At 41.9% G+C, this 229,130-nt stretch overlaps 4 protein-coding genes across 5 annotated transcripts; 1 reads left to right on the forward strand and 3 right to left on the reverse strand.

Annotated features, from left to right (window-relative positions):
• The first annotated feature begins 2,254 nt into the window (after nucleotides 1–2,254).
• DNAI3 (dynein axonemal intermediate chain 3) lies at nucleotides 2,255–67,408 on the forward strand. Its single transcript, XM_060232133.1, has 23 exons — nucleotides 2,255–2,318; nucleotides 13,362–13,519; nucleotides 14,460–14,501; nucleotides 16,489–16,670; nucleotides 18,609–18,713; nucleotides 20,847–20,993; nucleotides 21,859–22,058; nucleotides 32,998–33,114; nucleotides 34,226–34,416; nucleotides 35,984–36,108; nucleotides 36,218–36,307; nucleotides 37,781–37,867; nucleotides 39,311–39,439; nucleotides 41,084–41,157; nucleotides 42,130–42,277; nucleotides 49,824–49,911; nucleotides 53,409–53,539; nucleotides 55,617–55,680; nucleotides 57,368–57,498; nucleotides 63,226–63,430; nucleotides 65,253–65,344; nucleotides 66,286–66,405; nucleotides 67,149–67,408. The coding sequence occupies exons 2-23, from the start codon at nucleotides 13,378–13,380 to the stop codon at nucleotides 67,284–67,286; spliced, it is 2,748 nt and encodes a 915-aa protein (XP_060088116.1). The 5' UTR covers nucleotides 2,255–2,318; nucleotides 13,362–13,377; the 3' UTR covers nucleotides 67,287–67,408.
• A 14,198-nt stretch (nucleotides 67,409–81,606) lies between these two features.
• SYDE2 (synapse defective Rho GTPase homolog 2) lies at nucleotides 81,607–142,440 on the reverse strand. 2 transcript variants are annotated; one of them, XM_060232135.1, is made up of 8 exons: nucleotides 140,798–142,440; nucleotides 132,529–133,224; nucleotides 116,375–117,468; nucleotides 113,670–113,796; nucleotides 94,627–94,808; nucleotides 89,142–89,373; nucleotides 82,778–83,294; nucleotides 81,607–82,481 (listed from the first exon to the last, which is right to left on the reverse strand). In XM_060232135.1, exons 1-7 carry the CDS (start codon nucleotides 142,281–142,283, stop codon nucleotides 82,804–82,806), a joined length of 4,308 nt encoding a protein of 1,435 aa, XP_060088118.1. In that variant the 5' UTR covers nucleotides 142,284–142,440; the 3' UTR covers nucleotides 81,607–82,481; nucleotides 82,778–82,803. The 2 variants fall into 2 exon arrangements, with proteins under 2 accessions (XP_060088118.1, XP_060088117.1); XM_060232134.1 differs by having other exon boundaries at nucleotides 81,607–83,294.
• Nucleotides 142,441–164,779: 22,339 nt separating this feature from the next.
• C2H1orf52 (chromosome 2 C1orf52 homolog) lies at nucleotides 164,780–173,481 on the reverse strand. The gene is made up of 3 exons (XM_060232136.1): nucleotides 173,108–173,481; nucleotides 166,826–167,033; nucleotides 164,780–165,540 (listed from the first exon to the last, which is right to left on the reverse strand). The coding sequence occupies exons 1-3, from the start codon at nucleotides 173,372–173,374 to the stop codon at nucleotides 165,464–165,466; spliced, it is 552 nt and encodes a 183-aa protein (XP_060088119.1). The 5' UTR covers nucleotides 173,375–173,481; the 3' UTR covers nucleotides 164,780–165,463.
• Nucleotides 173,482–186,323: 12,842 nt separating this feature from the next.
• BCL10 (BCL10 immune signaling adaptor) lies at nucleotides 186,324–206,689 on the reverse strand. Its single transcript, XM_060232148.1, has 3 exons — nucleotides 206,468–206,689; nucleotides 190,755–191,043; nucleotides 186,324–188,443 (listed from the first exon to the last, which is right to left on the reverse strand). The coding sequence occupies exons 1-3, from the start codon at nucleotides 206,546–206,548 to the stop codon at nucleotides 188,079–188,081; spliced, it is 735 nt and encodes a 244-aa protein (XP_060088131.1). The 5' UTR covers nucleotides 206,549–206,689; the 3' UTR covers nucleotides 186,324–188,078.
• Between the last annotated feature and the right edge of the window lie 22,441 nt (nucleotides 206,690–229,130).

Genomic DNA, 229,130 nt, shown 5'->3' on the forward strand with positions numbered 1-229,130 from the left:
CAGTGGCTGCAATCTGGGCCTCCATTGATAATGAAGGCTCCAGTAAAACTCCCAGGCTCCTAACCCGGTGCGCCACTTTCAGCGGCGCCCCGTCGAAGACCAGGAGAGGTATTTCCCCTCCCCGAGCGCCCCGACCCAGACAAAGGACTTCTGTCTTCGCTGGATTCAGTTTCAGCCCGCTTCTCCTCAACCAAGTTGCCATATCCTGCAAGGCCCGGTCTAAATTCTCTGGGGCGCAGTCAGGCCGGCCGTCCATTAGCAGATAGAGTTGGGTGTCATCTGCATATTGATGACACCCAAGTCCATGTCTCCTGGCAATCTGGGCAAGGGGGCGCATATAGATATTAAATAACATTGGTGAGAGAACTGCCCCCTGAGGCACTCCACAATCCAGTGTGCGCCTCTGGGACCACTCGCCCCCAATTGCCAATTTGTCCCCGATCCTCGAGGAAGGACAATCCAGCAGCTTCTTGCTGTAGTTTCCCTTTTAAAACCTGTCCACTAGAGGTGACTGACTAGGGTTGCCAACCTCCAGGTAGGGCCTGGAGTTGTCCTGGATTTACAGCTGATATCCAGGCTACAGAGATTTGTTACACTGGAAGAAATGGCAGCTTTAGAGGGTGAACTGTATGACATCACATCCCTTCTGAGCTCCCTCCTCAAAAAAAAATCTCCAGTCATTTCACAACCCCACATGACTTTGGTACCAGTTTATGTATTTATTTTATTCAATTTATATTCCACTTTCTCCACAAGTAGGCTCAGGATGTGTTCTGTCATAAAATCACACATTAAATCAATTGACTAATAAAAATGTCAGTTTTCTCTTCACTTCTCCCTGAGGACACTGTAGTTTTAGAAATGCCTGGTGTAAATCTTGCAAGTGGTTGTCCCTGTCCAGAGCACTGATACTTGGCTGTAAACATGGAATCATGCTGTATTCTTTAGGTAGACTACCCCCTGCCTACAACAAACCTCAGTGCTGCCAACCCTATTCTGATTTCCATGCAATTGCAAATAACACCACCCAGTAATATTTGCTATACCCTCAGTTGTTCATTCACATGCACATATTGGTAGCCTGCCTTTGACTTGACCTGTTGCACTTTGTGTCACTTGTCTGATGTCATCCTTTCTGGAAACTTTTTTTTTAAAGTTTATTGTAATATATTGTAGTACAAACAGATCAAATAATCCAATAGCTCCTGCAACAGCAACAAATTAAGAAATTAATTAAACACAAAGCAGAGCCAGTTTGGTGTAGTGGTTAAGTGGGTGGATCGGGAGAACGGGGTTTGATTCTCCACTACTTTACATGCACCTGCTGATGTGACCTTGAGTCAGTCACAAGTTCTCTCAGCGGTGTTCTCTCAAGAGCAGTTTCCACGTACCTCACCACAGGGTGTCTGTTGTGGGGAAGGGAGATTGTAAACCACTCTTCGGGTAGTGAAGCGTGGGATATATGGCATTATACAGCTTTTGTGAGAACATATGTAGCAAGATTATACACAGCAAAATTACATCAGTTTGTATTTTCAATACAATAGATGCAAGAAAGTATACTATAGAGTGTTTTTAAGACTTTTTAAAAAAAGACTTTAATGAAATTTCCTTTTCGGTCACAAACTTGCAATTATGAAGAGCGCTCTCATCATTGAAAGGAAGGAGAAGGAAGACTCTGAATAGCTCTCTTTGATTGTACCTGAACAAATGCACCCAAATAAACCTAACAATTAAGCTATTAAAGTTATTAACTGGTCTTCATAGAAACGCTGAAAGTCAGCCACAAACGGGAAAATAGAATAGAAAGGATTTTGCTTTGAAGATTTTGTTATATAAGAAGCAAATGCGATCATAAGAACAATTGCTTCAAAAATAAACTCGAAGAAAATATAAAGGCAATCAACACAGACGTTTAAGGAACTGGAAGACTATTTGGGGGCGGAGGTGGGGGCGGAACTGCATGTGGAGCAATTTACTTTTAACGTATTCAAAACACCGAGACTCCAACAAGAAGCCAACAATCCCCAAAATGCACCTCCAGCTTCTACACCGACACAGAGTGAATGTAGTGAATGCTGGGAACTGAAGTCCTCTTGCTATTCCTACCGTAAATTGCTATACTTTGCCTAGAAGCATCCAATGGCTCTTTCCTTCAGAAGGGGCGGGTTAAACGTAAAGGATATCCATTGGCCTTGGCAACTGCCCATCCTGAGTGGCTGTTAACCATGGCAACTGAACGACGCCTAAACGGGATAGGCAACATTAAAGACCGGGCAGGCTAGAGCGATAGAGCGGAGAGAGATACTTGAAGGCAGGTAAGCAGCGGTCCCCGGGAGAGGGAGGAATATGAATTCAGCGCAGCTATGCACGCCAGACCACCAGCAACGGTGGGGCATCCAAAGTGGTCCGTGGAGTTAATAACCATGCGAGAGCTTTCAGCCAGGAGTGTACAACACTCAGAATCCCGTGTCCTTCCTTGAAATCCCGTGTCCTTCCTGTGCAAGCTTTAGTTCATTCCTCATCACAAACCTCCCTATTGATGGGAAGCCAGTGGTATCTTCCAGGTCCCCTCAGGTCCAGTGCTGAATTCTTTAGTATAGCAAAGATGAACTTAGGACAAACTTTTGCCTTTTGGTTCACCAACTCTCTCATTTATTAGACTTTTGCTACTATGTGGTTGGACTACTGTAACATGTTCTACATTGGGCTGCTCCTGAAGGGAAACCAGAAACTACAGCTGTTGCAGAATGCAGTGAAAACAGCATGTTCTGAAGCAACTGTATTGGCTGCCAGTTTGCTATTCAGTTTAATTTAAGGTACTAGTTATGATTTTTAAAACGTTTTGCAGCCTGGTGCCAACATATCTGAAGAATTATTTCCTCCCAAATGTTCATGAGCAGCAATGTCAGTCTTCAGGCTGCCCCATTCTGGCTGTTCTTCAGCACAGGGTGGCCCACCTGGCATCAACCAAAGCCAGGGCCTTTCCCATTGTGGTTCCCACTCTGTGGAATGGGAGCTCTCCTTGTTTTTCAGGAGGTGCTGCAAGGCTTTTTTTGTTTGCCAAGGATTTTGATGGAGGGAGCTTTTTAGGAGTTTTATTTTGTTTGGTTTTACTCTGCGGCATGTTAATTTTTACTTGTAAAATGACTTGAGCCAAGTTAAAAGGCGGGTTACAGGTATTTAAATAAATAAATATGTATACTTCCATGAACTCCTTGAACAAAAGATGAGATAAAAATATATTAGATAGGTATAGAGTGGCTGGCCCCAGTTTTGGGCAAAAGCCTTTTTTTGGGTTGCCATCTGCTGTATATAATTTGTAATATTTATGTTATATACTAATTGATTTTAACATTGGGCCCCCTAAATGGTATTCATTTAACCTTTCAGGTTCTTAATTCATTTTGGGGTAGTTTAAGTTTTTCTTCCCCTCTTTTCTGCCTGAGACCCTTTGAAGGGGATATCCTAGGATAGCTATTTTATGATCTCATATATGCAAAACATTTGCTGTGCTGTTAATCTATGTCCACTTCATGTAGAAACTGGAGCAGTCTAAGCATGAACAGTAAGCACATGTCTGCACAGAGGTTCTGTCTGGCTTCAGACTAATTGATTCAGCACATTTGAATTTGCACGCCAAGGACAATTGTGCTAATCTTCTTTGTGCCCTATGGTTCAGTGGGTAGGTAGAAGGAATGATCAAGTCAGCAAAGATGGCAATATATACATGGAGAAATTTTGCACAAAATCCAAACAGTGTCTTTTAGGAGCAGTGCTTCCCACTTTTCACTACAGCATCAACTAGATAGTGCACTGCTCAGCAGCCAAAGAAAATGGCATTAGAATGGCTGAGGGAGGCAACCTAAAGACAAAAGAAAGGAAAGAGAAAATAGTCAGGGAAAGGAATATTCAAAATAATATTTTAGATGGGGAAAGTAAATTTATTAAACTAGAGATATAGGATGAGTGCAACTTGCAAGCACGTTACATGACGAAATAAGAGATGCATTTTTTAAAATATAGAGCTACAGCCACAAGCAAGAAAATATGACAATTAAAATTTGTTCTTTTGAGGTTTTTTTTTAAAAAACCTTAAAATCTCTTTTATCTATATGGCAACTAAAAGACAGATGTGTTGTGTAAAATAACTTGCACAGGAGAACAGAATTTTGTGGCTTCCGATCCTCATTGCTGTTGTGGCTGCAAATAGTTTCTATATGGCAGTTTCCTTGCAGTCTGCTTGCCCCGGTCCCTCAGCAGGAGCAGCCACACCTCTCTCTTGGGCCACCAGGGCTTGTGCAGGATGGGATGTTGTTTTTTGTCAGTACTAGAAGATCAATATACTGTTGTAACTATAAGTATAGCAGGTTCTCTGAATTCCCAGCATTCATTTTTTAAAGTCTGTATCTCATTCCTTGTGGCTATAAAGGGAAAGTGAGGAGGCTAAGGACTTATCCTTTTTAAATGAAATCCAGATATTCAGAGAACCTGCTATACTTATTGCTACAGCAGTATGTTGATATATGATATTCTTGTGATGGTTGTTTTTTTGTAAAAAGTCTCTTTGTGATGATGGGGAGACATGAATGCCGTGGGGACTAGTTCAGGGAGAATGGCTGCCATGTAGGCCAGAAAATTTGATGGAGGTACACAAATGCACCATGATACTGTGCGGAAGCAGTACTAAAACCTGCTTCTCCAAAAATGTTGTACTTGGAGCAAATAACCTGTACAGGAGGTAAATATAGTTTTTTAAAAAAGAAAACTTGGAAAATGCTGGATGAGATAACTAGTCTTAGTAATGCATAGGGTTGCCATCCTCCAAGTGTCAACTGGAGACCTCCTGCTACTACAGCTGATCTTGTGATGACCAAGATCAGTTCTCCTGGAGGAAATGGCTACTTTGGAAGGTGGACTCTGGCATTGTACACTGCTGAGGTCCCTCCCCTCCCCCAAATCTTTCCCAACCCAGAGCTGGCAACCCAAGTAATGCAACTGCCACTTATATTAAAAGAAGATATTTGCACCCTTGTGTCTTATCTTTTCTACTACCTGAATGGCATAGACCAGGAGAATACCATAAAGTTTTCATTTTAGTGCAGACAGCTCTTATGTTCAGATCAGAAGCCTAGTGTCTGTGCTCTCAGTATACATTATGGCACAGTACCACAAGTTAAGATTGTAACCATACATACAGTTAGGTTTAAATAAATTCATTTACTTTAAGAGTGCTGCCACAGTTACAGCTGTTATGATTGGATGAAGACTAATTAATAATGCTAATTTTCATTCACAAATGATCATAGTGATAGAAACTGTTCTATGTTTACTATTTTACTATTTTCATATCATCTTCCTTTGTGGGAAGAGCCTCAACCATTTCCCACTTAACTGACTGAGCTGCTTAACTTTATAAAATAAACTTTAATTTCTATCCCACCTAGGCCTTTGAGTAGCAACCCCCAACTTCCAAAAGTTTGGCTCAGTTTCAATTCCAGTTGCTAACTTTCCTCCAGCCATCCTTTACCGTACTGCAGCTTATCTTAACTGCTATATAACCTTATTGTTATATATAGGGCTTTTTTTTAGTAGGAACGCAGTTCCAGCTGGCTTGGTATCATAGGGTGTACCTAATATGCAAATGAGTTTCTGCTGGGTCCCGTGTGAAACAATGGTGACATTGGGGGTGTGGCCTAATATGGAAATGAGTTCCTGCTGGGCTTTTTTAACTAAACAAGCCGTGGATATAACATTCTAAAATTCCAATCATAGTTCTCTTGAGTTTATAAAATTTTACCTATGAGAACCATTCATACCTATTTTGATTATGGCTATTGATACTTATGCAACATGATTTTATAAAGTTTCTAGGCTTTTGGAATTATTGTCCTGTATGAATACTGCAGAAGTTTCATAGAAATGTCTCTTTCTGACCACAGAAGAGATTTCAGAATTTCAGCTGAAACAATTATTCAAGCACAGACTTGATCTTTTTAGATATTAGTGGCTAACAACAGGAGACAGTTTTTCTTCCAAAAGAAGCATGATTCTTCAAAGACTGATGTGTCTTTTTCCATGAAGCGCTTTTGACTTTGCTTCTTTGGGGGTTAAGCATGTCTTTTATGTTCTACACCTGTGTATTCTGATGATTCAGTCTTTTTGTACTGAAATAAATTAGTCTTTAATGAGATCTGCACATAAACATGACATTTAAATCGTTTACTCTAGTCACCAATTAATCATTCTTCCTTCTTGCTATAGACAGCATTCATGTCTTTGTTGATAACTAATTAACTTTTCTCCCCTTGAGCACCTAGCAACTGGGGAGCTGAGTTTTAAAATGTTCAGTGCTTCAGCCCATTAGATAATTAGAAGAACATCCTGCTCTCAGATTGGATTTGTTAATTTATGGCTCAGGATAATGAAGACAAAAAATCAAATACCAAATGTTCGTTGTTTAACAAATATACTGTCAGTTTGAAACATTTTATTATTTTAGAAGCATGAGCTGGCTAAATTTACAAATACATAAAATAAAGTGGTAAAAAGAGGCTGCCACTTTTTATGGAAAGTTTTTTTTAAAGGGTTAAAATGATTGTATTCAAACAGCATATTATAGTACAAATGGGTGTTTGCACCCACTGTACAATACGGTACAATTACAAGATACAGGGATGAGAGGAGCAGAAACATGTAAAAAACAACATTTTGTATTGAATGGAATATTTTTAAATGGCTTCAAGGAAGAACTGAGAAGTCTTAGGGAGGATCCATGCTGTAGAGCTGAAGGATCCAGCATTGAATGAGAGGAATATGAAATTGAACATTAGGAGACCTGGACACAATCCATCAGTAATGTCTCCTATTCAAAGAAGTATATTGAAATCACTCTGTTTTTGCATAACTCCTGTTCATTTCAGAACGTGCAGAAGAAAATCTGTTATTCATATGCCATTAAATCCTACCTCTACCACTGGCTCAGGGTAATAAACAGAGTGGCAGGACCTTACAGAAGACACTTGCTGAGCTGGATATTTTTCTGTAGTCATAGTGGTACATGTGTTGGTAGCGGTTACTCAGTGAAGTGAATGACTTCCTACATATGCAATATATCAAAATAGAAAAACCAACACTAGGCAATCAATAATTCATAAATGAATTCAAGTCCCACACTGAAGTTCTTCTAGCCCAAGAAGTCCAGATGAAGACCCTGGGTATTTTATTTCTTCATTTCAATTTTAACCAATCTTCTACAGTGGTATAAGCTAGAACAGAACATTCAATAGTATATGTTTTATAATATTTACATTGATCAACTGATAATTAATTAATTATTATTTGTTATTTATGCACACTGCCTCCTTGAGCACAGGTGACACAACTGCTCTTGAAGAAGCATTTACTCCCATTACCCACTCCGCCAGCCCCCCTCTGTCAGCATCTATCAGCTGGGAAGGGCAAGGGTCAAGGACACAGATGGTAGACCTCACCTCACCAAGGTTCCTGTCCATATACTGAGATGCCACTAGCTGAAAGGTATCCATATGAATTGGACAAGCACATCATCTGAACATGCGTATAACACACACAAACTATACCTGTAGCCTCTAACACTAAACTGTAGTGGTAGGGTTGCCAATCCCCAGGTGGGGGAAGGAGATCCCCCAGTTTGGAAGCTCTCCCCCCACTTCAGAGTCATCAGAAAGTGGGTGGGGGGAGGGAAATGTCTGCTGGGCACTCCATTATACCCTATGGAGACTGATTCTCATAGAAGAAGAAGAAGACAACACTGGATTTATATTCCGTCCTCCACTCAAGAGTCTCAGAGCGGCTCACAATCTCCTTTATCTCCCTCCCCCACAAAAGACACCCTGTGAGGTGGGTGGGGCTGAGAGGACTCTCACAGCAGCTGCCCTTTCAAGGACAACCTCTGCCAGAGCTATGGCTGACCCAAGGCCATTTCAGCAGGCGCAAGTGGAGGAATCAAACCCGGTTCTCCCAGATAAGAGTCCACACACTTAACCACTACACTAAACTGGCTCTCTAGGGTATAATGGAGAGATCAGTGGATATCTGGGGCTCTGGGGGGCCCTGTTTTTTTGAAGTAGAGACACCAAATTTTCAGCATAACATCCAGTGTCTCTCCCCAAAATACCCTCCAAGTTTCAAAGGAATTGGACTAGAAGTCCAGTTCTATGATCCCCAAAAGAAGGTGCCCCTATCCTTCATTATTTCCAGTGGAGGGAAGGCATTTAAAAGGTGTGTGGTCCCTTTAAATGTGATGGCCAGAACTCCCTTTGGAGTTCAGTTATGCTTGTCACAACCTTGCTCCTGGCTTCACCCCCAAATTCCCCAGATATTTCTTGAATTGGACTTGGCAACCCTATGTAGTGGTCTGGACAAAAATATATAATTCCTTTTATCTTAGTCATAGTCTTGTACTTTCCTCTTTTACCTTCATTAAGGCCTTTAATAATTAGAAATAATTTTGTTTAATATTAAAATGATGGACAATATTTTCACATGTAGATACCTAGTTTCAAGTTTGTATTTTTTTTACTCTGCCTAATTCATGAGAATATCATACTTGTAGAAACAAATAGCACTATTTATACCATCTGAATTCTGCACATTGCACTGTTTCTAATGGATTGTGACTCTCTCCCATTGCTTAGTATATCAGTCTTCCCCAAACTCATTTTTCATATACCGCAATAGTCTGCATATTTTTCAGATTTTTACAGGAACACAAACAATGAAGTTACCTGAGGTAATATTTTTAAATAGATTGAGAAAGATTAATTTGATAAATAGCTGTTTTTAAGAACCTTCTGCCTTCCCATATAAATTGCTTTCCTAAAAATAGTCCTGTGACTAATCTCTAAAATTTAAGGTTTTCTTTCTTCATGTGACTCAGTGTTTGGCTGATATGGTAGAGCTGCATAATATTTTCCAATCTGTGGTTATTTCATTGTCTTGCTTAGATCAGCAAATGTTTTTGCACAAGGAGGCAGTGAGACCAAGACACGTCACTCTAATAATCTATTTTCTGGTTCTAAAGAGATCCCTCAGGAAAAGACAGACAAAGAAATGTTGTGTGAATCATAGAATCACAGAGTTGGAAAGGGCCATACAGGTAATCTATTCCAACCCTATGCTCAATGCAGGATAAGACCAGAGCATCGCTGGCAAATGTTTGTCCAGCTGCTGCTTAAAGACTGTAAGAGAGGGGAAGCTCATGGCCTCCTTAGGTAGCTGATTCCTCTGATGAACAACTCTTACTGTAAAAAAGTTTTTCCTACTATCCAGCTCGAACTTTCCCACCCTTAATTTAAACCCACTATTGCAAGTCCTATCCTCTGCTGCCAATAGGAAGAGCTCCCTGCCCTCCTCCAAGTGACAACCCTTCAAATACTTAAAGAGAGCAATCATGTCCCCCTTCATCCTCCTCTTCTCCAGACTGAACAGTCCCAAGTCTCTCAGCCTTTCCTCATAGGGCTTGGTCTTCAAAAGTACTGGCAGATGATTCAACAAGAGATTTCTACGATCTTGGGATACGAATTTCACAAAGTTGCAGAGACTTTTCTGTTGGGATTACAAATGGAAAAATTTCCAAAAGAAGACAGAACTTTAATCTGGTACTTGCTCTCATCTGCTAGGACATTGCATGCACAGTTGTGGAAGCAAGAAAAAATACCAGAGAAATGTGATTGGATTGTAAAAGTTATGACATGGAGTGAAATGGACAAGTTAACAAGGACCTTAAGAGACTATGATTTAGAAGTATTTAAGATGGAATGGAAAAAGTTCAGACGATACGTAGAAAAAGAGTGGAAAATAAAAGGACATTGGACAATTTTTGATAATGACTAAGTACAAGAGGGGGAGGATATTAATTTTGGTTCTTATTAATTAAGGGTACCTTTAATATTAAGATTTTAAGTATATAACACTGGCGGGGGTCAAGTAACGGGGGGAGGGGTGGGTAGAAAGTAATATATGGGATAGATTTTTTAAAAAGTAATTATTAATGAAGTAAGAAATTGAAATTTATTACCATATGTTACTAATAAAATTGTTTGAAACTCATAGGGCTTAGTCTTCAAGCCCCTGATCATTTCTTTCGCTCTCCTCTGCACCCACTCCATTCTGTCCACATCCTTCGTAAAGTGAGGCCTCCAGAACTGCACATAATACTCCAGGTGCAGCCTGACCAATGCACTGCAATGGGACTATGACATCTTGCCAGGGTTTTTTTAGTAGCAAAAGCCCAGCAGGAACTCATGTGCCTATTAGGCCACACCTGATGTCACCATTGTTTTGCACAGGCCTTTTGTAGAAAAAGCCCAGTGGGAACTCATTTGCATATTAGGCCACACCTCCTGACACCAAGCCAGCCAGAACTGCGTTCCTGTGCGTTCCTGCTTTAAAGGGGGGGAAAGCCTTGCATCCTGCAATTTGGATGTTATTCCTGTGTCAATGCACCCCAAGATGGCGTTATTCTTTTTTTGTTGCTGCATCACACTGGCTGCTTATATTTAACTTATGGTTCACTCATGCCCCAGGACCTTGTTCACACACACTGCTACCCAGAAATGTACCCCCTATCCAGTATGCATGTTCCTCATTTTTTCCCCAGATGTAGAACTCCACACACTTATCCTTGTTAAATTGCATCGTTCATGTCTGCCCACTTTTCCAGCACGTTCAGATCTCATTGAATTCTACCTCTGTCTTCTGGTATGTTCACTACTCCTCCCAATTTGGTGTCATCTACAAATTTAATGAGTAGTCCGTCCATGTCCTCATTCAGATCATTGATAAAAATATTGAAAAGTACCTGCCCCAGAACCAAGCCCTGTGGCACTCCACTGGACACCAGCCTCCATTCAGATGAAATGCCATTGAGTAGTTAAGTGTGGTTCTTTAGCCAGTTCCCTATCCACCTAACTATCCTACAGTCCAATCCACAGTCCTCTAGTTTATCTCTCAGAACATCATGGGGAACCCTGTCAAAAGCTTTACTGAAATCCAGGTAAACAACATCAACAGCATTCCTTTGATTCAATAAGCTCATCACTTGATCAAAGAAGGAAATGAGGTTGGTCTGGCAGGGTCTGTTGGGGGCAAATCAATGCTGAGGTCCCTGGATCACCAAGTTGTCCTTTGGATGCTCACAGATGGATCCCTTTAAAATCTACTCCAGTATCTTCCCTGGGATTGAAGTCAGACTGACTGGCCTGTAGTTTCCTGGGTCATCCCTCCTCAAAAATTGGGATAACATCAGCCCTCCTCCAGTCTTGTGGTTTTGTGTGAATCTTTTAGACTTATTCCTGGAGCAGAGCAGAAATATATGGTTGTAAGATTTGAAAAATTAAAGGCAAGACATGCTTGCATTTCAGCTGATGAATATGATCTTACTTCATCTGTGGAGCAAAACATAATTGCTCTAAACTCAGACTCATAAGAGGTGGCTGAGACCATGGACCTGATTGATCTCAGAGATCACTCACAAGATACAGCAATATGACAAGAGCAATGTAACCTGTTGTTCCTGTAGCAGCTGGGCTGAAACTAATGACAATCACTAAGAGATCTGCCCTAATAATACATAGGAAAGGAAAGGTCCCCTGTGCAAGCACCAGTCGTTTCCGACTCGGGGTGATGTTGCTTTCACAATGTTTTCATGGCAGACTTTTTACGGGGTGGTTTGCCATTGCCTTCCCCAGTCGTTTACACTTTCCTCCCAGCAAGCTGGGTACTCATTTTACCGACCTCGGAAGGATGGAAGGCTGAGTCAACCTTGGGCCAGCTACCTGAATCCAGCTTCTGCTGGAATCGAACTCAGGTTGTGAGCAGAGAGTTCAGACCACAGTACTGCAGTACTGCTGCTTTACCACTCTGTGCCACGGGGCCGCTTAATAATACATAAGCAATCAAGTAATGGAAAGTTATCGTTGATTGGTTCCCACTTATCTTAGGAAAGGGACATTAGTTTGTCTAAGCCTACTCTTCATGGATCCAGTGTTGCTATTATCAGTCCAGGTGCAAATAAGATTACCTGAGAACAACTGCACATCCCTCTGTGGAACAATATGATTAAATTACTGTCATGGAATATTCACAGTTGGCACAGTAAACAAGGGGCTGATAGAAATGTTGAAAGATTTCCATATAATTTGTTTACAAGAGACTTGGGCTAAAACCCCAATTAAACTAGATGGCTTTGAAGCTTCTAATGTACAAGCCGCTTTTAGCATATCTAATAGAGGATGCCCAAAGGGTGGCCTTGTAACCTGAGTGAGAAAGAATTTAAATTTAAACATAATTCAAACAGATTTTTAATGATAGTGCAATAACTCTCTTAGTTAAGATATTTGGTGAAACTATTTTGATAATGTGTATGTTCCTTAATTAAAAGTCTTATTACAACATTTTGTCTAGCTTTTGATAAATATATTGAAAATTTGGTTAAAGGTATCCAACATCACACAATCTGATTAGGATTGCAATATTAAAATCAGATCTAGTGTTTTCTTTAGGCAATTGTGGAAGACTAACTACTGGATACCTGATGTTTAAGACTCTGTTTTTCAAATTGTACAGTGCTAAAGTATGCAACAATTTTTTAAAAAACCCAGATAAACTCAGATTACAAAACTGTTGTTTAATTTACTGTAATGTGAATAATTTCCACAGGATGGAGCTGGAGTTACTTGCATCTCTTTTTCCCCTCCCATGTTGCCGACTATGCAGTTCTGGTACTTGGTTATGCTTTGTTCCTAAGAACAGAATCAAACCCCTTTCTGCCACTTAAGTTAGTTTACATACCCAGCAAGCATCTACCTAGTATTCTGCTCTTTAGTACCTCTCCCTTCCCCAATTAATTTTATAGCTTCAAGCCTTCCTTCTGTTCTTGTTCTCTTACTCCAAGTTTCCCACACTATCTTAAAAACAACACTTTAGGGACCAGGCAAAAGAGGACCAACTCTCCTACCAACTCACTCAAGGTGGTTCTAAGTCAGATGTGCAGGTGGAACAGCTGTAATCCAAAATACTGCTCAAGGATAATCTCCAAGGTCATAAAGGGACTTTCAGTTGCACATACTGCAAGGAACAGTGCCTGAGCATCCTATGATTTCACAAGAGATTCTTGTTATACTCCAACCAGCAACATCTCTTGAGCTAACTCTGGGACTAGAAATGCTTCAGTCTGACTCATTATTATACTAGGACTTCCTGTTAATAACTGTTCATGTGGTCCCAGTATGATACAGAACAGGGATTATAAATGCTCATTGAACTGTACCTATGAATTTGTCCTCTTTCTTGACTGCATACTGATGTCCATTTTGCAGCAAAAAAATCTGAAAAATGGCTGAAAGCCCAACATCTAGCAAGTCCCGTTCTCCAACTGGTGAAGTAAAGAAGCCTAAAGGTAAAGCATCACCAAAACCTAAAGGATCACCTAAACCATCACCAAAAGGATCAGCCAAAGGGAAACGAAAGCCTCCTGGTAAGTCTACTACTGAAGAAATTGTTTATCTAGTTCTACATGCCAAAGAATAATATTCACGTGAATAACAGCATGCTGTTCCTTTTTGCTTTCTGGAATACTTTTTGAGAAATACTTTGAAAACGTTGTGGATTGTTCACTGGAAGTTTCAGCTCAGTCTGTATCTGGAGTGGGGGGGAAAGTCAAACTAATATTTGGGAAATGATTAACTATAAAAGCCAGTACATACCTTGATAAAAGTATATGATTTGGCCAAATTACTGGTCAACCATTACATCAGTAGAGTAACTGACAAGATCAAGGGTTTGAAAAACTACCCCCTGTGAGAGAAGGTTAAAGTATTTGGGGATTTTCCATTTCAAGAAAAAAAACTTTTTAAATTTAAAGACAAGATAGAAAAAAAGGGGAAAATGCTACAGAGGTAAAATTATCTCTCACTCTCATAATAGTAACATGAGGGTCACCAGGAAACAGCAGTACACTGAGAACAGAGCAAGGAGGTCTGACTTCATCTTATGCACAGTTAAATCATGAATATTTCTGAAACGGTGAAATGATGGTCACATGCTCTCACAGACTCATTCTTTTTTTCCTTCCCCTTGTTCCTTTAACAACTGCTCTCAGCATTCTTTTCCTACTGGAGAACACTCAGCAGGCTGGGTGGATGTGGGAGGAGCTGTTTTGCTTAATGTATAAAGTTGTCTTTTTCTGCATATTTGGGGAATTCCTTCCTTTGTTGGGTGACCTAGCTTTGCTGCATGGATGATTGGTATGGGTGGAACATAATAGGTTAAATTTAGACAGATTTCTGTTGCCTTCATGTTTGCATGCTTTCTAGAAGTGAACTGATGGTCACAGTGAGAAAAAAGATTCTGCTGGAGCACATGAGTCTGGTCCATTTTGCAGGCCTTTTCTGATACTAGGTTTTATCTAATTTCAGCTAAAAAAGATGAGGAACCTGACCTGTCTATGGCAAGCATGGGTAAGTTCTGGTTTGAAGAGTATATGGTATGAAAATCTGGAAGACCATAAACAAGGAGGAAAATGAGAGATTTATGACCTTTAGCTGCAAGGGACTGTCAGGTATTGCATTTACAAGAAAGGAGGATGACCCTGAATATAAGATGACTTCCTTAAAAATTTATGTGTGCATGCATGCGCGCACACACACAAATGTTATTGGACATAACTGTAATTTGTGTGCAAATGTAAGATAGCTTTCATTTTTATGGCATACATATGAAAAAACTGGTCTTGCATTTGTGTAAATATGTTATATAAAGCCAAACACCCTTGTGGGGAGCAGATCTGTTACCTGAGGTTCATAAACACAAAACTCTGTTGGGAAGAACATATGATGTAAGATCTGAGGAAGCATAAAGCAGTTCATATTATATATAAAATCAGCATCTGCTGGCAGAATCCATGATCAGCCAACATTAGGTCAAAATTCACTTATGGAGCCAGCAATGGATTTGTCCAAGCTGGGGGAATACACAATTTGGACATCCTATTTTACCCCTGGAAATTTAAGCCTTTAGGTACTTAAGCAGGCTAATTTCTCCCCAGTCTATCCCCTCCCTACCTTTCCCACATTCTTTCCTGAACCAAATTATTTTTTTACCATTGGACTGTTATTTTAGATCTTTCTCTCTCTATTTTGGTTAATTTACAAAGGCATGCTTTTCTGAATACCTGGAATACAAGTAGAAACCCATAACTTTTCTGCTGGTCGTTTTTGCTGCTTTCATCATTCACACGTAGGCTCCCTGGCCTGTTATTAGATGCAGTGATTCTTGGAGCGAGAAGTGGAATTTCTGAGCATGTTTATGTTTTAAACAGTATTCTACAGGGAGTTTGTCTTTCCTGAAATGAACAGGTAGAGGATAGCATTGCTATATTATAGTCATATCTTATGGTCATAGTTATGGCCATAGTCATATGGTTTCTAGTGAACAACTGTGAGCAGGTGTAGTAGAGGACCAGCAATGCAAAGGCTTAAGAGATAAATGTAGGATTTATCCAATGCAACATTTTATATGATAGACATTTGCTGAGGGATTTAGATTTCTGGATGAGATTAAAATAGGATTTATTGTTTCTTCAGTTCCAAAAAGGATTAGGTGGTGTTCCCGAAGCACATGTGCATATGCTGGTCACTCTCCCAAGGTTTAGACTTATTGTAATATAGTTTTATAATAGCCACAACTATACCTATTCTTAAATGACATATCAGCTGACATCACAGTTCACTAAATTAATCCATAATGGCTGTCCATTAACTGCAACAGAAGTAGCAGATCTTAGTGTGAATTTTTTTTTTAAATCTAAAGCAAAATTATACCTATGCCCATTGATGTTATAGCAAGAATGGGCATAGGTATAGCAAGAAAGCTGGTCTTGAATAAGCTCATTTGGCATTTGTATGTTGTGATTTGACTCTCGATATCAAGCAATAAGAGATCTTTTGTACATGAAGAATACACAACAGGAGAAGCAACAAGATCATAATATTGCAAGAAAAACTATCAAGATTAAATTTTAGTAATTTGAGAGCCAGTTTGGTGTAATGGTTAAGTGTGTGGACTCCTCTCTGGGAGAACTGGGTTTGATTCCCCACTGCTCCACTTGCACCTGTTGGAATAGCCTTGGGTTAGCCGTAGCTCTGGCAGAGGTTGTCCTTGAAAGAGCAGTTGCTGTGAGAGCCCTCTCAGCCCCACCCACCTCATAGGGTTTCTGTTGTGGGGGAAGAAGATATGGGAGATTGTAAGCCACTCTGAGTCTCTGATTCAAAGAGAAGGGTGGGGTATAAATCTGCAGTTCTTCTTCTAATGCCTGTAACAAGTTCAAAACTCCAATCATACCAGTTCAACGATGTACTGGAGTTAAAGTATTAACAAGTTTTACTTTGGGATGTTGGGAGTCTTAAAGACAAGATTTGTTGTTATTCTTGCTGTTTCCTTTGTCAGGCCACCCAGAAATCTTTCCTCTGGTTCTCACTGAAAAAACTCAGGAAATATTTAACTGTCGTGCTGATATAGATATCACAGCTGACAACCCTTACAAACTTGTTAAAAAAGAGGATATAATTCAGGATATGAAGACAAGAGCTGGAATTTCTGACTTCCATCCAATCAAAAAAATAATCCAAGTAAGTTGTCCCCTTCTGGGCATGGATACAAAAATGTTTGGGCAAATGTATGGATTCAGATGTTAATTACCGTATTTTTTGGACCATAAGACTCACTTTCCCCCCCAAAAAAAGTGTGGGGGAAAGTGTGTGCGTCTTATGGAGCGAAGGGACGATAGGACGTACCTTCCTCCGGGGGGGGGGGCAATCCGCTGCCTCCACCTCCGATCCCGGCGCTTCCCCCGCGCCTGCCTGCCTGGCTCCAGCTCTGCTTCCAGCAAGTGCTGGGATCACTCCACACTGCCCCCACCGCAAACCCAGCACTTCGCGAGCTCCGGCTGCGGAGGGGGCAACGTGCTTCCTCCGTACCTGTCTGCCTGGCTCCAGCTCTGATGCTTAAAGAAAGCGCCGGGATCGGAGGGCGGAGGGAGCAATCCTGGCGCTTGCTGTAAGCGTCAGAGCTGGAGCCAGGCAGACAGGCACGGAGGAAGCACGCTGCCCCCTCCGCAGCCATCACTCGTGAAGCGCTGGGTTTGCGGTGGGGGCAGCGTGGAGCGATCCCAGCACTTGCTGGAAGCAGAGCTGGAGCCAGGCAGGCAGGCGCGGGGGAAGCGCCGGGATCGGAGGCGGAGGCAGCGGATCACCCCCCAGGAGGAAGGTGCGTCCTATGGTCCGGAGCGCCTTATGGATCGAAAAATACGTACCTCATATTGTATGAATAAGCCTGCAGTGGCATTTGAGACCTCTCTGGTAAAAAAATGGGCCAATCTAAAAGTGAGGATGAGAATATTTTTACATATGTCAAAAGGGAGATTCCATTGACATAGTGGAGTAAGCATATGAAGGACTTTTGTATGATTATTGCAAAAAAAAAAATTGAAAGGTAAGAAGGAGGGGATATGATAGCATAGTAAAACTGATACATTATGTAAGGCTGTGAGCAGACAGATAGAATGAGAATTAACACCCAAAATGTAGGCTGATCATTGAATCAGAACACACAGATTGCATTTCTATTAACTTTATATTATTGTTTGAGACATTTATTTTAAATGTTTGTATCCTATATTTTAAGTTATATAATTCTTCTGAACTTTTTGTTCAAAGGGTTTCTACAAACTGAGTAATATGTATGTATGTTATTTTATGTATGTGTGTTTGGACATATGAAGTGCCTTATATTGAATCAGACCCTGGGTCCATCAAAGTCAGTATTGTCTACTCAGACTGGCAGCTGCTCTCCAGGGTCTCAAGCTGAGGTTTTTCACACCTATTTGCCTGGACCCTTTTTTGGAGATGCCAGGGATTGAACCTGGGACCTTCTGCTTCCCAAGCAGATGCTCTACCACTGAGCCACCGTCCCTCCCCATGTATGTATTCAGTAAACATTGCACTAATATGTGTAAGCTTCAGTATATGTACTCATAATTTTTACGCAGCAAGATTCTATGGCAGAGCTGGTATTTGAATCTGGTTCTCTCAGATATTTGTTCAGTACTCTAAACCACATCACAGTGGCTTTCTTTGACAGTAGACTGGATGCAGTGGAATATTTCTGCTAATTAAATTTGTGCTGATGATACCCTTTCCATTTTATACTCATAATCCCCCCTGCTATTCTTGGGAGACTTCCCTCCCCAAGGACCAGCAGGTTGGGGGGCATTTGGGGCTGCAGCAGAAATGAGGTGGTGAGAAAGTTGTTATTCACAAACAGAAAACCCATGAAAGGAAGTAAGATGGCCATGGCTGGGTGGATTAGAGAGTTATGCAGGATGTGACCATAAGGGATTGGAAAAGCATAAATTCATGAAGTAATCTAATAAAAAGGCTTAACCTTTGAAACAAGGCTGGACAAAAGAAAACATAGTTTACGAACTTCGAAATCCATCGGCATATTGACTGTAGCTAATTGTATAGCTGTGTCTTCTTGAGACTTATCAATTGATTTTCTTTACACAGGATTACCCTGGAGAAGACATTCTGATAGTTTTTGACAGAGAGTTAAAATACGGACAAGTATTTTATCTTATTGCAACTGAAGAGGCCAAGCAAAGCATTTTAAATGTAAGGTGTATGGACATCCAAAACTTATACCAAGTGGGTTGGTGCACCAGAGGGCTGGTGTATCTAGCTCAGTATTTTCTACTCTATCTGATAGAAGTTCTCCAGAAACTTAGGATAATTGTATTTGAAGATTTAAGGTCGCATACTTCCTTAAGGGAAGGCAGATAGTTCCCCCAATTATCCTTAAATCCTTGGAATGTGATTAGATACAGGCCATCATATTTTAATATTTACCTAATCTGGACCTGGCGTTGCAAGCCGTGACAGGCTGGCTCAGGCTGAGTAGGTTGAAGCTGAATCAAACGAAGATAGAGGTCCTTTGCTTGGGTTGTGGCACTCTAGGAAGAGAAATCTCCCTTCCAGTTTTTGACGGTGTGTCACCAAAAGCAGCACACAGGGTCAAAAGCTTGGGGGTTCTACTGGAGCCTTCCTTGTCAATGGAGGCCCAGAGAGCAGCCACTGCCAAATCCACGTTTTTCCATCTTAGACAGGCGAGGCAGTTGGCCCCCTTCCTGGAGCGTCATGACTTAGCAACAGTGATCCATGCAATGGTCACCTCGAGACTGGATTACTGTAATGCCCTCTACGTGGGGCTGCCTTTGTGCCGAACCCGGAAGCTTCAGCTAGTGCAGAATGCGGCGGCTAGGCTGTTATTAGGACTCCCAAAGTGGGAACACATATGGCCGGGGCTGCGTGAGCTGCACTGGCTGCCAGTTGTATACTGGGTTTGTTACAAAGTGTTGGTCATTACCTTTAAAGCCCTATATGATTGAGGGCCTGCCTACCTTAGGGACCGTCTCTCCCCATATGTGCCCCAAAGAGTACTGAGATCAGGGGGAAAGAACTGGTTGACAATCCCTGGGCCGAAGGAGGCCAAACTGAAGATCACGTGAGAACGGGCCTTCTCAATTGTAGCTCCACGCTGGTGGAATCAACTACCGGATGAAGTGCGGGCCCTGCGGAGTCTCGACCAATTCCGTAGGGCATGCAAGACTACTCTTTTTACAATGGCCTTCGCTTAAATGTAGACTTAATGTAGACCTGCTGTAGACATAATCTACTATATCCAGCCACCAAACCCACTGAGGAAAATCTGATACATAGCACCGCAAATGTTAATTTAAATTGTGAATAATGGTTTTAATTATGATGGTTTTATTTAATGAATTATGTATTGAATTGTATTGATGTTTTATATTGTAAACTGTAATTTACAGTTAATTTTTACATGTTGTGAGCCACCCTGAGCCTGCTTCGGCAGGGAGGGCGGGATATAAATAAAATATATTATTATTATTATATCTTAGGGTTGCCAAGTCCAATTAAAGAAAAATCTGGGGACTTTGGGGGCGGAGCCAGGAGACTTTGGGGGTGGAGCCAGGAACAAGGATGTGACAAGCATAATTGAACTCCAAGGGAGTTCTGGCCATCACATTTAAAGGGACAGCTCACCTTTTTAAATGCCTTTCTTCCATAGGAAATAATTAAGGATAGGGGCACCATCTTTTGGGGCTCATAGAATTGGACCCTCTGGTCCAATCATTTTGAAACTTGGGGGGGTATTTTGGGGAGAGGCACTAGATGCTATACTAAATATTTGGTGCCTCTACCTCAAAAAATAGCCCCCCCCAGAGCTCCCAATACCCACGGATCAATTCCCTATTATTCCCTATGGGAATTGTTCTCCATAGGTAATAATAAAGTGCCTAGTAGACATTTCCCTCCCCCCCCCATACGCTTTCTAAAGGGGGGGAGGGCCTCCATACCAGGGAATCCCCCCTCCCTGCCCCCTCCCTCTCTCACATCCACAAATACTTACTGGGTCTTCTTCCCTCTGCCTGCTGTGAAAACGAAAGCAAAGAAAGGGAGGGGCCATTCTCCGAAGCCCTTCCTGTTTCCTCCTTCCTGCCCAGCCTTAAAGGGGCAGACATTTTACAAACTGCTCAGGAGCTCTACACCAACATGAACCCTACAGGTATGTTCTCCCCCCCCCCACCCCCCCGCTTCCTGATTTCTGGAGACCGGGGGATGAAGCTGTGAACCCAGAAGTCTCCCGCCAAAGCAGGGGGGGGGGGGTTGGGAAGCCTATTATATCTATAGATCACATCTTTGAAAATATTTTTCCCCCAATAGCCCCCAGAACCAGAAGAGGAAGAAGGAGAATTTAAAGAAGGAATCCAAGAAGATTATGTTTATAAGCCTCCTGTGCGCAAACCATGGGTCTCTCTTGGAAGTGAAAAAGAAATTGAAGAAGAGTCAGTTAAGGAATCACCGGCAAAGGTTAGAGCTTCTAGGCATGTTATTTAGTCCTATTAACATTATTTGTATTAAAAAGCATTATAACTTTTAAAAGTTTGACAGCAGGGTCCTCCATGAATTCCTTTGGTCACCAATGAGTGAGAACCATTCATAACTATAAGGGGGAAAGAATTAGAATGCATGTAGGAAATAGGCCAAGGTTCAAATGTTGGTATTTATGATAAAAATATCTTAATATTGATTGAAATTTTTAAACATACCTGGGCTTTGTGGGAGGGTCAGCCTGTGTGTCATTATGGAGTAAACCTTTGTTTAATGTCCAAAATCAATTAAGTTTTCCTTAAAGAAGTCTTGGTTGTGTTACTGTGTGTGAAATGCAAGAAATTGTTTCCACCCTCATTAATTTTCAGGTGCTACATATAAAAGAAATAACTACATGTTATATAAGTGTGCAGACAACTTCACAAACCAATCCTCAAAGGCCTCTGATGAAGTAAAGATTGTATATGACTTTGGACTTATACCAGCATGTATATTCGACTGGTTTAGTTACCATACAAAATACTGAGCATTTTGAACATGACCTGTTTGCAAAGTTAAAATGCAAACACACTGAGACTTTAAAAATCTATTGTTATTTAACATTTTCTTACAGTGAAATTTTGAATAGAAAACATTTACTTCAGTGGATTTAGAAGGGTATAACCCTGTTTAGAATATTGTTAGTAATCTTTCTGTAACACTCAAGGCAATGCACAAACAAAATATAGATATGTTTAGTAACCAATAAAACATTTATATACAAATATCAAACCCTAAAATCTAGAATTAGCGTAGCCAATTAAAGAAAACACTTTAATTAAAAATATTTTGACTGAAATTGCAGATTAAATATATGATTTCTCGGCCACACAAAGAGTTTGGAGCTCGAATTAAATTCTTAAACAGAAATGCTTCATCTGATAAATATGGATATGTGGAATGTACAGCCTACCAAGATAAAAACTTCACCATTCGGCAGCTTGAGAGAGATACTGGTATTCAGGTTGTTCCACAGGAAAAGGAGACAGGTACTCAGACAAAATGGTAAGTATAAATACTCATTTCAACCAAGATGTTCTGCTTCAGGCAGGTGCCACCACACACAGAGTTAACTCAGGCAGATAATGGGTTCTGGTTATCAGAGGTGAGATACCAGAGTTTAATAAACAGAATTGCTCTGGCCTGGATAGCCCAGGCAAGCCTGATCTTGTAAGATCTTGGAAGCAAAGCAGGTTCAACTCTGGCAAGTACTTGGATGGGAGACCTCCTTGAAATATCAGAGCCGGAAGGCGGGGGCAGGCTTTATTCAGCCACCTCTCTGAATATCCTTCATGCCCCCAATAGGGGTCAGTCACCAGAGGTCACCACAGAGTGGGGGGGGGGTTGTAGCAGGAACTCCTTTTCATATTAGGTCACACACCCCTGATGTAGCCAATCCTCCAAGAATTTACAGGACTGTTTGTACAGGGCCTACTGTAAGCTCCAGGAGGATTGGCTACACCAGGATGGTGTGACCTAAAATGCAAAAGAGTTCCTGCTACAAAAAAAGCACTGAGTCACCATAACTTCCAAATGTGTGTGCGCACACACACACACACACACAAATGCAAGTAAATAAATAAATAGACTCCATAAATTATACAAGAGTTGTCTGAGCAGCCTAAGGTCAGTTTTCTAAAAAGCAAGACCAATAAAACTGCAGGTCAACATCTAAGGGAAGGTGTTGAAGCCACACTGAAGAACTCCTCTCCCATACTTCCATGCACTCCAAGCTCTGCATCACTCCTGTGCCAGCTGCTTCAAGTCTCATCTGGTGATGTTCCTCCTTCCTCTGCAACTGGCAGCTGATGTTGGACTTGGGGGTGGGGCGGGCTGACCGTTCGGACTGTAAATCCACTCTACACCTGTGCCAGTGTTGCTCTTGTGGACCTGGGAGAGACAGGTCAGCTGGCTGACCCTGAACTGTCGGCTTAAAGTTTGGGGATGCAACGAGCACCTCACTGCCTCTGGCTGTGTGTCTGCAGCTAGCTGTGACTCCCTGTCTGCAGCTGGCTGGTAGACGCAGAATCCAGCTGTTTCTTATCAGAGAAGTCAGAACTGTTTTCAAGGTCTGGCTGTTCCATGATACAAGATTCAGACAGTCTTAAGACTTTTAAATCTTTCCTGAAAGCAATGTCAGGGCTTTGGAAAGAATACAATTTCAAATGTTCTATATTACCCATTCCTCCCTACCAATTGTGGCCTAAATCAGGAATTATTGGCAAATAACAGCATTATATTTGGGATACAGTAACCAGCTCTGGGAGATTAGGGATGGAGTGGGGGCGACTGGGTAAAATGATGTTGGGTAATTCCACAACTTTTGTATTGTGTACCCAGAAGTAGGGCCAACGCTGGGAATTTTGCCATCCCAGGCAAGGCTCCACCACCCAACCTCCAGTGGGGGAGGGTCCCCAGCTCCAGCCCAAATCAGGCCCTGTTTGCATGGAGGAGGCCTCCATGCAAATGCCCCCCCTCGACCTTCCTGCAGTGCAGAAAAGTCAAGCGGGGCCAGATCACTAGGCTCTTTCCTTCCCCGGCACCCTTGGAGAACGTTGGGGAAGGGAAACATCACTCTTTCTCAGCTCTGAGGGATTGGGGGAGTTCCTCCAATCCCTCAGAGCCAAAAAAAATGAGGGGAGGCTGAGGGGCAGCATGAGTGGGGAAGGGATGCCCGCCCCCTGCCCCTGCCGGGAGCTGGTGCCCTAGGCAATCGCTTAGTTTGCCAACTCCCATGTGCCAGCCCTGCTCAGAAGTGATGTCACCATATCACACAGTACTCTAGGATTCCCTTGTAACTCTGTGATACAAACCACAGAGATAAGGGAAATTCCTACAGCATCAAGTCACACTGTCTACCCAGAAGTTTTTGACAAGTTGGTAAATGGTGATCCACACCTCGGTCACCTTGAGAATAGACATTTTATAATTTTTATTAGTTTTAACTACAGAAAGATAAAGCAGTACAGAAAATACATAAAAGGGGGAAGGGGGCATTTACAGAATGGGAAGAACAGAAACAGAAAAAAGTACAAATATATCAATTATAATTCTACCTCCAAATAAACTACTCAGGTCGTTCTACCTGCAAGTATAAAGATCTCCATATATTTTACCATCCTTTCTTTCATTACAGAAAATTTTAATAATACTAGCAATATGAATCTAAACAATTCTTCTTGAACACAAATAAGTGTATAAAGTTAAGAAAAAAATTTCAAAACCATCTCAGCACCAATTTTGCCTAATTTAGCTTAACCCTATTATAAGCACAAATTAAATTGTTGGTTTAACATAATCCTTATTAAAATAGACAAATAGAAATCATATCTTTTTCTTTAACAAGTTACAAAAAATACAACTTAATAATTTGTCTATCTCAGTCTAAACAGTTTCTCCAGAAAAGTATGTTAGAAACAAATCTAGCAGACTACAAACAATTGTGCTATCTACCTTTTGAACAATTAATCCAACTCTTACATCAATATGAGCATTTTCACCAATTAAACATGCTATGAATAAATCTACTATATATAAAAATATATATATTATCTGCACTCTTTAGCATTAATCCAAATTAAGTATGTATTTAATTAAAGTTTTAACCACTCCCTTCCTTCTTTAGAATCTCCCATGTTCTTTTAAAGTCACATATCTTTTCATTATTAATAATTGCATATTTGTTTACCAACAAAAAAGAAAGGAAAATCAGAATTCAGGAATCCTTCCTCCCAAAATTTAAACACTTTTAGATTCCTTTAATATCTGTATCCAGGGGTTTCCGGTTCCTGGCGGAGCGAGGCGGCGGCGTTTCTGAGGAGCTCTCGGAGACAAAGCCGGACAAAGGCGAAAAGGGGGGCTAAAAAGCCCGCATATGCCCAGTAGAGGAGTATATGCACAAAAGGTGCCGAGAGGCGACCGACGGCGCGGCGCGGTTGCTTTCATTACCTTCGTCCCGAGCCAGCGACGTCTGAAGACGACTTAGCTCCAGCCTGCCGGACAGCGGGTGAATGTAGACGCTGGGGTAGGAGGGAAAGAGGCTTTGGTGGTTCTCCTGAGCTGGTAATTTCCCCTGCTGAACTGGTTATGACTGTATGAATGCGTGGGGAGAGGCGCTGAGAGGATAGGAAAAATCTGAAATAAGAAGTGAAGCGTTGAAGAGCGGGACGGTGGGGCGACGCCCCAAGAGTGGAGCGCCGACGCCTAAAAGGTTGCTCTCCGACGTCATTTTGATGAGACCGCTACTGAAGGCTTCTACATTCGCTGTTTATTTGTTTTGGTATTCGTGACTGTTTATTTATTTTGGTCTCCGTGACTGTTCTACGGCTTAAGAGCCTGCTCCTATTAGCGCCTTAGTTCTGTTAAGACAGCGCTCATTTCGTGGGGGTGAAAGAAGAGGCTGAAGCTGGTGTTAGGAGAAGGTTGCAACCCTAGGGAAGGCAAAAGGAGATACAAGGAAGGAAAGCGACCCCTGCTGGCGGTTAGAAGGTGAACTTGATGCTGGACTTTAAGGAGATCAGACTTGGGGCTGATGTTGATTGACGATTATTGATGATTATTACAAAGAGCAAGGGAAGCTACACGGGATTATAGAAGAGCACTGAAGGGAATCTTTCAAGAGAAAAGGAGAAGGGAAGATAAGAGAAGAAGAAGGGAAGATAAGAAGAAGAGAAGAAAAGAAGAAGAGAGGAGAGAAAGGAGGGAAAAGTAAAAGGGACTGACAATATATTCTTTATCTTGCTTGTTTCCATATTTGTTTTACTTTGTTATATTTGGTCTATTGTTTTGTTTTTGTTCTATTTTGAGCTAACACTCGTTACTAATGAATAGAATGGGGATGAATGGTGATGTGAACCAATTTATGTTAGAATAGATGTAAAGTGAATCTAGCGAACCCTGTGGCTGACTGTAAGCCTATCCTAATTTATATTGTTGTGATTTGACTTGGTCTAGTTCCTTTTGTATGTATTTTTATTTTTGTGAGGAAATAGTGGAGTTAACAGTAGTGCGGCTACTTCGCTCATTTATTACTTGTTACTAACCTATAATTGATAGAGACGAAGTGAATAGTTAATAAGATGTCACAACTCCCTAAAACTAAATTCTCACCTGGTCAGCCCAAAGCTGTGGGGAATATATTATCCCAAGATGCTCTGAAGGAGTTACAACAATCTTTTATGGAAGCACTGGGTCAAGTACAAAAAACTATAAGTGGTCAGATAGAGGGAATAGACGGTAAATTGACAGGATTAGAAAAACAATCTAAAGAAACTAAAAGTGAAATTATGGAGTTGCTTCAAGTTACGAAATCTATAGAAAATAACCAGAAAGTGATAGACTCCAGGGTTCAGGCGGTGGAAACGAAACAGACAGAGTTAGATAGGAAGTTGGCAATACTAGAGATGGAGAAAGCAGAATATATTTTGAGACTTATGAATATTCCGGAGGAAAGGAATGAGAGTCTTTTTGATAACGTGGCAGAAGCGTTAGCTGATATACTAGATATGAATAAGCAAAAAGTCGAGTTGGAACTGGATCAAGTATATAGAGTTAATTCGCTTTATGCAAAAAAAAACGATTTACCTAGGGAAACGCATATTAAATTTGTGAGAAAAAGAATTAAAGAAAAGGTTTGGATGATTGCTCGCGATCACCCAATTATAATTAAAGATACTAAGATAAAGATTTTGCGAGAGGTTCCTTGGGTGATAAGGAATAAAAGAAGAGAATACAAAAACCTAGTGACAAACCTTCAAGAAAAAGGCATAACATATAGATGGTTGAATCCAGAGGGACTACTCTTTAACATTATGAATACAAGATACAGGATAGATTCCACTCTTAAAATGGAAGAATTTCTCAAAAACCAAATGAAGGGAACAGAAAGTAGAGAATTTAGGGATTCGGAAAACAAATCGACACAACTAGAACGCCTGGGAAGAGGTGTAAGCGCCCGAGAGGAAGGGGAACTTTATTCGGGAAGTGACCTAGGACCAAGAGAGACTAGACAACAAAGAAAAAAAAGAACACAATCAGCAGAAGCACAGGAATGGTGAATACAACTATGTTCTCTCAATTAAAAATAGTATCATTAAATGTTAACGGACTTAATTCACCCCAGAAAAGGAAAAGAGTTTCGCTTCAATTGAAAAAAATGAAGGCGGATATTATCTGCCTTCAGGAAACGCACATAAAGAAAAAGGACGAAGCTCTGATTTGCAATATGAAGATCGGCAAGGCAATAATTTCTTCAGAAACAGATAGGAAAAAAAGAGGATTGGTAACATATGTGAAAGAGGATATTAAGGCAGAGTTGATTTTTGAAGCTGTGGACGCGAGATTTCAAGGAATACTAGTTTCTAAAGAACAAATGAAATTTTTACTTGTCAATATTTATGCTCCTAATAACAAACAGGAGAACTTTTATAAAGAACTACAAAGAATGGTGGATAATCATAAGCCAGATAATATGTGTATAATAGGAGACTTCAATGCGGTGACTTGCCCCAAATTAGATAAGAGATTTGAAAAAGAAAAGAAGGGAAAAAAACGGACAAAATGTAAAACTCTCCCTGATACATTTTTTCAAATAGCAAGTGAATATGTGTTAGTGGATACATGGAGAACTTTAAATCCAGACAAGAAGGATTTCACATTTTACTCGAATAGACATTTCTCATGGTCACGAATTGATATGTGCTGGGCGTCAGCTACATTAATGAAAGAGGTTGAAGGGGTGGAAATACAGCCCAGAACAGTGGCAGATCATAGCCCACTTATAATAAATATTAAGGGGGAAAGAAAAAGATGGAACTGGAGAATGAATCCTAGGTTAATGAATAATAAGAAATTTGTAAAACATATAGAGGAGGAAATGAGAGATTTTTTTTATTGGAACACACGAGAAGATATGTCAGCCAGAACGGTTTGGGAAACCAGTAAGGCCTTTTTCCGTGGTTTAGTTATAAAATTTAATGCACAGAAGAAAAGGGAAGACAATAAGAAATTAAACGGGCTGATGGAGACAATTAAAGACAGAGAAAAGCGAATGAAGGAAAATCCAGGGATACAAGGAGTAAAAAATGAAATAAAAATTCTCCAACACGAGATACATCTATGTTTTTTGGATGAAATGGAAAAAAAGATACGTTTTGCCAGACAGAATTTCTTTGAAAACGCTAATAAACCAGGAAGATGGCTTGCGTACAAAATTAGGAAAGAACAAAATAGTAAAATAATTAGAACATTGAGAGATAGAACGGGGAATCATGTGCATACTCAATCAGGAATGCAGAAAATAGTAATGGACTTTTACACACAGCTCTATGAGGAAAAAAAACTGGATGAAACAAGACAAGAAGCTTATTTGGCAAACAAGTTAACGACAAAATTAACACAAGAACAGAAGGAAGGATTGAATAAGCCTATAGCAATGTATGAAATTGAGGAGGTGTGGCATAACCTGAAAAAAGGCAAAGCGGCGGGACCAGACGGAATTCCGCCGGAATACTATATTGTATTTAAAGAGATATTCATTAATCACTTTAAAAATGTCTTGGAGGAGGTTTGGACCAAAGCAGAGATAATGGACTCATGGAGACAAGCGAATATAGTGCTTATTCCCAAAACAACACAAGGATCAGAGGAGATAAGGGATTACAGACCAATCTCGCTACTTAATACAGATTATAAGATTTATTCAGCGATTCTGGCTAACAGATTAAAGAAGGTGTTAAATAGAATAATTCATACAGATCAAACGGGATTTCTGCCTAAACGTCATATGAGCCATAATTTAAGAACTATATTAAATGTATTAGAATATTATGAGATTAGCGGAAAGAAACAGCTGGCGCTATTCTTTTTAGACGCAGAGAAGGCGTTCGATAATTTAAACTGGGATTTTTTATTTTGTCAACTAAAGATGATGGATTTCGGGGAAAATTTTATTGAGAATATCAAGGCTATTTACAAAGATCAAAGAGCCAAAATAATCGTGAATGGACAACTAACCGAAGAAATCAAGTTAAAGAAAGGCACCAGACAAGGCTGTCCACTTTCCCCACTCCTTTTCGTATTGTCACTAGAAGTTCTATTGGAATCCTTAAGAAATAATCCCAAAATAAAAGGTTTACGGATAAGGGAGGAAATATATAAAGTGCTCGCGTACGCTGACGATATAGTATTAATTGTACAAGATCCTCTAGAGTCAATTGAAGAAATACAGGAGGAGTTAAAGCAATATGGGTTAGTGGCAGGACTAAAAGTAAATTACAATAAATCAAAGATAATAACCAAAAATATTTCAATCGCGGATAATCGTTTGATAGAGGAAAGAACAGGCTTTCAAAGGGAGACAAAAGTAAGATATTTAGGAATAATTCTGAGTAACAGATGTAGTAAGATATATGAGCTTAATTATGAACCGCTCTTAAAAGAATTAGAAATTAAGTTAAAGAAATGGCGTAGTCTGCAACTTTCATTTATGGGTAGAGTAGCGGTGGTTAAGATGTATGTTTTACCTAAGGTCCTATTCTTATTTCAAATGGTTAATTTTGCTTCTAAGAAAGCTTTCATTGTAAAACTGGAACAAATGGTTAGAGCTTATATTTGGCTAGACAAAAAACCGAGAATAAAATGGAAAATACTAACAGATGTTAAGGAAAACGGAGGGTTAGGTTTACCTGACTGGGGAAATTATCACCTGGCATGTGGAGTGAGCTGGTTACGAGACTGGATTAGACTTGAATCCAAGAGAATATTAACGTTAGAAGGGTTTGACCTTCAGAAGGGTTGGCATTTTAATCTATGGTATGCTGAAAAACCGCAAAAATACTTCACCAATCATCTGATTCGTAAAGGAATTAATAATGTTTGGATAAAACTTAAAAAGAAGATATATAATAGAGTACCAAGATGGTTGTCACCTATTGAAGCTTCAATTCAGCCACAACTATGGGATTACTCTAACGTAATCAGATACCAAGATCTTTTAGATGAAAAAGATAAGATTCAGGGAAAAGAGATACTGGAGGGGAAAGGTCTAAAAATAGATTGGTGGATTATGACTATGACAGTGGCTAAATTTAACAAGGATAGACTAACTGGATTTAGCAGAGCTAACTTTGACTTTGATAAAATCTTAGTACACAACGTTGAGAAAACAATAAAAAAAACCTACAATTACATGTTGCAGATGAATTTGGAAGATGAGGTAGTTAAGGAAGTAATGCTGAAATGGTCAAAAAACTTCTCAAAGAATGTAGATTTAGAAACATGGTCATCATTCTGGAAAAAGAATTACAGTATTGTTAAGCCGATCAATTTCAGAGAAAATTTTTTTAAATTATATCATAGATGGCATATTACTCCCATACAATTAAATAAAATTAATTCAGACTCCTCCCCAAAGTGCTGGAAATGTGGGATCAAAACAGGTTCATTTTTTCATATGTGGTGGACGTGTAAATGGGCAAAAAGATTTTGGGTGCAAATTTATGAGATGGTGAAGTTAATGCTTGATATAAATTGGCAGCTTAAACCGGAGATTATGTTACTCTCCATGGTGAGGAAGGAAATTCCACAAGAGGACGAATACCTGACAACTTATGTTCTAACGGCGGCGAGAATCGTATATGCTACTTATTGGAGGCAGAAAGAGTGCCCAAAATTAGGGGAAGTGATAGATAAAATTTTTCAAGCAGCGGAGATGGATATTCTATCTAAGATGTTAAAAGGAATGTCCAAAGAGGACGCAGTGGAAAAATGGAGAAAGTTTTATAACTGGTTACAGAAAAGTAAAGATGAAAGTTATATAACTAGTAATATAATGGTGTAAGATAATTTAAAGTTAATTTGTATAATAATAATAAGGACTATAGTTTGAGTCTACATTCACCTCATTTTAGAGAAATAAGGATAAGGATAAGATTTAGACAGGTTACATATATACGTGTAGACATCAGGACACTTTTGTCCGTACGATTTCTCGTTTAATAGGAAGTTTATGTATTGGAGGTATATGTATGAGAATTATGTATGATGTTTGGATACATCTTGGATACATATCTTATCTTTGTTAAATGTGAAATAGAAATAAACTTTGGAAGTAAAAAAAAAAAAAAAAAAAATCTGTATCCATATTACACCAGAGACAACCCACTAAATGCGACCCAAACATCACACTTTGCCTTTTAAAATCACATGTCACTTCTTAGTGAGAGTTCCATATCCAGCCATTCACAAGAATGAGAAAAGTTCAAAATCCTTCTTCCTAAAAGCTTTCCACATCTTATTTTGCTTATTTTGGTCGGGATATTTTGCTTATTTTGCTTATTTTGGTTGGGATATACCTTTTCTCTTCTCAATGTGGCCTGCCCCGTCAACAATAAAAAGAAGAATTCAACACCATTTTTCCCTCTCCACATGAATTCACTGAATCTTAATTTCCAGTCTTGTTTTACTGCTGCGACATAGGAATCCATTTTGGTTTTCTTTTGTTGGTTTCGGAGCGTAGCACTTTCCCTTTCCAATTCCACAGACATCAGCCGAATCTCTTTAACACTCAACTCCTGTAGATTTTCCATTTCACTAACTTTCAGCATAAAAATACCCATTTGTTCTTTAATAAACTGCATTAATGAGCCAAGATCCTGTTTCAGAGACTTGATATTGGATAAGAAATCTTTTTTATAAGACAATTCACTAGGCAGTGCCATTTTCTCTGACAGCAAACTCAGTCTCTTAATCCAAGTTGAAAAGTAGCTTTAGGGTCCTGTTAAATCCACATTCCACAAGTGTTCCAGCTGAGATTTCAAATGTTATCATTTCAAATACAGTCAGGCGATAGAGACAGATCTCTCTAAAATATATCTCCTTTATGTTCAGATCATATTGCAGCCTAATGGTAGTCTCTTTTGCATTTGTCCAATAGTAATCCGGGTCAACTTTAGTATTTGTATTCAATCCAGTTTAAATAGTTAGCGATATTGCTAACTTAATATTGCTCGTAGACTTTTCGAGGCCTCATTTCTCTTCCTTTGAGCTAGCCTCTCGTTGTTATGCAAAATGACCCATTAGCCGGCAGTATTGAAAAGTCACTTACTTGTCAAGTAGAATTGCCATATTAGGAGTAGAAAGACACTACATCGAAGGTGTACTGAGAAAAGCGAAAGAAAGAAAGCAGTTGAGCACTTATCTTTTTCTGCTGGTACGCCAGCTTTCATGGCTGTGGAGCCTCAAGACATGCAGGAAACACAGGGGCAGCCACCACTGAACCCCTAGTTCCCTGCAAAAACCCCTAGTTCCCATGCTGAAGAAAAAACCCCTCCAGGGCTTTTCCAGGGGCGGTACCACTACAGTGGTCCCCCTCCAACAGCCAGAATCAGAGGCACCGCAGGAGGACGATCTGCGGATACCTCTGAAGGCAAGATGACGGAGCCCGGAAGTCGGTCACCTTGAGAATAGATTACTTCAGTGCCCTCTACATGGCACATCATACCTCTGCTGAGCTCCCTCTTTATCCAAACTTCTCCTCCCCCAGGCAGTGCCCACAGAATCTCCAGGAATTTCTCAAGCTGGAGTTGGCAACCCTGCTTGGGAGAAGAACTAGCTACAACTCTGGACATGAATCTACTAACAGAAATGGCAGTTCCATATGGTGTTCATCCCCCTCTCTGTGTATGATCTGTTTAGACTTAAAATTTCTCTCTGAAATCCAATAATCCACTTATTTTCCTCTTTTTAGGAATTTGGAATCTGTTTCTGATCAGTTTTATTTTGACCAAAGAGAAATGTGAAGAAAAGAGGGTTAGGAAGGGAGGTTCTGCAAAATTTCAGAACTTCATTTACATCCCTCCACGACTGCTCTTCTTAGAAAGGAAATAGGACTATATCATAATACATTGTCCCTCCGTTTCTAAATGATGTCTGTCCATTTCCATAGGACCTACCCCCAAAATGAAGGGACACAGTATTATCCTAGAGAATTTTCAGATGAAGAAAAGAATAAGTATTTATCATCAGAAGAGCTGAAAAGCTTTATTTTCACTGTGGCTTTAAGGTTAAGTATCATGCTGTATTCATTAAAAATTGTATATTGTGAAGAATGCATGGGTCTTGTTCCAGCTGTGTAGCTTGCCTAGTCAGCCCTGGAAGCCTCCTCAGTCTTCCCTTAATGTATCCCACTGATACATAATAGCTATGTGTGAGCCCAGACACAGGCAAATGATAGTGAATAATTGAGAAGGAAAGCCTCTGTTCCTGCTCACTGTGGGAGAAAAGGTTAAAGAGCTCTTTGGCTGATTATCACCTTGTAGGCAAAGCCATTGCTGCTGGCCCTCCAGTCTTTGCTCAAGTCAAAAGATAGCTCCTGTTTAAAAGAAGTTTGTATTGATATTTTAAACCCACTTTTCTCCTTATTGGGAAACCAAAGCCACTTAACAATATTGGTCCCCCCCAAGATCTTACAGTCCAGACTGAATTTTCTTCACTAGCATGTAAATGCAACAGAGGTTGGGGGATGAGTTTCCTGCAATCTGAAAGTTTTAACTTTTATCAGCTGTTGAAATTTTTGAAGTGTCTGAAAAATGCATATCCTCCATACATGCCTTCTTTCACAAGATATATTAGGCAATACCCCAGCAAGACAATTTCAGATAATATGAACAGAACCAGGCTTTACCAATACTCAGCTCCAGGACCTGTTTGTCAATGCCAGGTCAAGATCGTCAGTATAAGAAATAATGAATGGCTGTGCACATGCAATTGTGAAGAAGCATCATTCCCAGATTCCAAATCTGGATTTTAGATTAACATGCTTTTGCCATAGAAGCCCCTCTCTGTAGAATTAAATCAGCATTCCTCTTGCACAATTGTGGCAAATAGTCATGTCACAAACAAGCAGGATGGCAGAAAGTCTTGACCCATCGTTTGTTAAATTTGCTTGATTTTGAAGCAGTATGAGGTATTATATAAATAATTCTTCTCCCCAAATATATTCCTGAGATTGGTGTTGAAGCCTCTGGTTATCAGCCATTCAGGAAACATGACATGTACACTATAGTAGTTGAAGCAGCGCTCGTTTTAAATTGAAAATTACATACTTTCTGAAATGAGTAAATTTTTTAATTTGATAATCTAATTTTTCTTTTTCAAATTTCTCCACACCACAGAGTTGAAATAGCATTACAACAAAATGAAATAATGGATGCTTTTTATGATGACTGGAAAGCTCTTGCAGAAGATGAAGGGGCTTTTGCGGGCAAGTCAGATGTTTTCCTTAAGGAATACCAGTCATTTACAGACCTACATTACCTCAAGGACAGAACGGTTAGCTGCATTTGCTGGCACCCAACCATTTATGGTAAAGTTTACAGAATATGCCGTTCACAGTTAGAAACACAGTGAGGCATGTTTGGAACTCTTTGAAAGATTAAAATCTCTTCCAATTTATTGGCCTTTCCCTGAAAAAAAAAAGCAGTTTGACATTAAAGGAAAATGTGATGAGCATATATTTTGTAATATTCTGGTGGGTATATATACTGTGAAATATATGGCCTGCAGTTTGTCTCATCTTTTAGATGGATAAATTCTGTAACTGAAGTCTCTTGCCTCCATCATCTCTGAGGGACAAACTACAAGGTCCACTGCAACTGTGCCTCTTCTGTATTGCAGGGCACCCTCAGCACAGGCTGATGTGCATCAGAGAAGGGGCGGGAGGAAAGAGTGTGATTAATCCTTCTTTAGCATATCACTTTCCATCTAAAATTTCTCTGTTCCTGCCACTGCTTTTATTTTGACCATCATTCCAGACACACATTTATCTCATCAACATGGACCTGGAAATTTCCAGGGATAAATGGAGATGTATATATCTCAACAGGAGGGAATTTCAGGAGGCAGTTTATTAAATTCTTTTAAATCTCATTCTTCCTTTAAAGAAGTGAGGGCAGTGCCCTCCTCCCTTTATTTCCACAAAAACAGTGTGAGATAGGTTGTGATGAGAGTGACCAGCCAAGGTTACCCAGTGAGCTTCACAGCAAAGTGAAGACATGATCTCCCCCATTCCTCATTCAACATACTAACTACTACACCATACTGACACTGCAACTGGCAAAGGAAGAATTAAGCATCTCCTTCTTTCATCTGGCATAGTGTTAAAGCTGCAGTACTGCAGTCTTAAGCTCTGCTCATGATCCCCAGTGGAAGCTGGGTTTTCAGGTAGCCGGTTCAAGGTTGACTCAGCCTTCCATCCTTCTGAGGTCAGTAAAATGAGTACCCAGCTTGCTGGAGGGGAAGTGTAGATGACTGGGGAAGGCAATGGCAAACCACCCCATAAAAAGTCTGCCGTGAAAATGTTGTGAAAGCAACATCACCCCAGAGTCGGAAACGATTGGTGCTTGCACAGGAGACCTTTCCTTTTCCTCCTTCATCTGATTCCAGATACCAGATAGCACTTTGCAAGGGAGAAAAAGCCATCTGTACTTGGTTCTGCTACTTCAGACCAATATGGCTACTTGCCTGAATCCCTCTAGGATTGCACAGTTACTTTTTGGACTATGGAGAAATACAACTAATGGGCAACATGATAAAGATTTTTAAAATCATAAACAGTACAGAAAGAGGGTTTTAAAGAATTTCTCTCTCTCTTTGTCATAACACTCAGGGTTACTCAAAAAATCAGGGTGTTTAACCTGGTACTCAAGGTAAACCGATTAACAATAGGTTAAAAGGAAGTCCTCTTTTGCAAAAAATGCATTATTAAATTTTATAATTCATTGCTGTAAGAAGCAATGATGAATGCTAATTTAGGATTTGCCCCTGTTGTAATTCTTACAGCTTGTGATGGATGAGTTCAGGCAGAATGCAGACAGCTGTGGAAAATAATGTTTCCAACTGCAGGGGTTGAAGCTGTATTTGTTTTCCATCAGGGATCATCGCAGTGTCAGTAACAGAGAGGCTTTCTTATGAAGAGCGAATGCAGATGTCTGGGAAATTACTTCTGTGGAAAGCACCAATTCTTTTTTGGAGTTTTGCAGACCCTATTCACCCACAGGTATTTAAAATATGACTCTAATATAGCAAAGTAAGTCAACAAAGAAATCAGATATGGCAGTACTCAGAACTCTTATGCCCCCCATTCTCTCAATAATTATATTTTCTAGCTAATGCTGGAGTGCCCTGAAGACATCTATTGCTTCCAGTTCTCACCAAGTGACCCGAATATCATCGCAGCAGGCTGTATAAATGGACAGGTACTAGGATCTGCTTTCTGTGCTATAGCCAGCATTCAGCCAGGAGTTTGCATGTATAAAAATAGGCTATTCATAACTGACCAGCAATATAATATATTGGTATCCCTCCTGCCCTTCTGCTCTGTAGAAGTCCAAGTGACAAAACCAATATCCCATCTGATAGCTGGAGAGGGGCTGGAGCTAATTAGCATGAGACCAAACCACAGCTGGTCTTTCTCAGGATTGGTGCTAGCATGTATGCTTCTTAGCTATGAAGTAATGTCATGGGCTGTGAGAGAGCTCTGCCAAGAGACCAGAGAATCCATGCAATGTGAGCACATCAGAAGAACAAAAAGCTGGTCAGGAGAAAATGGACTGCATATTTCCAGCCTCTATGGGCTTTAGATGCTAGGCTTTTCTTTGGACTACTAGCAGTTTTATTGCCTGACTGTTAGGACTTGAGCCTGCAAGAGATCTTGGACAGGTGGCCTGAAGGATGCTGGGAAAGATTTAGCCTGTGTACCACCAAACTTGGTTCAAATTGTAAGGGTAAGGTTCATTTTTTGTAACTTCATTGTTGTATATCACCTACTTGTCTGGAATGTTGATACATATTATTATTTAGACCTTCAAGAAAGCACCTATACAACAGGAACAGGTCTCCAACATTTATGAAAGTTCCCAAACTAGCTAGTTTGCTAGTCTAAGTAGTGAAGACAATTTCAGCTAAAGAGCACCATTACCATTCCACCTTCAACTAAACAGGAGGCTGCTTTGACCATCTCTGGAATTATTTTCCTTCCTTTAGAAGATTACCAACTTGTGTGGACTCCTGTGGCACATTCCTGGTACAATCCCCTCTGTTACAGTTAGATGTATCATATGTTTTCCAATGAGGAGCATACTATTGCCACAATTATCTGAAAGGCACAGAACAAAGAATTAACTTGCAACTCCACCCATCATAATCCTGATGCAAACTGGTGCCCCTTCATGACTAGAGTTTCAAGTTTCAAAATGCCATTTATGGATCACCTGTTCTCTTTCCTGTGAGGAAAGGCAGTAAGACCCTAGAGAAGATTCAGAAATTAATCATTGTCCTTTAGCATTTCCTTCTTTTCCAGTTTGGGTTGATACATGGGTTTATACAGTAAAAGACAAACAAAGATAAGTCCTAATTATCAATCTACATGGTGTGACACAAAGTTAATTTTATTATCAATCTATTATCAGCCCTGTTCAATGTTAGTGGTTTTATATCACATCATTACTTCGGATAAAGAATACACCAGTAGCCCTGGGCCATTGTATAAAATTCCTCAATACTGGAAACAGCTACTTTTAGAAAATCTAAATATTTATTACTGTTAAGCACTTTCCTTTTCATAACCTCCCTCATTATGCATTCTCTAGAGACATAATTCATTTTTCTGTCATGCTGCATACTTTTTTTTTAAAAGCCTTACCTCACAATATGTTGTCTCCTTCACCTAGGTTGTACTGTGGGATATTTCACAGCATGAAGAGAGGTTACAGAATGCAAAGACAGGCGGAGGAGGCAAAAGAACTACAGCCAATATGGTCAGCTCTCTGTTGTATTATAATCCATTTCATGAGTCCCTTAGGTTCATTCAGAGAACATATTTCTCCTACTTATGCTTTAGTCATTCTAGAATACATGTTTGTGTGGACAATTCAATGTATAAACAGGAACCCACAGCTACAGAAGTGTCTATTGTCACAGAAGGAAAGAGTGATTGCCTGACTCACTCTTTCTATCTGTCCAGGCATGCAGTTCCCAAGTACATGGAGGACTTATCTTACATGTAAAACAATTCTATTGGAATCTCTGGTGGGTTCTGCTGCATATATTCTATTAGAACAGGGGGAACTGCTATTTATTAGAGATGCTCAAACGCCCACTGTTTTGACTTAAAGCTGAATTTTTGTCAGTCTTTTGAGACCAGTTCAAACCTGTTTCTTGGGTTAATTTTCATGTATTCAAAAACTACAGTACAATATAGAACAGAGCAGTCAGCTGAGTTTCATGCATGTCCTCTCTCACACTGCCCACTGAGAGTCCTTTTCTCTCTCTCGCCCACAGACCTGTTGTTGCTGCATGCTACTTGGCAGCCAATTATATAAATAAACAGTGAGCAAACTGGTCAGTCAGCCAGCGATTATAAAAAAACGTATTCTTTTTTTAAAAAATCCTACCATTTGTTTTAAGTCAATGCACAAGCTTTTGCGCATTTTTGCACAGCCTTAGGGAAGACGTAGTTCCCCCCTCATGTCATTTAATTACCTGAGCCAGCCAGCCAGAACCCTGGCTAGAATTATCACTCCCTCTGCACTGATGCAAAAGCTCCCTCAAGACAAGGGAACAAAGCTCCACCACCTGAGCTATTGTGCAGCTGCAAAGTTGTTTGGCAGATTTTGAGGCAGAAGGTGGACAGGTGAACAGGCTGCAAGTTTGGCTAATGGTTGATTGCAGCTGTGAACATGGTATGTTCATCTATTCAATGTGTTGTCCTTGAAGTTCATAGCATCCCTACTTTTATTGCGCTCCAAGAATCTGGGACAGCCAGAGAGGTCAGATTGTATCACTGAATTTCTCGTTGTTGTTGTGTACTCTATGTTCCTAACAAAAATTGTTAGAATTTAAAAATACAAATGGCAGCTGAAGTCTGTTCACCTGACTTAATTTGTTTTTGTGAACTTAAAAAAAGGCTATAGATTTATAGGATAAAGTTAAAATAGCATGCATATATAAGTTAATTGGGATTGAGTAGATCTGGATGGCCCAGGCTAGCCTGATCTCATCAGATCTTGGAAACAAAGTAGGTCAGCCCTGTTTGCTATTTGCATGGAAGGCCAGGGTCATGATACAGAGACAGACAATGGTAGACCACCTCTGAACATTTCTTGCCTATGGGGTCACCTTTAAGCCAGCTGCACTTGACCGCACTTTACATACACATATGTCAAGTTCCTGAAAACTGAAAAGTTCCCGTTCACTTTTAGCCATCCTTCATGGTGGAGCAACAACTTGCAAAGGAACTGCACATGGTGAGGTACTGCGCAGTCTCTTCCATAGAATATGGCCACAAAATGGTTATTACGGATATTCAGTGGCTCCCAGACACTTTTGAGGTATGCTTTAATTATTACTGAATAGGAGTCTTGTAATATTTTTGAGACTAAACCATTGTATTCCAGCCCACTGTTTCAGATACAATTAATGGATCCTCAGTATGCAGATATTGTATGTAGATGGTATAAGGAAAAAAAGCATAGCAGGGACAAGGGGGCATGAAATGCAATTATGTAAAATTCATATGACCCAGTGAGTGGTTGCCACCAGCCTTACCTCTGCAGGCAGGGGCACAGAGCAGGGCTTCTGAAGAGGTTCTCACCTGAGAGGCTGGTTAATATGGTAGAAGTACCCCAACCCCAAGCTATTTAGGGCCTTATGGGTATGAACCTGTGCTTTGACTTGTGCCCAGAAACTGATCAAGATCCCATGTAGATTATGTTTAGTCATTAAACATTTGGTTATTAAAACTGATATGTTAGATTTAAAGGGAGCATAAATCTTGGACAATGTTTTAATTTTATAAGAATGTAGAAAATAAATTTGCCAAGGCTTTGTGCCCAATTATTTATTCATGGGATTTCTGTCTCACCCATCCCACCAAAGCAAGCTCAGGGTAGGTTACAAACAGAATACAATACAATGTATCATTAAAACATAAGAATATAAAATATAAAATTCTGCAGTATAAAACAATATGCATAAGCTGTTTAAAACAGCAAGATGGTGATAACTCCCTAAGTCTGCTCACTAAATATTCTAATTCCCAATTCAGTACATTTCAGATAATTCATGAGCAGTTAGAGAATTAACTGGGATAGTCAGGTTACACTATAAATGATATTAACATAAGGTAATATTTTGGAAATATATATAAATATGGTAACTTTGGAATCCATGCATATTGGAAAGTCTTTGGTGGGTCTGTTTTGCCCTGAGTAAATATTGTCCAGCTTTGAAATTGTGAAGTTTACTATTTTAAAATTTCAAGACATTAAAAACAAACTAAATCTTGTTGGTAAATTTTGAAAGCTGAAATGTCTGGCACACAGTACTGGTCCAAGGGTGTGTGGCACCTCAGGCAGGCTCCCTGCCCACCACCCGCTGCCCCCCCACTGCCCTCCCTCCCACCCCCCTCCTGCGTGCCATGCTGTGACTGGTCCTTACCGGCTTCTATGCGGCTGGTGTGGCATCTTATCCTTTGAAGAGCCCGTGGGAGGAGACTTTGCTCCCCCTCCTTCCTGGAACCAGAAGTGAGGGGGAGCAAAGTCTCCTCCCACGGGCTCTTCAAAGGACAACAAAATTAGAAGCCGCACCAGCCACATCGAAGCCGGCAAGGACCAGCCTGGGTGTGCTCCTCTGATCGCACTGGGGTGGGTGGGTGGATGAGGCGCAAGAAAGGGGGCAAGCAGTGGCGATGGGGAGAGGGAGGCAGGCCTCTACTTCCCGGTGCCCTAGGCAACTGCCTAGCCCTGCTGTCACAACCTTTACAGTCTTATATTCTGCTGTTTCTACTGCACATAAATTGAGCAATATCTATCCATGACTGAAATTTTGCAAATAAAATCAAAGGAACCTTTGCTTGAGAATCTCCCCCTTCCCGCAGTGTTGTCAGAGTCTTCCTGCCCACATAGATATTGCTCACTCATTCCAGCTCCTAGTGCAAATTGTAATTTCTCTTGCTTTTTATCCCCTTGTCTTAGGTTAACAGAATGGGCACTGTCTTTGAGAACAGAACTGGAATTTGTGTACAACTCATCACTTGCTCTCCTGACTGGTAGTGGTTTTTACAAGGTTTTATTGCACAAAATGTCTCATCTTGATTCCCCCCCCACACACACCTTTTTACTCCCTCTTTCTTCCCATTGCTTCATGTAGGTAACTGCTATTGCTTCTTGTATACAGAGAGTGGGGGATGATTATCCTGATGTCCTGAGCTACCAATTATTCCATTTAAAACGTTACCTACAAGGTTCAGCTGTGCAAATTTTGTTCCACTTTAAAGAATGACTGCTCTATTGTTGCATAACCATATAAGAATATTCTTTATCAGGGTATTAACTGTTAACCTTATCCAGGAATGTGGGCATGAGTCCACCCCAGTCTGTTTGGAATTCAGAAGGGGGCATCTTTCTAAAAGTATTCAGAACAGTCATCAAAGAGGATAGGCTAAATAGACTCACAGTCTTTGCTCCACTCTTTCAGGTATGTAATTTGAAGTCCACTAGCCAGCCACAACCTACTAGAAACCTGATAGACTCAATTTGCTGCCAGCCTGTCTCTGTCAAGCAACAAACTTATTGTCAAGCAGTAAGATAACTGGAAGGCTTGTCTTTTAAAGAAAATTGCAGTAAGGGCCACTGTTAAGCAGCTGCATGACTTGTAAAGTTGTGGGCTCTTTTTCTAGCAGGAGCTCCCCTGATGTAGCCAATCCTCCTGGAGCTTACAGTAGGGCCTGTACTAAGAGCCCTCTAAGCTCTTGGAGGATTGGCTACATCAGGAGGCATGGCCTAATATGCAGAGGAGCTCCTGCTAGAAAAAGAGCCCCGAACTTGTTAGGGACGTGTATTATCTGTGGGCAACCAATGGAGTGCATTTTGGTTGCCCAGGCACTCTGTCTGTGGCACCTAATAATACCATGTGTGGCTCTATGCTTCTATTCTATCTGCTCAAATGTAGTACAGTCAACCTCACTAGAGGATGTTGGACCTGATAGTTTACCCTTCTATAACCGTTTGTTTCTGTGCAGTTCAGTATTTTTTTGGGATCTCCGGTCTCAAAAACCTGGCTTCCAAATTTCAGTTGAGAAGAAGAAAGATGACAAGATAGTTACATGTCTATCTGAAGTGCCAACTACTTTCAAGCACTTAGATCTCTCCTGGAGACCCCACATGAAGGTACAGTCCTGCACAGATTTCTGGAAAACAGCCAAGATATATTGATGTAACTATCCTATGACTTTTAGTTTTATTTGTAATCTCTCAACTGTTCCTTTTCTCTTCTTCCTGGCAGTAGGATTCATTTTTGAATAATTTTAAGAAAAAATAAATTAAAAAAACTAGATTACATGGGTAGAAACTCCAAGGAACCAAGAGTAGAGACAAAAGTTGTATATACAATCTCCTTCCACCTAACAGATTATTGTTGCTCCTGACTACATAGCTAGGGGGTCAGGAGGTGCATTATTAACACTTGCTTCTGACCAGCTGGTAATCAGGTGATGCCCACTACCTGATGGCTTAGAATTGTGTAGGCACCATATGTCAAATTGATTGCTGGAAGGAGGCGAACTGCTCTCCTCACACACAACATCCACTGACTCATTCGATATGTTATATTTGAATATGCAATATGCAAATATCATGCATATATATCATGCAATATGCAAATATATCATCCTCACAAAACTGAGGTCTTGGATCCATTAGAAATGTCTATAGATGGAAAGGATATTTGACTGTCAAGAATGACTTTCTTGCTTATCTGCTCCCACTGAAACCAAAAATTCACCCCTCATGCTGCTCCTGGGAGGTCAGGGGACCCCAAGAACAGCATGAAGGAGGAGTCAGAGGTCTGCATGGAGAGGGTGGCATCAGTGAAAATCATCACCCTCTTGTACCCATGGAAATCCTCCATGAGATCCAAGCCATAATCTCTAAATATTGGGAAAATATTTGAGCAAGTGTCAACTAATATAAGGTAAGTCAACAAATGTCTGTATGTTTTCAAATTTACCCACCCTCAGGGGTCGTTTTGTAGAAAAATAGGTGGTGGAGCTCATCCAGGGATTCCATGGACAAGGAGGTGAACTCTCAGAAGGAGGAGGTGGAACTCTCGGAAAGGTTCAGGAGCTGTGCTCCTGTGAGCTCCCACTGAATCTGAGGCCTGTCCACCCTATTGGTATCCCACATATCCTCCCATGTACACAGCAGGATAATTATATTTTTTAATCTTCACAAACATCTTGTGCAGTAAAGTCATCTGAAAAACTGAAAGTCAAGGACCTCTGGAAAACTTTTTTCAAGCCAAGGGAGAAAAAAAGAATACTACTTTCTTTACTGTATATAGGACAAAGCTGTTTATTAATCTAGATACTTTAAATCAAATTGAATAGATTATGGTCTTTCATAAAACTGGGATTGTCATCTGGAGAAAGGAGCCTTAGCTGAGTATCTGGATTTTAGTCAATAATTTAATTAATTCAGCATAAATTTGCATGTGAGAAGGCAACAATTCTGAAGAAAAACTATTTAAAGACAATGCCTATGCATGATCTCTTAGAAGAGGTTGTCATCACTGTATGACACAGTAAAAGGAATGCCTGTCCTAAGAGAACATATGCCATCTGCAGTTTGGTTAGTACTTATATTAAAAATAACAATTTAAAGAAAATCTGCTGTCAAGGTAATTGGGGAAAGGAAATGTTCCAATCCATAGCAAGATACACCGTACAGTTTGGAATTCAGGGGAACTCCGGAGACCTAGTGTATTGTGCATATTCGAATGTCAGACTGACAATGAAGAGACCTGGGGTCAGATCCCCAAGCTGGTATGTAGCTCACTGGGAGTTCTTGACTACCCATCATCCTGTCTTCTCAACTTATATAAAGGGCCAGTCTGGTGTAGTGGTTAAGTGTGTGGACTCTTATCTGGGAGAACTGGGTTTGATTCCACACTCCTCCACTTGCACCTGCTGGAATGGCCTTGAGTCAGCCATAACTCTGGCAGAGATTGTCCTTGAAAGGGCAGCTGCTGTGAGAGCCCTCTCAGCCCCACCCACCTCACAGGGTGTCTGTTGTGGGGGAAGAAGATAAAGGAGATTGTGAGCTGTTCTGAGACTCTGAGATTCAGAGTGGAGGGTGGGATATAAATCCAATATCATCTTCTTATATCACATGGTGGTTATATGGATAAACTGAAGCAAGGGATAGCCCTGTATTGCTTGAGCTCCTGTGGAGGAAGGGCAGAAAAAATATTTCAATGATGAGAGCAAAAGTGTAAGAAACTACCAAGCAGATTCACAACAGTTAAAGTGGAACAAACCACATCTGTTTTATGATGCTAAAAAAGTATACCAAAAATATGACAATTTCTCCTTCATATTAATTTGATCTCAGATCTCTCCATCTCTGTGATAAAAAGCTGGTTCAAAAATATTTAAAACCATTAAGAGAAGTTTAATTTATTACTTGTGCTGAATACAAGTTACATTTTTTAAAAAAACTGGTTTTATCACAACTGACCCTACACTCAAGTATATAAAACATTCTTAAGATGTAAAATAAAATTTGCTAAATCCAGCCAATGATAAGCACTATTAATGTGCTTAACTCTCCCCTTAGAATTGGTGGAACTTGGTCAACAAATAAAGAATTAGGAGATAATGTTGTAAGCCACTTTGCGAGACCATTGTAGGCTACTTGGGTCCTCACTGCGGTGAAAAGTGGGATTATAAATGAAATAAATAAATAGTATCCAATCCTACAACAACAACAAAATTTTATTTGTATCCCGCCCTCCCCGCCGGAGCAGGCTCAGGGCGGCTAACAACATAATTCAGGTTTAGTTATACAGAAATAGATAAAATTACGTTTAAACATTATAAACATTTTAATTAAAAATTCTACTTAAGTTTTTAAAAGTTAATTAAATTAAAATTAGTAAAAGTGCTAATGCTATGTTTGCTGTTTATGTTTATGATGGCGGTTTCCTTAGCAATTTCCATTTTCATGAGCGAAAGCCAGTCGGAAGAGGAAGGTCTTGCAGGCCCTGCGGAACTGTTCAAGGTCCTGCAGGGCCCTCATTTCCTCTGGAAGTTGGTTCCATAGGCTCGGGGCTATAGAGGAGAAGGCCCGGTTACGGGTACTTTGCAGCTTCACCTCTCTCGGTCCGGGAATAGTCAACAAGTTTTTCCCGGCTGACCTCAGTGCTCTCTGGGGTTCATGTGGGGAGAGACGGTCCCTAAGGTAGACAGGTCCTCGACCATATAGGGCTTTAAAGGTAATGACCAGCACTTTGTAACGAACCCGGTATATAACTGGCAGCCGGTGCAGTTCGCGCAGCCCAGGCTGTATGTGCTCCCATTTAGGAAGCCCCAACAACAGTCTAGCTGCTGCATTCTGCACCAGCTGCAGCTTCCGGGTTCGGTACAGAGGCAGCCCCATGTAGAGGGCATTACAGTAATCCAGTCTCGAGGTGACCGTTGCATGAAGCACCGTTGCCAGATCTTGGCGCTTTAGGAAGGGAGCCAACTGCTTTGCCCGCCTTAGATGGAAAAAGGCTGACTTGGCAGTGGCTGCAATCTGGGCCTCCATTGATAATGCAGGCTCCAGTAAAACTCCCAGGCTCCTAACCCGGTGCACCGCCTTCAGCGGCGCCCCATCGAAGACCGGGAGAGGTATTTCCCCTTCCCGAGCGCCCCGACCTAGACAAAGGACTTCTGTCTTCGCTGGGTTCAGTTTCAGCCCGCTCCTCCTCAACCAGGTTGCCAAATCCTGCAGGGCCCGGTCTAAGTTCTCTGGAACGCAGTCAGGCCGGCCGTCCATTAGCAGATAGAGTTGGGTGTCATCTGCATATTGATGGCACCCAAGTCCATGTCTCCTGGCAATCTGGGCAAGGGGGCGCATATAGATATTAAATAACATTGGTGAGAGAACTGCCCCCTGAGGCACTCCACAGTCCAGTGTGCGCCTCTGGGACCGCTCGCCCCCAATTGCCACCCTTTGTCCCCGATCCTCGAGGAAGGAGGAGAGCCATTGTAAGGCAGACCCTCTCACCCCTACATCGGCGAGGCGGTGGGTCAGTAGCCAATGGTCGACCGTGTCGAACGCGGCCGACAGGTCCAGCAACATCAGCACCGCCACACCGCCCCGATCCAGATGCCGTTGGAGATCATCTACCAGGGCGACCAGTACTGTCTCCGTCCCATAACCCGGGCGAAAGCTGGACTGGCAAGGGTCTAGGATGGAAGCGTCATCCAGAAAGCTCTGCAACTGTGACGCCACTGCCCTCTCTATGATTTTTTTTTAATTATTTATTTATTCGGGATTTGTATCCCGCCCTTCCCAGGAGTGGCTCAGGGCGGCTTCCAACAATAACAATTTAACAATTTAAATATAAACAATTAAATACTTCACATTTAAACATTAAAACCAATACATTTCAATTCATAAAAACAATGCAGCTTAAAACCAATAACATTTTACCTAAAAACGGTAAATTAGAGACCGGTTGGTAGTTTGCCAATTCGGCCGGGTCTGCTGTACTTTTTTTCAAGAGGGGACGGACCAAAGCCTCTTTTAGAGATGATGGAAAGCGCCCCTCCGAGAGGGATCTATTTATGATGTCCCGTAAAGGACATTCAAGCTCCCTCAGGCAAGATTTAATTAGCCAGGAGGGGCATGGGTCCAAATCACAAGTTGTAGGGTGCGCAGAGGAGAGGATTCCGTCGACTTCCTCCAGGCTGAGCGGGTCGAAGTGATCCAGAGTTAAATCAGAAGACAGGCATGGGGCCTCGGGCTCATGTACTGTATCCAAGGTGATGTGCAGGTCCTGGCGGAGCGACGTGATTTTGTCTGCAAAAAAATTCGCAAAAACCTAACGTTTGGTCTGCCCTGGGGCAGTATGGTTAAATGTCCAATTATTTTAAACAATTGTGCCGGGCGCGAATTTGCAGACGCAATCTTGGCCGCGAAGTACTTCTTCTTCGCTGCCTTGACTGCCATCTCATAAGACCTCATAAACATTCTGTAGGATGTTCTCGCCTCTTCACCACGAGTGCGCCGCCACTGCCTCTCTAGTCGTCGGAGTCCTTGTTTCAGCCGGCGTAGCTCCAAGGTATACCAGGGAGCCAGCCTTGAACGAGGACGCAGAGGATGTCGGGTTGCGATCTCATTGATTGCCCCGGATAGCCGATCTTGCCAGGCATCAACCAGGGCATCAAGGGAATCGCAAGGGGGCCAAGGATCCCGAAGAGCCATTTGGAACCGTTCCGGGTCCATCAGGCTCCGCGGGCGAGCCAAAATAGGCTCTCCGCCCTTACAGGGTTGTGGTAGCGTCTCCATACGAGCCTTGAGGGCTAAGTGATCCAACCATGATATCGCCTCTGTTGCGATTTCGTTCACTTGAATCCCAGTCGCAAAGATCAGATCTAATGTGTGCCCAGCCTGGTGCGTGGGAGTCGTGACAAATTGGGAGAGTCCCAGTGTCACCATGGAAGACAGTAGGTCCATCGCCTGAGTGGAGGCCGCGTCATCAGCGTGGACATTGAAGTCGCCCAGGACCAAGAGCCCTGGGTACTCCAACGCCCAACCGGACACCGCCTCCATCAGGGATGGTAAGGCGCTGGCCGGTGCATTAGGCGGACGGTACACCAGCCAGATCGCCAACCTCTCCCCGACATCCCACGCAAGGCCAACGCACTCAATACCGTCGATCTTTGGGGCCGGGAGAGCCCGGAAGGAGTAACCCTCCCGTATGAGTACCGCCACCCCGCCCGCTAATCTGCGACTGGTGAAAGACCGAGTAACCTGGGGGGATCATCTGGGAGACTGCTGTTGTCTCCCCCTCTTGAACCCAGGTCTCGGTCACGCAAGCCAGGTCAGCGTCCTGCTGAAGCAGGAAGTCCCTAATGGTCTCGGTCTTATTGTTTATAGACCTGGCGTTGCATAACACTAGTGTCGGACGCGTGCAATTTCTCTTGGTCCCACTACTTGTCACCGTTGGGATGGGAAGTAGACTGGAAGGGGGCCGAGCACTGTTTTGTCTCCGCCTCCTTCTCTCGCATCTTTGTCTATTCCCACCGTCGAATCTTCCCCTCCCCAGGAGCACTGGAATCCCCTGACCGGACATCCAAACCTATTCTCCCAATGATTGTATTCAACTCACTAATTTGTATAGATATACAGCATAGATCCCCAGCCCACCTTCATCCTCAGTTCCCAATTATCTAGTTCACCATAATCTTTCCAAATTGATTAGTAAATCACCAGAGTTTGGGATTAAACATTTCCTACAGAAATGGGTCATTATTTTAAAACTTTGGCTGGTAGTAACTATCTGAATATTACTCCAGTTGGTAGAGAGCATGGCAGCTCGACTGCTATCTAGTATTAGGTGGTGTATGAATATTTCAGTGATCCTGCAGTCACTTCATTAGCTACTGATTAGTTTCCAGGTGTAGTTCAAGGTGTTAGCTATTAATTACAAAGCCCTTCATATAGGGTTGCCAGCTCCACGTTGGAAAATACTTGGAGATTTGGGGGGTGGAGCCTAAGGAGGGTGGGGTTTGGATCATAAGGCCAGATAAACAGAAGATCTAATATAATCTGATCCGCCTATGCTTCAAGATTTTGTATAGCACCTAATATCTGGTTTTTAAATTGTCAATTGTTTATGTTTTGTCATTTTAAACTTCTAACTGAGATGGTTGGTTTTACTATGACTGTTAGCCACCCTGAGTCCGCTTTTGGAATGGGCGGGGTTTAAATCAAAGGTAAATAAATAAAGTCCAGCTTCCAAAGCAGCCATTTTCTTCAGGTGAACTGATCTCTGTTGCATGGAGATCAGTTGTAATAGTGGGAGATCTACAGCTATCACCTGGAGGTTGGCAACATCTATGCAGAACCATCTTTCTCAGTGTGATCTGCTGCAACACCTTGAACCAGCTGAGCAAAGCCTTCTGAAGGTGTTATCCTGAAGGTGTTATCCTGCACTAACTGTACTGGAGCCTTTTCTGTTGTGGCTCCCACCTGGCCAGATAGACTCCTTGATGAGGCCAGGAAAGCTCCCAGATTTCTATTGTTCTGTAGAATATGTACAACAGAACTGTTTGGGAGGATATTTTTATAAAAAGAATAAGGTTGTAGCAACATTGAATTGTTCAAAATGGCAACTTTATAAAGTGAAGAGGATTCTATCCTCAATGATTGAACATTTCAGGCAGTTTTCTTTTATTCTTGCATTGTTTCTTGAATGTGTTAGGCTGTTAGTATTGCATTATTCTCTAATTTTGTAATGCAGGGTTTTTGTGTATGAATTGTTTGTTGCATGTATTACACTGCTTTTATTACCGTCTTCTTATTCTGTAACTCCCCTTGAATCTCAGTGAGAAAGGCAGGCTATAATTGAAGTAAATAAATAAAAAATAATAAAAATTAACTTCAGCATTGGTGTTAAAACATGCCCTTAACTCTAGCCAGTTGAAATCAGACATGTTCAAAAGTTCACAGCTCTGGTTGAATCATATATTGTATTTGCACCAGGATTCAAATTGTTTTAGGGGAGAAAAACTGTGCTGAGTAAATAACACTTCATTTCCCACTAGTGCAAAATGTGTAGCCTCCCTTTCTGTTCCAAAGGCATATTCAGAAATGATATAAAAGCATAACTCAAGTGTATTTTTACAAAACTCACATGTCAAATTTGCCCTACTTCCTATAACAGTTAAGTCTGCCAAAGTCAGACACTGGTGGAGAGTACAGTCCAATGAAAATTAGCATCAAAGAGGAGCACCACCATACCAAAATACAAGGTAATGCTAAATTTCATTTTAATGTGTCTAGGAAAATGTTTCTTAATTGTTACCATTATCAAAATTGTAACCAAATTTAGTCTTCCATTCATGCTGCAGTCTTCCATTTATCTTCTTGGGTAGCATCATATTCTATTTTCTGCCTATGGCTGTGATTTATGAGGGTCAAGCTGTCAAAATAAATTATTATAAAAATACAAATATTTATCATGGTGTACACATTAGTAAAAGATAAAATAGGTTAAAAGAAAGTGTCCAGATATCAGACTCTTGAAGCTTTTTACATACAGAAATAATAGTTACACATATGCAATTGATGGATATATCTTATGACCAATAGACCACCTGCTTATGCCTGTTGAACATACATTTGTGGACCCTAATTCAGTGAGGAAAGATTACAAACATATTTAATGCCATACATGCTTCCAAAAAGCCTATCTACATGCTACAATCTGTCAAGAGCTTGGAAAGGATCCTGGACCCCTCCTTGACTATGGAGGCCCAGGCCATTCATATTGCCAAGCTGGCATTCTTTCATCTACACCAAGCTCAACAGTTGGCCCCTTACCTGTTGTGCCCTGACCTGGTCATGGTAATCCATGCAACAGTCACCTTCAAGCTGTACTACTGTAACTTGCTTTATGCTGGCCTGCCTTTGAGACTGATCTGGAAGCTCCAGCTGGTCCAGAATGCAGCAGCACGAGTCCTGATGGGAATGTCAAGGACAGCACATATACATCCTGTGTCGCACCAACTACACTGGCTCCCAGTTGAATACTGAATCAAGTTCAAGGGTTTAGTATTGACATATAAGGCCCTGAGCCATCAGGGAGCAATGCACCTACAGAACTATCTCCTCCATTATGTCCCTGGGAGAGCATTGTGCTCCTTAGACAAAAACTTTGCTGGTCTCCGGCCCTGAAGGCTGTCCTGACCAGGGCTAGGGCCTTCTTGGCCCTGGCCTCAGCATGGTGGAACTCTAGTGTGAGAAGAGTCTATACAGTGGAGTCTGTTTCAGAGCTTGTGTGGAAAAAGAATGGACTCTGAAGGAGACTGTTCCAATAATTTAAACAATCTCTCTGTGTGTAAAACAAAGAACCACAACCTGAGAGGGGAATTAGTTCTCCAGTTTTAAGCTTAATATCTAGTGTAAGAAGACTGCAAATCTGAAGATAAGGATTTGACAACTGGTCTGAAGTGGAATTGAAATGCTCTAAGCATGACCCAGGTTATTGATCTTAAAGAGACCATAATACCATCTTGCCAGAGAAAAGGGTCTAGTTGAAAAGCCCTCATCTTAAACAAAGGGATATAGCTGAGTACATTCTCAAGACTGTGTGATTAATCAGAGTGAAGTTCAAAAGGAAAACTAAAAACAAGCAATATCTAAGGCAGGGCTCTTTTTCTAGAAGGAGCTCCTCTGCATATTAGGCCACGCCCCCCTGATGTAGCCAATCCTTCAAGAGCTTAAAGGGCTCTTAGTACAGGGCCTACTGTAAGCTCCAGAAGGATTGGCTACATCAGGGGGCATGGCCTAATGTGTAGAGGAGCTCTTGCTAGAAAAAGAGCTCTGTAGAAAAGCATTGTAACATCAGTGAAAGCCAAATGACCCTAAGACTAAAAATATCTCTTGTAAGATGCAGTTCTGTGATTTTATGTAACTTCCTGTCCACCAATTCCAAATCCCAAACACTATGTAAATATTTATTCCTATATAAATGAACCTAAACACTGAAGGGAGCTTTGGTAAACTGATGCAACATCAGGGTAATCATTTTATAGAGGTGACTAATAAGGTGATCACCTTGTCACACCTTCTCTATAATTTATACCTATTTTGCCCCCCCCCCCCCATGAATACAGCCAACAGTCAGAATTGGGGCTATTTGTCACTCGCCATCATGGACCTGTTAAAATGTTCTGTAAATTTTTATTTTGCTGTACATTGCCCAGTACTCTGCAGTAGCAGGGATTGGATGATTTGTTATTATTATTATTATTTATACATGCTGGAAATGGTTTAACTGTCATTTCCCTAAAGAAATCTGAGAAGTATAATCTATGAGGGAACTGGTGAATTCTGACTTTAAGCACCCCCATCAAACTACACATCTTAGTTGTACTTGAAGTGATTCCAGAACAATTACATTTAAAACTGATATTTTATTTGCCATGCAACTGTCTTCTCCTTGGAATACTAAAGTAGTATCTAAAAATCATTAATAAATTAAAAATTCTACTTTTTACTGCTGTATTTGGTGGTTTTTTACACAAATAAGGTGTAAAATATGTGAGTTGGGAGTGTAAAAGCTTTCTATTCACACAGAACTCTTTATTGGCTAAAGGGAAAATAGATCAGTGTGATGGACAGTCTAGGTCAGGGGTGTCAAACAAAGTATGTGAACTATTTAGAAGAGAAATAACAACAAGCTAGCATTAGGCTGAGTATGTGTGTGTCTAGCCCAGGTTTACCCAGGAAATTTCCATTGCTTTTTCTTTCACATGGCTGTCTCTGTTCTTGTACTGCCACATAGGAGTTGTAGATATTTTTCTGGAGAAGACTATAGTTTTGCAGACAACCACATAGCCCTCAGTCTGTGCCATGACGCCTTCTTGACCAGCATATGAAGCAATTTATGTACAGAAGCTCACAATGCCCAGCTGCCTCATGTTTTCCTCTGAGTCTGAGGCTCAAAGCATTGACTATGAGATCTTTGTGATGAATGTCAATAAATCAAAAGTAGGTTTTCAACTTATAGATGTGCACACTTGAATAACACTTGAACAGCATATTCAAGATTGGTATAGCACAGATATTGTCTGCCATTTTTGATGTAATTATTCATAGCAAGAGATGACATTTATCGGATTGTAAAACAAAATATTGCAAGAGTGCTAATGTTTAAGTAAAAAAAAAGTGTTTGTCTGTGCCCCCTTTATCCAGTTTATATGTCCGCTACCTGGCATTACATTTTATGACACACATGGCCTGGCCCAACAAAGTCTCATTTATGTCAAATCCAGCCCTCATAACAAATGAGTTCGACACCTTTGGTCTAGATACTGCCTTTCTCTAAAAATGACCAATGATAGCTGAAAGAATGTTAGTCAAAAGAGCTGTTAGGGGACGAGTTAAGTGGTTGGCGGCTAAGGAATTGGTGAGGGGAAGAATATGTCTCACTGAGTGAAGCTGAGGGGAAGAGCAGCTTAAAGTTAAATGGAAAGAAAAGTAAATTTGTAATAAAAGATCCCAAATGCTGGAATAAGAAAAGAAATGTTGTAACCTCTACCTTTCTTTCTTCTGTGTTATGTTCAAACCAATTTTTAAAAACCCTGTGTGGTTTGAATTTGTGTGAATGGAGACAGGGCATCATAATCTGTTAATAACATATTTTCTTAACAAGAACCCCATTTGCCAACCTTTGTCAGTACTCAAAGGTAAAGTTAATTAGATAACTTTGTATAGCAATATTTTTATTCCCATTCTTTTAAAGACAGGACACAACTCCAAGTCAGACAAGAGGCATCTAAAGAGAAACTACCTTATAGCGAGGTAACAACCCCATCAGTGAAACCACCTAAGCTGCTAGAAAATATCACTACCAACTTTTTTGTGGGAACTGAGGTAAGTTGACATTTTAAATCCTGCTTAACAAGAAAAGAGAAGGAAAAGAACTGGGAAAAACAAGGTAATGGGTTGTATATTGCTGCTCTGCTAAACTAAGGGTAGTGAAGTCTGTGGATGCAAGGCATATTCTACCAATGTGAAAGACTCCTGTACTGGGGAAGAAATGCTGGAAGAAGACACTTTCCTTGGCCTTTTAGAACATGTGACCCTTAGCTAAGTAGGATGGAAGAGACAACCCTAAATATTCATGGAAGCCAATTATTATGAATAAATCAGTGAATCCTTTATCTTGGAAGCACACTGTTAGGAACCTGTTGGCCTCAGAGGGTCCATCGCCCTCTTTTACAGATGATATTTTGAGGTTTTGACTTCAATGTTTTCCCACAACAGAGAGTTCACTGCTACTAGAATAGCCTTGTGAGTCATTCAATCCTCCAAAGCAAGAATCAACAGTAGATACAGTCTCTGACCCTCCCCCTGTCCCTCTATGTGGGAAGCTTACCAAGTCTTCTGGTCTTCAGAATAGTAATATTACTTGATTATCTAGGCAAGCAAGGTTAGTTCAGTTCAGAGATCTTAAAAACCCCTCCCAAGTAGTTTGCGATAGAGCATTTGCTTATAATTTTCTGGTTTATTTTGAATTAACATTCTGTTTAGGGCAGGAGTCCTCAGCATTTTTGAGCCCGCAGGCACCTTTGGAATTTGGATGGGAGTGGTGAGCAGAGCTTTTTTCCTGGGAGAATGTGGTGGAATGGAGTTCCAGAATCTCTTCATGGAAACAAAATTCTCAAAAACTGTTTAAAGGTTAATAAGAAGCACAGTTGTGTTTCTTTTTTATTTTCCTCTTGAGAGTTCCGGCACCTCTTTTTCCAGAAAAAAATGCCCTGGTGGTGAGCATTGCCACAAAATGGCTACCACAGAGGGCAGAGCCAAACCCAATACTTCTCTCTGCACTCTGTAAAAAAGTGAAATGAAATGAGGGGAAGTCCAGGGGAGAAAGGAGACAGACAAAAGAAAAGAAACATAGGTAAGCTGGGTGGAGGGAGGAGAAAGAGAAGGTAAACCTGAAGAGGTACTGAAGTCGAAAGCCTGTGCTTACCAGTCCTCCTGATCTTCCAGGGGCTGCAGGCTATTGGAGCTGAAAATCCTTTAATTTGCATGAGTGCAGTCAATGAGTGTAGTAGTGTTTGCTTGACACTAGTTTTCCCCACCCGTTTTGCTCCACCAAGCAGCAATGGGAGAAAAATGGGAGGGGGCAGAAGACTGGCATCAAACTACATCACTGCCTTCCTTCTGGGTATGTATCCATAAATGTTGTTATGGCATTAGGTGATGCTCTAAGAATTTCCTACATGGATTAAACTATCACACATCATTGTGATGTTAGTTCCTGGTACATACTCAAAAGTGACATTGTCCAATGTCAGTTTCCTACATCTCTGTCCCCAAAATCTCCTGGCGGTTGCCTGCTTCCAAGGGCCACATCCAATTTCTGAAAAGCTTGGTGGGTGCCAGGGAAAATACTGCCAGGTGCTATAGTGGCTATGGGTGCTGCACTGAGGAACCCTGGTTTAGTATTTCTGTTTTTCCAGGTCTTTGAAAGCTGTATGAATGATTTGTCTAGTTTTCTCTCTTCCTGTGCTCTTGCCTCTTAACTCATGAATGCAAGGTCTCATTGCCTAAAGTCATTAGCTGAATTAAAAGAGATCATGTAATACAGTACACTTTATAAATGCCTTTTAAAACTTCCAGTACTTCTTACGCATGTTCATGGCTTTCTCCCCAAGTATTAATGCAATGCACATTGTCCAAAGACTTTTCTAAACTGGATAGAAACCAAATTTTGGGTAAAATAGTACGGTTGGATCCAGCCAGTTTTTATGCCCAAAAGCCCCCAGCCCTACGTGACTTTTGTCTGTTCAGGTCCCCTGATCCCCAATATAGCATTCCTGGTGGTCAAAAGGCACCCCTCCCCTGTTTTTCATCAGCAGAAAAGCTGGTTGGAGCCAGCCCATTATAACCCATATTTTGTCAAAACTCCTGCTCCACTTACTGCATTTTTGTGGAATTACAGGATGGTGAAATCCTTTATACAGACTGGAAGATGGAAAGAGATGGTGACTCAGGAAGATTGATTAGTATGTTAAATTTCCTAAGCTTGATGAAAGATTGTTAGAAATATAAGAGGTACCCTACTGGATCACACCAGTAGTCCATATAATCCAATATCCTATTTTTTGTAGTGGCCAGCCAGTTGTTCTGAAGGACCAACCAACAGGGCATTCCCTGATGTTGCCTCTTCAGGGGATGTGGAAATTCCCTTTAGTCATCATGGCTAACAGCCATTCATAGACCTGTCTTTCATGAATTTTTCTAATGCCCTCCACCCTGTAAAAAGTCTGCCGTGAAAACATTGTGAAAGCAACTTCACCCCAGAGTCAAAAATGACTGGTGCTTGCACAGGAGACTTTTTCTTTTTAAAGCCATTAATGTGGCCCTCTCCGTGTCCACTGTTAAATACTGGGTTTGATACACGAGGAGGCACATTGCATAGTGATCAGCTTGCTTTATTTTGGTTATAGCATATCAGGTAATAACTAGAACTGGCTGAATGGGCCAATGGGGCCAACTATATACACATTGGATTCTTGTGCTGGCTCACTATAGGTCCATTTGAACCAGCCGGGGAACTCCCAATTGGTCCAGGGAGCACAGGAACTAGGATCCTGATCCTGCTCCCATTGTTATTGCAAGTCCAAAGCTCAGTCCTACAGCTCACTGAGCTTCTGTGCAAGGAAACCCAGACACAACATCCACTGTGCTTTACAACTTGAGTAAAAAGGATTTTAGGTGCCCCCAAATTCTAATACTATGGTGGAGTGAAAAGTTCTCTTTATCCATTTTTTCCAGCGACATAGTTTGATGAATCTCTGCTTCTCGTTGTTTAATCAGTTTTTTATCCATAACACTTGCCCTATTACCATGTGCAGAGATGTCAAGGTCCAACCCCCCCCAGAAAAAGTTGGGTTGAGGGCGGGGGGACACCATTTTTTTTCTGAGTTCTTTCCCCCCATTTTTTCTGATAGAAAAATTGAAAAAATTGGGGGACCACTAAATAAAAGTACTATGAAATTTCATTCAAAATTTCTGGAGATTTAACATCTGTAATTTCTTACTGCTGAATTTACTCAGAAGTATTTGATGATGGGCCTTACAAAAAACTTTGCTTCAAAAGTGTAATGTCTACTGGATTTCCCTTATTATTTCTTTAAAATAAACCATGCTAATTATTCTTCAGCAAACTTTATTCCTCTGTGTACTTAATAAATAATCTATTAATTTTCCTGGAACAAACATAAGACTGACCAGCCTATAGATTCTCAGGTATCTTCTGGACCCTTTATTGAAATGTGTAAAATCTACTGCTTTATGGTCCTCAGGTAGAAAGGCTGATTTTAAAGACAAATTTGTGTGTACCATATAGTACCACAGAGTTTTTACCTGAATGCTAGATTGCCTGGCATGATGACATCACTCCAGGGTGATGTCATCATGCCAGACATGTTGATGATGGAGCTGTTTGGGGGCAGGGATCCCCCCCCCAGTGGCCTGCTCTATGCCAGTGGGTTTGGGGGTGCCCAAACGGGGGCAGCCCCCAACCCCAGTGGAAGCTTGGCAGCCCTAGCAACAGCCACTGACCAGAATAGCCTGGAAAGGGAATTTACCACACATGTTAAAGAACATGCAAGACACTGACAAAATATGAAGATACAGTAATCTTATATGTGTGCAAAACTACTGTGCCCCCTTTTTTTTATTCAAAAGGCCAGAAGCCATCCAACATATATAATATCCATGATGGACTCGTCCATACAGTACAGAGGTCTCCATTTTTCAAAGACATCATTCTCACTGTTGGAGGCTGGAATTTTGCCATATGGAAAGAAGGAGTTACGGTATGTCCCTTGGGGATGAGAAGTCACAAACAAGGAAGTCACAAATCCAAACATAGCATGCAGTGCTTCAAATGGATACAGGAAATAGCTATTTTTGCTCAACTGTCCAGTTAGTGCTAGCATGTTTTGAGCGCTAACAGCTCCATCAGGGAAACACTGAATTATTGAAACGTTCCTTTCACATGCTCCAAGAGGAGTTTCTTGCAGACAATTCTGTGTTGTTACATAGCAATTATTTGTGAATGGGTAGGAAGATATGTATACAAGTCAGTGTTCCCTAATGAAGAGCTGTTATATCTCATAATATGTTAAAAATTGTTACATGCTCCCCTGAACAATGAGAAATTCTAAGGGCAATGCTGCTAGAGTTGGTTTCCATGGGATGAGGGTGCGTTGGAGATTTATGGCATTTTAAAAATACCTGTCTTATTTACAAACAAACAAGTAGAGCAGAGGTGCAGGCAAAGAGGTGTTCTTGTAAGGTAGCAGATCCACTACCCCATGTCATGTTCCTAGAGCGACCATTCATCTTTGAACATATGAATATATGAAGCTGCCTTATACTGAATCAGACCTTTGGTCCATCAAAGTCAGTATTGTCTTCTCAGACTGGCAGCGGCTCTCCAGGGTCTCAAGCTGAGGTTTTTCACACCTATTTGCCTGGACCCTTTTTTGGAGATGCCGGGGATTGAACCTGGGACCTTCTGCTTCCCAAGCAGATGCTCTACCACTGAGCCACCGTCCCTCCCCAACCTTTAACCAATCCACAGCTCTCTCCCTGCTTTTCTTCCTTCATTTCAAATGCTGTTTCTTCACAGTTATCCTGTGCTTTCCCTCAGTTGGGAAGTAAGAGTTGTCACCTGTCAGGAGACTACCTCCCACTGAGGATACATCTAGAACCATCTATGAATATTGTTGTCACTGGTCATGACTTCAGTCTCTTTAGGCTAATACAATCACAGCTATTGTATGCTTCCATAATACCAAACATGTCATAACTGAAGGAAATGAGAGAGTAGCCAGGGATAGTCTGCTGGTATTTAAGCAAAGTTGGTGTTAAAATAAGAACCACTTCCCTGCCAAATCTATATCTGAAGAAGTTGGTTCTTATAGGGAGGAAGTGGCTTTCTCTATTGCTAGTTTTGTAAAAAATGTGGCTTCTTTTCAGACTAATTCTGTATTGAACAGTTTGCTGCCATCAGAGTAAGATAGGGTTCCAGCCTTCAGGCTAGGCCTTGAGGTCTCTCAGATTTACAACTGATCTCCAGACTAGGGTTGCCAATCCCCAGGTGGGGGCAGAGATTCCCCGGTTTGGAGGCCCTTCCCCCACTTCAGGGTCATCAGAAAGCAGGGGGGAAGGGAAAATGTCTATTGGGCACTCCATTATTCCCTGTTGAGGCCAATTCCCATAGCGTACAATGGAGAATTGATCCATGGGTATCTGGGGCTCGGGGGGGGGGCTGTTTTTTGAGGTAGAGGCACCAAAATTTCAGCATTGCATCCAGTGCCTCTCCTCAAAACACCATCCAAGTTTCAAAAAGAATGGACTAGGGTCCAATTCTATGAGCCCTAAAAGAAGGTGTCCTTATCCTCCCCCATTTCCAGTGTAGGGAGGGCATTTTAAAGGTGTGTGGTCCCTTTAAATGTGATGGCCAGAACTCCCTTTGGAGTTCAGTTATGCTTATCACAACCTTGCTCCTGGCTCCACCCCCAAAATATTTCTTGAATTGGACCTGGCAACCCTACTCCAGACTATAGAGATCAGGGGGATTTGGACAAAATGGCAGGCTCTACATAGGGTTGCCAAGTCCAATTCAAGAAATATCTGGGGACTTTGGGGGTGGAGCCAGGAGACTTTGGGGGTAGAGCCAGGAGACATTGGGGGTGGAGCCAGGAACAAGAGTGTGACAAGCATAATTGAACTCCAAGGGAGTTCTGGCCATCACATTTAAAGGGACAGCACACCTTTTTAAATGTCTTCCTTCCATAGAAAATAATGAAGGATAGGGGCACCTTCTTTTGGGGCTCATAGAATTGGACCCCCGGTCCAATCATTTTGAAACTTGGGGGGTACTTTGGGAAGAGGCACTGGATACTATACTGAAAATATACCTCAACCTCAATATACCTCTACCTCAAAACACAGCTCCTTCAGAGCCCCTGAAACCTCCAGATCAATTCCCGATTATACCCTATGAGAATTGATCTCCACATAGGGAATAATGAAGTGCTCAGCAGATGTTCCTCCCCTCCCCCCCACCCTGGTTTCTGGAGACTCTGAAGTGAGGGATTGGCCTCTCTACTCACGAGTTGCAGCCAACTTCTTCCAAGTAACGCAGACACCCCATCCCAAGAGGAAGCCTTTCCAATCAGAGACTGGAGCCTCCAGAGGGGAAAAATCACATGGTGGCTTTGGGGGTGGGGCTTCCCCCCCCCCCCGGCCAGCTGACTGGGGGTGGGAAGGAGACCAGGAAAGTGGAAGAACCCCTGCTGGGACCTAGGGATTGGCAAGCCTAGCTCTACAGCATTACATTTCTGCTGAGATTGCACCTGTTACACAGCAGGGGACCAGGGAGGGCTTCTGCTGGCTACCACCACCCTGGTATGGAGTCAATCTGGGACAGCCCAAAACACCCTCCCAATCCCTGTGTCTTCCTTCTTAACAAAACACCTTCTATCCATGACCAAATTGACATGAGGACCCAGTCAGTATAACAATAACAAGTTTATTTTAACTGCTCAAAAACAAGTGGTTTGTAAAAAGTTTTAGTGCAACAGTGAATATGAAAACAGTAAAGGTTGGTACAAAGAAATAAAAGTCCTGATGCAACTAGCTATATGTTCCCTTCCTCTAATCCCAAACAGACTCACCTCTCTCAGGTGAGGGAAACTTTCCTGCTGCAGTCTGCCTCCAGCTCAGCCTTTCCAGAGAGAACACACTTCCCTCTCTAGATGGCCTTTTCATTGTTTCCCCCCCAGGTCCCACCCTTCTGGGTAAGTTTTCTCTCCAAAGCTGCTTACCCAATCAGAGAAACAGGAGAGATCCTGGGAAATGTAGGCCCTATAACTACTGTAGCATTGGAAAAAGTGCAGAAAAGGGCAACTAGAATGATTAAAGGGTTGGAACACTTTCCCTATGAAGAAAGGTTAAAACACTTGGGGCTCTTTAGCTTGGAGAAACATCGACTGAGGGGTGACATGATAGAGGTTTACAAGTTTATGCATGGGACAGAGAAGGTAGAGGAAGAAGTACTTTTCTCCCTTTCTCACAATACGAGAATGCGTGAACATTCAATGAAATTGCTGAGCAGAAAGGTTAGAACTGAAAAAGGAAGTACTTCTTCACCCAAAGGGTGATTAACAATTGGAATTCACTGCCACAGGAAGTGGTGGTGGCTACAAGCATAGAGAGCTTCAAGAGATGATTGGATAACCATATGGAGCACAGGTCCATCAGTGGCTATTAGCCACAGTGTATTGTTGGAACTCTCTGTCTGGGGCAGTGATGCTCTGTATTCTTGGTGCTTGGGGGGAGCACAGTGGGAGGGCTTCTAGCCCCACTGGTGGACCTCTGATGACACTTGGTTTTTCTGGCCACTGTGTGACAGAGTATTGGACTGGATGGGCCATTGGCCTGATCCAACATGGATCCTCTTATGTTCTTACTCTGCTGCATGCTTCTCTGGAGCCTGTAGGCCTAACTAGGCCCAGGATCATGACACCTTCCCACACACAACCCTCCCTAGTTACTACCCCAAATTTCAAGGAATTTTCCAAGTTGGAGTTGGCATTCCTAAGGAAGGAGTGCTAAATGATGCCTATTGATATGGGAAACTTTCACAGTGGGAAAAAGTAAGCTACACAGTGCTGGGAAACATACTGCTTCAGCCCCTCATGGTGCAAACCAACAGCTGTCCCTATGTTCATGCAGAAAAGCCATCAGGCATCCTCATCTTCTCCCATTCACAGTGCAGAGGCATGCTCCCAGGATGAGCCCACAAAACTTACCTCATGAGGGCCTCCCATGGCCCATTGGCTAAAATGATAGAAACTCCAGGGCAGGGTTTCACATCCCAGGGTGGCGCTAAAAAGTCAACAGCAGCAGCCTTTCTTTCATATTTGTATCTCACCCTTCCTCCAAAGAGCACTTCATAGTTCTTTCCTCTTGCACATTATCCCTTTGATAATATGACACAGAATGACATAGGGAAGGAAGGAGTGCTAGTCTAATCACATTCAACCCACTCCGTACTCTGGTAGATGGAGTCCAATAGAACCCAAAGGCCATAGCCACCCTTCCCCCTGGAATGGATGCTTCAGCAGCCGAACTATACAGCAAGGTGCCTTGTAGCTTAGTAAGAAAGAGCAATGCAGTTGAAAACAGGAGCCAACCTTTTGAAAATCAACCTGATGACAACCACCACCATTCTAGGTGTCAGAGTGAGAATTAGACCTGTTCCACAAGAGAGTTTCATGATGATGGACATTTTGCAGCCTCCAGTCCCCATACACACCCTTCACAGCCTCCCCCAGATTCTTTGGTGTTGACCCTGGCTGCTTGTTGTTTCCCCTTCTGCTACTGCATTCTCACAGATCCATTCATAGTGGTCTAGCCCAATGCTGTACACCTGGGAATGTGATCTGTGTTCTCTCACTGCAGCATCTGAGCATCTAAACTAATAGTCCGTCCCGGCACCATTTGAAATGCATCACAAGTCTTTTCTCTGTGCCAGTATAATGTATTTTCTTGTCAGTTCTATGGGCGAAATTCTGGAACAGAATTTGCAAGACAAGTTTATTAACAAGATTCTTTAACTTTTTAAAAAAACAACAACATCATAACAACATACCAAGGATGTATATAGGTGTAACAACAACCTGAAACTTGCAGTACGGATTCAAGGAAGCAATTGGTTCTTGCTTGAAACAACTTGGTGAGCCAAGTCCGGGTGTTGGATTCTTCTAATGTACTGCTCTTGCATAAAAAAGAACAATCTGGTCATCACAAATATCAAGCTACCTCTTCAGCTTGATAATTATAACCCTCATGCAAGCTGATAAGAGTCCAGAATTTTATACAGCTGCCCAACAAACATACTTTCCTTCTACTGCTGGTCTTTGTTCACTGACTTTGGCTAAACTAGTTAGTTCCTGGGAGTTACCCTGGCAGTGGTATGTACCTATGGCACAATGTTATTGAAATATAATAACAAAGAGGAAGATATTAACAATTCTATTCCCACTCAGAAAGTAGTGATCTCCATTGTGGTACAGTGAATAGAATACTGGCTTCAGATTCCAACCCTGCCACAAGCCACCTCACAGGATGACCTAGAGCCAGCCACACTCAGCCCTAATTTACCTCACTGTATTATTTTGAGAATGGGGAAAGGAGATCCAAATATATTTCTTAAAGAAAGCTTGGGATGAAGTTGCATTAGATAGATACATAGCATGTGTAACATGAGGAGAGGATTGCCGTGTAAGATACCTAATATTTCTACCAAAATTCTTCAAATTCTATGACAGACTTAAATCAGAATTAATAAGCATAACAGTTAACACATATATAGCAAAAACCTATGAAGTATATATATGCATCTGTTTGTAGAATGTAATTTCTTTCCATACTGATAGTAAACATTCTGGAAATATGGTGATAAAGTGTGTTAGACAAATAGTGTTCTTGTAATGTTTCTTTTTGCCACATTTTTGTTTATAATTCAGAGCGGACCACTTCTTCAGTCAAGCTGTGCAGCAAAGAGATACACAGTTGGGCACTGGTCTTTATCAAGAGCAGGTGTATTCTTCATTGGTCGAGAAGATGGAAATATTGACATTTGGGACCTACTGGAGAAGACACATGAACCATCTCAGACCCAAAATGTCTGTATTGCACTGATCACTTGCATCAAACCCTGGATCTACTCTTGTATGTCAGTGTACTATATATAGTGATATTTCTTAAATTTTTCTTTCCTCCAGAAAGAAAGGGGCTGTCTTTAGGGCTCAGCAGCAGTATACATAGAATGACCTTTTAAAAATAAACCTGATGCCAAGTGACAAGACAATCTAAGATGCAGGCAGTTAACCTGTGATGCAGGGTACAAAATAGTCTTGAAAGGCTGAAGAAGGAAAAGAAAGGGCACAAAGTTGTACCATCTATGACAGAGGCAACAACCCACTGTGGTACAGAAACTGGTCTGCATGTAGCTTTTTTTCCTTCAGTGAAGAAAGCAAGAATGGCCAAACCAGCAGGCAGAAAGAATGTTGAGGAACAGGTGCAAGGTGAAAAAAAGGTATTAAGTTCTTGTGGATCCCTATTTGTTTCACAATTTTCTTCATTAGGGGATCTTTCCAAAGTTATCTAGTTTCCACCTTGAGCAGTAAGTATTGCTCAAGGTGGAAACAATACCCTGATGAAGTGAATTCTGAAATGCATAGGGATCTGCATAGGAATCCACAAGAACTTAATAAATATTTTTCACCTTGCATCCGTTCTTCTACGTTCTTTCAGCTTTGTCTCCTCAGCAGCAAGGAGGACTGAGATACAAAAACACTTTATCATGAGGTGGATTCTACTACACTGCAAAACCTTAGCACTAATTGCACATCACACATAAATGAATATTAGTAAACTATCTTTTTAAAATTAAAAGCCACTTTGTGATTAGCTCAAGGGAATTATTTATTTATTTTTTATTTATTTTATTTATTTATGATTTGTATCCTGCCCTTCCCACAAAGATGGCTCAGGGCGGCAGGGGGAAGTGAACGTTTTTGGAGCCCCATGGGAGAAAAAGGCACTTATGAGTGATTTAGAGCAAAGAAACAGCAAACAATAAGAATTACACACACCTTACCTCCCCCTGCAGCTTCCTTCCTTTACATGCCTTCCTTCCAGAAGAGACTTTTCTTTTTAAAAAAGCAGCCTTGTGGCTCATCTGCCTTTCCTTATCTTCCTTCATGTGACTCAACAGCAGAAGAATCAGTGGTCAGCAATCAATTTGACTGACCCAGGGGAAAAAATTAAGCAGACCAATTCACTTTGCTATTAAAGTGGAAGCTCCCTGCTTCATGGCTGAATTTTATTCAGAAGATGCAATGATTGATCTCCAGTATAATTTGCTATTTGATCCTAGGAATTAACAGTCCTGAAATCTTCAGACATTTGAAATCATGATTCTGGTGTAACTTTTTATTCTTATACCCATGTACATCGCACTGGTATAAGAAAAGGTTTACACCTTGGTTTTCTAATGCCTAACATGTATGCAGATAATCACCACAATTTAAGAGGCCTTTCAGTTTAATGGAAAATAGCAAAATGGGATTAGTAGAAGTACAGCAAGACATAGGTCTATGTGACAAATTTCACTCTTACAAGACTGGAAAGAAAATACAAAAATCAAAGTGAAATTTTTATGGTTCATTCATTGTGACTGATATTGAACGCCAACTGTCTACTCTGGGTTTTTTGTATTTTTTTTTAAATGTGTGTGTGCACACGCACCTGGAAGTCATGTCAATCTCTGGTGACTGAGCCCTACTGGGGGCCTGGAGGATATTCAGAGAGGTGGCTAAATAGAGCCTGCTTCTGTCCTCCCAACTGGGGATTTTAAGGAAGTCTCCTATTCAAGTACTAACCACAGTCGACCCTGCTTAGTTTCCGAGATCTAACAAGATTGGGCTTGCCTGGGCTAGTCTGCTCTGCTTTTTGTGACTTCACTGATGTCTTCTGTCTTCACTTGCAGCAAAGCAGCACTTCTTAGCAGTGGCTGATGATTTTGGTACGCTGCATATTTTAGAAATTTCTTGGACATTAAGTCACCCTTCTGTGAATGAGGTTTGTAATCTGTTCCACAATACTTGGGAGTATGATAGGGTTTTTTTTGTTTGTTTTTTATATATTCATCATTTATTGAATTTAATATATGTAACAGATCCATAATAACAATAAGGATTTTGCATGGGAATTAACTAACGTATTTATCATGTGGACTGGGGAAGGATGGTGCATGCACATTGTGCCCACAATCCCTTACTGGGCAAGGACTTCCACTAGGGGTATGACCAGGGTTGGGTTAAGGTGACCTGATGCTCTAAGCACAGCCCAACAATGGTGTCCCCTGACCCTTCCGTTGCTTAACTGACAAGATATAGACCGTTTTCGCACACAGCTCACCTCACAGTCACAATCCTGTTCCCTCCGTGGCGTCTGGTCGGATTTCCCACCATCTGCGCCGAAGTTACAGGAAGTGCCACAGCTTTTGCGTAGCAAACGTAAACCGCTAAAACCCAGTTTACGTTTGCTACGCAAAAGCCACGGCACTTCCTGTAACTCTGGCACAGATGGTGGGAAATCCGACAGACGCTGGACACCAAAACTATATTATATATATATATATATATATATATATATATATATATATATATATATATATATATACACACACACACACACACACACAAAACATCACCATTCTGCAGGCCCCCCTTCCCTTCGGTGCCCTAAGCAGGTGCTCATTTTGCTTAATGGTTACTCCAGAGTTGGATGTGACCTCTAATTACAGCAACAGTGTTTTTGTTTGAATAGCTAGGCTAGAGTTGCATATTGTTGAACAATCTACTGTTGCAATCATTTGCCACCTGGATTTTCCTGTGTTCAGAAGATAACCATGAGGTGAATGGTTGTGACAGCATAGCAATATCATAATACCCAACAATATGTATGGACTCAGTCTTCAGCAACCCTTTATGAACTAAAAATACCTTTGATCTCAACAGCGTTCCAGTGTCCAGCATTATTTTGAGCGAGAAGTCAAACATCTAGAGTATTTTGACCAGCGACAAGAATTCAGAGCCCAAGAAAGAGTGGAATTGGAGAAAGAATCAATGAAGAAGGTGGTAAGACCTTTTCAAAACACAGAAAAACTAGAAGTATAGACCATTTGATTGTATGCTTCTCTCAAAGTGAATGGTCAAACATGGTTTTAACTTTTCAGTGTTAATTTACCAATTTTTCTGCATCCTTTTTTTTGTGACAAGGAATATTTTCAACTGAACCTTTTCTGTTTGACCTTATAGATTATGTAATACCTGTTTCCATTTCAGCGGCTACAGCATGGGAATTTTTTATTTTGCCATCATTTCTCTCTAAAGTAGTTAGGGAATCTTGTATATCCTAGAAATGAGAAGAGGGCAAAGGAACAAAATGTTGATAAGTTACACACTCCAGTGACCAAAATACTGACATATACATAAGCTATTGATATGAATCAAAACTCTTAACAAGAACCTAACATACAGTGGAACTGAGGGCTGATAAAAGTCTGTGGTATGGATTTTGATCAGTGAAAATTAACTGGGGGAGAAAGAAATCCCTGCAATCGCCAGATGATCCTGATAGGCTTCTATTAGTATTGTTAGAACACTAGAAAGATTCAGTTACAGATTTCCTATTGCCTTGTCTGCTTTGACCATAAATTGCCACCGAATGCTTTGGGTACCCCAGTGGCAGAGTTCACGTTATAGCGGTGGTGATGCATCTTCTCTGACATATATGTAAGAGACATTATGTTCCAAAGATTGTAAGAAGTAGGGTCTTTTATGACTTAGAAAATAACTTTGGTTTCCCCTCCCCCCTGCAGAAAACAGTTGGGGGTCAGCGATCCAGGGAATTAATGGAAGAACAGACAAAGCAGGATTACTTGGAGTTCTTGGAGACAGAGAAAAACATTCTGAAGGGACTTGGATTACTGAAAGGATTGGATAGATTTAGTCCTTGAAGATCCAACTTGTTTTGTGACTAGTCACTTTTATTTTATTCGGTACAATATATGAAATATTTCACGAGTGATATGTTTACAGTGACCCCAATCCAAAGGTGTAATTTGCATAATGAATACAGGGAATAAAAAGGTAAAGGTAGTTTACCCTGTGCAAGCACAAAGTCTTTACCAATCCACAGGGTGAAGTCACATCATGATGTTTTCTTGATAGACTTTTTATGGGGTGGTTTGCCATTGCCTTCGCCAGTCATCTATACTTTACCCCCAGCCAGCTGGGTACTCATTTTACCGACCTCAGAAGGATGGAAGGCTGAGTCAACCTTGAGCTGGTTACCTGAACCCAGCTTCTGCCAGGATCAAACTCAGGTCATGAGATAGCATCATACAAAAATGAATATTTTCATTCCAGTAATGCCCAGTGCTAAATACACTGTTATTCATTTTAATAAGCATCTTGACTCTAGGTCCATACAGACCACCCACCTGTGTGTTGACTGACCATGAAGACAGGGCAAGCAGGTGTGAGCATGCTAGCTCAGCACACACACACACCCTCCAGCAATCACAGAATTGTCTGCAGGGAGCAAACACACAGAAGTGTCCACACATGCACTTCATCCCCATGATGAGCATCACTTCTTTCCTAACATTCCTGATCATATGGAGGGAGTGTGTGTCACTTCATGCAGACAACTTGGCAATTGCACAGAGGTAGAGTGTGGGGCCACTGCGCACACAGGCCAACTCTCTCTCATGTTGTCAGTCAAGACACAGTTGGGTCATCTGTAAAGGGCTAGAAACAGCTCAAAAATGTTTATTGAGTTACTTTTACTGAAATAAAAATGGTTATTTTATGTTCTGTGTGTGAAACTGTAAAACGAGAAGTAGTGCTCAGTAACACTTCAGAGAGTGTCAATGCATGCAATCACAAGGAGGCAGCTGCCATGGAAAACAATGAGCCATTCAGCAGCAGCAACATGCAGTCTTCCTCTCTATGGAGCTTGGAGGCTTCACCTCATGACAAAGCACTGCAGAGAAATTGCTCTCTATGTGTCATCAGCTGTCAAAGGTAGCCATTTAAAGATGTCTGCAGATGGCAGTTCTTCATATATCGATTTAAACACAAGGACCATCCTAGAGCATGGATTTAAGAGAGCAAATAAGAACCTATATTAAACCAGCAATCCTAGTCCCCATTCAAAATCAACTTGATTTTCTATCAAATGCCACAAAGAGCTTCAACATCTGTGCTTGTTTACCTGATCTGGCACTCATTTATTATAAACATCTAAAATCCAACATCTGCAAAGTATGGAAAAGTGAAAGGCTGTCACTCAGTATACCAAACTTGGACAAAACTACATCAAAATGGAAACTTAGTTCTATAGCAAAATGCCTTGATACAAATTTATAAAGGGGAGAGGGAGAGATTTTTTAGATAATCTCAACTGTTACAATCTATCTCTTTCAATTGGCAGATGTCTGACCCTGAGCAGTGTTTGGACCATACAATTTTTAAATAAACAATTTGATGACCCTTGGTAGACAGATCATATTGTTGATTTTAAAATTGTATAGTCCAAATTCACTGAAGTTGAGGATATAAACATGCAAGGAACACAGCAGAACAATTAGGAACAGAGGAGCATTTTCTCTGTAGGAGGATCTTATTGTAAGTTTAAATTCCCAGATCTGCAGATGCCTCATTCATATGGGCACACATCTGTCCATACATTCACATGTGTATGTGCACTCACTTACTAACAAGCACTCTTTTCTGTCAACATCTAGATAGAAATATGTGTATTTCCATCAGTGCTTTTTTCCCCTAGCCACTCCACAAAGGCAGATTCTACAGGAAATGAAAGGAAGATGGCCCTCCTTTTAGTTTTTCCACTAGCTTTCATATTATTCAGGAAGCACTTTAAACGAGGCCTGTCCAATCTTCCTCTATAAATGCCATATTCAGCTGACACAGCACGTGGAGTTCAATTTGGGATGAAATAAAAAAACAGATTAGCTATGAGGCAGGGCCAGATGTAAAGAGGGCCTAGTTTAAACCAAGGGCCTTATGTTGTCCAGGTATACAATGAAATGAAAAGAGGAAGGGAGAAAGCAAAGAGGTACTATTCAAGTTTCAGATACATAGTATAACAATTTTTAGGACAAGATTGCAGAGTACCAAGTTTGAGGAGGAATGTGAAGAAAGAAACTCAATTCCCCTTTGAACTCCATTTCTACAGCGATATGTGGAGCTAAACCTTTGAAAACATTAATAGTGCAATTGTAAGCAGAGTTAATCCTCTTCTAAACCCATTGACTTTGGTGGACTCTGCTTGCTGCACAGTAGTATATAGTTTGCCAGATTTTCTTTACCAACTAAGGCGCTGTGAATTATCAGTGCACTGTTGCAAATAACTACTATGAATTTAGAATGTCAGCTTCTAGGTGGGATCTAGGGATCCCTGGAATTACAACTCATCTCCAGACTACAGAGATCAGTTCCCCTGGAGAAAATGGATGCTTCTGAGGATGGACTCTACGTCACTGTACTCCATTGAGGTCCCTGTCCTCCCTAGGCTCCATCCCCAAATCTTCAGTTTCCAAACCTGAATCTGGCAACCTTACCCCCTGCCCCAGTCCTCTACCAGAGTCCAAAAAGCACATGGCAACCCTATATGGATTACAGTCATTTTCTTTCAATGATAGGAGAGACAATATGCATAAACTGTGTTGTTCTCCCAAAGGAAAGGAAATTGCTTTGAAAAGAATGACAGTATTCCTTTGGCAACATAGATGACAGCTGTTTGTTGCTGCAGCTTGAAAAGAATTATCTTCAAGTTATACATTTTTAATAGACACTTTTTAATAGGGAGTGTAGCTCATTAATACTAACATATCTCTTTGAGGATGAAGCTTTGCATAAAAGCAGCCTTTTGCTCCTTGCCAGAGACTTGCACAGCTACTGTGCAACCGAGCAGGAGCCAGCAAACAGGAATTAAAGGCAGGAGAATACATTAAGCACTGAAGGTGAACTCACACTTTCCATGACTTTCTGTGGTAGCAGAGTCTTCCATGTGTCCATATGGTCCAGCAGAAAATGCAGAACAAATCCCAACATGGGGCCACTTTCAGTCACCAGCTCATAAACAAGCTCTCTCCAGCCACCCACATAATCCAGGTGTGCAAAAAGCAATAAGTACGCACTCTATGCCTGAGACACCTTCCTCTTTCTAGAAAGTACTACTGGATCTTAACATTATCATTTCAAATATAGACAAGAAACACAAAATCTCTATTAACTGTACTCACTTATATACAGTTGAGGTGGTTAAAGAGCAGGGAAATATTATTTTTATGCCAATGTTTCTATGTACCACTGGGGCTGAATTACAAGACTCTTTAAAATATGCTGTATTCTGGACAAAGAAGTGCTTCAATATTGTGCTGCTTTCTAGCCAGACCTTCCTCCCCATCCACCCCCAAGGTTGAAAGCTTGTGGTCTGGCAACCAAATGGCCAGATGTGTCCCAAGTTTATCAGATTTAAAGATTAAACTGTAAAAATCCTGAGGATCTACTTCTGTGTGGAAAATTTACAGTTATTTTTAGCCTACCCATGTAGTTATTTTCAAAATGGGCTGGCTGGCTCATAAACACACCAGTTTTGTTCAGTCTGTTTGCCAAAAGAACCACTCACAGTATGAACTTGAATGCCCAGCACAGTTAAATATCGGGTTTCATATGAAATCTCTGGGGGAAGGTCTAGATCGTTTGACTAGCAAGTCGCAGTCCCTGTCCGTTCAAACTCAGAGACATTGGAAAAGATACAGTAGGCCCAGTTCAGCAATCTATAAAAGGTGGTGTCTTATTCCTATACTCACTAAAAGGTAATAAAAATAAACACCCCAAGCACTGAAACTGCTGTGAACAGGTAATTAAGACAAATGCATCTTTTGACAAAGTTATAAGGCACACAGGACATTCTAATGACATTAAATGACTCAATGAAGTTTGCTTCTAAGAAAACGTGTTCAGGACTAAGATTGCATTGCAGAGGGTCAGAAGAGATATCAGTTGTTCAAAGATGCTTGGTGACTCTACAATCTATAGGAGATATTAAAGCAACATGAACATGATAGGTTGATAAAGTAACAATTAGGAAGCAGAGGAAAAGAGATCTAGATGCACTGGAAGGAATATGGTTGGCAAACACTCTTAACATGTCTCATACAAATACAAGGGCACCAATGAAGTCAAATATCTATCAGATTATAAAATCAAGCAAAGAATAAAAGGAGTGCAATTCTTTCCACACAGTAAACAGCTGTCTTCACGATGGCACTGCTGGACGACTGTCCAGTTGTATAGTAGCATTTTAGAAGTGTGTACCACTTTGTGGATAAAAGATACCATCATTTATTATTTATCTCAAAGATTGTCCCTAAATTAAAAACCTCATGTAAGATACTCAGTTAATGTTACCTTTGGATGGTCACACTGGCAGACATCCTTCCTTAGGCTGAAGGAAGTTCTGCTGGAGGAAGAGCCATTTAAGCTGGACAAAGTTCCTCAAGCTGCAGGAAGTTTTCAAATTTTGCACTGTGGAGCAGGAGGCTATCGGTAACTAAGTGCCAACAGCCACCTATGTGCTTCCACATAGTGACTTTACCACATTGTTCCCATATAGAAACATGTTACAGAAACATGTTACAGAATGTCTCCAGTTCCAGCTCCTCACATTTATGGAAATAGTGTAGAGTCTTCATGCAATATATGGTGGAACAGGCCCACTCTGGACTGTAGGCTCTGTTCCATCCTGCCCTCCAAGGTTTTCCCAACACCTGGAGAGGCTTTTCTTTCTCTCTTGGGTAACCACTGCCACCACCTGACCTTTGTAAGGAATTGTCTACTGGGAGGGTCAGAACTCCTATTTTCCCTTCCAAGTTCTGAGGTCTTGCCTCTGTGTTACTGTAGTGTATGGCGTTCGCAGAACGCAACCAGTTCATAAGGGCCACAACAGCAGAATGACATCAGCCGCGGAGGCAACTGAGAAACATCCAGGTGCCTCCGCGCTGGGCGCAACGATCCGCCAATCACAGCTCGTGGCGGGAAATACGGCTGGCCGGCATTGGACCGGCCAGCAGGGAGAATAGTCCGGCAACTGTATATATGCGGGATCCGGCCCGCCTGCTCGCTCTCTCCATCTTGTATAGTACCATGGAATAAACTATGTTGCCCTACGCTCGTCTCCAAGTCTGGTACTTTACAGTGGCGACGAAGGTGGGATCCTAGCCTCATCGGCTACGACGGAGATCTTGGGCAACGAACGACCGGACATGACCACCGCCGCCACCATGGCCAACCAGGGCGGGATCACCGGCTACCTCGAGCCCTTCGACCCCACAAATCCAGAGGGCTGGGAGTCCTACTCGGAACGGGTCGAGTTCTACCTCCGGGCAAACAAGATCACCGACGCCGGAGCAAAGAGGGATGTTCTCCTGAGCGTTTGCGGGCCAGCCACGTTCGAGATCGCGAAGGGTCTCTCGGCGCCCGCCCGCCTGGCGGAGAAATCCTACGAGGAGATCATCCGGCTCCTCACGGGCCATTTCTTGCCGCAGCCCTCACGGGTGGCTCGCAGATTCCTGTTCCACAGAAGGGACCAGACCGCAGGAGAGTCAGCAGCGGACTACTTGGCGGCCCTCCGCAAACTCGCCGGGAACTGCAACTTTCCCCAGCTGGAGGAAACCCTGGCCGACCGATTCACGTGGGGCCTCCGCGATGAAAGGCTCCAGCAGAAGCTCTTCGCCAAAGAAGAGCTCACCCTCCAGGGCGCCTTCAGCGAGGCGGTAGCGTGGGAGAGGACCGCCAGGACGTTTCCCCGGGCCAAGACCGAGACCGCTCACCACGAGGAGCTGGACCCCGAGCACCAGGACGAGGGAGAAGCCTTCCAGACGCGACGCGCCGCAGGACCCGCCGCCCGAGCTCCACAGCGCCCCCGAGCCCACGAACGGCAGAGTCAGCGCACCAGCGAAAGGGCTAAATGCGCCAGCTGCGGCGACCCCCACGATCGGCGGGACTGCCAGTACCGGACCTGGGACTGCAGGAGCTGCGGGAAGACCGGCCATATCGCGCGAGCTTGCCGAGCCAAGCCCAACCGCCCGTGGCCGACCGCGCACCACGAGGCCGCCGAGTCCCACTCCACAGCCTCCACCTCACTTCAGGTACTGAATTTACCCCTGACCACCCCCAACAAGATAACGATGGCGGTCCTCATAGACGGGGCCCCCTGCACCATGGAAGTGGACTCAGGCTCCTCCATCTCCATAATTGCGGAGGAGACCCTGAGAAGGCTACGCCCCGGCCAGGGGCTGCAGCTGCGACCGGCAAATTTCATATTGCGGGACTTCCAGCAAAACCCGGTCCAAATAGCGGGGTGGGCACGGGTGCTGGTGGAGCGGGGGTCCTTCAGAGGGCCCCTAGACATCCTGGTAGTCAAGCGGCCGCTTACCACCCTGTTGGGTCTTGCATGGTTTGGCCCCTTGGGAATCCGAGTAGAGGTGGCGCGCACAGCCACAGCAGGAGGGTTCGGGGAGGTGTGCGGAGAGTTCCCCGACGTATTCGATGGGTCGCTGGGTAGTTACAAGGGCCCGGCCATCTCCCTACCGCTCGACCCGACGGTCAGACCGAGCCGGCTCAAGGCAAGGAGGGTCCCCTTCGCCTTGAAGCCCAAGATCGAGGCAGAGTTGGACCGCCTAGTAGCCCAAGGGGTCCTGGAGCCAGTTGATTATGCCATGTGGGAGACCCCCATAGTGACCCCGGTCAAACCAAATGGGGACGTGCGGATATGTGCCGATTACAAGTGCACAATTAACAAAGCGCTCCAAGACAACCCATACCCGGTGCCAGTAGTCAGCCACGTCCTGGCAGCCCTGGCGGGGTCAAAGATTTTTGGGAAGCTGGACCTGGCACAAGCCTACCAGCAGCTCCCAGTGGACGCTAAAACGGCCGAGGCGCAGACGATAGTTACCCACAGGGGGGCGTTCAGGGTTAACCGGTTGCAGTTTGGGGTCAGCGTGGCTCCGGGGATCTTCCAGAGTATAATGGATGCGCTCCTTAAAGGGATCCCCGGAGTCCAGCCGTTTTTCGACGATGTTTTAATCGCCGCCCCGGACCCTGAGGAATTCCGCAACCGCCTGCGAGAGGTGCTCCGCCGTTTCCAAGCCGCTGGACTAAAAGTTAAGAGGGAGAAGTGTATGCTGGGGGTGCCACGGGTGGAGTTCCTGGGTTTCGCAGTGGACGCGGAGGGAATCCACCCGACCGAGGAAAAGACCAGGGCCATTGTTCAAGCCCCAGCCCCCACGTGTAAAGCGGAGCTACAGAGCTTCCTGGGGGTCCTCAATTTCTACCACACGTTCATACCCCACAAGGCGGCTCTCACCGAACCCCTACACCGATTACTGGACAAAAAAGCTCCATGGGTGTGGGGGAAGAAGCAAGCCGCCGCCTTCCAGGCAGTTAAAGACGTTCTGGTTTCCAACGGGGTGCTGCACCACTTCGACGAGCGCCTTCCGGTCATCTTGGCTTGCGATGCATTGCCGTACGGGGTGGGCGCAGTCCTGGGGCACCAGTTACCGGATGGCCGGGAGGTTCCGGTCGCATACTACTCACGCACCCTGACCTCGGCAGAACGGAACTACGCACAAATCGACAAGGAGGCCCTGGCCATAGTAGCGGGGGTCCATAAATTCAACGATTATTTGTATGGGCGCCGGTTCACGATAGCGACGGACCATAAGCCGCTTTTGGGTCTGTTGGCCCCAGACTGACAAACTCCCCAAATCCTGTCCCAGAGGGTGTTGAGGTGGAATCAATTCCTCAACTCGTACACCTACACGCTGGTACACAGGGCGGGCAAGGCAATGGGTCACGCGGACGCTCTCAGCCGGTTGCCGCTCCCTGACACAGGCCCCGATCCAGCCCCAGCACACCAGGTCATGTCGATCGAGTCGCTTCCGGAGCAGCCCCTCCACGCGGCGGAGGTGGCTAGAGCCACCGGGAAAAACAAAACCCTAGCACGGGTGCTCGACTGGGTGGTGAGGGGGTGGCCAGAGGGGAACATGGGGGAAGAGTTCAAACCCTACAAAATGCGAAGGGAGGAACTCACAGCCCACAAAGGGTGCCTACTATGGGGGAGCAGGGTAGTGGTCCCCCCCCTCTACAGAAACGGGTCTTAGAATCACTCCACGAAACACACCCAGGCATAGTGAGAATGAAGGCCCTGGCCAGGAGCTACGTATGGTGGCCGGGGATGGACGGGGAGATAGAGAACTGGGTCCGGAGATGCAGCACATGCCAGGAGTCGCGGCCGGACCCACCCAGCGCCCCGGCTACACGATGGGAGACCACAAGGAAACCGTGGTCCCGGCTCCACATTGATTTTGCCGGGCCGTTCCAGGGACAGATCTTCCTAATCATTGTGGATGCATACACAAAATGGTTAGAGGTCGTTCCCGTAGGGTCTACCTCGTCAGCAGCAGCCATTAGAGCATTACGCAGGGTCCTGTGCACCCACGGTATTCCGGACACCATAGTCTCGGACAACGGGGCAGCGTTCACCTCGGGGGACTTCCAGGCGTTCCTCCAGAGGTACCTCATTAGACACATCCGGTCAGCCCCCTTCCACCCGGCCACCAACGGCCAGGCCGAGCGGATGGTCCGAACAACAAAAGAGGCCCTAGGAAGGATAGTGCAAGGCGATTGGGACCACCGGCTAGCCGCGTTCCTCTTCGACAACCGGGTCATCCCAAACCCAGTCACCGGGGTCAGCCCAGCCGAGCTCCTCATGGGGCGCAAGCTCACCACAAGGCTAGATCGGCTAAACCCCGACAGAGCCCCCGACGTGCGAGGGTCACCGGAGGTCAGAGAAGCGGCTAGGGGGTTCTTCGCAGGGGACCCAGTGTACGCCCGCAACTACGCTTCAGGCCCCGAGTGGGTAGCCGGGCGGGTACTACGGGTCGTGGGTTCCCGCCACTATGAGGTATCCACCGAGGGGGGCCAGATCCTACACCGGCACATCGACCAGTTACGCCGCCGGACTCTCCCAGAGGTACCCACGGAAACGAGGGAGGGGACAGGGTCCGAGGGGCACCCAATGACACCTGCACCGACACCACGGCCACACACACCAGCAGAGGCGGACCAACCCTCGGACCCCGACCCACAACCCAACAACGCTCAACTCCCCGGGGAAACCCCAGAGGCGGAAGTAGCCCCGGCACCACAAGCCACTCCCAGGCGTTCAACACGGGAGCGCCGACCTCCCGCCTACCTCCAGGACTATGTCACTAACTAAGGGGGGAGGAGTGTAGTGTATGGCGTTCGCAGAACGCAACCAGTTCATAAGGGCCACAACAGCAGAATGACATCAGCCGCGGAGGCAACTGAGAAACATCCAGGTGCCTCCGCGCTGGGCGCAACGATCCGCCAATCACAGCTCGTGGCGGGAAATACGGCTGGCCGGCATTGGACCGGCCAGCAGGGAGAATAGTCCGGCAACTGTATATATGCGGGATCCGGCCCGCCTGCTCGCTCTCTCCATCTTGTATAGTACCATGGAATAAACTATGTTGCCCTACGCTCGTCTCCAAGTCTGGTACTTTACAGTTACATTAAAAAAAAACCCCAACTTGCACACCCACAAAGACATTAGATATATGACCCTCAAATTGACTGGAGGTAAAGACGTTTTAAAGCATTTCTAAAACCAAGAGAAACTTGGTACTATTTACACACAGTACATTCCTAGCAAAGGGAATAGAACAAGCCACTGACCAGTGAAGGGTTGCAGTGCCAGCTGACTATGGTTGCAGAAGGCAAGCTGTGGTAAAGCAGAAACAGTTTTTTGTTGTTGTTTTAAACAGCATGGTACTTTTATGCAGGATAAATGACTGTAAGAAGCAAATGGGCACAAATCTGCGCCATGTAATCTAAATTTTCCCCCATATAAGTGGCAAGGACGAGGGCAGAAAGTTAGGATACTTCTAAGAAGGGAGGTAACGAAGCAACTTGTTCAAAACACATATGAAATATTTTAGCTCAAGCTAAGACGATTACATGTTAATTTAACATAATTTGGAAGACATGTTTTCTCATGCATATTTGGGGCTGAATAAAATATTTGCTCATTTCAACCATTGTAACAAAATACCAGAGACTGTATCCAAAGAAAACTGACTAGAAAACCATTAATGGAATGGAACTTTTCTGCCTCTTCCACCCACACTACAGTTGACTTTGCCTCCCTGAATGTTGCCCCTAGGTTTCAGGAACAGTGCTGGGTGTGATGTGGGGGTATATTGTCAGAGAAGACAGTCAGCAAAAATCACTCACCTCTGGTGGCAGAAATATAAACAACAATTCAATTTGGTTCACCAAAAATGTAATAAAACTTTTAGTGCTTAATACTTCACATACAAGGGGAAAAATCCTAACCAAAGTTTTAAAAATTCAGTATTCCCTTACACTATACCAAAAACCCAGGACCAAAATACTAAATTACAGTAGAAGGAAACCTTGAACTTCTTCAGTAGAATTAGCTCCAGGAAGACCCAGTTGAATAGTATGATCCTGACGCTCCAAATGAGGAGGAAGGGAAGACTGCAAAGAATGCTGTAATTTGTGGGTGACTCTTTAGGCTGCAGGAGTTATTATAAAATTAGAACACTTATTTATGTTGGAATTTATTTTTCCTCTAACTGGAAATCTCACTTTCAAAGCCACAATACCAACTATCAGTATTTATTTTATTGTATGCTAAAGGCTAGCATTATCAGATTTACAAATTCTCCCTCCTTGTTGACCTAGCCATACTGATTAAAGTTGCCAGCTCTGGGTTGGGAAATAATCTGAGATTTTAATGGTGCAGCCTGAGAAGGACTGGGCTTGTGTAGGGGAAGAATTTCAATTGGGAATAATGCCACAGAATCCACCTTCCAAAGAGGCCATTTTCTCCAGGTGAACTGATCTCTGTCACCTAGAGATCACTTGTAATAGTGGGAGATCTCCAGCCACTACCTGGACGTTGGTAACCCTAATGCCGACCCATAGTTCTTTAACCTCCAGAGAAGACTACTGTAATTTGCTCAATATCCACCTACCCTTGAAGCTAGTTTTTAAACTTTGTGTCGATTGCAGCAGCTTGGATTTGGGTTGGTGCTGTTTTGACATTTAAAGCCCTTTACAACTTGGTATCCTCACAGTTGAAGAATTCTTCCCATAGAGACCCACTGTCCAACTTTGTCCAACAACTGTTGGAGGCTGTATCCTTCTGGGAGCTTCACTCTGCCTCAGTGCAAGCTATTACTTTCTTGGTGATAGTGCGCTCATTGCATAGAATGGGATGTCTTCTGTGGTTTTTCAGCAGCTATTTGCCAACTGGTTCTGGCAACAATGGCTTCCATAAAGCTCCTATATTCTGCAAGTTCTGCTATTTGTGGCATGCGGACTTAAAAAAAAAAAAAAGCTTCTGTATAGTTCCTGAGTTGGCAGAATTTCTAGGAACTGTTAATACTATTGTTCTGGATATTTTACTATAACATTTCTATCAGTCATTGAGAGCCAGTTGGAGCACAGATAGAAACAAACAGTATGACAGCAGCAAAAATCACATTAGATCTGGAAGAAGACTGCTGTCTTGCATTCCCATTTGAACGAGAATCATGTCGTAAGTTCCTAAACTTCAGCTGTGTATGCGTATTCTTATCCTCACATCCTCCTTCCTCCCCTTACCTTGTTACCTGCTCTATGTCAAATTTTAGATCATAGGACTCTCAGGCCAGGTACTTGTACTCATGGTACTATATCATTTTTAACTGTACCTTCTGTCCAGCTGCACAGTGTACTCAAACAATGCAGCAAATATTAGAATAAGCTTTCCAAACTATTTGAAAACAAAACATACAAGCCACAAGAATTTTGATAAGCCATGAGTGCAGACTTCCACTTACAAAAGCAGGTGTTTAATATTAAATGACAACCATTTACAAAATACAGTTCATTTTTAGTCTTAATTCAGGTTTTATTCAGAATTAACATAGTTCAAAAATAATCCATAATTCCTGTACATATATTTTAAAAACACTGATTTATCCATAAATGCTTCAGGTTACAATTAATGTTTTCAAACAGTACCATTGTTATTATTTTGCCGTGACTGTACAGTGTATTTTCCACACTAGTAATAATAATAAATTAATAAAGGATGCTGGATAAAATGCTGAGACATTTGTTTAGGGGGAAGAAAGATGGCAAAATTGTGCACAGAAGTTCTGTCATCCTATAGTAAATAAATAGGTAAAACATAATCAGACAATATAACACAGGGCAAGGACGAGTTAAATAGCACTTACATCAGGTCCAGGGGAGGGGGGGACAGAAGGCGATAATGAACTAAAACAAGACAAAATTCAGTCCCAGATTATGGAGGCTGAATGAGATCCAAAACATTCTTTAAAGATAACTATCCCCTTCTACACTTAGCTTTATAAACAGAGATCCTTTACAAGTATGACTTGGGTATATTACAAACTCAGTCCTCATCTTTTATGAGGCACCTGACTGCATACCTTTTATTGCTTGGGTCTTATTACTAGACAGGCAAGGAGTTCAGTTTTCATTGAAACTTGCATGAGAAGAGTGTTTGCTTTGGTTAACTACTAAGGTATCAAATGTTTGAGAGTAAATTGAATAAGAGTTTATCACATTCACCCTTTCAAGGGCAGAACTGTGAAGTTGCCAATACTCATTTAAGACAAGTGCCAAGAAAAGCTATAAATTTTATTGTCTTCATGACTTTAATTTTCATGGCATTTAAAGAAAAAGAAGAAAAAAACATTGGAACAAAAGTCTCAAATGTTTTCAAGTCTTTAGATACGGTTTTTTAAAAGGCACTCTCCTTTCTCACATAAACTTAAAAACCCAACTGTCTACACTTTAAGAAAATCAATGAAATCCCACTTAGATGAGAGCTATCATATTTATTTTCTACATGGACTTTTGGCCTGTATTTCTTTGTACAAGAACACTATGCTATTTGTACACTGTGTGCCCCAGCAAGACTGAATTGTGGGGGTACAATGTGGCTCTCTTCTTGCCATATTTATGCAGTCAAAGGGACAGCTCAGATACCAGCTGGAGAGAAGAACGTACATACAGCAGGGTGTGAGGGCCTTAGGCACACCTCTCCCTCCACACACACACAATGTAGAATGTATGCTGTGATTGCCATACATCTGATTGGGCATCCATTAAAGGCACATTGACTGCTTGAGTGGAATGGCACAGGGAAGATCTTGATCATTCTACATGCACACAGGATATTCCTGTGGATAACCTCCATATGCCACTATTTGTCCTGTCTATGTACCAGGCTGGTGGCTGTGCCTGCCATAACATTCCAGACAACCTCGGCCTTCAAAGTCAAACCCTTACCAGCAGATCTGAACTCATGAAAGTAGGCTGTAAATAACCATAACACTAAGACTGTAGTCCTATGCACACTTACTAAGGTACTCCAATGAACTCAGCAGTGTTTACTTCTGAGTAAGAACACCCTGAAGGTGAGTTGCAGAATACAAAGACAGTTCCTACAGTGATGTAATCTGCTACTTTTTTATAGGTAATGGTGTTTTGACTAACCAGGTCACACAGAGGTTTCCTTTAAGATTCCCTGTAGCTCAGAACATAGCGGCTACTTCTTTCTCTCCAGACAAGAAAGCTATGACCACATAAGCAACTAAGTCCAGCCAGCATGAGGTATGCACATCTCTGTACAGGAAAAAATGTGTAAGGTAAAATCCACATGATGACACTCAGTAAGGGCCTTGAATATATAGTGAGCCAGTATGTGGTCCTAGCAAACACAGTTCAGTGTAGGAATCTATATCTCTTGAATTAGGCCTACCATATTGAGAATATGTCTTGAAAATTCAAGCAGACAGCATCAGTCCTCAAATATAGCCTTTTTTTTACATCTTATTTTTGTATTCTGAACATTTGGCATTAGCAAAATCCAGAGCATTTGATCATGTAAAAATTGCTGCTTGGTCCCCTAACAGAATATGACTGATCTTTGGACAGGTTACATGTATGTATATATAGGGGCAACGTGCACGGTGAAAATATAAACAGAAAAATTACTACTTCTGATCAGTGATCATTTTCCTCATCTCCAAATTGTGTCTAGTAATTACTATTTGTGGTCTCTTAGTAGGTATTGCACAAATGGCAAAATATGTTATCCAGACAAGTTCTGATTTTGCACATTTAAAAAAAACAGAAAGTGAGCTGTAGCCTTCAGGTTCAACAGGTATTCGTCAATTCCCCTCTACTCAAAGACATCTACCTTTGCTTAGGTAGCCCCTGAATTTGGCATCACAAAAATGTGCACTTCTATTAGAAGTGGTACTCTTATTCAAATCTAATATGACACTTTTCAAAAATACTTATATAACAAAGCGCTTACTCCACGTCTATCAGAGGTTGTAGCACCAATGCGCAGAGAGATTCCTATAGAGCATATAATATAAACAACCCTGTCCCTGTGCCAGACTTGTGTCCCCTTACCTAATGGAAAGAGAAGGCCAATAGGCTTCACATTTCACCTAACAGCCTGGCTTCACACCTACACAATCTATCCATGCAGCCGTCTGGTTGATGGAGGGGGGGAAAATTGCTATGCCCTACAAGGATTCTTCCAAGCTTAGGTGTTACATCTATGGGAAATCAAAGCCCAATGTTATTAATATATAAATATATACAAAACAAAGTTAGAAAAATATTTCATTTTTGCAGGTTTAAATAATTGCTGGAAAGTGTTAATACAGGAATACATTAATATTTGTACAATCAAACTTTTCAAATATATATATATATAATATATATATAAAGCATTTTTTCATAGCAGCTATTGCATTGCAAGTGAAGAGGTGTCAAAATACGGTAGAACACGACCTACCTACAATTTGTGCTGCAAATTATCATGTAAGCAGCAACACTAATCCTCCCTTCCAGGAGAATATCCACACCATGGCTAAAGTTTCAGGAACAAGGAGTGCTCTTCCTGTGAAATGTAGACAGAGGGGATACCTTGCATATCTTGCATGAACTGTCTAAACTTCATAAGTGCATAGTACCTTGAAGATGGGAAGGGGAAATTTTACAGTCATTTTCACTAACATACCACTTTAAACCTAGGGCAGGGGACAATCCCTTCTTCAAAAGAACAAGAGGATTGATGAGAAGAAAAGGACAAAAAGCAACATTGTGTAATCAAAGGCAAAAAAAAAAAATCAAAGGGCACTAAGCCTACTGGAGGATCATAACCACTGCACAATGCAATTAAAATACAGGCACTCCAATCAAGGTCAAGATCATCCCCCGGCTCCCTCAAAAAATCTTGGGACAGAAACAGGGGAAAAGATATACTAACCAGAGATATCGTGCATAAGATTATTATTAGTAACGAATATTGAGCTTGTTTTTATTGAGTTCCCGTTCCAGGTTTCCTATCAGAGTATCAATGCTTTCCTGCAGGTCTTTGAGGTTTACTTTGTGGTTTACTGAAGAATCCATTGTCTGCATTGCCAAATAGGCCTGAAATGTATGTTCTTTGGACATGCAATTAGGTTGCTCAATTAGCTTATCTGAACCATCTGCTCTGCTGCCATCATCTCCACTTTCTGCATCTTCTGAGGGGACATCATCATAGTCTGCTTCACTCAGAGCCTCTTTGGGGTTTACAAAGTAGTTCTCCCCACAACCACTCCAGTCTCCAGCATAGCGGTTACTTGAAGGACTATCCAATCTGGCTGGCCTGGACCTTAGTATCCCTGATATTTCACTACTGTTCAAGTTCAGCATTTGAGGCCGTTGCTTCTTAGGTCTCAGATAGTTCACTGAGGATTGCTGTTCAGGCAATGCAGATTCTTTGGCAGCTGAATGTTGCACTAAATGACAAAGCAGTTTAAATACATTAGATGAAGAGAAATGAACGTGGCAACACTAGCCACTATTTCTGTTCACTCATATGCTTGGAACATGCATTAAAAAAGGATGCATACTTGACAGCCAATACATTCCACTATTTTGATTTTACTGTGGTCCACTAATCTTACATGGGCAAGAGTAAGGCCCCAGTTTCAAAACTATCATGCCTTTAAGTCTATACACAACAGCAGAAGACTTTTAAAACTGAAATGCCTCAATTAACTTTGTAAGTTAATCAGAGTCACGATACTGTTCAAATAAAGACTAAAAAGCTTCCATCTCTCAGGCCTCTCACACATTCAGCTGGGGGAAAAAAAGCAAGCACAGGAAATGTTAAAATGTAACCAACCACTCTAGAAAGCTGCCCTTTTTGGATCCAAATGTGTGCAATGCCGGCCAAAGCTTTTCAATTTTTTTTTCCTAAGCAGCCATTAACTCCAACTTGGAGGGGGGGGGGGATACACTCCACACGCATTTGGAATTTTTATTACCTGAACTCATGATTCTACAGCACAAGAAACTAAGTCTCCTCTTGTTACCGGCTTCCTATGGTAAATAGCACAAATGTTTTATTGACCAATGGCTGGTGTGTATTTTGACTAAAACTGGTGTTGCATAAATTTAAATTGCTATTATTCATGCATCTACCACTACACATTTTTAATTTTGTTTCAGCATCGTGCTGGCTCCTGCAGGCTATATGAAAAGAACACCTCCATTTCTGTACACTGATGAAAGGCAAAAGAAAGGGAGTAGGCTTGATAAGGAATAAAGAAAGGAAAGAATTTAATGATGACAGCATGAAATCTCCCAGGCTATTACAATACAGAGCAAGCAGGGTAGGGAGAACAGGAAATGGACTTGTGTGGCACAGGGACAACAAGAGAGATGCATCAGTTTTACAGATGGACTTTGAGAAACTGGAGGTACTCACCCAAAAGGACCAAAGGACTTTAAACATCTTGAATGGTATGTAGATGACACATGTTTTGCTAGGAACATGCTTATGAAGATAATGTAACTTTAAACAGTCTAGCCAGCAAAGACTCTACTATAACATTACAGGAGGCAGCAGCTCAACATACACACACCTTTCAATCTCCTTTGTAAAAACATCCTGTAAACTATAAGGAGATTGTGAACAAATGGCAGAGAAAGTCACCATTTAGGAACATAGCACATGCATATAAAGAGAAGGAAAAATCTATCTTGGGTTTTAATTGTGAGGATAAAACATTCATGTCTACAGAGTTCAAACATTTTCACGTTACCATTGGACACCAGGTAGAAAAGGGTAAAACCTGTATCTGTAGAATTCCATCCTGCAGAGATGCAGGCATCCAAAATCATGCACAGGATTCTATTTCTATAAACCACTTCAAAGCATTATTGTGGATTTATTGACCTTTTTTTCTACTGGAAGTACCCAAGAGCTATATAACAGAACTGTGAAATGTTACATAAGCACCTGGACAACAACAGTTGCAGACTTATGCCAAAAGGTGTATATAGTGCATGACAAATCTGCATATCTTGCTTTTCATGAGCCAGGAGGCGATGCAGACAGGCATCTGCCATGGCTAACAAGTTCCTACACGATGCAAATGAGCTCCCCATCATAGCCCCAATGTATGCTTTGCCACTCCACAGAAATCAGTCTTATAGGAGGGATGTGTGTCTTAACGGTTCTGCTTTTTTAAAGAAAAAAACCCCTACACACCAACAAAAGCTCCTTTGTTTGGACTGTGGTCTCTTAAGGCAAAGAGGTCATGTGTTAAACCTTAACTGCCAGCTTTGTTACACTTTCCAACTGAACAAGGATCATGTGTTTTCCTTTTTTTTTAATGAGGAGATGAACTCTGGCATAAACATGGTTATCAAGTTTTCCAAATCTGTAGGAGGATTAATGTTCAAGAGTCCATGCTCTGATTTGGCTGCTTTCAAGAAACACAGCTCAATCCACAACATTTTCTTGAAGGGACACTGCACGATGCTGTTGTAAGTGTCTATGACAGGGTTTGAAATTCTCTCTTATTTAGTCCATAGTTTGCTTCCTTGCACAATCATATATACTTTACAAAGAATGTTCTCTACATAATTCATTGTAATTTGCACAAATGCTGAGCAATTTCACCCTTTCACTGTGAAACACAACAGATGTGGAATGTATGGCCATATGGCAAAGAAGCATGAAAGCTGGCATATTCAAGGACTTGGGAAACTGGGTTCAAACCCCCACTCAGCCTTGAGTGTCCCTGGGCTGATCATTCTCTGTCAACCTAATCAATCTCATAAGAATGTTTCTCAGAAAGCACCTTCTTTCAGCCTGACCTGCAATACCAGGAAATAAGCAGCAGTAACTGCAAAAACCTCATGAAGCAGCAAGAAGAGGATATGAAGGACTGGTAAATGTTTTCAGTAGCAAGGATGAAGTAAGGTGAATGGTAACTACTGAGAGATACTTTCTGAATTTAATATACTATGGTTACAAGAAACACAGTTATGGTATAATATTAACTTACAGTTAAATGTGACCTTCTAGAAATTTGAACTTCTAAAGTTTTTATCTTGGTAGCATAGATACACCACCACTTTCCTTTGCTGAAGATGAACTTAGGTTAAGCTCTGGCTACAGCCACATGTGATTGAGAAACATATACATGAATTGGTAATAGAGATGATGCCATTATAGATGGCTGACTGCCAAGCAGGCACTGGAATATATAGCACCAGTATACTATTATTTATGCAGTTTCAAAGACTAGGCTGGTTTCCTGTACATGATGGATTTCCAGTCACAAATCTAACACATCGAACTTTTCCCACTATTCTGCACTTCCCAACTATACTATTAATAAGGGTTGCCGTCCTATTCAAGAAATATCTGGGGACTTTGGGGGTGGAGCCAGGAGACTTTGGGGGTGGAACCAGGAGACATTGGGTGGAGCCAGCAGCAAGGGTGTGACAAGCATAACTGAACTCCAAAGGGAGTTCTGGCCATCACGTTTAAAGGGACCACGCACCTTTTAAAATGCCTTCCTTCCATAGGAAATAATGAAGAATAGGGGCACCTTCTTTTGGGGCTCATAGAATTGGACCCCCTTGTCCAATCTTTTTGAAACTTTGGGGGTACTTTGGGGAGAGGCACTGGATGCTATACTGAAAATTTTGTGCCTCTACCTCAAAAAACAGCCCCGCCAGATACCTGCGGATCAATTCTCCATTATTTCCTATGGGAAAATAAGTCTCCATAGGGAATAATAGAGTTTCCAGCAGACATTTCCCTCCCTCCCCACCCCGTGCTTTCTGATGACCCTGAAGCGGGAGTAGGGCCTCCAAGCCAGGGGATCCTCTGCCCCCACATGGGAATTAGAGCAAACAGGAAACCACAGTGTACAGTTTAGGTAAACCAGAAAAATAACACTGTGAAATTAAGCTTTGAAGCAAATACACATAAACACTTTATATAGTCAATTAATTGGAACTAAACAAAGGCAATCGAACAAAAATCAAAGGCAATCAAAACAAAAACAAAGGCAAAACAAAAACAAAGGCAATCAAACAAAAATCAAAATGGCTCAACAGAGCTCAAAGTTCAGCTATTATTTCTCTAGTTCCAAAGAAATTATCTCAATGCTGTGATTGATTGGTAATATATCCTGCTGTCAATAAACTTCCTTGCTAAAAGACAAAGGAATACCATATATTCAAATAATGTAGAGGTAGCAGTCCTCCATCCAACAGGTGTGGCTACACGAGTCCAAGGTTCTGTTTGTGTTTCATCTGCCACTTCCACTGGCCACCTGTATCTTTATCAGGAACCTGTGCTAAAGCAACAGCTCACTTGTATAGCTTACATTCTTGTTTGCACGAACGGTTCTCCATTAGCACATGATTGCCTTTATTTCGTTCCAATTAATTGGCTATATAAAGTGTTTATGTAAATTTGCTTCAAAGCTTGTTAATTTCACAGAGTTATTTTCCTAGTTTACCCACCTGAGGATTGGCAACTCTACTATTAATGCTGCCTGAGGATGGAATGGGTGGTAGAGGAGGAACATTTCCACGACTTTTTTTGCAGCAGGAACTCCTTTGCATATTAGGTCACACACCTCTGATGTAGCCAATCTTCCAAGAACTTCCAGGGTTCTTAGTACAGAGCCTACTGTAAGCTCCAGGAGGATTGGCTACATCGGGGGGGGGGGGTGCGGCTTTTCCTGCTACAAAAAAAGTCCTGAACATTTCAAAAGGTGGTTCCAGGACACAACAAAACTTAAGACACTTGAACAGTCCACCCTGTACAAAGATTCAATTCACTCTACAATCCATGCCAATGTTTAGAAAGCAGCAAGTAGGAAGCATAATGGAGGTCACCATCTGTCCTCAGGAAGATGCACATAGAGAATGCGACATGGCAACTGATTTGGCAAAGCTACCACAGAATGTATTTGTTTGGTATGGTAATGTTACTGGTAGTTTGAAAACTTGGATATATGGCAGCAGGGCTTTTTTTCTGGAAAATGAGGTGCCAGAACTCTCAAAAGGGGAATGAATGAGAAACACATGGGTGCCTCTCATGAACTTTTAAACATTCTTTTGAGAATTCCGTTTCCACAAAGAAGTTCCGAAACTCCATTCCACCATGTGCCGCCAGAAAAAAAAGTCCTGTACGGCAGGTATTGGTACATGGCATCTCATGGTCACACATTTTCCAGGGTTTATCAAATTCTAAACTTGCCACACTAAGGAATTTAAACTATAAGATTTTTTTTTAAATTTGTTTTAAATAACCTGTTGCTTACAAAAGGATATTTAGTACTTCCTCCAATGATCCATCAGGTTCTTTTCAGGTAGTGCTGTTGCTGTAGAGTCTAATTCAGTACATGCAACTTCCATATATACAATTAAATCATAAATTAAATGTATTATGTGGCACTACCTATTCCAAATCAGTCAATACAGAAATCTATAGAAACTCAATGGTATTGGAGGATGGGCTAATGCACTGAGTCATATGTATTTCCTCCTTTCCTACCTAATATTGCATTTTAGGGCCACCTTATTGTCTAAACCAGCACTCTCAATTGTATCATGAAGTATTTCCCCCACACACACACACACAAAAATAATCATGTCAAACAAAACAATTTATATTGCTATAAAGCAACCAAGTATTGCTGGAGTCAGACCTGCTTCCTATGTAGCTTCCTCAGAATATTCCACAATACAAAAGGCAAATGAAACGCACGTGTAAAAATGACCCAGGAATCAGTCAGATTTCCCAGACACTGCTTATTTTGCTTAGACAGCAAGAGTAAAGTTGATGATTACAGCTGAGCAAATACCACAAAGCTGAGCAGTTGTACTTGAAAAGGTACTGAAATTGTTGGCTATGGCTGCCATTTTAAAACTACTCCAAGGGAACACATTATTTGTTGAGTGGTAGATAAGGAGAGAAGTAGATGAGGTGAGAAAAGATAACAAAGTCTCATCTATTACTCCTGATTATTGTTTTTGTTGATCAGTGTTTGGAAGCATTAGATCTGTGGGGACAACTTCAAAACTATGTTTGTGCTGGCTAACTTCCCAACAAGTGGCCAGGAGAAACCATCTGAGATTATGAATCTCCCCTACTAATCCATTACTATAGCTTGCATTCAATAAGGTATTAATTTACCAAATTTCCTACGTACATTAACATAATCTCTTTTCTATTCAGAACATTTTTCTCTACTTTCCCCACAGCAACTTACAGTAAACTGCAAAATAAAGGCAAATTTTTTCCTGCTTCCTCCAAGATGCTTTACCTGGCCACAGCTGAAGTAGGTAGTGTAGAACTTCTATATGTTTTTTGAAATCCAAGGCACTAGCAAGTTCTTCAGAATCACTGAATATTCTGTTGTTATGGTTGGTGGTTTCCTGCCGCTGGCTCAACAATACAGGCCCAAAACAAACAGCTAGGTTCTGGCAAGTCATTCTGTTTACTTCATGGTACGAAGCCACCAATTTCAGATGGTCCAACAGCATCTTTAGAGTGGCCTAAAAATAAAAAAGGATCAACTTTGATTAGGTACATGCAGGTAAAGACAAGTAACATCATATTGGAGTACTAATTATTTGGCTACAATATTGACATATATACATAATGCCAATAGTCAACAGAAGACAATCTCCTGAAAGAATTCTTTGTGTGTTAAGCATAACAACACAAAGATCTGGTGTTTTTGCAGCTGCTCTCTGTTCTTGTAACTCATCTTTCAGGGAGGTCTGCCAAAAGGCATTAGTATATATTGGGTAAATATTCAGTGGTAGAGATGGGCAAGGGATGATTTTAGCTGTGGGCTTTAATATATTTTACATTTACTATTTTGTTGCCTTCTGAAGTATTATAAAATACTTTGAGCCTCAGGAGGAAGCTGGGTTTTAAATCAACAGATCAATCCCAAAGGCTGCTTTTACTGGCTCAACAATTTATAGGCTAGAGTCCCAGATTCCAGAAATACTGCCATTATGCCAACAGAGACTTCACTTTAGCCTTGCTGTGACACATGAGGTATTTAAGGGGAAAAGGGAGATCCTCTACTGGCCTTCAGGAACAGGGGTGTGCACTTGCCCACTATGGAACAGTACTGGCAGGAGGAGCTAGGCTTACAGCTGGGCTGGGGGAGAAGTGCTAGGAGGAGGCCGCAAGTCAGTAACCTATTCCATTACAGCGTCAGTCACCAGCAGGGCAAGGTATCCAAGGATTGAAGTAGAACGGGTGAATCAGGGAGGCTGGGCTTAAAGGAGCTGGTGTGGAACTCCTGAATGCTGGAGTAGAAGGAGCATGTGGTGGGAGGAGACACTGGACCTAGGTCACTCGGCTGACTGTAGGTTCAGCAGGGCATCAGATCTTAGGTGGAGTACGGAAGATGCTTAGGGGAAGCCTGAAGGACCAGCACTGCCAGTGTGATGAGAAGGAGCTTCACAGAGGGAAAAAACAGCCTGTGAGAAACAGAGTCCAAGGGCCAGATGATTTTCCTGTCCTACTTGTGATTTGCAACACAGAGACATGTGGAGCAGGTGGGAACCTGATAGGGTTTATTACATGGTTTTAAAATATACAAAGTATTTTGCATGACCCCCAAAGTCTATATGCGCTCTGTGACTAGTCCTGCCACAGCCAACAATGGAGCCCACCCATGATCTCACTGCTAGACACCATCACTCTCAACTGGTACTACAGTAGCTGGTAGAACTGCTGCTCACACTTTGCCAGAGAGGTCTGTCTCTTCAGCAATGGAAACTGCTGCAGCAAAAATTAGAAAAACATCCATATGTCTGGTTTCCACATGTACATAGCTTTTTAATCCCAGCCAAAGCTTCTATGACACTCATTCTATAACTAATTTCAGTTGTGTTGATAACTGCAAACATATGCAAATGTTTCAGAAATAAACTTGCAGTTTCATTCTCACTAGGCCATCCAGCAGCAGAGTTCATGATGCTGCCAACTTTTCATGTAGGGCCTTACATAAACAACAGCAAAAGAACATAAGAATCTGCAGGATCAGACCAGCGGTCCATCTAGTTCAGCATCCTGTTTCACACCATGGTCAGCCAGTTACTCTGGAGAATCAGCAACAGAGGCCAAGGCCCTCCCCTGCTACTATCTTCCAGTTAGGCTTCCCAAATCCCCCGCCTGGGCGGGGGACCCCCGATTTGGAGCCTCCTCCCCCCCCGCTCACCCCAAATCCAGAAAGCGGGGGGAATGGCGGCCCTTCCCACGCAGCCTAGATCCCAGCAGCTTCTCCTCTCCTCTCCCCTTCCCACCAATCCCTGATCCTTCTCCTCCTCCCTTCCCTTCCCTTCTCACCTCGGATCGCAGCAGCTTCTCCTTGCCCCTCCCTTTCCCACCCAGCTCTATTGCAGCAGCCGGAGCTTTCCCAGGCTGCTTCCTGCCCCGCCCCAAAGGACCATGTGCCTTTGCACCTCCGGAGGTGGTGAAAGGCTTCAACTTTCTGTGTTTGTGTTGCTGTAAAGAAGCTGGCTGGTGAGTAGAGAGGCCAATCCCCTACATCAGATTTGTGAGAAGGGTGTGTGTGTGCGTGTGGAGGAGAGGGAAACGTCTTCATTATTCCCTATGTGGAGATCTTTTCTCATAGGGTATAATGGGAAATTGATCTGGAGGTTTCGGGGGCTCTGGGGGAGCTATTTTTTGAGGTAGAGGCACCATATTTTCAGTATAGTATCTAGTGCCTCTCCCCAAAGTACCCCCCAAGTTTCAAAATGATTGGACCAGGGGGTCCAATTCTATGAGCCCCAAAAGAAGGTGCCCCTATCCTTCATTATTTCCTATGGAAGGAAGACATTTTAAAAAGTGTGCTGTCCCTTTAAATGTGATGGCCAGAACTCCCTTGGAGTTCAGTTATGCTTGTCACACCCTTGTTCCCGGCTCCGCCCCCAATGTCTCCTGGCTCCACCCCCAATGTCTCCTGGCTCCACCCCCAAAGTTCCCAGATATTTCTTGAATTGGACTTGGCAACCCTACTTCCAGTACTGGATACTGTCTCTGGATATGGAACTTCTCTTCAGTCACCATGGCTATTAGCCACTGATAGACCCTCTTCTCCATGAAACTGTTTAAGCCACTTTTAAAGCTGTCTGTAATTGTGGCCATCACTACCAACCCTGGTAGTGAATTCCACTGTTTAATTACTTGTTAAGTAAACAAGTATTTGCCTTTTATCTGTTCCTAATCTATTTATCAACGTTCTAGTATTAATTTGGGGGGGGGGAGGAGATCCTCCTAGCCACTTTATCTGCACATGCATAATTTTTTAAATTCCTATCATGTCTCCCCTTAGCCATCTTTTTTCTAGACTTCCGAGTCCCCATCATAGCAACAAGTTACATATACTGCAACAATTTCATATGAATTCTTTAAGATTCCTTGGGTATACTTCATCTGGACCTACAGACTTTATTATTTGCAGTCGGCCTAGTCATCTCAATTTGACTCAGTTCTTCAGACAGTCTTCCTAAAAACCTGTTCCAGCATAGGTATGTGTCCCACATTTTCCACAGTGAAAACAAATGCAAATAAATAATGTATCTGCCATCTTCCTTAAGCAATCCTTTCATATCGTTGTATTCCAATAGCCAACTAGCTTCCTGGCCAATTTCCTGCTCCTGACATATTTAAAGAAACTCATTTTGTTTGTCCATCCGCTCGTCAAATAATCTTTTTGCTTGTTTATCATCAACTTGATTTTTTTTTGCCAGAATTTGCACTCATTTCTGTTCACCTTGATCATGGAAATCTTCCACTTTTGAAAATAAGTCTTTTTTGGCTTCCTTGACAGTCAAACAGAATTCTATACTTTTTTCTTGAATACACCCTTCTCAGTAGTTCTTCAGTGCAAAGTAAATTGAAATAAATAAATTTAAGTTCAAATTATACTTCAATTGCAAAGCAGTGGGAGATAAATTTGGTGTTGGTTAAAACAAATTAATCTTGTTCTACAATATATGTTCAACTCAAAAGTAATATTTTATTCACATGTTTACTCAGAAGTCACTCCCATTCCTTTCAGTTAAATTTGCTGTCAAAGGATGCATGCTGAAGAGTGAAATGAAAGTAGAGGGATGAGGAAAGGAAAAGAAATGGAAGAAAAATAAACAGACCTTTTTGTAAGATTTCAGTGTTAAGGCATTATATTTGGAAAAAAGCTATGTCTGTATAGTTGCTTGTTTATAAAGTAGAAGAGCTATTTAATTTCACTAGCGCACTCTTTGATCAAAGGATAGAACTCCACATTGCAAGTCAGTATATGCCAAATGTATGCGATTCTATAGGAGCTCAAAAATTATAGTAACAAAGAGGGGAAAAGATCACCACACGCTGGCTTATCCAAATCAAGAGAATAATTTATCCCAAGACATTCAGAATGAACACAATTATTGACTGATGATTAAATATTGAATGTGCTCATCTACACTAAAAAAAAAATCAATAGACTTCCATCAGCAAGCCCCTTCCTTTATTTTTAGCCATTGACATTTACAGCTATTGCACAGTCTCATCAATTTCACAAAGTATGTCCAACATCTGAACATTAATTCCTTACAATTCAAAAATAACAACAATGTACTGGCCAAATCCTATCTGCCTGACAGAGGTTCAAATCAGAATATATATGCACAGCACAGAGCTGCACACACAGCTGGAATTTTGCTTTTTGATTTATAATAGAAAAGAGACAAGCCATGGTTCAAATTAAAATCTACTTTACTATTTGGCAGTGAAAACAATCATTCATTTTTAAAGCAGATCACTAGAGGGACAAGAACTGGTGAACTCCAAGGGAGAAGTGAATGCTTGGTAGCTACTCTTGATTACTGCAAATATCAACAAAAATTTACTGCCACACTGTGTAAATACAGCTTTACTCAGAAATCAGCACCCTTCATTTATATTATTTAGATATTAAGTTTGAAGAATTCCCTATGGTTTACGAAACTGTGAGAAATTTTATAAAGGTTAAAGACAATTAAACTATAACCTCTACGCTTCCATACCAGAATTTGAGGTCATCCAAGAAAACTGAATGGCAACAGAATAAACGAGTCTTCAGTCAACAAGAACATAACTACTAATAACATTACTTAGGCTTTCTGCAGTGTGTTTCCTAGTATGCAAAATGCTTGGAATGCATCTGCTCTGCAATCACTACAACTGCCTGGAAACTAGCCAAGTATTACCAAGCCTGTGCTACCAGTCAGGGTTGAAACTGAGAAGCGGCTTGCTCAAGGCAACACAGTTTATAGCTGTACCGATATCTGAACTGAAGCCTCTGCTCTTTAATAGCAACAGTGATGTTTTCTTTGCCACAGGCTGTGGAGATGGAATTCCAGTGTTTAAAAGCATAGTCTTGTGTTTACCAGATGCCTGAAACTGTGGACACTATTACATCCTGCTAGAGCGCTTTCATTGAGACATTTGGCTAAGTATTGCTGGAGTACAGACCTCTGGCAGGACAACTATTATGCTCTTACAAAAAGAAAAACTTGCAAATTAGTGCTTCATATGAGATAACAACATAAATATGTAGGATAAAGATGCCAGTAGATACCATCAAGCATTAGAAAAACTCAACAATACCACTTGAAACCACTTATTCCCCCCACCCTGCAGCAAATGTTGCAGTCATCCTTGGTTAAGATTTATGCACAATTTAATACAAACTTAAACAAAGCCCTCCAAAATGTATTATACATGTGTAACTATACACGGGGGCCAAAAGAGTTTACCTTCTCAATGTCCGGCAGGCAATCCAAGAGGGACACTGTGTGCTCAGAATCACTAGGGTCATTATCACATCCATTTGCTGTCATTTTCAATGGGTTTTTCACCATAGCATCCAATACTGCTTCATAGAGTTGTTTGGTTATCAAGGGGGAAGGCAATTCTCTTAAATAATCCTTGAGGACACCTTAATAAGATGCAAAAAAGGTACAAATGTATGAACTGCAAAGTAAGCAGAGAACTCAATGTGTATACTGGGAATACATGATCAAAGTAGAAAGTCCTCAAATTGTTAAACATAAAAGACAGAAACAACTGATTTAACATATGTCAAAGCCTAAAAATGCTATGATGCACATGTCCATTTTCCTCCCTCAGAGGCATGCTTCTCCCTCTGTTTTTCTTTCCCTTTGTGACTGAGCCACCCTAGTTATCTGTGTTCTTTCCTGAAGAACTCTGGCTGTCCCACCATGTCACAGTATGATATTTTACTGCTGGCTCAGCCCAGGAACCTGAGGGGAGGGTCAAGAGCCCCCTTTAACTTAAACAAGTGAAATGGCACTCGAAGCTTTTGGAAGTTCAAAGATAATAAAATATTTAATTCAATATAGAGGCAGAAAGGTCAAGTGAAATAAAGGGTAACATTTCTGAGATAATTTGAATAAATAATTCTGAGGTTAAATCAGTAGATGCACAGACTACAGTTCCATGTTTCAGGCTAATGAGAATTTCTTAAGCTGTTCATAGTGACTTAAAATCTTTGTGATGAGAGGCTTTTGGTCCAGTGTTTCCTAAACACTCCAGTACACCGTCTTTGAGTATTCACTGACTCTGGGGCACTCTATCCAGACTCTGGGGCACTCTATCCAGAACCCAACCCCCTTCTCTAAATACACCAGTACTCTTCTTGAGTTTTAACTGACTCTTAAAATGTTACAAGGCAGTCCAGTCTCTAATCAACCAGACCAGAGATCTTTCTACTTTTCAGAGCTATCTCCCTGTTTTGACTGGGTAGATAAATTCTTATCTCACTAGAAGATCTAGCCCCTTTTCTTGGCCCAAACGGGAGTCTTCGCCTAACTACCTACTGTCCCTTGTCAACCTTCCGAGCATTCGATGTTTTAAACTGCTCTTGGTCAGATATTGTTAGTACCTGGCTCTTCTCAGCTAGGGCTGAAATCAGACTGAATTTCTTCTCAGCATTCAGCTCTCAAGTCTTTCTCTGCTTAGTTGGTGCTAACCTGTCACTCAAAGGGGGATGAACTAAAACGAATGACAAGATGGTCCATAGGAAACAATAGCAGAGCCTGGATGATCCATAGGATATAATGGAAGAGAAGATCCCACTCAAGACTCTGGTTCTGAAAAGAATTAACCCTTCACAGCCCTTTGGCTGTTTGTGTAGCACTTCTAAGCTTTTAAAAGTGCAGTCCATCACAAATGCTGATTCTTAAATCTGTAATCAATTTGTTGTTGTGATTATAATAGCTTTTCTAATCATTCTATTCAGTGTGATTGCCAAAATGAAAAATACCTAATTAATGAATTAGCAGTTGACACAGCATTGTGACACCCTGAGTCTTCAATACCCATGTATTATTAGTGTAAACAGCCTGCTATATCAGTTTAATTATTAATTGCTGCAAATTTTCCTTTTCAGCAGTTCAAATCACTCCACCATTAATACCCAGCAAAATTTATTTGTTCATTGTCTTTATGCCTGTCTTAATGAGACTCAAAGCATAATACTGTGTAGACATAACTGATAACAGTTAATACAAAGATGTATCTAATAAACATGGTGTAGGTCGATACAAACAATATGAGGAGCCAAGAAATAAGCAATGTAGTAGAACTAACATTACCAAAATCTGAATGAGTTTAGCATATTAGGCATGATGCTGAGTGTGGATACAATGAAGAAAAACAGTATTACATCAGTAGAAAACAATGAAATAACAAAAGGGTAACACATGCAGCGAACTAATAATATGTCTTATACACAGTGGTATAATCTTCCCCTTTATAACATGCCTTCCTAAACTATTCTGTTTAAGTATATTTCCTTTATAGAAGCGCTCACCTTTTTATTTTTTAAATATTTTTTGTTGGAACTCAGTCCTAAAATGGCTGACTGACTCCATCTTAAGTAATAGTAATGTTGTTTCTGCAATGTCATGCTGAGTCATGCTGCATCATGGTCCAGCTGTTACCTGTTACTGAGGTAAAGTGGGATGACCTCACCTGTAATTAGGCTTTGTGCTGACTCACAAAGCTGATGCAACCTTCTGGTAAGATTGCATGATTGGTACGTGTACTTAGGGAAGCTCAGTGAGCTTGCTCTGTCTGCCTGTAAGGATTGTGGGTACTGTGAGACTCACTGTCTGGGTGGCAGCGAACACTGCTGGTGTTGGATCCTATGCTACTGTGCTTGGATCGTGCTGTGTATACTTACTGGTGTATACTGTTATCTACTGAAGTGTGTACTGATTACTGTGTATGACCTTGGCCTGGCAACGACTCTGAATATTGGATACTATCCTGGTAAATATATCTACCATTGAATACAGTTGTTTCTCTTGTCTATTAATTCCTGTGTTTTGCCTATCCCTCTCCTTCAGTGTCTTCTGCTGCGTGCAAAATTCTCTAACATTTTTGTGGTAATTCTTTTTGTATGTGTGTGCACATGAAGTCATGGCAACCTCTGGTGAATGGAGGATATTCAGGGAAGTGGTCGAATAAGGCTTGGCCCTGCCTCTGGCTCTGGTATTCCAAGGAGGTCTCCCATCCAAATAGCTTCCACCCTGCTTAACTTCCAAGATCTGATGAGATTGGCCTTGCCTGGGCTATCGAAAAGCTGTCTTGATTACTCAGTTTTGTATAATTTTTGGAATGACAGGAGAGTGGAAGCCATTCTGACCTCTTCAGGGAAGCCATTCCAAAAGGAGGTAGAACATACAGAGAAAGCATGTGAACAGGCAATTGTTGATCTTACATGGTGGCACCTGCAGAGCCCCTGAATAGATGAGCAGAGTTGTCATGGTGGAACACAAGAGAAATAGTCCTGAAGATATGAGGGTCCAAGGACTTGCAAAGCTTTGTACGTGATAGATAGTGCCTGGTAGCTGATGATCCGCCAATGGAATTATTGCAGAGGGAATGTAATGTGCATACCCCATCTAGGATCTGATAATAACTGAGCTGGAGTCTCTGGGGTGTCTTCAAGGGCATATCCATGTACCGTGTTACAAGCCTGATCTCAATGTTGCCATGGCGTGGATCCATGTGGTTTGACTGGCTGAGTCAAGGTAGGGGACCAAATCTTAATGTATGAATTCTATGAATTCTACATAGTTACAGCATATAGTAACAGAATTCTAGATACTTTAGAATTGATAAACTAAGGCAGAAGGAATTGTTAGGACAAGCTGTTTTCACTTTTCTGTTGATCCTTATCCCCTTATCCCCTTTCATTCTTTGTTTCAATATTGCAAGAGAGATTTCACTCAAGCTTTCAGTTCTCCACATAAACAGATCTAAAATTCATCTTGCACATTTCTATATTCCTTTCAGAAGTAAAAGTCACAGAACTTGCATTATAAGGAATTAATTATTGATAGCTTCTTCACACTATGCATTAACCCAGTTGACTCCCAACCTTTTTGGTATGGTGACACACTTTTAAAAAATACACAAATCAATAAAAGTGCAAAAATATACAACCATTTTCATAGGCTTTGCAACTTGTTTTTGGGTCAGCACGCACAGGCTGGGAATTGTTTTTCTAACCTACACGTTACAGTGTATATCCCAAGTAGTACTCCTTCTAAGCTGTGTGATCTTGTGAGCAAAAATTTACTTTATGAGCTACTAGGGTTCCCAAATCCCCCGCCTGGGCGGGGGACCCCCGATTTGGAGCCTCCTCCCCCCGCTTCCCAAATATCTGGAAAGCGGGGGGGAAATGGTGGCCCTTCCCACCTGCCCGAGCCAAGCCGAGGGCGAGCAGGCCTCTGGCTGGGTTCTGGCTGCCGACCGAGATCTCGCGCCGCGCTGGCGGGGTGGGCTGGAGCTGAGCGCTGCCTCTCGGAGTCCTTTTCTCTTGGGTGGCGGCCGCGCAGCTTCCTTCCCACCTCAGCCCGGCTGGCTGGGGGCTCTTCCGCGCCCTCGTGGTGGAGCGCCGGCTGTCCCCAGAGGGAGGGAGGGAAGCTGGCGCGGCTGCAGCGGCGTCTTGCTCGCGAGGGCGACGGGGCGCGGGCAGCGGCTGCCTCGCTTGCAGCCTTCCTTGCTCTGGAGGAGCCCCGACGCCAGGCGAGGAGCTGCGGGCGCCGCCATGGCCGAAATCGGCATTGACCAGTCCAAGCTGCCCAGCGTCAAGGAGGATAAGGCGGCGGGGCTCCCATCAGGCGGGCCCTGCACTGCTGCCCTTGCCCCATGGCCCTCTCCGCCCTGCCCTGCCTGCGCACGGCCCCGAGGAGAAGGAGGTGGGCAGCCCCAGCGCCACCGACCGCAGCCCGGCCAGCCCTCCAGCAAGTGCCTGCCTTTCCGGGGAGCCCGCAGGCAAAGCGCCCCGGCCTCCCTCCTTTCCTTCCGGGCCTGGGAGACACCCTCCCCGCAGCCAGGGGCCCGCTTGGGAGGGCTACCTTTCTCCAAGTGGGGCCTGGAGAGCTCCCGGAATGGCCACGGAGCTCCTGGCTGCAGGGAGCCCTGCCCCCACCGGGAAAAGACGGCAGCTTTGGAGGAGGGTGGGCGCCCTCGAGGGCATGGCTTGCATCCCCCCCCCAGTCTGTGTCCTTAACAAGCTCTGCCTCCAAAGCTTCAGGGGTTTCCCGACCTGGAGCTGGCAACCCAGCGCCTCCCCAAGTAAGTCCCACTTAGTAAATTGAGCTAGGGCCATGCGATAAGGCTGCAATGTTCTGTGTGTTTTCTTAGGTTTCGTGGTGTTTGGTGTTCCAGCGGGTACTCTCTCTCTACCTACAGAGGTTCCATTTGCCCATGTCAACTCACAGCTACTGATGGCCCTCTCTTCCACAGCCTCTGTTATCCTGGCCCCGCTGGTGGACCTAGGGTTGCCAATCCCCAGGGTCGTCAGAAAGCGGGGGGAGGGGAGGGAAATGTCTACTAGGCACTCTATTATTCCCTATGGAGAACGATTCCCATAGGGAATAATAGGGAATTGATCCGTGGGTATTGGGGGCTCTGGGAGGGGGCTATTTTTTGAGGTAGAGGCACCAGATTTTTAGTATAGCATCTAGTGCCTCTCCCCAAAATATACCCCAAGTTTCAAAACAATTGGACCAGAAGGTCCAATTCTATGAACCCCAAAAGATGGTGCCCCTATCCTTAATTATTTCCTATGGAAGAAAGGAATTTAAAAAGGCGTGCTGTCCCTTTAAATGTGATGGCCAGAACTCCCTTGGAGTTCAATTATACTTGTCACATCCTTGTTCCTGGCTCCACCCCAATGTCTCCTGGCTCCGCCCCCAAAGTCTCCTGGCTCCGCCCCTAAAGTCCCCAGATTTTTCTTTAATTGGACTTGGCAACCCTATGAGCTACTGGCAATAAAGTTCTGAGTGAGCAATTTGTTTACTGAATAAATTAGTTTGCTTGGGGGTCATCTTCCTGAGCCAAGACAAAAATGTGTGAACTGGAGGCTAAAAACTGTGAGCTAGCTCACACTAACTCAGCTTAGAGAGAACACTGGCCCCAAGATGTATCCAGTTAAAATATTCTTTCTCGGTACAAATAACTCTGAAGAAATGGTTGGTAACTTGTACATTAAAATGTTTTAATCTACAAATTACCAGCTTGTGGGGAGGGAAATAGGAGGAACTGGCTGAAGGAGCCATTATTTCCCTCACAGACATATCTACTAGGTATTGTCACAGAATGGAAAAATGGTGGTTTGTGGTTCATTTGATTGCCTGAACCAGAAGTTTGTTTCATTTTATGATTCATATGGTTGCCCAAACTGGTTCATGGTTCATTGGTTTGTTTTGTTCAGGAGGTGTAAACTCACCGGGAGTCTTCAGCAGGTTCTTCTCCACCCACCCTCCAAGTTTGGCAAATATTGGACTTGGAATGTCTGAGTTATAGTCCTCCAAAGCAGGTGCCCCCCAAGAAATCTCAGGTGTAGCTCTCATGACAAATAACTCTTCTCTCTTTGTGTTGTAAAGTGGAAGCAGTGGAGTCAGGGTGTCTGCTCCAATAGAGCAGAATGGGAGCTCCATGACTGGCTTCCAGAGTTTCCTATCACATTATGGACAACTGCTATGGATATTTGTAGGGCTCCCAGAAGGCCACCCCCAGCATTGCCTAGGAATTGACTGAATCTGTGCCAGGCTGTCTGGGAAAACAAGCCACAAAAACAAACCAAATGAACCACCAAGGGAAAAGGGCAGTTTGGGCATGGTGTGATCACTGAATCAGTTCAGAACAAACCACAAAACAGCCCAATTCATGCACAAATCATGGTTCGTAATTTTTTGTGTGCCCGTTTCTAATGTCCACTATTGAAAGAACCAGAATAAAGCAGGTTCCCTTGGCAGATGTGTCAAGTCATTTGCCACAGTATGCAGGGCCAATTCTCCACCCAGACAACAGAGGCAAGCTCCTGAGATGTTGGCAGCACTGCCGGGGCCATCTGCATAGGCAAAGACAATGGGCATGCCTGCCATTGCCTCCCAGACCTGCTGGGTCCAAAGCAAACCCCTGAGGCACTGGCAGTGCAGCTGAAGCTCAGCTTGTTCCTTATGTGTCTGGCCAAGTACAACGCTCATCTCTGCCCCACCCCCACTCTGTTTTCTTTGGCAGCATGCCAATATCTTCACAGGTAGAGGCTTTCAATGTTGCTTCATTTGGGGCTTAAGAATCACCTAAACTGGTGCTTTGAAAGTCAACATTGTTAATGTTCTCTAAGTTTTATGTCCTTTCGAACTTAGAGAGAAAACAGCAAATGCATAATAATTAGAGTTCATGCTTATTTCAACACAATCCAGCTGTTACGACCTGTAACAAAAAATCCCATATGGATAGATGTATTACAAAACACTACCTTATGCTTATGAAAAACTAATTTGATCAGAAATGCTGCCTATTTTGTTCCATAGAACTAGCAATCTCATGTATTTCAAGCCAAGCAATAACATACTTGCTTAAGGACACTCGCTATAAACATCCAAGATGAAACAAAATTACATATAACAAATGAGTCAAATAAAGCTTGAAAGTAGTCTGGTTGCAAATGACTCCTTCTTATAAGTTGTGGGAACAATGCATGCACATGTACACACACACACTTCTGAACATACTCTCAAATCTTTACCAATATTTATGCAAAAATATATATAGGCACAGAAATCCAAGCATCTCATTTTATAAAATTATTGAAGTTCCAGCTCAGTTATCCATTTTTAATTTTAAAAGCCCTCCATATTGTTTATGAGACATCAATGTGGTCTGTTCTTTAATAAATAGCACTATTTAACATAGGATGAAAACAAAGAGAGCTGAAAGTATGAAAGCTGAGATACTAGTTGAAGTATCTGCCAAGTAAAGGCCCTGTTAATCCCTGAACCATGACAGAAATACCACTGCTGAGTGTTCTTCAACAAAGCAGGACTTGTTGCAAGACTCAGTGTGCCTACCACAAATCCTGCCCTATGACCCAAGTGTAATGTGAACTGTGTTAATTGAAGACTTGTTAAGAGCAAAATCCTTAAAAGTATTGAGAGGGATTCCATCTTGACTCTTCATTGAAAGGTGGGGGGGGGGGCTCAAAAAGCCCTAAAGAATACATAATTTCAATGTCAATAATAAATACTGGAACCAATCACAATGCAAAGTCTCATTGTATAATCATGATGTGACATTAAAAGCTCTTATTGAACTGTTAACAGAATTTAAAGAGGGAAAAAATACACAGCTGCTAAGAGACTCAGGAACCCTGTCCAGTACTGAATCTGCCAACTGTACTGGAATACAAGAAAAATGAGCAGGCCAATGAGTGGCATTTTGCACACATATTTAGAGTAAAGGCATGGGATATTTATAGACCATAAACTAACAACCTCAGTGAACCAAACTGGCAGAAATTGATTTCTACACATTGCAGGTCTGGGGATATAATGCTGACAAATAAAGGCCCTCAGGAAGACTTATTTCACCTTGTTGGTTTGAAACAATTTTGAAGACTGCAGCCAAATATACAAGTGAGAGGACAGGAATCTGACCTATATTTTAAAGCTTGCAATTCAGAGGCACCACTTGGGTCGTCTATTAATAGCATCAGCACTGAGCGATGCAATACAGTCACCTGGTATTTCCTTCTCAAAACACTTTCTCCAGCTTAATTCCTGAACTAAATCACTTGTGAGCCCTCTGACCCACACACCCCTTTCACTAAATGAGCCCAGTGAGAATCAGCAGCTATGTTTATGGACTCGCCTCTCCCAACAGCTGCATTTTCCTTAATACAACCACTGTGTTTGCATAGAATTATCGCAGACAGCAAGCAGAAAACACATACTTTCCCCAATCCACTTCATTAATTTCTCATTTTTCGAATCCACTGAACTGTTAACTCTGTGACATGCTTTACTCCAAGATGAACATTCACATGGCTGGAAGGAGACATGATGCAGCACTATTAGAAACTAGTCAGCTTTCAAATCTGGCAGGGCACATTATTCTGAATCATAAGTTCACTGAATCGTGTATAAGCCAGTGCCAGCCATAGCTGGATTTCTCAGTCAAGGTTTAATGATTAAATGCTCATTCTTTGACAAAATGGAGAGCTTTTCAAAGAGAAAATGCCTTGAGAGTCTCTCGTAAAAAAACAGGACAACTCATATTTAATTTTTTAAAAACCCACCAGCATCAAATAAGAAGCAGCTTTTTAAAGAGAATGATGCCAAGGATTTATCAAAATTGCTTTTAACAAGCAACGTGTTTCTCATACCAGCATCAATATTACATGTGCTAAAACTGTCCCCTTACCCAACACACACACAGAAGTATAGGAGAATTATGTTAATTTCTTCTATAGCCAGAGCCATCTCTCTCCAAACCAGCAGATAACCTTATATATATATAAAGAGAGAGAATCCAGCAGCTGGTGTCAAATATGATATTCTGAGTGCCGCAGTTTGTATTATTTTTCAGCCAAAGCTTTAACCTTCATGGCTATAACAAATACTTTCAGGGTGCCTTGTGGAAGGAATAGGCTAGACTTCACTAAGATGCAGGAGACTATTTCCATTTCTTTCCATTTGTCAAAGGGAGCTTTAAAAGCTCATACCCTCCAAAATCTTGTTGGTCTCTTAAGTGCTACTGGACTCATATCTAGCTGTCCTACTGCTGACCAACATGGCTACCCTCTGAAACTATTTCCATTCCATGAATGCTATTCCTTATACTAGTTTCAGCTCTTTCCATCTTCCCCTGCACAATTATATATTTCCCATTTTCATGCCCTCATCAAATTTTTCTTTGTCATCCTGGAAACAGCACCACTGGCATTTCTTCTTAGCACTAAGTTTTGTTCTTTTGAAATGGACTTCCACTTAGGGCTTTTCAAAGCAGAAGTACACAGGGTACTACTAGCAAAAATTATAAGAAGCCATATTGGTGCATGGGGAAAAATCCAAACACAAAAATACTGTACCTTTTTGTTAGAACCAACCAACCTACCAGCCACCTTCTAGCATGAAGAACTCTAAAGTTCGAGCTGCCTCTTCTATGATATATTAGTTAATCCAAAAAAACCCAACTATTATTATTCACAGAGAACTTAGTACTTATTTATTACAATAAACAGCTACCACCTTATAAAAAGTGCTGCAGAAATCCAAGCAGACAAAAAATCTGCCTTCTATGATTTTGTTTGACCCTGCTTTAAACAAAATAAGAGAAGTAGTTTTGAGCCAAAATATCCAAGCTATGCACAGAGAATAAACTATGCTAATTTAGTCACATGAAGGGGCAAAGTGCTAAACAAAGAGCAGTTCTAACTTCTGACCATTAGAAGTCTGGAAATCTATGAGATTGCCTTATACTGAGCCACGCCAGTGTCTTCTGATTGATCATGGCTTTCCAAGATCTAAGACTGAATCTTCCCAATTCTGCTTAAGATTCTTTTTCATTGGATGCCACAAACTGAATTGTGATATTCTATGTGCAAAGAATGTGCTTAAGAGCAACAGCCCTTTTTCTTCTCTGATCTTGGTGCTTTCAGTGGTACCGCTTAGGTACTCTGGCTATAACAACATAACCATGTCCCAAAAAATAAAGCTGAGATTCTTCAGATGATGAACTATGCAGCCAGTATCAGCTTCTATACTTGCATAACACTATCCCAGAATATCCACAGCCTTGCAAAGCTAATTACCAGCTTTAAAGTAGGCAGGGAATAAATCAAAGCAGTGCGGGGCCAGAACTAGAGTTGCCAGCCTCCAGGTGGTGGTTGGAGATCTCCTGGGATTACAACTGGTGACAGAGATCAGTTCACCTGGAAAAAAACTCCAGGCTGCTTTGGAAGATGAAGTCTACAATATTATGCTACAATGAAGTCCCTCTGCTCCCCCAACCTGGCCCTTCTAAAGTTCTACCTCCAAACTCTCCAGGTATTTCCTAAACTGGAGCTGGAAACCCTAGGTCAGAAGAACCAATGTAATAATGCACTGTAGAAAACTCCTAAATTCACAAAATATGCTCTTCAGTGTCTGTTGAAGATATTAAGACCATTTCAGTGACTGATATCTTCATTCACCACCCCACCTGCCATGCAATGCCATACTTCAATGCAATGCATACACCACATTATGTCTACTAGCCTAGGTCCCTCAGGGAACTACTCTCTTCCCCATGTATTTTAACATCCACTTGCAACCGCTGGGAGAAGATATCCAGATTTTAAGAGAGCAGGCAACTGAAGTGAAAATAATGCACAGTATAGTGATTGGACTAAAACCAGCAGACCAAGCCTGAAACTCCTGCTCAGCCATGAAGCTCACTGGAGAAGTTAAAATGGGGAGGAAGAAACATTAGAACAAAGTTAGAGTCCAATTGCACCTTTAAGTCCAACAAACTTTGCTTCAGACCAACACAGCTGCCCACCTGGAGGAAGAAACATGTTCACAACTCAGAACTCCTTGAAGGAAGGGAGGAATAAAAATGGAATTAATAAAATGACACCTGGTTCTATTTCTTCTTTACATCTGAAACAGAGAAGGACTCTAAACATTTATCCAGTACTTGGATGAAGATTGATAAATTGAAACTCAATTTAGATAATTCAGAAACTCAATTCCGCAGGTGGTCCTAGAATTAGTGAATACTAGAAATGCCCACTTTAAATAGTCATTATACTTTCCACAAGAGATACAATTTATAGTTTAGGAGAGCTCTTAGACCCAGGTTTCCCATAGGTGGCCATGTGGAAACTGCTGTTCAAAAAAGAGGATCTGTGATTTAAGCTCTTAGAGAATCATTTCATATTCATACTTTCAGTCTCCAGTCTGAGATGACAGAATCGGTGTTAGCTGACTCTTTCAACACTACCCCACATATCTGGAGATCACTTGGAAGGAAACCTTTTATTGAAGTTTGGCCCTTAACAACTGGTGGCAGTGGCTTCAAGATGGCAAAAGCCTTACAGCCCAAGAAGAAATTTACTAGTCTCTCAGACTGGCCTGAACTCAGTGACAACCTTGCTAACTTTAAGCTTCTTATCTCTATGAAGGAGTGGAGTGATCAGAAGGCAGCACAGTACCTGGCAATGTTCTTAGAGGGGAATGCCAAGGCACTTTACCTGGGCAGAATGTGGTTCCTACGAACAGCTCTGCAAGGACTTAAAAGACAAGTATGAGGAAGGCTGTGGCAGGTTTCCATAAATCAGCTGAGGGGACTCATCCAGCCTCTTCAGATTTTGGGAAACTGGGCTCTCTTAACCTATAAAACCTTCCACTTGGTTATTTCCCTTGCTTAGATACAGTTGTAATAGTGGGTGTTTATTTTATTTACATTATTTATAGGGTATTTGAAGGACCACCTCCTTCCATATGTTCTTATGTGCCAACTACAGTTGTCAGGCAGCCATATGTTGGCTACTCCACCACTTACTGTGGTCCCTCTGGCATCAACCAAAGCCTGGGCCCTTTCCCTGTGGAAGAGGGCTCCCTTCCTTGGAGATCTGCAAGAGAAGCTGTAAAGTCTGCCTGTTTGCCAAGGTTCTTGAGGGGGGGGGGTTGAATAGCAGGAATATTTTTGGTGGGGGGCAGATATTCAGACAAACTGAATATACATTGACAACATTGAATATACATTGACAACAGAATTGGTTATAGAATCTAAGCCATGTAGGAGCAGAGAAAACAGATGCAGCCTGGTTCTGGAATGACTCTGACCAAGAGCTGTGCAAGGACCCTGAACTGAGTGTTGTACATCAAAAGATATAACAAAAGAGACCTAAGGTAGGGCAACATGGTCTACATCAGGAAAAATTAACCATTTATTCTTTTTCAAACTTGCTTGTTTATGAGGGTCACAAGGTTGCTGTGCCACCATCCTTACACAGAATAGTACCAGAATACCTTTGATAATGAAACAGCCAGTAATCTGGGATATGAAATCATACTTCTTCAGGTATCAGAATTTTTTTATTGGTATGGCAAAGAATATTGCAGAATGGGTGCAGTCTTATCTCTTCTGCCAATAAAAGAAAGCATCATCAAGACAAGAGAGAACCCAATCAGGGGACATGCCACCACCTGCAAAACCAAGGGAATCCATTCCAGAAGACTGAAAGGCACACTACCAGAAATGCCAAGGGGGGGATCAGTACTTTCTGCTAATGAATGATACTTTTTCAAAGCATGTGGTGACACAACAATTGAAAAAAGAGCTGAGACTGTGATAGATACAATCTTGAAGCACACTGGGTTTAGTTCACCAAACTGTATTTGCAGTGATCAAGGGAAAGAAACCACTTGGGAACCCTTTGTTAAAGTTTGTTCCTTAACAAGTGTATTACAGATCCTAGCAAAGAACAGACAGCAGAGTCCTCTTTGAGCACTGGAAAGGCTATGGGACTCATGTAGACAAAAACCAAACAGAACTATGGCTAAAGTGAAGTCAATGGAAGAGATAAATTTGAAAATGTGGTAGGATTCAACACAGCATTTTATCAGCTTTTGTCTGATATCTAGGACTTGGCCTTTGTGGTGCATAACCTAAGTAATCTCTCGTTTGGGTTACTATGCTGCACTCTACATGGGACTGCCCTAAAATTTGTTCACAAACTACACTTGCTTCAAAATGTGGAAGCCAGATGTGTTTCTGGTGTTTGCTATAGAGAACACATTACACCAGTTCTCTCTATCCATATCTGGTTGCCAATATGCTTTCAGGCCATATTAAAGGTGCTAGTAAGTTATCCTGAAACCTTTGATAGTACAGGCATTTAAGGCACTGACTTTTCCCATATATTACTGCCCTACACAGTAAGATCCGTGGGACATAACTTGCTGGTTGTTCCATCTCATTGGGTGGCTGCCTCCTAGCAGACTGCCAGTTGTGGCCCTCCAGACAGGGCACCAACTGCTTATGGGATCGATGAGTTCAGGAACCTTATCTTTAAGAGTACTTGAAGACCCATTTGTCTATTCAGACTTATTTGTCACTTCAGATCTACTGCTGATCATGAATGGAATGCAAATGACATTTAAAAAAAAATAAATATAAACTTTTCTTTCAGAAGGAGGATATCAGCTAGAGCTGGATCCTGGAACAATGGAGGAAAGCCTGGTTGCTTTCCTGTCCTCCCTTTGATGACCGCAGCAGCAGCAGCTGGAAGCTAGAGGGTAGAGGCTCTGAGCTGCAAAAAGATTCCAATGCAGAAGATAAATCCTTGCCAATCTGGTTTTAGGCCAGGTTATGGGACTGAAACAGTCCTGGTTACCATGGTGGAAGACAGTGGACAGTGCTACTCTGTTGATTCTCCTGGACCTCTCAGCAGTTTTCAATACCATCAATCATGTATCCTTCTGGATTGTCTAGTTGGGCTAGGATTGGGTGGTGCTAGGGGACTGCAGCTAAGCCCCTTGACCTATGGAGCCCCACAAGGGTTCATTTTGTCCCCTATAATAACTATATGAAAACGCAGAGATTTTGGCTGCACTGACAACAAGATGTGGATTATGCTCAGTTCTATCTTGCACTTCCAGCTGATACCAAGGAGGCTCTTAGTACCCTTGAACCAGTGCCTGGAGACAGTTTTTTGATGCAGGCTAATAAACTCAAGTTTAATCCTGACAAGATGGAAATACAACTGATGGGCATAAGGTCTGAATGGGGTTACACTCCCCTCAGAAGTATCAAGTCCATAGTCTGAGGATGCTCTCGGCCTACTGCTGGATAAGCAAGTGGCAGCTGTGGCCAAAAAAGCCTTCTACCAGCTTCAACTGATTAGCCAACAGGACAGAAAAGATCTAGCAGCTGTGATACATGCCCTGGTTACATTAGCAATGTGCTCTACATGGGGATGCCCTTGAAAAGTGTTCAGAAACTTCAGCTTTTGCTGAACGCTGAAGCCAGAATATTAACAGGAATGGGTCATAGGGACCATTATCACTCAGGTCTTGGCCCATCTACACTGGCTTCCAATATGTTTCTGGGCACAATTCAAGGTGCTTCAAAGTTCTAAATGGTTTTGGACCAGCATACCTGGAGAACTCCCTAATCCCTTATGAACCTGTCTCATCATTACCATCATCTTCAGAGGTCTTGCTCTAGGTGCCCCTGCCTTCTGAGAACAGATAGGTAGCAACCTAGGTCATGGCACCAAAGCTCTGGAACTTTCTCCTCAGGAAGATTCGTCTGTCTAGTCTGTTGTCATCCTGTCTGCCAGTGGGTGAAGACTTCTTTGCTTTGTTTGACATTCCCTCAATTGTCCATCCTTCCTAACCAATGTTTTGTGTGTGTATTTTAACTGTTTTATGTGTATTTTAGCTCTGTTTTTGAACTTTTAAAAGTTGTTTTAATGAGGTATGTTTGGGAGGGGAGTTTTTAAAATGGTTTTATAATGTATTTTATAATTTAAATTTTAATAATTTAAATTGTTAGCTGCCTTGGCAGCCTTTGTAAGGTCAAAAAGGCGAAATATAAATTTTGTAAATAAATAGTTACACTTGCATACTGTTATAACTCACTTTGAGAGTTTTGCAAGTAATAAATCTTTTTAAATAAAATCTGTAGTTTAAAGAATTAGGCCAAGAGTAGCCCACCATTAGTATTTCAAACAGTAACCACTTTACTCAGAAGGGCAGATCCCTTGTTCTACCTCCAAAACAGAGGTTTTGTTATTTTGTTATCTTCATCCATTAGAATCACATTCCTAAATACGTGTATTATAAGCAAAACCACTGATATTTCACAGTAAAATTTCTAAAGCTAAAATATTTCTATGTTTCTATACAGGGGAAAAAATCTATATGTACATGACTACATCTATGCAACTGCTATTTTCCCCTCAGCACACAATTTGTTTGCCTTCTTCCCCCTGTTGTTTGCTGGTACACCAGCTTCTGCATATGTAGATGTGTTTTTTGGCACTAAAAAGGCTGCGCAAATTCATGGAGAATAGGCCTATAAATGGCTAATAGCTAATAGAACAGCCACGATCAGAGATAATGCACCTCTGAACATCCATTGCTGAGACAAACAAAGAACAGAGCTGTTGCCTCACACTTGAGTATTATCTGGGGTATCTGCTAGGCCACTGCAGGAAACCAATTGCTGGACAAGACAGTATAATCCATCAAGACTCTTCTTAAATTTTCCTTATTGCTTATGCTATAAAGCAAAACCTAAGCACACAAATAAAAGCAGCTGCAGAAGCTCAAATTAAAAGAGGCAAGATTAAAGCAGACATCTGACTCTCAAAACAGCCGTAATTCAAATGGCGCTGCTTGAAAATATCTATCCCACAGGAAATTCCACTCTTGAGATTTGTTGTCATCCAAAATGAAAAAGGAGAGGCAAACAAGAATTTTCCATAAAAAGAAAGCTATGAATGTTTTTATTCAACTGACTGAAAACTGAATCAGAAAAAAATATATCAGATAAATCAAACCAATGCTGCAAAAATCCAATTCATGTATACCAGAGAGAATTCTCAGGATGCTATCCTTCAACTAGATAATTTACACTGAGCTAAGAATGTGATTTTTCTTGGCATGTATGTACTGCTGACCTGCCTTGTTGAGTAACACAAATATATTCAGAAGAGTCCTGACAAATAAATTCAGGTCTTGTGGTGTTGGAGGGGGGTGGGGAGAAACTGCTTGGGGGTATCTTGGAACAGGGAAACATTGAGTGCAGAAAAGGGTAAGAACCTCTCTCCCTCCTCACAGTAAAAATTTTAAAGGCAATGATTGCCTGTAACATATATTGCTTGAAGTGCTTGAATTGGCTAGGGGTGGTGGTGGAAGGGTATTGCCCAATGCCTTTTATGAACTACTGCAATTAGAGAGAGTCAAGCAGGAAAGCACAAAGAACCTGCAACAAATATTTTCTACAAAATAATTGATTAAATAGAAAGTTACATAACAAATTGCTATTGACTTTTATCTGTCTTTCAAAGTCTTTTCATGTTAGTTCTTTTATGTAACACTCATAACAAAAATCAAAAGAAACTGAAAATCTTGAATAGAAGATACAGATGCAGGGGACAAAGTCCCAAAGACAAGTAAATCAGACACTGTAAGTTCTGCCCAGTAGTTCTAAAACTAATTCAAATATTTCCATTAATGCATGGCCTCAGAAACTGCCCAGGAGAGGACAACTTTGGAGGCATAAAATCCAAACCTGTATTCTTTTGATTTACATTGAAACAACCAAATTCAATAATACCTCAATCTTGTGCATTAAATTATATTCCTTATACTAAATCTACTGGGAAACAATCATAGGGTATGATCGGATGAGCAGTAAAGTCCACCATAGCCACTCCAGATTAAATGGGCATGATCACACACACACACACACATATCTGGCCCCCATGCCCCACTTGTCCTTACCTTGTGCTACAAAGACTCCCAGATGGATTAAATAGCCAGTGGGGAAATTCAGGCGGCTTGCCAGGGAAGCACACCCATGGTGGATTTCTGGGCATCGGATCACCCTGGCATGCCATGGCAATGCATGAGTGGTGTGATCGCTCCACATCCTTTTTTCCCCTCCAATCCCACCCCAAGGAGCACTAGCATGCTCATCCACTCCTGCACACGCACAGCAAGACTTTTTAAAAACAAGCATTCTCTGTGGGTCTGTGGTTACAGCGTATTAGCAATGTGAATGGCCAACCACAGGCCCATGCCACTTTGATGCTGGCTTAGCAGCCAGTGTCTGATTGATAGGAGGTGGCACAAAATCTAGTGGCTTTTCCAGATGTGAGATACTGTCAGGGCAACCTGCCAGTCTGATGCACCCACAGTCATCCTGACAAATCTGTGTCTCACAAACTTACTTTAAAAACCCCAGGCCTGTGATGAATTGAGGTTGTTATCCTTCTGCCTCTTCCGTGCTAAAGTTATGAAAGAAGAATGACACCAGGGAGGAGCTACATAATTGGCCTGCCCACTGGATTCCTGCATGCTACTAGGACTGTACAGGGAAAAGCCACAAGGAAACTTTAACTATGCTACTATAGAGCAATATGAACTACATGAGCATGGAGAGCACCTAAATTTTAAAAAAGTTCATTATTTGGGCATCAGTCAAGTAATCTAATATTAACAAGAGACATATTTTATCATTACAGTATTACATTAGAACTTAGGATCCCCCTTGCAGTATATCAAGGTATGAAACTGTCATGCAAAAATTAGGGTTAGCAGGTCCCTGGTCCAGGGAAGGGTACCCCTTTCTATTGCCTGCTTTCTGGCTAGCAGGGGGAAACCCCACCCACAGATTCTCCTGAATGCTATGTAAAGACATGTCTGGGACCTCCAGAAGTTTAAAAATCGACCAATCTGATTACCACTACTAATATATTTACTGTTAAATGGTTGGGCATGCTATTGCTGACCCTCATACGATTAGCAGCCCTAAGCCTGCCTTGGCAGGGAGGGCGGGATATAAATTAAATAAATAAATCATATCACCAATGTTGGGGGTGACACTCTAGTTTTTGGGCAAAACTCTACAGTAAAATTGGGCTCAAACCATAGAGCTTTGCCCAAAAACTAGTGTGTCACCCCAACGGCAGTGTCATCGTGGTGCTGGTGCTTTTTGTGTTGACCATAACATCCCAGGGTGGACCTTTAAGTCCCCTGCCAGCAGCCAGGTAGGAACTGGCAATCCTAGCAAAAAATACAGATCATCTGTCATGCTCACGAGGGGAAAAGACAGGTAATATATGATGAAATTGCATGAGTACCACAAAGTCACCTCTTGTTGAAATATTATATATACACCCACAACATTCCTTATGTTTGTCACCTTGTAGACACTGATAGGATGGAAAGGTAGCAAAAATTGTTTTAAATAAAAATAAATAAATGTATACCCACCTGATGTCATGGGAAGTTGTACTATTGACTTCAAAAGGCATTGGTGGGAAGCCTACACTTTCAGAAGAAATAGGTTTACCACAACATGTAGCTTTCAGCCAAAGGCTGATATAATCTAGAGGATTTCTGCTAACAGAAGGGGGTATTTTTTTGCTGCTTTCTGCACCCCCCCCCCAAGCTCTTCAGGAGATGTCACACAGCAACAGCATTTCAGGGATCCTTTTGGATTGCAGCAGTTGGGGGAGGCAAAGAAGACCTTCCCCACAGATGAAAATCCCTTCCATTTGCAGAAATTACTGGTGAATTCAAGCCAAAAAGAGTAATCATTCAGACTTTATTTTTAAGAAGTATTTCCAAGACTTTCTTATACAATATATCTAAACTCTACCTTGGTCCAACAAAATGAAAAACACTATTTTTACAGTGACGTTCTGTACATTGTAACCATATATTCACCTCTTTCTTAAAAACAAGTTCATTACCTGTTATCACATTTATATCTGGGTACTGAGTTTCACAGAGAGTAACTGCTTTGCTATCCTTTTCAAATGCCTCTCGGAGCTCTTTCTTGACAGCTGCTGAGCCACATAAACGGTACAGGCCTACAACCTAGGAGCAAAATCATAAACCTTACCACATGACAAGTTCACCATTTAAGGAGTAGCAAGAAATTAAATCAAATATCAAGCATCAATACAATTTTAAGTAGGAGGGTCAGGATATCAGTACAAAAATCCAGAATCTTAAGGAAGTGGGATACAAACAGCCTGTATCATTTAGTGTATGGAAGAAGTTTTCAACAAGGGGGGGAAAAATATGTGTTGTATTAAGTACATTGCAGATTCTAAAATTAAATTAAAATCAGATTATGGGTTAGTTCTAACTAACTTTTCTGCTGATGAAAAAGGGGGAGGATTCCCTTTAAACCATCAAAAATCTTTTGCTGGGGATCATGGGATGTGGATGTGCATATGGGATGGGGCTGTAGTAAGGAGGGGAGTTGGATGAGATTGAGTGAAAAAAACCAGCTGGATCCAACCCAATATTTCCACATAGCTCTGAGTTTCAATAGCAATGTGCAATGATTCCCAGCCAATATGTAATCCTCAAGAACTCAGCTTTAGGGCATTTCTAGTTTTTCTGGAAAGAGGTCTGAAAGGTTCAACCAGAAATTCCCCCTCAAAAAGCTAAGTCAAAGTATTTAGGATTCATTTCAATCAACCTTATTTTTTAAAATGTATGAAACTCTAAGACCACACTGAATGAAAAGGTGTCATGTTATTTATTTTCATAACGCTAACACAATTTTACTCTAAGAGCTTTTTGGATAGCTGTGTTACTTCACAGCTGATTTATAGCTATAGTTCTAAGCCAAAAGTGGAGAAGTGATAGAGCAAGTAATTGGTATCAATTAGTCTGGGGGGTTCACATAGCAGTTGCACATCTAGATATACCATCAGAACTGCTCCTTGGCCTGCTATTAGTCAGGTCTACAGTACTACATTACCCATTCCAACATACCCAAGAAATAGTCTTTGGCCCTCAGTCCAATGGAGAACGAGACAACTTGGACATCTGTGTATCTCACTTAGGAGTGGAAGTATATACAGACAGGTATTCTTGGTGACTGATCTTCACTATAGAATGTCTTTCCATGAACACTCAAAATGCCTCATTTACATATGGAACACAATGTGCTGGAATTCTGAGATGGTAGAGTTAACTATATCACTTCAGATTGTGAGGAGGGGGAGTTACAGTCTGAGAACCTTCCAGAAGTGTGAGCCTTTCTTTCTTAACTTCTGCTGGTATTTCATAGCCAGGGATTTAGAGGCAGGAATAAAAGAACAGTGTTAACCATTCTAATAGGCTTCTACATTGTAACCCATTTTAAGCTTTCAGAAAAAAGCAGGCATAAATCAAATATAGGCACAAATTGCCTGAAGTGATAGAATATAATAGTCCCATTATGAGCACTGGTGCAATAAGTGATAATAGCAGTTACGCACTTTAAACTTATCATGTGATGACTAATTCCCAGAGAAGCAATAAAAAACATACATTTGCTTTATCTATCAACACTATTTACTACAACTTGAGATTCAACAAGTAAGTTAGCTTGTAACGCTGCAAGCTAGGTGTTCAAAAGTATGTCTTCCTCCTATTCCATTCTGAAGACCATCCAACACTTCACAAAACTAATAGATGTGTTGACCTTCTGGAAGGTACAGATTCCTTTCATCTTCTTCCCCTCATGCCATAAAACCACACTGCATTCCCACAACAGTGCAAAGCATAAGAGCACAAAGCCACTTTATGCATTCGCCTTGCATTGTATCCTATTTCTTTTTTTCCTCTTTCCCTGTGGCTTCTATTATTCTGTTTCCTCTCCTCTCCCTTATGATATGTTTGTTTTTCCTATTTCAATGGTCCTCTACAGTTGTCACCTGTTCCTGGATCAGTAAGTTCTCATTCCTTCCCCTTACCACTTTAAAAGCACAGCAGTCTTCCCACATATCAAGAACCACCACCACCCAAATTAGGTATACAGAATAATAAACTGACATGAATCCAATTTTCCCCACACATTTCATTAGAGAATTGTTTTCAACATGACACCAATGGTGCAGAAGAACTGACCTGCATGGGGTGGTATATATTAGCATCTTGTTTAAACCTGGCCTCTACACATGCAAAGCAACTGTATATGGAACATTAGCCCATAAACCCAACACCCACCCAGCCTACAGGTCTCTACCACGCTAATATTGCACATGTAGCAACTGATGGCCAAGTTTAAACAAGACAGTTGAAACATTAAAAAGATCATCACAAATCCAGCCCCACAGAGGGTACACTAAGGAAGAAACCAAGATCTGTAGATATTTCAACCACAGTTTTTTTGTTTAAAAAATGACACTAACACCCCGAACTTGGTATAAATGAGCAGATCCACAGATTAGTCTGGGTGAATCATGTTACCCTGATCTTGCGGGCGATGGCAAATTATTACCCAAACTAAGGAAGCAAAGGGATATAAGAAAGCAGTATCCAATGAAGCTGCTTCTATATTTTTTCACAGGAAAAAAAACCCCAAACTCTGCTGCTCCCAGTGTCAAACATGAAATACAGAAATATTGACACAAGTGAATTTAATTTTTTTAAATTAAATTTAAAAATACTTTACCTGGCAGCCTCTCTTTTCAATCTCCATAATGCATTTCTTCATTAAGAGGGGCACCATCAAGCCTACATTTTCCTTTTCAACAACTTTCCGAACATCGACACCAAATATTACTGGCTCTCGTTCTCCATCTAGTCCATTAAGAGAGTTTTCCCACTGTTCCAGAAGTGTCAGCTTGACATAAATAAGCCCTCTCGGTTCCAGCTTTACTGCTAACTGATGAGTCTTTGTCACTCGAAAAAGAGCAGGAAGAACTACTGTCCCATGGCAGCAGACCCGATTCTTCCTTGGCATAGGCTCCCAGCTAAAGACCACCAGTTTTAAATGCTGGGCATTTTCAATTTCTATGTTGAAAGTGTGGTCCATGTCTAAAAAGGTTGTTCGGCATGTCAGCAAGGCAGTTCTTGCTTTATTAACTGAATCTACCTGAATTGCACAGAAGACATCTTTTGAGTCCATCCGTGGTGGTTTCAAATCCTCAGCTCCATAGAAATGAATGCTCATGAGACCAGATATATATTGGGAACATTTGGGCTGGTCAGAAAAGCTATAATGTCTGAAAGCATCAATGTCAATTTCTGCTTTACTACCATTATTGTTTGGGAATGCTTCCTTTCCTTTCCCAGCCCTGCTTTCAGCTGCATGTTTCCCTGATTTTGTTATAAGCTCAGGGGAGTCTCCATCACTGAGGTAGCCTCCTTTGCTTGAGGACTTGCAACTCCCATTGCTTTTCTTTTTGTAGTTGTGTTGGGAGGACACACTGCTATCAAGGTGATACCGGCTTATAACATTCCTGCTAGCAGCTGCTGTTATATTCCCAGAAGAGGGCAATGATGCATGGCCTATATCCTGACTATTTTTAAGCAAGGAAGAATTCTCTGAGCTATTATGGCTTGAATTTCCTTTGACACTCAGCTTCCTGCTGAGCTCTGGTAACTTTTTCATTTTAATAGAAAGTTTCCTCACAGTCCTCGGGGATTTTATTTTATCAGGGAAAGACCAGTTTATTGAACCACCCTTTTTGGAAGGGTTTGGACTTGAAGGAGAACATTCAGCTGCTCCTGTTTCAGTTTTGCTTGCAGACAAGATTCCAGGTCCTTTAGGAAAAATGGGGGAAGGGGAACAGGTTTTAGGAACAATGTATTAAAAAACAATCTCCTTCATAAAAAAAGACATTGAAATAAGAAACTACTGCTCTATCATGATATAGAAAAGTATACTGAGCATCAGTTGCACCCATACAGACAAGCACATGCCTGTATAAATGTACATTTCTGGCTTGTTCTGCTAAGAATAAGTACTCAGAGATCAGGAACGTGACTCATGCTTGCTTTAGGAAATTCCACACAAAAGAGAAAAAGAAAGCCTAGGAACACCTGTATTCTGTGTAATACACCTGTGTAATTCCAGGAGATCCCAGCCTCCAGGTGGGATCTCCTGGAATTACACCTCATTTCCAGACTGCAGAATCTCCTGGAATTACACCTCATTTCCAGACTACAGAGATCAGTTCCCCCGGAGAAAACAGATGCTCTGGAGGGTGAACCCTATTGCATCATACCCCACTGAGGTCCCTGTCCTCCCTAGGCTACATCCCCAAATCTAAAAGAGTTCCCAACCTGGATCTCACAACCCTAACCTTACATTCTCACCGGTGGCTAGGAAGGGCCTGGCAACCCTATTCCATCTAATTAATTTCTTCAAGAGGAGGCACTGAAGCAACTGCTGTATCTAAGGAAGTTTTTTGAATGTAGAGTTATATGAGGAAATCTACTGCATCTATAGTCTAAAAATCTGGAGGAGAATGGAACATAAGTTTTCTTGATAAGTTTTCTTGAGCACCTGTATCTTTTAACAGCTGTACCCTGGCTTTTGTTTATCCCCTCAAATCAGTCCAAGAATGTTACTTCATAGGAATTTACTTCCTTCCATCTTTTGTTGGCACCATATTCCCCTCTGCCTGTTATAGCAGCGTAGGTGCGGAATGCATTTGGGCTTCATTTCTCTCCACAGTTCCAACCTGCCCTGTCTAAGGCCCCCAAATGTATGCCCAGAAAATATGTCTTCTCCTAAATAATTTCCTCCTACAAAACAGAAAAGCATGCAGAAGGTTCAACTAAGTGGCACCAGGTTATATTCTGGTCCACAATAAGTGAACAAATAATTTTCCATTATAAGCCTCATAATGCCCGTTTGGAGAAGATTCACTGTTAAAAAGAGAGGCTCAATTCAGACATGACACCAAACAATGGCTAAAGAAAGCTTAATTGACATCCCAGAGTTAAAGTGATGACCCTCTTATGCCTTATAGAAACAGGAGTAATGAACAGATGAAAAATGAAAGCAGATATGAAGGTCTAAACCATGTGAACCTGAAGTCATTTTTGGGGTGGTAAACTAATGTAAACTGTGATTTGGTATAACGTCTGAATTATGTTACAGGGACTGATTTTAGTCTAATGTGAAACCACAGATAGTCATGTTGGTCCATTTAAAAAAAAAAATCCTAAAGTAACAGAACAGTGATATTTCTATTAGGGTCAAGTAAAACATCACAATGTTGTAAGCTTTTTAGAGAATTACGCTGAATTATTAGTAAAACAAACAAAAAATAACCCCCTCTGAAATGAACTTATAGCTGTAAGAAGAGAGAAAGATGTTGTTGGGCAAGATGAAAAAATAAATTCTGTAAACTGTAATTGTTTTAAGAAAATGTTATGTGAACAATTAGGCTACACTGCGTTAAGTAGCAAAATATCTTCATGTATACCAGAAATGTACCTAGGGTTGCCAGGTCCAACTCAGAAAATATCTGGGGATTTTTGGGGTAGAGCCAGGAGCAAGGCTGTGACAAGCATGATTGAACTTTGAAGGGAGTTATGGCCATTATGTTTCAAGGGACTGCACTCCTTTAAATGCCTTCCATCCACCCGGAAATAATGAAGGATAGGGGTGCCTTGTTCTGGTGCTCATAGAATTGGCCCCCCTGAAACTTGGGTTAGGGTTGAAGAGAGGCATCAGATGCTTGAAAATTTTGTGCCTCCACCTCAAAACACAGCTCCTTCAGAGCCACAGATACCCATGGATCAATTCTCCATTATACCCTATGAAGACATTTCTCTCCCCCAGCCTCGCTTTCCGTCAACCCTGAAGTGGAGGGAAGGTCTGCAAACCAGGGGATCCCCTGCCCCCAACTGGGGATTGGCAACCCTAAATGTACTGGATTAAAAAAAACACAATGGCAACTCTCCCTAAGAAAATATAAAAGTCAGCAGAAACTGTTCTACAATAAAGACAAAAATTACTGCTGAGTTTTGTGTGGTACACTTCTGCTAAATTCAAAGGCTGGCAGTTGAACTCCAATAACCACAGAAGCTATCAGAGTACTCAAAATAGCTACACAGTACTCAGATATCCTCCTCTCAATTTGTTTCATCTGTTTTTTAGTGTCAAGAGTTCCCTGCATAAAGAAAACAAGATAATTTTAACACATTATACAAATAACATGTTTTATTTGTTTTGGAGGGGGGGGGGTTAAAGTCACACCACTGAATATTCCTACTAGCTATTAAATAGCTAGGTCAGTTTTGCTGGGAATATCTAAGATGTTGCCCATTCACAGTAAGCTTTACTACCATGATATTTCAATTTTCTGTTGCTGTTAGGGGAGGGACGGTGGCTCAGTGATAGAGCATCTGCTTGGGAAGCAGAAGGTCCCAGGTTCAATCCCTGGCATCTCCAAAAAAGGGTCCAGGCAAATAGGTGTGAAAAACCTCAGCTTGAGACCCTGGAGAGCCGCTGCCAGTCTGAGAAGACAATACTGACTTTGATGGACCAAGGGTCTGATTCAGTATAAGGCAGCTTCATATGTTCATATGTTCATATGTTTCAAGTTAGAATACAGACAGTGCTATCCTAAGGAGACTTATTCCCTTCAACATTCCTTTAAGTTAATATGCTTAAAAACATATACCTTTGCTTAAGATCACATCATGAATCTCAAAACATTAACATTCTTCAAAATCCTGAGGTTCCTGTTATTTGCCTTTTATAGTTAGCTGAATAGTTCTCTTCACATATAAACATTCACATGAAGTGACTTTTTAAAAAAAAAAAATTCTCTAGTTGAGGAAGATAATACTGTACAAGTCTGTTTTCCAGAAGCCTCAATGAATTTTCTTGTTTCTCCCAGTTGCTACGTTTCTATTGAAGCTGTTTCCTTACAGGGAATAGACTATTTCTAGCACGCCTGCTGTGCTTTTCTGGCAAGCATCTCGTAAGAAATGTGGTGTTTGATAAAACTGGACAAAGGCTTCCCTTGTACTGCAAATCACAGCATAGTCCCACTGGTGGGCTGCTCTGAAGCATTCTATAGTAATCAGCACCATGCTTCAGCCTGCTAACATTAATCTTCCCTTTCTGTCAGAAGTCTCTGGCAAAGACTTAGAGAAGCAAGCCAAGATATTAAAAACTTTCCTCAGCTTCATTACAACTGAGAAGTCAATCTAACATTCTTGACATTTAACTTCTAACTTCCGGTGGCTTCAGTAAAAATGTTAAACATATGTTGAAAGGACACTGGAATAATTCATGGCAATCTGACACTCCTGCTGCTAATTTCAAGTGTAATAGTTTCCCTATATACTCATTGGGAGAACTGGGAATCTGAAACTACATCATCTTTTAGCTTTAGGTTGTTATACAGGCTATGGCACATACATTCACACACAAAAACTCAGAAACGCTGAGTCATAGAGTTTTAGTGTTTTGTATTTTTAAAAACTGTTAACTTTTTTTACTTTCTTCCTTTTGATCTACCATTATGTTAAGCTTTCTTGCCTTCAAACATTTCTCTCATTCTTCATTGCTGTCTTTGTTATATAAATTACTGTAAAATATGAGAATGACAAATGGATGAGGGATCAATGGATGACAGATCAAGATGGGTAGCCACGTTAGGCAGTCTGTAACAGTAGAAAAGAGCAACAGTCCAATAGCACCTTAAAGACTAACAAAATTTGCGGTAGGGTGTAAATTTTTGTGAGTCCCTGCTCACTTCTTCAGATACCTTCAGATCTGAAGACATAAACTGGATAAGGAATGTAAACTTTTTAAATAAGTGACATGTCCAAATCCATGCACATTAAAAAAAATGGAGTTTCTTTATGTGCAGGCACTTCCAACTCCAGGAAAGATTATTATCCATGGTTGCAAAGACTGTGTACAACCGCGGTCCTCAACCTTTTTGGCACCAGGGACCAGTTTTGTGGAAGACAATTTTTTCAAGGACCAGGAGTGGGTGGGTTTGATGATTTCGGGATGATACGATTGTGCACTTTCTTTTGGTGTGGTGGTTAAGTGTGCAGACTCTTATCTGGGAGAACCAGGTTTGATTCCCCATTCCTCCACTTGCAGCTGCTGGAATGGCCTTGGATCAGAAGAAGAAGATGATGATATTGGATTTATACCCCATCCTCCACTCCGAAGAGTCTCAGAGCGGCTCACAATCTCCTTTACCTTCCTCCCCCACAACAGACACCGTGTGAAGTGGGTGGGGCTGGAGAGGGCTCTCACAGCAGCTGCCCTTTCAAGGACAATTCCTATCAGAGCTATGGCTGACCCAAGGCCATGCTAGCAGGTGCAAGTGGAGGAGTGGGGAATCAAACCCGGCTCTCCCAGATAAGAGTCCGCACACTTAACCACTACACCAAACAGGCATAGCTCTCGCAAAATTGTCCTTGAAAGGGCAGCTTTTGGGAGAGCTCTCTCAGCCCCACCCACCTCTCAGGGTGTCTGTTGTGAGGGAAGAAGATAAAGGAGATTGTAAGCCACTCTGAGATTCAGAGTAGAGGGCAGGATATAAATCCAACATCTTATTATTATCACTACATTGTAATATATAATGAAATTATTATATAACTAATGGCCTGGTTGCTAATAGGCCGTGGACTGGTACCGGTCCACAGACTGGGGGTTGGGGACCCCTGGTGTAGAAGACCAACCATGCAGGCCAGGGGACTGAAGTAAGGGAGGACAAGAGAAGGAAACAGTGTTAGCAGAGCTGCACTACTTTTAGCGGAGCTGCACTTGTCAAAAAGAGAGAGAAGGAGCAGGCACAATTTCACCCCCTTTTCATCCCCACAATTTCATCATTCCAAGCTGACCCAAACAAGTGTTTTCTGTGTAAGCCTTGCAACTCCAGTCATCTTTCCAGGCGTCTGAAGACTACAGAAATCAAAAGGGATGTGGGGAAATTCTGTATTCGATATACTGGGGGTTGAACGCCAGCCAATGTCAGCATTTACACAAGAAAATATTTCATCCATGATTGTAAACTATACGGTTGTTCCAAGTCAAACCAGAAAATGTGCTCAAGACACAAATGAAATTTTGAATGCAGTATGTCAGAACATTCCTACTAACTGTGAAATACAGGTTCAGTACAGGCCTCAAAGCACTTGCCTAACACAAACCCTGTGGGGGCTGCTTGGTATATAACTAGCGGGGGGAATGGTTAATTAACTGGTAATTGATTGTTTTTAAAGCACAACTTCAATGAACAGGATATTTATATTTTAGTAAGTCAGTTAAATGTTATTTGAAAACAGCAGCATTCATTTTCAACTGTAAAGTTATTTAATTTTATCATAGGCAAGCTTGCAGTGACTTTTGCCATCAGTAGCTGCTTGAAGAAGCCAGCAACTTAAGCAAGTGGCTAGCAGGAGAAGTTCTGCTATGCTTAGGGTTGCCAGGTTCCTTCCGGCAACCAGTGGGGATGGGTGGTAATTGTTGCACAGGAAGTAACATCATCATATCAGCAATTTCTGGACAACATTAGGGTTTGTAGAATCTTTCGGGCTCAAGTGCCGATTATCTTCACACCCCTTCCAACCCTCCCAGCAATTAAAACAGAACAATGGTTACATTCAGCAGCCAGTTTCCTTATCACTACCCTTCCAGGAAGCCCCACCAAGCAATGGGCACATCCACAAACCTATTGCCCTTTCACCACACCCCCTCCAGCCTAGAAATAGCAGCTCTCCAGCAGCCCTGGCCTCACTCAACGCACAGCAGCCAAGAAGGTCAGAGCGCCTGCTCCGGCTGTAACGCCACTGAGGACGTTCTCCGCAGCCGAGAACGAAATGTCTGGAAGAAAAACTTTTTCCAGTAGAACACGGCACTTGAGCCTGAAAGATTCTACAAACCCTAATGATGTTACCAGCCGTGAAAACCTGAAATCTTTGATATTCTGGACAACACTTTGGTATTTGGGAAAAACTAGGGTTCCCAGCTTCCTGGTGATAGCCGGAGATCTCCCTCTATTACAACTGATCTCCAGGTAACAGAAATCAGTTCACCTGGAGAAAATGGCTGCTTTGGAAGTTGGATTCTATGACCTTCTGCCTCAAATCCTGAACTCCTCAGGCTCCAACCCCAAAATCTCTGGATATTTCCCAACCCAGGGCTGGCAACCTTAGGCAAAACTCTATGGTAAAACTGGCTTCTGCCATAGACTTTTTGCCCAAATGCTGGAGTGGTCCCAAGTTGCTGGCATGATAATATCACTTCTCGTGCAATGCCAGCAATGTACCTCTTTCTACTAGTAAGTCTCTCCATTGGCTCACTGGTGTCAGGGGGCAGGGGACCCTCACCTCCACTGGGTTTCTTGCAACACTTGCTGTACTGCAGACTAACACTTGCTATACTGCAGGGCTAACTTGGCCCTTGACACAGTAGAATTAGGAGGCAACTAGCCTTCATTGCTGCCCTTGCACCCAAATAACATTATAATGCAACAGAACAACAACAACAAAAAGCTGCTGCCCAATGTGGCATGCTTGGCTTCCTGGAATATTTGACCAAACCCTTTCTCTCTACAAGAGAAGTCACAGTACTATTAAGAGACAAATTCTATTCAAGTTAACAGCGACAGAACCTAGAAAGTCATTAAGCAACAAAGGATTAGTTCAGGGCTGGCCAAACTGTGGCTCGGGAGCCACATGCAGCTCTTTCACACATATTGTGCAACTCCCAGAGGTCAAGGAGGAACTTAAAGCAGGCTTACTCTCAAGTAAGCATGCTTAGGATCTGGTTCTCAATCAGCCTCTGAGCACTGACACATAGGTAGACAACTATTTGCAAGCTCTTCTCCTCCACCTCAGAGGTCACCCAGAGACCTAGAGTGGAGGGGGGGAGTGCAAGAGCTGAGGGAGCTACTGGAAGGAGGGGCAGAATTAAAGAGGTCCCCCCTTAGTTTCACAGCTTTTTTGAACTAACCTTGGTGTAAGGCAAAGAGAGATGCATAATGATGCAAATGGTGGTTAGTGATTTATATGGTACATGTGTGTTTCCTTCTCCCACTGCTGCAAAAAAAATAATTTCATAACCTTTCCTTATGCTAGTCTTGTGGGGACTTTTATTCCCAGCTTTTGTCTAGCATGGTCGTGTTGCAAAGTGCATACATACGTATTTTATTTTTCTGTTTAAAAAAAAGTATTAAGAGTTTTAATAAAGACATGTGTGTGATATTTGTTCATGTCTTGTGGCTCTCAAACATCTGATGTTTATTCTACATGGCACTTATATTAAGCAAGTTTGGCCACCCCTGGATTAGTTAATTATCCTAGTATATTATATTGGGTAAATTTCAGAAATCTCTCTGACAGAAAACTGAATTTCTAAGTTGTACAGCATCTTTTTTATACTCTTATATTACCTTATTTTAACTACTTTGCATCTGCATTTCATTGCTGGGAAAGTGCAAGGGGAAATCACCCAAGGAAATTCTATCTTGCAGTCACCACTGAAAAAATGAAAAAGTTCTATAGCCTGTTTGTATAAGCAAAATTTCACAACAAGGAGAAACTGATAAAGCATCCCATGGAAAACATTGTACTTCATTAATTCAGTCTCATTTCTTTGACATCACTTTCATTTACTAAACTGAAGTATATTTAATCCAAAAAGGTAACCCTTTAACCTATACCACAACTCTAATATATATTCATAAGCAACTCAAAATATTCATCGCCCTTTCAACAGATTTCCCCGTAATGCTAGAGCCAGTGGGGTGTAGTGGTTAAAATGTCAAATTAGGATCTGTGAGATCCAGGTTTGAATTCCCATTCTGACAAAGAAGCTTGCCATTTTTACCTTGGGCTAGTCACTTTCTCAGCCTAACCTATCTCGCAGGGGTGTTATGAAGATAAAATGGATGACAGGAAAACAATGTAAGCCACTTTGGGTCCAGGACAGAGTATGACTGGGATAAACAAATAAACTGATTTTAAGTTAGCCTAACATGATGTAAAAAACTGGCCAAAATACCACCCAAGATTATTCAGAGATATCCATGTTTAAATTTTACTTGTGTTTTGTTATGAAGTCTTGAGCACTTAGGAACTATATTTTTCATATTACAAAGCAAGATGTTAAGATAAAAACAGCAAAGTGTTAATATTCCTTTTCAGTTCCTCTTGAACTACTATTACTACTTTTCCTATTTTTTAGGACACTTTAAGAATGTTCCATATAATTCTATAGTTATGTGCTCAAATAATTTAAACAACAAACACTAGTTAAAATGGCAACAACTATACCAACGGACAGCAGCTTATGTTCAGAATAGTTATAATCATCTAAACAAGATTTTCCATTTGTACAGGCATTTGAGTTTTTTCTCCATTTTTTAATAAACACTTGATCCCTCCATTTTTTAAAAAAACAATTGATTCCTCCGCTTAAAATCTGAATGTATTCAAGAAGTACTGTGCTGCATGCAGAAGGGATCAATACCAAGCAAGTGAAACAGCGACTTTGAAGTGTGAATAGTTTGTCACCTGCTGAGAATCCAACTAATTAAGGTTTTCTGTGGTCAGACAGTTCAGGACCTGCTTTTAAGTAACCCTTCAGGAGGAATGGTTCTATTGCCAAGTTTAGAAATACACATGCCGAGCTGGAAGATAAAGTCACTTTTGCTGTAAAGAAGAGCCAGTGTGTTATTGGCCTCCAACTGGTTTAAGAATTGGAGGCAGGGGAGAAAGAACAGAACAAAAATGCACAGCTACCCTCAAACCACAACCTCCATGACCCATTCTCCTGCTCTCTGTCCCATCACCATCTTCAGCTTTCCCTCACCCTGGCAGCTTCTGCTCAGGAAAACTATGGCCCAGTTACACTGCGGCAGTTGCCAGGCTGGGCCCAGTTGCACAGCTGGAAACCCACAAGAACTTGTGGAGTCCACTTTGCGTTCTCCTGTATTTTCTTCCCTACATTATCTACTCTTTACTCCTGGGAACTCACATATCACTTCCTTTCCCTGCTTCCTTCTTTCCAGCCCATTCTCCCACTAACTTACATTTTATCTATTTCCCACTGTCAGAGAACCAGTTTGGTGTAGTGGTTAAGTGCGTGGACTCTTATCTGGGAGAACCAGGTTTGATTCCCCACACCTCCACTTGCACCTGCTGGGATGGCCTTGGGTTAGCCATAGCTCTGACAGAGGTTGTCCTTGAAAGGGCAGCTGCTGTGAGAGCCCTCTCAGCCCCACCCATCTCACAGGGTGTCTGTTGTTGGGGGAGAAGATAAAGGAGATTGTAAACTGCTCTGAGTCTCTGATTCAGAGAGAAGGGTAATTAAATCTGCAATTCTTCTTCTTCTTCCATTTATATCCTGCCTTTTGTCACGCATGGGAACCAAAGCAATTTACAATGTTCTCTCATTCATTTTATTCTCACTACAACCCTGCAAGATAAATTAAGCTGAGAATGTTTAAAAGGTTCAAGTTCACACTGTGAGCTTCCCCGGCAGAGGGGTAATTTAGACTTGAGTCTCTCAGATCCTAGTTTGAAACTCTAACCACTGTACCACACTTTCATGGAGTGGCTGCTATTGAACACAAATCATGTAAATCACATGGGTATCAAATCATTTGCTGGCTGCTGCCAGGCCTGACTCCAATGAGTCCTTCTCTCAAAGTTCAAAACAGCCCTGAAAAGGGCCCTGCCCCATGACTTTTATTGGGAGAAACCAAGGCTCAAAGATTGGCAATACTGGTGTAGTTGCCTAGCAACCTCCAATATGGTCACTGCAGAAGGCATTAATTCTTTAAAGTTACAGATGTTCCTATTATTTTTAGGAGAGTTACCTCCCCGCAGTAATCCTTTTTTAGATTTCAGATTTTTGCGCAAACCTAATTTTTTTCAGGTTTGCAGAAATATATGCCTTGTCTATTCATGGCTCCAGCCTCTGGATTTAAGTATCCATAGATTTGGCCACAATAAGAATTAGATATACTGATGAAAATACTAAAGCACCAGAAATTAGTCTACATAATGGAGGGAGAGAATGGATGGCATTCAAGATTTTAGGTTCCGTTTTCTCTCCATTTGTAATGGCTCCTGCCAGCCACTGGTTTTTAAAAGAAAAACAAATGAAACTTATGGGATTATCAGGCACTAGAGTCTCAATTAATATATGCCTGGGATCTGTATATTGCATGGCCTATAGCATAAGTATACCTAGGAACTGCTATTTTAATGCCCTACCATTTTACTTATAATTCAGGCGAGGCATGCAATTATAATGTTATCTACTCACTGTGTGGTAGTGGTTTAAAGGTTATGGACCATCAAGTTGAATTTTATCAGAGGCCACGTGAACACAGAAGAATTTTACTCTGCCACACATTTATTATTATATTTACCTAGACCAGAGATCCCCAACCTTGTTAAGTCTATGGTCACTTTTAGAATTCTGAGACAGGGTAGTGGGTACCATAACAAATAATACTGTTGTCCTTACTAGAACTGAACACTGTAATTCTCTTGCCGATGTATAATTTTAAAGTCTCAATATATTTGAATCACTCTGTTAATTTTTGTATTTTATCGTTTCTGTTAGCGAGTAAGCCTGAATGAATAGTTACTTCTGAGTTAAAAGTCATAGGAACTTCCATGCATGACATGCAAGTTCACCAACTACATTTAGGCAATTATCAAGGATTCTGAAAGCACCAACATTTGAAAATACTCATGAGTTCAAGGCCAATTATGGCACAACAAAAGGCATGCACAAAACCTTTTTCCAACGGTAGTTCAGTCATGCTCATTGGGCTACTATGAAAGGAAGTGGGTTGGAAAATATTTCAGATTTATAGATCCACAATATAAAAGCTTTTTCATAACCACTGTCTCCAGTCCAGGATGAAGGCATAATTTTTTTTATGATAACTGAGTGGTAGACAAGAATTACTAGTACAATTTAAACCTATAAAGTCTTACAGTTACTGCTTCATAAGAACAGTGCTCCACATTAATACAAAGCAGAATCTATTTGCCCTGCTGCCCTTTATGCGGTAATTTTGTCTTGATGAGCTGTCATTTCAACTTTGACTGAAATTAACTGTAGACACCTTAAGCGGATTAAAAGAATCACTGAGCACTCCTCAGCAATAAAGCCAATTACTTAACAGCAGGGACTCACCTAATCAATTAATGCATTCAATGTGATCCCTATTCAACACACAAGCAAAGCTGCATTTAAAATAGCTTCATTAACTCAATATGTAGGACTGTATAGGACTAATTTACAATCAATTCCACTATGGCTTGTTATAGGCATACGTAATAAAAGCTCAATCTTAATTTAGTTAAGCAACATATTTTCCTCTACAATAGGAGAGTCTATATTGAACTCCTCCCTAATAAAGCAGAACCTTACATACCACAGGACATTAATTAACATTAGGCAGAGCCATATATGTATTTATTATGAAATTATGCCTGAAACAATGTACCAAATACATGGCTTCTCTGCAACAATCACACTTTCACCTTTGAAGGTGACAAAGTAACCATTATTAGGTATTTAGTAGAAGCCAACAAAAATTACTAGTTGCTGTTGTAGCATATTTTTCAGACCCACCAAAAAGGGGTGGGGAGGAATGCATGAAGGATTTCTTACCCATTCCCTATGCAGCTAAAGTTGATTTAGAACCTTAATGTGCCCAATGCATTAACAGCTCCATTAAGAAATATGTTCAGTTATGGAGCCTACTCTAAGAAATGTGTAAATAAAACACAGTAAATGTAATCTAAATAAAAAAGAGAGAGAACTGATCTCATTAGTAAGTCACTGTCAGTTGCGAAATATGAGCTGAAACAAACTGTTTCAGGAAAAGCAGATACTGAACAGATTTTTCTCCTCGAGCAAGTTAGAATCAGAGTTCTCAAAAAACAACTGGGAGGCATATAAAACATAGTTTGAAAATCTGTAGGTCAACAACCTCTGAAGCTACTGATACATAAATCATAGAGTTGGAAGGGGCCATACAGGCCATCAAGTTCAACCACCTGCTCAGTATAGCATCAGCCTAAACCATCCTTGACAACTTCTGCAATTACAAAACGTAACAACTGCTGTGGCCTGTTCCTGTAACCCAAAAGGAAAGATGTAGCATCCACTTCAACACAGAATACTGAACTCATCGATGACAGGAAAACAGAGGGTTGGATCCAGACTAAATTTTCTAACAGCAGAATGGAATTTTCCTGCTCCTCTCCTCCCACTGCAGCCTGCTGATCTCCACTAAATGCTGCTGCTGGAAGATGGGGGACACTGATGAATGACACAAGGGGGTCTGCACAGGAAAGGGGGAATCACTGGAAACCGCCAATTTAGACTGGATCCAACTTATTCAATGAGATCTGAACATGGTGGAAAAGTGGACAGAAGTGAACAAGATGCAATTTAACAAGGATAAGTGCCGAGTTCTATGTCTGGGTGACAAAAATGAGGAACACGCATACTGGATGGGGGACACACTTCTGGGTACCCATGTATATGAACAAGATCTTGGGGTATGGGTGGACCATAAGTTAAATATGAGAAGCCAGTGTGATGCACTGACAAAAAAAGGCTAATGCCATCTTGGGGTGTACCAACAGAGTCATCCAAATCACAAGATGTCATAGTCCTGCTGTACACTGCATTGGTCAGGCCATACCTGGAGTATTGTGTGCAGTTCTGGAGTTATGTGGACTTCAAAAAGGATGTGGACAGAATGGAGCCAGTGCAGAATAGTGTGACAAGGATAATCAGGGGCCCAGAGACCAAGCTCTATGAGGAAAGGTTGGGAGACTTTGGAATGTTCAGTCTGGAGAAGAAGCGATTGAGGGGGGGCATGATTGCTCTTTTTTAATATTTGAAAGGACAGTCACTTGGAGGAGGGCAGGGAGCTGTTCCTGTTGGCAGCAGAGGAGACAACTGGCAACCATGGGTTTACATTAAGGGCAGGAACATACCAGCTGGATATCAGGAAAAACTTTTTTACAGTAAGAGTTGTTCGACAGTGGAATCAGCTACCTAGGGAGGTGATGAGATCCCCTTCTCAGGCAGTATTTGGCAGTGACTGGACAAAAACTTGTTGGGGATTCTCTAGGCCAGCGTTTCCCATTTGCAGGGTCGTGACCTGGTACCGGGCTACGGAAGCCTCACTACCAGGTCACAAGAAAAGCCAAAGCTAGCCCCGCCCCCAGCAAAGCTAGCCCCACCCCATCTCTGTGTTGTGCAGAGAGGAGCTGGACTACCTCTCCTTCCTTCTCCCCCACTCCCAGTGTTTGAGAGAAAAACTAACATCCACTGGCACTTTAGACCCATGAAGTGTTCTTCAAGGTATGAGCTTTCATGTGCCTTGCAGTATGATCTTTTGGGAAGATTTTCCCAGGAGGCCTGGGCGGCAAACAAAGGTGTGTTTTTTTCAACCGGGAAGGGTGGGGAGTGGGCATTCCAGTAGCTATTTTACCAAATGACCCCTGGGCAGAATTTTTGCTGGCTGGAGTCATCTGATGGTGAGGAAGGCTTTTTTTTTACTTTGCCCCCCCTTCATTCTTTCTTTCTTTCCCTGCAAGTGATGCTCTGTCTGTATTCTTGGTGCTGGGAGGGGGGAGAGCAACAGTGGGAGGGCTTCTAGTGTCCTGGCTCCACTGGCAGACATTCTGGTGTTTTTTGGGCATTGTATGAGGGAATTTTGGACTGGATAGTCCACTGGCCTGATACAACATGGCTCCTCTTATGTTTATGTTTTTTTCTTTCCATGTCTTTCTTTTCTTTTCTTTTCCTTTCCTTCCATTTCATTCTTTCTCTTTCTTTCTTTCCCTTTCTCTTTCTTTTCTTTCCTTCCATTTTTACTGGATGAAACTTTTCTGTTCATCATATGGTTGTTGCAGACATAGGAGCTCTGCCAATGAAAAGCTGGCACCCCCAGTTGTAGCCAGGTGGCCTTCTATGAGATTTCTGTGTGAGTGAGAGTAAGAGGTGTGGGGCAGAAACAAGCTGGGCATAGAACTACTCTGTGATATAAAGGCCTCCTTCTCTTACCATTCCAGAAGCAGTTTTATGGGTTTTCATTTTTAATCAAGTGGTAAATCAACACATAAACAGATACTTGGTGCTTAAAGTGAGCAGCCTACCTGAAGCACGAGGAGGAAATGATGGTCTCACAGGCAACAATTTTTGATTAACTGGCATATGCTTCTGTCATCCAAAAAGAGGGCGGCAGCAAGGCTTATTCCAAAGCTTCAGGATGCACTAAGGATTCTTCTCTTTATACATTCACCTACCTTAACCTTAAAGACTGGATCCTAGGCACTATTATTTAGTAAGTCTTTTCACTGGACATACAAAGGTCCTGCTGTTTCAGCTGAATCTCATGTTAGCCACAGCTTATCATTGAAACTCTCTGTCTGAGGCAGTGATGCTCTGTATTCTGGTGCTTGGGAGGCGCATAATGGAAGGGCTTCGAGCCCCACTGGTGGACCTCCTGATGGCACTTGGTTTTTTGTTTTGTTTTTTGCCACTGTGTGACACAGAGTGTTGGACTGGATGCACCATTGGCCTGATCCAACATGGCTTCTCTTATGTTCTTATGTTATGTTCTTATGTAATAATCTATGTACAAACACCTTCTTGTGTGAGTGCTTTCCTTGCATTGTCACCATTTGCATTGATATTGTATGAACTTTACTTTCATACAATGTACTGTATGAACACAACTGACTCCAAGCACCATAACAACATAAAAACTACCACTTTTGCAAGAATGCTAAATGCAGCAATTATAAGCATTGCAGAAGGTTAGATTCTGACACTTCTCTTACCTCCTGTAGAACCTTTTAATGTAGAACTATCCTCGGTTACAAACCCACATGCAGGCTTTGGCTTCTGTACTTGCAAATGTTCTATGGAATGTACACAACTGACTTGACTAGTTTCCCTGGGCTGAGCATCTCCAATATAGCTGAAAGACTGTGGAAGACCTTCCGTATGCACTACAACTTTAATCAAGTCATTTGGAGAGGATATCTTGCAATTCATGGCTGGAGAGTCTGAATTGTCAGCATTATTATGAACAAAACAAGCAAGGTCAGGCTCATCGTCTTCAGGGATAGGATTGTACCATATTTCTCCTTCATCATCTGCATCATTATCTTCACCAAATTTTAAAGTTCGGTTTTGTAGTGCCAAAGGGCTTGCTTCATTCACAGCAGCATGTACAGAACCATCTCTTCTGTTAGGGTTTTCATGCCCTAAAGGTTTGGAAAAGGTCTGAGGCATTTGGGGATCAAGCACAGGACTGGGAGATTTGAGTACCTGGAGAGTTTCTCCTGAAATCTTCTTGTAAGAACTTCCTTTGTTCAAATTAGGTGCTCTTGGAGAACTCTGATGTAACCAATTTTGCTTCTTAGACACTGTGATGCTGGCAATTCGAGGCTTGCACTCAGCCATTTCATTAGATTTAAAGTTCTTAAGTTCTCTTCTGCTCACAGAGGGTATGTAAACATTTTCAATCAAATCTGGTATGGAAAAAAAGAAATTAAGATTTAGAACATTTGTCCAGCTTGCATCACTACAATTATATTGCTATTAAATGCTATGGAAAGCAATAATGTACCACAATGCAAAGTGAGAGTTCAGTGGCACTTTTAAGACCAACAAAGTTTTACTCAAGGTATGATGCAAATCACAATGCAATTAGCTTTCCACTTATCACAACTCTAGAAAGATGGGCTGCAAAATGGAAAATCAAAACTGGAACTAAATACCGGTAGTTTTAAAATATGCACTGTTTATTCATGGTAAGCAAGCTACGTACATTTTATGGGAAGATGTTTCTAGGACAAGAGAGAATTACTTTTGATCATTCCTAGCAACCTCCTAAAGTCTCGCATCACAACAGAGTTCAAAAGATTTGGGAGGGTGATCTGGTATCTTTGGTAATGTCTGTAAGGGGAGACTTTTCCTTGTGCTAATTAGGTGAAGTGTTGATTCTTTAACTTGGCCTGCAGCACGTGGAGATAGCATACACATATTTCTATCAGAGAGCATACTTAGGCATAAGACTAGCTTTAGGCTTACCATATGAATCAGCTCAATTATGTGGAGTATCCCCTGCACTATCACTGCTCTTCTTGACAACAACTGCTGTCAGTGAGGAAAAGTTTTGTGTGATTGAACTGACTCATTCTGTTAGCTGAACATAAATGCTGTGTGGCATACTGTCACACAAAACTATCATCCAATGGCCTTCATTAGGGCTGAACAGTATTTAATTGAACCTCCCTCCCCCAGTTGCCAAACAGGATGCAATGAACCTATGCCAAAGGAACCAAAAATAAAGAAATTTCTGATTGTCCATACCCAGGGGTGGAATTCTATCAGGAGCTCCTTTGCATATTAGGCCACCCCCCCAATGTAGCCAATCCTCCAAGAGCTTACAAAAAAGAACCTTGTAAGCTCTTGGAAGGTTGGTTACATCAGGGATGTGTGGCCTAATATGCAAAGGAGCTCCTGATAGAATTCCACCCCTGGGTATGGACAATCAGTTTTGCTCTGCATTTTAAGAAGCAGGGGACATGTCAGGTCAGAAATCCCTTTTGAATCAGGTCAAATTGCATTACAAAGTGACTGTAAGCATTACTGAAGATGGATTTCAGAGTTTTACACAAATTGTGTATCTCATTACTCATACCTTGAAATTATAAAACGAACAGCTCATAAGTAGAGTAACTATAAACACTGCACAGGTATTGGTGTCTAATTTTTATTTCATAAAGGCCATTTCTAATAACATATTACATGTAATAAAAAGGTAAAGGTAGTCCCCTGTGCAAGCACCAGTCGTTTCCAACTCTGGGGTGACATCGCATGACAACATTTTCACGGCAGACTTTCTACAGGGTGGTTTGCCATTGCCTTCCCCAATAATCTACACTTTCTCCCCAGCAAGCTGAGTACTCATTTTACCGACCTCAGAAGCATGGAAGGCTGAGTCAACCTCAAGTCAGCTACCTGAACCCAGCTTCCGCTGGGATCGAACTCAGGTCATGAGCAGAATTTAGGACTGCAGTACTGCAGCTTTACCACTCTGCGCCCCGGGGCTCTTCATTACATGTAATACCTCAACTAAAATATCCCCAAATAATGAACACAAGCTTTTGAGTTCCCCAGAACTCTTCCATCAGGCTAAACTTTTACATGTACAGAGATGGTGGCATATTTGTCACATCAGGACTACAATCTAAGCATCTTTACAAAGAAATATTTGATTCGGCTCTCAACAATTATTTAATAAACTAGTACAGCCACACTTGGCGGTTACACCTTTCTAAGCCCATTGACTAATGGATTTAGGAGAGTGTAGCTTTGCTTAAAATGGCACTGTAGAACTTATTTCTAAACTAATATAAACAGGGCTGCAAATATACCTAAAGCTTTCATGCATCTTACAGTCCAGCCCTATGCAACTCTCACAACTAATGATTTTATTGGAACTTATGCTAAGGATTACCTCCAAACAGCCTAATCCTAAAGCTCCACTGTGTATAGTGGGACTTATTCCCAAGGAAGGATGCAGCCTTATTTTCACAGAGAGCCCAATTTGGGTTAAGTTGAAAATCCAAAGGGAAAGAAGGGGAGCACACACCGGCTGGCAGTCAATGGAACTTGGAATCAACACTTCATGTCTTCACATTATGTTTGGTATTTTTAATGGAATGTATTTCACTACCTCTGAAGTCACTACATACACAGAACAATTTAGTGGAATACTTTAGGCTTCAAAATAATTGTCACCACACTAATGAACAGACAGGGTAGAGTGACTTGAAGGGGGGTGGGATTGGAGAACTCCAAAGGACTAGAGTAGCACACCACAACTAGAGCTCCTGAAAGGAGCTACTGTTGCCACCTAAATCTAAAAACTGTGACCAAAACAGCACTCCAGAGTCAACAGAAGAACTCCCTTAGTGCACTGATTTTATGAAAGGCCCATAAACATTGTATGGTACTCAAATTTCAGCATGCATGCATTTCATACATGCAGAGGAAAAGGTGTAAAAAAGGCAGACAAGAACACATATTTGGGTGGTTAAATATTCAAATCTAACCAGATACACAGAGCAACGAAAGTCTCAACAGAATGACGAGCGATACTACAGTCATGTTTGAACTTGCATCAGATTCCAAGTATACATAAATTGCAAAAAAGAGAATTTGCCTCCTCACATATCTCCAGTTAACGACATCTGTTTACTGAGTGAGTACACTCCAGTGTCGTTTTCATGGCCTTACAAGAGACAAGGACTTTTGGCCTTCATCCTGCAGAATACTCAGTACCGTGCATGAAAAGATCATTCCTTGTTAGTAGATATATTTGAGATGAACATTTCAGAAAATCTGCTCCTTTTACAACTAACAAAGTTGCAAGTTCACAACTAACAAAACTAACACAACCCCCCCCACACACCTAAATGCTACAATGTTCCACTAAGTCAAAAACGGGCAAGAAAACTGACACACTTACACAATCACGTTCAGTGTGTTTCAATGTGTTACATGTTTTTGGTTACCCCATCCAGTTGTCATGTCCAACATACTGGAGAAAAATCAGCAAAGCAGTTGTGCTAAAAGTTATCATGTGTACTAAACAAACATTACTCTGAGCCTAGAAGATCAGTTACTTGAACCTTTCCTAAACCTTCATTCAATTATCAGTTAATAGATGGTTGTTTACATTATTTACACGTCCCATAAGAGACATTTAACATTCTTAAGTAAACAACAGTATTGTCAAAAATAACAAAACAGAATATTTCCCATCCTCTCCCCACAATAGACCGATAATAAAGTTCTAGTTCAGTCCATTTAACATTATCAATGTTGTCATATGGTAACAATAAGCAAACATTTAAAAAGGCAGAAATAAATCTAACAATTGCAAGTCCCTGCCAAAACCCCCCCAGCAAGCATAAAAAGGTAAAGGTAGTCAGTCCCCTGTGCAAGCACCAGTTGTTTTCGACTCTGGGGTGACGTTGCTTTCACAACGTTTTCACAGCAGATTTTTTATGGGGTGGTTTGCCATTTCCTTCCCCAGACATCTGTTGTTTATAAAGATGATTGCTCACAGCATTGATTTTTGTTTTCTGTTAGAAATCAACCAAAGCAAGAAGCCACTATTCTAAGAGGCAAGTAATATTGTCTATATAGCATAAAAAAATCAAATTTCTGAAACAAGTTTAGTTTGCCATAGCAACTCAAGCCTGTACAATTAACACAGAGTTTGTAATTATACTCATTTTAGCCTTCCTATGCCTGTAAAACAACTCATAGAATGTAATACCATTGTACAACTGGTTCTTAGAATCTTTTGCTAATTATATTTTTTTCTGAGGGAGCATTTGGCAGTAAAACTTAGAAGGTTTGGGAACAATGAAACCTTAAATCGAGGCATAATCCTATAACAGAATTTAAAAATGAAGTGGGGAGGGGAGTTAACCTTGAACATTTTCCAGTGCATCTATTCAATATGCACTCATGCCAAGAAGCTGAAACATGAAAGAAACTATACTAGAAAGTAACTACTTCTAATAGCTTACAAGAGACCACACACTATTAAAAGGCAAAACGAAAAGTATATGCCTTCTTAACACAACTTAGAGCAGGTTCATGCATTATAAAAATGTGCTAGTCTGTTCATGAATGAGTAGAGGAGGGGACTTAAATGAGATCAGTGTTATGTAAGCATTTAGAGCAGGACTCTGCAACCTATGAGCCAAATGCAATTCAGAATAAAGGTCTTTAAAAATGAAAATCAAATTTGCACATTTGGCTGTACTAGAATGGTCAGTTGGAATGTTTTAAAAGCCAAGTGGGCTTTTTAAATATCCCACTTTTCTCTACTCTAAGGAGTCTCAAAGAGGCTTACAATCTCCTTCTCTTCCTCTCCCCACAGCAGTCAACTTGTGAGGTAGGTGGGGCTGAGAGAGCTCTGAGAGAACTGTTACTGACCCATGGTCACCCAGCAGGCTTCATGTGGTGGAGAGGGCAACCAAACCCAGTTCTCCAGATTAGAGTCCACCACTGTTAACTACAACACCACATTGGAGTGCAGGTAAGAAACAGCAAGTGAAGATTTTATAGCTTCTTGGAGATGTTTGGAGATGATATAAATAGCTGCGTCATCCAAACAAGGCACAGATTTATGCCAGTGCATTAAAACCACAGTTTAGGGTGCTCGTTTGTATATCTATTACTTACTTTAAGACCTCACATGTGTGCCTTTCTAACAAAGGACTGTTCTTGTTACAGCAAGAACAGCAGAAAGAATTTAGTGGTACATTAAAGACGACCAAATTTATTATGGCATAAACTTCCACGGAACAGGGCTCATTTCCTTAGGCACAAAATACTGCTTTTTACTTTAAAAAAGACAAATATCAATCCCAACTACTTCAATTCTCTGGAAGAGCTGCAAGAAGGACTTTTCAGGCACACAATCCACAAAATGAGAGTTAATTTTTGGTCTCCTCCTTATTTGCCAGATCATGGATTCAGTGACAGGAACAGCCTGAACACGTCTCCTCATAAATGCTGAGCGTTAGCATGCTTGGGCAATTTGAATATCTTAAGATTTGATACAGCAAATAATTTGGGATTTATGCTTGCTCATTCACACTTGTTTCACACTTGCTCCTGAACAAAAGACTGTCCAGTGTTTATCTGAAGTGCGAACATATCAGTTGTGGGGTACTTGAGCAGCCAAACTGAAGTTAAGAACTCTTAAGCTCCATTACTCACTTTGGGAATGATAAACATGATTTAGCCTCTTCCACTGAAAGCAACAGGAATTTAAAACTGCTTAATTTTGGCTAGTTTATATTCTTTACCTTCACTATAAAATCTATGGAGGCAATTATTATAGTGGTTGCAATATCACCTGGGAACTTACACCCCCATCTCTTTTTTGTAAAGGAATAGGTCTAATTTTTTCTCTCCTAAACACACTTTTAGAAAATATATGGAGACATATGTTATACCTTTGTGCACAGAACTAAGACACAGCCACCCCAACAAGATTTTATTGAACTGTATAATCTCTTGATTTTATGTAGAAGCTGATTGAGCAAAAAGTTTTCTGGAATATACTGGACAATGTAAAAGGTCAAGTTAGGTGAAACAAGCTCCAGACTTTGTTGAAAACTGCAAACTTTCCAAGATAAACTTATTATGAACAATGGGTTTGCCCAGTAAAAAAGTTGATTCCGACAGGAAGCAATTTGAATATATCCTTTCTCCTCCTTGTCTGTAGCACTGCATCATCCTGGAGTATTTCCAATTATTTAAGCTTTGGGGGAATAAAGAAGTTGGAAAGTGAAGGGTTTCACATACTAGTACAGTACTTAAATAAGTGAGTTATTAACTCAATTAAGCAACACTAGAGCGATTAATATATAAAGAAAAGCATTCCCTGGATATAGCCATGTTGATTTAGCAGTCCTTCTTAGAACAGTTTACCCTTTAGAGTCCATGTAAATAAATGAAAGCATTGCATATTATCCTTTTATTCTTTTTCCCTCAGTCCCTTGCCTCTTTTGTGACGTTATTGAGTACACACCTGGCTCACAAGGGGAGGGTATACACTAAAAAAAAGGGATTAACCTTCCTTCTGGGTTGCTATAATGGTTAACATAGAACACTGGTAAAATTTTGTGCAGATTTTAACAGAAACATAACCAAGGGTTATATTTTTTTAAGTGAAAGGGTTAAATGGGCAAAAAAGCCTAAAAAAACAAGAGCCCATTCTCACATTATATTTGTAGCACAGGCAGAGCTGTACATTGGCTCCTTCCTGTAATTTGAGAACTGCACATGGAAGAAGCTCACACTGTGACTTTTCTCCTTACCAGCGCTAGGCAACTACCATGGGAGACACAGTAGCAGGGATTGCTCTCCTTACCTAAGCATCACAAGAAGGATTTGCACTGTACAGTTCTTACTAATGCCTGTGACTTTTTTCCAAGTAAAGAAATCCCTCCACACAGAAGACCAGAATACTGGAAAGCTGGAATCTTTCTCCACAACGTGCTAGCTTTTCTAGAGGAGGAAATTTTACTGTAGGGAGAGGAACATTTGAATATGGTATTTCTCCCCTCTCCACTCACCCAGGGGCACACAACCTGAAGCAGCAATTGCCCCTGGGGAATTTTTGTGCTTCATAATATGCAGTTTAGTCTTTAAAAAGAGAAGGAATAATCCACCAAGAAGTGATCACTTTTAAACACCACTGATTTAGTGTGAGAGATTAGAAGAGCAATCTTAAACAGGCCTACTGAGATTCAAACTCAAGTCTTATCAACAGTGCTTACTGTTCTTAGGAAGCCTTGTAGATAACTTCCATTTAAATCCACAGAGCAAAATGTGTTTAAATTGAATAGTACTACACACTGTGGAGATATTTCTTTGTATCTAACGTATTCCTCCTTTCTCTTAACATCCCTAGTATTCTTGGTCTGCATTCACATTTTTCCTTAACACCCCCTCCCCCTATTTACATGTTAGCACCTGGCATGAAAACTCATAGCAGCCTAGTATTTAAAATAATGTGTTTTGTAAATCATGTGCCATGAAAGCACTGTACTGAGCTAGCAAGTATAAGTAACAGAGAGAGTCCAAAATGCTTCACACGCCATTACTGAAGTAACAAGCTGTAGCCTAAAAAGAAGAGCTTTTTTTAACCAAAGCATTCTGAAGAGAAAACCATTCTTCAGGTAATAGTGCATACTAACTGCTGCAATCACACATACTAAATAACACAGTACTTTCAATCCACTTTTCTGCCAGATTTTGAAATCCAGTTGGAAAGTGGATTGAAAGTGCATTAGTGGGCATGATCATAGCCTAATAAATTGGGTTAAACTGCCACCTTTCTTATGGCAGATCTCCTGCACGTGCGCCTTACAGAAATTCAGCAAGAGAAGCTCCCCTCCTCCCCCAGCAAGGAGATGCAACCATGAGCTGTCAGGCAGGCAGCTAGTAAAGCAAACAGCCCGCAGCAGCCCATTACAGGTGGGCTTACAAGAGGGCCATTACCTGTCAGCAAAATTCTTTGGTCGGAAGGGGACACTAGAGCTTTGCTGAAGGGTCCCCTCATGTGGGCGGGAGAAGGAACCGCGGAGCCCTCTTCTCTGCCTAGAAGCAGCCCGCGGGTCCCGCTGGCCTTGGAAGGAGAAGGGGAGGCAGGCCCCGCTGCGCTGCCGCGGCCTTTCATGCCCAGCGAGAGTAGGCGGCCTTTGTACATCCACTTCTGGAGCTTCCGCACGGTCACGGCAGGCGGCTTGAAGGGGCCCTCGTGGCCATGTGCGAGGGGGTGCCGCGGGCTGCTCTGGCCGCCCGCCGCAGCTGCCGGGTCCACCACGGTGGCTGCCAGGGCCCCAGCTTCGCCCAAGGCCGTGTCCGGCTGGGGCTCAAACTTGCGGAGCGGCAGCTGTTCCCCGCAGTCCCCCAGCGCCGAGGGCGGCCCCCCACAAGCAGCTCGGCCGCCCGGGCAGCTGTTGTCGTCAGGGCGCCGGGCAGCAGCTGCGGGGGGACCCGCTTCCCGCCTCGCGCCGGGCTCCTGCTGCAACAGGTGGCCCCCGGGCGCCAGCGGCTCTTGGAGCAGGGAGCGGAGCGCGCTGTCGCTGCGGCATCTCCGCAAGGGCAGAAGCTTGGCCGGGACAAGGCTTTCCAGACTCTTGCTGATGCCCTGGCGCCAGGCAGGGCCCTTGACTGAGTCGGGGCTGCCGGGATCGACGGCTTGCAGCCCTTCCCTCCTCGAAACCGCGTTGCTCTCCACAAGCCTGGAGGGAGAGCTGACCGTCGGCGGAGGCGAGCGGGCGGCGACGGTGGGGCTGGCCGGGGGCAAGTCGTGCATGGCGTGGATGAGGAGGTAATAGGCCTCCTGCAGCTGGCTTCGCAGTCTGCCCGTGCTCTCCCGCGCCCCGGCCCTGTGGCTGCTGCCGGCCCCGCCGCGGAACTTGTTCCCCCGCGCCTCTTCCTGCGCTCCAGACGCTCCTTGGCCGCCCCAGCCAGGTAGGCTCTGGTTATCGTAGTAATCATCCTCCTCGCTGCCGCCAGCCCTCTCCGCGGGCGAGCCAGAGTCCGCGCCGCCCGGGAAAACGGAGGCGGAGAAGCAGAGCTCGGCCGGAGGAGGGGGGGGCACACGGAGCCCCGGGGGGCTAGGCGGCGGCGGCGCTGTCCCTTCTCGACGGGATGTCGTGGGGCAAGGGCAGGCGGCCGTGGCTCCCGGCAGATCTTCCTCAGGCACCGCCACCTTCCCCCTCCGGGACCAACCAGCCGACTCCGACAGCCTCGGCTCTTGCAAGGGCGACACGAGGACCCGATAGCAGCCAGCTTGGCTCCCGAGGAGAGTGCCCGGCGCTCCTGCCGCTCCGTTGCCAGGGGTCCGCAAGCTCTGCTGGGCTTTGCACTGAAGGGCGCCGCCGCTCACGTGCCCAGCGGCTTCTCCTGCGCCGGCCGCCCCTCGCTGCGACCGTCTGCCCCGCAGCTTGGAGAGTGTCCTACGCAGAGGGTCAGCCATGCCTGGTTGTCTCCTCGCCTGCTTCAGTCACTTGCTGCCCTCGAGCAGACCGGGCGCAGCTGGGGGGCCTCCCGAGGAAGGCGGCGGGGCTAGCAGCCCACGACCCGGCTGGCAGGAGCGCTCCATGGTCTGGCTGCTCCGGGCGAGCTCGTAGTTCTTCTCCCCTTTTGCTGCTCTCGCTGTTGCTGCTGCTCACATATTTGGCATAGCTGAGCGGGGTGAGAGGGCGCCCTGCAATGCGCATGCCTTGCTGCCAGCAGCTGGGCTGAGCGCTCTTAGAGGAGCGCACACGGCACTGCCTCCTCCCAGTTCCAGCCCTCAGGCTGCACAGGCTGGGATAGGACGTCGGCGAACACAGGAGAGGCGAGCTGGAAGCCGCCGCCCCCCTCCGCAAAACACGCGCAGGGGCGGGCCGAGGGGAGCGGCGGTCCTGCGCTTCTCTCTCCTCCCAGTTCGGCTATGGGGAATTAACCCTTTCGCTGGCCGCATGCAACAGACTGTGCGAGAACAGCTTGAGGAAGTTCGGCCACTTTTCTTCTGTGACACTAGCGGAGTTGCCTGGTGGAAAGTAATTGAGCAGGTGAAGGACCCCACCCACCACCAACGTATCTCAGTGGAAACCAAAGTCCAGCAGACTGGATTTTTGCCTGTCGTGGTACAGGGGGAAAGGTGGGCATCATGCATAGAACTTCAGGACCCACTTTCTCAAGGCTAGGTAATTAAATTTATGTCAGTTTTCCATCTGTAAAGTGGGAATCGCCAGATCTATTTACATACTGCAAAAATAAATACTATTAAAAGCACTGAACTTTATAAAAGATGTGAAGGCAAGTTGGTATATTTTACAAGCGCTGAGAACAGAACAGCGGGGTCACGACGGGGAAAGTCAGTATTATAGTATTATTAAAAAATTATAAGTAGCTCTCAAATATCTTTTCCCCAAAGGTATCAAGGGAATTTGAGCACTATGTATTAATCATGCTTACCTCCAGTGGAATATGTGGATTTGCTGCCCATCTTGGACAGACTGGTCAGTGTGCCCATGGTGACAGAGCAAAGAGCAATGCCATAGTGACATAAAAGCAGGATGAAATGTTAACGAGGTACCAGGATCCTGAGGTGGTAGAATAGATTGTATAATCTCAAACTTCCAGTGAGAGAGGTGACATTTTTCTACACTTTCCTATTTCTGAATAAGAAAATTAGTACAGCAGGGAGAAGGGTTAACCCCTCCCCTTTGATGCGCTAGTTTACCATTTTAAGAAAGTTCTTTAAAATAAAAACCTCATATGGAACAAGCATTCAGAAAACGGCATCCCTCATCTGCAGTCCAACATTATAGAGCCCACTTGTTCTCCTCAGGATCCTACCTTTTTGCTGCATATGTAATAAGCGTGGCTTCTTCTTACCACAGAAAAGGCAAAAGCTTGATTTCTCAGAGTCACACAGTCACTACAGTGAACATACATTAGTTTGGGCAGGGGTTAGAAGAAGACAGGAACCCTGTGCTTTGGCTTACATAAGGCATCCCCTGTAGTCATAAAAATGGCTCCTGTCCCATGTAGGGAAGCACTCCTGCATTCCCAAGAAGCAAAGAGAAAGGAGGGACAGTTGGACAGAATAGGCATTCTTTGGAAGTAGCAGCTGCCTGAGGCTGTGCTGCCAGTTCCTTCTGGCATCAGGTCGCCGTCTGTCAACCCCTCAGAGCTTTCCAAACCAGCTGCTGCTTTCTGAGCATGACAAGGTTAGGTAAGGATACTGCAGTGTTATGCATGGTCCCAAGGGGTTAGGACTCTCTCCAAAAGAAACTTGCTCAATAAGGTCAAAGGCCACTCTGCAACTTACCCTGAAATGCAGAAGTAAAGGAATTAAAAGAGTTTCCCTCTCAGGAAGCTACCAAACCCCTGCAATAAAGCAGCTATTTTGATAAGCATAGGGGTTAAAGAATACAATTAATTGTCGAGATTTTTTTACCTGGAAAGTTCTGAAGGAAGCAGCAACAGAGATGGTATTATTGAGAGTGGAACAAAGTTTGAGTCCAGTGGCACCTTTAAGACCAACAATGTCTAATTCTGGGTATATGTTTTTGCATGCATGCACACTTCAGAAGTAACAAGTACAATTTCCAAGGAGGAATATATTGAGTGGTATTCTTTTTACAATTGTTCTTTGCTATCCAGTGCTGCTAAAGCAAGGAGGGGAGAGCTTTTAAACACTTTCTGTCAGATAATCCATAAATATATATTATCAGTGATATATTTTAAAACTGGTTCCAATACAAACATGTAACATGTAGAATCCCGCAAATATCTTTAACTGTCCATACCCAGTATTGATTCCTCAACTAATGTTTTAGAAAAATAGCTCCAAAGCAGCAGAAAATGGTGGAGGTGCCAGGCGTATTTTTTCCTTGTTTGCTTTTGTGTGAGAATAGGAAAGCCGAAGACAAACAAGGGCAACAGCTGGCCTTGTAGAACAGTAAATGTGCCGTGGAATTGGTCACAAAGTGTGTGGGGGGTGTTTTTGGTTTTTTTAATGAGCCTTTAGAACCAGTTTCATGAGCTGGCCTGGAAAACTGTCAATGTTCTCCCACTGACATGACTTCATCTCAGGAGTTAAGTTGACTGAAGAATTTGAAACAGGGATACCAGATGTCCCTTGTTTAAAATGGGGAGCCCTTATGTCAAATATTACAATTCCAAGGACACAGTGATAACCCTTTTATCGTTGAATGCATTCTATACCCACAGAATCCCTTATGGTTTATTACCCACTGGTGGAGACTTCGAACATAATTCAAGATATCAGCTGTACGGTAAATAGTATCAAAAGACCAACTCCCATATCACTGTGTTGAAACATGCCATTCACAGGTTCATTTTTAAGATGGATGAGTCACTATAAAGGGGTGTCATCCCTCCACCCACCCCCACTCCCATATTCACATGGAATAATTATCCTTTAAATGTGACAACACTGCAAATTAAAAGCACTTAGGGTTTGTTTGGTTCAGTTTGCAATTTTTTTAAAAAATACAGTAACCATTCACCCTCTCTTATATAAATATGGAGAGCAAAAGAGTTTAGTTATGTCAACAGGTCTTCCTGATCAACCCTCTTTGGGAGGCTTTGTAGTAGTAGAATAGTTTATAATCTACCTACTATATAGCAAAGCAACTGGAAAAACTTTTTTATTCAATTTATACCCCGTGGGCTCAGGGCGGCTTACATCAAATCATAGCGTGCTAGGATCACAGGCATAAAACAGTAAAACCACATAAATATTAAAACACATTAAAACACATAGATTAAAACAGTATACAGCTTGGTGCTATATATTAGATGTTCCTCATACATTTTACATTAGATGTTCCTCATAGTTCCAGGATGGCAGTTATTCCAGAATTCTCCTATGGTAGGTTGAAGGCCTGCCGGAAGAGGACGGTCTTACAGGCCTTGCAGAACTGGGCAAGGTCCCACAAGGCCCTAACCTATTCCACTGTTGTGAAAACTGTTGTGTATTGGTTGTTTTGACTGCTGGTTTGTTATGTCTGTTCGTTGACCTTGAAGCATACTTCATTGCCCTCCAGGACCCTGATGCCTACAATCCGATTGGCTGTTCTTTTAGAACCAGCCAATTGGAATGCAAGGCATTTCTCTGTGGAAATGCAAATGAAGGATCCTGGAGAGACCAATAGGGTGGATTGCTGCCCACATAAGGGGGTGTGTTTAACTCAGGCCAAATGGATATAAGGAGTGGTGTTACCTGTTTGTGTTCAGTTCTGCTCTTGTTCAATAAATGCTTACTTCAAGCTGGCTGAACTTACTATATAATAAAAACCAACACAGCTTTAGTGCTCACTATGATACCACTAAAATGCATCTTAGTTCTGAAAAACTACAGAAAAGGGGGTAAATGTGGATCTGGACTATACCACTGCACACTGCAAATAATTTCCCATATATAGAGAACTAAATGTAATGGAGAAGAATGCTAGCCCAGCCTTTCCTCCAACATGCAGTTTTCCATGGGTAAAAATATGTAACACTCTCCCCCCCACATCTGCTTTTTAAAGTCAAGGCATTAGTCTGCCACCTCATCTGTTTTTTATGAAAGCCTAAGCAGTCTCTAGGAAAGTGCAGCATGCATTTCCTAAAATGAGCTTCTAAAATATGGTTTGTGTGTATATTTTCCCAATTAGACAATAAAAGTATATATTTATTCCAGTATTTTACACTCAATGAATGCTGATTTTGTTACTGCATCCATATTTCTTTAAAAAAAATTCTAAGCTATTTTTCACAGTCAGAAAGACTATTCCTCTTTTTCTGAATTAAGTAATTTTTTTCATCCTACCTTCACACAATAATACACTTGAACTAGAAACATTGCTACATCCCTTTTTGGGGGCAGGAGGGGCGGTCTGAATAGGAAAAATAATATTTATCTAAAGCGAATGATCAGGAGCAAAAGTGTAATGGCACCATTACCACCTATGAACAAGAGGTTACTAATGCATCTAGTTTTCACAAGACATCCCACAAATGGTCAACAGAAGTCTAAACTTCCTTTAATGAAGGGTATATTATGGGTGTACTGGAAGGAAAACAGACACTCCTGGTAATGTTCATTCTCACATTATACAAGATCAGATCTCCAGGCCCCACCTGGAGGCTGAGAAGCCTACCTTGAGAGCGCGAGGACACACACACACACACACACAAACCACATGGGGATGAGGAGACAACAGACTAGAGGAAGGAACTGGAATAGCCCAGCAGAGCGGTGGATGAATGTATTCTAGAAGAGTATAAACTACAAATGTGCTTGGGAATGTCTCATTATATTCAATTGTGCATACTTTTCCAGTGAACTTTCACAGGAATGAATGGCCAATACTTTTACTAGGACCAATTGATATTCACTGTGTGGCATAGAAACTCTCAGTTTGCCTACTTTGGAAATAGTAAGATTAAAGCTGGCGTTATATGAATGGGGTTATCTAACTGAAGCCATGTCAAACCTGATCATACTAGGTAATAATGATAATCTTTGACAGCTTGGTGTTAGATTGCCCCCTATAGGATGAGAAAAAGACTACATGCTGAGCCTAAATACGTTTCAACGGAAGAATAAAATTACAAAAATATGTTGAAAATTGTAAAATATGCAGAAAAAGGACATATCTTTAGCCCAGAATGGTTTTCAATTAAGTCCTTCTAAGCATATGCAGAATATCCCCTCATTTCAAACCTATTGCAGGCAGTTTCTATATCACCTTTTTCTTTGGTGTTTTATTTGTGTGTATGGAGCTGGTTGAGGTTCCGTTCAAGTAGTACTGAGTATGACTTTTAAAAGATAATAATGAAAACCTGGATTTAATTAGAAGGAAAATCAGCATGTAATATACCGAAGAGGGAAAAGTTGCTCCTATTTTCATCTGGCAACATCACTGATACATACAGTCTTTTTACATCTGCTTTGCATTCGAAGGCTTAAACACCCCCCCAAGCATTTTCAAATGTTCAAATTCTCTTCTTGCTTACTTCACACATTCCAGCTATAAGCTTGAATTATTTTCATCAGCCAGCATTTTGGATGGTGATTATGAATTAGTCCATTTGTTTTAAAGTCGAACTTGCATAGAAGGATATTAGCAAATGCTCTTTCATTGGTCCATCACTAAAGTATCAAGATGTCACTTTAGGGTGACTGTACTAAATTTCAAAGTTTGTAAACCTTGTTCTGTGCCAGTTATTACTTAGACTAAATAAATAAAAACTATGAATTAAAAATGGTTAAATAAATACAATGAATAAAAATGTTTATTAACGAATGATCCAATTTTAATGAATGGGGCTTCTCAACAAGTATTTTTATTATCACCGTGTAGCTGGACAAGATTAGAGTTTGTTCTTGACCAACAGTAATTTGAGTAGCTCCAGTCTGTAAACATCTTATGATGCATGCCCCATTTTCCCATATGGTAGGAAGTTCCAGGGGCATTACTTATTTGCACTGGTTCCTGTTCAAAGAGATTATGTTAGACTTATGGCTTTTGGGGAGTAGTATTTGCTTTATTTACAAACATACAAGTAGAGCCGAGGTGAATATACAGAGACGTGCGTAAGGGGAGCAAATCTACTGCTGACAGCAGATCTCCAGAGAAAATGATTCTGCACCCCCAAGGTTCTTCAACCGATTCCCAGCAGTCTGTCTGCTCTTCTCTTAGCTTATCACATTCAGATTGTGCTTTTCTTTCACACAATTGAGAGGAGGGTGTCACTCCCCTGATGGCTGCTTGGCCAAGAGGGCCATTAAGGCCCATTGAGGGGGGGCGGGGAAATCCCTGCAGTCATTATGGAGCCCAATCATCCTGCTGTGGGCTCTGATTTCCCCACTTTAGACAAAAACAGGACCATTCACAAATTCCAGTCCTCACAATAGTTGGATTTGTGCAAACAAAATTAATCCAGACAAAATCAAGCACTTTTAAACTCCACTGTTTTCAATGGGGTAATTAAAGGTACATTTAACTTGCTTGTCCTGGAACCAGTGGGACTTAAAAGGGCTTACCTGTGATCATTCTCTGAATCAACATATTGTTCTATTTCAGGTGCTGGTTGTAAAAAAAAAAAAGTTTTCCAATTGTTGGCATACCTTGGGAGGGGGGAAGATCATGTCTCTTATATGGCTGAATGACAGCATCTCTCCAGTAGGGTTGCCAGGTCCCCCCTGGCCACTGGCAGGGGATCAGGAGTAGGGTTACCAGGTCTAAGTTGGGAAGCTCCTGGAGATTTGGGGATGGAACCTGGGGAGGACAGGGACCTCAATGAGGTACAATGCCATAGAGTCCACCCTCCCAAGCATCCATTTTCTCCAAGAGAACCAATAGCTGTAGTCTGGAGATTAGCTATAATTCCAGGGGGTCCCCACCTGGAGGCTGGCATCCCTTCAAAACCCAGATCCCATTTAGGACCCTTCTTGAACAGATGGAAGCAAAGCACTCCTTCAGCACCCTGACTTTAAGGCACTGTCCATCTTATGTCTAACAAAAATATATTGATACTAGTTTTAAAAACTGACGTAGTATTTAAAATTACCAATTTTATTTTATTCAGCTACCTCAAAGAATGTTGCATTAAAAAAAAAACACTACCATCCCCCACACTATTAAACTGGAATGGATTGGAACCTACTCCATAGCTTATTGTATGTATTATCCGGCCCTTACAGCATTGATTTCTACTTTTATCATTTGAATTTTGCAGTTTATGATGTATATTTGCCTGATACTTTTTTGCACTTTGATTGCCCTACTACACTGTGTAATCTGTCTTGAGTTTCAATGAGAAAGGTAGGCTAAAATTAACAAACAGTTTTACAAACAGATTATAGTCAATATTAAACAGCATTAGGACAATTGGTGGGTGCCCACTGAATAAGGTTGCCAATCCTCAGGTGGGGGCAGGGGATCCTCTGGTTTGGAGGCCCTCCCCCCCACTCCATGATCATCAGAATGCAGTGGGGGGGGGAGGGAAATGTCTGCAGGGCACTCCATTATTCCCTATGCAGACCAATTCTGATAGGGTAAAATGGAGAATTGATCCATGAGTATCTTGGGCTTGGGGAGGCTGTTTTTTGAGGTAGAGGCACCAAATTTGCAGCATAGCATCCAATGCCTCTCCTCAAAAGACCTTCCAAGTTTCAAAAAGATTGGCCCCTAAAGAAGGTGCCCCTACCCTTCGTTATTTCCAATGGAGGGAAGGCATTTAAAAGGTGTGTGGTCCTTTTAAATGTGATGGCCAGAACTCCCTTTGGAGTTCAATTATGTTTGTCACAACCTTGCTCCTGGCTCCACCCCTATGTCTCCTGGCTCCACCCCCAATGTCCCCAGATATTTCTTGAATTGGACCTGGCAACCCTACCACTGAAGGTTCGTTCATGTATGTGTATGTGAGGTTAGTTGACTGGCTGACTATTAGCTGTGAATTGCTTGTCAAGGTTGTAAACTGCCCTGCGCTTCAGATTCTCTGCAGCTGAAGTTGCCCTCTTTTTTTTCTGGCAGAACACATGTGATTTTAACAGCTGCACCACAGACTGAAATTCAGGAAGTGCCACTCTTTTCTTATATGAAGATGTAGTGATTGGGAAAGAGCAACTCTGGATTTGTAGTTATTGCATGATTGTTAGAGCCACAATAGTCTTGTCAGAAAACAGGTGGTAGGCAACCCTAACTGTGGTTCAGGAGTCTTAACTGTCCTCAGCTACAAGGATCTTGGAATGCCTCCCCCCAGATGGGTCTGGGGGTCCCCTGGAATTACAGCTCATCTCCAGAGTACAGAGAAGAATTCCCTGGAAAAAATGAATGCTCTGGAGGGTGGACTCTATGGCACTGGACCCCGCTGAGGTCTCTGTCCTCCCCAGGCTCAACCCCCAAATCTCTAGGAGCTTCCCAACCTGGACCTGGTAACCCAACTTCCCCATCCCCCAGCCAGTGGCCAAGAGAGACTTGGCAACAGATGGGGGGTGGGGAACCAATTAACATTACAGTTTGAAACTCTGACATATACATTCCTTGATTGTCTCACTGGAATGGGAAAAGCACATTAATTTAGTAATTATTTTGTGTTATTATGAAATAATATGGCATCTGTTTTGTACCATATAGTAATATATAAATATAACTCTATTGGGTGCAAAATTAATATAACAATAATTTGTTTGGGACTTGGTTCTGTTTATCATTTGCATTAAAAAATATAAGCTAAACAAAAAAAATGCAGCTGTGGGAGCAAGTATCATTTATGGGGGGCTATACACCTTGGTATTATGTGTTCCTTTTTGTTTGGGATAAACAAAATTGTTACACTATTCACAAAATGCAGTAATTACCCCACAATTCCTAAACAAAAAGTGTGTCATTGTAGAAAAGATGGAATGGAGTTTCATATGATAACCTTCAACTCAATCTCTCCCTATTTTATTATTTTACTAATCAGTAAGTATTTTCACCTAGCCCATAGTAAAGTTAGCAATACACATGCAAGTATGTAAAGTGTTCCCCTCCACCAAAAAACAAAACAGAAAAAACACTACCCTAGTACAAAACTAGCAAGCAAAGTCCAAAGCTTAAAACTTAGGCTGCCTGGAGGCATGTGGAATTCTGCGTCTGTTTACTCTGCCATGCAATTAAACAAATGAAATATTTCACATGTGAATCACAGCTATGTTAGACATATATACATAGGAGTGTTTTCTTTGGTTTGTTTTTGTTTTAAAAGCATGAGTAATTCCTCTGCTGAACCCGAAAGGAGGGGGGGAACCTTGCATACAGATTTATAAGATTACAAATTAGTTCCTTGAAAATAAGCACCATGGCTTCTAAGCAAAAGCAATAACCCATGAAAGTATTCTGGATATTGCCATACAAATGACTACACAACATGTCATATGATATGAATGTACTTCCTATCAAGATAGACCAGGGGTGTTGAACTCATTTTTATGAGGGCCAGATCTGACATAAATGAGACCTCGTTGGGCTAGGTCGTGGCAGGCTGGACCATATGTGTACCTATTTAAGATTACGTAGCAGAGATATAAACTTTACAAAGGGCACAAACACAATTAAATATTTGGGAAAAAATGCTTAAAACAGCACTTAGTCTTAAAGGTGTTTTCTTTGTATTTCTCCCATGAGATTCAGGGAACTAGGCAAAGGAAGTTGTGTCTCTCCTTGCTTCCTCAGGGGATCAGGAGGGGGAGGAGCCTCAGCCAATAGAAGGAAGAGAGACTTGGCTCACTAGATCTACTGTGCAACTGAGAGAGCCTGACAAAGCAAAGTGTGATGCAGAAGAAAGCAAGAGAGATGGAGAAGGAAGCAGACAACAGCCAGTTGCTCGGGGCCTGATTTGAGCCCTCCAGGGGCCTGATTCAACCCCTGGGCCGCATGTTTGATACCTCTGAGATAGACCATTGGTCTATCTGGAGAGCCAGTTTGGTGTAGTGGTTAAGTGTGCGGACTCTTATCTGGGAGAACCGGGTTTGATTCCCCACTCCTCCACTTGCACCTGCTGGAATGGCCTTGGGTCAGCCATAGCTCTGGCAGAAGTTGTCCTTGAAAGGGCAGCTGCTGTGAGAGCCCTCTCCAGCCCCACCCACCTCACAGGGTGTCTGTTGTGGGGGAGGAAGGTAAAGGAGATTGTGAGCCGCTCTGAGACTCTTCGGAGTGGAGGGCGGGATATAAATCCAATATCTTCTTCTTCTTCTCTAGCTCAGTATTATCTCCTTCAACGTGCAGGGGCTCTCGAGGATCTCAGGCAAGGAAGTTTCCCCATTGTCTGCTGAGATCCTTTTCACCTGGAGATGCCACAGATTGACTGTGCATACAAAGAGTCAAGACTCATCTCTTTCCTTTGCCTATGCTGCTGGAATGTAACTTTCAAAGTGAGGTATTAAAACATAGTAAGAGTGCTTAGCATTCTTACAAATACTTTGGAGTTTTCCATGTGCTTCACATACATTACCTCAGAAACAGCCCAAGAAAGTAGTTCAATATCTTTATTCATCATATTGGAAACAAGGCTGTACTTCTCTGAAGGCCACTTAGAGGCATAGGTGAGACTCTAGAGTGAGCTTCTCAAGATATAGGGTTAAGAGTTGGCTGATTAATTTAGCACTTGCAGCTGGCTTTCTAGGGCCGTATTTATGTCATACAGGGCTGCCAGACATAGAGTTGCTAAGTCCTAGTTGGGAAATCCTAATTGGAGGTAGAATCTGGGAACGACAGAGGCTTCACAGGATATAACGCCATTGAGTTCACCTTCCAAAGCAGCCATTTTCTCAACAAGAACTGATCCCTGTAGTCTGAAAAATCAATTGTAACTCTGGGAGATCTTTAAGCCCTTCTTAAAAGTTGACAGTTCTAGCTACAAAGTGCTAGTGTGCCTGTAACAGCTGCAAAAAGTAGGATGCAGATGCAATCCTTCCTGCCCTCCTTTTCATTATCTGCCTAATTCACAGAATCAGCATTGCTGTCAGATGGCCATCTAGCCTCTGCTTTAAAACTTCCAAGAAAGGAGAGTCCACCACCTCCCGAGGAAGCCTGTTCCACTGAGGAACTGCTCTGTGAGGAAGTTCTTCCTAATGTTTAGGTGAAAACTCTTTTGATTTAATTTCAACCCACCGGTTCTGGTTTGACTTTCTGGGACAACAGAAAATTCTGCACTCTTGTTTGTTTTTTGTATTGGAAGACTCCAATAAAATGTTAATTAACAAGAAAACAATTCTGAGCCATCTTTAGGGTTGCCAAGTCCAATTCAAGAAATATCTGGGGATCAGATCAGGAGACTTTGGGGGTGGAGCCAAGATCAAGGCTGTGACAAGCATAATTGAACTCCAAAGGGAGTTCTGGCCATCACATTTAAAGGGACAGCACACCTTTTCAATGCCTTCCTTCCATAGGAAATAATGAAGGATAGGGACACCTTTTGGGGGGGGCTCATAGAATTGGACCCCCTGGTCCAATCTTTTTGAAACTTGGGGGGCATTTTGGGGAGAGGCGGTAGATATTATACTGAAAATTTGGTGCCTCTACCCCAAAAAACAGCCCCCCCCCAGAACCCCAGATACCTGCGGATCAATTCTCCATGATTTTCTATGGGAATAAATCTCCATAGGGAATAATAAAGTTCCCAGCAGACATTTCCCTCCCCTCCCCCCGCTTTCTGATGCCCCTGAAGCGAGGGGAGGGTCTCCAAACTGGGGGATCCCCTGCCCCCACCTGGGGATTGGCAACCCTAGCCATCTTTTATATGACAGCCCTTTAAGGAGGTCCATAGCTAACCAGAGGCTCATGGGGCCTGGTCCCCTGACAGTTTGGGGGGGTCCTTAATCCCCATCCTAGGGTTGCCCCTCTCCCTCCTCCTCCTGCACAATTTAAATAGCACAGGAGAGGTACCAAGAAGGAGCCGCTGCCCATCCTGCACCATTTAAAAAGCTCACAAGCCAACTAATTGGCAGGCTCTAAACTGCATGGGAGAGACAGCAGGAGCAACCACCAGCCTCCTGCCCAATTTTAATGGACCACTGATCAGCTGATATTAAATTGTGCAGGAAGGGTGGCACCACAGCTGCTGCTCCTGCATGCCCCTCCTGTGTGATTTAAATGACACAAGAGGGAGGAAGGAGAGGGGTAGCCCCCAGCCTCTCCAGCTTCCTTCTCTTACACCATGGCCTACTCAATCTAGCCCTAATTCAGTAATACTAGTTACCTGTCTTACTTCCAAAGGGTAAGGGCATTCTTAAGGACTCTTGGGCTGCCAGCCACCAGGCGGGGGATGAAGATCTCCTGGAATTACAATTCATCTCCAGACTACAGAGATTAGTTTGCTGGAGAAAATGGGTTTTGGAGACTGGACTGTTATATCCCTCTGAAGTCCCTCACCAAAATTTGCCCTCCCCAAGCTCCACCCTTAAATCTTCAGGAGTTTCTCAGCTTGGAGCTGGTAGCCCTAGATGATCAGATGGAAGAGAGTATTAGGGAATAGCAACAGTCTGTTTGGGCTTATGAACAGATGTGAACTGCTCTGCACAGGGAAGTTCTACATAAACACTATTCAATTGAACTATGTAGTGGCACTGGCTCACTCTTGCAGATCTCCCATTCACTTCAAAGAGCTGACAGTAAGAAGGCAAATGCCATTTGGAGTTTCCACCTTAGGTTTCAGAATGATTTCAGTGGGCCCTGAATCAAAGTGTTCTGTGCTTTCACCCACAGGATCCTCACAATAAAAAGGCCCTTCAGCTGAGAACTACTGTTGAGAAGTTCTAGAGGTAGAAGATATCCAAAATATTTGCATTCTTCCGACAGATGAAAGTGCTGCTTTATTCTAATCTCTTCTCAAATAGTTTTATTTCCCAGGCTTCTCACAACCTAATCTTTCCCATTAACTCTTAAGGAAACAACATTTCAGCATAACCTTTTTAAAAAGGGGAAAATACCATGTAACTGGGGATATGCAGTAATCCTTGTTTATAAACCAGTGTACCATTTTATGGATTATACCTGCAGTCCTGAAACCACTAACTCACAAACAGTTCTTCTGGCTTCACTGGTGAATAGTTTGGTTCAGGCGGATACAAATAGTTTTTAGAATGACTATGGGTACTGATTTAACACTGGCACGTAAATGAAATGTTCCCCTTTTCTGAATGATTTCCATTGGGTTGGTATATGCTATAGGTTCAAATGGTTATCTATGTAGCACATGATTGCTTAGTATCCCTTCTTTTAAGCAGGCACAGTTTACAGCTGTGTGTACAAACCCATTTCTACAGTGCTGCCTGATACTTGCTCCAGAGAGGGAAAAGCACTGTATGATTAAGAAACAAAAAAGGCCATACAATTTAATGGCTCAGTGCAACATCTCGCATCTCTCCAAGAAACAACCTGTACAAATAATTTATTGGATGTGAGTAGAGTGGCCAGTTGAGGCTTCCTGCCCACCAAGTACACACACAGCAATATATACAAGTGAACAACCATCAGATATGACAATCAATATTTGGGTTTCATGGCAGTTTTTACACAGAAGTGTTTTCCATATGTGTACTTTGTGAAGCAGTAGAGGTACACAGGCTCATTTTTTAAAATGTGATTTAAAAAAAAATCAAACACATCAAGACATTAACAAACCCCCATCCTGGATGGCTCAGGCTGGCCCAATCTAATCAGATATTGAAAGCTAAGCACAGTTAGCCTTGACTAGTATTTGGGTAGGAGACCACCAGAGAACTCCAGGGCTGCTATGTAGAGGCAGGCAATGGCAAACCACCTCTTTTCCTCTCTTGTCTTGAAAGCCCTGTGGGGTTGCCCTAAACAGTAAAAGCAGCTGAACAAAGCCTGAGTCCAGTGCCACCTTTAAGACCAACAAAGATTTATTCAAGGTATAAGCTTTCATGTACACTTCTTCAGATACTTCTGACAATAACGACCACAGCCACCCAGAAGTATGACCTCTAATGCCAAACAATACTTGGAATAAAATTGCCTCTACCTGACAACTGAAGACCAAACACAAAAACTACACCCAGCTTTGGTACACTTTGAAACAAAGGAAATTAGGGTTGCCAGCCTCCAGGTAGGACTTGGAAATTTCCCACTTTTACAACTGAGCTCCAGCTGACAGAGATCAGCTGCCCTGGAGAAAATGGCTGCTTTGAAGGGTAGACTCTATAGCATTATCCCATGCTGAGGCCCCTCCCTTCCCCAAACCCCACCCCCAAAGTCTCCTGATATTTTTAAACACAAACCTGGCATCCCTACACTGGCTAAGTTTTTCCTGTGGCTTCTTTTAAGAGCTAAAAGAAATCATATGGACTGGGCCCTGACTATGGCTGGCAAAAACAACAAAAGGTCAGGGGAAAAATATTGAACCATATCCTGAATGTGCTCTTTACCATAGAATAATGGGTTCCAGCCATGATAGTGGTGGGGAAACTTGCTCTGGGATTCCCCCACCACTACTCCAAAAAAAGTTTGTGAATTTCTGCTCTAAGAAAAGTGCACAACTTCTACTGCAGGCCTGCCAGCTTTCATTCCCTTCTGAGTTTCACACCTTTGAACATTCTAATAATATTCCAGTTATATTTCCCAGTTGTTGAGCACTACCAGCTGAACTAGGTGATAAGAGACCATTACTACATAGCACTCTCTCTGCTGTGATGCTGTTGCATACTTGTATGACAGATGGGTCCCTGTTTGGGCACCTATTTGCAGGTCAAAGCCTGCAGGCCTTGAAAGGAAAAATATTGGAGACAAGACAGATATGCATGGACATGCGTGCATACACGCACACACTGTATCAAGCAGCTGTAACCCACTCAACCTGTTTGGTAGCTTGCCTCCAACTAACTGTTCAAGCAGGCAAGTGACTCCAGGGGAGGAAAGCTATGTCAATAAAACTGAAGTAGTAAATATAGCTTTTGAAAACTTGGTTGAGTATTTTTTAAAAAAATGCATTTTAGACAACTACTTATGCAGTATGAGAGGAAATATTTTCTTATGCCATCTGAAAATATGACAATTTGCTATAAGGTGTGTGTGGGGGGGGGGGGGGGGAGAATCAAATAGCCAAGCATGTTTACAATTCATACATTGTATTTGCTAAGAACAGGTTGCTCTTGTAAACAATCTCTGTGAAAATACAACATTGTGTGCAAGTTAATAGCTCCCTAACACAAAGCATGCATTCTGGAATCAACTGAGCATACAATAACAAAAATGATATTGTATTCAAATATTTAGGTATAGGGATACAGGGACAGATCACAGAAATAATTCCTCCTCTGCAAAATGCCATTTATGAATGGAACCTGCTATCAAAAACTCCTTAGTTCCTCTAAGGCAGGACCCTGCCCACAATAACCCATAGTTCCATCGTACAATAAATTATTTACACGTGTGCATGAATACAAAGAGATTAAATCCACCAGAATGTAGTATGCCACAAACATAAAGCAGAAGTTAGTAATCTGCTTTAGGCCAAGGAAATCTGTACATTGTTCAAAGAACAGTTTAGACTAATGAACCAGATGGCTTAAATCAATGACACAGGCTGTAGAGGAAGACTAAATCATACATGGATTGTTACACAATCTAACTAACGGAAAATTCCTTTATGACCTTCAGACATGACAATGAATCTGACCAGAATATGAAGCACTGGGAATAGTGGTGAACAATTAGTTTCCAGCCCAATAGCATTTTAGAGAACAACAAGATTTGAGGATATAAACTATCGAGAGTAATCATCAGATTAAAATGAGAGGCTCTAGTCCAGGGGTGACCAAACTGCAGTTCAGGGGGCACATGTGGCTCTTTTACACATATTATGTGGCTCTCAAAGGCCCCACTGCCCCATTAGCCAGCTGGAAAAGGCATTTCTCTCATTAAATCACTTCCCCAAGCCAAGCCAGCTGGTAGCTTGAAGAATGCATTTCAAGTTGCTTTCTTTCCACCTCTCTCCCTTCCCCTCCATCTATTTGCCTGCCTGCCTGACTTTCTTCCTTCCTGTCTTGTGACTCTCAAACATCTGATGTTCATGTCTTGTGGCTCTCAAACATCTGTTCATTCTATGTGGCTCTTACATTAAGCAAGTTTGGCCACCCCTGCTCTAGTCAAAAGACACATTGGTTGCACTATATAAATGTAGTAGAATCGGGAGAATGGTCAATGTTAGTGAAAACCACGGGAACAAGACATAGTAGCTTTGAACTACCAATTCATAAATGTCCATTGGATGGCAGAAGAATTTTTAAATATTAGTAATGGTTTGCAGTACGTTTTTAGAACTGTCACAGTAGCAAAGTACTTAAAGGGGCCATGAATGAACATTTGCCAAGTGAACACACCATTTTAGATGTGTGACGACTTGTTGAGCAGAGCCTCAGATCTCTTTGCCTTGCTGCTGTCTGACTAAAGCAGCTGCTGAAAGGCTTTGCAGCTGTTCAGTGGCTATGATGGCAGTGTCTCATTTCCTTCTGTCTTGTGGCCACTCCTACATCTGGACAGAGGTAAAAGCAATTTTCCTCCAGGGTGGCAGCTGACCAGGTAATTAAATATCACAGGCCAATGCCTACTATGACTGTAGTAAGTTTATTCATAGTAAATTTGTAGAAAGAATTGATGGCAGAATGCATAGTTCCTTCTCCCCTTCACGTACCCTCACACCACCTCGTGAGGAAGGACTGGCCGAGTGAGGGTGTCTGATTCGCATGACTGAGTAAGCAAGTAGTTGCAGTTGTATTCTACTGCAGACAAATACAGCTACCCTCTGGAACTATATTTTTTAAAAAATATATTAACTGGTACTTCTGTTATTAATTTCTTCTCAGCATTCTCCTCTGCATTCAACAGCATACCTCTGAAGGAATCAAAGAAGACTCCATTGGACATTCCAGGCTCTGAGAGGTGAACATGCATGCTTTCTATGCAAGATAAGCTGATATTCATATTCACAAACACAGCTCCTCAGAGGTGGAACCGGGTATGCATACAGAGCGAAGACATACTACATGGTTTCCAGAGATACAGACTATTCCTACAAGTAATTATGTTAACAAAATGTTAAAAATGTGTTACATAAATAATATAATAATAAATTGAATATAATAATGGTTTCTATAAACTAACTACTTAATTATTTTGTAAACATGTTCCCTTCAAAACACAGTTCAGGTTACAAAACTTTCCCACAGCTTTTAAAGAGTTCAGCTGTCTCTGTACAAGACACAGGGTGGGGGAAAAGAATTTAACACTTTCATCCGTCTGTGATTTCACTGCTATAAACTCTCCTTCAATCTATTTTCAATCTTTTGAAGATATAAGATAAGAACCAATATCCCCCCCCCCTTTCAGTGCCATCCTAAGGAAAATGAGTTTTCTAAGCCCACTGGCCTCAATTGTCGTAAACAGTGTAAGCTTGCTTAGGACTGCATTGAAAGTCACCTTTCTGAGCCTTAGAAATTATGCATATTCAGCTAGACATTTAACAAATCCAAAAATCTTAAAACTGTTTAGGTTGGCAACTGGTAACAGTGCACTGGGAAGGGTAGTGGTAGCTTTGATTAGCAGAATTGTGGGAGGACCAGGGAGGAAAAGAAACCCAAAGGTTTGAAGTATGAATAAATGCAGAAAGTTTAGGAAATGAGCAGAATAAAGTTTGCAGAATAAATGCAGAAAGTTTGGAAATATTCAAACTCTTTTCTTACGTAGACAAGCCTTCCACAAAGATTTAGAGCTGCTGTCCCTCTGTTCTTTAATGCCACCCCAGCAGTTCTCCTGCCTAGTGGAGTACACCACTGAGCCTTCTCCTCAAATGTAAAGACTAATGCCATCTTCCATCCCACTATTGTCTGTCATTCCCTGGAGTGACTCAAGTAATAGGTTTTTCAACATGGCTGTACCAAGGATCCTAGTAGCTATTTCTGTTGACCTTACCCTCACCAAGAGTTTGTTCTATCACTATGGATAAGTATCTGCAGGATAGCTACATTGCCTGTGATAAGATATTCTTAAACATTTTTTCCTGCTGTCTGAACATAGATGGTGCTAACCTACACAGAACAGCAGCCTGAGCCTCCAAGGGGAAAACTCACACCACTCATATATGCAACTAGCTTATCTTTTGTGATGCAGAGACTGCTGAGTTTCCCCCAATTAAATTCTCACTTCTGCTCTCTGAACTGGAACAACAGTTAACCAAGGGAGTAGGAGTTTTCTCCCATCATGTTCGAGTTCCCTCATTTTTGGTACTTCTCCCAAATTCCTTTCCCTCAAGCCTCCCACTACAGAAGATGCTTTCTGCAAAGTTTATCTTGTTCCAAGATTTCTGGAATAGCAAAACAGTGAATTATTTGGAAGTACTGCATAGAAATAAGAAAAAAGGGAGGTGGTGGTGGTTTGTTTACAAGATCACCCTCAAAGAACAGACACAAAGGACTCTCCTTTAACAACAAGGACAGTGAAGTTTAAACATTCAGGAATGTGAAAATCATGTCTTAATCCAACAGCACATTGCTTATATAGTTTTATACTGAATTGTAAGGTGTCACTACATTGGGTTTCATTATCATATTGGATCTATATTTTAGCACTTAAGCATTTGTCATTTGTTGGCAGAACTTGTATGATATTCACCAGTCTGGCAGTACTCATGAGTCAGAACACTCAAAATGTTTGTAGGATAACTCTTGTAAGAGAAAGAAATGTCCTCACTTTGGCCGTGATTCCAAGCTTACATAGAAATTGCTGTGCTTGCTTCAGCAGCACATATACTAAAATTGGAATGGTACACAGAATTCATAAGAACATAAGAGAAGCCATGTTAGATCAGGCCAATGGCCCATCCAGTCCAACACTCTGTGTCACACAGTGGCAAAAATTTTATATATATATATATATATATATATATATATATATATATATATATATATATATATATATATATATATACACACACATACACATACACATACACATACACATACACACACACACACACACACACACACTGTGGCTAATAGCCACTGATGGACCTCTGCTCCATATTTTTATCTAAACCCCTCTTGAAGGTGGCTATGCTTGTGGCCGCCACCACCTCCTGTGGTAGTGAATTCCACATGTTAATCACCCTTTGGGTGAAGAAGTACTTCCTTTTATCCGTTTTAACCTGTCTGCTCAGCAATTTCATCGAATGCCCACGAGTTCTTGTATTGTGAGAAAGGGAGAAAAGTACTTCTTTCTCTACTTTCTCCATCCCATGCATTATCTTGTAAACCTCTATCATGTCACCCCGCAGTCGACGTTTCTCCAAGCTAAAGAGTCCCAAGCGTTTCAACCTTTCTTCATAGGGAAAGTGTTCCAGCCCTTTAATCATTCTAGTTGCCCTTTTCTGGACTTTCTCCAATGCTATAATATCCTTTTTGAGGTGCGGCGACCAGAACTGCACACAGTACTCCAAATGAGACTGCACCATCGATTTATGCAGGGGCATTATGATACTGGCTATTTGTTTTCAATTCCCTTCCTAATAATTCCCAGCATGGCGTTGGCCTTTTTTATTGCAAACGCACACTGTCTTGACATTTTCAGTGAGTTATCTACCACGACCCCAAGATCTCTCTCTTGGTCAGTCTCTGCCAATTCACAACCCATCAACTTGTATTTGTAGCTGGGGTTCTTGGCCCCAATGTGCATTACTTTGCACTTGGCCACATTGAACCGCATCTGCCACGTTGATGCCCACTCACCCAGCCTCAACAGATCCCTTTGGAGTTCCTCACAATCCTTTCTGGTTCTCACCACCCTGAACAATTTAGTGTCATCCGCAAACTTGGCCACTTCACTGCTCACTCCAAACTCTAAATCATTTATGAACATGTTAAAGAGCATGGGACCCAGTACCGAGCCCTGCGGCACCCCACTGCTTACCTTCATGGGGTAGGCTGGAAAGCTAAAATACAGACAGGGCCGGTGCATGGGAGTAGGCAAAGCAGGCAGTCGCCTGGGGTGCCACCTGGCCTAGGGGGCACCACTGGGTGCCCCCTCCCTGACGCATGACTCTGGCTCCTGACCACTGTACCTTTCTGGTTGTAAAATTGTACCTTACTGGTTGTAAAAATTCATCAGCTTCTTTTGCTTCTATTCCTGGTCTCTTCTTCCTGCAGAACTCTACTTGCTGTGAAAACGAAAGCAAAAGAAAGGGAGGGACCATTCTCCATGGAAACTATTACTGACCCTTTCCAATGATGCCCTTCCTGTTTCCTGCACAGCCTTAAAGGCACACATTTTACAAACGGATCAGGAGCTCTACAACTACATGATGCCTACACGCATGTTCTCCCCCCCACCCCCCGCTTCCGGATTTTTGGAGAGCAGGGGAGGAGGCTGCAAATTCAGGGGTCCCACACCAGGGCGGGGTGGTGGTGGTGGTGGTTAGGAAGCCTATGCACTGTTGCCTACCCTAGCTCTGCTATGGGTTGATGCAGAGGGATAACTATGCTGTTATAGCAGAACTAAACATAAGTCTTGCAGCACCTTAAAGTAGAACAAAATTTTCATGAATTACAGCCTGCTTCTTCAGAAGCAATTATTCTTTCATGTATCCCCTTATCCATGAAAGCTTGTGCATTTTGGCCTTCAACTCCTTTTTATGAGGGTTGGCTTTTATTACTTTTGTTTAGAAACACAGCTAGTTTGAGGGATATCTGCTTAAGAGATTTATGTTTGGCCACCAGTATACCACTTCTGTTAACTCTTGCCCATTAAGAAGCACCAAAGGCAATTTCACGTACATTTCTTCACAGACCACGCTGTAATTTCTCCAAATTTTTCTAGATGAGGAAACCACAGAACTGTGACAAGTGAATGCATGGCTGACAAGTCAGAGGGGGCAGGAAATTTCAATAAACATGGATGCATCAGAGCAGCTTCAATGGTTAAAAATTGCTTCTTGTGATAACATCTCTAACATTCCCCTCACTATCCCTACTTCCTCTTAATGGAAACAAAACTTAAATTGCCTGCACACTAAAGTGGCCTTCAATCTCCCTAAGCTACAGTAACCTAAGAATAATAGGGCTACCTCAACAAGTTTCTTGGAGAACTTAATACAAATACAGCCATTTAATACACACAGAAACCATTTCAAACAAGTAACAAGAACAAACCAAATGGAACTTAGTAAAGACTATTTGACAAAAACTCTAGGTCTGCTGAAGCAAGTACCCAAGCAGTGGGTGTACCTTTTCATAGGAACTAGCTGAGAGAAAGGAGATTCCCCCCCCCCCCCGCACCCCGCAGCCAAAACTTATTCCTTCAGTACTGGAAGTTCAACTGAAATTGAAAAACATTAACTTAGCACCCTCTAGTGGGATATCCAGGCAAACAAAATAAAGTATTCCACTTTCTCCAACTCTAGAACGATCTATTTCAAATAATACCTTGCCACATTCATTTATCCTATTAATTTGGTGGCTTGGGCTGAAGTTTACATCATTGTATTTCATAAGGAGTGACATTTCAATATGCATGCAAGCTGCTCAACACTTATATCCTAAGGGTATATTTGGCTTATTTTTCATGTCTGGGTGGGTAGAAGTCTGTTTTCCAAGCAGACCATAGATTTTTCACTGCTGAATGAAAGAACACAAAGATCCAGGTTATTTACAGCACCTATTGTTCTCTGGGAACACAGACTCTCCAGCAGAACATCTGTCACAAACATGCTGTCCACAAGCCGTTAGCATTTCTGCATAAACTGACTCTCCCAAGTCAGTTGTTGAACTGGACTATTTTATATGTTCCATTTTAAGTAAAAAAAGTTCATTCTACACAAATCAGTATTTTCTACTGAGTCATCTTTACCAACCCCAGAAGTGAGAATGACTTGAGCATTCATTCTGACATACAAGTTTGCTACATCTGACAGAGAATTGCTACTTGAGAGCAGGCTTTAAACTACTGAAATGCCATGAGAGTACCAATTTCACTTGCCATTAGGACAAGCTCAAAACTATTTTTCTCAGAACTAATGAAAAGACTGATACCATAATTTCCTCCTTTATGAGAACCATTGCCTCACTAAGGGAAGAATTTGCTTTCTGTTTAAAACTAACCCTATCTGTACAGTAGTTAGGAACTGTACAAAGCTATCCACAACAAAGTCCACCTATAGGTTATACAGTCAACCCCACATTTCATCTGTTCTATCAACTGCTTTCAAGAACATATTTTTAAAAACTTTTTTTAAAAAATGAACATTTAAAAAAAAATGAACCATACCTCAGAATCAACACAAGGCACCATATTTTCTATTTGCTACAGTACCAATAACTTTTCTAATCTGGAGAAGGTATAATTTATCTATGATTTATTTCACATAATCTGTTCTACTTCCCCTGTTCTGAAAAAAGAATACCAAGGAAGCAAGTCACCACCACCACCAAAAACTATTTTATTTTAGCCTGACAAAGCTCAACAAGTAGCACAACAAAACCAGAGTCCAGAGGAACCTTAAATACTTCATTTTACTAGAAGTATATTACAAACAGTGCAAATACACTACAACAGAACCCCAATCAAACATGTGAATGTATCTGAATAGGTAATATTACCAGATAACCTTTTAAATAATTTTATTTTTGTAATCTATATACATTCTTTACATGTCAAACTACCATTATTATTACTGCAATACATGGTTAAAACTTTTTCTCCCTCCCCCAAAAGTTACTTCCTTTTAAAAAATCTTTAACCACAAGAGAAGTTCAGTAAACACACATTTACCAGCTTTGTGGCTGAACAGAATACTGTGAATTTTCATAGCCTGCATGAACACTAATACATATCACAATATTCTAAGAAGTTTTGTTTTAATCAAAACATCTGTAGCTGAAACATATTGGATTTGTAAGTACAAAAACTCGAACAATGCTAACTGATAAACTCTGGATAATAAAAATTTCACAGAAGTTACAGAATCTCAAAATATGCTGTATGCCATATGGCGATACTACGGTATTTTTATTTTCTTGTGCCAGTAGTAAAGTCCAACAGATGTCTTCTTATGTGTTCAATAAAAACAGTTTGCAAAGTCAAATAAACTTTGTTCAGTTCATCGCTTCTTCTTTGTCTGCTCTTCAGGGTCCAGCTTGCGTTTCTTAATTGAAGCAGGTTCATCTTTTTCATCAACTTCAAATAAAAGACACTGTTTGTAAGTGAAAAGAAGTAGATATCTGCCAAAGATTTCAAAAGCAACAGATGCAATTATGGCAGATTCAACTGTGATTTATATGGTGGAAGAGTTTCAAAGTGAAATGAGCCCATTAGTGAAGAATAAGAACTATGACTATCAAAATGTGTATTAAATTCATTTCCCAAGGCTGCAAGCCTAAGCACACTTACTATTGAGTAAGCCCCATTGACACAGAATATACATGTTTAGGACTGAATTGCAAGTGAATTACTGACTGTTGTACCAGCTTAAGTACACATCCTCAGTACAAGCATCTAAGACCAATGTGGCACCCCAATGTGGCACCCACCAAATGTTTTTTAAAACTGAGCAGGGTGAGATGGATTTTGCCAAATAGGGCTTCTGATCTGCTGTTTAGATTTTTTAAAACACTGCTTTGGCGGCAGCTGCCACCACAGTACAAGAATCTTCTGAAGGTAAACTGTGTTCCTGTCAAACAGAGCTTCTGCCTGAAATGTTGGAAAGTTTAATATGAGAATTATAACCTCACTCCTTAACATTTTAGGCTCCGCCTCTTTTGGCAGCCACTTTGTGGGGTGCCTACACCACTCTGTGTCAGAATTCCAAAGCTGCCCATGGATTCAAAAAGGCCAGGGATTTTGATCTAAGACAAAGAGGATGGATTGTGTGGCACAGTTTCTCTTGCTGATCTTTATCTGAAGATAAGTGAAAATTTCAAATTATAATTTAAGGTTCATTTGCATGAAGACAAGGATCAGGATGCTTGAGCTATCACATATCTGTGGCTAGCAAGAATCCCAGACCTTGTGCTGATATAGGCTTCACAAATTAATCAGGGGGGAGTTCTTAATTTGCAAATCCTGTCTGTGATCCTCTGTATTGGGTAAAAGAGGTGAAGAAATGCAAAGGCTCTGTTGAACATGACACAGAGAACAGGAAACAGAAGTGCCTTGAAGTTCCTCTTTCTCCATGCTTCATAACATTAAAAATGTTCTAAGGTGTAAAACTAGATTAGATAAAAATAAGGCACACTGACTGTTTAATGTTCGCTAAGTGGTCTAAGGAGCTATGTAATGTATTACTAGCTCTTATCATCACTGGATTCCAAAATCTACAACACAAATAAACATCCAAGGAAAGAAAGATGAAAGCGGGAAATACAAATCTGCAAAGGAAAACACAACTCACATTACATGAATTCATATAAACAAAACTCAGGGAGTTACTATTTTTCCTGTCTACAAAAATGAATAGCATTACCTGATTGAAAAGTCTCTTGTTCTTTGTCTGGTAAGAGACTGACTTTATTTGTGTGCCGAGGAGCATCATCACCATTATCCTCATACATATTAGACCACTTTATTGCCATATCAAGCTCAGGCGGTGGCGGGGGCTTTGTTTCTTTAACACTGTAAGTCTCAGGGGGTGGCACAGCATTTGTACTCCATGCCTTGAATTCCTTGGGAGGCTGTTGAAGGGAATACAACAGTTAAAATACTACACTGCCAGACAACCAACAGGGAGAGATGAGTCTTAAAATATATTTTAAAGGCTTGGATGCACTTATGAACAGGAATTGCTCTCAGATCTGAAAATATAATCCACATATAGGACAAGAATGATGAAGCGGCATGTCTTCATCACCAGGATTGTTTAGAACGCAACCCTAAAGCCAGCCTCTGCATTAGGTTGGAAACCTTTAATTCAGTAACATGGTGATGACCCCCCCAACGCTGTATTAGCAAAGGGGCAGAAATAGGCTGTGCTGGGGACATCTTAGGGAGAAGCAGGACTTAGTGGGCATCAGAAGACCTCTCTCATCTCAATTCCCATTCTTACATAACATTATTCTGACAAAAACTCTGACATCAGTATCAAAACTCCCGTGTCAAAGAAGGATCTTCAACCCCTATCATGCTGACTTTCCACAGTTATTGATGAAGAAATACTGATGAAGCCTGCTGCTAAACACAGAGAAGCCAAACATGTTGTAATATCCCAACCTAGACACCCATATCTCAGAAGTCAGCTCTTGCACCACTGTCTGGCTAAGCACACACACAAGACTTTGGTGATGGAAACTTTCACTTCAGAACACAAACATGGATCTGGATCCTCCACTTCTTCAACTGGAGATTGAAGGACAATGCATTCAACACAGGTAAAAAGGGGGGGGAGGAAGACCCTCTCACCTCAAACTTTCTGCAGTACAATATGTACCCCAAATACTTTCCTCCCTCAGGAGTTATTAGTGGTGCCTCCCACATGGGGTACATCCACAGAAAGGAGCCTCTCTCTCCCCATGATATTCAGACAGAGCATCATCACAATTTTATATTTATGTCATAAGGGTCTAAACCCACATGAAAGTCATAGAAACAGGGAGCATCACCACATTTCTAGGTAACTACCAGACACTCCAACCACTGCTGCTGCTATCCAAACATTCAGTGTTGGATAGCAGTGAAGCCAGTGCTGCTGTCCCTTTTGTTCTACTGTCAGTGCAACTTTCTAAAGCACAGGAGTATTGTTAGACAAAGAGAGATGGTGATTTCATTAATCTGACTTGCATCCAGAACTCCATTCCTGATCTGTAACTGGGTGCATTATTTCCCTGTAGCATATTTTGATTGAATGGAGTTTGGTTAATGGGGACTTGTATTAAACCCCTGTTCATTATCAACATCAGCTACCTCCTGCATGAGACTTCTTGAAAAGGTCCTCCATTCAAGTGGATAGCCATGTTAGTCTGTTGATGTAAAACAAAAATGGAGTCCAAGAGCAGCTTAAAGACCAACAGAATTTCCCCAGCTCTAAGCTTTTGTGAGTCAAAGCTCACTTTATTAGAGCTGTCTGCACAGTTGTGGTCTGGCAAGGGATGTGTGGCAGGCTGATTATCTGATCACAGCTGATATATCAGATTCTACTGTTTCATCAGCTTACTGCTGGTCCACAGGTGAGCTTTCCCCTTAGTGGAATTAGAATCCCTCTTCTTCCTGTTTGTTGCATGAGAGTATTTTCTCTCAGTGAGCTACTGGGGAGACAATGGTGAGCTACTGGGGAGGGACAGTGGCTCAGTGGTAGAGCATCTGCTTGGGAAGCAGAAGGTCCCAGGTTCAATCCCTGGCATCTCCAAAAAAGGGTCCAGGCAAATAGGTGTGAAAAACCTCAGCTTGAGACCCTAGAGAGCCGCTGCCAGTCTGAGAAGACAATACTGATTTTGATGGACCAAGAAAGGTCTGATTCAGTATAAGGCAGCTTCATATGTTCACAACAGGGCATACCTTCTGTGCATGTGCTATTATATGTTTCGTTGCTGTTGTCCTGTGCAAAAATCCCTACTTCACAAGGCACTGGTTTAGCCTTCTGGGACTTGAACCCTTCTATGAGAGGATGTGGCCTTTCCACAGTGGTTTCCTTTGCCAAGTTAATTGTGGACATGTCTGAGTGATATGGATGAAATGGCTATGCTTGCCTATCAAAAAGGTATGTGTTTACAGATGGGACTTGAATTCTCATTAGCAGTAATTCCAGGAGTATGGTAATACTTAGCTGAATGCAACGAATTCGGAGGTTCTCTAAGTCGCAGCAGCCCGGGAAGGGTGATTCCTCTACCAGCCTTCAATGGGGCACCATTGACACCAGTGTTGAGGGTTAAGAGCTTGGGAGTGCTCCTGCAGTCCTCCTTAACCATGGAGGCCCAAGTAGCAGCCACTGCCAGAGCTGCTTTTTTTCACCTTTGGCGAACATGGCAGTTGGTCCCCTACCTTGAGCACAGCAACTTAGCAATGCTGATCCACGCCTCGGTCACCTCAAGAATCGATTACTGTAACGCTCTCTACATGGGGCTGCCCTTGACTCAGATTCGAAAGCTGCAGAATGCTGCAGCCAAGCTACTAATGGGACTTCCCCATCAGAAGCACATTCAGCCTGTGCTGAGAGCGCTGCACTGGCTGCCTGTTGCGTACTGAATCCGTTTCAAGGTCCTGGTATTAACCTTCAAAGCCCTATATGGCCTAGGACTTATATATCTGTGGGACTGCCTTGCCCCACATGTTTCCTAGAGAACACTGCAATCAAGCTCTCAAAATCTTCTGACTGACCCTGGGCCAAAGGAGGCTAGGCTCAGCTCCACCAGAGCAAGAGGAGAGCCTTGTTAGTTGCGGCCCCAATACTTTGGAACATCTGGATCCATAGTGCTTTTATTACTAACTGTCTAGGATCTTTGTGTGCGAGAAAGAAAATATTACATGATCCGCCTGAAGTAGCACCATTGTCATTATCTGATTGTTTTATTGTTTTAATATTGTTTTTGTTTACTGTCTATTTTATGCTGTTAGCTGCCTTGAGTCTGTACAGAATGGGTGAGATATAAATATCACGTAAATAAATAAATAATAACCAGTCACCACTACGGGAATTCATTGCATTTCTAATTAGCCATTGGAAAGTATTAAAGGAAAGGGGACTGACTCTTTTTAAGGTGAAATTTAGGGACTGCCTTCAAATAGTAGAAGAAAATGCCTTGGCAAACATAATACCACTTTTTCAAATAATAAAAATTCCATGTATATTACATATGTATATAATAGTTCGCATAACAGCAATAAGATGAATGCAAAGATCTCTCATCCAGTTTGTATTCTCATTCTGGAACACTTGTCTCCAAACAAGAGTCACAGTTCGCACAAAACTGATTTTATTACTTCAAAAACCACTCTTTTTAAACAGGTGATGAGTAAAGTAAAAAACAACAACAGACTACTGAAAAAATATAATATTCAATCCATATTCTCTCATTCCCATTACAATTTAAACTGACTCTTGCCTCACTGCTTAAATGGAAGTCTAATACTTGCAAAAGAACCCAGATAAAGCCAGTGAGATTGTGAAGAACAGTGTCAAAATGGGGCTGGAGAAGCACTATGAAATCCACTACTAGTTATCATCCATAGAGAACAAAAAAACCCTCAAGCCATTAGGTTCAAAAGGCTAAGCAATTATGTACGGGATACAAAACCAGAAAGCTTTTGTTCCCGGCATCTTCATATTATGGATGAGCAGGAAATATAACACCCTCCAGTGTGAACCCTGGATTGGTAAATGAGGTAAAGACTTCTCTCTGAAAAACAAAGCCACTTTTGCATTCAACATATACATATTTTAATATGAGAAGGAAGGTCCAAGGTGTGAAGATACCTATTGGTTGTCTCCATATTGGCTGTTCCACACTGTCTAGAACTTACAAAGGTAAATAAAGAAGTAAAATAGAGCAGGGGTCCCCAACCTCTGGGTCATGGACCATTACCGGTCCATGCCCTGTTAGCAACCAGGCCATGTTGTATAATTATTTAATTATATATTACAATGTAGTAATAATAATAATAATATGATGATGACAACATTGGATTTATATCCTGCCCTCCATTCCGAATCTCAGAGTGGTCACAATCTCCTTTATCTTCCTCCCCCACAACAGACACCCTGTGAGGTAGGTGTGACTGAGAGAGTTCTGACAGAAGCTGCCCTTTTGAGGACAGCTCTGTGAGAGCTATGGCTAACCCAAGGCCATTCCAGCAGCTGCAAGTGAAGGAGTGGGGACTCAAATCCACTCCTCCCAGATAAGAGTCTGCGCACTTAACCACCACACCAAAATAAAGTGCACAGTTGTATCATCACTAAACCATCACCCCCCCCCCCTTTCCTGGGTCTGTGGAAAGATTGCCTTCCACAAAACTGGTCCCTGGTGCCAAAAAGGTTGGGGACCACTGACATAGAATACAGTCAACACTGTTACCAATATATTTCACTCTACAGTGAAATATATGCCCTGCTTGTAAACACTCATGCCCTGCTTGTAAACACTCTCAGATCACTTCTAAAGGGAAAGCACCATATAGTAGCAGTGGAAGCAAGCAAGCTACACACAACCCCATGCACCTGCTACTGTCCATGATTCCAACATGCACCCCACTATCATGTCAGCACAGAAACACCAATACAACAATCAGGAAGACAAGTTTCCTTCATGGCTAATTCACAGCAAAAGAAACACTACCCATTAAAAAGAAAATCCTGCTAAAAGACTAAAGGGGGGGGCAGCTGCCCATTCCAGCTTCCACATGGATGTTGTGCCTTCAGCCACCCTATACTTTCCTCTTTATGCCACAGCAAAGAAAGATTTTCATTTGCTCTGGTTTAAAGCGGAGAGACCCAGAAGTCACACTGGCTGTGCACCAAAGCATCAAGACATTGCATAGAGGCTCCCTTCATAAGTGGGGGCATCCTGTTGGAGGTGCCCAGATTCACTATGCCAGCCAGGATGCGGTGCAGGAGATAAGGAGAAACATGACATTGCCAGGCTTCAGCCAGGGGTGGTCTGGGCTCAGTGCAGTCACAGAGGACAAGCAAAGCAGCACCGCTTCTCTTTCCAACATAACTCCTTGGCTGTTGAGGGGGACATGATAGCAGGAAGAACTCTTTTTCATGGCTGCTTTTGTTCTCCCATTGTGTCCTGCTCACTGGCAAAGGAAGAGGCTTCTGAGTTCCTTCCTGGAGATCACTGGACCGCGACAGCTCTTTCCCCCTTTCTCCTAACCTCCTTGGGCATCTATCTCTTACAGTAGAGAATGGATGGCCAGTTGATATTGATTAAATTTTTGTTATAGTTTATTGTTGATCCTACTCTACATATTTATCAATAATTGAGAGTAGACCTCACTCACTTGGAATAAACCGATTACTCTGACTCTTGTTTTACTCTGGCCACCCCTTGTAGCTTCTCTCCCCAACCCATTTCTTGAACTCTTGAGTTCAGATTTAGTTGCTTTGGATAAATACACCCAAAAGAAGCTCTGACGTTTAAAAACCTATGTTCAAGGAAGTTTTTCTAGTCTTTTAAGGTGCTGTTAAAATCCTGTTTCATTCCAGTAAAAATGGATATTTGAACCAACAAAGGCTAACTGTTACAGAGTGTTAAATCAATCATGTTGATAAAACCCCTTGCCAAGAGAAGCTCCACCTTCCTTGATATTTACAAGTCAAACAGAAATGAAGTAAAAGCCAAGGAAAACTAAAAGTGCACTGTGTTTGCTATTATGCCACCCTAATGTTTCCCTCATCGCTAAGTCTTGGGGCCAGAGGAAAATGAGGATATACTTTACCAAGGAAGATCCGAGTGGGACGCTGCCGTGGAAGGGCCGGCTTTCCCACCACAGCCGCTTCCTCCCCAACGTAAGGCCTGCAACTGCAAGAGGGATCAGGGTGGTGCTCTGCCGGCAAGATCTTGTTGAGGCGAGGGGCTAAGAGCCCCGAGGTGCTGGCTCTCTTCTCTGTCCACTCTCTAAACACACCACGTCAAGAATGACGGGGGCGTGGCTGGAGAAGGAAGCCTTTCCCAGCGAGGGTCCTTTTAATATCCTAGTCTGCGTTCTCCCCCCACCCCTAAAGGAGAAGCTTTTTGAGTTGTTTTCCCAGAGACTGTTCGGTGACAAAAGCCTCCCCCACCTTGACATAGACACCAGGTCCTCACTAAGAACCAACCTCCTCGGGCGCTCGCACCACCTGACTCTCCCAGTCGATTTCCTTATGCAGCGGGTTATAGAGAAAGGCCGGCCGGTTGACGCTGCTAAAGAGTTCGTCGGGCCCGGGCAAGTGCGGCTTCCCTTCAGCAATCTTTTGCTTTGGGGCGGACTCCCGCTGGGAGCCTGAGACCTCCTCGTTTTCGGAGTCAGAGCTGCCGCTCGAACTGTTATTGCTGCCGTAAGCAGCGAAGAAGCCCAAAGGGTCCTTGCCTTCCGCCCCTGCCATGGTGGGGCTGGTGTAAATGAGACAATCGTCCCCAGAAGCCAGGAGATGCGAAGCGGAAGATTCCGGCTGCGAATGAAGCCATAGATTCTCCACAAGACAAGGCAGTGGCCTGTGGCCATCTGCGCTGCCGAAAGCAACCTTTCAGCATTCTGCTAAGAGGGCCAGTGGAATAACTTTGCAAGGTTGCTGCAGCAAAAACGAACAGGTCTCTTGTGACACGTTAAAAAAGAGCGATGTTTTATTTGGGAAAGGGTAAAAGCCGGAATGGGCTGAACGGAACAGGCATAAAACAACGTAGACTGTCACAAAAAACACGGGTGCATCACACACACTGGAGAACAATATTCTAGAAAAGAAAAAGGTGAATTCCAACATCTTGATTACCCCGTTCTGGGCCAAAATGCCTCTGGAACACCCCAGAACAGGCTGAAACGGGCATGAAACAACCTGGGCTGCTACAAAAAACACTGGGATGCATCACAGACATTCCAGAACAACATTCTAGAAAAGAAAAAGCGGAACTCACACATCTTTATTAACCTGTTCTGGGCCAAAACGCCTCTGGAACACCCCAGAACAGGCCGGAATGGGCATGGAACCACCACAAGAAACACTGGGAAGCATCACAGACACTCGAGAAGAATATTCTAGAAAAGAAAAAGTGGAACTCACAGATCTTTAGTATCCCGTTCTGAGATATCCCCCTATAGCTTTACTATTGTACTCGCCTTCATTTTGACCCACTGTGTGGAATGGATTAAGGTGATCCTGCAGAAGTGGTATAGTCAGTGGTTGAAAATACCACAGAAGGTTCACTTTTTGTCATGTTCAGTTAAAGAAGATTTGCTGCAAGCCAACTTAGAAGACTTGTTATGTTAGAAAACCTGGGACAACCAGTACTAGTCTGAATAGATGTGACTGGCTATATGAAGTAGTGCTTAAGCCATTCCAGTTATTCAGTTTTTCATACATTTTAATATGACATCTCTGTTCTACTGTTAGTTGGCTAAATACTGTACCAGGTCTTGTGGAACCCAAACAAACTGACAGATGTGTGAGTGGAGTAGGGTTGCCAAGTCCAATTCCAGAAATATCTGGGGACTTTGGGGGTGGAGCCAGGAGACTTTGGGGTGGAGCTAGGAGACACTGGGGTGGAGCTAGGAGCAAGGGTGTGACAAGCCTAATAGAACTCCAAAGGGAGTTCTGGCCATTACATCTAAAGGGACGGCACACCTTTTTAAATGTCTTCATTCCCTCCACCAGGCGCTCTCCTGGGCCTCAAAAGCGGCGGCCTCGGCATGGTGGGGGTGGTGGCCGAGCTGCTGCAGGCTGGACTGGTGGAGGCACGGCGGCTGGGGGTGGCGGGAGGCGGCCAGCTGCTTATGAACATATAATGCTGCCTTACACTGAATCAGACCCTTGGTCCATCAAAGTCAGTATTGTCTACGCAGACTGGCAGCGGCTCTCCAGGGTCTCAAGCTGAGATTTTTTCACACCTCTTTGCCTGGACCCTTTTTTGGAGATGCCAGATGCTCTACCACTGAGCCACCGTCCCTCCCCTTGGGGGTGGGAAGTGCTGCCAAATACCAGCTGACCTCTGGTGACCCCGTGGGGTTTCCCAGGCAAGAGAGGTCCAGAGGTGCCCAGCGATCCTCCCATCCAAATACCGGCCAGGGGTGACCCTGCTTAGCTTCTGAGGTCTGCCCAGCCTGGCCCATCCAGGTCAGGGGTCTCACTCGGGCACCCCAGCCAGGCCAACCCCTCAGGGCTCCACCCGTCCACTGCCACCGCTCTCCCTCCAGGCCTGTCCCCATGCCAACCAAGACGTCTGCCAAGTGACAACGAAATGCAAGAGCCAGAGCAGCAGGCGAGCACAACGCCCCCGAAGAGCCCAGCCCAGCTCTGTGGCAATTCCCTCGCCAGCCAGCGGGTATTCAACTGCTAAAAGAAGAAGTGCGGGGGCTCAACCTTCTCTGCCAGCCATGCAGGTTCCGACCCGGGGACTCTTTCTCTGGGCATCTTTCAAAAAAGAAAGCATTCCCCGCCGCGGGTATGGAGGGGCGAGACCGTACTCTGCACATGCCCCAGAGCCTCCTCCTGCTCCCCAGCTGCCAAGCGCGAGCCCTTCCCCGGCTCACGGGCCGCCCTGCTCCTTGCCTCCTCATCCCCCGCAGAGCCAAGTGGTGCGTCTTTGCGCGGCTGAGAACTGAGCGCCTCAAACCGCGGGCATCTCTGCCCGCCCTTGCAGCCCCCCGCCCTCCATGGCAGGCCGCCCACCCCCGCACCCCTGAGCGTGGCACTGCATGGCCCCCCCCCCGCTTTCCCTCCACCGACCCGCCCTGCAGTTAGGCACAGCCCCCATCGCCCACCTGGCAGAAAGCAATGCCCCACCGCCTCCCCGGCCAGCTCTCCATTCCCCGGGCGGCCAGGGAGGGCTCAGCGGCCGGCAGCCCGCGAGGGGCTCACACTCCCGTCCCCGGCCAGCATGCTCCCGCGGGCGGGTGCGCTGAAGACGGGCTTGCCGGCCATACGGGGGGTGCTGCGGCGGCGGCTGCTGCAGGCTCGCCACGCTCCTGGCCTGCCTCCACCCTTCCCTTCTCTGAGCGGGCGACATGGCTGAGGGCGAGACGGAGCGGGCAACGCCGCTGCGCTGCCGCCTCTTCTTTGCTTCCCAAGTGGAGAAGAGGCGGCAGCTGTGCAGCGGCGGCGCCGGCTCCTAGATGGGGCGGCTCGCCATGCTTTTTGGCACCGTTCCCCCTCTCCCCCCACTTCCGTTTTTTTGGGGAGCGGGGGAAGAGGCTGGAAATCCTGGGGTCCCCCACCAGGGCAGGAGGGTTGGGAAGCCTAGAGTGGAGGACCTGCAAAAACCCTTGGGAAGCCCTTCCACTGCCACCCCCTGGCCCTGTGCTGTGTAGCCTACAGCTACTTGACCCACATTCATTTGAGGCCATGATTTAACCCCCAAGCCACACCGGACAGGACAGTTCAGGGGCCTTGGAGCTAAAAGTATGCCTGGTGCATTTTTAGCACTGACCCTGTTGCCTGCTACTCCCACCCAGTCCTCTGTTGTTCTCCCCTCCTGTAATCTGACCAACTATCCTTTCCACAGCACTCTCTTAGGTCATCTCTACCTTTTAATGGGAATCTCCAGATGCTAGGCGGCACAACTTTTCAGACAATTTTGTGTGATGCCTGAGCAAGTGAAAATATTGATGGCTAATCTGGATGGGATAGAAAGTGGCATGGTATAGCAGTGGCCAGGGTTTTTGTAGAAAAAGCACAGCAGGAACTCATTTACATATTAGGCTGCACCCCCTGATGGTACCATTGCTTCATACAGGGCTTTCTGTAGAAAAAGCCTGTCATGAACTCATTTGCATGTTAGGCCACACCCCTAGACATCAAGCCAACCGGGATTGTGTTCCTCTGCATTCCTGTTCAAGAAAAGCCCTGGCAGTGGCAAACCACCTCTGTTTCTCGCTTGTTTGAAATCCCCTTGCTGGCCTGGCATCTATATGTTGGTTGTGCTGTGGCACATGACTCCCATTTTTAATTCCAGCTTTTTCCACAAACCAGGACATTCCTTATATTTGTAGAAATGTATCTCCTATCTCTCCATGGCTCCTAGCTCTACCTAGGGAAGTTGCAGGTGTCAGTTACCTCCATATCAGGTAAAACTTCAGCTGCCCATTTCCACTGCTAAATGGACAAGATGTTTTTTTCCAGACCCTAGCTTCAGGCCACTTTATCCTATGAACTAAGTGAACTCCCAGACAGTAGAATTATATACACAGCAGAGGGAAAGGGTAAAAAAATGGGTAGAAATGCCATTAAATGCAAAAGATGTTTTGCAAAATTTCTATGCAATATTCAGAATGGTACAGTATAATCACAGTGATCACTGACAACGAATTTAAATTAAGCAATGTTATACCTATGGTATGTAGGAAAATGTCAACTTTTAAAAAAACTATTTAAAGTACAAACTATTAGAAAATTCTACCCCAGCAATTTCTCTGGATTCTCCATCTGAAGTTCCTTAAGGTTGTGTTTTTAAAAATCTGTTATCATAGCATTCTTTTTTGTTGCAACAGACTATGGTGCCATCCGGCTTCTTAAGAATTATATATTTTTATTATGCTAAAATAAAAACAAGGAAGATAGTCAATAGTAGTTCTGAAAAAGGAGTTCTCAAAGCCTTTATACATATAAACATTTCAACCGATATTATTTAGGGAACATGAACCCAGTACTATTTTAAAAAACAACAAAAACAATTTGTTTTAAATGACAAAAACAAAGTCATAGTTGGACCAAGTTATTGTTTTAGAATACTGTTCTAACTATTGAAAACTAATATTTTTACATAAGCATTATTTTCATCTTGTCTAACTAAGTAATATCATACTAGCTTTATAAGTATTAAAGGATGCACCAAGGGTAAAGTTATTGCTGGCCATGGATTATGCAATTCTGAATGCTGCAAATACAGCCAGATTGCTTGGAACACTTTGGACATTTAAATACATCACAAGGAAATTGAGTTATTTCAAAGCAAGACAGATGATACCAGTCCTGACATATTCCCTGACAAAGAACCATTGTGTCCTTCTTGGGCTTCTTACACAAGTTACCCATCAAGCACAAAGACCAAGATAAAGAGCAATACTGTTGTATGGCTGAAGATAGAAAGTCAATAGTGGATGAAGACCCTTTCAGTGCACTTCTGGAAATAGGCGCTTTGAAATAGCTTTTGACTTTCTGCGTTCTTTCTTTGTTCTTTGATGGTTTCCCTGCATGAAACTTGGTTGTTGAAGAAATTATCTCTATCTGAGCAGTTCAGTAGCAATCCATTGCTGAACAGGAACCATGTCTACTGAGAATGGGACTGCTGACTCACTGCACAATGTGTGTGCAAACACACAAAAATTCCACAGTTGAATGAATCCTTCTGGACTGGTATATCAACTGGCGCATGAATAATCCATTCCAACCAATTAATTTGTGACATTGTTTGCATCTCCATAAATGTTTGCAGCATGTCAGTATAATCAGAGTCAAGGCCTTGGTTGGAATCAAGATAGAGAATTATCTTCCACTTAAAGAAGACCATCATCAGGATCCAGTGAGAATTATGTACATTTGTGGGAATGAGCGAGATGTCCCTTGTCATAACATGACAATTTATGCCAACGTTATGCACATTTGTTGTATATCCATGCAGTTTCATGGAACGCATGATAAACATTCCACTGTTTTTGCAGGAACAATTGTTTGTTTAATGCCTTTTCTGGCCTGTTCCAGAGACATTTTGGCCTAGAAAGAGTAAATGAATACATACTATTTCTAGAGCCTACAACAGGTTAATAAGTGCACAGTAATTCTGCATTTGGATTTCTAAAATGTTGCTCTAGAGCACCTTCAACACATCCCACTTTTTTTGGTGGTACTTTTTTTTTATTAAATGCCCATTCCAGCCAGTTTGGAGGTGTTCTGGAGTAATTTTGGCCTGGGAGAGGACAATAAGAGCGTTTAGCATTTGTATTTCCAAAACATTCTTCTATTGTTTAATGCCTGTTCTGGGGTGCTCTGGAGGGATTTTGGCCTGTTCAGGAGGCATTTTGGCCCAGACTGGGCTAATAAAGGTGTGAGTTCCACCTTTTCTTTTCTAGAATGTTGTTCTTGAGTGTCTTGAGATGCATCCCAGTGTTTTTGTGGCAGCCCAGGTTGTTTCATGCCTGTTCCGGCCTGTTCCGGGATGTTCCAGAGGCAAATTGGTTCGGAACAGGGTAATAAGGATGTATGAGTTCCACATTTTCAATTCTAAAATATTGTTCTGGAGTGTCTGTGATGCACCCCAGGTTTTTTTGTGGCAGCCCAGGTTGTTTTACGCCCATTCCGGGGTGTTCTGGAGGCATTTTGGCTCAGAATGGGGTAATAAAGACATGTGAGTTCCATTTTTTCTTTTCTAGAATGTTGTTTTTGAGTGACAGTGATGCATCCCAGTGTTTTTTTGTGGCAGCCCAGGATGTTTCATGCCCATTCCAGCCTGTTCCGGAGACATTTTGGCCTGGAACAGGTTAATAAAGATGTGTTAGTTCCGCTTTTTCTTTTATAGAATATTGTTCTGGAATGTCTGTGATGCATCTCAGTGTTTTTTGTGCCAGCCCAGGTTGTTTCATACCTGTTCTGGCCTGTTCCAGGGTGTTCTGGAAGCATTTTGGCCCAGAACGGGATAATAAAGATGTTGGAATTCCACTTTTTCTTTTCTGGAATATTGTTCTCAAGTCTGTGTGATGCATCCCAAGTGTTTTTTGTGACAGTCTACATTGTTTTATGCCAGTTTTGGCCTATTCCAGCCCATTCCAGCTTTTACCCTGTCCAGTTTTATTTCAGTATTAGCTTTCATGCTGCATCTGAAAAAGCGGGCTCTAGTGTACAAAAACTTATGCTAGAATGGATATTCATTTTTAAAGTGTCCTGACTTCTGCGCTTTAAGGGCTCGTCTGGTTTAATATCTGTCACATTAACAGTGTATGACTCAGTACATAATTCCTCCTAGTTTCAATTAATTGCCAAGGGCAAATTTTAAAACCAATCTCCAAACATAACCATTATATAGTGGACCCATCTCTAACCCACTGCTTACTTTGATAGAGGCTTTAAAAGGCTCAGGCAATGTCTTTCCCTAGAGCACGGGTCATCAAACGTTTTGAGCCAGCAAGCACTTTAGCAACTTGATATAGGGTGGTGGACACAAGCGCAAAATGGCTGTGGCAGGAGGCACAACCAACCACAAAATGTCAGGGAACGAGGTCATGTTAACTCTGATTGTAGCTCTTCAACATTTCAAGCAGAAGCGCTATTTAATAGGATGCTTTTAAAAATATATATTGTTCAAAATACTTTGTTGCATGCACACAAATATTGAGCTAGCCAAGAAACATCTGGCAGTATGTCAGATCTCCAATGGCCAATTAGAATCTCTGCTGGCTCTATCCTGTTTTTTGTCAGGTGCCACAAAAGGTGCCCACAGGCATCACATTGGGAGACTTTTACCCTTTTAAAGGGACTACCAAGGTGATACAGTAGCAGCAGAATCCATGAGCAAAAAAGGAACAAACACCAGTTACCTTATAAGTTCCTATGTTTCCTCTGGAGCCAGTCTAGAAAGACTAGTACTAAAACTTTTTAGTCACTACTAGACCACTCCAGCCCTATGGACCAGTCTGCCAGCTGAACTAAGGCACACTTTGTCCTTGACACTTTCAGAAAAATTGATCTCATCTGATGTAGATTCTGTGCCAGCACTAAATACTTCTGGCAGCTACTGGCGAAAGATACCACTTGACAGGAGTCACAGGATAAACTGCTTTCAAAGATTAAGGCTCTAAAGCTGTCAACATCCCAAAGTGCTTCTCACAACCCCCTTCTGTCAGTGTTTTGACTTCTGGTCTGTCTTCTTTAACAAGTGCTTTGGGCTGGGTGAATGGATAAGGAAGAAATTCACTATAGTGTCTCATGACCAAGATAAGGAAATTGGTGACATTCTTCCTGCAATACTTAAAAATGACTATTTTAACAGTCAGTACTGATAAAATTATTACTATTTTCAGAAAATAATATGTCCTTCAGCCCTTTCTCTTGCCCAAGTCTATGTACGAGTCAAATGGTGCTTATTCTTCAGTGCCTGTGTGCATTTTATCAGAATTTGTTCATATACACCAACAGCTGCTTATGCATTCCAATTTTAACACCAACACAATATACAATATATGTCACAGCCCAGCTCATGGAGCTCCCATTCTGCTCTATGGGAGCAGAGACCCTTACTCAGCTGCTTTCACTTTGCAGCATGAAGACAGAAGAGTTAGTTGTTGTGAGAGTTGAAGCTGAACTTTCCTGGGAGCATCTGCTGTGGGGAGCTATAACTTGGACATTCCAAATCTAATCTTTGCCAAACTTGGCGGGTGGGTGGAAGAAAGCCTGCCAAAGACTCCCAGTGAATGTGGCATTTCTAATTAACCAGGGGGCTGTTCTGCACCTCCCAAACCAAATGAACCGCAAACTGGTTTGGACAATCAAATGAATAATGAACCACCATTTTCCTGATTCATCTCTAGTCAGGACCTCTTTTTATTGACATTTTTTACTTTGCTTTTGCACCCCTCTAATCATTCTTTCATCTCCAGCAGCCAATATCTATTTCATGCAGCCCATTATGTATCAATATTTTAAGCCTTTTTTTGAATTTGAACTCTTCCACAAATACCTGAGTTCCACAAATTTTTAGGAGCCTATGAAGAAGCCAGAGTGCAAAACTAATGATTTAAGAAAAAAGCAATACTCACCAACAAAATGAAAACAGCAGAAGTTATGGAGGGAGGATTCACATATCATACACTACCAGCAAGTTGTCTAAAGAGGCCCTGTAACTTATTCTCTGAGGCAAAGTACTGTTCTCTTGATTTGAGGGCAATTTCCTCATTTTATCCTGTTGCATAATTTGTTTGCAATATGTTGCTTTGTTCACTTTCCTCATTTTATCCTATTGCATAATTTGTTTGCAACATGTTGCTTTGTTAGCTACCTTGACTCTAATGACATAAGACAAGATATAAACAAATAAGCTTTCTTTTGTTTACTCAGAGGTCCTGTAAGGTAGCTCACCAGATTTAGGAATAACCAGATTTTGCTTCATACTTGGACATTAGACCAAAGGTTTGACAGTTATCCATAAATTGTATACACACAGCAATCCCCCCTAGCTTTGCTGTGACCTTTCCTAAAATACTGCAGTAAAGACAGTTTATGAAAGATTGCAGAAAAACTAAGGAAAAGCATGAAAACAGGAAAATGCTGTGTGGAAGCTTCAAAATTAGGAGCAAAGTTGGGCCAAACAACTGGTGCAATTATCAACTAGTTTGAAACATTAAATTTTTGAGCAATGTGATTGAGTGGTAAATGGACAATTCTGATCTTTCCTTGATGAAGCAAATTTCTTAGACCGCTTCGAGACTGGGTTTAGGCCTGATTATGGAATTCAAACAGCCTTGGGGGATTACTTATGATGGGAGATGGATAGTATGATGCTGTTGATTCTCCTGGAGCTTTCAGTGGCACTTAGTGCTATCAATCATAATATCCTTCTGGACTGGGATTGGAAGGCACTATTCTGCAGTGGTTCTAGGCCTTCCTGGAGGGTAGGGTTCAGAAGGTGGTGCTAGGATACTGCTGGCATCCTGCAATGTTCCATCTTGTCCTCTATGCTCTTTAACATCTACATGAAACTGCTGCGTGAGGTTATCTGGAGATCTGGGTTGGGCTATCACCAGTACTCAGCTCTATTTAATACTTCCAGATGATTCCAAGGATGTTGTAGAAACCCTGAACCAGCACCTGGAGGCAGTTTTGAAGTGGATATGGGATAAGCTTAATCCCAAGAAGACAGAAGTGCTGTTGATGTGTGGAATACCTGATCCAGAATTTATGGTATCACCCATTAGAGATAGGATTGCACTCCCCTTGAAGGAACAGGTTTGTAGTCTGGGGGTGGTCTTGGACCAGACCTACTGCTGGATAAGCAGGTGGCAGCTGTGGCCAAGAATGCCTTTTACCATCTTTAACTGTTCTGCACCTCCCAAACCAAACAAACCGCAAACTGGTTTGGACAATCAAATGAATAATCCCTTATGAATCTGCCCACCTCCAAGATTAGGTCGGTGGCAACCTGGGAGAGGGCCTTCTCAGTCATGGCACCAAAGCTCTAGAACTCACTCCAGGGAGATTAACCTGTCTCCTCCTGTTGCCATGTTCTGCCAATGTGTGAAGACTTTTTAAAATATGGCATTCCCTAAATTCTCTCAAACATTTTTATGTTTTGTGTGTATTTTAACTGTGTTTAAAAACTTACTTAAAATTGTTTAATGATGGTTTTATAATCATATATGTTATAAACTGGCAGCTCTTGTAAGGGCAGAAATGTGGGATATAAATTTTGTCAAAATGAGAACTTAGACAGGAATGCCTCGCACTACCGTTTATGGAAGTTGAGAAGATGTATGGGAAGTATTTGGGAAGTTAACCACTCAGCACAAAAATACAAACAAAGGTTAATTTTTTTACAATTAAGTTGTGTTTTTTAAATAAAAGTATTTGTTTTAAAACAGCAAGTTTCAAACTTTAAAAATAATCATAATTCCAAAGATCTACATCGGAGTCCCAACCTTTTTGAGCCTGTGAGTACCAGCAGAATTTTGAGAGAGTGCCATCCCAAAATGGCTGCCACAGGAAATGGAGCCTAATCTCCCTCCTCACTTTGTAACCATACAAAACCTTTTCATTTGAATGAAGGAAGCCCACAGGCACCATGCTGGGGAATCCTCATCTATATTGAATATAATGGCATGCTTATACAGTAATGGTATAAGTATAGATTGTGCCACATAATCAAACTTCAGAAGAAATGAGCAAAGTAATAATAGGAGTATTTAATATTCACAAAAGCATACTTAAGTCAGCAGTGGGAATCACTAGTCCACTCTTGTGTGAATGCATAAGCAAATATACTAGATAAAAAATGCTGTTAAATGCCACTGTAGACATCTGAGTTGATGTAAGCTATGAGGTAGGGAAATTTGTAATAAAAACGGTCACAGCTTTAGGAGAAAAATAGAACAGTGCAAGTTTATGAAAGAACTCCGGTATTCCACAAAACAGTGATCAGCGCATTATATGTGGCAAATCAAATGCAAGACTGTGATCAGGCAGGCAAAAAGGGACTATGAGGAGCATATTGCAAAAAAACATAAAGACGAACAATAAAACTTTCTTCAAATATATTAGAAGTAGGAAACCAGCCAGGGAGGCAGTGGGGCCCTTGGATGACCATGGGGTAAAAGGATTACTGAAGGAGGATAGGGAAATGGCTGAGAAGCTAAATGAATTTTTTGCCTCCGTCTTCACTGTGGAAGACGAGAACTTTTTGCCCGCCCCAGAACCACTAATTTTGGAAGGGGTGTTGAAAGATCTGAGTCAGATTGAGGTGACAAAAGAGGAGGTCCTACAACTGATAGACAAATTAAAAACTAATAAGTCACTGGGTCCGGATGGCATACATCCGAGAGTTCTGAAAGAACTCAAAGTTGAACTTGTGGATCTTCTAACAAAAATCTGTAATCTTTCATTGAAATCTGCCTCCGTTCCTGAGGACTGGAAGGTAGCAAATGTCACCCCCATCTTTAAAAAGGGTTCCAGAGGAGATCCGGGAAATTACAGGCCAGTCAGTCTGACTTCAATACCGGGAAAGTTGGTAGAAACCATTATCAAGGACAGAATGAGTAGGCACATTGATGAACACGGGTTATTGAGGAAGACTCAGCATGGGTTCTGCAAGGGAAGATCTTGCCTCACTAACCTGTTACATTTCTTTGAGGGGGTGAACAAACATGTGGACAAAGGAGACTCGATAGATGTTGTTTACCTTGACTTCCAGAAAGCTTTTGATAAAGTTCCTCATCAAAGGCTCCTTAGAAAGCTTGAGTGTCATGGAGTAAAGGGACAGGTCCTCTTGTGGATCAAAAACTGGCTGAGTAATAGGAAGCAGAGAGTATAAATGGGCAGTCTTCGCAGTGGAGGACGGTAAGCAGTGGGATGCCGCAGGGCTCGGTACTGGGTCCCATGCTCTTTAACTTGTTCATAAATGATTTAGAGTTGGGAGTGAGCAGTAAAGAAGAAGATGATGATATTATTGGATTTATATCCCGCCCTCCACTCCGAAGAGTCTCAGAGCGGCTCACAATCTCCTTTACCTTCCTCCCCCACAACAAACACCCTGTGAGGTGGGTGGGGCTGGAGAGGGCTCTCACAGCAGCTGCCCTTTCAAGGACAACTTCTGCCAGAGCTATGGCTGACCCAAGGCCATTCCAGCAGGTGCAAGTGGAGGAGTGGGGAATCAAACCCGGTTCTCCCAGATAAGAGTCCGCACACTTAACCACTACACCAAACTGGCCAAGTTTGCGGATGACACTAAATTGTTCAGGGTGGTGAGAACCAGAAAGGATTGTGAGGAACTCCAAAGGGATCTGTTGAGGCTGGGTGAGTGGGCGTCAACGTGGCAGATGCGGTTCAATGTGGCCAAGTGCAAAGTAATGCACATTGGGGCCAAGAATCCCAGCTACAAATACAAGTTGATGGGGTGTGAACTGGCAGAGACGGACCAAGAGAGAGATCTTGGGGTTGTGGTAGATAACTCACTGAAAATGTCAAGACAGTGTGCGTTTGCAATAAAAAAGGCCAACGCCATGCTGGGAATTATTAGGAAGGGAATTGAAAACAAATCAGCCAGTATCATAATGCCCCTGTATAAATCGATGGTGCGGTCTCATTTGGAGTACTGTGTGCAGTTCTGGTCGCCACACCTCAAAAAGGATATTATAGCATTGGCGAAAGTCCAGACAGGGCAACTAGAATGATTAAAGGGCTGGAGCACTTTCCCTATGAAGAAAGGTTGAAACGCTTGGGACTCTTTAGCTTGGAGAAACGTCGACTGCAGGGTGACATGATAGAGGTTTACAAGATAATGCATGGGATGGAGAAAGTAGAGAAAGAAGTACTTTTCTCCCTTTCTCACAATACAAGAACTCGTAGGCATTCGATGAAATTGCTGAGCAGACAGGGTAAAACGGATAAAAGTAAGTACTTCTTCACCCAAAGGATGATTAAAATGTGGAATTCACTGCCACAGGAGGTGGCGGCGGCCACAAGTATAGCCACCTTCAAGAGGGGTTTAGATAAAAATATGGAGCAGAGGTCCATCAATGGCTATTAGCCACAGTGTATGTGTGTATATAAAATTTTTGGCCACTGTGTGACACAGAGTGTTGGACTGGATGGGCCGTTGGCCTGATCCAACATGGCTTCTCTTATGTTCTTATATACAACTAAGCAGTTGCGCTCATAAGGAACTTTATTAGATTTTAATCCTACTTAACCTGGGAGAAAGTTGCACTGAATTCAGTGAGCCTTACTTCTGCATAAACATGTATTGGACCAGGCTATTAGTGCAACTAAATCTGATTTCTTAAAAACAAAATAATGCAAAGATATATTTATGATCTATTGCATCTCAGAGGCCCCACAGAAGGCCAGCTTCTTTTTGGTAAAAATTCATCTTGAGCAATAAAAGGCACAGCACTATCTCCCCATGATCTACATAGTGGACATACAACTACTGCAAAAGAATATTTCAAAAGGAATTGCTGAAACATTACAGTGTTACCCCAATAGTACACAACACATGACACAAAAATTGTACAAATATGACCTCTAAAATACCACATTTTTCATTGTTATGCATGTTTACATATATGCTAAATTTCACACACATTCTTAGTATAGTGGAAAGATAAATAGAAAATTATTAATAAAATGAAGCAGGTTAAATCCTGTAAACTGCTTTACAGTAGTACAACAGATGTTCCCTCCCCAATGGTCTCCTTTTCCAGTGACCAAGCCACAAGGAACTCTCTCCAGATGACTGAGGGAGATCTTTTGCTCCTATTGATTGTGTGGGGTAAATTATGCTCCAAAGATCCTCTGATGCCAAATTCTGATATAAAGACTCCTTTCCTCTGCAGAAAAAATGTAGAAGGAATTCACTGGATTCAATTCACTAGCTGTAGAACAACATTGTCCCACCTTGAAGAAGAACCAAACCTTTTTACTTTAGCAATATATTCAGCACTGTGAAGAAGCCTCTGCATCATAATAACAGTGCTGTGAAAGTGTCAACATTAAGTGCTCGAAAAATTTGTTGCTATTTGACTACTTTAAGCTGTCTTGTAAAGTATACCTTTAATGCCTCTTGAAGTTTAATGGGAGCAAAGAACAGAAGATCATGTCATGTTTTTTTTTAAAAAAACTAAATGCTACAAGTAATAAATTGTGGATATGCATAACAACTATCCAAAGAAACCTCAATCCAAGACAGTACACAGAAATACTACTACAACCCACCTCTTGCTTTGACAAGGGTTTCTTTTTTTACCTCTGCCCGTTGCTAATCAAGCAAATATCAATCTCTTGCCTTTTTTGCAGCAAAGTCAGGTGCTCTTTCAGGACTGAACTTAATCTTTGTATATTAATAAGGCACAAGTGAAAGCTTACTTTCAATGTAAACTGGTAACAGTGAGGTAAGAAAACTACAGATTACTTTCTATGCTAAATGTACCTTCTCAGGGCAATTGAATAGTATCTATTAGGGAAATATCTAGGAAGCTGTCAGAAGTTAATACATTTGTGCACGTCTTAAGAATTACTAGAGTAAACAGCTATTGTGGCAGGTAAGGGAAATTATGTTCTCTTAGGAAGAAGTGTATAGCACTTTTAGAAAAGCTGAAAATCCCTGTAAATGTAAAATCTTTTAAAATCATCTGAGCATCATTTTTTAATACCTGAATTTTTTAAAATGCCCTTTTAAAGGCATTTAAGTAGCAATAATTGAAGCAGAATAAACAGTGGTAATATGTTAGAGAAAATATGTAGCTTTACAACCTCCTAAACTATTTATCAGTATCAATGAACTATTTTTAAAGGAGATTATCCTCAGCACTCTTAATCTATTATTTTACAGTTTAAAAAAATCTTTTTTTGTAAAACTATACAAGACATTCTGTCCAGCAAGATTCATCAAGGAATCCATTCTTCACTGTGGAAGAAGTGAGCGGGATCTCAACGGCAAGAAGTGATTATCACTGGAGGTGGAACATATCTCCTCTTGTTCATTTTGCAACTGTGGTGGAAGAGGTGGTGCTCCAGGATCTCCAGGTCCAGGAAGAGCAGCTGAAAAAACTGAGTTTTCTGCATTTCCAACTTCAGTAATGGGTAAATTCATGGAATAAAGGGAAGCAGCTGATACGAAAGCAGATGTACTAAGCATTTCTGGATGAGTAATGTAGGTACATTCTTGGTCTTTTTGCTTTTCAAAGAAATTAGATTCATTTGACTGTGACCTAGAGAGATTGTTTGTTTGTTCACGTAAGGAAGGCCTGCAGTTGCTACAGCTCAATTCTGTAAAAGAAATAAATCAGATTTGCATATGATTAACACAGTGTTTAAAAAGTCAAACAGACTATTAAATGTTGGCATATGGATCCTCTAGCAAGTGATCTTCCAAATTTGATTTTTATTCGCAACACCACAAGCTTAAACGAAAACATTAAATCTACACACACATTGAGAGCCAGTTTCATGTAGTGGTTAAGTGTGCAGACTCTTATCTGGCAGCTGCTGGAATGGCCTGGGTTCAGCCATAGCTCTTATAGGAGTTGTCCTTGAAAGGGTAACTGCTGTGAGAGCCTTCTCAGCCCCACCTTCCTCACAGGGTGTCTGTTGTGGGGGAAGAAGATATAGGAGATTGTAAGCCTCTCTGAGTCTCTGATTCAGAGAGAAGGGTGGGGTATAAATTTGCAATTCTTATTCTTTCAGGTCAACGTCATGGTGGTTCTTAAGTATGCACAGACATTCACTTTTTTGTCAAGCATATCTTCTCTCAATCCACTAGCATTTCGCCTTGAAGGAGTGGCTTGCTCAGTGCTTTAAAGAGGCACCTTCAAAAACCTTACAGTGCAATCTAAGCTCTCCACATAGTTTTATGGATCTCATAGTTCCATGGATATTTAACTCACCATCTGCCTTAAGATGCATGATTTCTAAGGCTAAAAGAAGTGGCTTCAGTGCTGTTCTAAGTACTTATACCAGTCTATACCCACGGAAGTCAATGGGTTTAGACACTGTTTGTGGGTCTATTGTTGGAGAAGAGCTTCTCTTGAGTGTGAGTTAACAATTGAACTAATATCTTTATCATTTTCACTATTATGGGAATATGAAGTATGCAATGCTACCAATTTCACTGGCGTACAAAATAGGTTCCAAAATGCAACAGTCAAATCCCATCACTATTGTGAAAGAGCAGATTTTAAAACAATTTCTACTAACTGTTTAAATTTGGCAGTGTGTAATTCAGTGACTTAAGTTTCTCATTATTAGGACAGCTATAGTGTAATTCAGTGACTTAAGTTTCTCATTATTAGGACAGCTATAGTAGTTTCATCCTGAAATGCAAAATGTGTGCTAGCTTTGAATAGAAACTGGAATTTAAGTGGCTATTAAATCTTTACAATGTGAAACTGTATCAAATCTAATTATGTGTGTTGGTTGTACATATGCAGCACTCCATAGTAAATATGAACACATGGCCACTAACTGGGTCCATAAAAGCATTGAAAATTACTTAGGCTTGGCAATCACAGAGAGGTTTAAGGGAAGCAGTGGTAGCAAGGAAATCTGGGGTCAGCTTGCAGGGATCGAAGGGTGGAGCTAGTTCAATGCTGCTGCTTAACTTGCACACAGGAAGAGAAAGCAAACACACATGGCAGGGGAACTATGACAGCTCCCCTAAGTATTCATTTAGATATTTCTATCCTGCATTTCTCTACAATTGGAACACAAAGCAGTTTATAGCATCTTTCTCACCTCCTCCATTTTATACTCACAACTCTAATCTCTAAACCACCTTTTAAAAAAAAGAAGATGGATTTAAGTGAAGTTATAAGTAAGTAGCATTTGTTGTCAAAATCATTAAATGTATGAAATCATGGCAACTTTTAACATTTATGACCTAATATAAAATTGATGTGGTGGCTATTTAAGTGATATAAAATACCATTTTATTTAGGCTTAGTGCTGACATAGTAAATGAAGGGTTTCACTTACTGATGAAGTACACACATTCATGGATATAACAAAGCTGGGTTGTTGTTGTTTTTTTTTAAAAAAAACCACTTTGTTATTGCAGCGATGATTTGTAGAGTATATGCATATAGCAGGTTTTCTACATTTTGCTACAACTGAGAAGATCTCATGATATATATACAATGTAAATAGCAATGCTATCATCAGTGTCAACATTTGTTCAACTGGTAGCAAGCAGCCGGTGCCAAGATTTCTGATATCCAAGACAAATGAATGAGTTTAAGGTAATCCCAACAGGCTCTCCAGATATATGGAGCAGGTTCAGTCACAGGAGAGTTCTCCTGCTCTTGAACAAACATCCCACCCCCCGAAGAAACATACATGCACATCTTTAATTCATTTTCTAAACACCTAGCTCCTATAAATATACTACTTGGCCACTACCTAGCATCCCCTATCTTTCAACCCTACGCATGGGGAATACTAAAATCATTGCAACAGAAAACAAAATTTGGCTGTAATCCAGTTCACTTACCTGAATTTACTGGGGCTTTTTCAGAAATTCAGCTGCAAGCTTACTAAATTGTACAAAGGCTTTTGGAATAAATAAGTAATTCTGAATTATTACCTTTAAGACTTTCAAGTTTTTCATTTTTTGCTTTCAAGATGGCATCAGTTATCTTTTGTAACAAGAAGTTCTGTGTTCTTTCTAATCTAATAGATTCTATCAAAGCATCTAGTCCTTTTGGATGTTCTGCTAAGTAATCCAGCAGCTTCCCAGCCTTTTTCCTGCTTGAAGCTCGGCAAGAGATTTCTTCAGTGTCCTCTCGACTGAGTATTTTCTTTGAACGCAGATAATCAAAGTGCCTTTCTGCAATTATTTTCTCACACAGATAGCGACGCAATTGTTCCAAGACCTGAGGAAAAGCACAACCAAAATACTAAGTATTAAAATAATGTAATACTAATGGAAATATTTTGCACCCAGGAAAGTGGATTTTCCATAAACATTCTCTGATGCCCTAAACAGAGCATGATCCAATTTAACAACTTTATTTTGACATATTTAATAAAATTAAAGCACCCTACATTATTGTTATGTCCCAATAGCAACAGATACTTGAACTAAAATATTTTATTAGAAAATGCATAAATCAAATGTGGTTTAAATGTTAGTGTAACTCAACAATTCATCTCAAGTTCAGTTTGATTTTATGGCATATGGCCAATGGCCATTACAAGAAGTTAACACTAAAAATTATATAAAGAACATACAATACTGTGAGACAGTTAAAATACTATTAAAATTATATTTTAAAACTTGTTTCACAAGAGAAAGGAATAACTCCCATAAGTAACTGACCTATGCTGACAGAAGCTTGGCCTGAATTTTCTTCGCTGCTAAGGCAAAAAGGGCAACTTTATATGTGATCTCTGGTTCCACATCTGCAAGTAAGAATATGACTTGTTCCATCACTGTGCTAAAGCCTAAATTGGCTAAAGCTGTATCTAAAAATTTCTTCCTAGGAGCTGAATAAAGTGGATAGGCCAGCAGAATTTCTCTCTAAATTATTTTCACTGGAATACTACTTGTAAAAATTAAATACAGTATTACAACATACTTCCTTTATATTGTTTAGACTGAAAAACACTTAAGAACTGGAAACTGATAACACTACTTTTAACACACACAAAACACTGTGCTTGATATGCCAGGGAGGTGGCTGTCCACTCATCTGTTTCAGCTGAATTTAACTCTCTTCCATGGTGGTCACTGGGGCATGTCAGTTTCACTGTACTCTTGGATAACATCACTTAAACGACTCATCTCTCTTCCATCATGCGAGAGGAGACATTTAAATAAGAATTCCAGTTTGGGCTTTGATTTGATCTGCAAAGTCAATCAGGTGGATTTATAACTCAGTTTTTAACTTGAATTACTATGTCTATTTGTGGCTTCATTCTGCCCCAATCTATAAATCAACATCAATGCACTCAATCACTCAACTGCTGGGGATAATTACCTGAAAAATACAGCAACTTTGAGACTGCCCAAAATGCCCATTCATTGTTATTAGTTTTACAACAAAACAATGGATTTTAAAATGGCAAAGTTTTCCACAGAAAAATAAAGCATTGACATTTTTTCCCATCACACATGTTTGAATCTCATACCACCACTACTTACTGTATATTTATAGCAAACCGTGTGGCCAACCAATACAATTGCCATTACATAATGCCATGTATGATCCCCCAGTCCATTTCTTCCCTCATAGGCAGGGGTTGTTTTGTAGAAAAATAGGTGGTGGAGCTCATCCAGAGATTGTTATACAGCTGCACCTACTATTCAATGGACAAGGTAGACAGGAGGAGGGGGGACCATCAGAAAGGTTCAGGAGCTGCGTTCCTGCTGAATTCAAGGCCTGCTCATGGGCAAGATATTTTCTTCCACTTTTCTATCTTTTTGTGATTGAGCTACCCTAGTTGTCAGTTTTCTTCTTTCCTGAAGAATTCTAGCTGTCTCACACTGTATCCCACCAATATTTTGGCTGTTTACTCAGTCCAGGAACCTAATGGAAGGAATGGAAGCCCCCTTTAACTTATACAGCTTAAATGGCACTTTATATTCCAAATTAACAAAATATTTTATTCAACATAGAAGGGAAAGGTCAGGTGAAATCGGGGTAAAATTTCTAAGGTAAATCAATATAGATAACTCTGAGATAAAATCAGTACACACACAGACTTTAATTCTTATGTTTTAGATTAATGAGAGTTTCTTAAACTACTCAGAGAGTTGGTTTACAGACAGGGTGGATAAAAATCAATTATTTAAAAAAATCGGATTTTTAAAATTTAAATCGGATTTTGTAAATAAAATGCTTTTTGAGGAAAATATATTATCATCCAAAGGTTATTCCATCATGAAATAAAGATTAGTTTTTAATTCTGAAGCATAAGGCTGCATATTCATTCAATGTTTAAATTTTTTGGTAATAAATTCTATTAATCCATTCACAATGCCATGCTCTTCCAGAGGTTTCTGTAAGATTATTGGGCAGTTTCTCTGTCTACAAGATATTATCACAGAACGCAGATGCTTGGTTTTGCAGTTCTCAAAACTGTAATTTGTGTCTGCAAAGATCACAATGCCTCTTCTACACAATAAAAATGTTATAAAATGAACAGAGTTGAGAAAAAGACCATAATCTCATTGTTTTACAAACCTATGTACACAGAATCAACCCCTTAAGTGCTAAGTTTCAAAAAGTTCAATGAATAGAAAAAGATTGATTGGAGTGGAATAGATCTGCACAAGAAGAAGCTTCAGTGTGAGGAGGGAAGGGCAAGTAGTAAAAATGAAAGTGAAACTTTTTGAGCAGAATACTCCACAAGATTTTGGAACTTTTGTGGGTATAGTCCGAGGTTTATCACATTATTCTTTCCCTCGAGGAGAAAACCTATAATGGCAGCAGGTTGTAAAAGAGTCTTTACGTAGAAAACTATGATTTAAATCAAGTCTTACTGACTAGTCATCTAAATCGTGATTTAAATCAAATCCATCCTGTTTACAGAAGGCTGATACACTCTTTCCAGTACTAAGACCCCTTCTCTTGAAACACCAGTAGTCATCTTGAGTTTTTAACTGACTCTTACGGTCTCCAAAGGCACTTTTTAACCACACCAGAACAGGGATCTCTGCACTCTTCAGAACTAGCTCCCTGTTTGACTGGGTAGGGAATTTTCTTCTCTGACTTTAAGATCTATCCTCGTTCCTTGGGCTGAATGGGAGTCTTTGTCTAACTAACCACTTGTCCTTGACAACTTTCCCCAGTTCCCCTGTCTGTGTTAAACTGCTCTCAGTCAGGGCTGAATTCCAAAACTGTCAGTACTCTGACTCTTCTCAGCTAGGGCTGAAATCAGACTGCATCTCTCCTCAACATCCCGTTAAGAAGTCTTTCTCTGCTCAGCTGATGCTAACCAATCAGATCTCTTGGAGCAGCCTGTCACTCAAGGCTTTCTGGCTCTGTGAAGAATTCACCCTTTACAGTTCTTTATCTGGTTTATACAGCTCTTCTAAGCTTTTAAAAGTGCAGATCATCACACCATGGAACTATTCTATATCAACTAGGCCTTAATTTGCTATTTTGCTTTGGCTGCACAGATGGCTCCAGTTTTACAAATTTAGTATATTATGCTGAACAGAATCCTTGCTTTCAGAGTTTTGGTTTCAAGACTTGTATTTTAACATTTTGCCTAAGCTCCTGAGCTCCCAATTATTTCCAGCTAATCAGGCATATATTGTCACAGTGAATGCCCACTTGGTGCTTATCAACATGTGAAAAGATGAAGAATGCTATAGCAACTGCATGCACAGGCTAATCCTGATGGAAATGGGGGCAGAAATGCTACAGTAAGTCTCTAAAATGTTGTGAATTTCAACAACTTGTATAGAGCATCCAAAAATCTGTCTAATAATGCCTGGCAAACCTGTTAATATTCAAAAATGACAGATACTAGCCAATGCAGAGAACTGCCAAAATGAGACTGGAAACCATGGAATGATGAAAACTGATTTGGAACAGTCAGTGTTTGCACTGTTTTGGAATGGTATGTGTTTCCGCAGTCCCCAAGTTTCAGACATTCACCATGATAACAAACACTGCCCTTAGGACAGAGGCATACATATGGCCTCCAAACGGTTTTCAAATGGCTAAGCTATAAAGACTGTATGACTGTCTCACTTTCTTCTAGCTACTGGCATGTAGCCCAGAAAAAAAACCAAGAGTGCATTGCATGGGTACCCTACATAAAATACTATATGCTGGATGGTGCCATGGGAACAACATGTGTTCCTCAAACAAGTATTTCACAAAGATCTACAATAGTAAGGAGAGGGAGGCATGGGGCGAGTCAGCAGCTAGGGCAATGTGGCATGTTCTCCCAATAGTTATTTGCAAACCAAACTGAACCAAGGACATGCATTTTCTCTAGAATGCATTTCTTTAAGAATATATTCCTCCAAAGCACATTTTAATTCTGTGGTGACTGAGCTTAATAAAGTTAAGGGTCCCATTAAGCCAGTATTTATCATACATCTTGATAAGGACATCCCATTCTTCACTCCCCTGTTGTACCCTCACTGCAATAAGCAGTCGGATAAGGGGGGGAGGCCTGGAAGCTGCTCTTTCTATTCCAAGTTCCCTCCTGCAGGCAGCCTCTGATAGGCAGCTATTGCAAGGGGGAGACATGGAAACAAATCATTCAGGGTACACCTTTCGTTCCAAGGCTAGACCCACATCCTCTCACTTAGACACTGATGGCAAGGCTTGGAGCTGAAAACACACAAGGCAGGTTTTCTGCTCTGAGTCATCTTCTGCCAGATAGCTTCTAAACTCTTGTTTAACTATCTTGTTTGCGTTTTTTGAAAAAAGTTTTGGGATTTTTCTGCGTACCTGGAAGTTTCCACACATTTTAAATCTGCACTATGGGGCCATATTCGGAATTAGATATGCAAGTGGGGACCATGATAGGTGGCCATGATGAAGGACAAAAACGGTAGGGACCTAACAGAAGCAGAAGAGATCAGGAAGAGGTGGCAAGAATACACAGAAGAATTATACAAGAAGGATCTCAATGTCCCGAACAACCATGACAGTGAAATCGATGACCTTGAGCCAGATATCCTGCAGTGTGAAGTCAAATGGGCCTTAGAAAGCATTATTAACAACAAAGTGAGCGGAGATGACGGTATCCCAGTTGAGCTATTCAGAATCCTAAAAGATGATGCTGTTAAAGTGATGCACACATTATGTCAACAAATTTGGAAAACACAACAGTGGCCACAGGATTGCAAAAGGTCACTTTATATTCCAATCCCAAAGAAGGGTAATGCCAAGGAATGTTCAAACTATCACACCATTCCACTCATTTCACATGACAGCAAGGTCATGTTAAAGATCCAACAAGCTAGGCTTCAGCAGTATGTAGATCGGGAACTACCAGAAGTTCAAGCTGGGTTTCGGAGAGGTAGAGGAACTAGAGATCAAACTGCCAACATTTGCTGGATTATGTTTATGTTTAATTTGATTTATACCCCACCCTCCCCGCCAAGGCGAGCTCAGAGTGGCTTACATAAGATCATAGAACAATGATCGCAATCATAAAATCACTAAACGATAAAAATTAAAAACAGTATTGGTGCTAGATTAGATGTTACTCATTCTCACGACGACAATTGTTCCAGGATTCTCCTACAGTCAACTGAAGGTTTGCCGGAAGAATGGTTTTACAGGCCTGGCCTCCTGTCTCGCCTCCTTCAGCCCAGGGATCGCTAGGAGATGTTGGGATCCAGATCACAGCACTCTCTGGGGAATGTGTGGGAACAGACGGTCCCTCAGGTAAATGGGTCCGCAGCCATATAGGGCTTTAAAGGTAATAATCAGCACTTTGTAACGAATCCGGTACACTATTGGTAGCCAGTGCAGTTCCTGCAGCGTTGGCTGTATGTGCTCCCGCTTGGGCTGCCCCTGTAGCAGCCTAGCAGCCGCGTTCTGCACTAGCTGAAGTTTCCGGGTTCATGACAAAGGCAGCCCGAAGTAGAGGGCATTACAGTAGTCTAGTCTCGAGGTGACCATTGCATCAATCACAGTTGCCAGGTCGCCACAGTCAAGGAAAGGAACCAACTGTTTCACCTGCCTAAGGTGAAAGCAGGCAGATTTCGCAGTTGCTGCTATCTGGGCCTCCATTGTCAGGGAGGCCTCCAATAGCACCCTCAAACTTCTGACCTTGGACGCCATTGTCAATGGTGCTCATCAAAAGTTGGCAGGAGGATTTCCCTGCCCAGGCCACTGCGACTCAGGCAAAGGACCTATGTCTTCATCAGGTTCAGCTTCAGTTGGCTCAGCTTAAGCCAACCAGCCATGGCTTTCAGCGCCTGATCTAGGCTTTCCGGGACATCGTCAGGTTGGCTGTCCATCAGTAGATAGAGCTGGGTGTCATCAGCATACTGATGGCAACCCAGCCCATACCTCTGGACAATCTGTGCAAAGGGTTGCATGCAGATGTTAAACAACTCTGGGGACAGAACTGCCCCGAGGCACACCGCAATTAAGCGGCTGTCTCTGGGACGACTCTCCCCCAATTGACACCCTTTGTCCCCAACTGCAATGGAAGGAGGAAAGCCACTGTAAGGTTAGCCTGAATCCCTACATCGGCGAGACGGTGGGCTAGTAACTGATGGTCGAACGCAGCCGACAGGTCTAACAGCATCAGTACTGCCGAGCTGCCTTGATCCAGATGTCGCTGGAGGTCATCCACTAGGGCGACCAAAACTGTCTCCATCCCATGGCCTGGGCAGAAACCAGACTGGTGGGAATCTAGGACGGAAGCATCCCCCAGAAAACTCCGTAACTGTAGCGCTACTGTCCTCTAAATAATTTTTCCCAGAAAGGGTAAATTTGAGACCGGTCGATAGTGTTTCAATTTGGCCAGGTCTAAGGTGGACTTTTTTAGGAAAGGGTGGACCACTGCCTCTTTAAGAGACGATGGAAAAAGTGCTTCCAGGAGAAATCTATTTATGATATCCCATTTAGCAGGGGTGGCCAACGATGCGGATGGGGCAAAGGGAGGGTAGAAAAGCCAGGAACTTAGAAGTTCCCCCGTGTCTCTCCCCAAGACCCCTTCTGCTAGCAGTGCTCCTCCGACAGGAGCTTTGCTGGGTCCTAGAACCCCCCAACCAGCTCGGTTCAATCCGTTCCTGCCCTGATGGCTTGAAACGCGACCGCCTCGTCTCGCTGAAACCGGAAGTGCAAATTGAGCCCAAATCACATGTTGTTGGGCGTCCAGTAGAGAGTATTCTATCAACTTCCTCCAGACTGAGGGTTTCAAAGTGATCTAAAGCTGGTCCAGAAGACAGGCATGGAGCCTCGAGTTCACATACTGTTTCAACTGTAGTGGGAAAGTCGTGATGGAGTGACAAGATCTTGTCTGTGAAAAAAATGTGCAAAAGCCTCGTAGCCGATATCCAATTTTCTACAATTTGGCCTGCCTTGTGGCAGTATTGTAAGTGACCAAATTACCCTAAATAATTGTGCCAGGCGTGATGTCGCAGACGCAATCTTGGCCGCATAGAAGGCTTTCTTTGTGGCTTTGACTGCCATCTCATAGCACCTCAAACTCTCTACAAGATGTTCTGGCTGCTTCGTCTCGAGTCCACCATCACTAGCCGTCTGAGACCCCGTTTCATCAGCCACAACTCCAGTATATACCACGGTGTGAGCTTAGAACGGGAGTGCAGAAGGCGCCGTGGTGCGATCTCGTCAATGGTCCTGGACAGCTGATCATGCCATAGCTCTACCAAGACATCTAGAGAATTGCCAGGGACCCCGCAGAGCCATTTGGAACCTCTCAGCGTCCATCAGACTCTGCGGGCAAGCTAAAATGCACTCGCCGTCTAAACGGGCTTGAAGTGGGACCTCTAGGGCATAGTGGTCTGACCATGGCACTGCTCCCACAGGAACCCGGTCCACTACAACCCCCGTCGCAAAGATCAGATCCAGCATGTGCCCCACCTGGTGAGTGGGTGTTGTGACAACCTGGGAAGAGTCCTAGTGTCGCCATGGATGACACTAGGTCTGTTGCCTGAACAGAGGTCGGGTCATCAGCATGGACAATGAAATCACCCAGGATCAAGAGCCTTGGGTGTTCCAATGCCCAGCCTGCCACGGCCTCCATCAGGGATGGTAAGGCGCTGGCCGGTGTGTTAGGCGGATGGTACACCAGCAAAACCGCCAATCCCTCCCCAACATCCCAAGCCAGGGCAACACATTCAATGCCGGCAATCTTTGGCGACAGGAGAGCCCGAAAGGAGTAAACCTCCTGTATGAATAGAACCACCCTCCCTCCCGCTAGTCCACAATTAATGAAAGACCGAGAATCTTGGGGGGGCGATCTGGGAGAGAGCCACTGTCTCCTCATCACGCACCCAGGTCTCAGTCACGCAAGCCAGGACCATATCTTGCTTGAGCAGGAAGTCATGCAGAACTGAAGTTTTATTATTTATGGACCTGGCATTACATAGCACCAATGACGGAGGCGAGTAATTCAACCTGGCCCCACTACCCGTTACCATTGGGATGAGACACAGACTAGAAGGAGGCTGAGCTTCTCCATATCTCCACCACTTTCTTTTATTGCTACGTCTGCTCCCACCGTCATATCTTCCCCTCTCCAGGAGTACTGGGATCCCCAGGCTGGTACCAGACCACCTCACATTTCTCCTGATATAAGGGTCAAGAAGCAACTGTCAGAACGGGATATGGAACAACTGATTGGTTTAGAATAAGGAAAAGGAGTTCGACAAGGATGTATATTGTCACCCTGCTTATTTAATTTATATGCAGAGTAAATCATGCGGAATGCTAGTCTGGATGAAGCAGAAGCAGGAATTAAGACTGCTAGGAAAAACATCAACAACCTCAGATATGCAGATGATAGCACTCTAATGACAGAAAGTAAGGAGGACCTAAAGAACCTCTTGTTGAGGGTATACCAGCGCGCCTCGTGGTCTCACTGGATCGCTTCTATATGCGGATTTATGGCTACCCCAGCCCCTCTTCAGCCTCAGTTCTTCCTTTTGAATTTTACCTCACGACTATGAAATGCAAGGGGTGGGTGTAATATGGATTTCTCACTACTAGTCTCTTCGGGGTTTTTGTTTTGCTTTCAGATGGATATAAACTCAGTTTGTAGGTAGTGGACCACAGCAGCTTTGATAGCTTTCCCAATATACTGGCACCAGAGAACTTTAAAGTAAACCACAGAAATTTATTAATGTACACACACCGTCTTCAACTGGGGAATGGGGAATATATACATGGGCTATATTGTATCTCAAGCAGTTAACAGTTTCTTCGTAGTTCAGGCTTTATAATATCTAGTTCACTTAGGTCTCTCAGGTTTCATAGATCATACAGTTTTCACTCTCCAACACTATTCTAGGTTGGCCTCTTGGGTATAATGCGCCAAGACCCTTAAGTCGACTGGTGTCTCTTCTCCCAGTCCTTCAGACTTCTAGACCCACATCTTTCCCTCAACCACCTCTTTAGCTCTTAAGAGAAGTGTATCTGTGTCTGTGACCTCTCAGGTCTTTTACTGTGACTCTTCTCTAGTCACACACACAGCCCCTTGGCTGTCTAAATAGAGTGAACAGTGAGCTTTGCTTCTCTCGAAGACTCTCCTCAGCTCCTGTCTCAACTCCTTCTCAGACCAACTGCTCTCTTCAGCAGTCTCCCTCAGACTCTGTCTGTCACTAACTGCCCTCAGCCGTTAGCTGTCAATCACCTCTGAGAGTTCCGAGCACTCTAGCCCCCACCCTCAGGTCACCTGACGCAGGCTCTATGAGTCCTTAGTTTTCTTGGTAACCCATTCATTACCGTCACAGAAGGTGAAAGAGGAGAGCACAAAAGTAGGCTTGAAACTCAACATCACTAAGATCATGGCATCCGGCCTCATCACACCATGGCAAATAGAAGGGGAAGACACGGAAGTAGTGACAGACTTCACATTTCTGGGATTCAAGATCACTGCGGATGGTGACTGTAGCCATGAAATTAAAAGATGTTTGCTCCTTGGGGGGACAGCTATGGCGAACCTGGGCAGTATAATAAAAAGTAGAGACATCACCCTGCCAACAAGTCTGTAGAGTCAAAGCGATGGTATTCCCAGTAGTAATGTATGGCTGTGAGAGCTGGACCATAAGGAAGACCAAGCACAGAAAAATAGATTTTTTGAGCTGTGGTGCTGGAGAAGAATCTTGAGAGTCCCTTGGACTGCAAGAAGATCAAATCAGTCAGTCCTAAGGGAAATCAACCCAGACTGTTCCCTGGAAGGTCAGATGCTGAAGCTCAAGCTCAAATACTTTGGCCACCAAACGAGAAGGGAGCACTCACTGGAGAAGTTCCTGATGCTGGGAAAAATGGAAGGCAAAATAAGAAGGGGATGGCAAAAGATGAGATGGCTGGACAGCGTTATTGATGTAACAAGCACAAATTTGAGCAGACTTCGGAGGATGATGGAAGACAGGAGGGCCTTGCGTGACTTTGTTCATGGGGTCACAAAGAGTCGGAATCGACTGTGCGACTGAACAACAAAAAGTGGGGACCTGCAAGAAACCTGCAGGCACAGCTATCTCATTCCCCCCCCCAAAAAAAATCTTTGCTTCCTCTCCTCCCCTCCTACTTCTTTGTCTCTCACTCTTTCTCCCTCCCACCATCTGTTCTCTTACACTGTCTCTTCTCCACACCTGTCATTTCCATTTCCTTTCTGCCCCATCATTCTCCTGGCCATCCACCTGCTTCCCCCACATCAGCAGTAACGGTGGCAGCTCTTCAGAAATCACAGTGGATCTCCCACCTATTGATATCAGTTTCCCTTAGGATTACCAGCTCCAGGTTGGGAAACTGATTTGGGAGTGGAGCCTTGGGGAAGGAAGCAACCTCAGCAAGGTATAATGCCATAGGCTACATCCTCCAAAGCAGCTATTTTCTCCAGGGCATCTGATCTCTATCATCTGGTGAGCACTTGTAATTCCAGGTGATCTCTAGCTCTCACTTGGAGGTTGGCAATGTGCGTTCCCCTGGAAGAAATGGCTGCACTGAAGGGTGGAATCTACAGCATTATACCTGTCTGAGTTCTCTCCCTTCCTCAAACTCCACACTCCTCAGGCTCCACCCCTCAAATCTCCAGGAATTTTCCAATCTAGAGTTGGCAGCCCTATGCCCTTCTCACCCAACAGCCAATGTACCTTATCTGCCCCTCTATCTTCAGCTTTCTATTGCCTCCCTCTCTGTAGCCTTTACTAGGAAAAAACGATGGTCTTTCTTCACAGTAGGAACCAAAGCAGCTTACATTATACTCCTTTTTAACCACATAACAACCCTGTGACATAAATTAGCCTGAAATTACATGACCAGTCCATAATCACCCAGTCAGATTCCACAGCAACATAGGGATTCAAATCTGGATCTTGCAGACCCTACTCTGAAGCTCTAACTGCTATACCAGGGGTGGCCAATGGTAGCTCTCCAGATGTTTTTTGCCTACAACTCCCATCAGCTCCAACCACTGGCCATGCTGGCTGGGGCTGATGGGAGTTGTAGGCAAAAAAATCTGGAGAGCTACCATTGGCCACCCCTGGGCTATAACATATTGGCTTTCACAGGATGGCTGCTGTTGAACAGCTGCAAGCATCCAGACCTATTTGAATCATGCAAGTCAGGTGGCATCATCATCCAGAAAATGCTGCCAAGCCTAGCGTTACCAGCTTCTAGGTGGGACCTGGAGATCTCCCAGAATTACAACTGTATCCAGACAACAGAGATCTGTATTCTGTATACATGACTTTTGAAAACTAAGTATACTCTAAAAGTTTCTCCTACAGCCCCAATGAGTGCTCCCTCAAAGGCCAAAATAGACCTGGAAAGGACCCTGCCCTCTCACCATGCCCTTTTATTCACAGAAATTCAGCCTGGAATAATGTGGTTGCCTAGCAAGAACCATCAAGGGAATCTGTTGCTTAAAGCTACAGGCATTCCTTTTATCATTTTTGGATTTTTAAACCACCCAGTGTATTTTTAAATTCAGATTTCATGTTTTTTTGCAAAGCTGGGGCCCTTTTTAAGTTTGTAGAAAGATCTGTCTTGCACATTCACAGCTCCTGTCACTGGATTTAAGTATCCAAAGATTTGGTTGACATAATTATTAGACTATAAGATAAAAATCTAAGTTATGAAACAACTAATGTGATGGAAAACAAGACATGGCTTGCTGTATTTTACACTGCTTGCTGCAAAGCCTCATCTTATCCACTTGTCAGAGCTAAAATTTAAATACTGTACTCTGAAGATGTCCCATTATATATGATCATTATAGAATCACGAAATACAAACGCAACAGGCAGAAAGCTAATACCTCAAATAACCTATGTTACTACATCATCCTTGTCAACTCAACAAACATTCATCCCGATTCATCTGATATGTCTTTTGTTTACATGTCTTTTGTAAACTAAGAGCATACTCTAGAAGTTTCTCCTACAGCCACACACTGTACAGAAAGATCCATAATTGCAGACAAGTTGTCTTTCAGAGATGCCAGAACACCATCACTGATGTTCTAACTGAGGAATTCTGATAAGGTTAAGTAACACTGGAGACACAGCCTGAACTTGGAAGCGCATATTCCCAGGAAAGCAGATAACCAAAAGTACATAAAACTCATGCCACCATTTGCATTAGCTTCCTATCACAGATAAATGCAAGCACCAGACGTAACTTCTGTAGTTTTGACTCTATTTAAAAACCAGATCTTTCTCTATACCTCATTTTGATCAAAACATTGAGAGGATCCTCTGAAGAAAAGTATACCAAGTTTAAATTTGAAGGACAAGTAAACAGGTGTTTTAAAGTAATTGCTCAGCATTCTTAAGGGTCCTATCCTAAACATAGCTTTTCAGTTGTCTGTCATTCAATGGTTTAGCACATAGGCAATTTAACTTGTATATTTTACACTTCTACTCAGCCTGAGCCTGTTAAAGGGCAGAATATATGGAAAAGTATAGCCATTCTGCGTGACAAACATTAGACTTTTGTAGTCTGTTTTTACAACGAGCCAGATTTAATCAATTTATATTAATTTTATTTAAATCACTTCTGAGCTTCCTTTCAACCCAATTCAGCATGAAAAACATACACACAAAAATGTTTAAAGCAATAAAACAAAACAAATACAAACACACAAACAGCAAGGAGGGCTAATAAGAGTCAGGGAGACAGATGAATCTCCCTGGGAGGGAGTTCCAAAGTTTTGGTGCCACAACTGAAAAGGCCTTTCTTGGGTTGGAAATAAGATAGAACCTTGTGGAAACCCATAGACTAGAGGCAAAGAAGCTGAGCAACAGTCTCCTGGCACTACATTCTGCAACCTACCTTTTAGGCAGGACCAAAGCCATTGCTAGTATCAACCCAGAAGAACACCATGAAAGATCGTATCAAAAGCTGCTGAGAGGACCAAGACAATTAACAGAGTTGCACTCCCCATTCGTTCTAGATTACATCCTGCATTTCTCCTTTAACCAAAACTTAAAGATTATTTATTTAATCAACTTATATCCCACTGCTTCCCAGCCAAGCAGGGCTCAGGGCAGCTACTTTAAAATTATAGCTGCTATAAAATTCCATAATGTTTATAAAGCAATCAATAAGAACATAACACAATCATAATGCCCTACCAACAAAGTTATTTAGCTCCTTCAAACGAACAAAAAAAAAATCTGGCCATTTTTCTAGAAGTTTCCAAAGACTGCATTTGGTGAGCTGCTCTATGCAGGAAGTTCAGTAAGGATAACATCACAACAGAAAAGGCACTGTTATGTTATTACCACTAGCCTAAAATGGAAAAGGTGATATGTGGAGCAAAGCCTTACTGGAAGATCTTGTAACACAGGTAGATTCATGGAAGCAGGCATTCTAATTTCAGGTGCTAGGATTCAGGAGCAACTTTAATAACTCACTAATGTACAGGTTTGACAGAAGAGATCTGCATTTAACCTGGACACTACAGCTTTTTATACTCCTCCTGGTTTTCAAGTCGTATAAAGTTCCACCTATCAGAGAGAGCGGTGTTATGAACAAATCTACAATGAGAACTCAAAAATTATTTTCTAGTAAAGTGAAGAAGCACTGAATGTTTAAAACTAGGGGACAGGGGGACACAATTTTTCCAGAGGAAGTGATATCAGCTCTGACATTCTCTGAGCAAGATTACAAAATAGCCATTAGGAGCAAATATATAACAAATCACTATAGACTTTGATTTATAATTTAAGGCCTACACACAATTTCTCTTCAGAAGGCAGAAGAGGAGGAGGAAAAGGTGACTATTACCAGCCAAAAACTACTTTCAGTGACTCATGGCAGACAATAACTCAACTACAAATAGGGGATTTCCTATCAGCCCTCTAGAATAAACTCCTACATAGAAGATGGTGAGCTGAAGCACAAACCATGCAATTTCATGGACTTTCTCTCTTCTCCATCTGATGCTTTTCCAAGCTTCTACCATGCCTTTAACCTCCACTCTAAATCTTGTCAGTGATTTGGAAGAAGGGATTTTCCTAAAGTACATTCTTTTTTCTCTGTCTCTAGAGAATATTGCTGAATACAGTGTTTTTGTGAGAGCACATCTAATTCTCAGTGATCCTAAAACAGCAAGCAGGCATTCATGGTTCTTTCAATTATTTCCTCTCCCTAGAGAACCCTTTATTCACTTATTATCCAGAATGAGAGGCTGAAGGAGGGAGAGAAAAGAGGAGTCATAGAGAGTGACTGACTCCTCCACCAATAATACACTAAAGTTGATTCTTCCCCAGCTACTAAACCCAACGTGACCATGTGAACCTATCTGCAAAACAGGCCACTAGTACTGTCTCTAAAAAGTAGCAGCTACTACATGTTTGAACAGTAGGTAACAGGGGCTGAACATTGGTTCTCAGTAGCACCTCAAAGATTAACATTTATTTCAATATGAGCTGTTAATGAGGTAGATCTAACTTCAGAAATGCAAAGGAAAAATCATTTTGGGAATTCACAGCTAAGGCACAGAGAGGTGTGATGTGAATCCCACCCGATATCTGCTATTTAATTCTCTGTATAAGAGACTAGAACAGAATTAGCCTCTACGAATAATGGATGATGAGCCGGGTCCGAGGTCCCAAAACAGAAGCCCAGGAGCAGTTTCTTATTCCATGTTTTATGATACAGAGCTCAGGTCCTCAATGACTTCTGTTCTGCTTTACTACTACAACAGATCAACACAGCTACCCCTCTAGAACTGACACACACTTTGCAGTTTTCTCTTGGGGGTACAACTAAAGTAACGAAGTAGGATTAACACAATGGATCAGGAAGAAGCTTTGAATGACTCCTCCCCTCGGCTTCTTTAAGAGTTCCATATACGGCGGAATTTCACCAGGTGCAGCACAGAACTGCAACGGCAGGAAAAGCCACATCTGGCAGGATTTCCCCCTTCTACACTTACAGGGGCAGGAACCTTCTTGGGGTCTGCGGCCTGACAGTTTTGCTACGGCAAGCAGATTTGCACTTTAGCGCCTTCCTCCTAAAGGAGAATATGCTTTGAAAAGCTCCTCTCCTGTTATTCTGTTCATAGACCGTGCCTCGTACTCCCTCCCCGGGCCATCGAGGCGCTAGAGCTCCCCGCCCCCGCTTCCTCTCCCCGCCAGCCCACCGGTGACTACGGCAAAAGACTCTCGCTTCTTACGTCTTTTTTCACCTCTGCCATCTCGTCGTCGCTGAGCGACCTCTCGGTCATCGCCGCCGCTGGCACCCCACAGCCCGCCATGACGGAAGCACAGAGGCCACCGCGGACAGAAGGCCAACCACCCTCCCAGGCAAAGTGGCCCCCGCTTCCGGCACAGAGGCGAACCTGCGCACGCCCAGCTCAGGGAGGGCGAAGGTTCTCTCGGGGGCAAAGTGCGCGTGCGCACGGTTGCCGGGGCTACTTCCAGCTCGCGCTTTCACGAAGCGGAAAGGGTTTCCTTGCCACCCCTGTTCCTTAGGTGAACTTCCTTTCTTCTGCTCGTCGTTTCGTTTTGGCGGGGAAGTCCACTATCAGGCAGGATCATGACGTGAAAAAGGCCTCTCAGTGAAGTGCAAGTCTAAGCCGCCTGAGTATGGATACGAGAAGACCTATACAGAGTTCTTACAGGGATAACTGGATTAGAATAACTCCAGGCATGCACCTATAGTAAAACTGCCTTGAGATCTTCCCACTTCAGCGTTGGCCAACAGCAGCGACTACGTTTGTGTCTCCTCTTATCTCTTTGCCTGCCTTGTTTTTCCCAGTGTCTATTTCGGATTGTAAATTCTTGCGGGCAGAGGCTTGTGAAAGATGACTTATGAAATTAAAGTGACATATATGATTAACAAAAACAATTGTAAGTTGAGACACCCTGTAAAAATAAAAACCGGATCCACATAAATCCTCTACATTTCACGAAACTCTTCCAAGTCCAGTATCAAATCACTTGTCAAAGCCAGGATCACAGACTGAACCTTAAAAGGCAAGGATCCAATACTTCGCAGCTCAGCAACAGCACAAAAATGTGGTTCCAAAGCATGTATCCTCATGAATTCATATGATTTTTGCACTGAAACAAAATGCATGTTGTAGATCATGTCTTAGTTTATAATCATCACCACAAATATCATGCAGCCACTGTTTTGTGGTGCCACAGTGGCACAAAAACATAGTTCCAAATAATGGTTCCTCATGGATCCTTATAATTTTGCTTTGACTCACCCCAAATGCACCATCAAATTATGTTTGTATCCAAATATTACACCAGAAAAATTACAAATTCACCACTTCATGGTACCACTACAGTGCAAAATAGTGATTCGGAAGCACAGAACCTCAAGGATCCTCGGGATTTTTTTACACTGTGTTGTTCCAGACTCACTATCCAATCACACATTATGTTCACTGGTTGCACAACAAAAATCACACATCCACTGCTTCATTGTACCAGCATGGTGTAAAAATATTTTTGTGTGTGTCCATCTTCTTTTGGGCTTTAAAAAACCTGATTAAAATGTCCTCTTTTGAGGTTGGAAGGTTAGGAATACTAGTTAGTAGCAATTATCACAGTTTAAATAGCGGTATTTAAAATGCTATTTGTCATAGTGATCACTTATTTGAAGTAGTCAGGAAATATTTCCTCTTTTTCACTTTTCATGATATGGTAGCCCTAACATATGACATCCATGGCAATCTACCGCACTGCAAAAAGTATGGGTCCACCTTCTCATGGCACCACCATGCCTCAAAAATGTGTAGATCCAAAGCACTAGACCCTCATGGATCCTCAAGAATTCTATGTGGACTTATCCAAAACTCATTAGGAAACCACATATCACCTTCATGCCCATAGCATGAATCACAAAGGACACAAAGCCTAGTTTTGTGGCACTTCCATGGTGCAAATACTGTCTCAGTTACTTGGATCTTTATGACTGTTAAATGGATTGCTCATTTGCATTTTGGTACATTCTGTATAGAAATTGAGAACTAACAGTTTTTCTAAAAGTTTCTGTGGTATGGTGATATCACAATATTATGGATTTTAAAAATGTTTCGTAGAATCTGGAAATGAATACAATCTGTGATTTGACTGATTTTCCAGGAACTTTATGTAAAACTGGTAAACATGCATGTTTCATGCCATGATATCACTTTGGGAGGAGGCAGGAGATGCACTCCATTAATGTTGATGTCATCTGTGATTTTATGGTCTATATTAGAATATTCCATGAAAAAATCATGAAAGTGAAAGAGGATTTGTATCCTGGATCCATGTTTTTGCACCATTGCTTTGCCATAGAGCAGTGAATCCATATGTCTGTGGCTCAGTCCATGGACATTGACACGATGGCCCAAAGTCCTTTGCCCAGCCCTGCCCCAGACCCTGTCTCACCTGGCTTCTGCCTGCTCTCCATTCCTGCAAGCCCCTGTTTCTTAGCCTTCCTTTCCCCCTTCAGCTGGCATTTTCTCTCCCATTGTCTCCCTCCACAGCTTTACCCCATTCCCATCTCCTGTGTTGGCTCTCATTTCTTGGTGATGGAGATATGTGACTTGGTGATGAGTTTGGGGTAAAGTATTTAACCCAAGGAGTGATTGGTACAGATGGCAACAAGATTTGTTGGCTTTGAAAGCAGATCAGAGAAATTCATGGAGGATACATCCATCAGTGACTTCTAGCTATGATGACTAAATGAAATATCTGTCTTCAGATGCAATGGCCATCTGAATACCAGCACTGGGGAGCAAGAATATAGGGAAGCTTTATCTTCACACCATTCATAGGCCTTCCTGCATATCTGGTTGGCTTCTACATAAGGCAAGGATGCTGGACTTGATAGACCTTTGATCTGATCCAGCACAGCTGCACTCACATTCTTAATAATAGGGTGGCATCAGTAAACAATGGAGTTCTGAGGCTCCTGTTTTAATTCTGGATAAATAATTCTTAGCTTTCTCTTAGGCTGGTGGTTCCACAAATATTTTGAATGTTTGTAGAACTTTTGCACCTAATTAAGGAAAACATGTTGCTGATGTGATCAACTCTTGAGGCAGATTTGGTCCATTGCAAATTGTTGTGTGTCCACCAGAGGTCTCTGCTGTTTCAAACTTCAAGACACCTTTTCTCATTTAATTTCCCAGGATTGTCTTTAGGTGCAATAGAAATGGCCACTGTAAGACCTTAAGAGATTAAATACCTAAATATGAGCCACCAAAGAAAAACTCTTTTGATTGTTAAGCAGGCATTTATATTCTGCATTAGGAGGAGAACTTTTTTTGTAGAAAAAGCCCAACAGGAACTCATTTGCATATTGGACCATACTCCCTGATGTCAAGCCAGCCAGAACTGTGTTCCTGTACATTCCTGCTCAAAAAAGCCCTGATTAGGATTCCAGTAGGATGTTTGATTTATATGCTCAATCAGTAGGAGAAAAAATTGCTTAAAATTGCTTCGTTTAATCACATTGTGTAGAAATGTTATTACATTTCTATTTATTGCTTGTATTACATCAGCAGTCCCCTGTACAAATATAAAAGGAGTCTCTAAAGTTTCATATAGATAGATATACAGCATATATGTAGTATGTAATCTAAAATACATGCCTCAAAGGTTTATGTTTCTGCAAAGTGAAGGAGGACACAAGGATAGCAATAAATATGGAGACTAACCTTCCAACTACAATAGACATTCTGAGCATGTGCAGATGTCATAAAAAGAACTTCAGGTGGAATTTTTGGTTGCCAGAGCTGCAAGGAGTGAGTGGGGAGCAGCCAAGAGGAGGAAAAAACAGATGGGCAGTTTGGCAATGGTATGGGCAGAATGAATAATTGGGTGGGAGGGTGACTGGGAGTGGGTGAGGAAGCAAAGCCAGTGCAAATTAGGGGAGATGAATGGCAAGGGGAGCCAGGGCAAGAGTAAGGAAGCAGGGAGCAATTGGGGGGGAATAGGAGTTTTCTTCAACCACAAATCCTCATGGGTCCTCCTCTTGTGTTTTTAATATCAGATAAAGCTGTACAGAAATTAAAATGATCTGTAACATGTTTAAGGATGCACAACATATGTACAAAACTGTTTTTTCTTCTGTTGTGATCTCAAAAAAAGCACAAAACAGATTCTCCTGCTGATAATTTTTGAAACAAGTTCAGACACTGAAAGAAAAGAGGGAGAGTTTTTTAAATGCTGTCTGGATTGCTTGTCCTTGGAAGACTTATCAATGTCAAATCTGAGGATCTTTTGGAAGCTTCATAAAACATTTTTTTTTAAATTTTGGTTTGCATTCAACACATAAAACAAGTCAATGACAGAACAGATTTGAAGATTGACAGGAATAGTACCAATGTATTTTTAATGCTAGAGCAAGGCAGCTGTGATCTACCACCTTCATGTGAACATATGATTATTCCAGTCTAAGCCTATGCATGGAGAGTGGCAGTGTGTGCCCTCTGAAGGCAATGGATCATGACCTAGAAAGAGCATTGTTTAAGCATTCCATCATCATAGAACCCAGTCTCCAAGCGATTCCTATCCAAGCTACCCTCTCCTTTTTATAGTCAGTTTCACACAGGAATGTCTGTTTCTTCTTCCTCTTACATCTGAAAATTGTAGATTTACTGAAAACTGCCCCCCGTTTCCCTGTCCCCCATCCACAAATGCACTATATTCCATTGTTGTGTATTGCATTTGATGCGCTGAATTTACAGCTCCACACAGCTTCACATGCTTGGAAGAACCACGGGAAACTGCAGGTCACCTGACAGACGGGACTGTACCTAGAAGCCAATGGGCGACTACAGCGCAAATTCCTAACCACCAGGATTGAACTGGACCTGGGGGGGGGGGCGGGCTTGCTCCAGGAAATGCATATAAGCAGGGACCTGGATCCGCCATGTTGCCTTGTTAGTTGTTCTTTGAATAAAGCATGGTTATGGTTGAACATCTCCAAACCCAGTATATTGCATCCATTAAAAGGATTTTTGAAGTCAACTAAGACAGCAATTTTGGCACTGTGAAAGGTATTGATAAAGGATACTCATAGGGCAAATTGCAGAGTGTTGGGATGGAGTTGCCTTGGCTATAGAAAGAAAAAGTATAAATATAATAAATTATCTTCTCTGGATTTAGTTTTAACCCAAAGTAGCTAGTGCGCATGGAGAAAAGATGGAGACAGGCTACTTTACTGTTCCCTTCCAGTAATTTTTTAGTTCGAAATTGCTGCCCTCTTATATGTTTTGCCCACAGACACCAGTACTTTGGGGCATGTCCAGCTTGTTAGTCTGTTCTACATCTGTCCCACTGTGGAGGTCGCTGGTACAGAGAAATCTGAAGATTCTAAAAGGGCCACAAAATGCACAATACCTGACAAACATTCATTAGTATGCTCTGAGTACAGCACACTGTTCATTATTCTTTTTAGAAATCAAATTCTTCTCTTAATCTCATTGTTGAAAGCATGAGCTCTAAGTTAGGATGTTTTTTGAGTCCTATGTACATTTCCGATCTGTAGATCTTTTAAAAGTGTAATGGCTGATTGCAAAACATAGAAGGCTGAGCAACAACCCAGTGAAATGGGCTAGGCTGTGTGTGAGACTGACTAACCCAGAGTCACTGAGTATGCTTCATGGTGAGTAGCCATGTTGGTATGCAGTAGCACCTTAAACAAAAACGATTTCCAGGTTATAAGCTTTTGCTAGTCAAATGCAACTTGAGGGTGAGTTGACTCCTGAAAACCTATATCCTGGAAATTTTGTTGCATCTTTTAGGTGCTACTGGACTTGAATCTAACTCTTTAAATGCTGGAAAGTCAGTGTTGCTAGTGGTTAGAGCTTTTGAATGGGCTCTGGGAGACACAGGTTCAAATCCCTACTCTACCATGTCAGTGAAGGACCATGTTCCATAGCTTTGGTATGCTCTGGCACTTTTCATATATGCTTTTGTGACACTGGAATCCAAGAGTGTATTTTTACCCCTAAATTTCTTCATTGACAATGTGATTCTCTGTAGTAATAGCAATCCAGATCACAGGGCAACCACAGTAACTCTTGTGGGGCTCACGCGCTTGAGCCCCCAGACCCCACAAAGTCTGAAGACAGAAATGTGGGTGGATCATGCATTTGGCATATCAGCCTGAGCCGCCCACATTGTGTCTGAAAGGCTAAAAGGGCACAGACATCTTACACTCATATTCACGCTTCCTTTTGCTGACACATGTATTCTTGACAACTGCTGAGCTGGTATTAGTTTCTGTAGACTAGGCAGACACGACCTCATGGTAAAGGGGGGTATGTCTTCCGGTTAGTGCTTTTGTCTGTTCGATGCTGTAAGCTGGTTTATTTCTGGCACAACTGATGCAGAGATAAATAAACCCTTGCTCAGAGAGGCAAGGCAGAAGCATTTTCTCCTCAACACGCGTGTTGTGTGGTTCATTCCAACAAGTGGCGCACCGAAGCAGGTACAGCTCACCGAAGCAAGGACAGCTCAGCTCCCGGGACAAGGGAGAGCTCCTGCTTTCAGGTATCACCTGACACAGCCCAGCAGCTCAGCTCCTACTTATGAAATGCCTGGCAAAGGCCCCTTGAGTGCACTCTTCGTCGTTCTCAGATGACCCCTTTCATTTGGTAAGTATGGGTGGAAAGTTCTCTCAGGCTGAATAAAAACATTTAGGTGAGTTAAAGTTTTTGATCCAAAATTCCGGCGGGTCTGTGACTTCTGGCCAACTTAAGATTCTGTTACAAGAGATCAGTAAGCAATGCTCCTGGTATCCGAAGGGAGGTTCCTTTAAACTTCGGGTCTGGGAGAAGATAGGGAAGACCTTTCACACAGAGCCCCGAGCTTCTATTGAACTTCTGCAAGTCTGGCATAAATGCAGGTATACAGTAGAGAAATTTATGCCCGTTTCTAACCCAAGCCAGCTCTCCAAAGATTGTTCCCTAAAAAGCACTGGTGTTCAACTAGTGCCTCCTGCCCCCCTCTTCTTCCTCCTCCTTTTCCCCCTCCTCCACCAACAGATCCACTCGTGGGCCCACCATCTAACGTCCCGGGACGCATGGTCTGTGAAGTTTTGGAGAAGGAACTTGATCAGGCTAAATTGGAAGACGTCCCAGAATTGACAGAAATGTTGTCTATTTGCCCTGTACATTTGACAGGGGAAGAGTTGCCTGACCTTTTATCGGTAAAGACTATCAGAGATATGGTCATAGGGAAACCAGCCCATAGTTTTGCAACTGTCTGTCAAAAGCCACAAGAGCCCTGTTTAGTGTTTATCAGTTGTCTTCAGGCAGGAATCAGAAGACAGGTTGATAATCCTGATGCAGCAGTAAAATTGATGATAAAATTGGCCAAGGAAAATGCTAATTTGGATTCAAAAAGAGCCCCATGGTGCAGAGTGCTAAAGCTGCAGTACTGCAGTCTGGAGCTCTGCTTACGGCCTGAGTTTGATCCTGGTGGAAGCTGGATTCAGGTAGCTGCCTCAAGGTTACTCAGCCTTCCATTTTTCTGAGGTTGGTCAAATGAGTACCCAGTTTGCTGGGGGGAAGTGTAAAGGAAGCACTTTACTTTGTGGCAATGCTCAGTGCAGCAGGCTGAAATTGTTACTATTCACACAGGCTTTCAACTTAAAAGTTGATACCTTATATGCACTTAATTTGATTCATCAATTTCATGTTTTATGCATGTATCTCTCCAAATTGACCTTGATTTTATTGGCTACATTTTTAATCTTGCAGGTTTTAATTTCTTGTTGTTATTTTTCTCATTGCTCACTATTTAAAGTCATTTTAATCCTCCTGGTGTGATTGCTCGGGGCAATGCATTTGCTGACAAGACTTTAAAAGATGTCACTTCCCTATTTTTTCTTTCTTTCGGTTACCTAAACGCCAAAACACTAGACAAACCGTTCTTGTTGCTTTTGACTAGACTTAGCAAAATTGTTCTCTTGTGTTCACATTGGGCTAATAATCCCAGGTTTGATTCCCCACTCCTCCATTTGCAACTGCTGGAACAGCTTTGGGTCAGCCATAGCTCTTGCAGAGGTTGCCCTTGAAAGTGCGACTGCTGTGAGAGTTCTCTCAGCCCTATCTCCCTCTCCCACGTCTGTTGTGGGAGAGGGAGATAGAGGAAATTGTGAGCTGCTCTGAGACTCTTGAGTGGAGGACGGAATATGAATCCAATTTTTTTTATGCATACACACATGCACATATATATGCATATGTATACTGTGGCTAATAGCAACTAATGGACCTCTGCTCTATATTTTTATCTGCCCTCTTGGGACTGGCTATGCTTGTAGCTGCCACCACTTCTTGTAGCAGTGAATTCCACATGTTAATCACCCTTCGGGTGAAGAAGTACTTCCTTTTATCTATTTTAACCTGACTGCTTAACAATTTCATTGAATGCTTAGTAGGAACCAAAAAGCAACTGGCACACTTACCCATTTTTTTCCTCATTGCTAACAACTCTGCTCTGAACTTGCACACCAGCCCTGCAAGGCGAGCCAAGTACAAATAACAGGCTTGTGCAATGAAGAAAAAAACAGCCCTGCAAGCCACCTTTTTGTGTGGGGCAAGACTGACTCAATTTGAAAAGGAAAAACTGAATAATTACCTTTATCTATCTTTTTGTATTTCTTTTGCTGAATTCCATTTTGCTTTACCTGTTTTTTCGAATTTGTTGATTTTTGTACACAATGGAACATTTAATTCCAGCATGGCATTTCATGTAATTCCACAGGTCAAGCTATTGTGGAACATGCTAATCAGACATTGAAAACCACTCTTAAAAAACAAGTTTGCGGATGACACTAAATTGTTCAGGGTGGTAAGAACCAGAGAGGATTGTGAGGAACTCCAAAGGGATCTGTTGAGGCTGGGTGAGTGGGCGTCAACGTGGCAGATGAGGTTCAATGTGGCCAAGTGCAAAGTAATGCACATTGGGGCCAAGAATCCCAGCTACAAATACAAATTGATGGGGTGTGAACTGGCAGAGACTTACCAAGAGAGAGATCTTGGGGTCATGGTAGATAACTCACTGAAAATGTCAAGACAGTGTGCGATTGCAATAAAAAAGGCCAATGGCATGCTGGGTATTATTAGGAAGGGAATTGAAAACAAATCAGCCAGTATCATAATGCCCCTGTATAAATCGATGGTGCGGTCTCATTTGGAATACTGGGTGCAATTCTGGTCACCCCACCTCAAAAAGGATATTATAGCATTGGAAAAGGCGCAGAAAAGGGCAACTAGAATGATTACAGGCTTGGAACACTTTCCCTATGAAGAAAGGTTAAAACGCTTGGGGCTCTTTAGCTTGGGGAAACGTTGACTGCGGGGTGACATGATAGAGGTTTACAAGATTATGCATGGGATGGAGAAGGTAGAGAAAGAAGTACTTTTCTCCTTTTCTCACAATACAAGAACTTGTGGGCATTCAATGAAATTGCTGAGCAATCGGGTTAGAACAGATAAAAGGAGGTACTTCTTCACCCAAAGGGTGATTAACATGTGGAATTCACTGCCACAGGAGGTGGTGGAGGCTACAGGCATAGCCAGCTTCAAGAGGGGGTTAGATAAAAATATGGAGCAGAGGTCCATCAGTGGCTATTAGCCACAGTGTGTGTGTGTGTGTGTGTGTGTATATATATATATATATATATATATATATATATATATATATATATATAAATAAATTATTGGCCACAGTGTGATACAGAGTGTTGGACTGGATGGGCCATTGGCCTGATCCAACATGGCTTCTCTTATGTTCTTAATTAAAAGGAGTGAAAATAGAGGTTCTTATCCAAATATAGGTTCAAATTGAATTTAGTCTTATTAACTTGGCATGGTCCAGTTTCCCCCTTACCTGGGGGTGCAGGCATGCTGCTTTGTTTTCTCTTGCAGGTCTTTTGTGGGTTCTGGCACGTTGTGTTTGCCCAGCTAAAGATGGCATGGCATCAGGGTCTCCCAAATCTGATTCTCAATTTCAATCTCAGCCTCAAATGCTGGGAGAGGCTGGGCAGGAGCCTTCTCCAGAAAATTTGGTGGCTGCTATTTTTGCAACTCACAATGAAATCCATGACTAGTCGCTATTGTTTGTATTTATGTATTTTGTCTCCTGTTAAGGCTATTAGTTTTACATTTATCACAATTTTTCATCTTATTTTGAATTGGTTCACAATTTTTATTCATTTAAATTTGAAAATTCTTTTTGTTGTTGCCTCTGAATTTTTATTTTCTGAAAAGAACAGTGTTTTAAAATTCTACCTCACAAATTTTGGTTCCTACAAGACCTCTTTTCATTTGAAGTTATAGCATATGTTATAGAAGAACATCTGTACCCTTCCTTAGATAAAACTACCCTCTCACTGTGCATTTTCTTTTAAGTCTTGAAAAACTAATACCTTGTCTTATCAGTGACCCAATTACTCTCAGTGTCACGTTTCTCATAGAAATACCTTTTCTAGATCTGTTGGTGATTCACTAGGCAGAATTTCTGAAAACTCTTGGTCTTCATTAGAAATCTAGACTTTAATAATGTTCTGCATTCCTCAAATGTAAATCTTCATTTGCTCTCTTAATGTCATTTATAGTTATTTCCATCTATGAACGGTACATATCAATCTTCCTATTTAGCTATTTGGTGAACCTCTTACCTGTGGAAAGAGGCATCTACATGCTTATCTATTTTATTTTATGCCTCTATAGTATCTTGTTAGAGTTTGACCTTTTCTGAGTGTTTTCTTTAGAAAATCCTTTCTATACTTCATGTTCTTATCATGGTAGGACTCCAGTTCTGCTTGATTTTGTGTTTCAATCCAGTCTACAGTCCTGGCCAGGCTTGCTACTGGATAACACATTTCCATTTGCTTGTTTTAAGTTTCAGCCTTTCCATTATTTCAACCATTCTTCATCAAGGTGCATGTTTTAGCGCCCTGCTTTATGCATCAGTTCTAAATTCTATCTTTGCACTGCCCCACACATCTTCTTGGCTGTGCTAGCTCCTTACTAGGTTTTCTCCTAAGTTTATATATATATTGCATGCTTATTATAAATAGATTTAAGAATTGTTTTGCGTTTTTGACCAGGTATTAACCATAATTTGATTTCTAGGATTTTTTCATTGTTCATTAAGTCTGCTCATCTTTTCTTTCAATATCCTGTGCAGGAAATCTGGGCCTGCAAGTCAAGTTTAAATGCATGTTCATTATGGTAGTTTTAAGAACTGCTGGTATGTCTGTTAAGAATTGTTTATTTAAGGATTATTATTTGTTTTTAGGATTTTATTGTTAAAGTTTGTTGAAACCCACTCTCACACCTATGTGAGACCCACAGAACAGATTGGGATGAGCTGGCACAGAGAAAAATGGGGTTCAGTGGAACTTGATCACCCCACTGATTTCCAATAGTTTAAATTCTCTGATCCAATTCTCTAATCGTTTTGAGTCTGATCCCTCATATACATGTATGTTAAAAGCTGGCATTGTTCTATTGAGGCCTCAGTTTTGTTTTGTTTGTTTTTGAAGTTTTTCTTATTTTTGACAACGTCATATGTTCAAAAGCTATAGCAAAAAATTTTTCTTCCTTTTTTGTAACCATTTTTATAATCCAGGGGTAATTTCAACTTTGGTAATCTTTTTTTAGAGCTCCAATCTTGTGCACAATTTCATGTTTTCTCTTTTTTAAATTCATATCTGTTGCAACAAAGTAAAAAGCCTCTCAGAAATCTCTAGGTGCATGCTTTTTATATGGATGTACACTAGCCTGAATCATGAGAAGTGATGCATAGGTTTATATTGTGAATTTGTATTCTGCATAATGTATGGTGTATAAAATTTGCCGTTTTACATTGGAAGGGCAGAGGCATTGTCAAACTAAAACTTCATGTGAGGAGAAGAAAGTATCCAGTCCAAAACAAGTGTCGTAATTTAGTTATGGCAATTTGTGGACAGCCAAGAAAAGCTTTAAAAGAAAAGAAAAGAAAAGAAATCTATTGTTATTTTGTTTGTTTGTTTCTCCAAGTATGTTTTCCAGGCTCTTCCATATCTACCCAGGGGTCCTGAAATTGCCTGGACATGCCTCATTGATGTTGGAAGGAAGGCCTCCCCCAAAACCCCATCCAAACTGAGTTATGGAGAAAACTTATTTCCAGGGAAATTCCTCTGCCTAGCGAAAGGCTGGTTGCTCCAGCTCATCACAACAGCAGCTCCACGGCCACTTCCAAGTTGTACCTCCAAATAAAAAGAATTCCTTTTGGCTGCAATAGAAACACATTTCCCTGTGAAAAGATTGTCATGCATAAAGCACACAAACTCTCCATGAACTCAAGAAAGAAGACCTTTTGTTAGACTAAGGGAGGAGGGGAACAAGAAATGAACAGTGAAATGGTTTTTATATTGTAATAATAAGCAGTATGGACTGCCCATTTCTGGCCATGCTCTCACCTGTGTCTGAATGTATGTCTCTTGATCACCTAGGCTGCAATATGTTGCTTGCCATAAAGGCACATGAATTGATTCAGTTTATAACGTCACTTGCATATGTCCCTCAGTATTGCTTATGTGTTTAGAAGTTAAGATATTCATCTTATATTTTTGCAACATAGCTAGTAATGTTTATTAATAAAACATTTTCAATCTCAAGACACATAGCTTTCCCTCATGCATGAAGAGCTTACTTTTTGGTAATTGACATTCCCATCCCCCTCTTGTCTCAACTGTGTTTTAACCCTGGTTGTTTGAAACCTAAATGAGAGCACATCATGCAATTTGGCCTACACTCTCCAGGAATGGTACAGTGCAGGAAGGGGGAGAACTGATACCAGGGTGCTATTGTATAAAGAGGGTAGCCTAGTTTCAAAAGAGACCTGGTGGGCCATCTCACGCTAGAGGGGGTAGCCTAGCCTCAAAAGACATGGTGGGCCCTCTCAGATAGCCTGCATACCCAGCCCCATGATGGAGACTTAAACAGCTCTGTAGTGGAAGGCTGGCCTGCCTAGCCAAAAGTATGCCTCTGAATAACCCTTCTCCCCCTATACATGCATCTTTTCTGGATGGACAAAAATTAAATACTAAGATGTGCCAGTGTGAATGCATAAATCCATCATTGTTTGTTTCCCATCTGTGGCTTATCTATTACCCCATCTTTATTAGTACACCTTTTTAATTAATTCATTGTAATGTTGTTTCATTCCTTTCTGGGAATGTCAAGATCAAATTGTTATTTTGCTGCCCTTTGCAAGCAGCCATATAAAAAAGAAAAGAGTGGAATGTGGGGCTCATGCGCTTGAGCCCCCAGATCCCACAAAGCCTGAAGACAGAAATGTGGGTGGATCACACATTTGGCATATCAGCCTGAGCCGCCCACGTTGTGTCTGAAAGGCTAAAAGGGCGCAGACATCTTACACTTGTATTCATGCTTCCTTTTGCTGACACATGTATTCTTGACAACTGCTGAGCTGGTATTAGTTTCTGTAGACTAGGCAGACACGACCTCATGGTAAAGGAGGGGTATGTCTTCCGGTTAGTGCTTTTGTCTGTTTGATGCGGTAAGCTGGTTTATTTCTGGCGCAACTGATGCAGAGATAAACCCTTGCTCAGAGAGGCAAGGCAGACGCATTTTCTCCTCAACACGCGTGTTGTGTGGTTCATTCCAACAAACTCTATGTTCAGTTTGTTTAGTGATATCCATCCTTTTTTTGTTGTTGTTGCTGAGACACAGCTGACTGTAAGGTTTTCAAGGCAAGAAATGTTCAGAGGTGGTTTGCCATTGCCTGCCTCTGCGTTGTGACCCTGGTGTTCCATGGAAATCTCCCATCCAAATACTAGCCATGGCGAGCCCTTCTTAGCTTCCAAGCTCTGATGAGATCGGGCCCAGAGCATCCAACCCATTACTAGAACTGAAATGACATTAAAATGAAAAATAACTCTGAGTAACTATACCATGTTGATGAATTTGTTATTGTTAGTAAGTTATGTAATTTATGTTAGTAATTTATGTAAGTTTTATATTTGTTTATTTGCTACTGCTCTTTTAAGACTGAACCATGTGACATTCTCAGAAAAATTGACATTGCAGAGTTGACAGTTATCAGATGCCAGTGCTAAAATGATTTTGGTTCTAAAAGTATTATAGTTAATATTTGTTGTGTCCTTAGGGAAATAAAAGCCAACATTTTCTACACATCCTGCCTTTTCCCCTGATTAGAATGTACCACACCCAATCCTCAGTTCCAATCCAATTATTCAGCCTCCTGTATAATCTTGACCAGTTTTTTTTCAGTCTGTAGAATTCAACGTGAAATTTTATGCATAGATTCTAAATTTTAGAGATATCTAAGCAGTGTAGATCTTATGTCTTTATGTATGAACTTTAAATGTTAAATCTTGGAGATATTTGTTATTTTTAGACCAATTTTATTCTTAAATGTTTTATTGAATAGTTCTTCTAACTTGTACTGGTCATTGGCCAAATAAATTGATTGATTGAACAGTTATTCTAAACTGGTGGTTCATGTAGGACCCCAGTGGGACACAAAGGCAGTCTAGGTACGATGCAGGATTTTTATATCAGTTACTAAGAATCACTAAGAATTTGCTCTGTCTCACTCTTCAGATCCACCTGCAGATGTGGTATGTCATCTCTCACCAATGCTACCTGCTACCAATTATCTATCTGCCACCCTTCAGCATGCTAGTAGTGACCTTGGACATTCTATAGTTTCTTAATCTCTTGTTCCCCCTGCCTGCCAGTCTTGCCTGCCAGGGATTATCCTTTGTGCTTCTGTAATTTTTTATGCCTTTAAAACTTACTGTAAATGATTAATATAACAGAATGACTTTTGTTGTTGTTCAGTCACACAGTGAAGTCCGACTCTTTGCAACTCCATGGACAAAGTCACGCCAGGCCCTCCTGTCTTCCACCATCCTCCAAAGTCTGCTCAAATTCGTGTTTGTTACATCAGTAACACTGTCCAGCCATCTCATCTTTTGCCATCCCCTTCTTCTTTTGCCTTCTGTCTTTCCCACCATCAGGATCTTTTTCAGTGAGTGCTTCTCATTTGGTGGCCAAAGTATTTGAGCTTCAACATCTGATTTTCCAGGGAACAGTCTGGGTTGATTTCCCTTAGGACTGACTGATTTGATCTTCTTGCAGTCCAAGGGACTCTCAAGATTCTTCTCCAGCACCACAGCTCAAAAGCATCTATTTTTCTGCACTCAGCCTTCTTTATGGTCCAACTCTCACAGCCATTCATTACTACTGGGAATACCATCGCTTTGACTATAGAATGATTTAACAGAATGACTATAAGCATATAAATGTCCCTTGTGGAAAAAGTGAACTTTTGTTTCTGTCATGATGGGATGCAGGTTCTTGGATACAGTGATTGGTGGGACATCAAATACAAAGGCTGAGAACCACTGATCTAGACCACAGTATATGCTAGAAGCAGAAGACAGGTATTGAGTAAATTGTTCCAGATAATTAACATATGAAAGCAAAGCAGGCTAGGAAAGGTAGCCAACCCAAAGTTTCTGGGGAATGATCTGGAGGAGGTAAACATTGCTTTCCAATACCATAGCGATGAGCAAACTCATACGGTCTCACAAAAGATAAATGAGTGTGTAATGGATGTGTGTGCAAGTGCATGCTACAAACATTTCTTTACACCCCCCCCCCCCCAGCTCCCCAGAGAGAAAGTCAGGATAAAAGATCATATGATGTTAGATTTTCTCATTCACGTAGTTCAGGTTTTCATAGCATGGCTGTGGTATTAGACCCCTAGGGTTACAGGTATCAGTTATTTTGCCCTTGTGCCATTCTATGCTTTGTAAAGCTTTCTTGACTGCAGTCCCTTCCCTCCATAATAATATCATTTCCTCAGAATTCTATCATGAAACCAACACTCTCCTTTGAAGATGAATGGCTGCAGAAATTAATCCAATGTAGACATCAAAGGACATAGATTTGTCTGAACTAGGGCAAGAGTAAATTAGCACTTAAGACACTTGGAACTGCTAGCTGGAACTCTCTGACAAAGCAATAGATGCATTTTTGGGTGTAGGAGGTTCAGGGAAAATGGTATGCACTTAATGATTTGTTTTTATATTCCTTGGACTGAATGATGCTTATTTTTATGAATTGTGCTTCATAATGACAAGAAAAAGGAATTCCTTCAGGACATGTACAGTATATTTTTTTAAACTTCTCAGCAAGTCTCTACTGTAAAAAATTACAGCACAATTCTATTCCATGTCAGCTGTAGTGGCATATGATGCAGACATTACATTTCTCTAATTTCATACTGGCACAAGCTGCCATTGATAAAGTGATTCTGCCTGCCCATATTCTTCTGCAACCTATCAATTGTATCCATGTATGATACCAGCTATTACTCATTTCAAAGACAAAATGTGTTTCCTTCTGTACCACCCGCTAACAATGTAAGGCATTCAATAACAAAATAACCCACTCAAATGCATGCCAAATTGGCCAGCAATCAAACTTACAAGCAGGGCTTCTTTTTAGAAAAAGTCCAGCAGGAACTCATTTGCATATAGGGCCACACCTGACACCGAGTCAGTTGGAATTGCATTCCTGTGCGTTCCTGCTCAAAAAAGCCCTGCTTACAAGCAATATATCTATTTTTCTAGTTGGTTCATTTTACTTCTGAGAATTCTGAGGAAGCCTAGGCAAAAGGCCATGGAAATGGCTATACATAAACTTTTACAATACATATTAATATATGATAGAGAATTATTAATAATTCTCCAGGCCAATGGCTGTCACTAGATGGCAGTATACTGCTGTGAGAAATTCCTTGTTGATGTTCTGGAACAGCCTCTCTTTTTATGGGTACCATTTCCCATAGGGCAAACAGTTCTGTGATATGTATGATCTGCACCCAGGAAAATGGCTCTAAATTCATCAATAATTATTAACATTAAAGCTTTACTGTTGCTTTAAGACTGCAATCTAGTGCATGTTTACTGAGGAATAAGTTTCATTACAATACAAAATGACATCCAGTCAAAAGAGATCACATGAACTCATGTGCAAGCACTGAAAAATTGATCTTCACAAGTTTGTATATTATATCCCCTTTTCAAATGACCATTCTAAACCAGATGTTATTCATTGTTGGTCTGATTTCAAGTAAAGCAATACAAAGATAGGGGTTTCATACAGTTAATTTCCTTCCATTAATGAGTTGTCTCTGAAGCCTTATGGTCATTTCAACCTGGTTGCTAAGGGATTTCAAACAGTGCTGCGTGATCTTCCTCAGACTTTTTTAACATTCTAAAGGTGAGTGCTATAGCACTGAAGCTCTATATCAGCACCATAGAGATGCATTGACTCAGTGCGTTTGCACTTCAGTACCCACTTTAGAATGTCTAGTACCACAGCCATGCTGAATCACCACAGCCAAGGGTGGCCAACGGTAGCTCTCCAGATGTTTTTTGCCTACAACTCCCATCAGTCCCTGCCAGCATGACCAATGGCGGCGGCTGATGGGAGTTGTAGGCAAAAAAACATCTGGAGAGCTACCGTTGGACACCTCTGAGTCCACAGCAATTCAGAAGTGCAATGAAGGGGTTAAAAATGAAAAAAAAGCAGTTTCTCTCAAAAGTGGCTCAACCACGCTTTGCTAACAATGCACTTGGGATTGTATGAACAGGTAAATAAATTCCGCTAGCAGCCGGTAACTGTCTAAAATGGGTCTGTCTGAAATGACAGAAAAAACTCATAAGCAACCAGTTACTAAAATGGAATACAAAGGCAGTTTGAAAAAGGTCATAGAGAACTCAGGATTGCTTTTCCCAAAACAAGTGCCAGTTCTCTGTCCTTCTCAACTCCCCCTTCCTCAGCCCCATCTGGAGTGCTCAGATGCTGCTCCAGTGATGTTTGCTGACAGGATGAAGTGAATTTACCCACAAAAGTATTTTTTTAAGGCTACAGGGTATATCAGGGCTCATCACTATCACAGGGCACAGCTGGAAAAGGTGGCAAAAAGTTGTGATTAAATCTTCTGTTGTTATTTAATTGCTAAAAGAAAAGTGGAAGAGTCAATAAAAACTGGGGCTGTGAATCTGGAGCAGGGGGTATCCATTCTCCCTGCATCCGCAGAAGGCATTTTCCCAAAGCAAGTAACTCCTTTCCTCACCATTATTTTTTGTGCAGGGTTCCTGCAAATTTCCTCTGAATGGCAACAACAGCAACCCTGGGGTATTAGCAGTCTGCACCAGGAAAGTGGTTTTAAAGCCAACAATAACAAATGAATAAGCATTCATGGTTTCTTTAGGTAACGGATGAGTTTGGAAAGTGTTTTCTGCACACTGTTAGGCCAAACCGCTTCATGCATGTTATTAAAATTAATGTAACTATACAATTACAGTGTTTTTAAAGGCAATATAAGGTTAGTAAAACTGATTGACTTCAACAGGTTTAGAAGGGTGTAACTCTGAACAGGAAAAGTGCAATGTTTGTGAAAATTCAGATGAAGAAGATTCATGTACTATGACACATTTTTTTTAAAGAAACCAAACACAATTCAAGTACATCTGATGATTTATTTCATAGTGTTGGGTGTACATGAAGTACTGAGACTGCAAAAGACAAAACAAAAAAAGAAAAGAAAACCCATAACAACTTTTCCCCCTGTGTTAACCAACTATGGAATGCAGAAACATTTTGGCACACACAAACATAAAAAGTGGGTAACAGTATTCTATATTGTAATAAGAGTATTGCAAAGGTAAGAGTCTAACACTGTGGTGATTTAGTAGTCATTATTTTGTGTTCTGAAGAGAAACACAATGCACATGATGCACATGTGTCTTTATACAAGTTACATCATCAAACATCCACTAGCAGGCTTTCTGGGAGTTCATACAAGGTCCCTGATATTTTGTTCACAGCTACTAAGAGATGAAAACTACTTTCAAAACAGACTCTCTTATTCTTTGGAGATATGTACCAACTCCTGAGGACTTTTTGACTGTTACTCAGAATAATTTCAAGTGGCTACAGTGTACCCAAAGGCAGTTTTTTTTGTAAATAAGGGGAAAGGAAGAGAGGGAGTAAATTTGACCACTCTGTACCAAACTGAACATGGTGTTCTATATGAGTTACAAGCCCATCTCAAGAGGATTGTTGTGTTGCATGTGTCCTTTAAAATCCACGCTATAATTCTATAATGCTGCATCTGTGAAAGATTTAACTGAGTGTATAGTTTGTGGTGTGGGTGGGACTGGAAAAATGCCAAGGGTAGCAGACTAAGGTACAACATGTATACAGACTTCTCATTGGCACAAGGAAGGGAACCTTAGTTGACTCTGGTCATGTTCTGTCCAACAACGAAATCCACATATTGCATCACAGCCTGTAATCATGCAAAACAAACCAGGCAGCAAGGCCTGGAAGAGGGAAGCCAACATGACTGCTGCCAAAGTTCACAACAAAAGATACCAGCCTATATACAACTGCATTAAGAAAACTTCAGGGCACTTTAAGTTTTCTTAAGAGGGGGTGGCATTATCACTGATTCTCTCCTCCTAGTGCAGACCACACTTATGCTGTTCCTGAACTTGCACTGACCACTCCCAAAACAAAATTGGGGAGGGAAGCTCAGTAGGCTGTAATGGGAGGGGAGAATTGGTAGAAATCACTGCCTTCTCATAAGAAAACTTAAAGATGCTTAAGTTTTCTTAACTGCCTGGTTGAATACAGGCCACCATATTCTAGGTACATAATGGACAATGACAAGGGAAAAGTGGAACACAGTGTTTTCTTACAGTAGTGCCACTTTTTCATTCACCCTGTTCAGCACATTTTAACATGGAGCAGGGATGTGTGAGGGGGCCAGCAACAGATACAGGGCCAATTTATACCATCAAGTGGTAAATATTTTCATGAACTCTGCTACTTCAAGTTGCATTTGGAACATGGTTCATTTGAATAATTCCACAAAAGATTATCTGCACTCAGAACAAACATTTTGTCAGCGCACACAGAACAAACACATTGTCATCTAGGCTGAACCCTTCTCTTTGACAAGCAACATTTGATGTAGGGAACTACTACAAAAATGCTATCCCTTTCTAAAACCTAAAGTGATGTATTCCAAGAATGGTTCTGCCACTTGATTTTGCAGGTGGTATAACTGTTCCTGTCTGTCAAGGCCAAAAAAAAGTTGAAGCCACTATTTCTTGCTTAAGCAAATGTTCAGATCTTTAGGCTAAACAAACCCCCAACAACACTATGGCAGATATGGATCTGACCACAGAAAACAGCAACTCCTGGTGTCTCTTCCTCTGTTCTTATCACACATTAACTAACCCTAGATGTTTCAGACACAAGGTTACTGGTTTTTCCATCTAATTTCAGCCTGAACCTGAAACTTTGCTATGCTGTGAGACTGATCTGTAGAAAATTACTCTGGAATATACACTCCTTATGTTTACATATATATTCATACTGTGGGAAGGAGAATGGATAAAGTTGTCAAGCCAATTGGGAGAAGGCACAGAATGAAAGTCCAAGGAGTATTTCCTTTTCTGCATATGAACTTTTCAAATTCATGACAGTGTCCTGTTGTTGAAGGAGATGGTTCTTGATTCAGGACATGATAAAGAATGGGCATGATAAAAATCAGAAAAACTGGTAACACTGCAACAGTCAAATGCTCTGGAATCAATTCAGTCACCTGGAACAGCTTCTGATAAGAAAATTGGCTGTCAGATAACCTGACACAAAAGTTTCTATTCTCATGCAATATATCATAGTTTTCCCAGTTGCTTTCCCTGTTCTTCACTTCCTAGCAGCAGCTGAAGACAAGTCATGCAAAGCATCATAAAAACAATGCACAATTGTAAAGCAGACATAAATAATCCACAAGATTTTGTTTGGAAAGATATATGCATACTACACTGGAAATGTACTAACAACTGAACACCAGGAGAACAACAGAAATGATAGGAAGTGCCAAGAACACTGAATCTCTCACAGGAATGTTCAATCACTGGCTCCATCTTAAAGATATCACCTGAAGCTGGTTTAGCACTCTGTAGTGGCAAGAATGATAGCAACAACCAATCAGAAGGACTCCTTTCCTTTGTACTGTGGGGTTTGTGTCAGAGGGTAGTGTTGGTTTCTTGCCCTTTCTCCTTTGCTCTTCAGATGGTAAAAGATGAGGACTTTTTGAAGAAGTAACCATTTTTGGCTGTTATGAAGCTCTCTAAAATTCTTGAATGGTTATCACCTCTTACCACTATTCTTCCATATGGTGAAACTGTTCTTGTTCCCAAATTAAATCCTTTCCATTAAAGATCAGTGCTGACTCTTCTTTATATGTTTTCTCTATTTCACCATATGCATTTCATGTAAATTTATTTTAAGGTTTCTGGTAGAATAGGCTCAACACAACAAGCAACCAAGGTGTTTTCTACATTTCTTGAGAGAGAACAGCTTCTCATTAAAGGAATAAAAGATTGATTAGAAACATTTAAGAACAGCAGTTTAGATTTCTTAGATTTTTGTATAGTTTGAATTTTATGAATAGTTTCAACTTTGCTTTCCCTTCCTATTTGCTTAGCTATTTGAACTTCCTGATTTTGTATCTCAACTGCTATACAAAAGTAATTCCAGAAAATGACGGGTTTTAGCAGGAAGTTGCTGTGAGACTGAATGTGAGCCCTCAGAGAGTTCCAATCCAAACTTTAGTCAAACTCTCCATTCTTTATGACGTTACAGAAGCCATTAGAATACAATTGTGATTTTTTTCCTTTTGTGTGGTGAAAACATATGAGTAAGGCCATAAGTGTGTGGCAGAATTTGCCATAACAAACATTTAAACTGAATTCTATAGTAAAAATTCACACAATTAAACCCTACCCCGATATGTCCATTGTTCTAGGTGCAACAACTGCTGTAAAATAACTGTTCCTTGTTCAGAGGACTATGCCTCTGTAAAAATAACGTTAGCCCAATCTCCCACTTTTTTGATTCTCAGACTTTTCAAAGAAGTTCAGCATTAGCTCTTATGCAAATTGATTGAATAAAATTTTAAAACAAAAACAAATATCCTCAAAAGCAAAGTGTAACAATTTGTCAATATTTGTAAAGCCAATTATCTCAATGTCATAGCATTATTATGCTCATTATTTTAAAAACACAACCAGGGTAAAATTAATTCATGAGTTATAAGGATTTGCAGTGGTTAAAAAGGTAAACAAATAAGTCACTGTCTTAGCCTCTAGTACATACTTACAAGTGATTTAAACTGTGCTGTAATTCAACACTACCAGAATAAATTCCCTTTGAATCCACCTCTGCAATAGCTTTTTCCCCCCAGATGCCACCTGCAGTTTGCAAAGGATTCTGCTCATGAATCTCTACAAATGCAACCCCAGTGCACAAGCAGCAACATGATACTATGGGATAACGAACACCCATTAGTTTTATACTGCAGCTGGTACTGCAGAGAAGGCTACACAGACTTCCACACAGAAGCACAGGTTCATAATGCTATTGAATTTCTTTCTTTTGAAATGTTTCCTACAACGTCTGTGTTAGGAAGAGAGCAAAAGAAAAAGTTATGAAAGACGAAGGTAGGGGAAAAGAACAGAAGGAAAATGAGGCAAAAAGTGAGACACAGAACAAAGGCAAAAGGTAGGAAGGAAAAGCTGCAGGGATTTAAATCAGGGCTGATTCCTACATCACGCTTTATTAACTAAGATCTGAAAGACCAATGTCAGTTACATTCATGCTCATTCCATGACTGTTTTTCTATGCAAAATTTAAGCTTGCCTTAAAACCTCTCTCATGTCATATACGTGAACATCTGATTGTTGCT

This window comes from Heteronotia binoei, chromosome 2, assembly GCF_032191835.1.
Source record: "Heteronotia binoei isolate CCM8104 ecotype False Entrance Well chromosome 2, APGP_CSIRO_Hbin_v1, whole genome shotgun sequence".
NCBI lineage: Eukaryota > Metazoa > Chordata > Lepidosauria > Squamata > Gekkonidae > Heteronotia > Heteronotia binoei.

Coding starts and splice junctions, on each gene's coding strand:
- C2H1orf52 (XM_060232136.1), bottom strand. CDS start 173,374: ATGGCAGGGGCGGAAGGCAAGGACCCTTTGGGCTTCTTCGCTGCTTAC. Junction 167,034..173,107: donor TGGTGCGAGCGCCCGAGGAG/GTTGGTTCTTAG, acceptor TCCCTTCAACAG/CCTCCCAAGGAATTCAAGGC. Junction 165,541..166,825: donor ACAAGAGACTTTTCAATCAG/GTAATGCTATTC, acceptor TTTTATTTGAAG/TTGATGAAAAAGATGAACCT.
- DNAI3 (XM_060232133.1), top strand. CDS start 13,378: ATGGCTGAAAGCCCAACATCTAGCAAGTCCCGTTCTCCAACTGGTGAA. Junction 14,502..16,488: donor CCTGTCTATGGCAAGCATGG/GTAAGTTCTGGT, acceptor TTCCTTTGTCAG/GCCACCCAGAAATCTTTCCT. Junction 16,671..18,608: donor CAATCAAAAAAATAATCCAA/GTAAGTTGTCCC, acceptor TTCTTTACACAG/GATTACCCTGGAGAAGACAT.
- SYDE2 (XM_060232135.1), bottom strand. CDS start 142,283: ATGGCTGACCCTCTGCGTAGGACACTCTCCAAGCTGCGGGGCAGACGG. Junction 117,469..132,528: donor ATTAAAAGGTTCTACAGGAG/GTAAGAGAAGTG, acceptor TTTTTCCTAAAG/GACCTGGAATCTTGTCTGCA. Junction 113,797..116,374: donor TTGAAAAGAGAGGCTGCCAG/GTAAAGTATTTT, acceptor TTTTGCTCCTAG/GTTGTAGGCCTGTACCGTTT.
- BCL10 (XM_060232148.1), bottom strand. CDS start 206,548: ATGGCGGGCTGTGGGGTGCCAGCGGCGGCGATGACCGAGAGGTCGCTC. Junction 191,044..206,467: donor TGGCAGAGGTGAAAAAAGAC/GTAAGAAGCGAG, acceptor GCTTTTCCTCAG/GTCTTGGAACAATTGCGTCG. Junction 188,444..190,754: donor AAAACTTGAAAGTCTTAAAG/GTAATAATTCAG, acceptor TTTCTTTTACAG/AATTGAGCTGTAGCAACTGC.